General features: G+C 44.3%; 4 protein-coding genes and 1 pseudogene across 9 annotated transcripts in view; 1 reads left to right on the forward strand and 4 right to left on the reverse strand.

Annotated features, from left to right (window-relative positions):
* LOC121553822 (transcription activator BRG1) overlaps window positions 1–1,317 on the reverse strand; it is a 24,221-nt gene extending 22,904 nt beyond the window's left edge. For 4 of the 5 annotated variants that reach the window (XM_041867203.2, XM_041867202.2, XM_041867201.2 and 1 more), the window contains exons 1-2: window positions 1,218–1,317; window positions 275–562 (exon numbers count right to left, since the gene is read on the reverse strand). In XM_041867203.2, coding sequence (XP_041723137.2) covers window positions 275–499 — 225 coding nt within the window. In that variant the 5' untranslated portion in view covers window positions 500–562; window positions 1,218–1,317. The other variant, XM_041867200.2, reaches the window with a different exon arrangement.
* Window positions 1,318–7,842: 6,525 nt separating this feature from the next.
* Window positions 7,843–16,454, reverse strand: atg4da (autophagy related 4D, cysteine peptidase a). Its single transcript, XM_045211735.1, has 12 exons — window positions 16,379–16,454; window positions 16,123–16,246; window positions 14,103–14,412; window positions 13,681–13,764; window positions 13,360–13,533; window positions 12,527–12,890; window positions 12,054–12,118; window positions 9,713–9,870; window positions 9,535–9,613; window positions 9,363–9,439; window positions 9,024–9,143; window positions 7,843–8,627 (listed from the first exon to the last, which is right to left on the reverse strand). The coding sequence occupies exons 3-12, from the start codon at window positions 14,362–14,364 to the stop codon at window positions 8,454–8,456; spliced, it is 1,557 nt and encodes a 518-aa protein (XP_045067670.1). The 5' UTR covers window positions 14,365–14,412; window positions 16,123–16,246; window positions 16,379–16,454; the 3' UTR covers window positions 7,843–8,453.
* A 6,391-nt stretch (window positions 16,455–22,845) lies between these two features.
* Window positions 22,846–124,669, reverse strand: LOC121553825 (microtubule-associated serine/threonine-protein kinase 1). Its single transcript, XM_045211736.1, has 28 exons — window positions 123,446–124,669; window positions 112,807–112,838; window positions 69,447–69,535; window positions 69,120–69,195; window positions 68,101–68,173; window positions 61,629–61,789; window positions 60,397–60,472; window positions 59,284–59,493; window positions 58,889–58,990; window positions 53,978–54,110; window positions 52,064–52,134; window positions 51,764–51,840; window positions 50,962–51,178; window positions 48,844–48,983; window positions 48,399–48,531; window positions 46,094–46,259; window positions 45,580–45,681; window positions 44,984–45,106; window positions 44,403–44,515; window positions 37,373–37,533; window positions 36,377–36,627; window positions 29,570–29,830; window positions 29,011–29,255; window positions 28,786–28,908; window positions 28,334–28,470; window positions 27,946–28,136; window positions 27,030–27,460; window positions 22,846–26,735 (listed from the first exon to the last, which is right to left on the reverse strand). The coding sequence occupies exons 1-28, from the start codon at window positions 123,482–123,484 to the stop codon at window positions 25,353–25,355; spliced, it is 5,316 nt and encodes a 1,771-aa protein (XP_045067671.1). The 5' UTR covers window positions 123,485–124,669; the 3' UTR covers window positions 22,846–25,352.
* LOC121553845 lies at window positions 76,220–77,286 on the forward strand (annotated as a pseudogene).
* A 15,233-nt stretch (window positions 124,670–139,902) lies between the features above and the next one.
* On the reverse strand, window positions 139,903–149,302 carry rnaseh2a (ribonuclease H2, subunit A). 2 transcript variants are annotated; one of them, XM_041867338.2, is made up of 9 exons: window positions 149,223–149,302; window positions 142,930–143,096; window positions 142,630–142,701; window positions 142,273–142,399; window positions 142,059–142,146; window positions 141,481–141,618; window positions 141,123–141,210; window positions 140,638–140,761; window positions 139,903–140,393 (listed from the first exon to the last, which is right to left on the reverse strand). In XM_041867338.2, the coding sequence occupies exons 2-9, from the start codon at window positions 143,054–143,056 to the stop codon at window positions 140,228–140,230; spliced, it is 930 nt and encodes a 309-aa protein (XP_041723272.1). In that variant the 5' UTR covers window positions 143,057–143,096; window positions 149,223–149,302; the 3' UTR covers window positions 139,903–140,227. The 2 variants fall into 2 exon arrangements, with proteins under 2 accessions (XP_041723272.1, XP_041723273.1); XM_041867339.2 differs by lacking the exon at window positions 149,223–149,302 and adding an exon at window positions 149,151–149,191.
* Window positions 149,303–259,277: the final 109,975 nt, after the last annotated feature.

Here is a 259,277-nt window from a genome sequence, read left to right on the forward strand (position 1 = left end):
GGAGGGAGACATCGATACAAACAAATGTAGATAGATCTACATTGAAACAGGTTTTCATTGTTGCAAGGAATTGTTTCAACAAAGTGTATGTACTGTATTTACAAAGAGGAGATACATCAGATGACATAGATGGCAGATCAAGTAGCATGGAATAGAATAGAACACAACAGAAAAAATACTTTATTGTCCACAAAATGTGTAAATGTGCCTTTGGTTCTGAAGTGTCCAGCTGGTTAGGTACAGTAGCACTCATTAATCCACAAGGTGTCCTTACTTTGTGCAGAGGGTGCATGTTCTCCTGGGAGTATCCAGAGGGCCCAGGCTGAGGCAGGGGCTGACCTGAGGATGGAGGCCCTGAGCTGGGCCCCATCATGCTGTGAGAGGACCCCCCTGGAGAAGGACCAGGGCTGGGGCCAAGCATCGCCCCAGGAGAGGGCCCCGGGCCTGGGGAAGGACCCGGTCGAGGGGTACCTCCCATGGGAGGGTCTGGAGTGGACATCCTGGATGGATGGGTTGGTTGGAGGGGGAAGACCCTCCTGCTATTGAATGATAGTAAGGACCACTGGAGAGCGAGACAGAGGATAAACGTGCATTAAGACTGATGATTAATTAATTTGTACTGAAATCCCATTGGGCCTAAACCTTTAAAATGTGTGTCGTTTCAGTCATGTCTATTAATTAATTAATTACTATGTAATAAGCGTTTTAATAGGTCCCACCCATTATAGCTAAATGGTATGGCCATAATAAAATGAATGGTTGGAATGATGACATGCCTGAGGTTTATTTAAGAAATATATAAAGCCTATAACCTATCGATTATCTGTCTATCTATCGATACTAAGTCGCGATTGCATGATAGAAGAATAGGATTTCACTAGTTCTCCATCCTTTCTGTCTGGCTGTTTGATGCACCTCACACCCTGCGCTGCATCAAAGCACTCGTTGCGCACAGCCTCCCGTTGCATAGCAATTACACCGCTTTCTACACGTTGGACTATCGACTAAATTTGAAAGGGGGAAAAATGAAAATTATGAATATTATCCCTTGCATATAGAGCATTAAATGGGAGTCTCGATGAAGGGGGAATGGCGGACTGTCTGTGATTGTGGCACAGTCGGACTTACCCAGGATAAATTCAAGGCTTGCCGGTGTCCAGTTGTCCTGAATTTGGTTTTATTACAGACATTGCGACTGTAGTAATTAATGTACTCACCGTTGCTCTTTTGTAAACAGTGGAGCTGCGCTTGAAGCGTTTATTTGATTCAACGACGTGGCTCGAGCGCCCCCTCCCTCACCGTTGCCGTGATGACCGACTGTAGAGTCACGGCCGCGGAGAATCGCGCATGCGTCCCTGTGCTTAAACAGAGCCAAGGTAGCCTATTGTGTATTGTTGCACACTGACCGTAGGCTACACACTGTACATTGTGTATTAGTTATTTGACTTCCAAGTCATGTCTGTTGTTATTTCATCATTGATATTTCAATAAAAACCTAATGCAAAGATTGTGTGATGGTTTAGACTGAATTTAGATCAACATGTATCAGTTCCTAGGATACTATTTGATTTGAAGCTATTACAGCAAAGGGTATATTGTGTTACAAATGTTATATCTAAACCAAATGCCACTACCCATTTAAGAGCATACAATGCCTTCAAACACAGATTCAACCACAAACACTTAATGTGTTGTGAAAAGTGTTATGAAATGTAATGTAATGTAATATTTTAAATAGTATATAACTGCCTTAATGTTGCTGGACCCCAGGAAGAGTAGCTGCTGCCTTGGCAAGAACTAATGGGGATCCTTAATAAATACAAATACCAGGGAGGTTTTCCAATGCAAAGAAAGGTACCTATTGGTAGATGGGTAAAAAAATATAATAAAGCAGACATTGAATATCCCTTTGAGCATGGAGAAGTTATTAATTACACTTTGGATGGTGTATCAATACACCCAGTCACTACAAAGATACAGGTGTCCTTCCTAACTCAGTTGCCAGAGAGGAAGGAAACTGCTCAGGGATTTCACCATGAGGCCAATGGTGACATTAAAACAGTTCCAGAGTTTAATGGCTGTGATAGGAAAAAAACTGAGAATGGATCAACAACATTTTAGTTACTCCACAATACTTTCCTAATTGTCAGAGTGAAAAGGAAGCCTGTACTGAATAAAAAATATTCCAAAACATGCATCCTGCAATAAGGCACGAAAGTAAAACGACAAAAATGTGGTGAAGAAATTAACTTTATGTCCTGAATACAAAGGATTATGTTTGGGGCAAATCCAACACAACACATCACTGAGATCCACTTCATATTTTCAAGAATGGTGGTGGCTGCATCATGTTATAGGTATGCTTGTTATCAGCAAGGACTAGGGAGTTTTTTGGATAAAAAGAAACGGAATAAAAATCCTAGAGGAAAACCTGGTTCAGTCTGCTTTCCAACAGACACTGGGAGACAAAGTCGCATTTCAGCAGGACAATAACCCAAAACACAAGGCCAAATATACACTGGAGTTGCTTACCAAGATGACATTGAATGTTCCTGAGTGGCCTAGTAAGATTTTTGACTTAAATTGGCTTGAAAATCTATGGCAAGACTTGAAAATGGCTGTCTAGCAATGATCAACAACCAACTTGATAGATCTTGAAGAATAAACACATTTTGTTCAAATATTGTACAATCCAGGTGTGTAAACTCTTAGAGACTTACCAAGAAATACTTGAGCTGTAATCGCTGCCAAAGGTGACTCTAACATGTATTGACTCAGGGGTGTGAATACTTACACTACCGTTCAAAAGTTTGGGGTCACTTAGAAATGTCTTTGTTTTCAAAAGAAAAGCACATTTTTAATCCATTAAAATAACATAAAATTGATCAGAAATACAGTTTAGACATTGTTAATGTTGTAAATGGCTATTGTAGCTGGAAACAGCTGATTTTTAATGGAATATCTACATAGGCGTACAGAGGCCCATTATCAGCAACCATCAGTCCTGTGTTCCAATGGCACGTTGTGTTTGCTAACCCAAGTTTATCATTTTAAAAGCCTAATTGATCATTAGAAAACCCTTTTGCAATTATGTTAGCACAGCTGAAAACTGTTGTGCTGATAAAGAAGCAATAAAACTGACCTTCTTGAGACTAGTTGAGTATCTGGAGCATCAGCAATTGTGGGTTCGATTACATGCTCAAAATGGCCAGAATCAAATAACTTTCTTCTGAAACTCGTCAGTCTATTCTTGTTCTGAGAAATGAAGGCTATTCCATGCGAGAAATTCCCAAGAAACTGAAGATCTCGTACAATGCTGTGTACTACTCCCTTCACAGAACAGCGCAAACTGGCTCTAACCAGAATAGAAAGAGGAGTGGGAGGCCCCGGTGCACAACTGAGCAAGAGGACAAATACATTCGAGTGTCTAGTTTGAGAAGCAGGCGCCTCACAGGTCCTTAACTGGCAGCTTCATTAAATAGTACCCGCAAAACACCAGTCTCAACGTCAACAGTGAAGACGCGACTCCGGGATGCTGACCTTCTAGGCAGAGTTGCAAAGAAAAATCCATATCTCAGACTGGCCAATAAAAAGAAAAGATTAAGATGGGCAGTCTGAGATATGGATTTTTCTTTGCAACTCTGCCTAGAAGGTCAGCATCCCGGAGTCGCCTCTTCACTGTTGACGTTGAGACTGGTGTTTTGCGGGTACTATTTAAAAAAGGCACATGACAGCCCACTTGGAGTTTGCCAAAAGGCAACAAGATTCTCTGGTCTGATGAAACCAAGATTGAAGTCACAGCTGGAGGAAACCTGGCACCATCCCTACGGTGAAGCATGGTAGTGGCAGCATCATGCTGTGGGGATGTTTTTCAGCGGCAGGGACTGGGAGACTAGTCAGGATCGAGGGCAAGATGAACGGAGCAAAAGTACAGAGATCCTTGATGAAAATCTGCTCCAGAGTGCTCAGGACCTCAGACTGGGACGAAGGTTCACCTTCCAACAGGATAACGACCCTACGCACACAGCCAAGACCACGCAGGAGTGGCTTCGGGACAAGTCTCTGAATGTCCTTGAGTGGCACAGCCAGAGCCCGGACTTGAACCCGATTTAACATCTCTGGAGAGACCTGAAAATAGCTGTGCAGCGACGCTCCCCATCCAACCTGACAGAGCATGAGAGGATCTGCAGAGGAGAATGGGAGAAACTCCCCAAATAGTGGTGTGCCAAGCTTGTAGCGTCATACCCAAGAAGACTCGAGGCTGTAATCGCTGCCAAAGGTGCTTCAACAAAGTACTGAGTAAAGGTTCTGAATACTTATGTAAATGTGATTTGTTTTTTTAGTTTTTTTTTTTCAATAAATGTGCAAACATTTCTAAACCTGTTTTGCTTTGTCATTATGGGGTATTGTGTAAAGATTGATGAGGGGGAACAAAACACTTTAATCCCTTTTAGAATAATGCTGTAACGTAACAACATTGTGTGTATTATTCATTTTAATCCCAATTTGTAACACAACAAAATGTGGAAAAAGTCAAGGGGTGTGAATACTTTCTGAAGGCACTGTAGGAGGTACTAGTCTTTATACTGGATACAGATTGTGACTGTGGGACGATAGATACTTGGATAAGGAGGTTGTTACTCGCCAGCAACCTGGCTGGCATAAAATATACACAGGTAGGCCAAGAGTTCATCAATCAATCTTATCTTCAGACAATAAATACAAACAAAAGTTAACTTTAATAATGTTCTATACAGCAGTTCTACAAAGTCATGTTTTACACATAAATGCAGTCCCTTATTTGGGTGGTCATTAGCAAATGTAAGACTTTTACACAACAATTTACACATGACAATTCTTCACTTGATTGTGAAAATAAATGTCACCTTTATGATATATACACATGGACAAGGGTGAAATAGACAGATTTTTGGGGCGAATCTTAACCTCACATTTTCACTTATTCTCCCATTGACATCAATGAATGATCAGTGAACATTCAGGTTAAGTGAAAGTCAAGATTTGCACCTTAGAGGATACCTGTTGCATACAGTGCGATTTCCAGGACATGAAAACTAAAGCAAGCCATTGTTGTTTTAGTGTGTCACATGATACACGATGTGGACGGAGCACATCCATGACAGCAAGATCATCACATCATGACTGACTGAACTATTGACAACACTGCAACATAGAAATAGAATGATAGAATAATTTACAGATTGACTTGAATAGAGATCTGCATTATACCAATTATATTTATATGTATGTACTGTACATTCTGAAATAGAATCATTGACTTGAATGGGATCTCCATTCTACCGATTCTATTTCTATGCATACACATTCTGTAGCCAATGGCATGCTTCTTTTCTGACCATAGTGAGATACAGTACTTATCGCTATGTTTCTGGCTCAAGGTCAGAACAGCCTGCAGGCGAGAAGCCTGATTAAAAATGTGAGATCAGGGCTGTTCAATGTCGGTCCTGGGGGGCCAAAACACTTCTGGTTTTCATCCTCTCCTTCTAATAATGGCCTAATTTAGACCTGGCTGGGACACCATGTGAGTGCAATTAACTACCAGGTAGAAACAAAAAACAGATGTGTTTTGGCCCTCCAGGACTGGAATTGAACAGCCCTGGCTTAGATACTGATATGCAGGTCTCCAAAGTGCAAGGCTTTTAACTCAACCATAATAAATGGAAGTTGTGAAAGGACTGAAAGTACCAGATAGCTAACTCACAACGTGCTTCAAGTGTTAAAGAAGTTGTGTCCTAAATGGTAGTGCAAGTAGCAAAGTGCTGTGATAATACATGTATCTGTGTGTTAGCAGGCCAGACAGTTTTAGAGGAATGATTCCATAAATTTTTCAAATTAACTGCCAATTTCAACATTCCATTCAAACAATGCAGTCAATCCACAGCCATACACTGGTTGAAATCCATTAATAATAGGACTTAGACAAGTTGTAAATGCAACAAGTACAGCTATTCTATCATATAGCAGTCACAGCTTTCAAATAAAAAAACAATCTGTTTACATATATTTTAGAGGCTATTTATACCGAAAATGTGTATAAAACCCGTATGTATAAACTTTGTTAATTATATGACAATATTTTAGGTTGACACATTACATGCCTTTGTTTTAGCAAGAAATGCATCACCTTGCCTCTACTAGACTGTTTTTGGATTTCTCACTGACCAAGATGGCTGCCATTTTCACCCCATTATGGAACTTTGAGGGTTTATGTATACCCCCTCTAGTAATTTAATAGGACCTCTATGGTAAAAGCAAACATTTTATTACATTAAGATCAGCATGACAGAAAGGAGTGCTAGCTGTGCCACTAGAGATCCTGGTTCGAATCCAGGATCTGTCATAGCCGGCCGCGACCGGGAGACCCATGGGGCGGCGCACAATTGGCCCAGCGTCATCCAGGGTAGGGAATGGCCCGGCAGGGATGTAGCTCAGTTGGTAGAGCGTGGCGTTTGCAACGCCAGGGTTGTGGGTTCGATTCCCATGGGGGGTATGAAAAAATAAAAAAATAAAAAATTATGTATGCATTCACTAACTCACTCTGGATAAGAGCGTCTGCTAAATGACAAAAAAAAAAAAAGGCAGGATTCTCCCCAAAGAATGAATGTAAGAGGCACTACGCCACCTTGTGGACTATCTGCGGCACTATAATTTACTTTATTTGTTATTGTATACAGATTTTTTTTTTGCTCTAGAATGAAGGAAATGGCAGTTACAGGTTTTCAAAAACGCCAAAAACTGTCTTCATCCAAAATGGCATCCTATTCTGTAGTGCACTATGTAGGGGATAGGATGCCATTTTGGACACAGCCTCTTGGTAAATGGATCATTTCCTATCATCTAGGTAGGAGCTGGTGTAACACATTACACAAAACGGGCTATTGCTGTAACAGTGGATTCCTGTTAGTGTGTTGCAAGTTGATACTGGTAATAGACTAATTGACAAGTGAGAGCTGATGAAATAGTGTGAGAGTGTAGCAGATCTGGGGTCTGGAGCTTGCCTAGCGCTCAGAAAAGAGAATACAACAAGAGAATAATCCCAAAAGTGCTAACTTTGCCCATCTGGCACCCCAGGCAGGCTCAACCAACACTTTAGGAAAAAAATAAAAATACTCTTTGAACCCAGGTCTGGAAAATAGTGAGCGAGGGTTGGTAGGGAGCCCAGGTAACTTATCGTTGCCTGAAGGGTGTGACAAAGGACTGCACAACTACAGGGAGGGTTGCAATGCTGCAATGAAATGACTATAGCCATGTAGTATTAATGTAGTACTATAGCCATGACACTGAATTAAGATGGCATAGGGACTATAAGAGAGTACAGTAGAGGAATGTGAACATTGTCAAAGACTTCAGCCACCCTAGTCATAGACTGTTCTCTCTGCATTGTCCCCCCCCCCCCTCCCTCTTTTACTCTGCTGCTACTCTGTTTATTATCTATGCATAGTCACTTTAACTCTACCTACATGTACATATTACCTCAATTACCTGGACTAACCTGTGCCCCCGCACATTGACTCTGTACCGGTACCCCCCTGTATATAGCCTCCCTCCTGTTATTTTATTTTACTGCTGCTCTTTAATTATTTTTAACTTATCTATTTTTACTTAACCAACAATGCAGTTTTAAGAAAAATAAGTGTTAAGGGCTTGTAAGTAAGCATTTCACTGTAAGGTCTACACCTGTTGTATTCGGCGCATGTGACAAATAAAATGTGATTTGATTTAACAGCAACTCAACACACCAACAGCTTCAGTTCACACACAAATCATTACATTTAACACACACCAATCACACTTAATAGCTCTTACAGAACATACATTAATTTAAAAAGTCAACACCAACAAAAAACAGGAGTGTACAGCAGTATTATAATACAAGTCAGAGAGAACAGTGCTGAGTTACTTATGTCTTCCACTACTAGTGACTCCTGTCATGTAGCATGTATCAAACAGGCCCCATGTTTCCATTTGTTATTATTCCCAAAATGAAGTCAGAGGCCCCATCCCAAATCCCTACGCACTTGTGGAGATGGGAGCAGATTTGATTGGCATAAGCTTCCACCTAGCCTAGTGGAGTTTATATTACTAAGACCTGTCAAATCCACTCAGATCTCCACAAGTGTATAGGGCGTAGGGGTCCATTTGGGATTGGGCAACAGTCTAACTTAGTAATGTCTAGCGTTAGTTTATAAGACCCGTTTCTGCCCAGACAGAGACAGACCGATAGTGAGATTCAGTTGAAGCCTCGCCTCGAATATGACGGGTACAAATGCCAGAGTTTGTGATACAGCAGAAAGCATATATCCACTATAAAACAGGGAAACCGAATCCATCCCAAAATTCTAACTCAGGTAGTCTTTCCCTGTTCTGGCCCATTTGCTTACATTCTGTTCCTCAGGTACACAACCCAGTACTCACAGGAAGACAAATTCGTCAGAGCTGCCTATGTTGTTGCTCCTGCTGAGCTTGCCTTGGGGCAGGATGTGGGCGGTGCCATGGGAGGAGCTGTGGCCCACCAGTCCATAGTCCTGGGCCTGGCCCTCCACGAAGGTAAAGATGGGGTACTTCTCGTCGGACGACGATAGGGCCTGGGGTGGGGGGAATATGAAAGTGTTGAATTAGTCACTTATCTTATTCTGGTTGACTTTAATAAGAGCTGTATGTAAGTGATGTATAAGTGATGTATACAGTAACAGTGTAACTGATGTATAAGTGATGTATACAGTAACAGTGTAACTGATGCATAAGTGATGTATCACTGATGCATAATAGATGTGTAACATGTCTATCTATAAGTGACGAATAAGCAATCTAAGTTACATCGCTTCAACTCATGTTTCTATAAATCATATCAGGGTCGAAGTTAAAGATATCTATAAAATGATCTATGTGTGATGCATAACTGATGTATAAATGATGCATAAGTGATTAATGTATATATGAGTAATAAGAGACTTGAAATGAGCCCAAGAGGCTGAGCTCACCACACAGACGGCGGAACACAGAGACTCAAAGTCCTTCTTGTTCTTGGCGTAGAAGCCTATAGTACAGCTGGGGTCCATGCGACTGAAAGGCATCTTCCTGGGTGAGCTACAGTGGAACGACTGGGGAGGAGAGAGAGAGGGGGGAGGGAGGGGAGAGAGAGAGGAGGGGGGAAAGAGAGAGGGAGATCATTACAGACAAGGCAAGCTACACATCTGAATCTGAAATGAACTACTTTGATCCGGTCAAAACATGCTTATCTGGGACATAGCACAGACAGACAACGTCCAAAGGTAGACAGGGCAGCAAAGGACAGAGAAGAGTGATAAAGTCCAACCAACCTCCAGTGGGAAATTGTCTTGAGTGACGTCCACCACGGCCTGACAGTAGTGAGGGTCCAGATACAGCAGCTGCTCATCTGATTGGACAGGAAGTAGGAAGAAGGCGAGGTTAAATGACAGCCCACTGTCCAATCAGAAGCAACCGAACCAGGAAGTAGAGTGGAGTTCTTACCTTGGCAGCCGATAAAGAACAGCGAATGCTTGGGTTTGCCGCCGATGATTCCGATACAGCATTCTAACCTGAGAATGTTCTTAAGATACAAAGAAATCCATATTCCTGTTAGAGTGACATCAACCATGGATAAAGCTTTGTGACTAAGGTTAGGTTATGAAAGTGTGTGGGTACACACCCTGACACACTGGATGTAGGAGGGGTTGAGAGAGTCTCCTCCTAGTCGGACTGGAACCAGTATGATGACAGACTTCCAGCCTGGACCACTGGCCTCAGGATCCAAAATACTCTGGTTCAACGACTGGTCACACAGATGCACCACGTCCTTTTTGTACACTGCAAGAAACACACAAGGACACCATGGGTGTAAGTTTCACTAGGGACATGGGGGACGTCCCCCCCAACATTCTGAAATTGCATTTTTGCCCCCCCACATTCTGAAATTGCATTTCTGTCCCCCCCCCAGTTTTGTAATTTAATTGTGATACAGAAATGAGACACACAGTTCAGCTACATTCAGAAGACTGCTTCAAGGACTATTCATTCATTACCAATGACAAAAACATAACTTATGACGAGAACATTTAAGATGGACCAAACATACATACAATATCTGGTGAATTCGACAAACGACAACACTAACCACAGACACTAACCACAGACACTAACCAAGCACCCAGTAATGAGCACCCAGTAGGAAAGGTAGTGTGAAGTCAACCTCACCACCCATTCATGAGCACCCAGTAGAAATTCCAATAAGCAGCATTTTAGATAAAGCGTTTTTTACGTGTTTTATATTTTTTTACTGCGTGAAAAATGAATAATTCTGCGTTAACGCGACCCCTAAGTTTAACTTGCTAGTTATCCAAGTAAGTTACTGAATGAATAAGGTGGCGGGGCATCATCTTGTGTTAGCTTCCTGCCGTGTTTGAGAAGTTAAAAGCCCTCTGGTTGAGTTGAGTTATCTGTACAGCTGTACCACTACTATCGTTTCATTTCCTTGCCGTTTTTTCTCCTCTCCGTTCTCGGCCCGTCTGCTCCTCCCCCCTCTTCTCCAAGCAGAGCAGGCTGGCCTGTTGCCCTAGCGACTCCAGACTAGACACAGTGTGTACAAACGCAGACAAGTTTGCGTCAAAAACGTATTGTCTTTTGTTCACATTCGCTTGTAAAATGTCCAAACTCACCAAAAATGACATTCGGTAGCTCCTACCTACACTACATGACCAAAAGTATGTGGACACCTGCTTGTTGAACATCTCATTCCAAAATCATGGACATTAATATCAAGTTGGTCCCCCCTTTGCTGCTATAACAGCTTCCACTCTTCTGGGAAGGCTTTCCACTAGATGTTTAAACATTGCTGTGGGGACTTCCATTCAGCCACAAGAGCATTATTAAGGTTGGGAATTAATGTTTGGCGAGTAGGCCTGGCTCGCAGTCGGCATTCCAATTCATCCAAAAAGGTGTTCGATGGGGTTGAGGTCAGGGCTCTGTACAGGCCAGTCAAGTTCTTCCACAACAATCTCGACAAACCATTTCTGTATGGACCTCGCTTTGTGCACGGGGGCGTTGTCATGCTGAAACAGGAAAGGGCCTTCCCCAAACTGTTCCCACAAAGTTGGAAGCACAGAATCATCTAGAATGTCATTGTATAATGTAGCTTCAAGATTTCCCTTCACTGGAACTAAGGGGCCTAGCCCGAACCATGAAAAACAGCCCCAGACCATTATTCCTCCTCCACCAAACTTTACAGTTGAAACTATGCATTCGGGCAGGTAGCGTTCTACTGGCATCCACCAAACCCAGATTTGTCCGTCGGACTGCCAGATGGTGAAGTGTGATTCATCACTCCAGAGAACGCATTTCCAATGCTCCAGAGTCAAATGGCAGTGAGTTTTACACCACTCCAGCCAACGCTTGGCATTGCGCAAGGTGATCTTATGCTTGTGTGCAGCTGCTCGGCCATGGAAACCCATTTCATGAAGCTCCCGACCTACAGTTCTTGTGCTGATGTTGCTTCCAGAGGCAGTTTGGAACTCAGTAGTGAGTGTTGCAAACGTGGACAGACGATTTTTATGCGCTACGCGCTTCAGCGGTGCCGTTCTGTGAGCTTGTGTGGCCTTTCCACTTCACAGTAACAGCACTTACAGTTACGTGAAATAGCAAAATCCACTTATTTGAAGGGGTGTCCACATACTTTTGTATATATGTATAACTTTATGAGCTGGATTGCCTGTCTTTGCATTTCATTTATTTTAATTTGCGCTCGTTAGCATATTTAGCTAGCAGCCTTAATGGAAATTCGCTATTACTTGTGCTAATTATGTTAGCATTCTGGTAACAGACCACCATGGTCTTTCTTGCGTTTTTGGCGACCCCTTGTGTACTAAGCCGGTAATACTGTCAATCCCAGAATGAGAGAAGGACGGTATGACGTTATGAAAATCTGGAAACCGCCCAACCCTACCACCCAGTAATGAGCACCCAGTAGGAAAGGTACAATGTAAAGTCAAACTCACCGGTACAGTCCTGCGCTACATATACAGCCAGGTTGTGAACCTCAGAAGTCTTGGCCACTGCTTTTCTGGAAAACAAAGATACAGCTCATGTTTAATGTCACAACATACTGATGCTACTGGGCAAGAAGTCAATATCAGGGTTCAGTTCAATTCAATTTCAATTCAGAAAGTAAACCAAATTGACCCTAACCCTGGTAAACGTCAACAGGCAGTCAGGCACACCACAAAGCCTTCTTAAAAAACATAATAGCGACCAAAACATCTACACAATAAAATTGCATTGGTAAACATGTCTACTGGAGATAATTCTGATGCACTATGGCAATACAGACATCCATCAAAAATCTAGGTATAGAAATCAAATGCATGCTGATGCCATCACTGACTTGAATGAGGAGGTCCGTTCTATAGATTCTATTTCTATGGCTGATGCTCTGACAGCATCATTACCTTGACCATGTAGCGCTCCTCACCGTAGTATGTGTGCCACTACTGAGGGGCCGTACCAGTCCCCTGCCTTCTTCCCCGAGCTCTTCCCCAATTCTACCAGCTGGTGCACCCCAAACGGGGCCGGGGGCTCGTCCCCAAACCAGGCTACAATCCTCCGGTGGAGGGGCTCAGCCTGCCTGTCCCTGCCCGACTCAGGCCTCTTCTTCTGGTTATGGTTGAGAGCCGTGACCCCTGGCATGGAGGTCTTCTGGGGCGTGGTGGGGGTCCGCGAGGAGGAGGAGTAGCCGAAGGAGGGGATGGGTACGCCCCCAGCGCGGGATGGGGAGCGGGGTCTCAGAGCCTCAAAGTCCACGTCGGCGAACTGCTGGACGTCTGGCCACGACCAGTCTAGACAATACAATACAGACAGTAGTGATCGATGGGCCACGACCAGTCTAGACAATACAATACAGACAGTTAGTAGTGATCGATGGGAGGTGGAAGGAGGAGGCAGACAGAGGGAGGAGAGAGAGAGAGGGAAGACAGACCAGGAAACAGAGAAAGAAACAGACAGAAGTTGAAGAGAGATGTGGCAGAAAGAGAAACAGATAGGGGCCCAGTCCCAAATGGACCCCTAAACCCTATGCACTGGTGGATTTGACAGGTGTATGCAATATGGTAACAGATCCACTTTGCCCTCTGATAGGCTAGGTGGAAGTTTCACCAATCATATTGCTTATACCAAACAAATCATCTCAGCTCTACACAATTGTAAGTGCATAGGACGTAGGGGTCCATTTGGGATTGGGACAGAGTTGGTCAAGTTGTCTCATAACGTTAAAAAAAGAGGACTCTTTCAAACTATGAGCTGTCTCACCTGGTGGCATCAGATGTACCAGTAGGCCCTGGGCCAGCAGCATCTGTCCGCTCCGCAGCATACAGCCCCAGCCACAGTCTGTAGTCAGGGTGGAGCCCTCCAGCTGGGGGAACTCCCTACGGTAGGTCAGCCACAGCCGAGACACGAACGCCCGCCTGAACCACTCCACCGCATCTGGAAGGGGAGAGAGATACCCAGTGAGCAGAACTGGTTAAAATACATCTTTCCAACCAATTTTGCTCACTGGGTATGGAGCAGAGCGTCATCCATTTTACCAGGAAGTCTTTTGAGGTTGGAGTGGGGTTGTTGGAGGTTAGCTACCTTCACTATTGAGCAGATAGGAGTGGCCCATTACAGTCACCGGAGAGCTCTTGTTGAATGTGGTCTTCGACTTCACCGACCAGCCTAAAGAGGGCCAAGAAACAGAACAGACATTTTTAGAGGGGATTCTGTGTGTCTTGATGACTGGGTGAGGAAGGGGGAAGTTGACTTCGGGAGGGCTATTACACATAGCTTTGTATGAGACTTCTGTTTTGGAAAAATAAATGACCTAACAAAGATTATTCACACACAGAAAGTACAAAGACTATAAAATCCCCCTTGTTGCTATTTCTTAATTTTAAAAAAGCAATTGTTAAACCTGACTGTATGGAAAAACTGGAAGTTAAGTTTGTTGCTAGTTAAACAGCTATATAGAACTATCCACCTTATGGAAAAAAGTTCAAATGAACCCACTGACTGACCGTATTTGACGTTATTCCACGCCGACATCAGCTTGGTCTTGAGTTTGTCAACCTCGTCTGGCTCTCCGGCGGTGGTGGCCTCCCTGGTTCCACCCCCACCGACATCAGTACCCTGCCGGTTCCCAAAGCTACATCCTCCGCCAGGGTCCACCAGCTGGGGCTGCTGTGGCCTCTTGGTCTCCTCTCTCTGGAGGGTGTCATCCTGACCCACCACTCCTACTCCCCCCACATACTGAACTGCACTGGGAGACACTGAGTTCATGGCTCAGGCTTACAGCTGGGCTCTAGAGATCCTCATAGCAATAGGGACCTGAGGGAAGAGAGGGAGGAGAAGGGGGTGGGGATGAGAGAGAGAGCGAGAGATGGGGATGAGAGAGAGAGAGAGAGATGGGATGAGAGAGAGAGAGATGAGAGATGAGAGAGAGAGAGATGAGAGATGAGAGATGGGGATGAGAGAGAGAAAGAGATGGGGATGAGAGAGAGAAAGAGATGGGGATGAGAGAGAGAAATGTCTAGGACAGTGCATGCATGTGTAATTTGATTAGCTATGGAGTAAGGGCTGTGTGTCGCTCTCCTTTTGTCCATGTGTCTGTCCAGCACTATGGTGACGTTTAAACATTAACATTGAAAGACAGAGCGGTTAAGCTTGTTGTGCATCTAAGCAATGACAGATGTGAGGCCGATTTTCTCTCATTTCACACAGATTCGCAAGAAAGTGGATCTGAAAGTGGCAGGGCTTAAAAAGTTTTGATGACTTTGCTATTATTATGCAGACAAGAGCAGCTGTCGCAGTGGTTAGGCTAGTGAATGCTATTAGGAAAAACTATATTAGTCACAGTCAGTTTCAAAGTAAACCACTTCTCCCTCCTTCCCCCTGAGTGAAACTACACTGAACAAAAATAAACGCAACAATTTCAAATATTATTTTTTTATGCCCTAATCTATGGATTTCACGACTAGGAATACAGATATGCTGGGTTGTCTTAGTTACACGTAGTCTGCGGTTGCAAGGCCGGTTGGACATACTGCCAAATTCTCTAAAATGACGTTGAGGCGGCTTATGGTAGAGAAATTAACATTAAATTCTCTAGCAACAGCTCTGGTGGACATTCCTGCAGTCAGCTTGCCAATTGCACGCTCCCTCAATTTGAGACATCTGTGGTATTGTGTTGTGTGACAAAGCTGCACATTTTAGAGTGGCCTTTTACTGTCCCCAGCACAAGGTGCACCTGTGTAATGACCATGCTGTTTAATCAGCTTCTTGATATGACACACCTGTCAAGTGGATGGATTATCTTGGCAAAGGAGAAATGCACACTAACAGGGATGTAAACTAATTTGTGCACAAAATTTGAGAGAAAAGCATATGGAAAATGTCTGGGATCTTTTATTTCAGCTCATGAAACATTGGACCAACACTTTACATGTTGCGTTTTATATTTTTGTTCAGTATAGTTGAAAGAAGCTGTGGGTGAGTGTCACTCAGTTTAGAGTCATCACAGGATGATGTGCCTGAGTGACAAGATAACAGAGGTTACACAGTAACAGACACAGTAACCCAGGAATGTAGTACAAGTGACTTGACTTCCCACTCTGTAGTGAAACTGGAAATAGTTGAATTACCCTCATGGGAGAGGAATTTCTGTCCTTTCTGGGAAAATCCGATTGAATAGCCATCATGTGATTGGTGTGACAACAAATAGCTGGGGGGAAGAGAGTGAGAAGCCTTGGTAGCTGATGGTCAAAATATGTAGTTAACTAACTAGCTATGTCTACACTGTAGCCTATCTGTGACCTTTGACTGTGATCTAACTATTAGGTATGATAACCATCCAATTATTTAAGAAGTAGCCAAGCTGTCATGTTTCTTAAAATCACTAGCTCTAACATGCCAGCTAGTTATGCATATTAAGGACCTACAGGCTGGCTGGCTTAAATAGATGATATTGGCTTAACTACTATCTAGTTAGTTACTAGCTAAACCTCATCCAACACAACACAGCCAAGATCATAACCTTACCACTTTGTGAAGAGTGTCGTTGACATGAGAGATTTGCTTGATAGAACGGCGACAGCAGTGCAGGGTTGAGACCACGTAGTTCTGCTGTGGTAGCCTGCTAGCTGTCAACGTGTCTGGTTAGCAACTTTGTAGAAAACAAGCTAACACGTTAATGTCTCGGCTTTCTTGACGACTCCAGGACAACCACAGCCAATGTCAGCGATTAACAGTAATTATTCTACATCCAACGAGTAAACTCAGTGGAATTATAGCTCACCCGACGATTTCCTTCGTCGGTTGCTCTACGACTGAGCTAGTTAGCTTGCAGGATCAGCGGTTTGACGACACACAAGAGGGAGGGATCTAGATACTTCCTGACAGGCTGTAATAACAACATGATTGGTCAATTTATTGATATGCGCAAATATATTGACGTAGCGCGCGTTTTATTGGCTAATATTTAACACATTGACGTTCGTTATATTATGTAAATCAGCTGGCGTCCATGGGGTGTACAGGCGTAATGTACTGTGTGAATGAAATTAGATCATACATTTTATTATGATTAACCTGTACTGCTTGTCCTTGGCATGCTCTCCTGAGCATGTCATGTGACTAATAGTGCAAACTCTGTTTTCTAAATATCTTCTAATCATAATTGTAGAACTCTGGGATGATCTTGTTGTATAAGTCTCTATATAACTTTACCTTGAGCAAAAAATACATATTTTTTACTGCAATAACAAACTATAATTAATTGTTAATGTTATAATTTTTTTAAGACTTCAAGCCTTTACATATGAATTTGTAGGTCTTTTGAATTCCCTTAAGTTACAAAAAAAGCATTTGTACTTTAGAATATTATTTTTGATGTATGAAGAAATTGTGATCTCATCTCCTTAATTTTATTTATATTATTTATTTAGATGTTTCTGTGTACAGTGTGTGTAATGTGGGATCTTGCCTGACTTGTATATTGAATTGTTAATTTTTGTCAATATTTTCAAATAAGCGTGCACAAAACAAAGATAAACCCAAAAACTATTGTTTTTATTTCGTAATCCTCGATTTGCCAGGGAAAATTGCCATTTTATTGGCAACTGGGGAACTTTCTGATATTGAAGGACATTGTGCCGAAGCATGACAGCAGAGCTATAAGACTGGACCCCTCTAGCCCAGCACCAGTGGTACACACAGACACATCAGTGACACATAGATAGACATACAGTAGATAGATACTGTAGATATAGAAATATATAAGACAGATATAGTGATACATAGAAATATAAAAGATATAGTGATACATATTGTAGATACTATAGATATAGATAGACCCACAGTAGATAGATATACTGGTGCATAGATATAGTGAGACCTAGATACTGACCCCATGTTCGCTCTATGTGCCACGACTCTCCTCTACTTCCTGTCTTTTAGCCAATCAACTCCTGCTGCTCTAGGCTGTGAGGACCTGCTTAAGCCCATGGATCCACCACAACTAGACAAGCAGCTCTTGGGGAGATGGGCCCTCGTCGCAGGCAGCCGGAGCCACCCTTTATCCCTGGAGACTCTTGACTAGAGGAGGCGATGGATGAGTACAGGCGACAGGTGGAGTGCCTGGGGCTGCCTCTGCCAGTGGTGATGGAGCCTGGGAAAGCCCTCTGTGGATATTATGTATTTCGTCTAATCTGGATAGAAGAAGAAGCTGGATCAATGTGATCAGAGAGAGTAGCGATGATCAGAGAGTAGCGATGATCAGAGAGAGTAGCGATGATCAGAGAGTGGGGGTAGTGAGACAGATGTAGAGACACTTTTCTATCATCTGTTTTGTAATACAACAATTCTGTGTTTACTGTTTCTCGATGTACTGTATAATTTTTAATACAAATTCATGATTTATCATATCAAAATAATAATAATATATATTTTTAAAGGTATAGCACGTGTTTCATTGGCTAATATTTTACACTGACGTTATGTAATGCATCTGATGTCCATGGGTGTTGGCTACAGATACCTGTGAAATTGTGAATTAAATTAGATCATGCATTTTATTATGATTAACCAGTATTGCTTGTCTTTTCGTGCAAACTACCAAAGGTCTCTGTTATCTAGTTTCCTACGTTTAGCCTAGTTGATCTGCATATAGTTATATACATTTTTATGATGGACATAATGTAGTTATGAATGCACATTAGTTTACACTGGACTTAAGTCATTTTAATAAATTCACACAAGGTTTCTTGTGGAAATCGAAGGTTGTAGAATATAGAACATGTTATGTCTCCTTTGCTGTTGAACATTGGCCATCTGGAGTCAGGTTGATGTTATGAGCTCCAGGCCTGTATTTCTTATCGGCATGCACAAGAAAATGACAGTGGCAGAAGTTCAAGTTTAAATAAATTTTCTGAATTGTATAACACATTCTTCCCTTCACGTGTCTAGTATTAGACTGTTGTACTTGTCTTTCTGGCACGAACACTCCCATTTATATTTTCTTACTAGCACTGATTTTGCTGATATCTGCTTTATTGAGGAAATACCTGCAATGACTGATATGTGATTGCTGTATCTACCTTAGTTGACTACACTGACTGTAAGTCACTCTGGATAAGAGCGTCTGCTAGCTAATGGACCAACATGTAAAATGGAAATAAGAAACAGAGAAATGACAAACAACAAGAGAAAGGTAGAATGTCATCATATTTGCCCTTTATCAACATAACTTTTTCAAATGAGGTGAATGAGATAAATGAATCGTTGGTGGTCATTGTGAATAAATATAATTGTATATTTGTTTATGTACAGTTTATATTTTATTTTCTCCCAGATAATACATAACTGTAGCAATACAGACCAAAACAAATACTTAGAAATGAAGAAAGAAACGCTTGAAAATATAAAGTGCATTTCAAACAATTCATTTTCTGCCATCGTTAACATGTAAAACGGATCTCTATATACCACAGAATTCATCCATGCAAAGTTTTGAGGAAAATATGCCTGAAAAAAACCTCGCATACACAGGTGGCCACAAGAGTTTATTATTCAAAATGTGTACGTATTTTCTCTTCCCAGACCAGTTTTGACTAACGTACCTACTCCTGATGTTTCAATGATTATATTACGATAAAGACCACCTTAGTGATCAGGTTATCAGCTGGATAACATGGGAAATATGACAAAATGTTATCTGGTTCCCTTTATATTTGAAGGTAGAACTAACAGTCACAGAATAACACTAAAGAGCCACCCATCTCTGAACAGTTAGAGAATAACAAGAAGTGGAATGTTAGGATATGTTGTAAACTACTGCAAACATTCCAGTTATCTACCAAAACAAGGGACAACTGTATATTCAGTAGGGGTCCAATTCAGACTTGAGATAAGTAGAGTTAACATGGACTTAAGTCAATAAAACCTGGACTTAAGTCCACGTTTCTTGACTTAAGTCCAAGTTAAGTGTTCTTATCTCAAGTCTGAATAGGCCAGGGCCCTAGGCCTCTTCATTACAACAGCATCCCTAAAATATATCTTGCTATATTAAGTACCTTGACCTGTAGTTACAACAGTATGTAGCTCTCAGATATGGTGATAATAAACTCCATAATAGTATAAAATGAGATATGTATTTTGAATAAACTATGTTAAATTACATGGCATTATGATTATGATATGGAACAATGTTATATATATATATATATATATACACAGTGCGGAGAACAAGTATTTGATACACTACCGATTTTGCAGGTTTTCCTACTTACAAAGCATGTAGAGGTCTGTAATTTTTATCATAGGTACACTTCAACTGTGAGAGATGGAATCTAAAAAAAATCCAGAAAGTCACATTGTATGATTTTTAAGTAATTAATTTGCATTTTATTGCATGACATAAGTATTTGATCACCTACCAACCAGTAATAATTCCGGCTCTCACAGACCTGTTAGTTTTTCTTTAAGAAGCCCTCCTGTTCTCCACTCATTACCTGTATTAACTGCACCTGTTTGAACTCGTTACCTGTATAAAATACACCTGTCCACACACTCAATCATACAGACTCCAACCTCTCCACAATGGCCAAGACCAGAGAGCTGTATAAGGACATCAGGGATAAAATTGTAGACCTGCACAAGGCTGGGATGGGCTACAGGACAATAGGCAAGCAGCTTGGTGAGAAGGCAAAAACAGTTGGCGCAATTATTAGAAAATGGAAGAAGTTCAAGATGACGGTCAATCACCCTCGGTCTGGGGTTCCATGCAAGATCTCACCTCGTGGGGCATCAATGATCATGAGGAAGGTGAGGGATCAGCCCAGAACTACACGGCAGGACCTGGTCAATGACCTGAAGAGAGCTGGGACCACAGTCTCAAAGAAAACCATTAGTAACACACTACGCCATCATGGATTAAAATCCTGCAGCGCACGCAAGGTCCCCCTGCTCAAGCCAGCGCATGTCCAGGCCCGTCTGAAGTTTGCCAATGACCATCTGGATGATCCAGAGGAGGAATGGGAGAAGGTCATGTGGTCTGATGAGACAAAAATAGAGCTTGTTGGTCTAAACTCCACTCGCCGTGTTTGGAGGAAGAAGAAGGATGAGTACAACCCCAAGAACACCATCCCAACCGTGAAGCATGGAGGTGGAAACATCATTCTTTGGGGATGCTTTTCTGCAAAGGGGACAGGACGACTGCACCGTATTGAGGGGAGGATGGATGGGGCCATGTATCGCGAGATCTTGGCCAACAACCTCCTTCCCTCAGTAAGAGCATTGAAGATGGGTCGTGGCTGGGTCTTCCAGCATGACAACGACCCGAAACACACAGCCAGGGCAACTAAGGAGTGGCTCCGTAAGAAGCATCTCAAGGTCCTGGAGTAGCCTAGCCAGTCTCCAGACCTGAACCCAATAGAAAATCTTTGGAGGGAGCTGAAAGTCTGTATTGCCCAGCGACAGCCCCGAAACCTGAAGGATCTGGAAAAGGTCTGTATGGAGGAGTGGGCCAAAATGCTGCAGTGTGTGCAAACCTGGTCAAGACCTACAGGAAACGTATGATCTCTGTAATTGCAAACAAAGGTTTCTGTACCAAATATTAAGTTCTGCTTTTCTGATGTATCAAATACTTATGTCATGCAATAAAATGCAAATTCATTACTTAAAAATCATACAATGTCATTTTCTGGATTTTTCTTTTAGATGCCGTCTCTCACAGTTGAAGTGTACCTATGATAAAAATTACAGACCTCTACATGCTTTTTAAGTAGGAAAACCTGCAAAATCGGCAGTGTATCAAATACTTGTTCTCCCCACTGTATATGCACACATACAGTTGATGTCGGAAGTTTACATACACTTAGGTTGGAGTCATTAAAACGTGTTTTTCAACCACTCCACAAATTTCTTGTTAACAAATTATAGTTTTGGCAAGTCGGTTAGGACATCTACTTTGTGCATGACACAAGTAATTTTTCAAACAATTGTTTACAGACAGATTATTTCACTTATAATTCACTGTATTACAATTCCAGTGGGTCAGAAGTTTACATACACTAAGTTGACTGTGCCTTTAAACAGCTTGGAAAATTCCAGAAAATGATGTCATGGCTTTAGAAGCTTCTGATAGGCTAATTGACATCATTTGAGTCAATTGGAGGTGTACCTGTGGATGTATTTCAAGGTCTACCTTCAAACTCAGTGCCTCTTTGCTTGACATCATGGGAAAATCAAAATAAATCAGAGACCTCAGAAAAAGAATTGTAGACCTCCACAAGTCTGGTTCATCCTTGGGAGCAATTTTCCTGAACACCTGAAGGTACCACATTCATCTGTACAAACAATAGTACGCAAGTATAAACACCATAGGACCACGCATCCGTCATACCGCTCAGGAAGGAGACGCGTTCTGTCTCCTAGAGATGAACGTACTTTGGTGCAAAAATTGCAAATCAATCCCAGAACAACAGCAAAGGACCCTGTGAAGATGCTGGAGGAAACAGGTACAAAAGTATCTGTATCCACAGTAAAACGAGTCCTATATCGACATAACCTGAAAGGCCGCTCAGCAAGGAAGAAGCCACCGCTCCAAAACAGCCATAGAAAAGCCAGACTACGGTTTGCAACTGCACATGGGGACAAAGATCATTCTTTTTGGAGAAATGTCCTCTGGTCTGATGAAACAAAAATAGAACTGTTTGGCCATAATGACCATCGTTATGTTTGGAGGAAAAATGGGGTACCTTGCAAGCCAAAGAACACCATCCCAACCGTGAAGCATGGGGGTGGCAGCATCATGCTGTGGGGGTGCTTTGCTGCAGGAGGGACTGGTGCACTTCACAAAATAGATGGCATCATGAGGAAGGAAAATTATGTGGATATATTGAAGCAGCATCTCAAGACATCAGTCAGGAAGTTAAAGCTTGGTCGCAAATGGGTCTTCCAAATGGACAATGACCCCAAGCATACTTCCAAAGTTGTGGCAAAATGGCTTAAGGACAACAAAGTCAAGGTATTGGAGTGGCCATCACAAAGCCCTGACCTCAATCCTATAGAAAATATGTGGCCAGAACTGAAAAGGTGTGTGCGAGCAAGGAGGCCTACAAACCTGACTCAGTTAGGCCCATTCCTCTGAAATAAATCATTCTCTCTACTATTATTCTGACATTTCACATTCTTAAAATAAAGTGGTGATCCTAACTGACCTAAGACAGGGAATTTTTACTAGGATGAAATGTCAGGAATTGTGAAAAACTGAGTTTAAATGTGTTTGGCTAAGGTGTATGTAAACTTCCGACTTCAACTGTATATATATATATACCACAAGGGGGCGGTATGATCCAAGTTATAGGCTACAGTCAGAAAGTCCCCTGAAAAGTAGCCAAGTAATGTAATACATAAAAGCTTGCATATCATCACAAAATGTTCTACCAGACTAATTCCAACATCTGATATTCTTCACCTACTAACAAACAATTGCCAATCAATCGCATAAAGATTATGGATGTTAAATGTTTGATAGAGAAGAGAAATGAGAGAGAGAGAGATTAATCATAATTTAACCATGAAATAATGCACAGTGTATTATCTTTACACACATACAGTTGTAGTGCTCAACTTACAGTGGATCCTACTGTGGTGAAACATGGATAGTCATATTATTATTTCAACACGCAGAATAGCCTGGTCCCAAATCTGTTTGTGCGTTTGCCTACTCCATTGCCATTGTTTGGCATGACAATTCCATACAGAGTTGGCAAGAAACAGACTGGCACCCAGGCTAAAAACAAACAGTTAAAATCTCAGATACCTGCCACCAGAATTAGGAAGGAATCCAATATGAAAATAAGGTTCATGGAGAAACAGATAGATAAAAGATAACAGCAACAGCAAGTGACCATTTGACATCAAAGAATGAAAAGCCCAATCTTATCCATCCATAAAGCCCTTAATATGCATTTGACATCTATTAAATATGCTACATCCATTTCCACCTGCTTTTTCTTCTTCAACTTTTTGGTTCAAAACAAAACATGATGAATGACAATTAGAACGTACGAATAGTAGAGCCATAGAATAAATACTTCAGTATAATAATACGTATTTTTCATGTCTTTACAGATATTTACAGTAAAGTCCTTACTGTAGCTGTGCAGTCAGGATCATGTACCAGATCATTTTATTCACAACAAAATACAGTTCCAGTTTATCAATGTTATTCCAGTTTGGATTCGGTCCATTTCTATATAGTTTCCGGCTTACTGAACCCATCCCTGAACTGACACACACATTGGGGCACGCACACACTCACACGGCCCAAATCATCAACCACAGGGATTTAAACCCATGAATATCAACTCCTCTTACACCAGTGTGTGTGTGTGTGTGTGTGTGTGTGTGTGTGTGTGTGTGTGTGTGTGTGTGTGTGTGTGTGTGTGTGTGTGCGGGCTGCAGTAGTAGTCCTGTTTTGTAGAGATAAGCGCTCTGAGCTTCAGTTCTGTCAGAGCAGCTTTACTCTTCTTTACCAGGGCACCAAATGCACCCTATTCCCTACATAGTGCACTACCACAGGAGCTCTGATCAAAAGTAGTGCACTTTATAGGGAATAGGATGCCATTTCAGACGCAATCCTTGACACACAAATGTGCCATAGCCTTCAAGATTATTATTATTATTATAAGATTCACCCAGAACTAACTCAAGGTTGTTTCATGTCCTCCTTAGTCTACAGACATTCACTGACAACATGCTATGCTAATCTGGCTATGCTAATCAACTGAGGACTTCAGTGGGTGTTGTGTTGGACCATCATTCTTTGTCATGGGCCTTACAGTAGTAACACAAACCTACAGTAGTCATTGGTCCTGTGTGGCTCAGTCAAGGGCTGTGGGTTCGATTCCCACTGGGGTTACCCATACGAAAAATGTACTGTATGCATGCATGACTGTAAGTCGCTTCGGATAAAAGTGTCTGCTAAATGGCATATATTGTCATTTACTTTCTAAAAATAAAATCTAGTGGCTGCGTGATTGGATTTTACAATAGTCATTTTGTCATTTACTTTCCAAAGACAAATCTACAGCGGCAGATTGGATTTTGTGTTCTGTTGTTGTTGTTGTCAAGGATGTCATGATTTGATTGTGCCCTCAGCGTACCCTCTGCTTGTGATTAAGTTTATTTTAGTGAATTACAGAAACAGAAGTGGTTGGTTGTTTGGTCGAGATAGAAAAACCGAGTAAGTAACTGGATTTGGTGTTTCACAGTATTCAGCATGTTTTGATCAGTAAAGCACTTTTCACTCCTTTTTTTTCTATAAACACACAAACTGTACCACATGACATGCATTCATTTCACATACATACATACATACATACATACATACATACATACATACATACATACAGATCTGTTATAGATATCTAATAGTTCATAAAGTGGAGCGTTGTCTTAATATATACTAACTGTATAATAGAAAATGGCCATAAAAGCACCTTTACAACAGTTCTGCTCACTCATGGTTACAGATCAGTCAATACCATGTTGATGTTCTCTTCTAGAACTGGAATGTTCCCTTAAGTGCTTGACATTGTGGAATTGTTCTATAACTCCGAAAAGGCATCTCATTTCTCAATGCCCTCCTCTCTAAACTCCCTTTAGATAGAAGGGCTACAATTTGGGGGAGTTGCTACCTGTGTTCGCCTTATCAGGCTGAGTAACAGAGTTAGCTGGACTTTGAGCCACTCTGGTGCCACCGCCAATCATCCGGACTCCTCAGACTTTCCTGCCGAGGCACCTTGCTTCTCCTCACCCGGCTTGGGCATGTCTTTCAGCTCCTTCCCCTTGGGCCCCTCCTGGGACTGGGACGCCATTGACCCCTTTATAGGCCCCAGGACCAATTTAGCGGCACTGGTCAGCTGGGTGACGAAGCTGGTCTTGTCACCGGGGGAAACAGGCCTGGACCTGCCTGGACAGAAGGAGGGTGCGCAGAGCGAGGGGGTGACGCCTGTGGGGGAGGGGGAGGGGGATGGAGAGTGTTCTTCTACTACCTCCAGCCGACATTTATCCTCCCAGTCCAGGGTCCCTCGGTAGCAGTTGACGGGCCCCAGGCCCTGCCTCACCTTGCTCAGGGAAAGGGGTTGGCCGTGGGGTGGGACAGCCGGAGCCAGGGCCCTGGCTGGAGGTTTGGGGCTTTTGGGGCTTCTCAACCCCAGTTCTGAAGTTCTTGGAGAGCCGTTGTTCTCGGCTCCATTCTTTCTCAGGTTCTCTCCTACTATTCCTGATGGTTTACTACTAGCCTTGAACATACCTGTAGACCCTGACGTTATTGATGATGATCCACCCATACCCATGCCTCTGTCTGGACTAGTGCCTCTCGCTAGAGGGCCCCCACAGGGCATGCTGGGCCTGGGAGGAGGAGGAGGACACACCTTGTTTTCTCCATTTAGCTTTGGTTCCGTTCTGTCCCCTCCATGCTTCTCCTGGGGGTCTTGGCTGAGAGGGCTTGTACTCACGGTCGTTCGGAGGCTCTGTTGCTTGGTAGACATGTTTGTCTGACGCTGGTTCTTCTCTGCTCCTTCTGGATGGCCCCTAAAGACACCTGGTGACCCAGTGGGAGTAATGGGACTTGTAGTTTTGATGGACTCCAGATTTGGCGATTGGCTGGATTGGGCTCTGTAGGTGGGGCTACTCTGAGGGCTAAAGGTATGCTCACTGGTTGAGGGTTTTCTAGCTATTGATTGGTGATTATCTGTTGTGGCTCCTCCTCCTCGGTTAGGTGACCTCTCTGGGACGGTTGTTGTCCTGTTGCTATAAGCCATAATGATCTCTCCCACCCTCTCCCTCGATCTTTCTCTTTCCCTCTCTCTCTTCCTCTCTCTCTCCCTTTCCCTCTCCCTACCAGCCAACAGTGTATCCCTACTGAGCGGCGACTCCTGCCTCCCTAACTTCCTCATCGGCTTGAGCACCCCCGTTTCGGGTGTCGTGGTAGTTGCCCCTGTAGATGAACCCAGGGAGCCCAGGGCGGAGGGCAGCGGCGGGGGGTTCGGAGGTGGTAGATTCTCCCCCTCCGTCTCCAACAAACTCTGGAGCCCCAGCTCGCAACAGTGGAACTGGTCCTTGCGGTACAAGTCTGAGTGCTGGACCTAGGATAGGATAGGATAAACTTCTATTTAGGGGGAAATTGTCTTACACATAGTGATGTTGTATACATTAGGTCTACTGAAAAGGGCTCAAGTTCTATTAATTCCCAATGTGTTGTTTTTAACAATATTTAAATGTTTTCCCCCTGTATACCTAAACTAATAAATGAGATGAAATTACTAAATCAACACCATACTGTACATTACAAACTGGACACATACACAATACACACATAGCACACGTTACCCATGTGTCACACCTCTAATACACATCTCAGATTGCCACATTCACAATACCTCCAGGCTGTGTTTCCTCAGGGGCCCTCCCACCCCACCACTCGACGACTGGGAATGAGACAGAGGCGAGGTGAGCTTCTCTGCCGACTGGACCCTCTTGAGGAGCGGGGAACGGGGTGGCTCGGCGGACTTGGGCCTGGGGCGCACCACGGGTGGTGATGAGTGGAGCTTTGCCCCGGCAGGGAAGGTCTGGGTGGTGTTGGAGCTACCGATGGTGTGGCCCGGGAGTGGGGGAGGGGAGGACTGGGTGGGCGAGGGGGTGTGGGCTAAGGGGGAGAGGGGGATGTTACCGGCGGACTTGCAGCGGGCCGAGCGGTACTGGCGGTGGAGCTTGGGGGAGAGGCCGTGCAGGGAGCTGGGGCGCATGTGCTGGGAGGCGGCAGGGGAGTTTGGGGTGCTGGAGGCAGGAGAGCTGCTCTGAGAGGACACACCTGGGGAGAGGGAAGAGAAAAGAGAGAGGGTTAGAGAAAGAGAGAGGAGAGGGAAAACCAGATTCTTCAGTTACACAGTAATAATCAGTTCAGACACAACTGCAATTACAATGTTTGATTCAGCTTGCCTGGTGCAATGGAACCAAAACTGGGTCCCAAACCCTGCCCATCTGACAATCTCAAACACTCTATTTACTTGAAATAAAACAAATACTATTTTGAACCCTGAGGGGTATACTACAAAGCGGAATCAATGACTTAGTCAGCTAAAATCCATAAACAACCAGAAACAACTATTGGTTTTCTAGTTAATTAAGAAAGCAAAACTTAGATATGTGTCTTTGGTTGTTGAGTCAATTAGACCACACACATTTCAAGCTTATCTTTCTAAAAAAAATAAAAAGTTATTTCAGAATAGTTAGGCAAGTTAGCTGGCTAACTCATTGATCCTGCTTTGCAGTATACCCCTCAGGTCTGTTACTCACCCAGGTAGGAGGACTCAGGTGTGGACCTGTATCCCTGCTGTGTAGGGGAGCGGGCTGACAGGTTGTGGGAAGGAGAGCCTGGTAGACTGTCACTGGACGACAGAGAGCGGTTCAGAGAGGACAGGCTGCGGCTGGTGTGGAGCAGGTTAGACTGTTTAGTGATCTTCCTGAACAGGGAGCTACGCTTCCTACTGTAGGGAGGAGAGAGAGAGAGGGATATGGGATTGAGTAGGAGAGGGTAGTAGAGAATACTGCAATACATAATATGGAGAGATACTGAAAGGTATTAACAAACTGTAAAAGAAACACAACATGTCACTGTTCTTCTCCATTGTACAGCAGACATGATAACACAGCTACTGTAAATGAGAGTGACATACTACAGTACCTCTCCTGTCCCTCTTTGCCGATGGTCCTCTTATTGCGTCGGGCCATCTTGCACTTATAGTTGGACTTGCGTGCCGGACCCACCTTGATGGAGGTGTTCTCAAATGGTGTGGTGGTCACTGTCACCTTGTTGCCACTCTGCAGGGCACACAGAATGATGATGAGCCATGTCAATGTGACCGACCGGAGTTCGATCACAGGTTTCCTGCACGCCACAAGTCTAGGTTAGCCTGCTGAGCTGAAGCCTGGGCACTAGCTCAGGGAGCCAACGCTAGTATGCAGGCAAGTTACTCATCACATGAGCGTGGTCACAGAACAACCTCCTTCACATCTACATTGACGAATAACACCCTTACTCATAGCTTAAGAGACCAATACAGTGCATGGATATTACGCAATCATTCAAATATCAACAAAGTCTATTGTAGAACCCAGTCTCTTCTTCCATCATACCTTTAGAATGAGTTCCACCACTTCCGTGTGGACCAATCCGTGGACAGACTCCCCATTCACATGAGTGATGAGGTCACCAGCACACAGTCCTGCTTCCTGGGCGGGGCCTCCATCCTCCACGTGCTGCCATTGGGCGAGGACACATTGTCAATCAATAAACAGGATAGTGTACACCTTTCAAGTTAATTTATAAATGAATCCCCCCCCCCCTTCTCCTCTCCTCACCCAGATGATGTGATGGACACTGTACACATCCGTATCTCCCATGTAGACCCGTATCGCCCTTAGGGTAAATCCGTGCTTCTTCCCTGAGCGGTGGATGGTGATGGGTGAGCGCAGCACGCTGACGGCGGGGGCCGGACAGTAGTCACGGCTGGGTGACGAGTCCCGGGAGGAGGGGTTGGAGGACAGGGAGCGGGGGGACATGGGGCTGGCCAAGGGGGAGCTGTGACTGTGGCCGTACTGGTCTACTGTGGTGGGGAAATGGGAAGGGATGACAAATTGGGAGAGGGGAGAGAATGGTATAGTGATTGCGGGTAAGAAAAAGAGTAAGAAAGGTTTTAGGCATAGAGATACATATACTACTGTGCTCTATTTCATGATGTGGTTTTAAGCATGCTGTGTATACTCAGCATTAGAGTAACATCCCAGCTCACAGTACCCTCTAGTGGCAGGAGGCCATTGTGATTCATTCATTGACTGCCTGATTAAATGTATTTGATCATTAAAATACATATAAAGCCACTCAAGCCAGAGACAACAGATGTACATTTAGCATAGTTACCTGCAGGTATGATGACAGACAGGGCTGTGGCTGAGGCGGACTTGATAACCTTGTTGCCAGGCCGTGAGTTCCTCTTCTCCCCTGTGTCTCCTGACATCTGCTGGTGTCTCGCCCTGCGGAGGACCAGGTCATTGGTTGCCCGGGGGCCAAGGGGGTCATACACAGGCCCCGCCCCCAGCTCCCTATTGGTTGATGTAGGTCCAGGGGTAGTGGAGGGGGTGGGTGTGGCTCCCAGAGTCTCGCCTGGGCTTGGTGGTTTCTCTGTTGACGGAAAAAATGATTACTCTCCGGTCTCAAGTATATTGTTGGAGCTTAGCTGACGTCCTCTCTTGGCTTTCTTACAATCCTTTCAATTGTCACCTCACCTGATAAAATCACCAGTTTGTCAGGTGACAATACAAGTGAAACAACCTCCACCACAGCATTCTCTCTCTCTCTCTCTCTCTCTCTCTCTCTCTCTCTCTCTCTCTCTCTCTCTCTCTCTCTCTCTCTCTCTCTCTCTCTCTCTCTCTCTCTCTCTCTCTCTCTCTCTCTCTCTCTCTCTCTCTCTCTCTCTCTCTCTCTCTCTCTCTCTCTCTCTCTCTCTCTCTTCCCTCTCTCTCAGGCCTATGAGCGTTCTGAGAGCTCTGAGTTGACCTTCGTCACTGAGCTGGTCAAAAAGCTCTTCATCATCATATCTCGTCCCGCCCGGCTCCTGGAATGTCTGGTGAGCTCTATTACATGTCTATTACTAGGGATGTTCAGGCTTCTGCACAGACACTATGGAGTCTCTAGTCTAGAGCGCCCAGTTAAAATTGGTTAAATTAGTTAGAAATACAATACCAGTCAAAGGTTTGGACACACCTACTCATTCAAGGGTTTTTCTTTATTTTTACTAGAATAATAGTGAAGACATCAAACTATGAAATAACACATATGGAATCATGTAGTGACCAAAAAAGTGTTAAACAAATCAAAATATATTTTTTATTTGAGATTCTTCAAATAACCACCCTTTGCCTTGATGACAGCTTTGCACACTCTTGGCTGTCTCTCAACCAGCTTCACCTGGAATGCTTTTACAAAAGTCTTGAAGGAGTTCCCACATATGCTGAGCACTTGTTGGCTGCTTTTCCTTCACTCTGCCGTCCGACTCATCCCAAACCATCACAATTGGGTTGAGGTCTGGGAATTGTGGAGGCCAGGTCATCTGATGCAGCACTCCATCCCTCTCCTTCTTGGTAAAATAGCCCTTACACAGCCTAGAGGTGTGTTGGGTCATTGTCCTGTTGAAAAACAAATGATAGTCCCACTAAGCACAAACCAGATGTGATGGCGTGTCGCTGCAGAATGCTGATTAAGTGTGTCTTGAATTCTAAATAAATCACAGACAGTGTCACCAGCAAAGCACCCCCCACACCATAACACCTCCTCCTCCATGCTTTACGGTGGGAACTACACATGCAGAGATCATCTGTTCACCCACACCGCGTCACACAAAGACACGGCGGTTGGAACCAAAAATCGCCAATTTGGTCTCCAGACCAAAGGACAAATTTCCACCGGTCTAATGTCCATTGCTTGTATTTCTTGGCCCAAGCAGCTCTCTTCTTCTTATTGGTGGCCTTTAGTAGTGGTTTCTTTGCAGCAATTCGACCATGAAGGCCTGATTCACACAGTCCCCTCTGAACAGTTGATGTTGAGATGTGTCTGTGACTTGAACTCTGTGAAGCATTTATTTGGGCTGGTAACTCTAATGAACTTATCCTCTGCAGCAGAGGTAGCTCTGGGTCTTCGATTCCTGTGGCGGTCCTCATGAGAGCCAGTTTCATCATAGCGCTTGATGGTTTTTGCGACTGCACTTGAAGAAACTTTCAAAGTTCTTGACATTTTCCGTATTGACTGACCTTCATGTCTGAAAGTAATGATGGACTGTCGTTTCTCTTTGCTTATTTGAGCTGTTCTTGCCATAATATCGATTTGGTCTTTTACCAAATAGGGCTATCTTCTCAAACGTATTAAGAAGGAATAGAATTCCCCAAATTAATGTTAATTGAAATGCATTCCAGGTAACTACCTCATGAAGCTGGTTGAGAGAAGAGTGTGCAAAGCTGTCATCAAGGCAATGTGTGGCTATTTGAAGAATCTCGAATATAAAATATATTTTGATTAACACTTTTTTGGTTACTACATGATTCCATATGTGTTATTTCATAGTTTTGATGTCTTCACTATTATTCTACAATGTAAACAATAAAGAAAAACCCTTGAATGAGTAGGTGTGTCCAAACTTTTGACTGGTAGTGTATATGTAATTGTTACAATTGTGATGAGTGTGATTAGAAGGAGTCAGGCGCAGGAGGGTAAATCACTGAATACAGAGTTTATTCCGTCGTACACAGTTGCGCTGGATAGCGACAACAAAATACAGGCACAGGGGAACAATCTACCCCGGCAATACAAGGTACGGGTAGCTCCAACAAAATACAGGCACAGGGGAATAATCTACCCCGGCAATACAAGGTACGAGTAGCTCCACCGAGCTACACTCAACTCACATAAAACAATCACCCACAAGGACAAGGGGGCAGAGGGAACACTTATACACGGACTAATGAGGGGATAAGAACCAGGTGTGTGTAATTAACAAGACAAGACAAATGGAATGATGAGATATGGAGCGGCAGTGGCTAGTAAGCTGGTGACGAAGAACGCCGAAGCCTGCCCGAACAAGGAGGGGAGGCAGCCTTGGCGGAAGTCGTGACAGCAATAGCTTTGAGTGGGCAACATATACTGGACTATCATCCTAAATTGACACGTTGAATTATTTTGTCATATAAAATTATTTTATATTGCGCTAATTTCCCTAATGTGGAAAGTTTGTTTACTACCTCGTACAAGCTTGAATTTACAACACATATATTGAGTGGAATTACACATCCTTTTACCTCAGATTGGTGATGTTAATATAAAGGTTTATAGTCATCAAGATGATGCTAAATCGATTGCCTGTCACTATGTAGATCTACCTGTGAGGTGATGATTCGTTGAAATTTTCCAGTCAAAGAAGTGTTGTTTCCTTTTCATATTGGCCATCTACAGTAAACATTGTGGCACAAGGAGATGAGTTGATAAATGGCTACTACAGGTTCTCATCTATCAACAGATGAATGTATTTTACCGAAGTTAGTTGTGTTTTTTCTTTTAGAAGAGCGCAAACGGTGCATGTCACCGCGGTTATTGTCCCAGTTCCATTGATTTTCTATACAATATTGATGTGAGTGATTAATTTGCGCAAGGTATTGATTACAGTAGGACAAGCAAATCAAAGTGTAGAGTGGCTGCTTGGTAAATGGTGTGTGTGTGCAGTTTATAAGGTATTCATTTAGCTAAATAGAACTAATCTGAACACAAGTGTGACATATGTATGTATAGGGAGTAATGTTTATGTTTGGTCTTCTGAATATCACAACTTATTTCTCTCTCTCTCTCTCTCTCTCTCTCTCTCTCTCTCTCTCTCTCTCTCTCTCTCTCTCTCTCTCTCTCTCTCTCTCTCTCTCTCTCTCTCTCTCTCTCTCTCTCTCTCTCTCTCTCTCTCTCTCTCTCTCTCTCTCTCTCTCTCTCTCTCTCTCTCTCTCTCTCTCTCTCTCTCTCTCTCTCTCTCTCTCTCTCTCTCTCTCTCTCTCTCTCCCTCTTTTTCCCTCTCTCTCTCTCTCTCTCTCTCTCTCTCTTCCCTCTCTCTCAGGCCTATGAGCGTTCTGAGAGCTCTGAGTTGACCTTCGTCACTGAGCTGGTCAAAAAGCTCTTCATCATCATATCTCGTCCCGCCCGGCTCCTGGAATGTCTGGTGAGCTCTATTACATGTCTATTACTAGGGATGTTCAGGCTTCTGCACAGACACTATGGAGTCTCTAGTCTAGAGCGCCCAGTTAAAATTGGTTAAATTAGTTAGAAATACAATACCAGTCAAAGGTTTGGACACACCTACTCATTCAAGGGTTTTTCTTTATTTTTACTAGAATAATAGTGAAGACATCAAACTATGAAATAACACATATGGAATCATGTAGTGACCAAAAAAGTGTTAAACAAATCAAAATATATTTTTTATTTGAGATTCTTCAAATAACCACCCTTTGCCTTGATGACAGCTTTGCACACTCTTGGCTGTCTCTCAACCAGCTTCACCTGGAATGCTTTTACAAAAGTCTTGAAGGAGTTCCCACATATGCTGAGCACTTGTTGGCTGCTTTTCCTTCACTCTGCCGTCCGACTCATCCCAAACCATCACAATTGGGTTGAGGTCTGGGAATTGTGGAGGCCAGGTCATCTGATGCAGCACTCCATCCCTCTCCTTCTTGGTAAAATAGCCCTTACACAGCCTAGAGGTGTGTTGGGTCATTGTCCTGTTGAAAAACAAATGATAGTCCCACTAAGCACAAACCAGATGTGATGGCGTGTCGCTGCAGAATGCTGATTAAGTGTGTCTTGAATTCTAAATAAATCACAGACAGTGTCACCAGCAAAGCACCCCCACACCATAACACCTCCTCCTCCATGCTTTACGGTGGGAACTACACATGCAGAGATCATCTGTTCACCCACACCGCGTCACACAAAGACACGGCGGTTGGAACCAAAAATCGCCAATTTGGTCTCCAGACCAAAGGACAAATTTCCACCGGTCTAATGTCCATTGCTTGTATTTCTTGGCCCAAGCAGCTCTCTTCTTCTTATTGGTGGCCTTTAGTAGTGGTTTCTTTGCAGCAATTCGACCATGAAGGCCTGATTCACACAGTCCCCTCTGAACAGTTGATGTTGAGATGTGTCTGTGACTTGAACTCTGTGAAGCATTTATTTGGGCTGGTAACTCTAATGAACTTATCCTCTGCAGCAGAGGTAGCTCTGGGTCTTCGATTCCTGTGGCGGTCCTCATGAGAGCCAGTTTCATCATAGCGCTTGATGGTTTTTGCGACTGCACTTGAAGAAACTTTCAAAGTTCTTGACATTTTCCGTATTGACTGACCTTCATGTCTGAAAGTAATGATGGACTGTCGTTTCTCTTTGCTTATTTGAGCTGTTCTTGCCATAATATCGATTTGGTCTTTTACCAAATAGGGCTATCTTCTCAAACGTATTAAGAAGGAATAGAATTCCCCAAATTAATGTTAATTGAAATGCATTCCAGGTAACTACCTCATGAAGCTGGTTGAGAGAAGAGTGTGCAAAGCTGTCATCAAGGCAATGTGTGGCTATTTGAAGAATCTCGAATATAAAATATATTTTGATTAACACTTTTTTGGTTACTACATGATTCCATATGTGTTATTTCATAGTTTTGATGTCTTCACTATTATTCTACAATGTAAACAATAAAGAAAAACCCTTGAATGAGTAGGTGTGTCCAAACTTTTGACTGGTAGTGTATATGTAATTGTTACAATTGTGATGAGTGTGATTAGAAGGAGTCAGGCGCAGGAGGGTAAATCACTGAATACAGAGTTTATTCCGTCGTACACAGTTGCGCTGGATAGCGACAACAAAATACAGGCACAGGGGAACAATCTACCCCCGGCAATACAAGGTACGGGTAGCTCCAACAAAATACAGGCACAGGGGAATAATCTACCCCCGGCAATACAAGGTACGAGTAGCTCCACCGAGCTACACTCAACTCACATAAAACAATCACCCACAAGGACAAGGGGGCAGAGGGAACACTTATACACGGACTAATGAGGGGATAAGAACCAGGTGTGTGTAATTAACAAGACAAGACAAATGGAATGATGAGATATGGAGCGGCAGTGGCTAGTAAGCTGGTGACGAAGAACGCCGAAGCCTGCCCGAACAAGGAGGGGAGGCAGCCTTGGCGGAAGTCGTGACAGCAATAGCTTTGAGTGGGCAACATATACTGGACTATCATCCTAAATTGACACGTTGAATTATTTTGTCATATAAAATTATTTTATATTGCGCTAATTTCCCTAATGTGGAAAGTTTGTTTACTACCTCGTACAAGCTTGAATTTACAACACATATATTGAGTGGAATTACACATCCTTTTACCTCAGATTGGTGATGTTAATATAAAGGTTTATAGTCATCAAGATGATGCTAAATCGATTGCCTGTCACTATGTAGATCTACCTGTGAGGTGATGATTCGTTGAAATTTTCCAGTCAAAGAAGTGTTGTTTCCTTTTCATATTGGCCATCTACAGTAAACATTGTGGCACAAGGAGATGAGTTGATAAATGGCTACTACAGGTTCTCATCTATCAACAGATGAATGTATTTTACCGAAGTTAGTTGTGTTTTTTCTTTTAGAAGAGCGCAAACGGTGCATGTCACCGCGGTTATTGTCCCAGTTCCATTGATTTTCTATACAATATTGATGTGAGTGATTAATTTGCGCAAGGTATTGATTACAGTAGGACAAGCAAATCAAAGTGTAGAGTGGCTGCTTGGTAAATGGTGTGTGTGTGCAGTTTATAAGGTATTCATTTAGCTAAATAGAACTAATCTGAACACAAGTGTGACATATGTATGTATAGGGAGTAATGTTTATGTTTGGTCTTCTGAATATCACAACTTATTTCTCTCTCTCTCTCTCTCTCTCTCTCTCTCTCTCTCTCTCTCTCTCTCTCTCTCTCTCTCTCTCTCTCTCTCTCTCTCTCTCTCTCTCTCTCTCTCTCTCTCTCTCTCTCTCTCTCTCTCTCTCTCTCTCTCTCTCTCTCTCTCTCTCTCTCTCTCTCTCTCTCTCTCTCTCTCTCTCTCTCTCTCTCTCTCTCTCTCTCTCTCTCTCTCTCTCTCTCTCTCTCCTCACCTCCTACATGTCCCTCCTTTGGGTCAGGGGTGGTGCTGGGGGTGGAGGGGGGGGTGGAGGGGACGGAGGCCACCTCCTGCGAAGTCCCCCTAGCCTTGACAGGGGGCTGGCGTGTCAGGGGGTCTGGGTTGTCCTCCTGCTGTGAGGCGAAGCGATGCGTGTCCATGAGGGCGGAGAAACGGCGCCGGGCCCCGAGGGGAGGGCTGGAGTCACCATCCATGTAGAGGGACTCAGAACCGGACAGACGCTTCCTTTGAGGGGGAAGGAGAAGAGGAGAGGCTGTTATTCCCAATGCTAAGGGACGTATTTAAACTGATGTTGAATCAATGTGTTATGAATGTTGGTATAAAGGTGTCATGACTGGTGTAAATTTCATAAATGGCTATGTATACCCCCTTAAAGTTAGTGTTAACATCTCTCTATTTGGATGATTTAATGGCTGCTTCTACCACCGTCTTAGGTTCTGACACTTCTCCAATACCGGAGCTTAGCGTGAGAATTCACACAATCACACTCCCTAGAGTCAATAATAGACAGTGGCTCTCACTTCTATAAACCAACTTGTGTATGAAACTCAGACATAGGCAATGCAGGAGCTCAGTGGGAGAGCTAATGATACTTTTGAGACACCACACACACACAAATACCCCCCTCCCCCCACAACAACACCATACCCCACAGACTCCTCTAGCTCTTGTCCCTAATAGGGAAGCTTTACATGCTCTCTCTCTCTCTCTCTCTCTCTCTCTCTCTCTCTCTCTCTACCACAACTCGCTCTCTCCCCCCTCGCTTCCCACCTCCTCTCTCTCTCTCTCGCTCTCTCTCTCTCCTCCCTCTATCTCTCCTCCCTCTATCTCTCTATCTCTCTCTCCTCCCTCTATCTCTCTCTCTCTATCTCTCTGCCTACCACAACTCGCTCTCTCCCCTCTCGCTTCCCACCTCTCTCTCTCTCTCTCCCCACCACACTCTCTCTCTCTCTCTCTCCACCACACTCACATCTCAGGTGATCCGGTCCTCCAGCTCTTGTCCCTGATAGGGAAGGTTCCCAGACTCTCTCTCTTCCCCTTGTTGTCCTCCCGGGAGCCCTTGTGTTCCCGTCGAGTCACTGAGGGGGCCTTCTGCTCCAACTGGGACAGGTGCTCCATGCTGCTGTACACCTACAGAGGGGCCATGGAGACAAAGTCCAAATCTGAGCATCATGCTGAGCCGTGACTGCTGACGCACAGGTTTCATTGAAGTGAATAGGAGAATATCACGCTCTGCAAAGGTCATGAGCCTATTGTAGCAGGTCTGTCTGGCCAGTCAAAAATCATCAGCCATGGAGAGACAGTCAAAACCTGTAGCTAGGTCAGAGGTCAAAATACACACCATAATAATAGGACAATACTAGAGTTTTTCCTGACCATGGGACCTGGGGTCAGAGTAGGAGTGCTAATCTAGGATCAGGTCCTCCATGTTCTATTCATTGTGATCTAAAAGGCAAAACAGATCCTAGGTCAGCACTCCTACTCTGAGACACTTTATGAATACATGGCCTGACCATAAAGAAAGGAAGCAAGTCTGTTAAAACACTCATCATCACTACCCTTAACCTTAAGCCAAACATAGAACATGATTGTCAGTTACATACTGTAGATAGAAAGAGTGCGTGGGTGCTTCGGCTAATACATATAACACGCATGCATGCACGCACACACACACGGCAAGGTCTTGTAAATGAGCTGTGAGTAAGCTGGTGTGTGTGGGAGACCAGCTTAACAACAAGAACAGTGCTTTAAAACAAGGTTAAAGAGTATTCATGGTAACCGAAGCAGTGGCCATAACATGAACTGTACTGTGATATGTACTAAGGTAACATTGGCTTCTAAATCAAACTACTGTAATAAATCAAATCACATTTTATTTGTCACACTTCGAAAAACAACATGTGTAGACTAACAGTGAAATACTTCCTTACGGGTCCTTTTCCAACAATGCAGAGTTAAAGATACATAAAACATTTTAAACGACAGAAATAGTGACAAGAGGTATACATACACAGTGAATAACGAATAACAATATTGAGTCAAAATAACATGACTATATACAGGGAGTACCAGTACTGAGTCAATGTGCAGGGATATGAGGTAACTGAGGTAGCTATGCACATATAGGTAGGGATAGAGTGACAAGGCAACAGGATAGATAATAGACAGTAGCAGCAGCGTATGTGGTGAGTGTGTGTGTGGCGTCAGTATGCATGTGTGTGCATGTTATGTGTGGGTGTATGTAGTGTGTGTGTGTGTGCTTGTGTATGTAGTGTGTGTGTGTGTGTGGGTGTATGTAGTGTATGTGTGTGTGTGTGTGTGTGTGTGTGTGTGTGTGTGTGTTTGTGTATGTAGTGTGTGTGTGTGTGCGTTTGTGTGGGTGTATGTAGTGTGTGTGTGTGTGTGTGTATGTATGTGTGTATATGTTGGGGTGTCAGTGAAAGGCAGTGGAGGATCCTCAGAGGAGGAAGGGGAGGACCATCCTCCTCAGTGAATTGCATAAAAATTAAAATAGTGAAACATTTAAAAAGTTATCCTTTTTAGATAAAACTATCCTAAATATATTCACGTCACCAAATAATTGATAAAAACACACTGTTTTGCAATGAAGGTCTACAGTAGCCTCTGTAGGGTAGCACCATGGTGTAGCCGGAGGACAGCTAGACTACATGACCAAAGGTATGTGGACACCTGCTCGTCGAACATCTCATTCCAAAATCATGGTCATTAATATGGAGTACTGGGCCGTACGCACTACCCTCTGTAGTGCCTTGCGGTCGGAGGCCGAGCAGTTGCCATACCAGGCAGTGATGCAACCAGTCAGGATGTTCTCGATGGTGCAGCTGTAGAGCCTTTGTGGATCTGAGGACCCATGCCAAATATTTTCAGTCTCCTTAGGGGGAATAGGTTTTGTCGTGCCCTCTTCACGACTGTCTTGGTGTGCTTGGACCATGTTAGTTTGTTGGTGATGTGGACACCAAGGAATTTGAAGCTCTCAACCTGCTCAACTACAGCCCCGTCGATGAGAATGGGGGCGTGCTCGGTCCTCTTCTTTTTCCTGTAGGCCACAATCATCTCCTTTGTCTTGAGCACGTTGAGAGAGAGGTTGTTGTCCTGGCACCCCACGGCCAGGTCTCTGACCTCCTCCCTATAGGCTGTCTCATCGTTGTCGGTGATCAGGCATACCACTGTTGTGTCATCGGCAAACTTAATGATGGTGTTGGAGTCGTGCCTGGCCATGCAGTCATGAGTGAACAGGGAGTACAGGAGGGGACTGAGCACGCACCCCTGAGGGGCCCCCGTGTTGAGGATCAGCGTGGCGGATGTGATGTTACCTACCCTTACCACCTGGGGGCAGCCCGTCAGGAAGTCCAGGATCCAGTTGCAGAGGGAGGTGTTTAGTCCTTAGATTAGTGATGAGCTTTGAGGGCACTATGATGTTGAACGCTGAGTTGTAGTCAATGAATAGCATTCTCACATAGGTGTTCCTTTTGTCCAGGTGTGAAAGGGCAGTGTGGAGTGCAATAGAGATTGCATCATCTGTGGATCTGTTGGGGCGGTATGCAAATTGGAGTGGGTCTAGGGTTTCTAGGATAATGGTGTTGACGTGAGCCATGAACAGCCTTTCAAAGCACTTCATGGCTACAGATGTGAGTGCTACGGGTCGGTAGTCATTTAGGCAGGTTACCTTAGTGTTCTTGGGCACAGGGACTATGGTGGTCTGCTTGAAACATGTTGGTATTACAGACTCAGACAGGGAGAGGTTGAAAATGTCAGTGAAGACACTTGCTAGTTGGGCAGCACATGCTCGGAGTACACGTCCTGGTAATCCGTCTGGTCCTGTGGCCTTGTGAATGTTGACCTGTTTAAAGGTCTCACATCGGCTAAGGAGCGCGTGATCACACAGTCGTCCAGAACAGCTGATGCTCTCATGCATGTTTCAGTGTTACTTGCCTCGAAGCATGCTTTGAAGTAATTTAGCTCGTCTGGTAGGCTCGTGGCTGTGCTTTCCTTTGTAGTCTATAATAGTTTGCAAGCCCTGCCACATCCGATGAGCCGGTGTAGTACGATTCGATCTTAGTCCTATATTGAAGCTTGGCCTGTTTGATGGTTCGTCGGAGGGCATAGCGGGTTTTCTTATAAGCTTCCGGGTTAGAGTCCCGCTCCTTGAAAGCGGCAGCTCTACCCTTTAGCTCAGTGCGGATGTTGCCTGTAATCCATGGCTTCTGGTTGGGGTATGTACGTACAGTCACTGTGAGGACAACGTCATCGATGCACTTATTGATGAAGCCAGTGACTGATGTGGTGTACTCCTCAATGCCATCGGAAGAATCCCGGAACATATTTCAGTCTCTGCTAGCAAAACAGTCCTGTAGCTTAGCATCTGCTTCATCTGACCACTTTTTCATTGACCGAGTCACTGGTGCTTCCTGCTTTAGTTTTTGCTTGTAAGCAGGAATCAGGAGGTTAGAGTTATGGTCAGATTTGCCAAATGGAGGGCGAGGGAGAGCTTTGTACGCATCTCTGTGTGTGGAGTAAAGGTGGTCTAGATTTTTTTCCCATCTGGTTGCACATTTAACATGCTGGTAGAAATGCATTAAAGTCCCCGGCCATTAGGAGCACTGCCTCTGGATGAGCATTTTCCAGTTTGCTTATGGCCGTATACAGCTCATTGAGTGCGGTCTTAGCGCCACTGTGTTGTGCACTGAAGTCCACAAGAGAAGGGAAAAGGTGAGAGGAGGAGAGCGCGTAGATGCGAGAAGGAATTACAACAAGCAAAGTGATCATGCTGTTTGTATGTGGCTGCTATGAAAGTGAACTATGTTTGCGTGTGATCAGGGGTGTATTCATTCCGCCAATTCTGTTGAAAATCGTTTCTTAAACGGAACGAAATGGGAATAAACATACCTGAATTTCTCCAATAGAAACTTGTTTGCAACTGTTGCACTAATGATTACACCCTAGATCAGCTAGATGCAGGCAAGAGTGTGCAAGGCGGTATTAACTGTCTCACTATCTGTCAACTTGATTACTAAACTTTCTCTCGACCTGTGCACCTACATTGTACATTTTCATTCATAGGATAGGTTGTAGCAACCTCATGATGGGTATAGGGAACATTTTAGTATCATGTAGTAGCCTAAAGCTATCGCTGTTACAATGAGCTGGATGAATGGAATATGAATGACAGTCATCCAATATGCTGTAATAGAAATAAGGCCATGCTCATTAAAATCATTATCGTCCTCCCTCATCTTAAACGGCACCGACCGCCACTGGTGTAAGTATGTGTGTGTGTGTGTGTGTGTGTGTAGAGTCCAGCCAGTGTGTGTGCATAGAGTCAGTGCGAGAGATGGTCAATGCAGGTAGTCTGGGTAGCCATTTTATTAGCCATATAGCAGTCTTGTTTAGCAGTCTTATGGCTTGGTGATAGAAGCTGTTCAGAGTCCTGTTGGTTCCAGACTTGGTGCATCGGTAGCGCTTGTTGTGCGGTAGCAGAGAGAACAGTCTATGACTTGGGTGGCTGGAGTCTGACAATTTTTGGGGCCTTCCTCTGACACCGCCTGGTATAGAGGTCCTGGATGGCAGGGAGCTCGGCCCCAGTGATGTACTGCGTACCAAGCGGTGATGCAGCCAGCCAAGATGCTCTCAATGGTGCAGCTGTAGCTCTGAGGGCCCATGGCAAATAGTTTCAGCCTCCTGAAAGGGAAGAGACGTTGTCGTGCCCTCTTCACAACTGTGTGGGTGTGTGTGGACCATGTTAATTCCAAAGAACTTGAAGCTCTCCACTCACTCTACTACAGCCCCGCCAATGTGAATGGGGGCGTGCTCAGCCCTCCATTTCCTGTAGTCCACGATCAGCTCCTTTGTCTTGCTGACGTTGAGGGAGAGGTTGTTGTCCTGGCACCACACTAACATACTATATTTTCACTGCAGATTACTCTGGTGCCAAAAGATGCATAGAGTACTTATTAAAGGGCTACACAAAACAGCATGTGCCCTCTTGAGTGTGTGTGTGTGTGTTCATGTGTCCTTGTGTGTGTGCTTTGTGACCAGCAGGCAGTGTTCTAGACCCTAATCAGGTCTCTCCATCAGTGTACTGCTACTGCAATAGAGCCCTTAGCCCTCTCCATTTATACAAGAGACCCTTCACACACACACACACACACCCCTCCTCATTCCCACAAGAGACCCTTCACTAGTCACCACCCTTACAGGAGAACAGAGAGGAGGAGGAAGGGACAGGTAGAGGACAAAAGGAGGGCAGCAGAGAGAGAAAATAGAGAAGGAAAGGTGGTGTAAAAACAGAATGACAGGATAATAGGGATACAAACTATGAGGTGGAAAAAAAGAGAGGAGGACCAAAGAGAGCAGGACCAAAGAGAGCAGGACCAAAGAGAGCAGGACCAAAGAGAGCAGGACCAAAGGACCAAAGAGAGGAGGGCCAAAGAGAGCAGGACCAAAGAGAGCAGGACCAAAGAGAGGAGGACCAAAGAGAGCAGGACCAAAGAGAGCAGGACCAAAGAGAGCAGGACCAAAGAGAGGAGGACCAAAGAGAGCAGGACCAAAGAGAGCAGGACCAAAGAGAGGAGGACCAAAGAGAGCAGGACCAAAGAGAGCAGGACCAAAGAGCGCAGGACCAAAGAGAGCAGGACCAAAGAGAGGAGGGCCAAAGAGAGCAGGACCAAAGAGAGGAGGGCCAAAGAGAGCAGGACCAAAGAGAGCAGGATCAAAGAGAGGAGGGCCAAAGAGAGGAGGGCCAAAGAGAGGAGGACCAAAGAGAGCAGGACCAAAGAGAGGAGGGCCAAAGAGAGGAGGACCAAAGAGAGCAGGACCAAAGAGAGCAGGACCAAAGAGAGGAGGACCAAAGAGAGGAGGACCAAAGAGAGCAGGACCAAAGAGAGGAGGGCCAAAGAGAGGAGGGCCAAAGAGAGGAGGGCCAAAGAGAGGAGGGCCAAAGAGAGCAGGGCCAAAGAGATAGAGGAAAACAAGTGAGGGAGAGAGAGAGAGCATGTAGAGAAGAATGAGGGGTAGGGTGTCGAGCCAGAGCCAGGGTGAAAAACTAGTTGGGATTGCTAGAAGACACCATCAAGTAAAAAATGAAGAATGAAGGGGAGATGAAGAGAGAAAATGATCTTGCTGAAACGAAGGCAGCCGGAGGAGTGTGTGTGCAGGGTTGGGTAGGTTACTTTTCAAATGTAATCCGCTACAGTTACTAGTTACCTAGAGTGGGAGGTCGCCTAACGGTTAGAGCGTTTGGCCGGTAACCGAAAGATCACTGGTTCGAACACCCGAGCCGACAAGGTGAAAAATCGGTTGACGTGCCCTTGAGCAAGGCACTTAACCCTAATTTGCTCCAGGGGCGCCGTACTACTATGACTGACCCTGTAAAACAACACATTTCACTGCACCTATCTGGGGTATGAGACAATATTTAAAAAAATGTTTTACCTGTCCAAATTGTAATCAGTAATGTAACTTTTGGATTGCCCAAACTCAGTAACGTAATCTTTCAGTAACTTTCCCCTTAAGAGCCATTAGAACAAGACAAAAAGGATCCATCAAACACATTTGGTGTGTCATCATAGTGGTATCTGACATCATAGTGGTCTCTGACATCATAGTGCTCTCTGACATCATAGTGGTCTCTGACATCATAGTGGTCTCTGACATCATAGTGGTGTCTGACATCATCGTGGTATCTGACATCATAGTGGTATCTGACATCATAGTGGTCTCTGACATCATAGTGGTCTCTGACTTGTGGTAAGACTCGCTCAGGTGGAACAAACTTAAACTTCTGCCTTTTTTCAATGCTGAATTGAATGTCATTGAGAAAACAGAAAAGTGTCATAATGGATTTTTTTTCTCCCGCAAACATCCTTTCTGAATTTAAAAGTAATCCAAGAAGTAATAGTTTGTCAAAGGTATCTGTAACCTGTTACAGTGTTTTGGAATGTAATCAGTTACTCCCCAACCGTGTGTGTGTGTGTGTGTACCTTGCTGAAGCGAGGTGAGCAGGAGGAGAACTGTCTGATCTCAACAGGCTCGTCATCATCGTTGGTGTCGTCCTCATCGTACGCATTGATGTGGTGATAACGATCTGAACGGGCTGAGGAAGGAGAGGAGAGAGAGAGAGAGAGAGAGAGCGAGAGAGCGATGGAAAGAGGGATGGCGAGAAAGAGAGAGAGAAAGACAGAAAGAGAGAGAGAGAAATAGAGAGACGGAGAGAAAGAGAGATGGAGAGAAAGAGAGAGAGAGAGATGTAACATCTTAGCTTTCATAAATAATTTAATGGCCCTAGCCTTGGCGTTCTCTCTCCTCTGCTTACACTTTTCAATGTCGCTGCAAACCACTGCAACACTTTGGGAGAACCACTCTCTGGCTTGGCTGGGTTTTACCATGAGATAACTCCTATCAAAGATCAGAGACTCACTGGCTTTACACATGTAGCCCAATTCTGATCTTTTTCCAATAATATGTTTTTTGGCCAATTGGGCAAAATATCAGAATTAGGCTGCCTGTGTAAATACAGCCAGTGTGCTTTATTGGCATTAAATACACAGGTAATGGCACTCACTGTCGAAGTAGCTGGTGTCCTCTTCTGACTCCAGATGAGGTATGAACTCTGCCTTCTGTCTCAGTAGACTGTTCCAGTCCAGGTCAGAGAAGAACGAGTGCTGCTTCACCTCAAACGCTCCTCCTGGGGACACGGAGGAATTATAACAACAAGATCAGCTCTGAGAATGTAGGCCTTGGAAGAGCATATGGCCCTGGGCCATGGTAGTTGGAGTAATACAGAAACAAAGGTTAAAATGTGAATAATTATGGCATGATTCATTACACACAGTAAGCAGGAATACTTTCTGACTCATATCTGAGACCTAGGGAGAGTTGCTTGCTGTTTCTGAATCTGTGTTAAAAAATGCAGCATCATTGCCTTGACAAACAAGGTTGTTTTTGGTAAGATTATGACAGTAGACTACAGCACAAACAGGAGGAACATTCTTAAATTCTAGCACATTGGTTCCAAAAACCGTGTGGGGTCCCCTGAAGTTGAAATTTGGTCCCCTGAGAAAATCTTAAAATGGGTATAGAATACAACCTAACCATTTAGTGTCAACTAAGGGCCTTTTGTCGTGTGCAGAACAAGTTTGAGAACCCCTGTTCTAGTACCTGTACCCAGCCTCATCAGTGGGTTGGTCTGTAGCAGGGTTGATATCAGTCCCTGGGCATCAGCAGGCAGGACCTCATCTCCATCAGGCCACACTATGTCATCTGAGAGAAACAACAGATAGATGGGACTACAGAGCCAGTTACAGAGAGAATGAACAGCAAGGATCTGGAACCGGACCAACATTAAGTCAGGCCCAAGTTAGTACACAGACGGAGGCCTTGCAGTCATCAGTCACTTACAGCAGTGGTTTTTAAACCTCTCCTCAGGGACCCCCAGCCGTTCCATGCATTTGATCTATTCCACAGCTAGCACACCTGATTCAACTTGTGAATTGTCTGGGGGTCCCCGAGGAGAGGTTTGAAAACCCCTGACATACAGTCCAGAACAAGAAGCACTGGGGGGAATTCAAAAAGAAAACATTTGCAGACACAGAGGAAAGGCCAGCCCTCATGTCACCTGTAATGACCTGTCCAAACAGCTTTTGATTGATTGACTGATTGATGGCAGACTCACCTGTGATGACCTGTCCAAAGAGCTCCTCAGGCGTGTCTCCAAAGAATGGCACACATCCCACCAGGAACTCATAGAGGATGATGCCCATGGCCCACCAGTCCACCGGCTTCCCGTAGCCCTGTCTCAGGATCACCTCCGGGGCTATGTACTCTGGGGTGCCACACACCTGGGACAGGGAGAGAGATCCACCAATCAGAAGTCTCGGTCACGCTCCTTGCAATGGAGTAGTCCCAAAAATGCAAACCTTTCCCATCTGGCACTCCAGGCAGGCTCAATAAAAAATAAAAGACAACAACAAATACTATTTGAACCCAGGTCTGGCCTGTGTAGCTATCTGCAAGCCCAAAAGCTTGAATATTCTTCCATCTGTCTCTGACAGAAGTACTGTACAGTAATCACTAATCATGGACCCAGATTGTATAATGCTGATAATCAGAATTCAAATTCAAATTGGTACTGTTGCTGTACATGGTTGAGGCAGCAGGGGCCTAGTTCATTACTGCTGAGTGAATAACCAACGCTCTCTAATCAAGAGTCTGCACAGACCAAAACATGAAAGGGTCTTAATCTATTTCATGTGCAGATGATGTGTGTTCATTAGAACCCATTAAAAAGCATGAGCTGGCACACACCCAAAAGGCTGGTAGAGCTGCTGACTAACGGAGAGTAAACTGTAGGCTAAAAAAATGTAATAAAGAGATTTGCACGCTCTTTATACAAGCTCCCATTAATTTATTGGGTAAACCACCAATGTTTCGGCATCACTCTGCCTTCTTCAGGGTAACGTCATGAATGCTTGAACCAGGTTATGTAAACAAACACTGCAATTAGCGCAACCAATGACAATAGTGAGGGGTGTGTCATAGTCATTAGGGTCGATAAGAATGAATAAAAAAATATATTTTTTAAAGACAATAGTTTACAGTGAGTTTAATATATTAGGCTACTGTTATCATATTGCAACATCATTAGATATTGTACATATTAATAGCATCAACATACATTATTATTTAATTGAATATACATATTTAATTGTTTCCATTTCATATAATCTTTGTTACATGTAATCTTTTGGTTCAACCGTAATGCACAATAAGCATCATCGACAAAGGCAACATCTTGGGTGCACGCTGATAAGCTGTAGAACACAGGAGGTCAGTGGCACCTTAATTGGGGAGGATGGGCTCGTGGCAATGGTTGGAGTGGAATAAGTGGAATGGTATCAAATACATCAAACACATGGTTTCAACGTGTTTGATGCCATTCCATTCGCTCCATTCCAGTCATTATTATGAGCCGTCCTCCCCTCAGCAGCCTGCTGTGATGTAGAAAGAATATGTTCATTTAGCAGACTTTAGAGGACTTGTTCATAAAAAGTATCGGAGGTCAAGGTCAATGTTCAGACCACTAGGGGTCAGTGTTTTTAGATCGGAGATCCAGTAGGCCTCCCTCTGTAGTAGCAGTTCATTAGAACACAACAGATGCCATCTAGCCTGGCATCCCAACTGATTTCAAGTGAAAGTATCTGTGCCATTATGGCGTCTGTGAGAGCATGGGTAGCATCACTGAGGCTATCCCATTGTTGGAAGCCCTCGATGGCAATGTCCATGCTAAAGCAGGTTACAACCATCTAGAGTCCTCTTTCTAACTCTATGTGAAACAACAGTGAAACCCAGCATTCAGTCTGGTTTAACCAGGCTAGATGCCCTACTGCTGCTTTGGACAGACAAAGACAAGAGAAGAAACTGTATTGCTGCTGGCCTAACAGCATCATTAATTAATATGGGGAGTTAAATTCAAAACATGCATAAACATAAAACTGTAATTGCAAAATAAATAGGGACCAGAATATAATTTATTTCGAGAAATTATGATGATTCAGTCTGTATGGTAAACATTATTAGTGACTGTGTGTATTCGTCTTGTTTGGCTAATGATGAGTTTTTGCAAGGTTATTTTGAGATTCTCAATCTGTTGATGCATGAGGCAAGTCAAGTGATCCTGAATTCAACTCTCTCACGTAACTGCATGACTGTCGGCTATCTACAGAGTTTCTAACATACTGTATGCGATTGGCTCTTCATTGAGAGGTTGGCTGTATACTACCTCTGATAAACTGTTGATATAAAAATGGCTTTATAAATCAATATGATTGACTGTTTGTTTGTTTGATTGGCTGACTGACTGACTGATCATGACTGACTGACTGACTGACTAACTAACTGACTCAATGACTGACTGATTGATTGACTGACTGACTGATCATGACTGACTGACTGACTGACTGATCGATCAATCGATCTACCTGTTTGTCCAGGAACTCGCGTGCGTCCTTCTCGATGTGTCCCTCGTACAGATTGGTGGTGAGGCTCATCAGACCCATCTTAGACAGGCCAAAGTCTGTCAGTTTGATGTGGCCCATAGAGGTGATCAGAAGACTGATGAAAACAGGAACAACACATGGGCTGTCAGACATCAACTGCACAGCAAACACCAGGAACAGAAAGCTTTAGACTTCAACCCGATCAGGGTGGGTTGGATGCATATCGAGGCTGTCTGTACGACCAACAGGAGCCTGTAGACAGTATTCCTAGAACCTTTCACAGTACACACATTTTGGCTTAATATTGTTAGAGGATGTCCCACATTTTCCTAAGAAATTACATTTATGGTGAATATTGTGTAGTGTGAAAGCAACTAGACCTCCCATCCACCAGGGGAGTGGCAGGGTGGCAGTGTGGCCCACTCACTTGTCAGGCTTGAGGTCTCGGTGCACGATGCCATAGTTGTGTAGGTACTCCAGTGCCAGTACGGTCTCAGCGAAGTACATCCTGGTCAGTTCCACGGGCAGCGCCCCGATGTTCTTCAGCAGAGTGGCACAGTCATCCCCCTATAGGAACACAACATGGTTGGTTAGACACAGGCTCCCCCTATAGGAACACAACATGGTTGGTTAGACACAGTCTCCCCCTATAGGAACACAACGTGGTTGGTTAGACACAGTCTCCCCCTATAGGAACACAACATGGTTGGTTAGACACAGTCTCCCCCTATAGGAACACAACATGGTTGGTTAGACACAGTCTCCCCCTATAGGAACACAACATGGTTGGTTAGACAGTCTCCCTCTATAGGAACACAACGTGGTTGGTTAGACACAGTCTCCCCCTATAGGAACACAACATGGTTGGTTAGACACAGTCTCCCCCTATAGGAACACAACATGGTTGGTTAGACACAGTCTCCCCCTATAGGAACACAACATGGTTGGTTAGACAGTCTCCCTCTATAGGAACACAACGTGGTTGGTTAGACACAGTCTCCCCTATAGGAACACAACATGGTTGGTTAGACACAGTCTCCCCTATAGGAACACAACATGGTTGGTTAGACAGTCTCCCTCTATAGGAACACAACGTGGTTGGTTAGACACAGTCTCCCCCTATAGGAACACAACATGGTTGGTTAGACACAGTCTCCCCCTATAGGAACACAACATGGTTGGTTAGACACAGTCTCCCCCTATAGGAACACAACATGGTTGGTTAGACAGTCTCCCTCTATAGGAACACAACGTGGTTGGTTAGACACAGTCTCCCCCTATAGGAACACAACATGGTTGGTTAGACACAGTCTCCCCCTATAGGAACACAACATGGTTGGTTAGACACAGTCTCCCCCTATAGGAACACAACATGGTTGGTTAGACAGTCTCCCTCTATAGGAACACAACGTGGTTGGTTAGACACAGTCTCCCCCTATGGAACACAACATGGTTGGTTAGACACAGTCTCCCCCTATAGGAACACAACATAGTTGGTTAGACACAGTCTCCCCCTATAGAAACACAACGTGGTTGGTTAGACAGTCTCCCCCATAGGAACACAACGTGGTTGGTTAGACAGTCTCCCCCATAGGAACACAACATGGTTGGTTAGACATGGGTTATGACTCGATTCTCTATCCTGCTCCTAAAGAATGCACTTGTACACACTTTCTCTCATGGATTCAAACAATGGTGGGAACTCCATTGACCTACCACAACAATGCTTTTCAATACATGACGGGCAATGTGCAAGTGCACACTTCTGTACCCTTTGGGAAGAGAATGGGGCACAGCCTGAGAGTCAGTCTGAATGGGTTCAAGGATTTCACAGTGTCGGTCGGCCCTATCTGTGGTTGTTTGTCTTGTGTTGTTTCTCCCCTCCTCATCTGGCCTGGTAAACCTATGTTTGGCAGAGTCACACACTACTTTTCATGCCTGGCTGTGTCTGTAGACTGACTCTGAACACTAACAACCAGGAGAAAAGCAATCTGCTTTCTGCTATATAGTTTGGTTGAGTAGGTTGAGCTGCTATCCAGCACCTAACACACATTGAGAAAGATGGATTGGCTAGGGCTGCTGTGGTAAGTGACCCTGGCCCTCGGTCAATACCCTATGTGGATAGGATATATGTTTTTAAGTTTCCACCAGTGGTGGCTGGTGGCACTTTAAATGAGAAGGACATAGTAATGTTTGGAATGACATGGTTTTCCATGTGTTTGATACCATTCCATTCACACCATTCCATCCATTATTATGAGCCACCCTCCCCTCTGGTTTCCACCATATTGCTTTCACCTAGCTAGTCCTATCAGATACCATGAAAAGCAAACGAACAAGGGCAGAAGGGAGAGTACCACTTTCCAGAATGAGAATGAAATCCAACCGGGTTCCCTGAGAAACTCTCTCCCCCTCAAAGGAAGTGAACAAGATCAGAACGGAGAGAACTTTGAAGGAGCAAGGTGTAAGATATGTGAGGTTTCTTGGGACACCCTATGAAGCCTTTATTGTAATTCCATTAAAGTAGTACAGTTTCCTCAGAAACCCACTTACCTTCAACATACTCCATGACCATGCAGAGGTGCCTGCGGGTCTCGAAGGAGCAGAACATGGAGACCACGAAGGGGTTTTCAGCGAAGGTCAGGATGTCTCTCTCTACAAAGGCCTGCTGGATCTGGTTCCTCAGGATCAGGTTCTGCTTGTTGATCTTCTTCATGGCAAAACGCTGACGGGTCTCCCTGTGACGTACCAGGTACACCGCACTGAGGGGAGATAGGGGGAGGGAAGGAGCAGAGAGGAGGGAGGGGAGGAGGGAATGAGGAGGGAGGAGGAGGGAGGGGAGAGAGGGGGAGGGGAGGAGGAGGGAGTGGTGGAGAGATGAGAGAGGAGGGAGGAGGGGAGAGAGGGCAAGGGGAGGAGGAGGGAGGGAGAGGAGGGAGGAGTGGGAGGGGAGGAGGGAAGGAAGAGGGAGTAGGAGGGAGGGGAAAGAGGGGGAGGGAAGGGAGGAGAGGGAGAGGGGGAGGGGAGGAGGAGAGAGGAGAGAGGAGGGAGGGAGGGGAGGAGGAAGGAGGGAAGGAGGAGGGATGAGGGAAGGAGGAGGGAGTGGAGGAGGAGGAAGAAGAGAGAGGGGGAGAGGAGGAGGAGGGAGGAGGGATGAGAGGGGGAGGAGGGAGATGGGTAAAGGGTAGAGGTGCAAGAAGCCAATGGTATGGTTGGGGTAAAATTAGTTGGTCAGAGAAATCTATCTGCAGCCTCATGTCTTGTCAAATCTTTGAATGAATGTGAGGACTTGGTGATGTCCATGAAATACATAGTCATTCAAATTGCTTTGACTAGACTCTACTCACCCATATGCTCCGTTGCTGATCAGCTTGATGGTTTGAAAGTCTTCTTCACTTGGCGGCTTCATGGCTTTCATCTTCCCCTACGTAAACAAGCAGGCAAGCTCAGTCAAGCCTAACTTAAGCTAGATTCTATTTGAAGATAGATCTGGTGTGTCTGTGAGTGTATTTCTCATTAGAGATGGAGGGTCCTCACCTCTGATCTGGTGTGTCTGTGAGTGTATTTCTCATTAGAGATGGAGGGTCCTCACCTCTGATCTGGTGTGTCTGTGAGTGTATTTCTCATTAGAGATGGAGGGTCCTCACCTCTGCGGAATCATCTGTCTCTGGGGTGTGGGGACCTTCACTGTCATAATAGTTGTCCATGCTCACAATGTCTGGACAAAAACACATGATTTAACAGTCAATACAGTATCTGGTGTGTACTGTTGCTGATGAATAGCATTGTTCCACATTTTGTTGTGTTCCAGCCTGAGCAATGCAATGGCAATTAACTTTAAAGAGGGTTGTTTAGGTTTTTCTCTACAATAACAAAATCATTTTGACATGTGAGTCACTCTGGATAAGGGGGAGAGTGCTAAACAAATAAATGCAAATATGTTAAAGGCCCAGTGATGTCAAAAACATGATTTTCCTGTTATATATATATATATATATATATATATATATATATATATTTCCACACTATGAAGTTGGAGTAAAACTGTGAAATTGTTATAATTATAATAACGCTCCTTTAGTGTAAGAGTTGTTTGAAACGACCGCCTGAAATTTCAGCCTGGTTTGCTGGAATGGAGTTTAAGTTTTCACCAGCAGGGAAATTAGTTAATAGACCAATAACAGCTAGTTTTCAGTTTTCCGCTCCCCACTCAGACCACTCCCAGATAGTCCTAGCAAAATTATTGCTTCAGAAATTGCTCTTTGCTATGAAGCTCTATTATTTTTTTTTACAATTTTAATTGAAAACAATCACAGTAATGTACTTAATTGTTACCAGAAATTATTTGATATGGAGATAAAAACAGCTGTATTGGACCTTTAAGTAAACATCTTGCTATTTTTTATTAGATGTTACATAAATAATATATATTCTTGTCACCTTGGTAACAACATTTCTTTATGTCTTTGGGGAACCGAGAGAGGGAGGGAAGAAGAGAGTGAGAGAGAGAGAAAGAGAGAGAGATAGAGTGAAATGGAGAGAGAGGGATCAAGATGTGAATATTTGTATGAAACTGTGTGAATATTTGTGTGGGTGAGAATAGAAAAGTGCTAAACCAAGGGCTCGTTTGCAAAAAGTGTCACATTGTTAGCCGAGACAACCCACTAAAACCCAAACTCATATTTCTTCAACCAGACTGAATCTAGCTGACAAATAGCATCCAGTCTGATTCTGAATAGCCTTTCTAACCCATTTACCTTGTGTAGTTTAATGAACAGCTTGTGATGGATTTGCCACTGTGAGAAGTGGAGCTGGAATGAATTGAAGGAGTCAGAGCAGGAGTTTGGGGGCTGGTGTGTGTGTAGATTATTATTATGTAGATTAATGACAGTGAGTGCAGTGCTGCGACCGGCTTCAGAATCAGTGAAGGGAGTTCTCTCTGCGTCTCAATAATGTCTACAGGTAGCCTGGTCCCAGATATGTTTGTGCTGTCTTGCTAAGGTTTAGTGTGACAATGACAAGGCGAGACAGCACAAACAGATCTGGGACCCCATCTCACCCTCCAGAGGGTCCCGGGTCAGTCCCAGCCGTCTGAATCTGTCTCTTTCTGTTTCCCTCTTCTGTCTCTCCCTCCCCCCATCTCACCCTCCAGAGGGTCCCAGGTCAAATCTGTCTCTTTCTGTTTCCCTCTTCTGTCTCTCCCTCCCCCCATCTCACCCTCCAGAGGGTCCCTGGTCTGTCCCAGCCGTCTGAATCTGTCTCTTTCTGTTCCTCTCTTCCTCCTCCTCCTTCTCCCCTCCCCCTCCCTTACTCCCCCTCTAGTCCAAGGGTATTCAACTCTTACCCTACGAGGTCCGCAGCCTGCTGCTTTTCTGTTCTACCTGATAATTAATTACACCCACCTGGTGTCCCAGGTCTAAATCAGTCCCTGATTGGAGGAGAAGAAAGTAAACAAAGCAGTGGAACTGTCTTCTCCAGGTCCAGAGTTGAGGGCACTAGAGTCTCCTGACATAACATGTAACAAGGAATATCCGTCTTCATTAAATGTGTGTGTGTCTCACCCTCCAGAGGGTCCCGGGTCAGCCCCAGCTGGCTGATGATGTAACGAGGGATGTCCGTCTTCATCAGGTGTCCCTCCTTGGCGTGGTCCTCTGCTGCCTCCAGCAGGTGGTAAAACTCCTCTGGGTTGAACTCCTGCAGAGAGGAGGGGGGGGGGGACACACAAGGGACCATATAGAAAGTTACACAAAAGCTGCCAGTCTGCCACATAAACTTTATGTAGTATTGACTTTTCTGGATTGAACTGTCTGTCGTATTGAGAGGAGGGGGGACGATATAGAGTCTGACAGACAAAATCTGCCACATTGACTGCAGTATTGAGTGTGCTGTTTTGAGTTTAACTGTGGAATCCTATATGGTGAAATAAAGAGCTAATAAACAGCTAGGTACTAACATGGTCATAACTTTGAATTGCGGCTCCAATAAGCCCTATACCTGATTAACATACCCTTTAATTCTGTCCTCTGGGCATCTCTTTCATTCAACCTTTGTGGAGGGATATAACATTGTTATTAGAAACCAGAGCGCCTGGGGCTGGGAGGGGAAGGTCATTTCCTGGTTTCAGTGTTCCGATGTTCAACTGTTCTCTGGCCTTGCCAACTAAGATACAGTATATTGAGATGACAGGAGTGGAGTGAACCCATAGAAATAGAATGACTAGAACAGATTATATTTATTTGAGTGCTCCTTGGACTTGCCAACTATGATGAGTGGAGTGAACATAGATTAGAGACACAATATAAGACTGATACAGGTGTTGTACTTGATTCTGTGGGAGGACCTCTCTGCACTGAGTTCTGCTCTGCTCTATGTACCTCTATGTGGGATAATGTTCTTCCACCATGGCTCTGACATTTCCCCAAATCAGAGGAGACTGTGACTAGAATGCCAAATGAACTGAACCTCTTTCTTTCTCTCTCCATCTCTCTCTCCCCTCCATTTCACTTTCTCTCTCCCTCCATCTTTCCCTCTTTCATTCTCCTCTCTCTCTTTCTCTCTCCATCTCTCTCCCCTTCATTTCACTTTCTCTCTCCTCTCTCCCGCTATCCTTCTCTACCTCTTTCCTCTCTCTCTCTCATATAACTGACACAAGGAGAAGCATCTAGCCTGACCCTATCGACCTCTTCCGCCGGTCACCCTGGCAACGGGAAGATGAGACAGCAACGGCAGAAGGGGGCGGGACCAAGCGTTTGACAGGCAGGGGAAGCTATCAATCAGAGTGTGTAAATCCAGGGACACACCGGTGATTTATGTATATATAGCTTTGAATGTCAACTTGACAGTTGGAGGAGTTTATTTCAATTGGCATTTAATGTGCTTTTGGTCCATGGCAGCAGTGTACGTGGGTGGACGTTTTACAGCTTACACTGTTCAGTTTGGAAAATATCCTTAGGCATTTAGCATAATGCTGTGTATGTAATGACTCACATAAAAAATCATTGACCTATATCTATGAAATCAAGGGATGTGTTTAGGTTAAATACACCATACAATCTATCATAAAGCTAGCCTCTAGTATTTTTTGATTTAACTACAGTGAAAAATGAGAGAGGGACACAGATTAAAGGGGATGGACAGTATGGAATGTGGCAGACTGGGGATTCCATCCCCCGACAATGCATAGCCCGTGTCCCAAATGACACCCTCTTCCCTACATGGTGCACTACCTGTGATCAGAGCCCTATGGGCCCTGTTCCATAAGCAGTGCACTATATAAGGAATAGGGTGCCATTTGGAATAGTAGGCAAGACACGGGGGGCCAGTAGGAAAAATGTATGCACTCACTAACCGTAAGTCGCTCTGGATAAGAGCGTCTGCTAAATGACTAAAATGTAAAATGTAAATGTAAGACATTTTTTCACGATTTTTCACGATTTTTTCAATCAATCAAAGCATGTTTTGGGGTTCATTCAGTAGTTTTTATGTGATAAAGTAGAATCCTGTTGAAAAATGATGTGAAAAGTATTATTTATATTCCTAAAACATAAGTTGAAAATGTTACTGTTGCTGCTACCTGTTGTTGATTATGAATTTGGTTTTAAATGTCCAAATTCATAATCAATATGCAGAAATAAGTTGTGATATTCAGAAGACCAAACATAAACATTACTCCCTATACATACATATGTCAGTCACACTTGTGTTCAGATTAGTTCTATTTAGCTAAATGAATACCTTATAAACTGCACACACACACCAACATTTACCAAGCAGCCACTCTACACTTTGATTTGCTTGTCCTACTGTAATCAATACCTTGCGCAAATTAATCACTCCGCAAATTAATCACTCACATCAATATTGTATAGAAAATCAATGGAACTGGGACAATAACCGCGGTGACATGCACTGTTTGCGCTCTTCTAAAAGAAAAAACACAACTAACTTCGGTAAAATACATTCATCTGTTGATAGATGAGAACCTGTAGTAGCCATTTATCAACTCATCTCCTTGTGCCACAATGTTTACTGTAGATGGCCAATATGAAAAGGAAACAACACTTTTTTGACTGGAAAATTTCAACGAATCATCACCTCACAGGTAGATCTACATAGTGACAGGGGTTGGCTTTCATTTTTTTTTTTAAAGCAATCGATTTAGCATCATCTTGATGACTATAAACCTTTATATTAACATCACCAATCTGAGGTAAAAGGATGTGTAATTCCACTCAATATATGTGTTGTAAATTCAAGCTTGTACGAGGTAGTAAACAAACTTTCCACATTAGGGAAATTAGCGCAATATAAAATAATTTTATATGACAAAATAATTCAACATGTCAATTTAGGATGATAGTACAGTATATGTTGCCCACTCGCAAGCTATTGCTGTCACGACTTTCGCCGAGGCTGCCTCCCCTCCTTGTTCGGGCAGGCTTCGGCGTTCGTCGTCACCGGCTTACTAGCCACTGCCGCTCCATATCTCATCATTCCATTTGTCTTGTCTTGTTAATTACACACACCTGGTTCTTATCCCCTCATTAGTCCGTGTATAAGTGTTCCCTCTGCCCCCTTGTCCTTGTGGGTGATTGTTTTATGTGAGTTGAGTGTAGCTCGGTGGAGCTACTCGTACCTTGTATTGCCGGGGTAGATTATTCTCCTGTGTCTGTATTTTGTTGGAGCTACCCGTACCTTGTATTGCCGGGGTAGATTGTTCCCCTGTGCCTATATTTTGTTGTCGCTATCCAGCGCAACTGTGTACGACGGAATAAACTCTGTATTCAGTGATTTACCCTCCTGCGCCTGACTCCTTCTAATCACACTCATCACAATTGTAACAATTACATATACACTACCAGTCAAAAGTTTGGACACACCTACTCATTCAAGGGTTTTTCTTTATTTTTTACATTGTAGAATAATAGTGAAGACATCAAAACTATTAAATAACACATTTGGAATCATGTAGTAACCAAAAAAGAGTTAAACAAAATATATTTTATATTTGAGATTCTTCAAATAGCCACCCTTTGCCTTGATGACAGCTTTGCACACTCTTATCTCAACCAGCTTCATGAGGTAGTTACCTGGAATGCATTTCAATTAACATTAATTTGGGGAATTCTATTCCTTCTTAATACGTTTGAGAAGATAGCCCTATTTGGTAAAAGACCAAATCGATATTATGGCAAGAACAGCTCAAATAAGCAAAGAGAAACGACAGTCCATCATTACTTTCAGACATGAAGGTCAGTCAATATGGAAAATGTCAAGAACTTTGAAAGTTTCTTCAAGTGCAGTCGCAAAAACCATCAAGCGCTATGATGAAACTGGCTCTCATGAGGACCGCCACAGGAATCGAAGACCCAGAGCTACCTCTGCTGCAGAGGATAAGTTCATTAGAGTTACCAGCCCAAATAAATGCTTCACAGAGTTCAAGTCACAGACATATCTCAACATCAACTGTTCAGAGGGGACTGTGTGAATCAGGCCTTCATGGTCGAATTGCTGCAAAGAAACCACTACTAAAGGCCACCAATAAGAAGAAGAGAACTGCTTGGGCCAAGAAACACAAGCAATGGACATTAGACCGGTGGAAATTTGTCCTTTGGTCTGGAGACCAAATTGGCGATTTTTGGTTCCAACTGCCGTGTCTTTGTGAGACACGGTGTGGGTGAATAGATGATCTCTACATGTGTAGTTCCCACCGTAAAGCATGGAGGAGGAGGTGTTATGGTGTGGGGGTGCTTTGCTGGTGACACTGTCTGTGATTTATTTAGAATTCAAGGCACACTTAATCAGGATGGCTACCACAGCATTCTGCAGCGACACGCCATCACATCTGGTTTGTGCTTAGTGGGACTATCATTTGTTTTTCAACAGGACAATGACCCAACACACCTCTAGGCTGTGTAAGGGCTATTTTACCAAGAAGGAGAGTGATGGAGTGCTGCATCAGATGACCTGGCCTCCACAATTCCCCGACCTCAACCCAATTGTGATGGTTTGGGATGAGTCGGACGGCAGAGTGAAGGAAAAGCAGCCAACAAGTGCTCAGCATATGTGGGAACTCCTTCAAGACTTTTGTAAAAGCATTCCAGGTGAAGCTGGTTGAGAGAATGCCAAGAGTGTGCAAAGCTGTCATCAAGGCAAAGGGTGGCTATTTGAAGAATCTCAAATATAAAATATATTTTGATTTGTTTAACACTTTTTTGGTCACTACATGATTCCATATGTGTTATTTCATAGTTTTGATGTCTTCACTATTATTCTAGTAAAAATAAAGAAAAACCCTTGAATGAGTAGGTGTGTCCAAACCTTTGACTGGTATTGTATTTCTAACTCATTTAACCATTTAGAGAGTGAAATGCTCTGAAACAAATTTTAACTGGGCGCTCTAGACTAGAGACTCCATAGTGTCTGTGCAGAAGCCTGAACATCCCTAGTAATAGACATGTAATAGAGCTCACCAGACATTCCAGGAGCCGGGCGGGACGAGATATGATGATGAAGAGCTTTTTGACCAGCTCAGTGACGAAGGTCAACTCAGAGCTCTCAGAACGCTCATAGGCCTGAGAGAGAGGGAAGAGAGAGAGAGAGAGAGAGAGAGAGAGAGAGAGAGAGAGAGAGAGAGAGAGAGAGAGAGAGAGAGAGAGAGAGAGAGAGAGAGAGAGAGCTTCAGCACCACGGACAGCGATAAACAAATTCTTAGCAGTTAACAGGTTCTCCACCAATAAAATTGAATGACAGCTACTTTTGGAAGACCAGAAAAGCACTAGGGGTGCATGCGTGTGTGTGTGTGTGAGCACGTCTAAGTGTGTGTATGTGCGTTCGCATGTTTTTGCAACTATGCATGATCACTCACGTCGTTGAGCATCTTCTCCAGATTCTCCTGCAGCTCAAAGAAATACACCGTTGTGATGAGTCCGTCCTGTGATTTGGTCAGGCAGTCTCTGGACAGCTCTGCTATCTGGTGGTGGATGAAGCTGAGGACCCCGTCAGCCAGCGGCAGCACGCTCTCCGGGGAGAAGTTCTGGATGAATTCTGACAGACGCTCCTCCATTTGGGCTGTAGCCTGGGAAGAGAGGACAACATGGTAGAATACACTATATGTGAGTGACTGGGGTTCGAAACCAGGCCACAAGACTGTGTTAACCAACTGAGCTAAAGCCTTTTAGGGGAGAAGTTATGGATGAAGTGGACACATATACAGCATAGACTAAATATTATCAATACAGGACATGTATATGTGACCGATGGGGTTGGAACCCAGGCCTTCTACGAGCTACAAGATTGTGTTGGTGTGCTGAGATAAAGCCTAGGAGCCAACCCAAGTCTTCAGGATTCAGGTGAGGTCCCCCCCCCCGCCCCCATTGACCTCCATGTAAAGTCAATGTCTAGTGTGATACTACCAATACTGTGAAACAAACAGACACCATCAGCAAACTGCTTAATCCAAATGAATCTCTCCTTACCTTGGTGTTTGTGCTACTATAGTTTGTGATGTGAGTAATGCTTTTTCTCTGTTTGTCTGCTTCTGTTTGGTTTGCAGCTTTACCACAGTGGCTGCCTGCCTGTCATACAGTCTGTAAGTCACTGTTATCGGTCAACACAAAGCCAGAGGCGGTTGCAACAGTGGATGGGGAGATATGCTGTATAAGAGAGAGAAACTGCACTGCGCTGGGATCTATCTCAGTGGCTCTCTGGAGCCATTTTGGCTCAGTCACTGCATGTCAGTCTCCATTTTGGGGATGCAACAGTTTAAACCATCTTGTTGTTTTTTTATGCAGAAGCATATAGGGCCACTGTGTGTGTGTGTGTGTGTGTGCATGTGTGTGTGTGCGCATCTTCGCGTATGTGTGCGTACCAACGAGTGTGTGTGTGTGCGCATGTGAGTATGCGTACCTGCATACGTGTGTGTATGTGTGGGTACGAGTTGTGCGTGCGACCGTGTGTGTGTGTGTGTGTGTGTACTGACCTTGGGGAAGCGCTCCTTGTAGACATGGTTCATCATTACTATCTCGTTGTCATAGCAAGACGGTGAACGCCCCGGGCTGAAGAGAGAGAACGAGACAGAGAAAGAGAGGAAGATTGACAAGAAAGAGTGAGAGACAATCAATTCTAAATGTTTCACTTGAATGCAGGCTTAATTTGCAGCAGCCAGGACCCAGTGTGTGCATGTGTGTGTGTGTGTGTGTGTGTGTGTGTGTGTGTGTGTGTTTATGTGTATGTACGTGCGTGCGTGCATGCGTGTGGACCCCTGGCTGTACATTATGTAAATCAGCCAATCAGAGATTGCATCACTTTTCATCTCTCGCTATTACCAACCAATCAGGAATTCTGAACACTCCATCTCCATCTAATGGATGCACTAATCAGGACCACACTCCTCAATCAAGGAGGAGCATGGGTAAAGACAGGAAGTTATTCCATCATTCTACAGCGCATCAAGAGAGGAGACCGTCAGACCCCAGTGGAACAAGCTACATGCAACCATGCCAAGTACGAATACAAGACTTGGGTTCAAATAGTATTTAAAATTTGTTTAATACTTGGAGCTTTCCTGGAGTGAAAGATGGGAGGGTTTACACTTTTGGGACTACTCCATGGTTCCATTGCATCAGATAAGCTTAATCAATCGCAGATTGAAAATATATATTATTTTGAACCCAGGTCTGCTGTGTATGGAGCAGATATTTTAGTCTGGTCTAGAAGTCTCCATGGACTCATCACTGGGGAGACAGAAGAGAGGAGGGCAGGCTAATGGAGAAACACATGCACTCTGGAGACCGCCTGGAGGGTACCACCTATAATAAAGACCACACGGGACTCTAGAGAGGGGCATGCTGAGAGAGAGTGAGAGAGAGAGAGAGACAGAGAGAGAGAGAGACAGAGAGAGAGAGAGAACACTATATATATACATATGACATTTGAGGGTACTGTTTACTGTTAATATTTATTGTTTATTTCACTTTTGTTTACTATCTACTCACTTGCTTTGGCAATGTTAACATATGTTTCCCATGCCAATAAAGCCCTTAAATTGAATTGAATTGAAAGAGGAAGAGAGACCAACTGTAAAACAGAGGGGTTTGTTAGGAGATTGGGTTTGTATTAATATCTTTGTGTATAAAGCTTCTAGGAGATACACAGGGCTGTTGAACGAGGCTAGTATCCCCACCCCTTTCCCTGACCCTTGACCTCGCTAACCTGAGGCTGCGGGAGCGGGGGCGCACGTGTGGCGAGCGGCGGCCCCCGTCGTCGTCGGTGATGCTCTCGGTGCTGCCGAAGTGCTTGGACAGGAAGTGTAGCTCGTCCATGGTGGGCTGGAAGGGCAGCTGGTGCAGCCGCTCCTGTGACGAGGAGGAGGACTAGGGGAGAGAGGGAGGACATGAGAAGAGAGAGGGAGAGAGGGGGAGAGGGGGAGAGGGAGAGAGGGGGAGAGGAATGAGAAACGTCAATGTACAGTAACAACAGTAACATCACTTCTGCATTAAACAATCACACAGCCATACCTCATGTGTTTCATAAAATAAAGAGAGAGAGAGAGAGAGAGAGAGAGAGAGAGAGAGAGAGAGAGAGAGAGAGAGAGAGAGAGAGAGAGAGCGAGTGGGGAGAGAGAGAGAGAGAGAGAGAGAGAGAGAGAGAGAGAGAGAGAGAGAGAGAGCCCTCAAGTGTTAATAAGCCTTTATTGTACAGCTAAAGTATTAGATGCAGAGCTTCTAGGCTGCTGCACAAACATCAATATAATGAAACAAAAAAAGTGCTAGAAAGAGAGTGGGAGGGAGAAGAGTGTGATGAAGAGAGAAAATCCAAGAGACTGAAAACTACAACTGGACAACAAGCTAAAGTGGTGGAGCCTCGGGGGTCTTAGCACTAGCAGACCCTTCTCTTAAACACATGTGTTTTTCTATTCTAGAGCTACAAGAAAAACCAGACTGGATCAATGAAGGGCTTTAATGAACACGTCTCCCATAGGGAGATAGTGGTGTGTGTTCGTGTGTGGGTGTGTGTGTGAGTGAGTGTGTGTGTGTGTGTGTTGGGAGGTTAAACAATCTCTTTGTTCCTCTCTTCCTCCATTAACTCTCTCTCTCTGTCTCTCTCTCTCTCTCTCCCTCTCCCTATCGTCCTCTTCCTCTCCATCCCTCTCTTCCCCTCTCTCTCTCACTCTCCCTCTCTCTCGATTCAATTCAATTTAAGGTCTTTATTGGCATGGGAAACATATGTTAACATTGCCAAAGCAAGTGAAGTAGATAGTAAACAAAAGTGAAATAAACAATCAATATTAACAGTAAACATTACACTCAGAAGTTCCAAAAGAATAAAGACATCTCTCTCTCTCTCTTCCCCTCTCCCTCTCTCTCCACTGTCTACTTTATTACAAGTTCTGCTACACAACTGCCTCCTTCCATGCACCCCTCTCCTCTGCCATCCTCCCCTCCTTTCATCTACTCTGTGTATGCGGGCACTGCCGTAGCTAATCAAGCGAGTAATGGTTTGTATAATAGCCTAGGGAGGTCTGAAAACTGACGTCAGTACAGGAGGAAGAGAGGAGAGGTGGAGAGGAGAGGGGAGAGAGGGGTGAGAAAGAGACATGTGAGGGGGAGAGGGGAGGAGAGGAGAGAGGAGAGAGGTAGTGCCTAGGCATCTGGCTTCAACCTCCTGTCAACAGCACTGCAAATCTGCAATTATTGGTAGTGTATGTGTGTGCGTTCATTGCAAAGTATTGTCTCTCTCTCTCTCTCTCTCTCTCTCTCTCTCTCTCTCTCTCCCTCCCTCCCTCCCTCCCTCCCTCCCTCCCTCCCTCCCTCCCTCCCCATCCCTCTCTCTCTCCCTCCCTCCCTCCCTCCCTCCCTCCCTCCCTCCCCATCCCTCTCTTTCCCTCTCTCTCTCACTCTCCCTCTCTCTCGATTCAATTCAATTTAAGGGCTTTATTGGCATGGGAAATGTATGTTAACATTGCCAAAGCAAGTGAAGTAGATAGTAAACAAAAGTGAGGTAAACAATAAATACAGTGGGTAAAAAAAGTCAGCCACCAATTGTGCAAGTTCTCCCACTTAAAAAGATGAGAGAGGCCTGTAATTTTCATCATAGGTACACGTCAACTATGACAGACAAAATGAGAAGAAAAAAAATCCAGAAAATCACATTGTAGGATTTTTTATGAATTTATTTGCAAATTATGGTGGAAAATAAGTATTTGGTCAATAACAAAAGTTTCTCAATACTTTGTTATATACCCTTTGTTGGCAATGACACAGGTCAAACGTTTTCTGTAAGTCTTCACAAGGTTTTCACACACTGTTGCTGGTATTTTGGCCCATTCCTCCATGCAGATCTCCTCTAGAGCAGTGATGTTTTGGGGCTGTCGCTGGGCAACACAGACTTTCAACTCCCTCCAAAGATTTTCTATGGGGTTGAGATCTGGAGACTGACTAGGCCACTCCAGGACCTTGAAATGCTTCTTACGAAGCCACTCCTGTTCTTTGGATGCAACTCAGCATTCTTTGTCCTCCAAACACGACGAGTTTAGTTTTTACCAAAAAGTTATATTTTGGTTTCATCTGACCATATGACATTCTCCCAATCCTCTTCTGGATCATCCAAATGCACTCTAGCAAACTTCAGACGGGCCTGGACATGTACTGGCTTAAGCAGGGGGACACGTCTTGCACTGCAGGATTTGAATCCCTGGCGGCGTAGTGTGTTACTGATGGTAGGCTTTGTCACTTTGGTCCCAGCTCTCTGCAGGTCATTCACTAGGTCCCCCCGTGTGGTTCTGGGATTTTTGCTCACCGTTCTTGTGATCATTTTGACCCCACGGGGTGAGATCTTGCGTGGAGCCCCAGATCGAGGGAGATTATCAGTGGAGGACAGAGGAGCCTCTTAAAGAAGAAGTTACAGGTCTGTAAGAGCCAGAAATCTTGCTTGTTTGTAGGTGACCAAATACTTATTTTCCACCATAATTTGCAAATAAATTCATAAAAAATCCTACAATGTGATTTTCTGGATTTCTTTTTCTCATTTTGTCTGTCATAGTTGACGTGTACCTATGATGAAAATTACAGGCCTCTCTCATCTTTTTAAGTGGGAGAACTTGCACAATTGGTGGCTGACTAAATACTTTTTTTCCCCACTGTATATATATATAACAATGTGCAAATAGTTAATGTACAAATGGGAAAATAAATAAACATAAATATGGGTTGTATTTACAATGGTGTTTGTTCTTCACTGGTTGCCCTTTTCTTGTGGCAACAGATCACAAATCTTGCTGCTGTGATGGCACACTGTGGTTTTTCACCCAGTAGATAAGGGAGTTGATCAAAATTGGGTTTGTTTTCGAATTCTTTGTGGATCTCTGTAATCTGAGGGAAATATGTGTCTCTAATATGGTCATACATTTGGCAGGAGGTCAGGAAGTGCAGCTCAGTTTCCACCTCATTTTGTGGACAGTGTGCACATAGCCTGTCTTCTCTTGAGAGCCAGGTCTGCCTACGGCGGCCTTTCTCAATAGCAAGGCTGTGCTCACTGAGTCTGTACATAGTCAAAGCTTTCCTTAAGTTTGGGTCAGTCACAGTGGTCAGGTATTCTGCCACTGTGTACTCTCTGTTTAGAGCCAAATAGCATTGTAGTTTGCTCAGTTTTTTTGTTAATTCTTTCCAATGTGTCAAGTAATTCTCTTTTTGTTTTCTCATGATTTGGTTGGGTCTAATTGTGTTGTTGTTGTTTTCCTGGGGCTCTGTGGGGTCTGTTTGTGTTTGTGAACAGAGCCCCAGGACCAGTGTACTTAGGGGACTCTTCTCCAAGTTCATCTCTTTGTAGGTGATGGCTTTGTTATGGAAGGTTTGGGAATCGCTTCCTTTTAAGTGGTTATAGAATTTAACGTTTCTTTTATGGATTTTGATAATTAGCAGGTATTGGCCTAATTCTGCTCTGCATGCATTATTTGGTGTTTTTCTTTGTACACAGAGGATATTTTTGCAGAATTCTGCATGCAGAGTCTCAATTTGATGTTTGTCCCATTTTGTGAATTCTTGGTTGGTGAGCGGACCCCAGACCTCACAACCATGAAGTGCAATGGGTTCTATAACTGATTCAAGTATTTTTTAGCCAGATCCTAATTGGTATGTCAAATTTTATGTTCCTTTTGATGGCATAGAAGGCCCTTCTTGCCTTGTCTCTCAGATCGTTCACAGCTTTGTGGAAGTTACCTGTGGCGCTGATGTTTAGGCCGAGGTATGTATAGTTTTTTGTGTGCTCTAGGGCAACGGTGTCTAGATGGAATTTGTATTTGTGGTCCTGGCAACTGGACCTTTTTTGGAACACCATTATTTTTGTCTTACTGAGATTTACTGTCAGGGCCCAGGTCTGACAGAATCTGTGCAGAAGGTCTGGGTGCTGCTGTAGGCCCTCCTTGGTTGGTGACAGAAGCACCAGATCATCAGCAAACAGTAGACATTTGACTTCAGATTCTAGTAGGGTGAGGCCGGGTGCTGCAGACTGTTCTAGTGCCCTCGTCAATTCGTTGATATATATGTTGAAGAGGGTGGGGCTTAAACTGCATCCCTGTCTCACCCCACGGCCCTGTGGAAAGAAATGTGTGTGTTTTTTGCCAATTTTAACCGCATGCTTGTTGTTTGTGTTTATAATGTCGTATGTTTTTCCCCCAAAAGCTTTTTTAAAATCAACAAAGCATGAGAAGACTTTGCCTTTGTTTTGGTTTGTTTGTTTGTCAATTAGGGTGTGCAGGGTGAATACGTGGTCTGTCGTACGGTAATTTCTCTCTCTCTCTCTCTCTCTCTCTCTCACACACACATTTCACCCTTCATTGACTCCTCCTGTATTCTCTTTGCATCTCTGTCTGTATCCCATCCTCCTCCATCCCTCTCTCCATCACTCCATCTCTCAGTTTAACTAACTGAATGATAGTAATGGATAGAGGATGAGATAACATGTTTTTAAAACCGGTTGATTTTCTGTTTCTACTGTATTATCTTTTCGCACACACACACACACACACACACACACACACACACACACACACACACACACACACACACACACACACACACACACACACACACACACACACACACACCCACCCACCCACCCACCCACCCACACACCTTCTCTTTGGGCCAAGTCATCAGCCACAGTGATAAATCAGGTTATGAATATACGTACTGTTCATCTTAACAACCGATCTGATCTGAGCTAGCTGCTGGTTTATTTTTAATTCTGTTTTCCATGGGAATTATTATGGGATAGATCCATGTTCACAAGCGGGAAGGTACCTTTAAACTATTCATCTGAGATTTACAGCACATATTATAGAGGGGAAGGCTTTGGTGTGTGTGTGTGGGGTTGGGGGTGGGGTAGTGTGTGTGTGTGTGTCTGTCAGTGTGTGTGTGTATGTGTATCTGTCAGTGTGTGTGTGTATGTGTATCTGTCAGTGTGTGTGTGTGTGTGTGTGTGTGTGTGTGTACCAGAAGGCTGCTAGTGTGCCGTGTAATCGTTTTAAGAACAAAACAAAAGTAGAACATCAACTCAACAGAACATGAGTTTCCTAATGGCACCGTGCATACCAAGCAGGGTAACATTTAATATATGGAAATACATTCTAGCGTATAAATACATATTCATACATGGAATGTCAAGTTTCAGTAATGTAATTTGCATGAATGAGAGCTAGAATAAAGATATGTTTCGCCCTATCAAATGTCTCATGACTTAAAGTGGCAATCTGCAATTACTACTTCCACTGATTATAGTTTAAACTGCAGATTGCCTTTGGTGGTTATTATGAAGTGAGAAAAAAAGACTGGATAGGTTTTCCTCTGTCCTGCTTTCAACTGTCAAGTCTACTCAAATCAGGGGCCATGGCATGAAGCAATGGAAATGACTTGAGGAAAGGAATGCTAACTCTGACAATAAGGCCAAAGAGCTCATGTTATGCTGGTAGATCATGTCATGTTGGTAATATGAAAGGACCTCTAGAGTGTGGTGTTCAAATGAAGGAGTTATTATAATTATTTAATTATTTTTATTTGAGTTTTATTTTTTCTGTTTCAAACACAGATAAAACAACATAAATAGTTAGGTCAATACATGATAATAAGGACAATTGTCATTAGAGATCGTTGTTCTTACACAGTCTTACACTTTTTCTATTTTATGTTTTTTTCACGTTATCAAATTGGTAGTTACAGTCTTGTCCCATCGCTGCAACTCCCGTAAGGACACGGGAGAGGCGAAGGTCGAGAGCTGTGCATCCTCCGAAACACAACCCAAACGAGCCGAGTCGCACTGCTTCTCGACACAATGCCCATTTAACCCGGAAACCAGCCGCACCAATGTGTCGGAGGAAACACTGTACACCTGGCGACCGTGTCAGCGTGCACTGCGCCCTGCCCACCACAGGAGTCGCTAGTGCGCGATGGGATAAGAACATCCCTGCTGGCCAAACCCTCCCCTAAACTGGACGACGCTGGGCCAATTGTGCACCGCCCCATGGGTCTCCCGGTCGCGGCCGACAGCGGCAGCGCCTGGACTCGAACAGGGAACTCTAGTGGCACAGCTAGCACTGCGATGCAGTGCCTTAGACCACTGCGGCCCTCGGGAGGCCCAGTCTTACACATTTTATCGTATGTGTTAAAACAAATGGGGAAGTTGTAGTTACCGTTGAGCTGGGTGTGTTGGTGCCATATCCAGAGGAGGGGAGAGAGGCCAGGGACCATCTTCGACCATCCGCCCTGCGGGCGGGCGGGAGAGAGAGAGAGAGAGAGAGAGAGAGAGAGAGAGAGAGAGAGAGAGAGAGAGAGAGAGAGAGAGAGAGAGAGAGAGAGAGAGAGAGAGAGAGAGAGAGAGAGAGAGAGAGAGAGAGAGAGAGAGAGAGAGAGAGAGAGAAGAGAGGGGTTAGGAAGAGTGCAGGAAGAATTACGTCATACTAAGTTCCAGAGCAGAAAGGGTTATACAATATAGTTCCTTCTGGCCAAAAAGTCAGAAAGCTTAAGGTTTCACATTTCTTTCACACCTCCTGGATTGCCTTTTGTGCCAATAATCCGTTCATTTCCTCTGCTTCCCTGCGGTCCTGCTACACATATCTCTCTCCCTCTCTCTTTGGGTCTTTCTATCTGTCTGACACTGCTGGAGTCATGATGGATGTTGGTCTTGGCTACATCCTGGCACTCGGAGGCCCATCCGTCTGTGCGTGCACATAAACACACACACACACACACACTTTGTCATGCCGTGTGACAGGGGAGTGCAAAGAAGGGAAATTGTCTCTGTCCAGCATAAGGGTGTAAATAATTTGACTGAATTCCCTTTCACTGTGTGCGTGCCACTGGAATATTGTTACTGCTTAAATAAATGCTCAGTCTCTCTGCTCCGTCTTTCCTCTACTATCCTGCCTGTACAATAAACAAAGAAATACTCCTTAAAAAAAGAATGGCCAGTTGTTTGCTCCTATGGGGGTATTGGTATGACATTAACGTGTTTGTGTATGCAGTGTAGCCAAAGGCTTTTTGGTTGTTGTAGGATTATCTGATTTAGAGACATTGCTACTAGATTAGATTATAGGATTATAAAAAGGGACCTGCCAAGAGCGTTACCTGATTATGTATCCCTTTATATAACTTGATGTAATCTTTTTATATGTAAACAGCAGATGTATTGAGTATTCCAAACACTATTTACCTTCTAGATGAGGCAAATGAGAAGTGGGCAGGGCCACTGGGAGAGAAGTTCCTTGGGCTGTCCAATGGACTACTTCCTGTTGAGAGAGAGGGAACAAACATGAATTGTTATTATAATATATGTCACTTAGCAGACATTTCTATCCAGAGCAACTTACAGTCATGCATGCATCCATTTTAAGTATGGGTGGTCCCAGGAATTGAACCCACTACCCTGGCCTTAAAAGCGCCATGCTCTACCAAATGAGCTACAAAGAACCACATAACTGGGCCATTATACATCGCTGTAAATACAGTATTAACTGTTAATATAAACAAATTGCCTTACCTATGTGTCCAGGGAGAGGTGAGTGTGGTCGAGGGAGAGTGGGTGATGTACTGGTTAGAATGAGGCTCTTCCGGTTACTGGTCCGGCAACTAGAACACACACAACCACAAACACACAGGCCGTCATTATCTGAAACACAAAAGAGGTGATAACCTCACCATCTAACAGCGTCTACCACTCTTAATCAGTGTTGGGTGTGATTGTGTGTACTTTCATGTGTGTGTGTGTGTGGCAGTGTGCTTCTGAGCTTGAACGCATATTTGTGTGCAAGTGTGTGTATGCTTCTGAGTGTAAATGTGTGTATGCATGCTCATACAAATTGGGTCAGAGAACATGGTGTATTGAAGTCAGCCCACCCCGTGGGGAGAGAGCCAAAGCAACTAACCCTTGTGGAACACACACACACATTCACACACACACACACACACACACACACCACAAGCCACGGCAACAAAGACTTTCAATTTCCTTCACAGTCAACTTTGACGACACTCCTCTCATGCGAGATAATGATGGGAGCGAGTGAGAGATGGAGAGAGAGCGAGAGAGAGGGAGAGGGAGAGAGGCAGGTAATGATGTGTTGAGATTATCATATCAATGAGGGCTTAACCCTCCTGATGCAAGAGACAAAAACATGGACACACACACACACTGAGAGTGTGACACAGATGGTGTTATATGGGAGGAGGGCTTTAAAAGGTGTGATTCTGCCATGACAACCATACTTCCTGTAGTCAGAGGGAACTGTAAGTAACAGTGTGATGTTGTAGTTTACATTTACATTTTAGTCATTTAGCAGACGCTCTTATCCAGAGCGACTTACAGTTAGTTGGCTGAAATCACTCACTAATATATATTCTCCATATTATACACCAATATCAGAATATCAGTCATAAAGAAATATGGTATAGCCTTGAAAAATCATCCACAGTAAAGATTCTGTTCCCTTTCTCCTCCTCCTCCTTCTCCTCCTCCTCCTCCTCCTCCTCCTTCTCCTCCTTCTCCTCCTCCTCCTCCTTCCTCACTCCATAGTCGACCAACGATGACTCGCTACACTTTATACACCACTAATAATGACTCCCTAATAACGACTTACACCACTGTCAGCATTGCACAACAGTAACACAGGAATATGTCATAGCCTCGAAAAATTACCCCCAGTAGAAATGATGTCCCTTTTCTCCTGTGTGTGTGTGTGTGTGTGTGTGTGTGCCAGATCTCTCCAGTGTGCTGGTTTTGAAGGGTAGCTGTCAGCCAGATGAGAAGCACAGTGCTAACACAGCATGACAAAGACCTGGGCTAGGCTTGCTCCACATTGCATCAGATAGCATGCTGCTCTATACAGACAGCTGGGATGTAAATTACACACACACACGCATACACGAGCGGTATACGTACGCGTCACACACACAGAACATACACACACACGTCTGAAACAGCAGGACAATTTCCATAATGCATTGATGCATTTCAAATAAAGCACTCTCCGTCCACCCCCCTCCGTCCCTCCCTCCCTCCCTCCACCGCCATATCCCTTATTTTTATTTAATTATAATGTGTTTGTTCCTCGTCAGAGCAGCTAACACAAGGAGACAGCCAAAAACCACACATTGATCTCTCTCCGTGTCGCTCAGGCACCAGGAAAGGCTTGTCAAGGAACTCAAACACACATTTGGAGAGAAGGGGTAGTGAAATATTTAAGGGAAATGCATTAGGTTTGGTTTTGGAGGATGGAAGTGGCTTAACACCATTACACTACAGCTCTCTGAGGACTGGAGGAGAACCAGACAAAAATACTGAGAGAGGCAGAGAGAGACAGAGTGAGTGAGAGAGAGAGAGAGAGAGAGAGAGAGAGAGAGAGAGAGAGAGAGAGAGAGAGAGAGAGAGAGAGAGAGAGAGAGAGAGAGAGAGAGAGAGAGAGAGATGTGGAGTTTTCTGAGTCACCACAGTCCTTACTCTCCTTTCTTTATCTTTATCTTTAATCTTTTTTGCAACTGTCTTACATGTTTATTTTAATTTGGTTGGTTAATAGTATATTAACCTTCACAATTTGTCACACAATCAATAAAACAGTGTAGAACACAAAGTACTTAATTGGCCAATGTAAGCATGACCTTTAAATATGTAATCATCTTAATGATGAATCTAGTTCCTTTATGAAGGAGGGCCCAGTGGAGACTAGAGGACTGTCTGGGACTTTAAAGTTCAGACTGGTCCTTCTAAGTGGGATTCTTAGTAACGTTGAATGTCACTGTCCTCTCCTGTGGCTTGATGAAATGAACTCTCAAACCCACATATAGACTTTGAGAGAGAGAGAGAGAGAGAGAGAGAGAGAGAGAGAGAGAGAGAGAGAGAGAGAGAGAGAGAGAGAGAGAGAGAGAGAGAGAGAGAGAGAGAGAGAGAGAGAGAGAGAGAGAGAGAGGAGAGAGAGAGAGAGAGAGAGAGAGAGAGAGAGAGAGAGAGAGAGAGAGAGAGAGAGAGAGAGAGAGAGAGAGAGGGGGAGAGAGAGAGAAATCGAGTGTGTAAGAAAGGAGAAAGAGAATAATGAGAGTGAAGGAGAAGAATAGAGAGATACCTCGTATTATTTCTTCAGATTCAGTTCCACTACATTAGACGTTTAGCCTGAGAATGAATTAAAATAATGAGTCATCCATAGACCTAACTGGAACTATGTTCAGTGGATAACATTCTGTGTCTTTCATAAAGTTTCTAATGACTTTAGTTTAATAGAAATAGATCTGTGATAGAGCTGAGAAATGAAAAATTGGAGGAAAAGTGGGAAAGCGGGGAAAGAATGTATGTAGGGAGGGAGGGGTGAGGGTGAACATGAGAAAGTGTGTGTGTTTTCTCTCTTCTCTCTGGTGATGGTGAGTGACAGGGTAAATCTCTCTGTCACGGTTATGGTCATGCAGTGTGGGCTCAGCCGCTCTCCCTCTGGTTTAGATAGTGTGTGTGTGTGTGTGTGTGTGTGTGTGTGTGTGTGTGTGTGTGTGTGTGTGTGTGTGTGTGTGTGTGTGTGTGTGTGTGTGTGTGTGTGTGTGTGTGTGTGTGGATGTGCTGCTGGCTTTATCCCAAGACCACCATAAATCAAGAGCAGTGTCCTGTCTCAGGGTGAAATGCACACAGCCAAACACACTCTGACACCATATGCAGTGGCTTGCGAAAGTATTCACCCCCCTTGGCATTTTTCCTATTTTGTTGCCTTACAACCTGGAATTAAAATAGATTTTGGGGGGTGGGGGGGGTGGAGGGGGGTTGTATCATTTGATTTACACAATATGCCTCCCACTTTGAAGATGCAAAATATTTCTTATTGTGAAACAAACAAGAAATAAGACAGAAAACTTGAGCGTGCATAACTATGAGAGGTGTTGGGTTTGCGCCAGACATAGCGTTTTCCTTGATGGCCAAAAAGCTCAATTTTAGTCTCATCTGACCAGAGTACCTTCTTCCATATGTTTGGGGAGTCTCCCACATGCCTTTTGGCGAACACCAAACGTGTTTGCTTATTTTTTTTCTTTAAGCAATGGTTTTTTTCTGGCCACTCTTCCATAAAGCCCAGCTCTGTGGAGTGTACGGCTTAAAGTGGTCCTATGGACAGATACTCCAATCTCCGCTGTGGAGCTTTGCAGCTCCTTCAGGGTTATCTTTGGTCTCTTTGTTGCCTCTGATTAATGCCCTCCTTGCCTGGGCCGTGAGTTTTGGTGGGCGGCCCTCTCTTGGCCTGTTTGTTGTGGTGCCATATTCTTTCCATTTTTTAATAATGGATTTAATGGTGCTCCGTGGGATGTTCAAAGTTTCTGATATTTTTTTATAACCCAACCCTGATCTGTACTTCTCCACAACTTTGTCCCTGACCTGTTTGGAGAGCTCCTTGGTCTTCTTGGTGCCGCTTGCTTGGTGGTGCCCCTTGCTTAGTGGTGTTGCAGACTCTGGGGCCTTTCAGAACAGGTGTATATCTACTGAGATCATGTGACAGATCATGTGACACTTAGATTGCATACAGGTGGACTTTATTTAACTAATTATGTGACTTCTGAAGGTAATTGGTTGCACCAGATCTTATTTAGGGGCTTCATAGCAAAGGGGGTGAAAACATATGCACGCACCACTTTTCCATTATTAATTTTTTAGAATTTTTTGAAACAAGTTATTTTTTTCATTTCACTTCACCAATTTGGACTATTTTGTGTATGTCCATTCCATGAAATCCAAATAAAATCCATTTAAATTACAGGTTGTAATGCAACAAAATAGGAAACATGCCAAGGGGGATGAATACTTTTGCAAGGCACTGTATAACACAACATAAACGTTTTGATAGCATATCGTATAGCATTTTTTTCACCCTGTTGATTGAGGTGGACAAACATTTTCAGCACGATTGTGTTCAGTTTTGTGTATCCTTAATGACCAGTCTCCAGACTAGACACATCTCCAGACAGCTTTATCTACATCTTTCAGAAGATTGCTTAATTTTTTTGAGCTATTTCATCATTTATTTATTTAACCAGGTAAATTAATTAGGAATAAATTATTCCTTGCTTCGTTCAGTAATGACCCGACCATGAAGCAGTAAGAGAGAGGGGGGTGAGGGGAGGCTGGGTGTACACGGTTACTATAGCAACACAAAATAGTCACTTTATATACTACTCATGTGAGTGGCGAAAACATCTTGAGCTGGTTTCCCAGTTCTACAAGTCGCATTGATACACAAACAACGTCCAGCAGCAGCTACTCTTCCTGGGGTCCACACAAAACATGACATAATACAGAACATTAATAGACAAGAACAGCTCAAGGACAGAACTACATTAATTTAAAAACAGCACACATAGCTTACATTTCAATACATACACACAACATATCTAGGTGAAATAGGGGAGAGGCGTTGTGCTGTGAGGTGTTGCCTTTATCAGTTTTTTTAAATCAGGTTTGCTGTTCATTTGAACAATATGAGATGGAAGGGAGTTCCATGCAATAATGGCTCTATATAATACTGTACACTTTCTTGAATTTGTTTCTTGAATTTGGGGACTGTGAAAAGACCCCTGGTGGCATGTCTGGTGGGGTAAGTGTGTGTGTCAGAGCTGTGTGTAAATTTACTATGCAAACAATTTGGAATTTTCAACACATTAATGTTTCTTAGTGATGCAGTCAGTCTCTCCTCAACTCTTAGCCGAGAGAGACGGGCTGCATAGTATTTATATTAGCCCTCTGACTACAATGAAGAGCAAGACGGGCCGCTCTGTTCTGGGACAGCTGCAGCTTAACTAGGTCTTTCTTTGCAGCACTTGACCATATGACTGGACAACAATCAAGATAAGATAAAACTAGAGCCTGCAGGACTTGCTTTGTGGAGTGTGTTGTCAAAAAAGCAGAGCATCTTTTTATTATGGACAGACCTCTATCCATCTTTACAACCATTTCATCTATATGTTTTGACCATGACAGTTTACAATCTAAGGTATGTCTCCTCAATTTGTTCAACAGCCACACCATCCATTACCAGATTCAGCTGAGGTCTAGAACTGACTTTATACTTTGCACTCAGACTTTATGACATTTGACCCACATCCCACCTCAGTACATGACCCTTGAACTTCTATGAAATCACATTATACTAAAACATGCTGATGAAACATCAAATAATCTGGTGTGTGGGCAGCTTCATAATCTGTCACATAAACCTTTCTAATCTACTGTATCATAATCTATTTAATCCAGACTCCAGGCTCAGCCGGTGGCAGGCAGGCAGTCAGCCAGTTCAGTCAGTCAGCCGGTGGCAGTCAATCAGTCAGTCTGATAGTCAGTCAGTAAGAAGATGACAGTAGTGTTAACAGTCAGTCAGTCAGTCAGTCTGACAGTAGATGACAGTAGTGTTAACAGTCAGTCAGTCAGTCAGTAGTTGACAGTAGTGTTAACATTCAGTCAGTCAGTCAGTAGTTGACAGTAGTGTTAACAGTCAGTCAGTAGTGTTGCCTTTCTTGTGTGATCTGTGATTTCTAGAAATCAATAACCCATGCTGTGTCTTCTGACTCTTTACCTCACGAAGGTCACACTGTAATAAAAATAACATTTGGTAAAACATAATGATCAAGCAGCAAATCTGCTGTGTGGGCAGCAGTTCATAATCCATGATAATCTACTGTATCACATCACCAGGCTACAAGCTCTTCCGGTGGCAGGCAGTCAGTCACTCTGACAGTATTTGACAGCAGAGTTGCCAGTCAGTCAGTGTGTGGTTGTGCGATTTATAGAGAATCAATGGCCCATGCCTTCTCTGTCTGTCTGTGGTTCTGGTGATCAGTCAGAGTAACAGAGGAGAAAGCTGTGATAACAGCTGATGAGAAAAAAGGCCAAATGGCAGTGTGTGTGTGTGTGTGTGTGTGTATGACTAAATCAAAAGTTCTCCCATGTCACCCCGCTCCTCCGCACACTCCACTGGCTTCCAGTCGAAGCTCACATCCACTACAAGACCATGGCACTACGGAGCAGCAAGGGAACTGCCCCTCCCTACCTTCAGGCTATGCTCAAACGCTACACCCCAACCCGAGTACTCCGTTCTGCCACCTCTGGTCTCTTGGCCCTCCCACCGCTATGGGAGGGCAGCTACCGCTCAGCCCAGTCAAAGCTCTTCTCTGTCCTGGCACCCCAATGCTGGAACCAGCCTCCCCTTGAAGCTAGGTCAGCAGAGTCCCTGCCCATCTTCCGAAAACCATCTGAAACCCTACCTCTTCAACAAGTATCTTTGGAAGGTTAACAGAAGCCTGATGCTGGTGGTAGGAAAAAGAGGGAGTCGGGACCGACTGTTTGATTTCTCGGCCCATCCTCGGCACCATGTTGCACTGCGCTTGGCCTACCTGGGCTGGGCCTACTAAATGCTTTGCTGTCCAGGAGAACACAGACAACACTGTGGAAGCACGGCTCTTCAAGACTCGACTGATCCAGGATCGCCAGAGTTCTAACTATCACTGTTGTGGCCGCACCGACAAAGGAGTCAGTGACTTTTCCCAGGTCATATCCATAGACTTGCGCTCCACTCAGTTTTGTGGAGGCCTAGGAGTGGTCCTCCCATCCAGTGTCAACGCTGAAGTCAAGAAGCGAATGCAGCGGAGCTCCCTTATGTGAAGATGCTGAACAGAGTCCTGCCCCAGGATACCAGGATTCTCGACTGGTCACCTGCTGCGGAGGGCTTCAGTGAGCGCTTCCACTGTCAGTCCTGAACCTACCGGTACTACTTCCCATTCGGGTCTCTGGATGTAGCATTGATGGCAGCAGCTGCCAAACGCTACGAGGGCACTCACGACTTCCGCAACCTGTGCAAGGAGTACTACAGTTCCAGAGGACCATCCTGTCTACCACGGTCCAGTCTGTCCATCAAACTCACCATACCATGCCCACTACCACAGACCCATTAGACCTATCATATTTGAGATCAAAGGATTGGCTTCTCGATCACCAGGTGCGGTGAATGATGGCAGTGCTGCTGCTGATTGGCCAGAAGCTGGAGGCTCCAGAGGTAGTGGATCAACTCCTGGATGTGGAGAAGAATCCCATTAAACCCTAGTACAGCATGGTGGTGGACTCTCCCCTGGTGCTGTTCGACTACCATTTTGAGGGGTTGAGCTGGCACAGGGAGGCTGAGGAGGTGAACCAAGCCCTGGCCACACTGCAGCAACACTGGACCCAGATAGCAGTCAAGACCCAGGTCCTCCACGGCATGATCCAAGGCCTGGAGAGCACACAGAGGACCTATCGGCCCTTGCTGGAGTGTCCACGCTGCGAGAGCCTGGAGTCCAGGATAAAACACTTTGTTAAAATAGGCAGGCTTGAATGAGAGGAAGGGGAAAATGGTGGCGAAACAGTGCACAAGGGCAAAAGGTCGAAGCACTCTCCCCGATGTGTTGCCATCCATCTGACCCCAGCGCCAATCAGAAAACGCAAGATTGATGCCTGCCAGAGAAATTGGACCTATAATATTGACTGAATTCTTTTGTTTTACTTTTTGCTTTTTGTATGGAATGGAGAAACAATTGTAGGTTTATTTGTTAATCTCTGGAATAAATCAATTTTGGAGATTCATCGGAAAGGGTAGAATTTTACTCACGTGGACCCCAGGAAGAGTAGCTGCTGCTTCTGCAAAAGCTATTGGGGATCCAAGCTAATGAGGATGCAAAAGCTAATGGGAATCCAAGGAGACGGTAACCCACTGGGCACACCACGTCATTTCAAAGTGGAGAATTTGATCATATTTGGTAGATATGTTGATCAATAAGATTCCAACCTATTTTCACCCACTCAAAACGACAGCCAAAAGTTTGTTGAATTGCCAATGTGTTATCACTATGCTTTCAACCATCTAAAGGCACAACCAAATTCCAATGGAAAATCAATGTCTGATTTTTGGTTTAGTTGTCACCTAAATGTGTTATCACTGCGCTTTCAACCATTTAAAAGCACACTAAAGTTCAAATGAGAATACAATGTCAGATATTTTGTTTATTTATAGAACAACTTAATGTTATTTAGAATATATATATTTTTACAACAACTTAATGTGTTATCACTGTGCTTGATCTAATAGCACAACCAAATGACCTGGATGGCTGTTAGTTGAGATTACATTAAAGTACCTGGTGCAAGTGATCAATGAAGTAAAGCCTTACATCAGGCTATTTACTGTCTTACAAAAGTAATATAGAATTGTGTTTGGTTGATAACGCAACCAAATATCAACATTTAAAGGAGAAGTATCTGCTGCTTGGATAGTTCCATCTGAGCCACTGGTTTAATCCTATTCTTTAACCTTTATTTTTGGTTGAGATGGATACATGAATCCAACATATCATTTGTTAACAGGCTATTTGCCGTATTGCAAAAGTGATATTGAATTGTGTTTGGTTGTCAACGCAACCAAATATCAACTTTTGAAGGAGATGTATCTTCTGCTTGGTTAGCTCCATTTGTTCCACTGAGTCTGGCTTCAATTCCAGTTTGTCTACAAATTAATAATTGATATGTTGGATTCAAGTCTCCATTTCAACCAAAAATGTAAGTTAAAGATTAGGACTAAATCAAATCGAACTTTAAATGCACTTTAAATACAGTTTGATTTGATTGAATCCTATTATTTTACTTTTATTTTTGGTTGAGATGGAGATGTGAATCCAACATATTTTTTATTAACTTGTAGATTCTATTTGAAATCAACCAGAGCTTAAAACCCTAGGACATTATGTCTGGTCTATTTTTATTTGAATCCTGGGCTGAATTTAAAGAACGGCTGTTGATGACTTCCCAAATGCTATATAGGCCTAAATAACATAATTGATGATATAAAAGATTATTATATGATGTTACATTTCATTTGCTCTGTTGAACCTCCCTTTGGAATGACTTTGACAGAAACACTGAATCTATTAAGTGGAGATTTCGCAACAATAATTCTCACGATAGCACATTGGTAGTAGTCAGTGACAAATATCAAAACTAAGCAGGGCTGGGCTTGGTTAAAACCCTGGATGTGATACCAAAGGGATAGCTGTAGATAGATCAACTCTCCAGTAGGTGGTGCTGTCCAGCCTATTGTATTCTTATAGTGGATATTACGTTGAAGATCTGACGTTGTTTCAAAGGTACACTACAGTGGGGAAAAAAAGTATTTAGTCAGCCACCAATTGTGCAAGTTCTCCCACTTAAAAAAATTAGAGAGGCCTGTAATTTTCATCATAGGTACACGTCAACTATGACAGACAAATTTAGGAAAAAAAATCCAGAAAATCACATTGTAGGATTTTTAATGAATTTATTTGCAAATTATGGTGGAAAATAAGTATTTGGTCACCTACAAACAAGCAAGATTTCTGGCTCTCACAGACCTGTAACTTCTTCTTTAAGAGGCTCCTCTGTCCTCCACTCGTTACCTGTATTAATGGCACCTGTTTGAACTTGTTATCAGTAAAAAAGACACCTGTCCACAACCTCAAACAGTCACACTCCAAACTCCACTATGGCCAAGACCAAAGAGCTGTCAAAGGACACCAGAAACAAAATTGTAGACCTGCACCAGGCTGAGAAGACTGAATCTGCAATAGGTAAGCAGCTTGGTTTGAAGAAATCAACTGTGGGAGCAATTATTAGGAAATGGAAGACATACAAGACCACTGATAATCTCCCTCGATCTGGGGCTCCACGCAAGATCTCACCCCGTGGGGTCAAAATGATCACAAGAACGGTGAGCAAAAATCCCAGAACCACACGGGGGGACCTAGTGAATGACCTGCAGAGAGCTGGGACCAAAGTAACAAAGCCTACCATCAGTAACACACTACGCCGCCAGGGACTCAAATCCTGCAGTACCAGACGTGTCCCCCTGCTTAAGCCAGTACATGTCCAGGCCCGTCTGAAGTTTGCTAGAGTGCATTTGGATGATCCAGAAGAGGATTGGGAGAATGTCATATGGTCAGATGAAACCAAAATAGAACTTTTTGGTAAAAACTCAACTCGTCATGTTTGGAGGACAAAGAATGCTGAGTTGCATCCAAAGAACACCATACCTACTGTGAAGCATGGGGGTGGAAACATCATGCTTTGGGGCTGTTTTTCTGCAAAGGGACCAGGACGACTGATCCGTGTAAAGGAAAGAATGAATGGGGCCATGTATCGTGAGATTTTGAGTGAAAACCTCCTTCCATCAGCAAGGGCATTGAAGATGAAACGTGGCTGGGTCTTTCAGCATGACAATGATCCCAAACACACCGCCCGGGCAACGAAGGAGTGGCTTCGTAAGAAGCATTTCAAGGCCCTGGAGTGGCCTAGCCAGTCTCCAGATCTCAACCCCATAGAAAATCTTTGGAGGGAGTTGAAAGTCTGTGTTGCCCAGCGACAGCCCCAAAACATCACTGCTCTAGAGGAGATCTGCATGGAGGAATGGGCCAAAATACCAGCAACAGTGTGTGAAAACCTTGTGAAGACTTACAGAAAATGTGTGACCTGTGTCATTGCCAACAAAGGGTATATAACAAAGTATTGAGAAACTTTTGTTATTGACCAAATACTTATTTTCCACCATAATTTGCAAATAAATTCATTAAAAATCCTACAATGTGATTTTCTGGATTTTTTTTTCTCATTTTGTCTGTCATAGTTGACGTGTACCTATGATGAAAATTACAGGCCTCTCTCATCTTTTTAAGTGGGAGAACTTGCACAATTGGTGGCTGACTAAATACTTTTGTATATATACAGTGGGGAAAAAAAGTATGTGGACACCCCTTCAAATTAGTGGATTCGGCTATTACAGCCACACTTGTTGCTGACAAGTGTATAAAATCGAGCACACAGCCATGCAATATTCATAGACAAACATTGGCAGTAAAATGGCCTTACTGAAGAGCTCAGTGACTTTCAACGTGGCACCATCATAGGATTCCACCTTTCCAACAAGTCAGTTCGTCAAATGTCTGCCCTGCTAGAGTTGCCCCGGTCAACTGTAAGTGCTGTTATTGTGAAGTGGAAACATCTAGGAGTAACAACAGCTCAGCCACGAAGTGGTAGGCCACACAAGCACACAGAACGGGACCGCCGAGTGCTGAAGCGCATAGTGCGTAAAAATCATCTTTCCTCGGTTGCAACACTCACTTCCGAGTTCCAAACTACCTCTGGAAGCAACGTCAGCACAATCATTGTTTGTCGGGAGCTTCATGAAATGGGTTTTCATGGCCAAGCAGCCACACACAAGCTTAAGATCACCATGCGCAATGCCAAGCGTCAACTGGAGTGGTTTAAAGCTTGCCGCCATTGGACTCTGGAGCAGTAGGAATCACGCTTCACCATCTGGCAGTCCGACTGACAAATCTGGGTTTGGCAGATGCCAGGAGAACACTACCTGCCTGAATGCATAGTGCCAACTGTAAACGCTACCTCACTAATGCTCTTGTGGCTGAACAGAAGCAAGTTCCAGCAGCAATGTTCCAACATCTAGTGGAAAGCCCTCCCAGAAGAGTGGAGGCTGTTATAGAAGCAAAGGGGGGACCAACTCCATATTAATGAACATGATTTTGGAATGAGATGTTCGACGAGCAGGTGTCCACATACATTTAGTCATGTAGTGTACAAATTCAACATATTTTGTACAACGTTGGTCAATGTTGAAAATTGGTTACCACGTTGACATAATCCTGTGGTTGAAATTTTTAAGGGAAATTTTACCCACAAAACAACGTGGCTGATGACTTTTTCCAAATCCAATGTATTTTCCATTGTAGATTTCACATCACAATACGTTGACAAATGAAGTTGAAACAACGTTGTGAGAAACAGAGAGGGGGACTGAGAGAACAAGAAAAAGAGAAGAGTAAGGCAGTGACATAAAAGGGGAGGAAAGAACCTTAAAGAAAGAGAGCAAGGGGAAGGATGACACGTAGAGGGAATGACAGATACAATTGAAGTCGGAAGTTTACATACACTTAGGGTGGAGTAATTAAAACTTGTTTTTCAACAACTCCATACATTTCTTGTTAACAAACTACAGTTTTGGAAAGTTGGTTAGGACATCTACTTTGTGCATGACACAAGAGACAGATTATTTCACTTATAACTCACTGTATCACAATTCCAGTGGGTCATAAGTTTACATACAATAAGTTGACTGTGCCTTTAAACAGCTTGGAAAATTCCAGAAAATGATGTAATGACTTTAGAAGCTTCTGATAGGCTAATTGACATCATTTGAGTCAATTGGAGGTGTACCTGTGGATGTATTTCAAGGCCTATCTACAAACTCAGTGCCTCTTTGCTTGACATCATGGGAAAATCAAAAGATATCAGCCAAGACCTCAGAAAAGAAATTGTAGACCTCCACAAGTCTGGTTCATCCTTGGGAGCAATTTCCAAACGCCTGAAGGTACCACATTCATCTGTACAAACAATAGCACACAAGTATAAACACCATGGGACCACGCAGCCGTAATACCACACAGGAAGGAGACGCGTTCTGTCTCCTAGAGATTAACGTACTTGGTGCGAAAAGTGCAAATCAATCCCAGAACAACAGCAAAGGACCTTGTGAAGATGCTGGAGGAAACAGGTACAAAAGTATCTATATCCACAGTAAAACGAGTCCTATATCGACATAACCTGAAAGGCCGCTCAGCAAGGAAGAAGCCACTGCTCCAAAACCACCATAAAAAAGCCAGACTACGGTTTGCAACTGCACATGGGGACAAAGATCGTATCTTTTGGAGAAATGTCCTCTGGTCTGATGAAACAAAAATAGAACTGTTTGGCCATAATGTCCATCGTTATGTTTGGAGGAAAAGGGGGTGCTTTGCAAGCCGAAGAACACCATCCCAACCGTGAAGCACCGGGGTGGCAGCATCATGCTGTGGGGTGCTTTGCTGCAGGAGGGACTGGTGCACAAAATAGATGGCATCATGAGGAAGGATAATGATGTGGATATATTGAAGCATCTCAAGACATCTCAAGACATCAGTCAGGAAGTTAAAGCTTGGTCGCAAATGGGTCTTCCAAATGGACAATGACCCCAAGCATACTTCCAAAGTTGTGGCAAAATGGCTTAAGGACAACAAAGTCAAGATATTGGAGTGGCCATCACAAAGCCCTGACCTCAATCCTATAGAAAATGTGTGGGCAGAACTGAAAAAGCGTGTGCGAGCAAGGAGGCCTACAATCCTGACTCATTTACACCAGCTCTGTCAGGCTGTCAGGAGGAATGGGCCAACATTCACCCAACTTATTGTGGGAAGCTTGTGGAAGGCTACTTGAAACCTTTGACCCAAGTTAAACAATTTAAAGGCAATGCTACCAAATACTAATGGAGTGTATGTAAACTTCTGACCCACTGGGAATGTGATGAAAGAAATTAAAGCTGAAATAAATAATTCTCTCTACTATTATTCTGACATTTCACATTCTTAAAATAAAGTGGTGATCCTAACTGACCTAAGACAGGGAATTTTTACTAGGATTAAATGTCAGGAATTGTGAAAAACTGAGTTTAAATGTATTTGGCTAAGATGTATATAAACTTCTGACTTCAACTGTAGTTCGAGGAGGAGAGCTGCGTCTTGCTCCAGATAGTAGAGGAACCAATCTTATCGTTGTTTCCTACTGTACCCAATCTGGCGGCTGTCACCAGGTCAAAGGACAAATACCCTGCAGCATCACTAACGTACACACACACACAAGCACAAGAGTGCACACACACACAGGTTACAAACTGAATGTATTGTGTTCTTTGTGTGGGGAACAGTGAATAAAGTAGAGAGAACAAGACAAAGTGAAAGGTCAGAGTGTAAATTGAGCTGAGAGCCAGTCAGACTAGAGGAGAAACTGACTCATAGGTAGCTTGGTCATACTTGACGCACCGCTTCTCCTCTTCTCTCATCATTTCATTTCTGTCAATTGCAGAGCAGACAATCTTTTATTTACTCCCCAATCATAGGAAGATATTGACATGGACACTTCTGATGTGTACACACACATGCGTGCACACACAAAACACTCAGTAACCCCCCCCCACCCCCACACACACACCCACCCACACACTTCTTGGATGACAAACCAGCTTGTGTTTAAGTTCATTATGTATTATAGTCTGGTTAATTGCTTTCTATATGACGTCTCAACATGACTATATGACTACAGCTCCTATACCAAGGCCATGTCCACAGAGACAGAGGACAGCTCCCATTACGTCAAGACAAGCAGTGTGTGTGTGTGTGTGTATGTGTGAGTGAGACTTAATGGATGTCCATATATACTGTATGGGCAGCATGGTGATCTGTAGTTTCAGTAGTCCTACTTCTTATGTAACCGCAATTAAAAGAAGATGAAAAAGAGACTGTACGTCTGCCCATACTGCGTTTCTCAGGGAGAGTGGGATAGGAAAAAAATTACATTTGAAATTGGACAAATATGAGCACCCACCAAATTATTATTATTATAATTATTATTATTATAATGATTATTATTATTATTAAAGGGACTGCTAGTCCAGTATAACATAGTAAACTCTTCTAAAGAGTATGTGCAGTAATTCCCAACCCATCTATATGGGTATATCATCATGGTGGACAGTGTGTGTGTGTGTGTATTGTGTGTGTGTGTTTATGTGTGTGTGTGCCTCTGTATGTGTGTGTGTGTACGTGTCTATACAGTAAGCATGAGTGTGTGCTGGTGTAACGTTAACGTTAGTGTCATCTCCTGCATGCTGAGTCACAGGGCAGACAGGACACCATGCAGACCTTTCTGATCGTTAGAATATTGATCGACCAGAGGCCATTTCCTGTCAGGTGACCTTTCCATGACACTCCCTCCGGGTTTCTTAACATTTACCTCTGTCTGACGTGAAGCGGCGAAATCAAAGGTTACAGTCAAGCCACAATATGGAGTTTGTGTGTCAGTCAATCACCAATGGCCATTGACTTTCTCTGACACTTCATCAGGATTTCTTAAAGGGGTACAGCAACATTTACAGCTATCTGGAGTCAAGATGTGCTTGAAGGAGTAAAATCAGAGAGGATTCAATCAAAACCCTCTTTACTAAACCTCGTTAATCCTTAAGAGTCTATTGACGCACGTGTGTCAATCTAAGTAACATAGTAAATAAATCCCCATAAAAATCTGTCAGTTTAAGCTAGAGATATCAGATTTTTTACATGGGCTGTGTAACAATCCACCGCATCCGCCTATGTCGCCCTTCTGCATCTGTGGTGGAAGGTGGCAGAGCTACAGCAGGGTTTGTCAGACCATGAAAATCGGTATTCTCACGAAAACGTCTGTAGCGTCTGAACGGTTTGGCCTACTCTATGGAAAGGGGAGGCTCTTACGAACACAATGGTGTTTTCTGTTTTGCTCTGCGGGACTCGTCTGAAGGTAACCCATACAAATGAATGGAAGTATGGAGGTAGTTTTGTACCTACAAAAATAAGGCATTAAATATGTGTCCCAATTTTTTTCCCTGAGCTTTCTTATATCTTCTAGAGAAAGGACAGACACTTCAAAACCTTATTCCTTATGATTTATTTTTGGACTGTCTTTTTTGCCATTTATAAATGTGTTATTCATTGCGTTTCTATGGGCTATACTAGTAAAGGCCAAATTCAATATTGTATCAAAACATTTCAAAATAAAATAAAAAGATACCTAAAGGGGTCCTACATTTCCAAATCTAATAGCTAAATGATCCATGATATGACCATATTAAAACAATTCCATGTGTTAGCTTAGTAGCTTAGCTTAGCTGTTCCTTTCTTTGGCTATGCACTGCCCACATATAGCCAGTCCGTGTTATTACGTAACATCCTAATCTCTCTCAGTGTCCGGAGGAGGAGGAAGAAGAAGAAGAAGAAGAAGAAGAAGAAGAAGAAGAAGAAGAAGAAGAAGAAGAAGAAGAAGAAGAAGAAGAAGAAGAAGAAGAAGAAGAAGAAGAAGAAGAAGAAGAAGAAGAAGAAGAAGAAGAAGAAGAAGAAGAAGAAGAAGAAGAAGAAGAAGAAGAAGAAGAAGAAGAAGAAGAAGAAGAAGAAGAAGAAGAAGAAGAAGAAGAAGAAGAAGAAGAAGAAGAAGAAGAAGAAGAAGAAGAAGAAGAAGAAGAAGAAGAAGAAGAAGAAGAAGAAGAAGAAGAAGAAGAAGAAGAAGAAGAAGAAGAAGAAGAAGAAGAAGAAGAAGAAGAAGAAGAAGAAGAAGAAGAAGAAGAAGACTTTCCCTGGCATTGAGGGTTGATGCGAGCTTGTGTCAAATCACATACATGAAGTTGGTTGAGAGAATGGCAAAGCTGTCATCAATGCAAAGGGTGGCTACTTTGAAGAATCTAAAATATAAAATATATTTTGATTTGTTTAACACTTTTTTGGTTACTACATGATTCCATATGTGTTATTTCATAGTTTTGATGTATTCACTATTATTCTACAATGTAGAAAATAGTAAAAATAAAGAAAAACCCTTGAATGAGTAGGTGTGTCCAAACTTTTGACTGGTACTGTAAGTATTCACACCCCTGAGTCAATACTTTGTAGAAGCACCTTTGGCAGCGATTACAGCTGTGAGTCTTTGTGGGTAAGTCTCTAAGCGCTTTCCACAACTGGATTGTGCAACATTTGCGCATTATTATTTTCAAAATTATTCTCAAGTTCTGTCAAATTGGCTGTTGATCATAGCTAGACAACCATTTTCAGGTCTTGCCATAGATTTTCAAGCAGATTTAAGTCAAAACTATAAATCGCCCACCCAGGAACATTCACTGTCTTCTTGGTAAGCAACTCCAACGTAGATTTGGCCTTGCATTTTAGGTTGCATTCTGTCAATTAGGTTAGTAATTGTGGAGTAACTACAATGTTGTTGATCCATCCTCAGTTTTCTCCTATCACAGCCATTAAACTCTGGAACTGTTTTAAAGTCACCATTGACCTCATGATGAAATCCCTGAGCGGTTTCCTTCCTCTCCGCAACTGAGTTAGGAAGGACACCTGTATCTTTGTAGTGACTGGGTGTATTGATACACCATCGAAAGTGTAATTAGTAACATCACCATGCTCAAAGGGATAATCAATGTCTGCTTTTTTTTTACCTGACTACCAATAGGTACTCTTCTTTGCGAGGCATTTATGTGACTTGTGCAATTTATTATGACTTAGTAAGCACATTTTTACTCCTGAACTTTTAGGCTTGCCATAACAAAGGGGTTGAATACTTATTGGCTCAAGACATTTCAGCTTTTTCATTATTAATTAATTTGTAAAAATGTCAAAAAACATAATTCCAACTGACATTATGGGGTATTGTGTGTAGGCCAGTGACACAAAATGTCAATTTAATCCATTTTAAGGCATTTAATCCATTTAGGCGGTAACACAACAAAATGTGGATAAAGTCAAGGGGTGTGAATACTTTCTGAAGGCACTGTAGTTGCTTCTTGTTGCCTAGATCCATAGTCAATACTAGTAAAATCAGAGGATTCAATCAAAATCGTCTTTACTAAGCCTTGTTAATCCTTAAGAGTCTATTGACGCACGTGTGTCAATCTAAGTAGCATACAGTGCCTTCAGAAAGTATTCATACCCCTTGACTTATTCCACATTTTGTTGTGTTACAGCCTGAATAAAAAATAGATTAAATAGATTCATTTTTTTTTTTTTATGTAAGGGGTGTGAATACTTTCTGAAGGCACTGTAGTTGCTTCTTGTTGCCTAGATCCATAGTCAATACTAGTCAAAACAACAACAGAAGAGATGATGGAGGAAAGGCAGATGAAAGGAAATGGCAGAAAAACTAAAAAGAGGGGGAAGAGGAGGAGGAGAAGGTCGGGACGACACAAGTCCCTAGCGTTGAGGGTTGATGAGAGTTTGTGTCACATTGTCATGTTCGTTTACAGACGGGACGGACCAAGGCTCAGCGTGATATGCATACATGTTTATTATACCGAATAAACACAACGACAAAACAAAAAACCAACGATACGTGAAGTCCAAGGTACAACAAACAACATACCTCACACGGAACAAGATCCCACAACCCACTAGTGCCAATAGGCTGCAACGAGCGACAGCTGCCTCTGATTGGGAACCACACCGGCCAACATAGAAATACACATAATAGATCAAACATAGAAAATACAACATAGAAAATCACACCCTGACTCAACAAATAAGAGTCCCCAGAGTCAGGGCGTGACACACATGGTTGCTTCTTGTTGCTATGCAATATATTAGCCGAGAGACGTAAATAGCAGTTCTAGGAGTTATTAAGAAGGCGAAGAGTTGAAACCAGGAGAAACGAAGAAAGGGGAAAAACAGAAAGAAAAAACAAGGGGGGAAAAGGGTGGATGATGTCATCACAGGAGTAAGGGAAAGAAACATAAAGAAAAAGACAAAGCTGAGAGGGAAAAGAGAAACTGAGTCAGGGAAAGGGAGGGAGGGGGTAGAAAAACTGAGTCAGGGAAAGGGAGGGAGGGGGTAGAAAACTGAGTCAGGTAAAGGGATGGAGGGAGGGAGGGAGGGAGGGTAGAAAAACTGAGTCAGGGAAAGGGAGGGAGGGAGGGGGTACAAAAACTGAGTCAGGTAAAGGGATGGAGGGAGGGAGGGAGGGTAGAAAAACTGAGTCAGGGAAAGGGAGGGAGGGGGTAGAAAAACTGACTGAAGGGAAAGGCAGGAAAATCTGAGTGATCCAACCTTCCCATCTAGACCAATTTCGACGAATCACATCGTCTTGTCCTTTGAGGGCATTCGCCTGCTCACAGCAGGGTGTTCTTTCACATCCACTGATAAAAGGGAAGAAAGACATGGGTCGTGTCCCAAATGGCACCCTATTCCCTATATAGTGCACTACTTTTGACCATTTTTACATTTACGTAATTTAGCAGACGCTCTTATCCAGAGCGACTTACAGGGCAATTAGGGTTAAGTGCCTTGCTCAAGGGCACATCGACAGATTTTTCACCTAGTCGGCTCGGGGATTAGAACCAGCGACCTTTCGGTTACTGGCACAACGCTCTTAACCACTAAGCTACCTGCCGCCCCAGGAACCATAGGATTCTGGTCAAAAGTAGTGCACTATGTAGAGAATAGGATGCCACTTGGGACAAACACATGTTGTACTCTTTATGCTATAAAGTGAGGATGCCGACAGACAGAGAGAAGTCTGGCCCTGCTAGATAGCTACAGTCAGGCCTGGGTTCAAATACTATTTAAAATCAGGTCAAATACTTTGATCGTTTGCTCTAGCCTGCCTGGAGTGCCAGCTGGGCGGGGTTTAACGTTTTGGGGACTATTCAATCAAGCACAGATTAAGTATTTGAAATGATTTCAAATAATATTTGAACCCAGGTCTGGTAGCTACATCATCAAGGATGTCTGTATGTCTATCTGTCTGTCTGTTTGTCTGTCTAGCTACAGTAGCTAGCATGGCGACTAGACATGACAACTCTGGCCTGTCGGTCGGTCTGTCTGTCTGTCTATTTAAGATGACGGGGCCTGGAGCTGTCAGAGAGAGAGAGAGAGAGTAGCCTCCCAGGGGAGTTCTAGTTAGGAAACACATCAGTGAGTCTGACTACAACACATCTGGGGCCCAGGCTGTTAACCCAAAATATACTGACTGAGCTAGCCACGACGGAAGCTAGCGAAATGCTAGTACTAGCACACTTTAGGTAGAAAGGCCTATAGATATTGTCCTCAAAGAGGAAAGGACTAGCTAGGACCATTTATAATGGTGCTATGCCTCTTTCAGACACTATTTTTGATATGTTATTGTTATGCTTTTGAAACAATGGGTGGGCTCTTTTATAGTCTTTAATTCAAAATGATGTCAGTCACAGGCGCGTAGGTTTAAAAAAACAGGATAATATAAAAGGCTATGTTACGCCTTGTGGTCATACTGTGGGCCTGAGGCAGTCGGTTACCCCGTTTGAACTCTCCTATCATAATTTTTGGCAAGGTTATGTAGGCTATTCTTGAGGTGTCAAAGCGTGCCTTCAAGACAGCCATAGTGACACAGCAGAATCAGAAGCGCATTGAGGAACTGAAATATCTTTACTGTAATATCTATTGACTGAACTGAGGTAAATGTTTTACCCCTTTTGAACTGTCCTATTGTAATTTATGACAAGGTTTTTTAGGTGCTAAAAACAAAATGTGGCTTCAAGTTAGAGTGACACAGCAATAATCAGAAGCTTTGAGAGACAGTAATATCTTGTCTGTACTGTGTATTGACTGAAAGCTATATTGAGCTAAGACTGGGAGGTGCCATTGAATCGGCTAACGCGCTCTATAGCTTTTGTAAACACAACCTTATGCAGGCAGGGGATGCATCCCAAATGGCACCCTATTCCCTATAGTGCACTACTTTTGACCAGGGCCCATACAGTGAATAGGGTGGCATTTGAGACCCAGCCAGGGTAAATGACCTGGAACTATTACCTCGTAAAAAATGAGAAATAGTTTGCGTTCCAAATGTCACCCTATTATCTATGCAGTGCACGATTTTTGGCCAGGACCCATACGGTAGTAGTGCACTCTCTAGGGAATAGGGTAGCGTTTGAGACTCAGCCAGGGTAAATGACCTGGAACTATTACCTCGTAAAAATATATAATTGTCTGCGTTCCAAATGGCACCTTATTCCCTATGTAGTGCACTATTTTTGGCCAGGACACATATGGTAGTAGTGCACTATCTCAGGTGAAATTTGAGACCCACTCAGGGTAAATGACCTGAAACTATTACCTCTTAAAAAATAAGAAATAGTCTGAGTTCCAAATGGCACTCTATTCCCTATCTAGTGCACTATTTTAGGCCAGGGCCCACAGGGAATAGGGTGCAGTTTGGGACACAATAGCAGTGTCATACACACCGAGTCTAAAGGACATTTAATATCATTATTGTTGATGCGTATGGTTAAGTGGTTGTCAAATCCTACGGAAAACCATGTTCTTTTAATAATAAATGTATGTAAAATACTGTACTGGTGTATATTAACACTAATACTTTTCTTATTATGACAATGACTGGATTATAATGCTTAGTCTTAGAACATGGACTCCTTTCCATCAACAAGCCACATACGCTACAGTCAGTTGTTTAAAGAACAAAAATAGGACAGCACTCTGGTGAATAAACTTAAATGAACATGTTTTTTATTGCTGCGGGTATGAGCCTTTCTTCAGCGTGCATGAGGCAACGGCAATCAATATCACCACAATTTGACAAGGATTCAGCACCTGATCTAAGTTTATATAAGGTGGAGTGGAGCACGTTGTTTATCGTTACAGTCATTTGTTTACCATATCAATGTTGTGAAATACATATGGATGACAAGAATACTACTCAGCTATCATGATGAGAAACCAAGTGATTACCTGTACACTGAGTCACTAACGGTTTTGGGGGAGCTAGTGTGTACTCCTGCTATTCAAAAACATCCAAAGTTTTGTACTCCCTGTGCTGTTCTATGACTGCTGCCCAGCTGCTAGTACAGATGTAGGATCTTAATTTGAGCCAGGTTGATACAGCAGGAAAATAATCATGCAGCAACAGGAAATATGAATTATTATGTGGATTATAATTAATGGACATTGTTGTAGGGGTTGATACATTTTTCATAAGGGGAAATCAAGTCTGTTAAACAAGTTAAACATTTCCTGCATTGCAGGAAAGTTCTCCTGCAACAGAGTGATTAAATTAATATCCTACATCTGTAGCAGTCATATTACAATAGCACACAGAGAGAACTACACCAATCTGCTTTCATGTTAGCTAGTCTGCTAGTGTATGTAGCTTAACACAGAGGAGAGAAGGCTCAGTGCATAACTACAACATCAATAGCATTGATTGACTGGGGGCGTAGGATTAACAACATGGTGGCACACAATTGATATGACTGCAATGTAAATCTGGACTTCAACCGTGTTTCAATGTACATCTGTAGAACACACATCTGATGAGGGTTTTAAAAATAATTTTCCAATAGAAAAAGAAGACAGATACAAACATTGACATTCATTGTAGTGTTGAATGGGATGGCACATTTAGAGGACAAAACAAAACTTAACTCACATATACAAAAATAAAATTAAAAAATCCTATTAGGTGGTACATATTATAAGAAAACAGCATATAGTCATTTCAAGCAGTGTAGTTAAACCAAAAATAAATATTAAGTGGAGTACAGCACAGAGTAGCAGCAGATCATCAACCCAGTTATGAAGTGGGAATAGACCATTTATTCAGTATTGGCTGCCATATTTTGTAAAACATTGGACTTCTATTGGAGGTATTGTATCGAATCTTTTCCATATGCATTACATTCCCTAAATCCCGTAACCACATTTCAAAGGTAGGTACAGTCTCCAATTTCCAAAACTGCAATATGAGCCTTTTGGCTAATAGAGGACAAAGAGAGAGCCTTCCCTTCCTGGTTGTTCCCATCAACTGTACCAAACTGTGACACTCTGGCTCCGGGACTTTTATATTTGAGCCAGGGTGTATTTGTTTTGTTGGGTTTTGGTTTGGTTATGTTGGGTTTTGGGTGTATTTCTATGTTTGCAGTTCTGTGGGGTTTATGTCTAGGTTTGGTCAATGACTCCCAATCGGAGGTAACGAGTGTCAGCTGTCGGCTCGTTATCTCTGATTGGGAGCCATATTTAATCTGATTGTTTTCCTGTGGGAATTGTGGGTTTTTGTTCCTGTTTAGTCATAGTCACTGTTGGACTTCACTTTCGTCTTTTGTTTTGTATTGACGTGCTTTTCTTATTAAAGTCATCATGTTCACTCCACGCGCTGCGTATTGGTCCGTTTCCTCAGACGACCGTGACAGAAAAACCCACCACAAAAGGACCAAGCAGCGTGTCAAGCGGCAACAGGACCTACCTACACAGGATTTATGGACGCCTCCAAAGGATTCATGGACATGGGAGGAGATACGGGCTGGAAAGGGTCCTTGGGCACAACCGGGAGAATATCGCCGCCCTCGTGAAGAGCTGGAGGCAGCTAAAGCCGAGAGGAGGTGGTATGAGGAGGCAGCACGGAGTCGAGGCTGGAAGCCCGTGGGTACTACCCAAAAATTTCTTGGGGGGGGGCTAAAAGGGAGTGTGGCGAAGTCAGGTAGGAGACCTGCGCCTACTCCCTGGACTGACCGTGGAGAGCGAGAGTACGGGCAGACACCGTGTTACGCAGTAGAGCGCATGGTGTCTCCTGTACGCAGGCATAGCCCGGTTCGGTACATTCCAGCTCCACGTATCGGCCGGGCTAGATTGAGCATTGAGCCGGATGTCATGAAGCCGGCCCAACGCATCAGGCCACCAGTGCGTCTCCTCGGGCCGGCTTACATGGCACCAGCCTTACGCATGGTGTCCCCGGTTCGCCTACATAGCCCGGTGCGGGTTATTCCTCCTTCCCGTACTGGTCGGGCGACGGGGAGTATACAACCAGGTAAGGTTGGGCAGGCTCAGTGCTCAAGGGAGCCAGTACGCCTGCACGGTCCGGTATTTCCGGCGCCACCTCCCCGCTCCAGTCCAGTACCACCAGTGCCTACACCACGCACCAAGCCTCCTGTGTGTCCCCAGAGTCCTGTGCGTCCTGTTGCTGCTCCCCGCACTAGCCCTGAGATGCGTGTCCTCAGCCCGGGACCACCAGTTCCGGCACCACGCACTAGGCCTTATGTGCGTCCCCAGGGTCCAGCATGCCCTGTTGCTACTCCCCGCACTAGCCCTGAGATGCGTGTCCTCAGCCCGGGACCACCAGTTCCGGCACCACGCACTAGGCCTTATGTGCGTCCCCAGGGTCCAGCATGCCCTGTTGCTACTCCCCGCACTAGCCCTGAGATGCGTGTCCTCAGCCCGGGACCACCAGTTCCGGCACCACGCACTAGGCCTTATGTGCGTCTCGGCCGGCCAGAGTCTGCCGTCTGCCCAACGGCGCCTGAACTGCCCGTCTGCCCAACGGCGCCTGAACTGCCCGTCTGCCCAACGGCGCCTGAACTGCCCGTCTGCCCAACGGCGCTTGAACTGCCCGTCTGCCCAACGGCGCCTGAACTGCCTGTCTGCCCAACGCCGTCTGAACTGTCCGTCTGCCAAGCGCTGCATAAGCCGCCCGTCTGCCATGAGCCTTCAGAGCCGTCCGCCAGACCGGAGCCGCTAGAGCCTTCCGCCAGACAGGATCAGCCAGAGCCTTCCGCCAGACAGGATCAGCCAGAGCCTTCCGCCAGACAGGATCAGCCAGAGCCTTTCGCCAGACAGGATCAGCCAGAGCCTTCCGCCAGACAGGATCAGCCAGAGCCTTCAGCCAGACAGGATCAGCCAGAGCCTTCAGCCAGCCATGAGCAGCCAGATCCTTCAGCCAGCCATGAGCAGCCAGATCCGTCGGCCAGCCATGAGCAGCCAGATCCGTCGGCCAGCCATGAGCAGCCAGATCCGTCGGCCAGCCACGAGCAGCCAGATCCGTCAGCCAGCCACGAGCAGCCAGATCCGTCCAGCCAGCCATGAGCAGCCAGATCCGTCGGCCAGCCATGAGCAGCCAGATCCGTCGGCCAGCCATGAGCAGCCAGATCCGTCGGCCAGCCATGAGCAGCCAGATCCGTCAGCCAGCCATGAGCAGCCAGATCCGTCAGCCAGCCACGAGCAGCCAGATCCTTCAGCCAGCCATGAGCCGTCCAGCCAGGATCCGCCAGAGCCGTCCAGCCAGGATCCGCCAGAGCCAGCCAGCCAGGATCCGCCATTGAGTCCGGTGCTGTCCCTTAGCCCGGTGCTGCCCCTTATCCTGGTGCTGCCCCTTAGTCCGGTACTGCCCCTTAGTCCGGTGCTGCCCCTTAGTCCGGTGCTGCCCCTTAGTCCGGTGCTGCCCGTTAGTCCAGTGCCGCCCCTTAATCCAGGGGGGTTTAGTTGGGGGGTGGTCATATGGAGGAGGCTACGGAAGCGGATAGTGACTAAGGTGGGGTGGGGACCACGACCAGGGCCAGAGCCGCCACCGTGGACAGACGCCCACCCAGACCCTCCCATAGACTGTATGCTGGTGCGCCCGGAGTTCGCACCTTTAGGGGGGGGTACTGTGACACTCTGGCTCCGGGACTTTTATATTTGAGCCAGGGTGTATTTGTTTTGTTGGGTTTTGGTTTGGTTATGTTGGGTTTTGGGTGTATTTCTATGTTTGCAGTTCTGTGGGGTTTATGTCTAGGTTTGGTCAATGACTCCCAATCGGAGGTAACGAGTGTCAGCTGTCGGCTCGTTATCTCTGATTGGGAGCCATATTTAATCTGATTGTTTTCCTGTGGGAATTGTGGGTTTTTGTTCCTGTTTAGTCATAGTCACTGTTGGACTTCACTTTCGTCTTTTGTTTTGTATTGACGTGCTTTTCTTATTAAAGTCATCATGTTCACTCCACGCGCTGCGTATTGGTCCGTTTCCTCAGACGACCGTGACACAAACAGAGAGACAGCCTTCCCTTCCTGGTTGTTCCCATCAACTGTACCAAACAGAGAGACAGCCTTCCCTTCCTGGTTGTTCCCATCAACTGTACCAAACAGAGAGACAGCCTTCCCTTCCTGGTTATTCCCATCAACTGTACCAAAATGAGAGACAGCTTTCCCTTCCTGGTTGTTCCCATCAACTGTACCAAACTGAAAGACAGCCTTCCCTTCATGGTTATTCCCATCAACTGTACCAAACAGAGAGACAGCCTTCCCTTCATGGTTGTTCCCATCAACTGTACCAAACAGAGAGACAGCATTCCCTTCCTGGTTGTTCCCATCAACTGTACCAAACAGAGAAACAGCTTTCCCTTCCTGGTTGTTCCCATCAACTGTACCAAACTGAAAGACAGCCTTCCCTTCATGGTTATTCCCATCAACTGTACCAAACAGAGAGACAGCCTTCCCTTCATGGTTATTCCCATCAACTGTACCAAACAGAGAGACAGCCTTCCCTTCCTGGTTGTTCCCATCAACTGTACCAAACAGAGAGACAGCCTTCCCTTCCTGGTTGTTCTCATCAACTGTACCAAACAGAGATACAGCGTTCCCTTCCTGGTTGTTCCCATCAACTGTACCAAACAGAGAGACAGCCTTCCCTTCCTGGTTGTTCCCATCAACTGTACCAAACAGAGAGACAGCCTTCCCTTCCTGGTTATTCCCATCAACTGTACCAAACAGAGCGATCAATGGGTCTGGGGCTATAACTATCAAAGGCTTTAGATAAGTCATCAAAAATGAGAGCCCAGTAACTTAGGACATGTCCAAAATTAGGACAAAGTCCCCTCATCCTGCTTGCACCTCTCACACAGTGGTGAGGTGTCTGGGAATATTTTATGCAGTTTAACCTTTGAGTAATGTAACCTGGTGTGTATCACCTTAAACGGAACAAGGTTGTGTCTGGCATTCACTGAACTGTGGGTTATATTCCTGAGAGCTTCTACCCAGTCCTCATCTGAGATTTCTGAACCAAGTTCCTGCTCCCAAGCCCTTTTAATAGGGTCTGTGGATACCTCTATGTGGGCCTGTAGCACATTATAAAGTCTAGAGACCGACCCTTTTGAATGGGGTTTGACAAGGATAAGGCTATCTAATGTAGGATTATTTAGCTTACATTTTACATTTTAGTAATTTAGCAGACGCTCTTATCCAGAGCGACTTACAGTTAGTGATTGCATAATTTTTTTCATGCCACACTGTGGGATATGTGTCCTTAAGAAATTCCTGATTTGGAGGTATCTGAAAAAATGTGTTGCTGGCATGTTAAACTTATCCTGTAATTGTTGAAATGAAGCTAAATTACCATCAATATATAAGTTATTGATTGTTGTGAGCCCCTGCTCCCTCTACTGTGAAAACACCATATCATCCAATGCAGGGTCGAAAGCATGATTCAGGCAAATTGGGCTGTCAATGTATACATTGGGTATGTTAATAAAATACCTAATATGTTTCCAGATCCTAAGAGTGTGACAAATGACTGGGTTAGAGACATAAGTGGCTTTTTCCACACATGCTGGGCTATTAACAAGTGCAGGGAGTGAGGCGCGTCGAAAGGAGGCCTGCTCAATCATTAGCCATGAAGGCATATCATTCTGACGGATCCCAGGTAAACTTTCCCTTCAGACAGTCACAATGTTCAGATTGGCAGCCCAATAATACAGTTTAAAGTGAGGAAGGCCAAAACCCCCCTCTATCTTGTACTTGCATAAATGCTTCATTGAAATTCTGGCTGCCTTGTTATCCCATAAAAATTGAATTCCTATTGAATCCAATTTCTTAAAATAGCTTTGTGGTATGAAATTGGGTAGATATTGGAAGAGGTAAAGAAACCTGGGTAGGGCAACCATTTTAATAGAATTTATACGACCAACCAAGGAAATAGGCAGAGTACTCCAAAAATCTATATTTTGTTTAAGCTTATCAATTTTCATGTCCCAATTCGTTTTCAATAGCTAATCAAATGTTATTGTCACTACAATGCCAAGGCTTGTGAACTTGTCCATCACAGTTCTAAATGGGGTAGGTTGCAGAAATTGCATATCCACAGGCCGTGATATCGGCATCAATTCGGCTTTCTTTTTTTTAAATCTTGTAGCCAGAGAAGGAGACAAATGTATTTATCAAGTTAAGTAAGAGGGGAATAGAAATTTTAGGCTTGGATAAAAACAAAAGAACATCGTCTGCATAGAGGGAGATTTTGTGCTGCTTGTCTTTTATCTTAACGGGAGCTATATCGGCACGTACACGAATGAGAGTAGCGAGGGGTTCCATGGCTATAGCGAAGAGAACAGGCGAAACAGGGCACCCATGTCGGCAGCCTTTGAACAGGTGGAATGACTGCGACATCTCCTGATTGGTTACCACGGATGCCATTGGGTGTGCATAAATAATTCTTATCCAATTAATACATTCCTTTCCAAACCCGAAATGCTCCAGAACCGACGTCACATACTTCCACTCAATCTGATCAAACGCCTTCTCTGCATCAAGAGCAATTACCACTGCTTCAACTTGATGATCATGATACATTACGTTGAAAAGGCGTCTCAAATTGTAGTATATATGTCGGCCTGGAATAAAACCTGTCTGGTCATGGTGTAAGATGTCAGAAATATATTATTTCAATCGGTTTGCCAAAATCTTTGTCAACACCTTATTTTCTATGGGGAGCAACGACACGGGGCGATAAGACGACATCTCCATGGAATCTATATATTTTTTCAAGATCAGTGCTATAGTAGCCTCATACAGTGTTTACAGGAGTTTGGCATTTTCTTTGGAAAGTTTCAACATTTGCAACAGAAGTGGAGCTAGACTTGCGCAGTACTTCTTATAGAATTCTATTACATATCCATCGTGCCCAGAGGCCTTGCTGTTTGGAAATTGTGCTATCGCTGCGTTAATCTCCTCTACAGTTATCCCGGCATTGAGTGCAGCAGCTCCCCCCTTTGTCTAGTTTAGGAAGTTCACAATCAGTGAGAAAGCATTCCATAGTTTGTGGAGCAGTAGCATCGCATTTCGATTGATATAGCTCTGAGTAAAACTGCGCAAAGCATTTATTAATTTCCTGCGGATCTGTTACTATTTTACCATTCTTGTCTTTTATTTTATGAATAGCTCTAGATGCATGTACATGCCTTAGCTGTCTTGCTTATAATTTATGTGGTTTGTCACCCAGTTCAAAATAACTTTGTTGTGTTCTTGCAAGTAAAGAGCCCACCCGTTTTGAAAGGATGGTATCGTATTCATATTTCAACTTTGTGATCTTCTCAAGGACTGCATTCGAGGAAATCGTTCTAAATACGTTCTCCTGTTCGCCCTAACTCTCTTTCAGTTTCTTTCAGCCTAGTATTGGTGCGTTTCTTCCTCTCCGATGTATATGAAATAATGTGACCTCTAATCACAGCCTTGAGAGATTCCCTAAGGGTAGAGTTGTCAACATCCCCCGTGTCGTTAGCTCCAAGGAAAAAAGCTATCTGCTCCTTCAAATACTAACAAAAAGTATAATCTTTCAATAAGTAAGCGTCTAAGCGCCACGGTCGCCGACCTGCAGACATAATATTATTGTCCAGTTTCAGCACCATGGACAGTGGAGAGTGGTCTGTAATTAGAATCGGGTGATATGACTTCTGAACTGACAAAAATAAAGAATAATCCCTATCTGTTGGGTGCGTCAGTCTCCAAATATCGACAATGTTAAGGTTTGTCATCAATGTATTTAGACAGACACTGGTATTTGATTGTTCAAGTGACCTTGATAGCTGTTTATCTAAAAGAGGATCTAACGTACAGTTAATGTCGCCTCAAACAATGGCCTAAAAATACCCTTTGAAAACAGAATGGATCATCTGATGAGAGGTTACATGCAAACACACTCTTTCTTTCTCTTGTTCCCTCTTTCCCCTATGCTAGCTGTCAAATTACATTCTATGAGGAAGACAGAAAACGAGAGAGAGCGCGCGAGAGAGAGAGCGAGAGAGAGTACAGCTAAAAAATAAAATAAAAGAGTGGAAGAAAACTAAAGAAAGTAGAGTCTCTTTAGAGTGCTGAGTTAACCCCAGTGGGCTGTTGTTAAACGTAGGCCCAGACTCTACCTCAGGCTCTGCCTTTCATTTTACACCCCACTCCCTTCTTCTTTCCCTTCCTCTCTCCTGTTCTACACTCCTCCTCCGCTTCGTTCTATCTATCCATCCGGGTACGGATTCAAAGCATCTTCCTTCTCTAATTGAGACAGCCTGAGAGAGTCGGCCAAGAACAAGCGGTTTGCAAACACACACACACACACACACACACACACACAGGCAGACAGACAGTGACACACACTCACAAGCACATGCACGCACACACGCAAACACACACATACTATCAATAAACACTGATATACCCTGATAAGAACATAAGACACACACTACCACCCACTTTATGCACGTAGCTACTAGCTACACACACAAACATGCCTTGCATGACAAGTAAGTACAACACATCTCTGACCTATTACATGGAGTGCAATTTAATGAAGATCAAGCCATCATCATAAGATCAGAGAACAACTTTTCCTCCTGGAGGGAGATTCATACAAAGAGATTACAGAGCTAGAGCTGTAGAGAAAACCTTGAGACAGGGTGCTGGAGGTATTATCACACAAACACACATACAAACACACACACACACACACTGCTGCCATCGGACAAAGGGATTTATACTAATCCTCCTATGAGCAGATGAGATGAAGTCGGAAACAAAATGCCGCAGGACAACTGGGATTGTGTACTATGGCAGATAAAGAGAGAGAGAGAGAGAGAGAGAGAGAGAGAGAGAGAGAGAGAGAGAGAGAGAGAGAGAGAGAGAGAGAGAGAGAGAGAGAGAGAGAGAGAGAGAGAGAGGAAATGATGGAGGGAGGAAGGGAGGGAGAGGGAGAAGATAAAATAGTGGTAGAGAGGGGGGATGGAGAAAGGGAGAATTTAGAAGAGTGAGAGTGAGAGAAGAGAGGAGGAAGGCGCTCTAGCCCAGACACCACAGTATATATACCACAGCATTGACCCTCCTCTATAGAAGCCTCTAGCCCAGACACCACAGTATATATACACCACAGCATTGACCCTCCTCTACAGAAGCCTCTAGCCCAGACACCACAGTATATATACCACAGCATTGACTCTCCTCTACAGAAGCCTCTAGCCCAGACACCACAGTATATATACCACAGCATTGACCCTCCTCTATAGAAGCCTCTAGCCCAGACACCACTGTATATATACCACAGCATTGACCCCCCTCTACAGAAGCCTCTAGCCCAGACACCACAGTATATATACCACAGCATTGACTCTCCTCTACAGAAGCCTCTAGCCCAGACACCACAGTATATATACCACAGCATTGACCCCCCTCTACAGAAGCCTCTAGCCCAGACACCACAGTATACAGTGCCTTCGGAAAGTATTGAGACCCCTTGACTTTTTCTACATTTTGTTAGGTTACAGCCTTATTCTAAAATGGATTAAATAAAATAAATTATTTAGCAAACTACACACAATACCCCATAATGACAAAGCGAAAACATGTTTTTAGAAATTTCTGCAAATATATTAAATAATAAAAAACAGAAATATCTTATTTACAGAAGTATTCAGACCCTTTGCTATGAGACTCGAAGTTGAGCTCAGATGCATCCTGTTTCCATTGATCATCCTTGAGATGTTTCTACAACTTGATTGGAGTCCACCTGTGGTAAATTCAATTGATTGGACATGATTTGGAAAGGCACACACCTGTCTATATAAGGTCCCACAGTTGACAGTGCATGGCAGAGCAAAGACCAAGCCAAGAGGTCGAAGGAATTGTCCGTAGAGCTCCGAAACAGGATTGTGTCGAGGCACAGATCTGGGGAAGGGTACCAAAAAATGTCTGCAGCATTGAAGGTCCCCAAGAACACAGTGGCCTCCATCATTCTTAAATGAAAGAACTTTGGAAACACCAAGACTCTTCCTAGAGCTGGCTGCCCGGCCAAACTGAGCAATCGGGGGAGAAGGGTCTTGGTCAGCGAGGTGACCAAGAATCCGATGGTCACTCTGACAGAGCTTTAGAGTTCCTCTGTGGAGATGGGAGAAACTTCCAGAAGGACAACCATCTCTGCAGCACTCCACCAATCAGGCCTTTATGGTAGAGTGACCAGACGGATGCCACTCCTCAGTAAAAGGCACATGACAGCCCTCTTGGAGTTTGCCAAAAGGCACCTAAAGACTCTCAGACCATTAGAAACAAGATTCGCTGGTCAGATGAAACCAAGATTGAACTCTTTGGCCTGAATGCCAAGCATCACGTCTGGAGGAAACCTGGCATCATCCCTATGGTGAAGCATCGCGGTGGCAGCATCATGCTGTGGGGATGTTTTTCAGCGGCAGGGATTGGAAGACTAGTCAGGATCGATGGAAAGATGAACGGAGCAAGAGAGATCCTTGATGAAAACCTGCTCCAGAGCTCTCAGGACCTCAGACTGGGGCGAAGGTTCACCTTCCAACAGGACAACGACCATAAGCACACAGCCAAGACAATGCAGGAGTGGCTTCGGGGCAAGTCTCTGAATGTCCTTGAGTAGCCCAGCCAGAGCCCGGACTTGAACCCGATAGAACATCTCTGGACAGACCTGAAAATAGCTGTGCAGCAACACTCCCCATCCAACCTGGCAGCGCTTGAGAGGATCTGCAGAGAAGAATGGGAGAAACTCCCTAAATACAGGTGTGCCAAGCTTGCAGCGTCATACCCAAGAAGACTCGAGGCTGTAATCGCTGCCAATGGTGCTGCAACATAGTACTGAGTAAAGGGTCTGAATACTTAAGTAAATGTGATATTTGAGTTTTTTATTTTTATTATAAATTAGCAAACATTTCTAAAAACCTGTTTTTGCTTTGTCATTATGGGGTATTGTGTGTAGATTGATGAGAGAAAAAAACAATTTAATCAATTTTAGAATAAGGCTGTAACCTAACAAAATGTGGAAAAAGTCAAGGTGTCTGAATACTTTCTGAAGGCACTGTATTGCATTGACCCTCCTCTACAGAAGCACCCCCTTGACAGGGACATTGACTACAGCCTTTACTCTCTAAATCCTATCTCTGGCATGCAGCTAAGCCACTGACCAGACACAAACCTCCATATTCCTGTGTATGACTGCCTGTTTGTGTGTTAACATGTCTCTCAATCCATCATCTACAACAGTATTTCCCAGCCCTGGTCCTCCAGTACCCATTTTTATTCTAACCCTGGACAAGCACACTTGATTCAACATGTCAACTAATCATCAAGCCCTCAATGAGTTGAATGAGGTGTGTTTGTCCAGGGCTACAACTAAACTGGAGGACCAGGGTTGGGAAACATTGATCTACAACATCCCAAATTCATGTGCATTACCAGCATGCTCACAAAAGTGGGTTAACTACATCATATGCACCAGATAAAAACATGCACACATACGCACAAACAGGGTTAAGTGCCTTGCTCAAGGGCACAACATCATAATGTTGTCCTCACTTCTCAGAATTTTAGTTTCTTTACTATTCTTGTGAGGACTTCTGGTACTCACAAGTATAGTAAAACGTGTACACACACACACACACACACACACACACACACACACACACACACACACACACACACACACACACACACACACACACACACACACACACACAGACCAGTGCCAATACGAGACAGAGGGACAACTGTGACACAGCATGAGAGCTGGCAGGAGGTTGACAACCAAACATACCATCAAAACAACAACAACACCACCTTAATTAAACCTCCACCTAACGCCATGACAACACAGAGAGAGAGGGGGATGAAACCAGGTCCACGGTGAGAGACAGAAATAAAGAGAGAGAGAAGGATTCAGAAAGCTTTGCGGTTAATGCTATCACTACACAGAGAGACAGGGGGTGACACTAGAAAAAACAGAGATGAGAGAGAGAGAATAACAGACCGATAAACAGAGAGAGAAACAGAGAGAGAAAGGGGGATGACACCAGGTCTACAGTAGAAGAGAGATAAACAGAGAAGCTCTGCCGTTACCTTTTCGTGCGTCGAAACATGTTGCTACTGGATGCGCTGCGAGGTGCTGCTTTGGCAAACCCACAGGAGACCAGCTGAGCCAGAGCCCACACAGACAGACAGACAGACACGCAGGCAGTCAAGAGGCTGAATACACACTCCACAGCACCAGCATGGCAGCCTGACGGGGAGTGTGTGTGTGTCAGAGAGCGAGAGAAACAGAGAAAGAGAGAGGGTGGAGAGGAAATGTCAGCAGAGCTACAGACAGCGAAAGAGAGAGAGAGCGATGGAGCGAACGAGAGAGGGAGAGTGAGAGAGAGAGGAGGAGAGAAAAAGAGGGAGGGAACAGACTGCCTTGCTTCCCTCTCAGAAAGAGGGAGGATTCTGGGGCTGCTCTCAAGGGCAGGGAGTGTAGAGCGATGGAGAGAGACAGAGAGGGGAGGGGAGGGGGGAGATATAGAGTAATAACAGCAGGGATGTGTGTGAGTGTGAAAGCTATCTGAGGGAGGAGAGCAGAGAGCAGTGGACTGTGGACTAATGTAAATGTAAATGACAAGACAGAGGAAGAGAGAGAGGGGGAGAGAGAGAGCGAGAGGGAGGGAGGGAGGATGAGGTGACAGCTTGGTGTGTGTGTGTGTGTGTGTGTGTGTGTGTGTGTGTGTGTGTGTGTGTGTGTGTGTGTGTGCATGACGACAGCAGCACAGGGGGGTATGGCTACCAAAACAGAGACTGGTACTTATTGGAAAGCTTGAAACAGCAAGTGCAGTAGGAATCGCATAACAACAGCAATAGGATATGTCATTTTGTACCCTCCCCCTCTCCTCTCATCTCTTGCTCTCTCTCCTCCCTCCCTCTCTCTCCCTCTCCAACAAACAACCACCCTGCCGTTTCATAAAATCCTTCCTTTTCTCCAACAAATGTATGATGATCTGTGACATCATACATTTGCACTAGATGTTGCAGGAAGAAGCATTAAGTGCAACAACACCACACACACTGCCAAGGGAAAACGTCATCATGAGGACACACACACACAAGCGCACAGACACACCGACACACACACTCAACAAAATAATTAAACTAATCCGACAGTCCAATTGCAATACTACACATACACACTGTCAAGGGAGAATGTCATCATGGAGCGCTAAGATAGCACAGAGAGCACAAAATAATTCAACAAATCTTATTCACCTAGCAAGTGCAATGCTACTAAATGCTGACCAGGACTGACAGTTGCACAGCACTGATGATGGGACTAATTAAATAATAGATGTCCCTCTAATGTAGACTAGGGCTGCATCCCAAACGGCACCCTATGGGCCCTCGTCAAAAGTAGTGCACTATGTAGGGAATAGGGTGCCATTTGGGACACAGCCTAGTAGGGAGTCTGAGCTGAGAGACGAGGCTGTGGCTGAAATATACAAGACAGGGAGACAGCACTAGTGCATATCAGTGAAGGGAGGGGCTACGATGGTTAATATGGTTGCAAAATGCAGGTAACTTTCCAAAAATCTCCAGGTTTTCCAGAAATCCCAGAATCAGAAAGGAATAAGCAGGTAATACGGAACCTCAAACCAGGATTTCTGGAATTTTAGGAAAGTTAATGGAATTTTGCAATACTAATGATGACTAATGTACAAGTATGCATGTATCTGTATTGCTTTGCTGACATGGTAGTTTGGGGAGACACAGTGAGCAAAGATACAGAGAGACAGAAGGAGGAGTCTGATCTTACAGAGAGAGAGAGAGAGAGAGAGAGAGAGAGAGAAAGTGAGAGAGAGCGAGAGAGGGAGAGAGATACTGGGAGAGCGACAGAGGAGTTCCTAGCTCCACCTATGTTCAGTGTCCTGTTGTGACATCTGCTGCCCTGAGGTAAAGGTCAGAGGTCATGGACAACACCCCGAGGAAGTGACCTGACATGGTGGGGAGGGTCACCGATCACCATGACGATAAAAACCATATTGTGAGTCACTGGTCACTTAAACATAGCCTAAATACCACACTGATAGTGACTCAGTCACTGGCCACTCAAACCCTTGTCCAAATGTCACACACACAGATAAACACCAGACATGTCAACGACACACAAACACACACACACACACACAACAAATACCTCAGCTTTTTGAAACGCCTAACACCTCCAGACAGCCTCCGTGCCCAGAGGCAGAACAGGAAATACTGCAGACTGCAGAGCATGCAAAATCAAACAAAATGTAAATGAAATGCTTTTTGAAAAACGCCTCTGCAAATGCTTTATATTCATCCCGTATTCATATTATATTCATTTCACCCATACAATAATTGGTACCTTCTATGCTACAATGGTAATTTTACAGTAAATGTGATGTATTGAGAAAAATCTATGTGGCTAACATACACAGCATAGCACAGCAGCTAGCTAGGCCTACATGCCACAGCGCCATGGTAGCCAGTAGCCACAGATTCAAACACAGAGAAAAGCGCTTTTAGCACTTACCAGCTACACTACTCTAAATCCATCTATAAAAGGTGAGGATATTTAAAACCTACCTTTGTCATGAGCCCTCTCACTCCACCGGGTTACCACCTTAATTGGTTTCCACTATCTTCCACTCTGCTCACCTCCCTCTCTCTACTCAGCCTAACTAGCTCCACCTGTCCCTGCTCTGCTCGGCTCTAATTACTCTGCCAGCTGCGCTGCATTACCCACTAACCTCTCCCAGTATTTAAGGCCCTGTCTTTCAGCTCTCCGGTGTCAGATCGTCTGCAAAGCTCACACCCGGAACCTGTTTGCTCGCGCTTCTGGCTCACCCTGGTTTTGTGACCCCCGGACCTGCCTGTTTTTTTGGATACTCTTCTGCCTCAGGAGATCCAGACCTGCTTCTGCCATTACGACTCCTGACTACTCTTCAATCCCGGTAACTCTGACCAGCCTTCTGCCTTGCTACTACGTATTTTGGATTTCCCTTGAACTGTACTGCTGCCTGGTTTCATTCCGCCCTGTTGTGTCTGTGTCTCCCCCCAGGACTTCTGGACCACCCACCACCGGCTTCATAGGACGCATCGCTGCCACTGGGGGGCACAGACCCAGCGCATTGGACGGGATCCCTGTTACCCCTGGAGCCTTCATTCACTCCCTACTTCCCTTTTCCCTTAAGTTTAATAAACTTTCTGGTGTGACGCAATTGTGGTCCTCTGGTCGTCTGTCTGAACCGTGACAGTACGATCTGACCATTATGGACTCAGCGCACACTTTCCCCGACATGGAAACCGATGAGCATGAGCAGCAGTTCCAGCAGCAGCAACAACAACTCGCCATGATCATTCAACTCCTCACCAACCTTACCCCAGCCAGTCTGCCCACCAGCCCAGCCCCCGAGTTACCTGCCCCGGTCATTGCAGCCGCTGCTCCGAACCCAAGATTGGAAACCCCGAGCGGTTCAACGGCGATTCAACCCAGGTCCGGCCATTCCTGACTAGCTGCCGACTTCAGTTCTCCTTGCAGCCAAGGACCTTCGCCACGGAGGGGGCTAAAGTTGGGTATGCCATCACTCACCTGACGGGCCGAGCTCGACTCTGGGGAACAGCAGAGTTCGAACGTCAAACCCCCGCATGTGCAACCTTCGACCTGTTTGCTGAGGAGATGCTGAAGGTGTTTGACCTGGATTCACCCACCGCAGAGGCGTCTCGTGAACTGTTCAGTATTCGACAAGGCAGACGTACAGTCGCAGACCATTCCATCGACTTCCGAACCCTGGCTAGACGAAGTTCTTGGAACACACCATCGTTGGTGGACGCGTTCTTCCATAGTTTGGCTGACTATATCAAGGACGAGTTGGTCTCCCATGAACTGCCTTCCACTCTTGATGAAGCCATCGCACTGACTGTCAGGATCGACAGAAGGATACAGACCCGTCGTCGTGAGAGGGGGCGCCAAGGTCCACCTACTACCGGCATTCGGAGAGATCCGACTGGGCTCCTGTCATCTACTGCCACTCACCCAGGTCAGCTTGATCAGTCTGAGCCTATGGAGATTGGGCGAGCCTCCCTCACTCCTGCAGAGCGCCAGCGCCGCTTCACCTCAAACCTCTGCCTCTATTGTGGAGGTGATGGACATCGTGTGGTAACCTGCCCTTTAAAGGGCCGAAGCTCACCGGGCGTAGGGGGAGTCCGGTTGAGTTCAATGACCATCCAGTCCTCCGACCGCAAACCCCTGCTGCAAGTTCACCTCCGCCTCTCTGACTCAACTCACACCCTGGCTGCTCTGGTGGATTCTGGCGCCGAAGCCAACATAATGGACATCAAGCTGGCACGCCAACTGGGACTGGAGAACCTCCGTTTGACACCTCCTATTCCTGCCCGGGCACTGGACGGACACTTACTCGGATCGGTCACTCATGTCACGGCCCCGGTCTCGATGGGTCTGTCCGGAAACCATCAAGAAACTATCCAGTTTCACCTGCTCCCCTCTCCAGGCCAACCCCTCATCCTGGGTTACCCATGGCTCCGCCCGGCACAACCCTCAGCTCGACTGGGTGACCGGGGTGATCAGGGAGTGGGGAGAGGACTGCCACCGAACCTGCCTGCTTGCTGCCGCACTACCCCCTCGGCCAGTACCTACTAACTCCGCTCCTGACCTCTCCAATGTCCCAGAATGCTACCATGGTCTCAGAGAGGTGTTTAACAAAGCAAGAGCCACATCTCTGCCCCCTCACCGACCGTACGACTGTGCCATCGACCTCCTCCCTGGAACAGCTCCTCCAAGGGGTCATCTTTATTCGTTGTCTGCTCCTGAAAGAAAGTCCATGGAGGACTACATCAATGGCTCTCTGTCCGCAGGATTAATCCGTTCATCTTCATCTCCTGCTGGTGCTGGCTTCTTCTTTGTGGGGAAGAAGGACGGATCTCTTCGCCCCTGCATCGACTACAGGGGACTCAACGACATCACAGTGAAAAACCGTTACCCTCTGCCTCTGCTCACCTCTGCTTTTGAGTTGCTCCAGGGAGCCACTGTTTTTACCAAGTTGGATCTCAGAAACGCTTACCACCTAGTGCGGATCCGGGAGGGAGATGAATGGAAAACCGCATTCAATACACCAACAGGCCACTACGAGTATCTGGTTATGCCTTTTGGCCTCACCAATGCTCCTGCTGTGTTCCAGGCTCTAGTGAATGATGTACTGCGGGACATGTTAAACAAGTTTGTCTTCGTTTACCTGGATGACATCTTAATTTACTCCAGAAACCTGTCTGAACACACCCGCCATGTCCAGCAAGTCCTTCATCGTCTTCTGGAGAATTCCCTCTACGCCAAGGCAGAGAAATGTGAGTTTCACGTCAAGACAGTGGCCTTCCTGGGGTACATAGTGGCAGAAGGAAGTATCCAAATGGATCCTGCCAAAGTATCAGCAGTCACTTCATGGCCAGTTCCGGAGAACAGAAAGAAGCTGCAACAGTTTCTGGGGTTTGCTAACTTCTATAGGAAGTTTATCCGGAACTACAGTACCGTTGCTGCCCCTCTCACTGCTCTAACCAGCACCAAGCAACCCTTCACCTGGACCCCAGCAGCCGACAAAGCCTTCAGTACCCTCAAGGTGAGGTTCACCTCCGCTCCCATCCTCCAGATGCCTGATGTGGACCGGCAATTCATTGTGGAGGTGGACGCCTCGGATGTGGGAGTTGGTGCTGTGATTTCTCAGTGGGCTGCGGAGGATAGGAAGCTCCATCCCTGTGCCTTTTTCTCACGTCGGTTGTCCCCCTCTGAGTGCAATTACGACATAGGGAACCGTGAGCTGCTGGCTGTGAAGCTTGCCTTGGAGGAGTGGCGTCACTGGCTGGAGGGGTCCACCATTCCATTTCTCGTTTGGACCGATCATAAGAACTTGGAGTACATCCGCACGGCCAAACGGTTGAACTCCAGGCAGTCCCGCTGGGCCCTGTTCTTCACCAGGTTTAATTTCACTCTGTCATACCGGCCTGGATCACGCAACACCAAGCCAGACGCCCTCTCCCGTCAATTCCAGAAGGATGACACCCCCTCCAAGGACCCTGTGTCGATTCTGCCAAGTCCCTGCATCGTTGCAGCTCTGACCTGGGCTGTTGAGGAACAGGTGCTGGAGGCTCTCCGTAACCAGCCAGGTCCCAGCACTTGCCCAGCTGACCGCCTTTTTGTCCCCGAAGACCTGAGGTCCCAGGTCATTCAGTGGGGACATGACTCCCGCCTAGCTTGTCACCCTGGCTCCACCCGCACTTACAACCTGCTCGCCCAGAGGTTCTGGTGGCCCTCTCTGAGGAAGGATGTACGGGAATTCGTCCAAGCCTGCCCCATCTGCAACCAACACAAGTCGTCCTGCCAGCCCCCAGCCGGATTGCTGCAGCCCCTGCCTGTGCCCAGACGTCCCTGGTCTCACATCGCCCTTGACTTTGTCACGGGGCTGCCCCCCTTCAAGTGGCATGACCGTCATTCTCACCATCGTTGACCGTTTCAGCAAGATGGCACACTTCATTCCCCTCCCCAAGCTCCCAACCGCCAAGGAGACCGCCCAGGTGGTCCTGGAACACGTCTTCCGGATCCACGGACTGCCAAGGGATGTTGTTTCTGACCGTGGTCCACAATTCTCCTCCGCTTTTTGGAAGGAGTTCTGTCACCTGCTGGGAGCCACAGTCAGTCTGACTTCCGGATTCCATCCCCAATCCAATGGGCAGTCAGAGCGGGCTAATCAGGAGCTCGAGAAGGCACTGCGATGCATGACTTCACGCAACCCCCACTCCTGGTCGCAGCAATTGACATGGGTGGAGTACGCACACAATTCTCTGACCTGCTCTGCCATCGGTATGTCCCCTTTCCAATGTGTTTATGGATACCAGCCTCCTCTATTTGCCAGCCAGGAGGAGGAGGTTACTTGCCCATCTGCACTTGCTTTTGCCCGTCGATGTCGCCGCACCTGGTCACAAGCCCGAGCCACACTCCTCAGGTCCGTTGCCAGCTACACTACCGGGGCCAACCGTCGGAGAATTCCTGCTCCCACCTACCATGTTGGTCAAAGGGTGTGGTTGTCATCGAAGAACCTGCCACTCAGGGTGGAGTCGCAGAAGCTGGCACCTCGGTTCATTGGCCCATTCCCTATCATAAGAGTGATTAGCCCAACTGCTGTCCGGCTCCAACTGCCTAATTCCCTGAGGGTGCACCCCACTTTCCATGTGTCTAAGATTAAGCCCATCCATGAGAGTCCGCTGGTCCCTGCTGCGCCTGGTCCTCCTCCTCCACGGCTCGTCGATGGTGGTCTGGTTTACACCGTCCGCCGCCTGCTTCGGTCCAGACGGAGGGGTAGGGGTCTCCAGTACCTCATTGACTGGGAGGGCTATGGACCTGAGGAAAGGACCTGGGTGCCAGCTAGTCGGATTGTGGATAGGACTCTCATCACCGCTTTCCACCAACGGCATCCTGATCAACCTGCAATCCGTAGGGGCCGCCCCAGAGGGGTCCCTAACCGTCCGGCCCGCTCGGCTTCCTGTCCTGTGCCTGATCCTGTCTCGGGACCTGTCCCATCTCCCGACCACGGCCCTCCGGCTTCCTCCGAGGATGAGGACGTTCACTCGGACCGTTCGGAGGAGTTCTAGCCCTCCTCCGGCTCCCCTCCTCCCGCCCGGCGTGGTGTTGCTCTTGGGACTTCTGGGGCCGTCCCTTGGGGGGGTTCTGTCATGAGCCCTCTCACTCCACCGGGTTACCACCTTAATTGGTTTCCACTATCTTCCACTCTGCTCACCTCCCTCTCTCTACTCAGCCTAACTAGCTCCACCTGTCCCTGCTCTGCTCGGCTCTAATTACTCTGCCAGCTGCGCTGCATTACCCACTAACCTCTCCCAGTATTTAAGGCCCTGTCTTTCAGCTCTCCGGTGTCAGATCGTCTGCAAAGCTCACACCCGGAACCTGTTTGCTCGCGCTTCTGGCTCACCCTGGTTTTGTGACCCCGGACCTGCCTGTTTTTTTGGATACTCTTCTGCCTCAGGAGATCCAGACCTGCTTCTGCCATTACGACTCCTGACTACTCTTCAATCCCGGTAACTCTGACCAGCCTTCTGCCTTGCTACTACGTATTTTGGATTTCCCTTGAACTGTACTGCTGCCTGGTTTCATTCCGCCCTGTTGTGTCTGTGTCTCCCCCCAGGACTTCTGGACCACCCACCACCGGCTTCATAGGACGCATCGCTGCCACTGGGGGGGCACAGACCCAGCGCATTGGACGGGATCCCTGTTACCCCTGGAGCCTTCATTCACTCCCTACTTCCCTTTTCCCTTAAGTTTAATAAACTTTCTGGTGTGACGCAATTGTGGTCCTCTGGTCGTCTGTCTGAATCGTGACAACCTTAGCCTAGTTTAGATATAGTAGTATTGTGCAAAAGAAAACAGTTTAGTCATACTGACTCAGCTAATAGACAGAGGACTTTCTATCACTCAAATCTTCATTCATTTCTGTTTTGAATACAATATTTAATGACTGTTTAGTCGCTGTGTGTAGGTGTACTACTGATATACAAGCATTTTCCTCCTCACTTCAATTAGTGAAAGAGACACACCATGAGGGAAGGGAGAGCCACAGATAGAGAGAGAGAGAGAGAGAGAGAGAGATGAGTCAGAAAAGGGAACGCTTCAGCACCATAGAGAGAGAACGATTGAGAGAAAGAGAAAGGAGGAAAGCCCGGAGTGAGGGAGAGGAAAGCCCGGAGTGAGGGAGAGGAAAGCCTGGAGTGAGGGAGAGGAAAGCCTGGAGTGAGGGAGAGGAAAGCCTGGAGTGAGTGAAAGTGCTGCAGCACCATGGACAGCACCACACACAAACTCTCACAAATTCAAGCTACATATCACTACGATCCCTAGTGTGTGTGTGTGTGTGCATCCTTTCAAAGCCCCCATTTCTCACATGCTGACAACTTCTAACCCCTCTCTCCAGAAACATGTGAAGTGTGAAGAGACTTCCTACAGTGCTTCTATTTCAGAGCTCAACTGTGCATGAGATTGTCAGTGTGTCGGGTTTACAAGAAAAAAAAACAGAAAAGTTTTGTGGGGTAAAAAGCTTCACGGGGCAAAACCTATTTCTATCCAGTGAACTGATGTTAGAAGATTGTGTGTACAGACACATTCATGTGGAGGCAAATAAAAGAAACCCCAAACTTGGACTCACCTGAGCGTCAGATTAGATTTACAGAAACAAATATCCACGGGTAAAGAGGTTCACAGGGGCTAAAATATGTTCCCATTTAAAGAGTACTTCTGCTTTTCCATGTTTCTCCCAAACATCACACACATACACATACACACCAAGGCACTACCCAACGAACCCAAAACGTCACCTGCTACTTTTCCGGGGCAGAGGCAGATCCTTCTGGAGAAAAAGAGAGAGGGAGAGAGAAAGAGGAGAGGGGACACAAATAAAATATCAGATTAGTGTTTTAGATACGGATACATGTACACTCTTAGATAAAAGGGTTCCAAAAGGGTTCTTCGGCTGTCCCCATAGGAGAACCGTTTTTGGTTCCAGGTAGAACCCTTTTTTTCTTAGTGTATAGTGTAATTTGTACAGTATATAGACAATTAACCCTTTAGTTTAGGGGCCATTGGGGCACTATACTGTTAAAAGAGGGGCCTCACCCCAACAACCTCTTGCCATATCTGTAACTTCAAACACTTCATGCTCTAAATCCAGCTTCCCCAACCCTTCGCTGATGACATATTACATTATTATTATTACCCATTTTTTACATTTACATTTTAGTCATTTAGCAGACGCTCTTATCCAGAGCGACTTACAGTTAGTGAATACATATTTTTTTTTTTTATACTGGCCCCCCGTGGGAATCGAACCCACAACCCTGGCGTTGCAAACACCATGCTCTATCCACTGAGCTACATCCCTGCCGGCCATTCCCTCCCCTACCCTACCCTGGACGACGCTGGGCCAATTGTGCGCCGCCCATGAGTCTCCCGGTCGCGGCCAGCTGCGACAGAGCCTGGATTCGAACCAGGATCTCTAGTGGCACAGTTAGCACTGCGATGCAGTGCCTTAGACCACTGCCCCACTCAGGAGTGACTGGCTCCACTCACAGGCTGAGTGGAGCCAGTCAGATCCAAAATGGTCGCCCTGTTTACAACATTGGGGACAGAGAAGCAGGAAACTAACGTGATTACGATCCATTGGGATTGATCTGAGAGAGAAACACTCTCCTATAGTCTCCATGTTGTGCTCCCTTAACACGATCCCCAGTCCAGGATCATATTACAGTACTGTTTCTATTATAAGGCAATAAAGGGACATTTTATGAAGTTATTCTGTAGATAAACTGCTGTTCTACTGACGCTCCTGTCAGTTTCTATCAGGGACAAGGACAGCATGAGAGTTTATCTCCTCCCACGCAGAACCACTACCGTGTGTGTGTGTTTGTGTGTAGTACCAATGTCTGCCGACTAAAGTGTATACTTGTGACTGGATACATCCCTGCAACACTGGAGGTTGGAAAGAAATGAAAGGAGAAAGAAAGTGAATAAATGACCAGATACATCCTGGATGTTGGAAACCAATAAAAAAGTAAGAAAGAACAAAAGTAAGAAAGAAAATATAGAAAGTAATTGGTTTTCAGAGATTAAACTTTCATCTACTGAGGCTTGGCCCTGATTTTCTGTTCTCTCCCTCCCCCTCTCCCTCTCTCCCTCCACCGGGTAAACAAACAAGCATTTGGGGTATAAAACCCACACAAAGCCGTCTGATGCAATATCACAACAGTTGCTTGGCATTGCCTAGCATTCTCCAAATGAACAAATTCACAAACAACAAAGTCATCTGAATAGTTTCTGTAACATGGAACACTCGCGTTACATCATCAAGTCACATAGGCTGTGTCCCAAATAGTACCCTATTCCCTATATAGTGCACTACTATTGACCAGAGCCCTTTGCAGACAATATATCGATCTGCGTCCCAGAGCCCTGGTCAAAAGTAGTGCAAAATATAGGGAATAGGGTGCCATTGGGATGCATCCATAGTCTAACCTCGTCCCCAGGCTATTGTGCATTAGGGAGGAAGTGTGGTTGTGGAGACTACAGATGAACTACAGTGCATACAGACCACAGGTGGCTGGTTGCACCTTAATTGGGGAGGACGGGCACATAGTAATGGCTGGAATGGAATGAATGGAATAGCATCAAACACATGGTTTCCATGTGGTTGATGCAATTCCCTTCACTCCATTCCAGCCATTATTATGAGCCGTCCTCCCCTCAGCAGCCTCCTGTGATAGGGACATAGCCCCAACTAGTGGACAGTCTCTGTCCCTTCTGAATCTCCAATCCATCTCTCCTCTCTTTTCCCTCGTTGACTTGCCCTTCAACATCTGGTAGCAATGGATCAGTGTCAGCTATATACAGATGTAGGATCGTAGCCCCTTCATGCAGTCAAATGGCCTAGTGACCTCATGGGTGAAATGTTATTCCTATTTTTCATAATTTCATAATTAATACACTTTTTTTATTTATTGCGCCGAAAATATGGTGTTTACATGTCAAATGTTTTTTACAAATATTTTTCTGTGTTCTATGATGTATATGAAGTGTAATTTTGGGATGCAAACAAAACATTTTATACATTTCAACTCTATATCTGACATAGTCTTAAGCAAAGTAGATTTGCTTAAGACTACCAAGAAACACTCTGTGTGACCCTGATTTATCCCACTGCCGTAAAAGGTTATTAATTTGAGCCAGTTTGCTACAGCAGGAAAATGTCAATTATTACGTGGATTGATAAATGTTTCATTAAGCCTCTTCAGAAGCCTTTTTAAACCTCAAATGCACTACAAGTTTTACATTTCCTGCATTGCAGGAAGGTTCTCCTGCAACAGGGCGATCAAATTAAGATCCTACATCTGTATGATGCTATAAGGATGATCTCTTATACCTATTCTAAAGCTTTTAAATCCATGAGGTGACAGTCAACAAGGGCATAGACAGGGTGGGGTGGGGACTGGGGAGTGGCGCTAGAGAATCAGAACGCTCCACTTCTCTCAATGGAAGGTGACATCATTCACCATCCTCTGTCTCCCTGGGATATGTTACATCATCAAGGCCACGGACAGGAAGTGACCTAACCTGATGTGACTAAAATGGAGCTCTGCATGGCGCCTTGGAGGAAGACTAATGGATAGGGGGATAAACTTTTGTGTGTGCGTGCGTGCATGCAAGCATGCGTTTGTGAATGTGTGTGTGCATGCGTGTGTGTTACCATAGGCCTTTGAAATCCACCTTGACTACAATATCAACCTTGAGATCTATCAGATCTGTTGAATGGAGAGAATGGATAAAATAATGGATGAAGAGAATAGGAGAGAAAAACCATGCTGTATGAACAGGAAAAGAAGGAGAGCAGCAAACAAAGGAAGGACAGACTGACACAATCTAACTGGACTAGGAAGGACAGACTGACACAATCTAACTGGACTAGGAAACAGACTGACACAATCTAACTGGACTAGGAAGGACAGACTGCCACAATCTAACTGGACTAGGAAGGACAGACTGCCACAATCTAACTGGACTAGGAAGGACAGACTGACACAATCTAACTGGACTAGGAAGGACAGACTGACACAATCTAACTGGACTAGGAAGGACAGACTGACAATCTAACTGGACTAGGAAGGACAGACTGACACAATCTAACTGGACTAGGAAGGACAGACTGCCACAATCTAACTGGACTAGGAAGGACAGACTGCCACAATCTAACTGGACTAGGAAACACAGACTGCCACAATCTAACTGGACTAGGAAACAGACTGACACAATCTAACTGGACTAGGAAGGACAGACTGACACAATCTAACTGGACTAGGAAGGACAGACTGACACAATCTAACTGGACTAGGAAACAGACTGACACAATCTAACTGGACTAGGAAGGACAGACTGCCACAATCTAACTGGACTAGGAAGGACAGACTGCCACAATCTAACTTGACTAGGAAGGACAGACTGCCACAATCTAACTTGACTAGGAAGGACAGACTGCCACAATCTAACTGGACTAGGAAGGACAGACTGCCACAATCTAACTGGACTAGGAAGGACAGACTGACACAATCTAACTGGACTAGGAAGGACAGACTGACACAATCTAACTGGACTAGGAAGGACAGACTGCCACAATCTAACTGGACTAGGAAGGACAGACTGCCACAATCTAACTGGACTAGGAAGGACAGACTGACAATCTAACTGGACTAGGAAGGACAGACTGACACAATCTAACATTTTTGAACATCTTGGCATGGTTCTGTTATAATCTTCACCCGGCACAGCCAGAAGAGGACTGGCCACCCCTCATAGCCTGGTTCCTCTCTAGGTTTCTTCCTAGGTTTTCGCCTTTCTAGGGAGTTTTTCCTAGCCACCGTGCTTCTACACCTGCATTACTAGCTGTTTGGGGTTTTAGGCTGGGTTTCTGTACAGCACTTCGAGATATTAGCTGATGTAAGAAGGGCTATATAAAATAAAATTGATTGATTGATTGAACTGGACTAGGAAGGACAGACTGACACAATCTAACTTGACTAGGAAGGACAGACTGACACAATCTAACTGGACTAGGAAGGACAGACTGACACAATCTAACTGGACTAGGAAGGACAGACTGACACAATCTAACTTGACTAGGAAGGACAGACTGACACAATCTAACTGGACTAGGAAGGACAGACTGACACAATCTAACTTGACTAGGAAGGACAGACTGACACAATCTAACTGGACTAGGAAGGACAACATGGCAACATATTAAGTAATGGCTAGGAAGGACAACACGGCAACATATTAAGTAATGGCTAGGAAGGACAACATGGCAACATATTAAGTAATGGCTAGGATGGACAACATGGCAACATATTAAGTAATGGCTAGGAAGGACAACATGGCAACATATTAAGTAATGGCTAGGAAGGACAACATGGCAACATATTAAGTAATGGCTAGGAAGGACAACATGGCAACATATTAAGTAATGGCTAGGAAGGACAACATGGTAACATATTAAGTAATGGCTAGGATGGACAACATGGCAACATATTAAGTAATGGCTAGGAAGGACAACATGGCAACATATTAAGTAATGGCTAGGAAGGACAACATGGCAACATATTAAGTAATGGCTAGGAAGGACAACATGGCAACATATTAAGTAATGGCTAGGAAGGACAACATAGGATTAGGAAGTGATGGCTCTCTCTATGTGAAGTCAATCATCTATTAAACCTACCACTTTTATAGTGTATCTGTGAAATCTCCCATGAATTTGTCTTGCATCCCAAATTGCATCCTATTCCTTTATTTAGTGGTCAAATGTAGTGCAATTTATAGGGAAAGGGGTGACATTTGGGACGCAAACATAGGCATTATCCTGATTGTGTGTGCTGTCATACAGGTCATACAAGCCCTCTGGGCAAACGTTAAAATGGACAGGGTCAATACAGAACATAGACTAGACCCTTAGTAATATTCATATTCAGTCATGTGTAATAAATATGGGCAGAATAACAAACTACTGTAGAACTAAATTAGTAAATAGAATAATATAACTAAATGTACTGGTAGTTCAGTACATAACATTAACTGGATATTTCATGGGTTAAACTGTTGAAACTGGAGCAACGTTGCATGAATTCAGTGAGTCACCTTGGAATGCCTAACTGTGAGGATCAATTTCCTGGTTTCCTGATTGTGGATAATAACCCCATCACAATGACAGAACTTCTGTGTCTCTGCATTTCAGCCTTTCCACATGTTAACCAATGAATACATACACCCACGCACGCACACACACACACAAACCCTATAGTGTACACACATACACATGCACGTAGGGCACACACACACACACGCACTGTAGTGTGCACACGTACACGCACACACACTTTAGTGTACACACATACAGACACACACACACACACACATCTCCCCCACACCCCCCTCTCAGGCTCTCTCACTCAATTATGCACGTGGACCTCCATGCTATTATTTGCCATTAGCGGTTAAGTGCGAGTCCTTTCTGTGAGTCCCCCCCTCAGTCACTCTGTTTTTTCATAAGATGCCACACACCACTCAAAACAGATTCACTTCTCAGCTAAGACATTCACAATGGGTATTGCGACTCGTACAGCATTTAATTCCTCAAAATGTATTTAGCTAATAATTACCCACAGAGAGAAAGACAGAGAGACAGAGGGGTGTTGGAAAAGAAAGAACCCATTTTCAGTAAAATGCCAACTGCCAACACTTTGAAATAAATGTGGACATAATCATAACGTTTCTCTGTAGTTGGTGCGCTGAGGCTCTGAAACTGACAGTTCGTTGCTAGCGGAAAAAAGATTAGACTATGGGCCCTGGTCAAAAGTAATGTGCTATATAGGGAATAGGGTGCCATTTGCCATTTGGGATGCAGCCTGAATGAATACATGTAGCACAAGTGTCTCTGACACAAGAGAGTTTGACAAAATATAAACCCTTTTCAGTAATATGCCACTTTCAAATAAATGTAGATAGTTACAGTTCCTTTCTTTGTTGATGTCATCCATATTCCTCTGCTTAATATTCTAACAGCTCACAAGTCTCTTTAATGACCTGAGTTCCAAATGGCACCCTACTCCCTACATTGTGCACCACTTTTGACCAGGGCCCGTAGTGTACCATATAGCAAATAGGGTGCCATTTGGGTCGCAGTCTGAATGTAGGCGTGAATTCATGTAGCACAAGTCTCTATGACACTGTCAAGAGCCAATGAATTAGTATTACATGATATAATAGACGATCACTATGCTAGCACTTACTTCTCCCCTGCAGAATAACTTTAGCTGTCTGATGATAATCTTAGGCTACTAACACCAAAAGGAATCCTATAAGAAGACAAAACAGTGGATAAAACATTGATTGACAAGAACCAGGCACAGTAGCCATTTTGTTTTCTTTCAACATTCCGACAGTGAAATGAGAAATGAATAAAGGGTTTTTAACTTCGACAATCTGGTAAGAGTGCCTTGGTATTTCTGTATGGGATAGCCTATGTCTTAGAAGTTTAGGCTCTTTTTTCATCAGTGACTGACAGTAGTATACTGGCTGCGTCCTCTCTTCTCTCAAATGATCCAACTCTTATCCCTTCCTGTTAAGGAAATTGAAAGTGGGCAGCGTGCCCAGATCAGAGTATTGGACCACCTATCGTCCCACTCTAAGTTGAAACTACATACAGTTTAACATAATGAAGACTGATGCAGTGAGAAGAGTGACTGCTGCTACTGCTACTGAGTCACTCAGTCCTAAAGCAAACACTGTCACCTATATTGGCATAACCAGATTGTCTTTACCATAATATGACTGACACACACAATATAGTGTCATTTAAACTGTCACCTATATTGGCATGACCAGATTGTCATTACCGTAATATGACTGACTTGACTAACACAATATACTGTGCATGTACATTGACATCTACAGTGTACACTGTCATCGACATTGACATGATATCATTAGCATAACTTACTACAATATACATGTAGATTGTCATCTATACAGTGATCTATCTTGACATGAACATATTGCCACTGACATGACTGACTTATACAATATACATCCAGTTATCTATACTGACACAGGCCATGCCTGCCTTATCTCCTTCTGTATTTCCTATGAACAGCTACTCGTGGATAAACCTGAGAGAGGTATTCAGGGCAGCCAAATGACATGCGGTCACTGTGTGCCACCGGCCATGCAGTGTTGTTGTACAGACACATACACACACACACCAACACAAACACACATACACGTGGGTGGTTGGACGTGTCAATCGGGAGCCTGACAGGAGTCTTCGTCGCTCCTAGTGATTACACACCCACACACACAAACAAGCAAGCGAAGACACAGAGAGGCCTGTGTTATTGTGGGTCATGGAAGTGGCCTAAGGAGAGGATTAGGGTTGAGAATACACACTCACACACACACACACTACACTATCTTTCTGCGTTTGAGTCCTTGACCTCTGCCCCCTCCTTCTCCCCTGGCACTGACTACCCCTTGCTCCTCTGGCTTCACCCACCCCCTCTACACCCTTTGGCAGTGACAAGTGAAAGTAGAGCCAGCCTGGGGAATTACCAGGCACTTTACTGAGGCTGGGGTCTAGCCAACAGAAGCTGCCCCTGCCCTCTGCCCTCAATGTGTGTGTGTGTGTGTGTGTGTGTGTGTGTGTGTGTGTGTGTGTGTGTGTGTGTGTGTGTGTGTGTGTGTGTGTGTGTGTGAGACGGCCCCTTGGCTGTTTGGGTTGTCCTTCCCTTCTGGGCAAAGCTACTAGCCTACATTAGTCCTACCATCAGACCTACCATTAGACCTACCATTAGATCCTACCATTAGACCTACCATTAGTCCTACCATTAGACTCTACCATTAGACCCTACCATTAGACCCTACCATTAGTCCTACCATTAGTCCCTACCATTAGTCCCTACCATTAGACCCTACCATTAGTCCTACCATTAGACCCTACCATTAGTCCTACCATTAGACCCTACCATTAGACCTACCATTAGTCCTACCATTAGACCCTACCATTAGACCCTTCCATTAGACCTACCATTAGTCCTACCATTATTCTACTAATGCTTAGTAATGGGCTTTAAGAGTAGAGGAGGACCACATCCTTACGTCTCCCACTAGCATTTAGCCTGTGTGTGGATATTGATGTCTTGAATGGGAACGGGTTTCCACTCAATACACACACACACAAGCATGAATGTGAATGTGTACACACACACGCACGCACGCAAAGACGCATGTATGCACGCGCACACACACTGCATTAAAAACGGAGCTAATGATCATATGTGGTAATATATCCAGGCTCTGTCGCAGCCGGCCGCAACCGGTCCAAGGTAGGGGAGGGTTTGGCCGGCAGGGATGTGGGTTCGTTTCCCACGGGGGCCAGTATGAAAAAAATAAAATAAAATAAAATAAAAAATTGCATTCACTAACAGTAAGTCACTCTGGATAAGAGCGTCTGCTAAATGACTAAAGTGTAATGTAAATGTAATGTGGTGGTTTGACTTGCAAATGCATGTCAAACCAAAAGAGATTATGATTAGTATGATGATTGTTTTTTTTACAAGAAAAGCCCATAAGGGCCTCATGGAATAACCGGAACATTCATAAACTGTTCCTAGAATTCATAATCTCTGCTCAAACTTCTAAGAAGATGTCTTCTAGAACATTCAACTGATTTAACCTAGATTCTAGATAGCATTCAGCCAAGACAAGAGATTGCATCCCAAATGGCACCCTATACAGTGCAGTACTACACACTAAAGCAGTACACTATATAGGGAATAAGGTACCATTTGGGACGCTGCCTAGAGGATAACTATTCAACCCTGGAGCAGAATCTTTCATTATGATAATCTAAAACGACTTATTTAGTGTCACCTTGAGTATTGGATGTCTGATGTTATCAATGAAAGTGTGTTGTACCAACTGACACACCTCCATGTTTATTATGACTTCACTATCAGTATCCTCTCCAAGGGCCTGTTTCTCCCACTGAATTACAACTGCCCCTAACAGTGATTCATGAAGTTGCACACACACACACACCTGATCGATATTAGTGCCTTGACAAACTGCTACATTTCTCCCTGCTCTACACATGATATGGCCCTAGTCTGGTACCCCATATGGGACATCTATCAATGATGTTCACTATGCTATGTATGGACCCATACTTTTAGCAGCACACCGTGTAGGCCAGAGACCATCCATGTCCCATACTAGTTGTATACTATAAGGACCAGCAACTCCATACCAAAGCTGTCAAAGCCCTTGTAACTGTGCTATTTTATGGTGTTTAATCAGGTTTGTAGTACTATGGCCCATGTCAGCCTTGGTGGAATTATCTCTGATGGTCACAGGAGACAGAAGGGTACCATAGGTGCACGTTTTGGATTTTGCCCTAGCACTACACAGCTGATTCAAATCACTAACTCATCATCAAGCTTTGATTATTTGAATCAGCTGTGTAGTTCTAGGGGCAAAAACCAAAACGTGCACCCAGAGAGGGGGCCCAAGACCGAGTTAGGGGCACCCTGCTCTATGTTACCCTTCTGTCTCCTGCCATACAGATAATATGGCATTTAGCAGATGCTTTTATCCAAAGCGATTTACAGTCATGTGTGCATACATTTTTACGTATGGGTGGTCCCAGGGTTCGAACCCACTACCCTGGCGTTACAAGCGCCATGCTCTACCAATTGAGCTACAGATGACCACCAGATGATGCCATGTAGATGTTTACTCTAATTGTTACAGAAGGGGGGGGTTAAGACACAGACTGGTTTGCTTCCTGTAGTAAATCAATATAATCCCCTTTGGAAAAAGTTGTTACTGCCTTCTGTCATGCAGCATGCGCTAATGCATCAAATTGTAACTTGATATCCCATTAGTCTCGTGCATTAGGCCTTGGAGCTAAGGCTAGCCTATTTAGAATACTATTTGTTTTCATTTGTTTGTAAAATATAATGTACCTTTGAACATATAATTTAAGGCTTAGTTGTTACATCCATTTTTTGACTTTTTTATTACCCATTGATTCTTGAAGAATATAACTTGCCTCATGAGCTTAGTTCAACTGTTGTAGGCCTACCCCATCGGAACCCAAAATATAAGCATGTTTTACTCCAATGTTTGTAAACAATATAAATGTAAACAAACACTGCATAGCCTCAAAACATGGTTAAAACGATAATGTTGATATCATGGAGGGTCAGTCCTTGCATTGATAGATCTATGAATTTGAGAGTGGTTACATTTCTCCAGGCCCATCCCTAAGCTTTTTACCAAAACAAAGGCAGGGAGTCGCTTTGTTTTTGTTTCATTTAAGGACTCTCGCTTTAATGTCAGTTTGGTTTCAGTTCTCACCTGCAGCCTCCGACGTCGAATGATTCCAGAGTCATCCATGGCAGTGGCGGGAACATGCGAGTCGCGTGCTTAGTAGTAACCTATCACCTGGTCTCGTGGCCGCAGTGTGGTCGTCTGGCGTCTCCAGGACACGGGGACAGGGCATGGACGTCCCGCGTGGCACTGGCTGCGGGACACTGGCCAAGAACACTCCCGCCTCTCTCCTCTTCACTGGTGCGACAAAGCCCCTAGTCTTCTCAACTCTCAAGCTAAAAACCAATTCCTCCCGACTAACATCTGGTCCTGTACCCTAGGCTACTGCTCTAGCAAGTGCTGATGAAGCAAGTTCCTGAAGGTACCAGCCTGTCCTAGTGTCCTTAATACATTGGCCTATAGAGAGGGGCCTGAAGAAGGCTAGTCGAATTTTAATTGTAGCCTACTTTTTTAAATGTAGGCTAGCACACAAATTAAATTAAAATGTATAGACAGAAATAGCTTATCAATTATGGAAAGTACTTTAGGCTAAAAGTAGTGCACCTTCAGCAGTGGTTTTGAATATGCAGGTATCCATATGATTATAATTCTTCAGTTCTTTGATTGAATGTCTGTTGTTGTTTATTCCATGTTTGTGTTTATTCCTATTGTGACGTTCTCATTGCACTGTGGCTATCCATTCACTTCACCACTTCAGGATTGCTGTCCATGTGTTTAATTAATCTGGTGTCCAAAAGCACCCTTTATAACGCATTTGTTGTTATAATAGCCTAATGTAGGCTACTGTAAACTACTAGCATATGCAATCAAGAATCAAGCCATATAGGCTACATTAATAACTACAGTAAAATGCATGCAGATTGAACCTCAGCGCGCAGATCAAGCGACACGTGTACGCATCTTCGAATCCTCCCAACGCGCAAACCCCATCCGGTACAGTCATTTGACATCTGTTCGATGTTCTATGGATTCGCATAAGGAGCAAAATACGTAACCCTATACATTCATTTCTGATCCATGCTGAATCCTACCCCAGAGCTTGCTGCTATAAATAAAACCGTTTTCCTCGCTTTTCGTTTCAGAATTATAGCCCACAGATTAGGGCTATAGCTACATACCATTTCCTCATCTCATCCGCGCGCAGGTGCTGCCATATTATTTTCTGAACGTGTCATCCCTTATAGCTTTAATATCCACGGTATAATGATGTTTACCCTGAAGACGAGTTGGTTTGTAATATATCTCTCTCCATTCCATTCCCTACCTCCCACTTCCTTCTAAATACAAGCGAATCACTTTTGGATTTTAACCCCTCAGCGACCAAATTTTCCCTCCGTCCTTTGCCTCTCCTCCATTCTCTATAGTGGAGAGAAATATAGGTCCTATAGCCAGCCATATGTAATGTAGGTATCACTTTAAGGGACAGACATTATTGTAATAAACCTTAATATAAAAGAAAGAAGTCAGACCCATCTACAGCTATATAAATCATGATGTGACATGTTAAATAGTTAACAGTCAAGTTAATTGAACAGAATGTCCTACGAAAAATAAAGCAAACCTTCAGTTGCTTAAAATATAAATTATTAACCAGAGATAAGACTTCCCTTTCATCCCAGTATTACATATTACTGTCTCAGAGTTTAGGTCTACCTTCAGAACATTTCAACAGTTAATCAGGTGAACACCTTAACACTTACTGTCTGTCACCTTAGGAGGAACGTTACACAACCAAACTCCCACCATTCGTTTATATTCAGGTTAAAGGGTTAAAGGGTTCTGAAGATTTTTAGAGATTAACTAGGCTATATCTATCTCCAAGTGGGCAGCTTTGACCTGTCTTTAGCACTGATTTGGTCATTGGATATGTAAACAAGTCAAAAACATCTTCCAGTGTTTTCTACAGGTGCCTAGTTTAGTTTAGTTTATTAGGATCCATATTAGCTACTGCATATGCAGCAGCTACTCTTCCTGGGTCCACGTAAAATACAAATACATGACAAAGTACAGAACAGTTATAGACAAGAACAACATAAGATATTACATTAAATTCAAAATAAAAAATAAAATAAAAGTTATATTAAGTTATATATTGGAAAGACACCAATATACTATTTACACACTATTCATATATACATATTGATATTCTTATATACAGTGCAGTTAAATTCGATCTTTAGAAAGAGGAGAGGCTCTGTGATACATTATGTTTTTTTATCTGATTTTTTAAGCTAAACTTGTTGCCTGAGTAACCTCTGGTGGCAGAGTATTCCATGATGACATGGCTCTTTACATAACTGAGCCAAGCATTAAATCTGTTTTTGGTTTGGGTACCGTGAAGAAACCCATAGTGACATGTCTGGTGGGGTATGTATGTCTGTTTGAAGTGTATGCAAATACATTATACAAGTGGTTAGGCATTTTCAACACACAAATGTTTATTTAAAAGGCTAGAAAATAAGTATTTAATTACTCCTCAACCCTCAACCATGAAAGACTATCATGCATGTTGTTGATGTTAGTTCTGTGTGTGCAGTTTTGGGCAAGGCGTGCTGCTTTGTTTTGAGCCAGCTGCAGCTTTGCTAGGTCTTTCTTTGCTGCACCTGACCATATTACCGGACAGTAATCAAGATGGGACACGATCAGAGCCTGAACAACTAGTACAGTTGATCTTTGTGTCAAGAACGCAGAACAGATTTTTATAAACAGACATACCTCTCCCCATCTTCACAACAACTTTGTCAATATTATATATTTGAGTGATCATTGACTTGGTGTTCTAGTTCTCTCTGTCACCAAGGTTACTGGATGAGGACAAGGGCATGTTGCTGAAGGAAAGACAAGTACAAAGTTCATCATGCCCACACACAATGTGATACAGTATACGTATATATTTAGTGTCAGTATGATATTTAATTGTTAAACATTGCCACAATATAAGAGATGCTTACATCAGACTTCCAAACACACTTGCAAAGCATAAACACACACAAGCTGTGTGTGTGTGTGTGTTTCTGTGTGTGTGTGTGTTTCTGTGTGTGTGTTTCTGTGTGTGTCTGTCTGGCTTAGAGCCTCACTCTGGGATTTAGCTACTCTTGATAGATTGGTCTGGGTCTTCTGTCTGTGAACAGCCCACTTTCACAGACACACAGACACAGAAACACACACACACATTCAGGAACTGAAATGAACCTGCGCTGCTATTGTTATAAAACCATGGCAATGAAAAAATAAATTGTTTAAGAATATCGAACTGTTGTTGTCTTAACAAAAGCTTCAACCTCCTCCTGCATAGACAGTCTGCCAGTAAAAAAAAAATGAAATGGGATCCTAGACTACTACCCAGCTGCCTGTTTGTCTAATTCATCCCGAATATGTAGCAACACTGTTCCTCTTCTAAGAATAGGAGACATGTTTATTTTACATTTTCATGTTCATTAGGAACTATTGGGATGGAAGGAAACCCAGCATACTCAAAGAGCCCAATGAAATAAAGCCTTAGTGAAAGTCCCCATACACCTCATTCCAACTAGGTCACAGTGCACACCGTGCCATAGTGCTCAAAGGGGTGATGTCAACCCCTAAATTATGCATGTGGGGGTTGGGGTAACGTGTTGGGGTAACGTCACATCTCAAGAGACAAAAAGCTTGACAAGGCAAAGCCCTTGGAATATTTTTGATCCTTTCTCCCTCACCTCATTCAGTGTCTACAACAAGAACCACGTCACTTCACATCACTTCAGAAGACAGCTAACTTTCTTCCCTATAGTTTGTATTGGGAACCCAGTTTGGTTCCAGGTAGAACCTGTTGTGGTTCCAGGTAGAACTCTTTTGGGTTCCATGTAGAACCCTCTGTGTAAAGGGTTCTACCTGGAACCAAAACGGGTTCTTCAAAGGGTTCTCCTATGGGGACAGCCGAAGAACCCCTTTAGGTTCTAGATAGGACCTTTTTTTCTAAGAGTTTAGCAACATCAAGTAACATGATGCAGAGCTTATTCAGTGAATACAAGTACAACAACAACGTTGTCAGGTGGGCTAATCAGAGCTAGTGGAGTGTGTCAGTGAGTTAGAGCAGCAACTTGCTTTTTGTTACAATGATGTTCTGTACATTGTGTTCATTGTGTGTTCTTTTCATGGCACTCTGATTCTAGTGTTTGGCAGTGCGCACACACAGGCACGCACATTTTTTATTTATTTATTTCACCTTTATTTAACCAGGTAAGCCAGTTGAGAACAAGTTCTCATTTACAACTGCGACCTGGCCAAGATAAAGCAAAGCAGTGCGATAAAAACAACAACACAGGGGTAAAACAAAACATAAAGTCAAAAATACAACAGAACATATATATACAGTGTGTGCAAATGTAGCAAGTTATGGAGGTAAGGCAATAAATAGGCCATAGTGCAAAATAATTACAATTTAGTATTAACACTGGAATGATAGATGTGCAAGAGATGATGTGCAAATAGAGATACTGGGGTGCAAATGAGCAAAATAAATAACAATATGGGGATGAGGTAGTTGGGTGGGCTAATTTCAGATGGGCTATGTACAGATGCAGTGATCGGTAAGGTGCTCTGACAACTGATGCTTAAAGTTAGTGAGGGAGATAAGAGTCTCCAGCTTCAGAGATTTTTGCAATTCGTTCCAGTCAATGGCAGCAGAGAACTGGAAGGAATTGCGGCCAAAGGAGGTGTTGACTTTGGGGATGACCAGTGAGATATACCTGCAGGAGCGCATACTAAGGGTGGGTGTTACTATGGTGACCAATGAGCTAAGATAAGGCAGGGATTTGCCTGGCAGTGATTTATAGATGACCTGGAGCCAGTGGGTTTGGCGACGAATATGTAGTGAGGACCAGCCAACAAGAGCGTACAGGTCACAGTGGTGGGTAGTATATGGGGCTTTGGTGACAAAACGGATGGCACTGTGATAGACTACATCCAATTTGCTGAGTAGAATGTTGGAGGCTATTTTGTAAATGACATCGCCGAAGTCAAGGATCGGTAGGATCGTCAGTTTAACAAGGGCATGTTTGGCAGCATGACTGAAGGAGGCTTTGTTGCGAAATAGGAAGATTTAACTTTGGATTGGAGATGCTTAATGTGAGTCTGGAAGGATAGTTTACAGTCTAACCAGACACCTAGGTATTTGTAGTTGTCCACATACTCTAGGTCAGACCCTCCGAGAGTAGTGATTCTAGTCGGGTGGGCGGGTGCCAGCAGCGTTCGATTGAAGAGCATGCATTTAGTTTTACTAGTGTTTAAGAGCAGTTGGAGGCAACGGAAGGAGTGTTGTATGGCATTGAAGCTCGTTTGGAGGTTTGTTAACACATTGTCCAATGAAGGGCCAGATGTCGTAGCCGGCCGAGACCGGGAGACCCATGGGGCGGCGTACAATTGGCCCAGCGTCGTCCAGGGTAGGGGAGGGATTGGCCGGCAGGGATATAGCTCAGTTGTGGGTTCGATTCACACGGGGGGCCAGTATGAAAAATGAAAAATAATGTATGCACTCACTAACTGTAAGTCGCTCTGGATAAGAGCGTCTGCTAAATGACAAAAAAATATATATAAAATAAATAACACAATTTAAAAAAAAAATGTATACAAAATGGTGTCGTCTGCGTAGAGGTGGATCTGAGAGTCACCAGCAGCAAGAGCGACATCATTGATATACACAGAGAAAAGAGTTGGCCCAATAATTAAACCCTGTGGCACCCCCATAGAGACTGCCATAGGTCCAGACAACAGGCCCTCCGATTTGACACATTGACCTCTATCTGAGAAGTAGTTGGTGAACAAGGCGAGGCAGTCATTTGAGAAACCAAGGCTATTTAGTCTGTCAATAAGAATGCGGTGGTTGACAGAGTCGAAAACCTTGGCCAGGTCGATGAAGACGGCTGCACAGTACTGTCTATTATCGATCGCTGTTATAATATCGTTTAGGACCTTGAGCGTGGCTGAGGTGCACCCATGACCAGCTCGGAAACTGGATTGCATAGCGGAGAAGGTACGGTGGGATTTGAAATGGTCGGTGATCTGTTTGTTAACTTGGCTTTCAAAAACTTTCAAAAGGCAGGGCAGGATGGAGGCAGGGCAGGATGGTCATCTGTAGCTCAATTGGTCCTCTGTAGCTCAATTGGTAGAGCATGGCGCTTGTAACGCCAGGGTAGTGGGTTCGATCCCCGGGACCACCCATTCGTAAAAATGTATGCACACATGACTGTAAGTCGCTTTGGATTAAAGCGTCTGCTAAATGGCATATTATTATTATATAGGTCTGTAACAGTTTGGATCTAGAGTGTCACCCCCTTTGAAGAGGGGGATGACCGCGGCAGCTTTCCAATCTCTGGGGATCTCAGACATTACGAAAGAGAGGTTGAACAGGCTAGTAATAGGGGTTGCGACAATTTCGGCTGCTAATTTTAGAAAGAAAGGGTCCAGATTGTCTAGGCCAGATGATTTGTAGGGGTACAGATTTTGCAGCTCTTTCAGAACATCAGCTGTCTGAATTTGTGTGAAGGAAAATTGGGGGGGGGGCATGGGCAAGTTGCAGCGGAGGGTGCAGAGCTGGTGGCCGGGGTAGTGGTAGCCAGGTGGAAAGCATGGCCAGCCGTAGCAAAATGCTTGTTGAAATTCTCGATTATTGTAGATTTATCGGTGGTGATAGTGTTTCCTAGCCTCAGTGCAGTGGGCAGCTGGGAGGAGGTGCTCTTATTCTCCATGAACTTTACAGTGTCCCAAAACATTTTGGAGTTAGTGCTACAGGATGCACATTTGTTTGAAAAAGCTAGCCTTTGCTTTCCTAACTGCTTGTGTATATTGGTTCCTAACTTCCCTGAAAAGTTGCATATTGCGGGGGCTATTCGATGCTAATGCAGTTAGACAAAAAAATATTTTATGCTGGTCAAGGGCAGTCAAGTCTGAGGAGAACCAGGGGCTATATCTGTTCTTAGTTCTGAATTTTTTGAATGGGGCATGCTTATTTAAGATAGAGAGGAAAGCACTTTTAAAGAACAACCAGGCATCCTCTACTGACGGAATGAGATCGATATTCATCCAGGATACCGGGGCCAGGTCAATTAGGAAGGCCTGCTCGCTAAAGTGTTTTAGGGAGTGTTTGACAGTGATGAGGGGTGGTCGTTTGACCGCGGACCCATTACGGACGCAGGCAATAAGGCAGTGATCGCTGAGATCCTGGTTGAAGACAGTGGAGGTGTATTTAGAGGGTAAGTTAGTCAGGATGATATCTATGAGGGTGCCCATGTTTACGGATTTAGGGTTGTACCTGGTAGGTTCCTTGATCATTTGTGTGAGATTGAGGGCATCTAGTTTGGATTGTAGGATGGCCGGGGTGTTAAGCATATCCCAGTTTAGGTCACCAAGCAGTACGAACTCTGAGGATAGGCTGAGGGGGGTCTGTAGCAAGCGGCAACAGTGAGAGACTTATTTCTGGAAAGGTGGATTTTTAGAAGTAGGAGCTCAAACTGTTTGGGCACAGACCTGGATAGTATAATAGAGCTCTGCAGTCTATCTCTACAGTAGATTGCAACTCCACCCCCTTTGGCAGTTCTATCTAGACGGAAAATGTTGTAGTTGTGGATGGACATTTCTGAATTTTTGGTGGCCTTCCTAAGCCAGGATTCAGACACTGCTAGAACATCAGGGTTGGCGGAGTGTGCTAATGCAGTGAATAACTCAAACTTAGGAAGGAGGCTTCTGATGTTAACATGCAAAAAGCCAAGGCTTTTACGGTTACAGAAGTCAACAAATGATAGCGCCTGGGGAGTAGGAGTGATACTGGGGGCTGCAGGGCCTGGGTTAACCTCTACATCACCAGAGGAACAGAGGAGGAATAGAATAAGGATACGGCTAAAGGCTTTAAGAACTGGTCTTCTAGTGCGTTGGGTACAGAGAAAAAAGATTTCCAGGCGTTGTAGAATAGATTCAGGGCATTATGTACAGACAAGGATATGGAAGGATATGAGTACAGTGGAGGTAAACCTAAGCGTTGGGTAACAATGAAAGAGATAGCATCACTGGAGGCACCGATTGAGCTGGTCTCCGCGTGTATGGGGGGTGGAACAAAGGAGCTATTTGAGGCAGTTTGAGAGGGACTTGGGGCTCTACAGTGAAATTGTATAATAAGAACTAACTGGAACAGCAATAGGCAAGGCATATTGACATGAGAGAGAGGCATAAAGCAATCACAGGTGTTATTCGAGAGAGCTAAGATGTAGGATCTTAATTTGAGCCAGTTTGCTACAGCAGGAAAATAATACTGCAGCAACAGGAAATGTGAATTATTATGTGTATTATAATTAATGGACATGTTTTTGTAGGGGTTGATACATTTTTCGTTAGGGCAAATCAAGTCTGCCATTTGAAAGTGGAAATTACACATTTTAGAAGCCTTGAATACACTATAAGTTTGCATTTCCTGCAGTGCATGAAAATTCTCAGGCACACACACACAGACACACACACAGTCCTCTTCTTCCCTGTGTGGAAGTGGGTCACGGACTACAGCCTTGCTAAAAGCCTGGGAGAAGAGAAGAGGCACTAAATAAAATACCAGCAGACTACAAGTCCCATGGGAGAACCATCATCAGTCAGAGTCCATAGACTAGGGGGGGGGGGAAGAGAGGGAAAGAGAGATGAGGGGAGATACAGACAGACAGGCAGACAGACAGACAGACAGACAGACAGACAGACAGACAGACAGACAGACAGACAGACAGACAGACAGACAGACAGACAGACAGACAGAGAGAGAGAGAGAGAGAGAGAGAGAGAGAGAGAGAGAGAAAGAGAGAGAGAGCGAGAGAGAGAGAGAGAGAGAGAGCAAAAGCAGGTGGCATAGTTGGCATCTGCCATAATGCTCTGACCTATCATATCATTGCAGAGACAAGGAGACAATCAGTGAATCAGACACAAAAATAGAGGAGAGGATGGAAGAGGATTGGATTTGGACTAGAATGGAAAGGTAGATTTGAAGAGTTTATTTCCAAAACACTATTTACACAAATGTTTCCCATTTGTGTTTTTTCATCAGAAATGAATGCTTATGGGTAACATTATTTGTGTGTAAAATATTACTATTCTCAGATTTTAAATGAATAGGTTTCAGATGTGTATTAAAATGGGTTTTGTTGCAAAACTCTATATATCCATTGTTTCGCAGTATATTTAACATAAACATTCAACCCATCATAAATCTAGCCTCATGCTATAGTGTTTGGTTAGACTTAGGTATTGTCCCAAATGGCATCCTATTCTCTATATAGTGCACTACTTTTGAACAGAACCCAGATCTCATATTACTGTATCGATAAATGTTTAAATACACTACATATACAAAAGTATGTGGACACCCCTTCAAATTAGTGGACTCGGGTTTTTCAGCCACACCCGTTGTTGACAGGTGTATAAAATCGAACACACAGCCATGCAATTTCCATAGACAAACATTGGCAGTAGAATGGCCTTACTGAAGAGCTCAGTGACTTTCAATGTGGCACCGTCACAGCATGCCACCTTTCCAACTAGTCAGTTCGTCTAGAGCTCCGGTCAACTGTAAGTGCTGTTATTGTGAAGTGGAAACGTCTAGGAGCAACAATGGCTCAGCCGTGAAGTGGTAGGCCACAAAAGCTCACAGAACGGGACCGCCAAGTGCTGAAGCGCGTAGCGCGTACAAATCTTCTGTCCTCGGTTGCAACGCTCACTACTGAGTTCCAAACTGCCTCTGGAAGTAACATCAGCATAAGAACTGTTCGTTGGGAGCTTCATGAAATGGGTTTCCATGGCCGAGCAGCCGCACACAAGCCTAAGATCACCATGCGCAATGCCAAGCGTCGGCTGGAGTGGTGTAAAGCTTGCCGCCATTGGACTCTGGAGCAGTGGAAATGCGTTCTCTGGAGTAATGAATCACGCTTCACCATCTGGTAGTCGGTCAGACTAATCTGGGTTTTGCAGATGCCAGGAGAACACTACCTTCCCAAATGCATAGTGCCCTCTGTAAAGTTTGGTGGAGGAGGAATAATGGTCTGTGGCTGTTTTTCATGATTCGGGTTAGGCCCCTTAGTTCCAGTGAAGGGAAATCTTAACGCTACAGCATACAATGACATTCATGACGATTCTGTGCTTCCAACTTTGTGGCGACAGTTTGGGAAAGGACCTTTCCTGTTTCAACATGACAATGGCCCCGTGCACAAAGCGAGGTCCATACAGAAATGGTTTGTCAAGATCGGTGTGGAAGAACTTGACTGGACTGCACAGAGCCCTGACCTCAACCCTATCGAACACCTTTGGGATGAATTGGAATGCCGACTGCGAGCCAGGCCTAATCGCCCAACATCAGTGCCCGACCACACTTATACTCTTGTGGCTGAATGGAAGCAAGTCCCCACAGCAATGTTCCAACATCTAGTGGAAAGCCTTCCCAGAATAGTGGAATCTGATATAGCAGCAAAGGGGGGACCAACTCCATATTAATGCCCATCATTTTGGAATGAGATGTTCGATGAGCAGATGTCCACATACTTTTGGTCATGTAGTGTATATACAGTACCAGTCAAAGGTTTAGACACACCAACTCATTCAATGGTTTTTCTTAATTTTTACAATTATTTACATTATAGAATAATAGTGAAGACATCAAAACTATGAAATAACACATATGGAATCATGTAGTAACCAAAAAAGTGTTAAACAAATCAAAATATATTTTATATTTGAGATTCTTCAAATAGCCACCCTTTGCCTTGATGACAGCTTTGCAAACTCTTGGCATTCTCTCAACCAGCTCAACCAACACTTTTTTGGTTACTACATGATTCCATATGTGTTATTTCATAGTTTTGATGTCTTCACTATTATTCTACAATGTAGAAAATTGTAAAAATTAAGAAAAACCCTTGAATGAGTAAGTGTGTCCAAACTTTTGACTGGTACTGTATATTTTTAAGTATTTGTGTCACAAATGTATCATTTGTACAATTCTTTATTAAAAAGGTTATTATTTCTCACATTTGACAGTGTAAAACCTTGCAGTGCTACTTTTGTCTCTGAGAGTGAGGCGGATTTATTGTCAGTATTGTAGTCCGTCTGACATGTGGGGAAATGATGAACTGAAAATGTAATGAAGAAATTAGCAATTTGTCTCCAGTCATTTGTCTCCAGTTGTGACATGTTGTAGGCCTCAACCTGGCTGTGACATCTGTTGTAGGCCTCAACCTGGCTGTGACATCTGTTGTAGGCCTCAACCTGGCTGTGACATCTGTTGTAGGCCTCTACATGGCTGTGACATCTGTTGTAGTACCTGGCTGTGCTAAAGACTCGTACTACTCCACCCCCTCCCCTCATCTCTGACTGTGACTGCATGCGAAGGTGTCCTTTTGTACACAGCCTGATACCATAATACACTTTAATTTCTCTCTCCCTCTTCCTTCCTCCCTCCGTCTCTCTCTCTCTCTTCCTCCCTCCAAGACTTCAGAACATCACAGGAGCAGTGTCTAACAGCATGTCACCATAACCCACTGGGCTTTATTGATGTCTATATCATCCACCCATGATTACTGTATTAGGGTGTCACACAAGGTGGCTTACACACAATACACGTTCACTACAGTGCAACAGCAGCACCCTGTGGTAGAGGGGTGTTACTGTAATAAAACTGAGACCATGGGGTTATTACTCTCGGAAATCCAAGATTTAAATTTCGCGTAACTGCGCCAGTTAGATGTTACGTGGTCTGTCCACAAGATATTATCATGAGGTGACTCTCAAATGAAAATCAAATCAAAAGTATTTTCTTGAAATGTATATTATATAAGGGTTTTATGTATGTTTTGATATAGTGAAGAGGAGACAGGAAAGGTGGGAGAGTTTGCAAGTCAGAAGGGCATGGGTCAGATTCGAACCCATGCTGACTCTGGTAGCACTAGGCTGTACATGTGTGTCGGGTTCCGCAGCATTAACCGCTAGGACAGCAAAAATATTGTATTGCGTCCTCTCTCCTCGCCTCCTCTCTCCTCGCCTCCTCTCTCCTCACCATCTTTTGGATGGCAAGGATAAGGATATCAGGGCTCTTTGAAAAGTCAATTAATTGACACTACAACATGTCCTAGATAGGAGATCTAATAGCAGGATTTAAGCAGATAGATCCATGTCTTCCAGATCCTTTGCCTGAGTCAGTGTGAACCAGGTGCTCCTTGAAACAGAATCACTTGGAATGTCTACTAATGTCAACATCTCTTAACCCGGGACTCTGGGTGTTCTTTGACCTCATCTTTGGCCAACTATACAATACCTGAGCCATCACTTGAGATCTATGTAACTCATCTCTATTCTTTTGAACTGGGCATCACCTGATCTGACTCCAGAGTTCATGTATTGATACTAGCCTAGGCATATGTAACTAACTGGAAATGTTCCCTCTCCTCTATACCATCTGAACCAATAGATTACCATGGTGGCCAATGATGAATTGGATATGACGTGCATGCCATGGACACAAGCCTCAAGAAAATATGGAGAAATCAGATACTCTATGGTGTGTCTGAAATGGCACCCTATATCCCATATAAGGGAAAGGGGGATATCTAGTCAGTTGTACAACTGAATGCATTCAACTGAAATGTGTCGTCCGCATTTAACCCAACCCCTCTGAATAGTGCATTACTCATCTCTTAATCTCGTCTGATCATTTATCACATTCATAGCTTCTGTGTCATCAGTGTTGTCCTACTCATACTATTTGATCCTGTCTCCAGGGTGGTGTCATAAAGGGAGTTTAAACATAGGCCTATGCATCAGTGGTCAGATTTAGCCTGTTATTCACAATCCTTTAAACATCACTTGAATCCTAACACATCTTCTATGGACACCACCTGAATGGCGATGTATTATTGTGCAGACGACACACAACTAATCTTCTCCTTTCCCCCTTCTGATAACCAGGTGGCGAATTGCATCTCTGCATGTCTGGCAGACATATCAGTGTGGATGACGGATCACCACCTCAAGCTGAACCTTGGCAAGACGGAGCTGCTCTTCCTCCCGGGGAAGGACTGCCCGTTCCATGACCTCGTCATCACGGTTGACAACTCCGTTGTGTCCTCCTCCCAGAGTGCGAAGAGCCTTGGCGTGACCCTGGACAACACCCTGTCGTTCTCCGCTAACATCAAGGCGGTGACCCGATCCTGTAGGTTCATGCTCTACAACATTCGGAGAGTACGACCCTGCCTTACACAGGAAGCGGCACAGGTCCTAATCCAGGCACTTGTCATCTCCCGTCTGGATTACTGCAACTCGCTGTTGGCTGGGCTCCCTGCCTGTGCCATTAAACCCCTACAACTCATCCAGAATGCCGCAGCCCGTCTGGTGTTCAACCTTCCCAAGTTCTCTCACGTCACCCCGCTCCTCCGCTTCCAGTTGAAGCTCGCATCTGCTACAATACCATGGTGCTTGCCTACGGAGCTGTGAGGGGAACGGCACCTCCGTACCTTCAGGCTCTGATCAGTCCCTACACCCAAACGAGGGCATTGCGTTCATCCACCTCTGGCCTGCTGGCTCCCCTACCTCTGCTGAAGCACAGTTCCCGCTCAGCCCAGTCAAAACTGTTCGCTGCTCTGGCACCCCAATGGTGGAACAAGCTCCCTCACGACGCCAGGACAGCGGAGTCACTCACCACCTTCCGGAGACATTTGAAACCCCACCTCTTTAAGGAACACCTGGGATAGGATAAAGTAATCCTTCTAACCCTTCAGCCTCCACTGATAATGCCCCTCTTTTGGATGGCTAGGTAGCCTACTCTCTTGACCTGACCTGCACCATTTCCTTCTCTCCTTTGCTGTGGGTGTTAGTGTTATGTTGTCCACTGTATAAACCCCAGGAGGACCACCAGAGGGGTATACTACAAAGCAGGATCAATAACTTAGCCAGCTATCTTGCCTAAATATTTTGTATTGTTTTTATTTATTTTAAAGATAAGCTTAGAATGGGCATGGTCTAACTGACTCAACAACCAAAAACACATGTCTACATTTAGCTTTCTTAATGACCCAGAACATCAATAGTTATTAATGGTTGTTCATTGAAGTTAGCTGGCTAACTCATTGAACCTGCTTTGTAGAATACCCTCTGGCGTCTCTACCAGAGGTTAGGTCAGGAGGATACTGGATCGAGACGCCAGGTGGTCTTCCTGGCGTTAATACAGTGGACAACATAACACACAAACACCCACAGCAACAGAAGGAAATGGTATCCTCTGATCGTCTCCATTCACCTCCTCCTGTTTGGCACAGCAGGGGTTCTTCTAATACTATTAAACCCATTGAGTGACTTTGGCCGCTGGTGCTGGTATACTCATAAAGCTTAGCCCCACCCCCAGTCTCAGCCAATTGTCCTAATCTATTTACAATCCCATTGACGCAGTCGGACACAGACAGGACTAACTCAGAGGGATTTGAGGTAGAGCTCCATGGGAACAGGCTAGGGAGGTTATAAAAGGCAGACATGAGTGACTAGAGGGATCAAGACCTAAACTGGGACATAACTTACTGTGTGGACTGTAGACTGGATGTTTACCTGATTTGAGGCTTCCAGAAGAGGCAGTGAGTGTTGAGTTCCCAGGCCCAGAAACAGCTCTCGAAGTGGGCCGGTGGATCTAGCCTTCAGTCTCTGGATGAAAGATCCAGGCAGTGACTGTTGAACGCCAGCCGCAGAAGCAGCTCTCGAAGTCGGCAAGTGGATCTAGCCTCCTCCAGTCCCCGGATGTTTGTCTGAGCTCCACTGGACCAAAGAGAGACCCAGCCCCAGAAGCAGCTCTCTTTGTGGGGCAAGAGGACTTAACCATCAGTCCCAGAAGTCTCTGAGCTCCAGCCTCTACCAGACCACCAGAGAGATCCATGGAGCCCATTGCCCAGACCATGGTGGCCCAGGCTGCAGACCCTGACTCCCTCCCCAGGAGGGCCATGAGGGTAGCCCCCAGAGGGGCCTCCACCCAGTTCGTAGGCACATCCATCATCATCCTCTCCTCCTTCGCTGTGTCCACCGTGGCTATGAACATGGGGAAGAAGATAGTGGATTCCAGGCAGAAGGACAATGACGGCTAAAGGACAATGGATAGGCTGGCTAACGCCTTAGATACGTAGCTAAACACTTATGCTACCTTGTTATAGTGTGTATTTTGGTCATACCTATAGTCACCTGTGTTGACTAGTGTCTGCTGAATAAAGCCTGGTAGAAAATTGGTGAGAAGCAGGGAATTTCAATTTACCCGAGTCACACTCAACTCCCAGGGGGAAAACAGAAGATGGAATTTGATGTAAACCCGGTTGCCATGTCAACAACAGAGGATGCCCAAGACTGTACGAGTTGAGTTCAGAGATTCAGAAATTACCAGCGGACACTTGATGCAATGCCACATTTGGTTAACAAGACAATAGTCAGACTTGTGGATCTAATCTATTGTGTATAAATGATTCTTACACAACTGTCACTTTATTTACTCTATGCCAATATCACAGGTATTTTCTCAGGGAAACTCAGTATAATATATCTTGTATTAATATGCATTTTGCATGATAACTGTAGGCCTATTTACTACGTGTCTTAAGTCTGTCACTGAGAATAAGGCATTAGAATAATAGTAGGCAGGGTCATAATAGCTGTTGATGGGAGTTTTCTACTTATGCTTATACAATGTATTACCTTTATGACTTCCTGAACAGTTCCTAATTATTCCAGTAAAAGGTGATTTCCAGTGCCTACGGAACATCTGTGGCATATACGAGGTGTATAACGACTAGGTGAAAAATCTGTCGATGTGCCCTTAAGCAAGGCACTTAACCCTAATTGCTCCTGTAAGTCGCTCTGGATAAGAGCGTCTGCTAAATGACTAAAATGTAAATGTAAAATGTAACTAGTATAAAGGCTGCAGCAAGATTGGATGGGAGAGAATTGACGTGAAACATATCTTGAATTGTACGTTTTTCACCACTTGGGGGCAGTGTGGGAATATGAAAATTGAGCACTACCTACTGAGCGCAGTATTCACTAATGCAATAATAAAAACACACCTGAACTAAACACTATTTCCTTTCCTGAACTCTATGAAAGAAATTGACAATTATTCAGAAACAATTAATATATATTTATTGTTCAAAAGACAACAAAGTTCATTAAGTTCCTAAGTGTTGGGCTCCAAGTCCTTTTCAATCCATCATTCAGTCAGTTGTGCCCACAGCACTGTTCATCTTGTGTGCATGTGGTTTGTATTCTACAGCATCTACAGGCAAGTGTGTGTGTGTGCTCCTCTCCATATCTTTAATTAACTGTCCAGTGAAAATCCAACTTTTAAAAGTTCCTATTGTTAACTCGGACCCAAATAATGTTGTTGACTTGACCTATACTCGTATTTGTGGCCAAAGCATGAATCTGAGGGAAAAAAAAAAAAAAAACTTTAAAAACCCCACTTCAAACAGAATGCTTGCTATTTCCTCATAGAGGATGATGTCATCGTCCTGAGGAGGATGAGCTGGCCAATCAGCGGTCTACTTCTGTTCATATTTTTTATGACCAGTATACGCTCACACCCTTCTGCTGTTGGGGTACGCCCACACCATTCTAACTCAGAAAAGCTGCTTTTTAACACACTTAATAACAAAAATTGGGTAGGAACACTATTTCAGTAATATTGTAATGAACTACAGGTCATATTTGATAGAAATCTGGAAACACTGGACAGTTAAACAGAGTGTGTGTGTGCCCTGCACCATGTCTCAGTGGGTGGGTGTATTCCTCCTCTCAGAGTGTGGCCAGGCTCTGCAGTCTCCTCTCGGTGAAGAAGCGGTGTGTCTGGTGTGTGTTGCTCTGCTGGGCGGAGGTCTTGGAGCCGGCCTTGAAGTAGGACAACATGGAGGTGTTGTTCTGACGTGCTGCAGCCTTCTCCCCATCCTCCTCATCATCATCCCTGATAACACACAAATAGTTATGTGAACTTGTTCTACTGAATGTATAGACAGAGACAGATACAGCTTTCACATTGCTATAGCCCCTACCCTTTCCTCAAACACTTGTATGGGGGTAAACAGGGTTATAGTAGTAAAATAAATGAGTACAATATAGGGTAAACACTGAGCACTTTTCACCATCTACCTGTAGCCCTCTCTCACCGCAGACCCTCACCCCCCCACTTCCACCCCATCTCTCCTCACCAGTGTACGGTGACAGCCTTGCTGTCCAGCAGGGTCTGTGTGGTGCTCCAGCTGAACCTGACAAACTGAGGGTAGCCAAACACCGGGTCAAGGTACTTCAGCAGCCACGCCTTCGTCTTCGGGTCTGGAGGAAACACACAAGAAGACATTCTACTTTATTTTAAACAGATTCTACCATTACAGCACTAAAACACTGTACTTCTACAAACTCTTCTATTTAACAGAAAAGATGGACCTCCATCCTTTTCCAGCCATGACTTTTAAAATTGTTATACAACATTTCAATTCATATGATGTCAAAACGATGGTTTCTGCGCTTCTAGTGTTAAACCAATTCTACCAATAAAGGACTAAAACATGAGTCAAATTTGACTAAACTAGGATTTAATATAAGATTATGAACTTCATATATTGTTCCAGTGTTGTCAAGCCATTAAAAAGAGTGTGATGGGAGAAGATTTTCCCTAACGTGTTCCCCTACTGACCGTTGGGGTAGCCAGAGCCGTAGTCTGCATCCACCTCTCCTAGGTCTTCTGGAAAGTTCCAGTCTTTTACTGAATGGTCCCTGGCCACCTGAAGGAGCAGCAGAGATAATTTAGGCCAGTGATCCTCCTTCTTAGCCTGGTCCCAGGTCTGTTTGTGCTCCTGCCAACTCAATCGCTGTCTAGAATTGACAAGGAGTTGGCATGACAGCACAAACAGACTGGCACTCAGGCAACCTCAATCCTGCTAATCTGGGACAAAACCCTTCACTCCAGTACTTTCAGATCCCTGGTGTCGAGGTACAGGAGACAAAGAGAGGAAACTATAAGAGAAAATGAGAGAGTTAGCGTGACCTCTGACCTTGGCACAGATACTGGCAGCGCTGACGATGGGGAAGAGGGAGTCAGCTTTGGGTCGTACGGTCACCTCCACCCCGGGGAACCGCTGGGACAGTTTCTCCTGGTACTTCTCTGCAGGACCCACCGTGTCCACAAAAACCTGTCACACACAGGGAGAGGGAGGGAGGACAAGGGACAGGGTAGTAATAGAAGGTTGGTCAAATCATTCAAATTACATTTCATTAGTCACATGCTTCGTAAACAACAGATGTAGACTAACAGTGAAATGCTTACTTACAGGCCCTTCCCAACAATGCAGAGTTTAAGATAAAGAAAAACTGAAATAGTGACCAGAGGTATAAATACACAGTGAATAACAATGAGGAGTAAAAATAACATGTCTATATAGTTGGAAGGGTGGTGGATATGATAGAGAGAAAGGGAGAAAACGAGGGAGAGAGACAAAAAGGAATATAGAAAGGCAGAGTGAGAGAAAAGAGTAGGGCAGAAAGGACATTTAGAGGGTTTGTAATGTTGTATTGATGATAGTGGTGTGTTTGTATGCATGGTTTACAAGAATCAAGATGCTTTGTACCGTACCTCTTTGAGCTGTACTCCACTGTCCAGGGCGAACTGTACCAGGCCAATGGCTGCGTCATGAGAGAGAGCATTCAGGTTGTATTTGGACCTGTGGAAGAGTAGAACAGTTAGAATCATCTGTGTGTGGGTTCTCTTGTTCGCTCTCTGTCTGTCTTTCTCTCTCTCTGTGTCTGTGTGTGTGTGTGTGTGTGTAGTACAGTATGTGTTTAAATACCTCTGCAGCATGCTGGTAGAGATAGTGTTGGGTGAGAGGATCTGAAGAGCCCAGCCTACAAAGCTCTTGGCCTCGTCCAGCTTGCGGAATAGATGCTCTCTCTGTGCCTCTGTCAATGTCTTCGAGTCTAGAAAAGGAGACACAGTCACATCATTGTACAATAAACAGATGAATGAATCAACTTTGTTGATCCTCAAAGGTTTGTCAGTAGAGACACAGACATGTACAATACAGTCACACAGGCATCCTGCAGAACACGTATGATATTAATTAATGAATTATTTAACGGTGGATTCCTCTTGAATGTTTATGTATATATATTTTTTTAACTTTCATGAACCTACATCATGAACTTACCTGCCACTTTCAAGTCCTTCAGATCTTCCTTTTTGCCGATGGGACAGAAACATATTCCGTAGACCATGGGTCCTGGTGGAGCAAATGCATGATATTAGCAAGCAACATGAAATGATGACCAAGCAACTAGATAACAGACATTCAGTGATCTACTAAGTGATCCATGACGTTTGAATAGGAGCCAAAAAAATCTGCTAAATGACCTAAATGTAAAAATAGATTAGATAACATGGACTAGTGATCCATGACATTTGAACAGGAGGTAGAAACCCCATATTTTCATGGTTGAGACCCACTCACCCAGTACAGGCCCCCTGCCGGCTTCATCGATACCCAAACAGCAGTCTTCTGTCTTGCAGACATCGGGTATCGCTGAAGCCAGGCGACAGCTCACCGAGTTGTCTGCTTCAAACTCATCGAGATCCATGGTGACCTTCCACTGTCTGCTTTTGTAAGTCTATAATCAACTGTAAACAAACAGGAAATGTAAACAACTGTACAGAGAAAGTACACTGTAAACAAGTGATCTGTAAACAGGATAAGTAGCCTAAACAACTGTAAGCAACATATCAAGGGTCTTGGTAGCTGGCTATGTTGACATTATGAAACCTGAAATAGCAATCAAATTGTAAGCAAGCAATGACAAGATATAGCCAGCTAGAAATAACAGTAGAATAGTGATGCGCGGGATGACTCATAACCCGCAGTCCCCACGGTTATATCCGCAGGGAGGGGCAGGTTTAGGGTCATTAAATGTTCTGTGGAGAAAGGGTGCGTGGGTGGCAGGTGGATTGAATAAAGAGAAAACAATACCTTTAAAAAAATAATTGTGCAATTTATATCTATAGGCTACATTGAGCTTCTTATTTCATTATTTCAGGCTATCTGGCATTAGTGCATAAGCCTAAGCTCTAGGGTTTAACTGTACGCGTGCCAAATAACCTACACAGCCAATCACCAAATGCTTTTAGGAACGGGCAGAAAAATTTATCCAAGGAGGCAAAACGGACAATGTCGGAGTTTAATTCAATAAGAGAAAAGCTGCGAAAGGAGAGTTGAAAATAAAGAGAAGGGAGGGCCTGAAATGTAATGTTTGGGAAAGATTTGGTGAAGTGGTAAAATAGGATGATAGCAGTGCCGGCTATATTACAGTGGGGGAAAAAAGTATTTAGTCAGCCACCAATTGTGCAAGTTCTTCCACTTAAAAAGATGAGAGAGGCCTGTAATTTTCATCATAGGTACACGTCAACTATGACAGACAAATTGAGAAGAAAAAAATCCAGAAAATCACACTGTAGGATTTTTTATGAATTTATTTGCAAATTATGGTGGAAAATAAGTATTTGGTCACCTCCAAATAAGCAAGATTTCTGGCTCTCACAGACCTGTAACTTCTTCTTTAAGAGGCTCCTCTGTCCTCCACTCGTTACCTGTATTAATGGCACCTGTTTGAACTTGTTATCAGTATAAAAGACACCTGTCCACAACCTCAAACAGTCACACTCCAAACTCCACTATGGCCAAGACCAAAGAGCTGTCAAAGGACACCAGAAACAAAATTGTAGACCTGCACCAGGCTGGGAATACTGAATCTGCAATAGGTAAGCAGCTTGGTTTGAAGAAATCAACTGTGGGAGCAATTATTAGGAAATGGAAGACATACAAGACCACTGATAATCTCCCTCGATCTGGGGCTCCACGCAAGATCTCACCCCGTGGGGTCAAAATGATCACAAGAACGGTGAGCAAAAATCCCAGAACCACACGGGGGGACCTAGTGAATGACCTGCAGAGAGCTGGGACCAAAGTAACAAAGCCTACCATCATTAACACACTACGCCGCCAGGGACTCAAATCCTGCAGTGCCAGACGTGTCCCCCTGCTTAAGCCAGTACATGTCCAGGCCCGTCTGAAGTTTGCTAGAGTGCATTTGGATGATCCAGAAGAGGATTGGGAGAATGTCATATGGTCAGATGAAACCAAAATAGAACTTTTTGGTAAAAACTCAACTCGTCGTGTTTGGAGGACAAAGAATGCTGAGTTGCATCCAAAGAACACCATACCTACTGTGAAGCATGGGGGTGGAAACATCATGCTTTGGGGCTGTTTTTCTGCAAAGGGACCAGGACGACTGATCCGTGTAAAGGAAGTATCGTGAGATTTTGAGTGAAAACCTCCTTCCATCAGCAAGGGCATTGAAGATGAAACGTGGCTGGGTCTTTCAGCATGACAATGATCCCAAACACACCGCCCGGGCAACGAAGGGGTGGCTTTGTAAGAAGCATTTCAAGGTCCTGGAGTGGCCTAGCCAGTCTCCAGATCTCAACCCCATAGAAAATCTTTGGAGGGAGTTGAAAGTCTGTGTTGCCCAGCGACAGCCCCAAAACATCACTGCTCTAGAGGAGATCTGCATGGAGGAATGGGCCAAAATACCAGCAACAGTGTGTGAAAACCTTGTGAAGACTTACAGAAAACATTTGACCTGTGTCATTGCCAACAAAGGGTATATAACAAAGTATTGAGAAACTTTTGTTATTGACCAAATACTTATTTTCCATCATAATTTGCAAATAAATTCATAAAAAATCCTACAATGTGATTTGCTGGATTTTTTTTCCTCATTTTGTCTGTCATAGTTGACGTGTACCTATGATGAAAATTACAGGCTTCTCTCATCTTTTTAAGTGGGAGAACTTGCACAATTGGTGGCTGACTAAATACTTTTTTCCCCCACTGTATGTGTGATGATTGTGAGGCACTATACAAATTCGACAGTCACAAGACAGGGACTTCCAATAGGCCTATGGCAGGTCAAGTGAACGTACTGTTCAGATGGGTTAAATGAAAACTGAAATCTGGACACTGAAATTTTCACTGCATTCTATTTCCTTACAACCGGTCAAACTGATGTAATTTGGAAATTTTGCACAGAAAATCTTTCCAGTTTTTTGGGGGGTTATTACATTTTCTCCCGGTCCCTAAATGTCTTTGCTCCGTGAAAGAAGCAAAAATGACAAAGAAAACTTGAATGATGTCAACTAGATTGAAGCATTCATTCTATGGATAGATGACATTCTGGTGAGCAAGGGTTTATTTAGTCTTCTAGAGCAACATAATGACAGAAGAGAAGCTGCATGTATCTAATTATAGACAAGTTGACTAACAAATAGCCTACCAAAATGTCGGAAATTATAGGCTATGTTTCTGCTTATCTAAATCAGGCCCAAAAAATCGTTCTGCGGTCTCTGACTGTAGCCCACAGCCCATTTTCTATACTAGCAGGTTAGGGTCGGGTGCGGGCCTCAGATTTTCACTTTATCATATATAGTCGGGCGGTGTGGGTGAACAAACAGCTGACCCGTGAACCATTATAGTAGAAGTAACACGTGCATGTGCCGGTAGTAGTGCAAATCCAATGCATGCACGACGACTTAAGCTAGTCTGGCAGTATACAAAGCATTTTGGAGAAATGACAACCGTGACCCAGCACTCTAACAACTTTACTTTGGTGAGTTACGAAAGTATATTTAAGCCAGTCACTAAAAAAGTCAGGCCGATAGTAAGAGTGCAGCCCAACGACGCCCTGGGCCAGAGCTAGCTCTCGAAAACTCTAGGCGGCATTCTGCCTTACAGTTTTCAGCGGCACGACTGGCTCATGTGAACTATACTGAACAAAAATCTAAACGCAACATGTAAAGTGTTGGTCACATGTTTCATGAGCAGAAATAATAGATCCCAGAAATGTTCCATGCCCACAAAAATCTTATTTCTCTCAAATGTTGTGCACAAATTTGTTTACATCCCTGTTAGTGAGCATTTCTCCTTTGCCAAGATAATCCATCCACCTGACAGGTGTGCAATATCAAGAAGCTGATTAAACAGCATGATCATTGCACAGGTGCACCTTGTGCTGGGGACAATAAAAGGCCACTCTAAAATGTGCAGTTGTCACACAACACAATGCCACAGATGTCTCAAGTTTGGAGGGAGTGTGCAATTGGCATGCTGACTGCAGGAATGTCCACCAAAGCTGTTGCCAGAGAATGTACATGTTAATTTCTCTACCATAAGCCAACATCGTTTTCGATAACTTGGCAGTACGTCCAACCGGCCTCACTACCACAGACCACATTTATGGCGTTGTGTGGGCGAGCGGTTTGCTGATGTCAACGTTGTGAAAAGAGTGCCCCATGGTGGGGTTATGGTATGGGCAGGCATAAGATATGGACAACAAACACAATTGCATTTTATCGCTGGAAATTTTAATGCACAGAGATACCATGACGAGGTCCTGAGGCCCATTGTCGTGCCATTCATCCGCCGCCATCACCTCATGTCACCCATTGGTTGGGATGATCTGGATTGATGTGTAGGACAGTGTGTTCCAGTTCACGCCAATATCCAGCAACTTCGCACAGCCATTGAATAGAAAGTGGGACAACATTCCACAGGCCACAATCAACAGCCTGATCAACTCTATGCGAAGGAGATGTGTCATGAGGCAAATGGTGGTCACACCAGATACAGCGGTTTTCTGATCCACGCCCCTACCTCTTTTGTTAAGGTATCTGTGACCAACAGATGCATTTCTGTATTCCCGGTCATGTGAAATCCATAGATTAGGGCCTAATTTATTTATTTCAATTGACTGAATTCCTTATATGAACTGTAACTCCATAAAGTCTTTGAAATTGTTGCATGCTGCGTTTATATTTTTGTTCAGTATACAATCCCGGCATTGTGTTTAACCGTTTAGAAATGTCAACAATCATCGCTTGTGATACGGCTTTCGAAACATATGGCCCTTATTAGGGTGTCCAATTAAAAACGCATCGTTTGACCAATGGGTAAAATAATGTTTTCCTCTAAGAAAACCAATGGTCCAAACCTCATGTGTCTATCATAATCCGTTCAAAAGTTAATTGAGTTATCACCCTTTTAGGATGGCCAAAATTAGGGTGAATAATTCAATGGAGGCCAGAAAGAAAGTGGTAAAAAATCTGGAAAATAGCACTGTGTCAGTTAGGCTGGATGCTGTGAGAGAATTAAGGCCAACTGACAGGCTCACCGTTCAACTAGTCATCCTTCTTCTCAAATCCGGAGGACATAAAACAATATAGAGGTATGGTAGATATCGATTTTGAGACAACATGTAGTATTTTCATATTTTAGTAAACGCTTTTCATATTAATGCGAAATTCCTGTTTTTTTTCCTAAGATTTCTCACAAAAACAAGCATATCTCTGAAATGTCAACGGAACACTGAGCATACCGCCAGTTTTTTATTTTCAAAGCCTTTTACATTTAATTCCACTTGTGTCATGTTAATTTAGCTTTTTGCGACCAGCAGAAACAACTTTGGGCTCCCGAGTGGCACAGCGGTCTAAGGCACTGCATTGCAGTGCTAGAGGCATCACTACAGACCCGGGTTCGATCCCGGGCTGTATAACAACCGGCCGTGATCGTGAGTCCCATAGGGCGGTGCACACAGGGGTTCGGAGCACGCTAGATAGCTAATTGACACAGGTGGTCACCCTTGTCTTCTATCAATTTCCAGTAAACAAGCGCTGTAACATGGCGATATGGCCTTGTGGGAACACTAACCCCAACCCTATAAAAAGGTGTGTATCAATTTAACCTTTAGTTTTTTGAAAATTATTTCTTGCTGATAAGAAAGATAAGGTCCTTATGGTTCCAAAACCATACCACAAGCGATGCATGTTAATGTTCAGACCAAGCATCGTGGCTCTTAAAGCTACAATATGTTACTTATTAGGCAACCCAACCAAATTCACATAGAAATGTGAGTTATAGATCTGTCACTCATCGAAAGCAAGTCTAGTATGCTGTAGATCAGTTCTATGTGCGCTATTTCTATGCTTCCCGTTCTTAAGTTTAGTTTTCTTAATCTTTTACTTTTGGTTTTATACACCAGCTTCAAACAGCTGAAAATAAATTATTTCTGGTTATGGAAAATATATTTACCAGCGGTTTAGATGGTACATTGATTCTCTACACTATACTTGCTTGTGTTGTCACATAAACTGAAACTATGCAAACTATTAGAATTTTAGCAACCAGAAAATGGCAGAGGGATTTCTGCATAGTGCACCTTTAAAGCTTCATTTTGTAACTTTTTGGGTGGCCCAGATTCACATAGAAATGTGAGTTATAGATCTTTAATTTTCATTGAAAGCAAGTCTAATAGGCGGTAGATCTGTTATGTGCTGCGATTTCTATGCTTCCCGTGCTTTAGTTTAGTTTTTGCGTCCTTTACTTCCGGTCTCTATGCTTCTGGTGCTTAAGTTTCGTTTTTTTACTTTCGGTTTTGTGCACCAGCTTCAAACAGCTGAAAATCTATTTCACCCCATACAGAATACGGCTTCGTCCAATGACTTCGGTGTACCAGTAATGTAAGGGAACTGACTGAGAGTCGTGATCAAGGGCTAGGGCTAGTCGTGAGCTAACTGTCTAGCTAAGCAGTTTGTTTAAAGCATGTTAGCAACATTTTAGTGTCTTACTTGCGTTGAGTTGAATAATGCACGCTGTTTAGCAAGTGAAAAGGAAAGATACGCACATAAAGTCCAACTCACCCCGTGTGCTGTTGATGTTCCTGTCTGGTGGTCAGTCAATTTTGGCGCGGAATCTCTGACGTAACCCTCATGTGGTGAACAGTGCTTCATGGGATATGTTGTCCCATCCTCTGGCTCCCCTAGGTTGTATGCTTATTATTTTAGTGCAGTACCTCTTTACACTCGGAGGATGGCAGCAACAGTCTTCCATCTTACTGGTCTAACTCAAGGAAATGCAAGTTAAGCATTTCACTGTACTTGTGCGTGTGACAAATAAAACCTGAAACTTAAACATGAGTGACAACAACCATGTCACTCTGTTTAACGAGATGCTTTGTGTATGTGTGTGTGTGTGTGTGTGTGTGTGTGTGTGTGTGTGTGTGTGTGTGTGTGTGTGTGTGTGTGTGTATGAACGCGTCAGCCCCTATGAACAGCAAATATTTCACACAAAAAATAAATCCCATTGTAGGTACACCTGTAGCTCAGTTGGTAGAGCATTGCGCTTGCAACGCCAGGGCTATGGGTTCGATTCCCACGGGGGGCCAGTATGGGAAATGTATGCACTCACTAACTGTAAGTCGCTCTGGATAAGAGCATCTGCTAAATGACTAAAATGTAAATGTACACATGACCAAATCACTTAGGTTGGTATTCAAGCGAACGGTAACACGGTACAACAACATAAAACATGGCCTTTCCTAAGTTGTCCCTCTCCCGCCTCCCCCTCCCTCTTGATGGCCTCGCTGTCGGGGTTACGCAGTGACATCTAGATTTAATGTAGCCTAATTTATCTGCAGTCCAGATATGTTATTGGTTATAATCATGTCATAGGATGTCATATCTGAAAGAACACACTTCTTCTCAAGTCTCTTTTCATGTTTTCTCTCTTCTCACTCGGATAGTACAACATGTCAAACTATTAACCCTCTCCTAATTACACCAACCACCATGATGAGAGATAGCATTTATTAACCTACATTAATTTGTTGTTCCCATTTGAACGTTCCAATTTCATCCAATGGAACGACAAGTCCCACTCAATGGGTGCTAATTAGGTAGCAGTGATTAGCAGCCCAGTGTTGTGTTGTGTGTGTGTCAGGGACGGCCTGTTCAATAGGGCGATATGGGCGACGCACTGCCAAACGGGAAAAGGAAGGGATTTTTTTTCTAATCAATTATATCACGGCAACAGTAGTTATCAGTGTTGTAATCTGATCTGACTGCCACTAAATGTCAAATCAGGCTAAAGTCGTGCTTCAAATGGCCCCGCCCATTTTTGGGCGATTTCAGTCAGGTTGAAAATCGCCCAGAAGTCTCTCATAGCCTGTCATGTAAAATCTATTTTTTTCAAATTTCAAAGCTTTCAATACATTCTCTATGGGTGTCTGTGGGCTTGCACTTACGCGCTTTCGTCATACGTGACGTAACCATGAACGTAACTAAGCAAATAGCGGCTAGCAGCGTCTCTGTTGCGACCTGCAGTGTGGCGTTATTTTATGTTTTTAATTTGTACACTTAGTGGCGTTATTTTATGTTTTTAATTTGTACACTTAGTTTACAAACATTCTGCCAACCATGGATTTCCAGTGGTGGGTTTTGGACTGATCTTGTTGATCGTGTACATACCCGCTACGAACGGACTAAATAATGAAAACGTTGCTGGCAGCGGAATCCAATACAGCTGGGAGACTTGGCTGGATGACAGAGTCCCGGACAGAGAAGTGGAGCCGGCCGGCTTCACCCTGGTCGGAGCGGACCTCGATCTGACAGTCACAGGGAAAATCGATCCTGGTAAGAGAGCGACTCTGTACCCCCGAGCCCCGACATTGAACTGCTTTCTGTGTCACTGCGACCTTACTATCTGCCCCGTGAGTTCCCCCAATTGTTTGTTACCGTTGTGTACTGTTGATAATCACAAGTTTACTGGAGAACTGAGACCAAGTAGAGACTTTGGACAGGGTGGATATGGTATAATAAAGGCAGTTTATTCAGAGGTAAAGATATCTGGAATCGCGTGCACGGACTCGTTCGTCAAACTCTTAGGGAGCTATCTGAAGAGAGCCCCGAAAACATTGTGTGCTGACATTTTATACAATAAATGATGTAGGTTGAATCTAGTAGTTCTGATCTTCTGATTGGTCCTGATGAGTTGGGCGAGGTCCCCTCCACTGTTGCATTGGCTCTGAGTCGGGTTCTCTGTCTTCAAATGTTCAGCCTAAAGAGAGGGGATTTTTTGTGTGTGTGTGTGTGTGTGTTTAACAGTGATGATGTGTGTGTGTGTGTGTGTTTAACAGTGATGATGTGTGTGTGTGTGTGTTTAACAGTGATGATGTGTGTGTGTGTGTGTGTGTGTGTCCTCAGAGCAAGAACTCGTGAGTTGGAAGAACTGAGAGACCTATGGCGTGGGTGTTGTCCTTGGCCACCTGCTGACAAGGCTGACAAGATAGGACTCTTTTGTCCATTGTTATAGGATAGGAACAGCATTGATTGAAAACAAACGCCCAACACAAAATGGGTCATGCACAAGATTTTAGTCAGACCAAGCTATAACATTATATATTTACTACGACAGTACATTCAACCAAAAGCTAATATAACAAAGGCATCAGAGATTATTTATAATCTGTCACAGAAACTGGAATCCATCTCCCCAGATCAGTCAATAAATGCTTCTGGTATTGACTTATATGCTGCCCCTGTCTTCATGTTGTTGCTGGACATATCTTTTTAAAAATGTGTGTAGGTCACCTAAATCATCAGAAAAATTGCCCCTCCTGAGAATTTTTTCAGGAGCCGCCACTGGTGTGTGTGTATGTGAGAGAGCGAGATAGAGAGCAGTGGTGACAGTGAGGACGTACTCATGGAGCATTAGCGTCGTTAGTCATGTTGACCTCTCTGATCCTCCTAGACCTAGATGATGGACGTGTGGATGTGTGTGTGTGTATGGTGTGTGTGTATGGTGTGTGTGTATGTGTGTGTGTATGTGTGTGTGGTATTTCTGGTCCTCTCTGATAATGGTTCGTAGACCAATCATCCTCTTAGACCAACCAGAGGGGTTGTTTTCCTTCTGTGTCTCTCTTTTTTTGCACTGTCTCTATCTCATTCACCTCTCACTCCCCTCTCTCTCTCTCTCTCTCTCTCTCTCTCTCGCTCTCTATCACTCTCGCTCTCTCCTTCTCTCTCTTTCTCCCCTCTCTCTTTCTTTCTTTCTTTCTCTCTCTCTCTCTCTCTCTCTCTCTCTCTCTCTCTCTCTCTCTCTCTCTCTCTCTCTCTCTCTCTCTCTCTCTCTCTCTCTCTCTCCTTCAGTCTCCCTCTCTGCCTCTACCTCGCTCCTCACTCTTCTCCTCCACCTGTTATCTCTCTAGTTAGTTAGTGAAAACCAAGACTGTTCTCGGGGCAGGTCTGGCAGTTTTGATTAGCAGAAGTTACTTTCCATAGCAGGTTAGGAGAATTAACGTGGCAGGTTACGATAATTAGGTTAAGGTTAGGAAAAGGTTTAGCTAAAATGCTAAAATTGTCCCCGACGCGACTCGAACATATCTAGCTACAACCAGGCCTGCCCTGAGAACAGTCTTGATTTCCACTAATGCGATGCTGCCATTTTTGATGGCCTCGCTGTCGAGTTCCTGTAATGTAGACGAGCACCTGCTGAGGTGATGTCGTAATCCCAGGCGACGTGCGGGGAAAATGACTTTGCTACTCAGCAAGGGACGGGAAAAAAAGAAGCTAATGGGCAGTAGCACACCTCATCAGGTCGCCAAGTGGCTCGGTCTACGAGACACAGACGTACGCACACGGAGACACATGCTCAAACGTATACCCTCATGCTCACATACACACACTACATCTTCATCAGTGTGTAAATAGCACAAGGTCATTATTTTATTTACATACCAAGGGCAGACATCTCTTTAGCACATGGACAGAATACATAAAAACACCCTTTTCCCTTGCTGGTCGCTTAGCTCTTACATGAGCAATCCTTAGGCAAGTCTTTACATTTATATTTTAGTCCTTTAGCAGATGCTCGTATCCAGAACTACTGGTAATCAGTGCATTCAACTATAGGTAGTATAACCACATATGGTAGTATAACCACATATCACAATCATTGCAAGTAAGACTTTCTGCAAAATAGCTACCATCTGCAAAATCAGTGCTCATGTGTCAGTGCTGCTGGCTAGTGGGTACAAAAGGTGAGAGAAAGCAATTCCTGGGTAGAAACACCGTGCTCTTTTCCTGGAATTATCCGAGAAAAATACCCACCGTGCACCACACTGCGGAACAGAACAGATTTGAGCTTGTGCTCTATGTTCCCACAGAGGGTGACTTTTACCACAAAGTTTAACTGGATTAAAATCTTTATCCATAAATGCCTGAAATTTGGAACGACATAGTGTAGATTGGTACCATAAAAAAAAAAAATCCCCATTAAAGTAACTTTGATGTTTCCTGCTGGTGAAAATACAGTAAGATACCCCCGCAACTCAACTCCAGATTGTGGCTTTAATTCCTTTTCCCCCTCGCTTTAAAACTTAATAAAAGTATGGATAGGCCTGTGGGTTGATATGGGTCTTAAACATGAGTCTTAGCCAAACAAAAGACGAAGCCATTTAAAGAGGGAGACCAAATCTGTCTGAACAGCAGTGTAAAACGTAAGGCTGAGCCAGGCTAGCCTAAACCAAACGGAATGCTGTGTTCACCATTATGAGAACATCAATCATGTTGGTTTAACCAGGCTAAAGCCAATCCTCAGAGAGGAGGAGACATTTAAGAGTGGGCCAAATCTTATCCAGAAAATGTGTGATGAGCATGCAGGACCAAGCAAAATGTCAATCAAGACCATTTATTAGTCGCTCTGGATAAGAGCGTCTGCTAAATGACTTAAATGTAAATGTAATAGTTTTTTAAACCTTATTATATAGTTGGTGCATATGAGACACACAACAAAAGCAGGGCTGAACCAAACCGACACAAGCCACAGAGAGTGGAAGACATTTAATATGGGGCCAAATCTAATAAGGACTGCTGTGTGAAGAATGTCATTTGTCAGCCGGTGAGTATTTCATTACCCTGGGCTGGGTTATCAGCTCTGTGAGTCACTGATGTAAATCAGTCACTCAGAGAGAAGCAATCACATTGATAGGGAGATAGTACATATTTAGAATGGTGGGATGTGTGTCTGTTAGGGGGGAGGGGGCAGGTGTGTGTGTGGGGGATATGTATGTGTGTGTGGTGGGGGGTGGGGGGGGTTCTGTGTGTGGGGGTGGGGGGAGGTTGTGTGTGTGTGTGTGTGTATGTGCGTGAGTGGATTGTCGGTGTGAGTGTGTGAGTGTGTGTGTGTCTGTGTTTTGGGCAGTCACACACAGAGGTAGTCATAATGATAGGCAGAAGAGAGGGGTGGGGGTGAATGGAAGTCAGCTTTGAAAGTATTATTATTTTCTATTGTTCAAACAAAACCAGAACAATGAAATAGCTATTGTTTCATATAATTAGGCAGCTGCACACAGATAATCATTATGATGGAGATATAAAAGTAGAAAGAAGGGATGGTGAGGAAAATAAAGGGAGATGAGGAAAAGAAGGGGGATGAGGAAAAGAAAGGGGATAGGAAAAGAAGGGGGATGAGGAAAAGAAGGGGGGTGAGGAAAAGAAAGGGGGGATGAGGAAAAGAAAGGGGGATGAGGAAAAGAAGGGGGAAGAGGAAAAGAAGGGGGATGAGGAAAAGAAAGGGGGGATGATGAGGAAAAGAAAGGGGGTTGAGGAAAAGAAGGGGGATGAGGAAAAGAAAGGGGGGATGATGAGGAAAAGAAAGGGGATGAGGAAAAGAAGGGGGATGAGGAAAAGAAAGGGGGATGAGGAAAAGAAGGGGGATGAGGAAAATAAGGGGGATGAGGAAAAGAAAAAGGGATGAGGAAAATAAGGGGGGATGAGGAAAATAAAGGGGGATGATGAGGAAAAGAAGGGGGGATGATGAGGAAAGGAAAGGGGGATGAGGAAAAGAAGGGGGGGTGATGAGGAAAAGAAAGGGGGATGAGGAAAAGAAGGGGGATGAGGAAAAGAAAGGGGGATGAGGAAAAGAAGGGGGATGAGGAAAATAAAGTGGGATGATGGGGAAATGAAAGGGGGATGAGGAAAAGAAGGGGGATGAGGAAAAGAAAGGGGGATGAGGAAAAGAAGGGGGGGATGATGAGGAAAAGAAAGGGGGATGAGGAAAAGAAGGGGGATGAGGAAAAGAAAGGGGGATGAGGAAAAGAAAGGGGATGAGGAAAAGAAGGGGGATGAGGAAAAGAAAGGGGATGAGGAAAAGAAGGGGGATGAGGAAAAGAAAGGGGGATGAGGAAAATAAGGGGGATGAGGAAAATAAGGGGGATGAGGAAAAGACAAAGGGATGAGGAAAATAAGGGGGATGAGGAAAATAAAGGGGGATGATGAGGAAAAGAAGGGGGGATGATGAGGAAAGGAAAGGGGGATGAGGAAAAGAAGGGGGGTGATGAGGAAAAGAAAGGGGGATGAGGAAAAGAAGGGGGGATGAGGAAAAGAAAGGGGGATGAGGAAAAGAAGGGGGATGAGGAAAATAAAGTGGGATGATGGGGAAATGAAAGGGGGATGAGGAAAAGAAGGGGGATGAGGAAAAGAAAGGGGGATGAGGAAAAGAAGGGGGATGATGAGGAAAAGAAAGGGGGATGAGGAAAAGAAGGGGGATGAGGAAAAGAAAGGGGGATGAGGAAAAGAAAGGGGATGAGGAAAAGAAGGGGGATGAGGAAAAGAAAGGGGGATGAGGAAAATAAGGGGGATGAGGAAAAGACAAAGGGATGAGGAAAATAAGGGGGATGAGGAAAATAAAGGGGGATGATGAGGAAAAGAAGGGGGGATGATGAGGAAAGGAAAGGGGGATGAGGAAAAGAAGGGGGGATGATGAGGAAAAGAAAGGGGGATGAGGAAAAGAAGGGGGATGAGGAAAAGAAAGGGGGATGAGGAAAAGAAGGGGGATGAGGAAAATAAAGTGGGATGATGGGGAAATGAAAGGGGGATGAGGAAAATAAGGGGGATGAGGAAAATAAAGGGGGATGAGGAAAGGAAAGGGGGATGAGAAAATAAAGGGGAATGAGGAAAAGAAAGGGGGTTGAGGAAAATAAAGTGGGATGAGGAAAAGAAAGGGGGATGATGAAAATAAGGGGGATGAGGAAAAGAAGGGGGATGAGGAAAATAAGGGGGATGAGGAAAAGAAAGGGGGATGATGAGGAAAAGAAGGGGGGATGATGAGGAAAAGAAAGGGGGATGAGGAAAAGAAGGGGGATTAGGAAAATAAAGTGGGATGATGGGGAAAAGAAAGGGGGATGAGGAAAATAAGGGGGATGAGGAAAAGAAAGGGGGATAAGGAAAAGAAGGGGGATGAGGAAAATAAAGTGGGATGATGGGGAAAAGAAAGGGGGATGAGGAAAATAAGGGGGATGAGGAAAAGAAAGGGGGATGAGGAAAGGAAAGGGGGATGAGGAAAAGAAAGGGGGATGAGGAAAAGAAAGGGGGATGATGAAAATAAGGGGTATGAGGAAAAGAAAGGGGGATGATGAAAATAAAGGGGGATGATGGCAGTTGTATAGTAGATGAATGGAAGTCAGCTCTGAAATTAATGTTTTAATTGTTGAAATAAAACCAGAACAATTAAATAGTTATTGTTTCATGTAACTACACAGTCAGACACAAAGCCAATCGTAATGACAGGGAGATACATGTTTAACAAGGGGTGGATGGAGGATAGAAACCAGAACCATGATTAGTTATTGTGTGTTTTTTATCTCTTTGGAAAACTGGCTAAAATTATTGGGAGATGATATGATTGCGACAAACAATAGTATGGCTTGAGAGCAATTTGTTGTAAAATGAAAACATTTGAAAGCCTCAAAGACTAATTATTTAACTGTCCACTTTAGATCATGTAGGCCTATATCTCAACTATCTCCACTCCTGTGTTACAGAAAGGTCTGTTGATGCCAATATCCAACTTCACATGACATACTGACCAGGTGAATCCAGGTGAAAGCCATGATCCCTTATTGATGTCACTTGTTAAATCCACTTCAAATCACTGTAGACTATGGGGAGGGGACAGGTTAAATAATAATTTTAAAACCTTGAGACAATTGAGACATGGATTGTGTGTGTGCCATTCAGAGGGTGAATGGGCAAGACAAAATATTTAAGTGCCTTTGAACGGGGTATGGTAGTAGGTGCCAGGTGCACCTGTTTGGTTGTGTGAAGAACTGCAATGCTGCTGGGTTTTTCACGCTCAACAGTTTCCAGTGTGTATCAAGAATGGTCCACCACCCAAAGGAAATCCAGCCAGCTTCACACAACTGTGGGAAGCATTGGAGTCAACATGGGCCAGCATCCTTGTGGAATGCTTTCCACACCTTGTAGAGTCCATGCCCTGACGAATTGAGGCTGTTCTCAGGGCAAAAGGGGGGGAGAGGAGTGCAACTCAATATTTACATTTACATTTACATTTTAGTCATTTAGCAGACGCTCTTATCCAGAGCGACTTACAGTTAGTGAATACATATTATTTTTTTATACTGCCCCCCCGTGGGAATCGAACCCACAACCCTGGCGTTGCAATCGCCATGCTCTATCAACTGAGCTACATCCCTGCCGGCCATTCCCTCCCCTACCCTGGACGACGCTGGGCCAATTGTGCGCCGCCCATGAGTCTCCCGGTCGCGGCCGGCGGCGACAGAGCCTGGATTCGAACCAGGATCTCTAGTGGCACAGTTAGCACTGCGATGCAGTGCCTTAGACCACTGCGCCACTCAGGAGTAAAGCAGTTTTAAGGAAGGTGTTCCTAATGTTTGGTATACTCAGTGTTTATTGCAGATAAGGCCATTCACGACCTTCAGCTTGGCTTTGATTCAATTCAAGAATTGATCACCGATCTTGAATTAGTGCTAAATGTTGATAAAACCAAGTTTATATTTTTCTCCATGTCTCGTATTGATCCTAATGACCTGCATATCTGTACCTTGAGAGGAGCCCAAATTGAGCCCCATTATAAGTATCTAGGTATTTGGAATGATGATAAGCTGTCCTTTAAAACACATATTGATAAGCTGACTAAAAAGTTGCGAGTAAAGACTGGTTTCCTGTATAGAAATAAGTCCTGTTTGACTTTTGAAAATAGGAGGAAGATTGTTCAAGCAACACTCCTCCCAGTAATTGACTATGGCGACTCAATCTACATGCAGCCTCTGTGTTAAAACCTCTAGATTCAGTCTACCACAGCCTTGCGTTTTATCACTGGTGATAATTTCCGTACACATCATTGTCTCTTAAATAGTTCTGTTGGCTGGGAGTCTCTGACTACCAGAAGGGCCCAACATTGGCTTCTCCGGAAACTCCCATACTACCTCACCTTACTTCTATATTGGAAATCTAGTAACTATAAGACTCTTTAGACTGGATGGTTCTAGAGGTTCCACGGTTCTCCTCTGAGTTAGGGAAAAAACTGCTTTCAGTTACGATGTCCCTCAGTCTTACAGGTCATTCTAAAACTTGATTCTTTGGACCCAAAATATTAATTTAATGCTCTGATTTTAAAAAAGACCAATGAAAAATGCACTTGTTTTGATTGATTGTATATATTTGTTTCTACTGCCCTTTTGAATGTAACGTAATTTATTTGAAATGTTCTAACTGTCATTTTGTAGTGATCATTCTTAAATGTGTTGCTCACATTGCTTGAACTGTTGTTCTCAGGGCACCATTGGAAATTAGACCCTGGTCTCAATGGGTTCCCCTGGTTAAATAAAGTTAATAAAAAAAAAACACACAAAAAAACACTTAGAAGTCACACAGACGTCAGCTATTGTCTATTTATTGTACTCTGTAGAGAAATCTCTTTCACAGAAGGCTTGCGTGTTCTGTGTGGCCAAGGTTAGCAGTATTAACACAATACAATACTTGACACCTTATACTTGGGGGTGTCTTAAGTTGGCGGTATTGGGGGATTCCAGGGACATAAAACAGATAGATACAAGATGGAAAACGATATATTGTATTGTGTAAATCAAAAATCTCACAGACACATCTTGTTATGTGTGTTGGGACTTGGCATTCTTGTCGGGGAGGTCCCAGACCAAACCTGTGCTGCCTGCCTGCCCTGCCTTCCACAATGATTCCCAAAGAAAGCAAAGGCAAACTGTACAAAACCCTAGTAATAGTGTATATTCTGTATCAAATCTAAAATCTCTCCAATATAAGACTTTCAAACAGACATACATACTCCACCAGACACGACACTATGGGTTTCTTCACGGTACACAAAACAAAAACAGATTTAATGCTGCCACCAGAGGTTACTCAGGCAACAAGTTTAGCTAAAAAAAACAGGTAAAAAACATAGTGTATCACAGCGCCTCTCCTCTTTCTAAAGATGTATTTTAACTTAACTGTATATAAGAATATGAATATGTATATATGAATAGTGTGTAAATAATATTTTTGTTGTCTCTTGGTGTCTTTCCAATATATAACTCTTTATATATATACAGTGGGGAGAACAAGTATTTGATACACTGCCGATTTTGCAGGTTTTCCCACTTACAAAGCATGTAGAGGTCTGTAATTTTTATCATAGGTACACTTCAACTGTGAGAGATGGAATCTAAAACAAAAATCCAGAAAATCACATTGTATGATTTTTAAGTAATTAATTTGCATTTTATTGCATGACATAAGTATTTGATACATCAGAAAAGCAGAACTTAATATTTGGTACAGAAACCTTTGTTTGCAATTACAGAGATCATACATTTCCTGTAGGTCTTGACCAGGTTTGCACACGCTGCAGCAGGGATTTTGGCCCACTCCTCCATACAGACCTTCTCCAGATCCTTCAGGTTTCGGGGCTGTCGCTGGGCAATACGGACTTTCAGCTCCCTCCAAAGATTTTCTATTGGGTTCAGGTCTGGAGACTGGCTAGGCCACTCCAGGACCTCGAGATGCTTCTTACGGAGCCACTCCTTAGTTGCCCTGGCTGTGTGTTTCGGGTCGTTGTCATGCTGGAAGACCCAGCCACGACCCATCTTCAATGCTCTTACTGAGGGAAGGAGGTTGTTGGCCAAGATCTCGCGATACATGGCCCCATCCATCCTCCCCTCAATACGGTGCAGTCGTCCTGTCCCCTTTGCAGAAAAGCATCCCCAAAGAATGATGTTTCCACCTCCATGCTTCACGGTTGGGATGGTGTTCTTGGTGTTGTACTCATCCTTCTTCTTCCTCCAAACACGGCGAGTGGAGTTTAGACCAAAAAGCTCTATTTTTGTCTCATCAGACCACATTACCTTCTCCCATTCCTCCTCTGGATCATCCAGATGGTCATTGGCAAACTTCAGACGGGCCTGGACATGAGCTGGCTTGAGCAGGGGGACCTTGCGTGCGCTGCAGGATTTTAATCCATGACGGCGTAGTGTGTTACTAATGGTTTTCTTTGAGACTGTGGTCCCAGCTCTCTTCAGGTCATTGACCAGGTCCTGCCGTGTAGTTCTGGGCTGATCCCTCACCTTCCTCATGATCATTGATGCCACACGAGGTGAGATCTTGCATGGAGCCCCAGACCGAGGGTGATTGACCGTCATCTTGAACTTCTTCCATTTTCTAATAATTGCGACAACAGTTGTTGCCTTCTCACCAAACTGCTTGCCTATTGTCCTGTAGCCCATCCCAGCCTTGTGCAGGTCTACAATTTTATCCCTGATGTCCTTACACAGCTCTCTGGTCTTGGCCATTGTGGAGAGGTTGGAGTCTGTTTGATTGCGTGTGTGGACAGGTGTCTTTTATACAGGTAACGAGTTCAAACAGGTGCAGTTAATACAGGTAATGAGTGGAGAACAGGAGGGCTTCTTAAAGAAAAACGAATAGGTCTGTGAGAGCCGGAATTCTTACTGGTTGGTAGGTGATCAAATACTTATGTCATGCAATAAAATGCATTTTAATTACTTAAAAATCATACAATGTGATTTTCTGGATTTTTGTTTTAGATTCCGTCTCTCACAGTTGAAGTGTACCTATGATAAAAATTACAGACCTCTACATGGCTTTGTAAGTAGGAAAACCTGCAAAATCAGCAGTGTATCAAATACTTGTTTTCCCCACTGTATATATATATACAGTGGGGAAAAAAAGTATTTAGTCAGAAACCAATTGTGCAAGTTCTCCCACTTAAAAAGATGAGAGAGGCCTGTAATTTTCATCATAGGTACACGTCAACTATGACAGACAAATTGAGAAAAAAAAATCCAGAAAATCACATTGTAGGATTTTTAATGAATTTATTTGCAAATTATGGTGGAAAATAAGTATTTGGTCACCTACAAACAAGCAAGATTTCTGTCTCTCACAGACCTGTAACTTCTTCTTTAAGAGGGTCCTCTGTCCTCCACTCGTTACCTGTATTAATGGCACTTGTTTGAACTTGTTATCAGTATAAAAGACACCTGTCCACAACCTCAAACAGTCACACTCCAAACTCCACTATGGCCAAGACCAAAGAGCTGTCAAAGGACACCAGAAACAAAATTGTAGACCTGCACCAGGCTGGGAAGACTGAATCTGCAATAGGTAAGCAGCTTGGTTTGAAGAAATCAACTGTGGGAGCAGTTATTAGGAAATGGAAGACATACAAGACCACTGATAATCTCCCTCGATCTGGGGCTCCACGCAAGATCTCACCCCGTGGGGTCAAATTGATCACAAGAACGGTGAGCAAAAATCCCAGAACCACACGGGGGGACCTAGTGAATGACCTGCAGAGAGCTGGGACCAAAGTAACAAAGCCTACCATCAGTAACACACTACGCCGCCAGGGACTCAAATCCTGCAGTGCAAGACGTGTCCCCCTGCTTAAGCCAGTACATGTCCAGGCCCGTCTGAAGTTTGCTAGAGTGCATTTGGATGATCCAGAAGAGGATTGGGAGAATGTCATATGGTCAGATGAAACCAAAATATAACTTTTTGGTAAAAACTCAACTCGTCGTGTTTGGAGGACAAAGAATGCTGAGTTGCATCCAAAGAACACCATAACTACTGTGAAGCATGGAGGTGGAAACATCATGCTTTGGGGCTGTTTTTCTGCAAAGGGACCAGGACGACTGATCCGTGTAAAGGAAAGAATGAATGGGGCCATGTATCGTGAGATTTTGAGTGAAAACCTCCTTCCATCAGCAAGGGCATTGAAGATGAAACGTGGCTGGGTCTTTCAGCATGACAATGATCCCAAACACACCGCCCGGGCAACGAAGGAGTGGCTTCGTAAGAAGCATTTCAAGGTCCTGGAGTGGTGTGGCAGTCTCCAGATCTCAACCCCATAGAAAATCTTTGGAGGGAGTTGAAAGTCCGTGTTGCCCAGCGACAGCCCCAAAACATCACTGCTCTAGAGGAGATCTGCATGGAGGAATGGGCCAAAATACCAGCAACAGTGTGTGAAAACCTTGTGAAGACTTACAGAAAACGTTTGACCTGTGTCATTGCCAACAAAGGGTATATAACAAAGTATTGACAAAACTTTTGTTATTGACCAAATACTTATTTTCCACCATAATTTGCAAATAAATTCATAAAAAAATCCTATAATGTGATTTTCTGGATTTTTTTTCTCATTTTGTCTTTCATAGTTGACGTGTACCTATGATGAAAATTACAGGCCTCTCTCATCTTTTTAAGTGGGAGAACTTGCACAATTGGTGGCTGACTAAATACTTTTTTGCCCCACTGTATATATATATATATATATATATATATATGTGTGTGTTTTAATTTACATTTTGGGGGGGAATTGAATGTCCTTGTCTATAACTGTTCATGTATTTGTATTTTATGTGGACCCAGGAAGAGTAGCTGCTGCATATGCAGTAGCTAATGGGGATCCTAATAAACTAAACTAACCTTGTTATATACAGTATTATCTGGGTGGTCTGTAGGTGGTCAGTCTTGGGGGTTTCCAGTCAACCCAGGAGTATGCTGCTGTGTTGTCTTCCATTACTTTCCATATTGATTTAATCAGATAGAAACAAGTAGCCTATAGCCATAACCCCCCCCTAGAAATCACATATAGCTGTGTTTTTGTTGTAGAAAATCCCCAGCCTGTTTCACACTATATGCCTTGTAATACTGTATGTTCATGCATGACCTTTGTGTGTGGTACTTAGGGAGTTTCCAGTCAGATCAGGAGTCTGCTGTGCTGCCTTACCTTCTCATCCTTGACACATTGATTTGCCTATATCATAAAGACAGTACAGACATACAAATGAAATCATACAAATAGTATCTAGCCCTATCGCTTTCTGCTATTCTCTAGAAATATCCCAATAAGCTTGTTATGTACAGTATGTGGCCTTAGTGTTGGCAGTCAGGCCATCCAGGAGTATGCTGCTCTTCTGCTTCCACCCTGCCTCTCCTCTCCTCTCCTCTCCTCTCCTCTCCTCTCCTCTCCCTCTCCTCTCCTCTCCCTCTCCTCTCCTCTCCTCTCCTCTCCTCTCCTCCCTCCTCTCCTCCCTCTCTCTCCTCTCCTCTCCTCTCCTCTCCTCTCCTCTCCTCATCCTGCCTCTCCTCTCCTCATCCTGCCTCTCCTCTCCTCATCCTGTCTTCTCTTTCTTGCATTTACTTTCCACATTGATTTTCTCCAGCAGCTTGTGGGCTAATTGCCCTTATCAAAATCATGGCCGGTAAATGATCGCCGTCTTTAATCGCCGGCAGCCATTGACATTTAGTCAAATTAATGAAGGCAAGCAGCGAGAGGATTGGGGCTCAGTGACTCAGACCTGGGTTTAAATACGATTAGAAATATGGGCGGCAGGTAGCTTAGTGGTTAAGAGCGTTGTGCGAGTAACCGAAAGGTCGCTGGTTCTAATCCCCGAGGCGACTAGGTGAAAAATCTGTCGATGTGCCCTTGAGCAAGGCACTTAACCCTAATTGCTCCTGTAAGTCGCTCTGGATAAGAGCGTCTGCTAAATGACCCAAAAAAAAATAAAAAATAAAAAAAATAACAATATTTCAAATACTTTGAGTGTTTGCTTTAGTCTGCCCTCAAGTGCCAGGTGGGTGGGGTTTGCACATGTGAGGCTTTGTAATTGGTTCCATTGCTACAGGCAAGCTCAATCAAGCACAGATAAAGTATTGGAAATGATTTAGAATAGTATTTGAACCCAGTTTAGAAGTGGCTGTTTAGTTGGTAAAATGGCAGCCTCCCTCACACTGAATAACAAGGCAAGTTAACAGAGAGAGATGGAGAGACAGAGAGGGGGAGGAAGGTGAGAGAGAGAGAGAGAGAGCTTTTGTGTGAAGGAGTGTGTGTGTGTGCGTGCTTTGCAAGTGTGTTTGGAAGTCTGATGTAAGCATCTCTTATATTGTGGCAATGTTTAACAATGAAATATCATGGAAAACTATCAACTGTATTGTGTAAATAAAAAATCTCACACACACATCTTGTTATGTGTGTTGGGACTTGGCGTTCTTGTCGGGGGTTTCCAGACCAAACCTGTGCTCCCTGCCTGCCCTGCCTTCCACATTGATTCCCAAAGAAAGCAAAGGCATACTGTACAAAACCCTAGTAATAGTGTATATTCTGTATATAATCTAAAATCTCTATTTTTTTATGTTATTTTTTTATTTTATTATATTTGGGATTGAATGACCTTGTCTAGAACTGTTCTGTACTTTGTCATGTATTTGTATTTTATGTGGACCCAGGAAGAGTAGCTGCTGCATATGCAGTAGCTAATGTGGATCCTAATAAACTAAACTAACCTTGTTGTATACAGTATTATCTGTGTGGTCTGTAGGTGGTCAGTCTTGGGGGTTTCCAGTCAACCCAGGAGTATGCTGCTGTGTTGTCTTCCATTACTTTCCATATTGATTTAATCAGATAGAAACAAGTAGCCTATAGCCATAAACCCTCCCTAGAAATCACATATAGCTGTGTCTTTGTTGTAGAACATCCCCAGCCTCTTTCACACTATATGCCTTGTAATATGTTCATGCATGGTATAGTGTGTGGTACTTAGGGAGTTTCCAGTCAGATCAGGAGTCTGCTGTGCTGCCTTACCTTCTCATCCTTGACACATTGATTTGCCTATATCATAAAGACAGTGCAGACATACAAATGAAATCATACAAATAGTATCTGGCCCTATCTCTTTCTGCTATTCTCTAGAAATATCCCAATAAGCTTGCTATGTACAGTATGTGGCCTTAGTGTTGGCAGTCAGGCCATCCAGGAGTGTGCTGCTCTTCTGCTTCCACCCTGCCTCTCCTCATCCTGCCTATCCTCTCCTCATCCTGCCTCTCCTCTCCTCATCCTGCCTCTCCTCTCCTCATCCTGCCTCTCTTCATCCTGCCTCTCTTCATCCTGCCTCTCCTCATCCTGCCTCTCCACTCCTCATCCTGCCTCTCTTCATCCTGCCTCTCCTCTCCTCATCCTGCCTCTCCTCATCCTGCCTCTCCTCTCCTCATCCTGCCTCTCTTCATCCTGCCTCTCTTCATCCTGCCTCTCCTCATCCTGCCTCTCCACTCCTCATCCTGCCTCTCTTCATCCTGCCTCTCCTCACCCTGCCTCTCCACTCCTCATCCTGCCTCTCCTCACCCTGCCTCTCCTTTCCTCATCCTGCCTCTCCACTCCTCATCCTGCCTCTCCTCATCCTGCCTCTCCACTCCTCATCCTGCCTCTCCTCACCCTGCCTCTCCTCTCCTTATCCTGCCTCTCCACTCCTCATCCTGCCTCTCCTCACCCTGCCTCTCCTCTCCTTATCCTGCCTCTCCACTCCTCATCCTGCCTCTCCACTCCTCATCCTGCCTCTCCTCATCCTGCCTCTCCTCACCCTGCCTCTCCACTCCTCATCCTGCCTCTCCTCACCCTGCCTCTCCTCACCCTGCCTCTCCTCTCCTCATCCTGCCTCTCCTCACCCTGCCTCTCCTCATCCTGCCTCTCCTCATCCTGCCTCTCCTCTCCTCATCCTGCCTCTCCTCATCCTGCCTCTCCTCTCCTCATCCTGCCTCTCCTCTCCTCATCCTGTATCGCCTCACCTTATCCTAACTCTCCTCACCCTGCCTCTCCTCTCCTCTCCTCACCCTGCCTCTCCTCTCTTCACCCTGCCTCTCCTTATCCTGCCTCTCCTCTCTTCACCCTCCCTCTCCTTATCCTGCCTCACAAGCAGCGAGAGGATTGGAGCTCAGTGATTCAGACCGGGGTTTAAATTACGATTGGGAGATGGTGAGACAGAGAGAGGGAGATGGTGAGACAGAGAGAGGGAGATGGTGAGACAGAGAGAGGGAGATGGTGAGACAGAGAGAGGGAGATGGTGAGACAGAGAGAGGGAGATGGTGAGACAGAGAGAGAGGGAGATGGTGAGACAGAGAGAGAGGGAGATGGTGAGACAGAGAGAGGAAGATGGTGAGACAGAGAGAGAGAGGGAGATGGTGAGACAGAGAGAGGAAGAAAGGTAAGAAAGTGAAAGAGAGGGAGAGAAAGGTAAGACAGAGAGAGAGAGAGAGAGAGAGAGAGAGAGAGAGAGAGAGAGAGAGAGAGAGAGAGAGAGAGAGAGAGAGAGAGAGAGAGAGAGAGAGAGAGAGAGAGAGAGAGAGAGAGAGAGAGAGAGAGAGAGAGAGAGAGAGAGAGAGAGAGAGAGTATTCATTTTCACCAGCTGCACTATATGCAGTCAGGGACTATGGGTCTACAGTGTGTGTATGTGTGTGTGCTGCGCGCGTGTGTGTGTGGACAATTAATTTTCCGTAGCCTACCTCGCTTGCCAGGTTAGAGACTCAGCGAGAAACAGAGCTAATTGGATAAACAATAATTTGATAAACAATAATTTGGGAACGGTTTTCTGAGAGAATAATAGGCTTAGAACTGGTAGGAAGCTGCACCTTTCATCAATCTACACACAATACCCCATAAAGACAAAGTGAAAACTTGTTTAGACATTTTTGCAAATGTATTAAACATAAAAAACATAAATACATTATTTACATAAGTATTCAGATCCTTTGCTATGAGACTCTAAATTGAAATCAGGTGCATCCTGTTTCCATTGATCATCCTTGAGATGTTTTTACAACATAATTGGAGTCCACCTGTGGTAAATTCAATTGATTGGACATGATTTGGAAAGGCACACACCTGTCTATATAAGGTCCCACAGTTAACAGTGCATGTCAGAACACAAACCGAGCCATGAGGTAGAAGGAATTGTCCGTAGAGCTCCGAGACAGGATTGTGTCGAGGCACAGATCTGGGGAAGGGTACCAAAATATTTCTGCAGTGTATGTATGTGTATATATATATATATGTATATGTGTGTATATATGTGTATATATATATATATATATTTAAAAAAACATGGGGGATTGGAGGTGATGCAGACAATTACATTGATGGAAGTTACAATCTATCTGCAATATTAAGCTGATCTACCCCCCCCAAAAAAATAACAAATAATAATAATAATAATAATAATAATAATAATAATAAAAATAATAAAAAAATGTCTGCAGCATTGAAGATCCCCAAGAACACGGTGGTCTCCATCATTCTTAAATGGAAGCACTTTGGAACTGTCACGCCCTGACTCAGGGGACTCGTATATGTTGAGTCAGGGTGTGTATATTCTTTGTTGTGTTTATTCTATGTTGTCGATTCTAGTATGTGTGGATCTATGTTGGCCGGTGTGGTTCCCAATCAGAGGCAGCTGTCGCTCGTTGTCTCTGATTGGGGACCATACTTAGGCAGCCTATTGGCACTGTCTAGTTGTGGGATCTTGTTCCTTGTAAGGTATGTTGTGTGTTCTACCTTGGACTTCACGTTTCGGTTGTTGTTTTGTCGTTGTGTTTATAAGTTAATAAACATGTACGTATATCACGCTGCGCCTTGGTCTGACCCGTCATTCAACGTACGTGACAGAAGATCCCACCAAACGAGGACCAAGCAGTGTGCCCAGGCGGAGCGAATAGCCATGTCACAGGTGGGCAATTTGTGGTCATGGGAAGAGATATTTGCGGGGAGAGGACCATGGGCTAAGGTAGATGCCCAGGCAGGAGAGGTGCAACGGCAACACGGAGGAGGCCGGTCGAAGAGGAAGCCCGAGAAGCAGCCCCAATAATTTTTTTGGGGGGGGCACACGGGGTGGTTGGCGGAGCCTAGTGTCAGAGCAGAGCCAACTCCCCGTACTCACGCGAGGAAGCATATGACTGGGCAGGCTCTGTGTTATGCGGAGCTACGTACTGTGTCGCCAGTGCGCCGGCACAGTCCTGTACGTCCTGTGCTTGCACCACGCACGTGCCGTGCGAAGATGGGCATCCAGCCAGGACGGGGTGTGCCGGCTCAACGCTCCTGGTCTCCAGTACGCCTCCTCGGTCCCGCATATCCTGTGCCAGTTTTACGAACTGTATCGCCAGTGCGCGTGCACTGCCCAGTGCGTCCTGTGCTGATGCCTCACACATACTGTGCGGAAGTAGGCATTCAGCCAGGATGGGTGGTGCCAGCTCTCCGCTCCAGACCTCCAGTCCGCCTCCACAGTCCGGCCCGGCCTGTTCCTGCTCCTCACACCAAGCCAGTGGTGCGTGTCGCCAGTCCGACCCGGCCTGTTCCTGCACCTCGCACCAAGCCAGTGGTGCGCGTCGCCAGTCCGGCCTGTTCCTGCTCCTCGCACCAAGCCAGTGGTGCGCGTCGCCAGTCCGGTCTGGCCCGTTCCTGTCCCTCGCACCAAGCCAGTGGTGCGTGTTCCTAGTCCGGTCCGGCCCGTGCCTGCTCCTCGCACCAGACCAGTGGTGCGTTTGTCCAGTCCGGCACGGCCCGTGCCCGTTCCACCGGTGCCTGGTCCGGCACCAGTCAGCTGCTCCACTCCGGAGCCAGAGCAGTCGGCTCCACCGGTGCCTGATCCAGTTCCGGTCAGCTGTTCCACTCTGGAGCCAGAGCAGTCTGCTCCACCGGTGCCTGATCCAGCTCCGGTCAGTGGCTCCACTCCGGAGCCAGAGCAGTCCACTCCACCGGTGCCTGATCCAGCTTCGGTCAGCGGCTCCACTCCGGAGCCAGAGTAGTCTGCTCCACCGGTGCCTAGTCCAGCTCCGGTCAGCGGCTCCAGTCCGGAGCCTGAGCATTCCGCTCCACCGGTGCCCGGTCCAGCTCCGGTCCATGACGTCAGCCCCTCTCCAGGTTCGGGGTCTCCCACACCAGGGTCCAGACAGGGCCTGGCGTATCGTGGGAGGAAGGAGAGGGGAAGCAGCGCGCCGAGGTCCAGACCAGACCAGGGGCACAACAGGGAGGCGGAGAGTATGAGGTCGTCACGCCCGGAGCCGGATCCTTCTCCGAGGCGGAATGCCCACCCGGCCCCTACCCTGTTAAGTGAAGGTTGTGCGGTCGGAGTCCGCACCTTTGGGGGGGTACTGTCACGCCTTGACTCAGGGGACTCGTATATGTTGAGTCAGGGTGTCTATATTCTTTGTTGTGTTTATTCTATGTTGTCGATCTAGTATGTGTGGATCTATGTTGGCCGGTGTGGTTCCCAATCAGAGGCAGCTGTCGCTCGTTGTCTCTGATTGGGAACCATACTTAGGCAGCCTATTGGCACTGTCTAGTTGTGGGATCTTGTTCCTTGTAAGGTATGTTGTGTGTTCTACCTTAGACTTCACATTTCGTTTCGGTTGTTGTTTTGTCGTTGTGTTTATAAGTTAATAAACATGTACGTATACCATGCTGCGCCTTGGTCTGACCCGTCATCAGTGGCGGTTCTAGACACATTTTACTAGGGGGGCCAAGGAGGGGCCAGTGTTTAATCAGGGGGGCACACATAAAAAAACTGGCAACACATGATATTCAAAGATTATAAACTTTATTTTACTTTAAAATCATATGACATTTATTATAACACGTATTTTGTACAAGAGTGCAGATGCAAGAGAGATAGTGCCATAAAAATGAAAAAATAAATTAATTTAAAAAAATTAAAAAGTACAGGGTACAAATACAGGGTTCATATTCAATGTGAACAAAACTCCAGGATACAACAAAGGGTACAACAATGTGCCATTTCCTATTTATGGAAGCCCCACTACTGTGGACAGTTGATTCCACATTTTGTTTTAAGAAAGAAAACTTTGAGTGATTTATAAACAAAACACACTACCCTGTATCCATTTAGGTAAAATAAACCAAATCAGAAAAGAAATTCAATTCAAAGAGGCTTTACTAGCATGACCATATTGACATACAGTATTGCTAAAGCACATAAACAGGGAAACGTGTTACACATTAACATCCAGTAGTCCAATAGGATGCAGACAATAAACATTAAGTTAACATTCGTTTAAAAGCAACAATCATGTCAACACAATGTAGCAATATGAACAACACTGATGGATATCAGCAACAACATGAAAACAAGAATATTACAGCTGTGTGTGTGTGTGTGTGTGTGTCTGTGTCTTTGTGTACTTCACTGTCAGTTGATGAGCAGGTGTACAAAAAAAGGCTTTACAACATATATGGGCAAGTCCATTTAGGACAGCACATTTCCACCATAGTTCACATTAGGAAAAAATGACAGCATGAATGCTCACTAAACAAACATATACTACATATACCTTTTTATACACATTTTTTTTCAGTAATTTTTTAAGAGTGAAAGGGAAGTAAGCAATCGCTCATCATAGGATCATACATATTTCAGTTACAATATTAGTTACAATATTAGTGTTAGTTAGATCATCATGTCAAAGCTGGACCTGCAAAGTCTGAACGACACAAGTGTGCAATGATTGGAGTGATTTTGTTTCTTTTTTTCTTGCTTTGCTTGTTTTCAAAAGGAAAAATCATAGTTGGTAAAAAATAAAATAAACTTTCGTTGAAAGGTATCACACTGTATAATTTACAAATATCTAAAGAGGTTTAGTGGATGCCATAAAACATCTGTGGAGCTTGAAGATTTGTAGTACATAGATGTTTGGCAGAGATAATTCAAAAGAATAAAATCATAAACTCTATCTATCTATCAAAGAGAGAGAGAGAGAGAGAGAGAGAGAGAGAGAGAGAGAGAGAGAGAGAGAGAGAGAGAGAGAGAGAGAGAGAGAGAGAGAGAGAGAGAGAGAGAGAGAGAGAGAGAGAGAGAGAGAGAGAGAGAGAGAGAGAGAGAGAGAGAAGTGTTTCCTTAGAGCAGTACATGCAGCAATCACTTAATGGAGTGATGTCATAATGGGCCACAAAACTTTGGGGATGTGGATGGAAAGTTACAGGCAGGAGAGGGGAACCAACAGAAGCAGGTCTTGAGACATGAGTTTGCCCCTTTTTGAAAACCTCTTGAGAGAGGATTGGTGGGATATATATACATACATACAAACATACATACACTCTAGTAGTGTGTGGAACTACTGGTACTGTGAGGAAAAAAAGATAGATGATGTAAAATGAAAAATAAAACAAGCTTCAGCTTCTTAAGACACGGTGGGTTCATCTAAGTAGACACATGTAACTTCATGTGGACACCAGACTGTCTTTGTCTACACATCTAACTTCATATGGACCCCAGACCGTCTCTGTTTACACATGTAACTTCATATGGACACCAGACTCTTTGTCTACACATGTAACTTCATATGGGCACCAGACTGTCTCTGTCTACACATGTAACTTCATATGGACACCAGACTGTCTTTGTTTACACATTTAACTTCATATGGGCACCAGACTGTCTCTGTCTACACATGTAACTTCATATGGACACCAGACTGTCTTTGTTTACACATTTAACTTCATATGGGCACCAGACTGTCTCTGTCTACACATGTAACTTCATATGGACACCAGACTGTCTCTGTCTACACATGTAACTTCATATGGACACCAGACTCTTTGTCTACACACGTAACTTCATGTGGACACCAGACTAACTCCATTCATTTTACCGGTGGTATTGAGAACAGATAAACCCACCGTGTCTTAAGAAGCTCAAGCTTGTTGTTTTATTGTTCATTATATCTCTTTTTCCTCACAGCGGCACTCATACGCTACGAGCGTATATATCATATAGATACACTACAGCAACAGGATACGGCGGTTGTGCTGTCTGGCAAAACGGTGCGCCACTCTAATTTACCCGTGTAGAACGTTGCCGTGTAGAGCGTTGCATTAGTTCCGCTTTTGGCGCTCGCGTGTAAAATAGTTATAAATTCATAATTTTTTATTTGGTCAGCACGGGGGGGCCACAGGGGTGGCCAGGGACATTTCCAGGGAGGCACGGGCCTCCCCCGGCCTCCGTGTAAAACCGCCACTGCCCGTCATTCAACGTACGTGACAGGAACCACTAAGACTCTTCCTAGAGCTGGCCGCCCGGCCAAACTGAGCAATCGGGGGAGAAGGGCCTTGGTCAGGGAGGTGACCAAGAACTCGATGGTCACTCTGACAGAGCTCTAGAGTTCCTCTGTGGAGATGGGAGAACCTTCCAGAAGGAGAACCATCTCTGCAGCACTCCACCAATCAGGTCTTTATGGTAGAGTTACCAGACGGAAGCCACTCCTCAGTAAAAGGCACATGAAAATGGCTGTACAAGTAACAAAATGTGGGAAAAGGGAAGGGGTCTGAATACTTTCCGAATGCACTGAGTCATCATTGAATTACGTGTAGGCATATTTATTTTCTCTGTATTTCCCTATATTTCTCTAATTAGCCAACTGAAGAGCATTGCCCCCTCAAGCTCCCACACTGACAGCTCCGAAAGGCTCATCACTCATCCTCGTAGCGCCCGGCTGTGGTATAGGAGATTTACTGCCCCTGTTAAAACAACCAGCTGCACCCCTGTGGCATAGGGATTTACTGCCCCCCTCCTGGCTGTGCCATAGGGATTTACTGCCCCCCTCCTGGCTGTGCCATAGGGGTATTACTGCCCCCCTGCTGCACTGGCGGATGCTGTTGATACTGTTTCTGAATATTTAACACTAGAAGCGCCAAGGCAGTCATTTTGACTGCATATGAATTTAAAATTGAAATATCTCTGCCATTTTTAAAGTCATACCCCACTCCACCCTTGACTTTTCCTAAATAAGTCTATTTAACAATAGTACATCACATCACTTGGGCCGAGCTCCCTGCCATCCAGGACCTCTATACCAGGCGGTGTCAGAGGAACGCCCTAAAAAATGTCAGACTCCAGCCACCCAAATCATAGACTGTTCTCTCTGCTACCACAGAGTCTGGAACCAAAAGGAACCTGAACAGCTTCTACCCCCGAGCCATAAGACTGCTAAATAGTTAGTTTAATAGTTAACCAAATAGCTACCTGGACTATCTGCATTGACCCTTTTGTACTAAACTTTTTACTCATCACATAACGCTGCTGCTACTGTTTACTATCTGTCACTTATTCTTAGTTATATGTACATAGCTACCTTCATTACCTTGTACCCCTGCACATTGACTCGGTACTGGTACCTGTGTATATAGTCAAGTTATCGTTACTCATTGTGTATTTACAGTATTATTACTTGTTTTACCTTTCTATTTTTTCTCTATGTTCTTTCTCTCTGCGTTGTTGTGAAGGGCCTGGAAGTACGAATTTCACTGTTAGTCTACACCTGTTGTTTACCAAGCATGTGACAAATACAATTTGATTTGATTTAACACACGTATGTTGTTAGAATTTTGATGTCACAAACATCATTTGTGTAAAGGGCAGTTTTAAGAGGACAAGTCATTTTTTTGTCCGAAGCGCCAAAAGGTGACTTCTTCAAGTCCTCCTACAGAGTCATATGCAGGTAAGATGTTTTGATTTCAATATTGAATGAGAAAGAACAGGTTTCCAAAACACTTACTTTTGCCAAATAACTTGTGTGCTTTCCCCAGGGTTTGGAAGGCGTCCCTTGTGCTCCCTCTCCACAAAGGTGATGACACCTCCGACCTAAATAATTATCGCCCTATCTCGAAATCGTCTTGCCTAGCAAACAACTGTCAGCTTAGATCCTTCCCAGTTACGAGACATATTCTAAGTGTTCACCAGTCTGGTTGCTGGAACCTTGGTGTTAAATGATGTGATAAAGGGTATGGATCGGAGGGAGCATTATGCTGACCTCTTTATTGATTTATCGGAGGCTTTCGATGCTGTTGACCGCTCTTTATTGATTCAAAGATTGTCTGCAATAAGTTCTTTGATATTATGAAAGGTGTCCCACATCGATCGATTTTAGGTCCTGTTCTTTTTACTGCCTATATAAACAATGTTGGTCTATCAGATTTTTTTTTTTTACATACACCTGTATGCAGATGACACTGTTGTGTATGCTATTGCCCCCACTGTTGACCAGGCTCTTTCAGAGCTTCAATCTGCCTTAATGTCTTTGCAGAAAGCCTTTGTTGAACTGAAATTGGTACTTAATGCAGGTCAAACCAAGTATACAGTGAGGGAAAAAAGTATTTGATCCCCTGCTGATTTTGTACGTTTGCCCACTGACAAAGAAATGATCAGTCTATAATTTTAATGGTATGTTTATTTGAACAGTGAGAGACAGAAAACAACAAAAAAATCCAGAAAAACGCATGTCAAAAATGTTATAAATTGATTTGCATTTTAATGAGGGAAATAAGTAAGCAACAAAGGCTCTCCACTTCTGGAGGTCTTTGGCCAACCGTATTTACCAATGTCTGGTCAGTAGACAGACGATCTACTTCCTGTTGCACCGTGTCAACAAACCATCCTTTGTACCTCCCCTCCCTCTGCTAGCTGTCTGCTTATTATTAAATGTTTGACCAAGAAACATAACATGCGTCATATGCAGTAAATGACAGCCCTCTGAGAAACGTGATGGGTGTAAATACGTGTTAACACGTTCAGTTATTTGATTTGGATATCTGTGTCACTGCTGTGTCACTACCATTAAACAAATGTGATCTGGATTTCAGGCAGACCTGGGTTCAGATACTATTTGAAATCTTTCTAAACTTTTGGATTTGCTTTAGCCTGCCTGGAGTGCCAGATGACCTTGGTGTGCTCTTTTGCGACTATTCTATTGGTTCCATTGCGCCAGGCAAGTTCAATCAAGCCCAGCTCAAAAAAAGTTTTAAACACTATTTGAACCCGGATCGGATTTCATGCTGCTGCCAAAACAGATGAAAGTAAATAAAACGTTAGATTAAACTATGAAGTAATGAAAAACTATGCCATAAGCTCCATGGTTAGCAAAAAGCAATTAAATAAGGTGTAGCAAATCAATATACTGAAGACAAATAAAGAAGCGGAAAATTGCAATGGGGAAATAAACACCCTTTCAAATGAGTGGATTCGGCTATTTCAGCCACACCCGTTGCTGACAGTTGTATAAAATCGATCACACAGCCCTGCAATCTCCATAGACAAACAATGGCATTAGAATGGTCCGTACTGAAGAACTCATTGACTTTCAGTGTGGCACTATCATACAGTAGGATGCCACCTTTCCAACAAGTCAGTTTGTCAAATTTCTGCCCTGCTAGAACTGCCCTGGTCAACTGTAAGTGTTGTTATTGTGAAGTGGATACATCTAGGAGCAACAACGGCTCAGCTGTGAAATGGTAGGCCACACAAGCTCACAGAAGGGGACTGCCGTAAAATGCCGTAAAAATCGTCTGTCCTCGGTCGCAACACTCACTACTGAGTTCCAAACTGCCTCTGGAAGCAACGTCAGCACAAGAACGTTGGGCGCTTCATGAAATGGGTTTCCATGGCCAAGCAGCTGCACACAAGCCTAAGATCACCATGCGCAATGCCAAGCGTCGTCTGGAGTGGTGTAAAGCTCGCTTCACCATCGGGAAGTCAGACGGACGAATCTGGGTTTGGCGGATGCCAGGAGAACGCTACCTGCCCGAATGCATTGTGCCAACTGTAAAGTTTGGTGGAGGAGGAATAATGGTCTGGGGGTTCGGGCTAGGCCCCTTAGTTCCAGTGAAGGGAAATCTTAACGCTACAGCATACAATTACATTCTGGATCATTCTGTGCATCCAACATTGTGGCAACAGTTTGAGGAAGGCCCTTTCCTGTTTCAGCATGATAATGCCCCCGTGCACAAAGCGAGGCCCATACAGAAATGGTTTGTCTAGATCGGTGTGGAAGAACTTGACTGGCCTGCACAGAGCCCTGACCTCAACCCCATCGAACACCTTTGGGATGAATTGGAATGCTGACTGCGAGCCAGGCCTAATCACCCAACATCAGTGCCCGACCTCACTAATGCTCTTGTGGCTAAATGGAAGCAAGTCCATGCAGGTGTCCACATACTTTTGACCATGTAGTGTATATCAACATTGAAATATGCATTCAGAGCAGGTGCATGGGTGCTTCAATAATTCTGCCTCTGTGGGAAAAACAAAAACAAAACACATCAACTTCCATCAAGGAGAAAAAATAACAGTGCTGTGCTTTTAGCCCATGGGGAGTGTCAGTGCATAGGCTGTTTCGGTCAAAGTAGAACATTTGCTACTAATGCTAAGACATTAGTGGAAAGTTTGACATTAACATATTAGGTTTCAAGTAGCATAACCTTTACTAATGCTATGACATGCACTCACTTTCAATGAGTAAACAAAACAGAAAATAACAATGTCTGCTGTGCTTGTAGCCGATGGGTAATATCAGTCTATAGGTGATCTATAGGTATCTGTATTTAGGCTAAGTAGGACCTTTGTTAATGCTATGACATTAGTGCAAAGTCTGAAACAAACAGAATAGACATTGTCTACATCTCAAATGGCATCCTGTTCCCTATTAAGTGCACTACCTTTGACCTGGGCCCATAGGGATGCAGCCATTAAGTAGCCCTATACCCTCTATCAATGATATAAACTCTCCCAGATAACGTTTAATTTTTATTTAATGCTAGACGGCTGGAGTATGTCCCCTGCTGAGATCGGAGAGTGGATGGGCAACCCGCTGTGTGTGTGTGTGTGTGTGTGTGTGTGTGTGTGTGCTTGCGGGCATGTGTGTGTCCGTCTGACCTGCTTTGAGAGAGGCTTTTTACCAGAGTGCCTCAAATCGATCAGTAGAGGGATGGATGAACGAAGGGGGTCGAGGTCACCGGTTCGCGGTTCATCTTCTTTCATGAGATAAAGTAGTTCTAATGCATTTTCAAAAAACCTTCCCATTCGTGTCCCCTCACGTCTGGCTGGGCCTTTCAAGCAGCAAATGGCCCTAAAGGTAGCATAATCTGCTGGTTACTGTCTGGTAGCATTATCTGCCGTTGTTTGTTGCTGCGGTGATTAGCGGGGGAGGACACCATCAAGGTGGAACAGTGGGGGTCGACCTGAGGTTCTTCTTGTAGGAGGAATTGAAGAGGCTGTTCTAATGCATACACACACACAGTCAAGCACGCAGGCACACGCACAATAACACATCCGTACACACGCACGCACACAGGGTGCACCATATAGGGGATCAGCATGGGGGTAGAGCAGAAGTTATAGGAATTAAACAGGCAGTTCTAGCGGGCTGTTCTGTTCTTGTGAATTACCCACTGGGTTGGGTTTGTTGGAATGTGTCAAGTTCTAACTCTGGAAACATCCATCATGCTTATCTAACTCTGGAAACTTCCATCATGCTCATCTAACTCTGGAAACTTCCATCATGCTTATCATACTTTATCTGTTTCCAAGTTTAACTCTTAGTTCAGAGACACAAGAAAACAACAACAAGACCCTCCCCTCCCCCCAAACACGCACGCACACACACACACACACACACACACACACACACACACACACACACACACACACACACACACACACACACACACACACACACACGTGAGGAGGAAGTTTTCTCCTTCTGTTTTCTCCCTCTCAACACCTCATCATCACTTGACATTCCTTGATGTGAGGCGTCCAACTGTGGTTCACTGGGTGGAGTGGGAAATAGATCAAAGTGAGCTGTAGAAGAAAAACGTGTGTGTGTGGGGGGGGGGGGACACCACCAACTGTATAGTATTTGAGGATGGCAGAGGTGCTGTGTGTGGCCCGAATGGCACCCTATGGGCCCTCGTCCAAATTAGTGCACTATGTAGGAAATAAGGTGCCATTCGGGACACAGCATTGTCTACTCCACTACACCTCTTGTGACCTCTTCAGGGGATATGTTACAGGGAAATACCTTCAGGGGATATGTTACAGGGAAATACCTTCAGGGGATATGTTACAGGGAAATACCTTCAGTGGATATGTTACAGGGAAATACCTTCAGGGGATATGTTACAGGGACATACCTTCAGGGGATATGTTACAGGGAAATACCTTCAGGGGATATGTTACAGGGAAATACCTTCAGGGATATGTTACAGGGAAATACCTTCAGGGATATGTTACAGGGAAATACCTTCAGTGGATATGTTACAGGGAAATACCTTCAGTGGATATGTTACAGGGAAATACCTTCAGGGGATATGTTACAGGGAAATACCTTCAGGGGATATGTTACAGGGACATACCTTCAGGGGATATGTTACAGGGAAATACCTTCAGTGGATATGTTACAGGGAAATACCTTCAGGGGATATGTTACAGGGAAATACCTTCAGGGGATATGTTACAGGGAAATACCTTCAGGGGATATGTTACAGGGAAATACCTTCAGTGCAATACTTCTCTCTTTGTCTAGGTAACGGAGACTTGATCTGCTCCAGGCAGATATTAACACACACACCCACACACACACACACACACACACACACACACACACACACACACACACACACATACACATAACACACACACACACACACACACACACACACACACACACACACACACCAGGTGGAAATCTATTCACAGAGCCGCCAACAATGCTTTATTCTCCCAGTGGTTAGAATTACATGCCTTTGTGGTCCTGTAATATATGCAATAATGCATAGAACAGTGGGAGAAGGACTTGATAAAGAATAGACATGTACAGTTGAAGTCAGAAGTTTACGTACACCTTAGCCAAATACATTTAAACTCAATTCCTGACATTTAATCCTAGTAAAAATTCCCTGTCTTAGGTCATTTAGGATCACCACTTTATTTTAAGAATGTGAAATGTCAGAATAATAGTAGAGATAATTACTTCTTTCAGCTTTTATTTCTTTCATCACATTCCCAGTGGGTTTAGAAGTTTACATACACTCAATTAGTATTTGGTAGTGTCGTGTATTAGAGATTATGACTTTCTTAATGGAACCAGAGGATGTTTATCTTAGTTCAAATGTAGCCGTTTGGAGGGTGACGCCCCAGGGGAGACTGGTGATTGGCCAGAAGAGGGAGCAACCCATTTTTGCCATTGTTTATAAGTAGGAGCTAGACAAAGGGGGAGTTAGAAGCATTTAGATTAATTTGGGACGGTGCTTCTCCAGACACCGTGGGTCTGTAACTCATGCTGTAAACGTGTGATATTAATAAAAGCCTCTAATCACGGTGCAGCCTAAGCGGACTCTTTGTTGACAGCAATAACCACCAACATCCCACTTCTGATACCACAAAATGGAGGTCCTACCGAGATTCTGATTGCATCGTTCTTGGTTCCCTTCCTGAGTCGCAAGTTGACTACTGCCCAAGCCGGCTTTAAAGGTGAGATTACTCACAAAATTTGGGCATTAGTTATTCCGCTGATTCATGAGAGGGCATTGAAGGTGTACAGTTAAAAGTACTTGGGTCGTTGTTGATGTGGTGCTATTGTGGGCGACTAGGAGTCTGTAATAATATTCTAAAATGTGGTTCCATTGGTAAACGGCAGATAATTGGAATTTTAGAGCACAAAACGGTAGGAATTAAGTATTGGCAGGTGTACAATTAAGGCAGATATGCATACATTAGAGCACTGTACCGCTTAAGACCCCAGGGGGGCCATTTAGAAATGGGCCGACAAATCCGGTTGCACGATAGAATGTGCAAGTCGGTGTGTTTTTAAAGAAAAACTCGGGTTGATGGAATTTATCTGATTTGTGATTATTGCTCGACTTTCGTCCGACAGGGGGTCTGCTTGGGTGTAATTTCTCGGTGAATTGTCATTAAATCCACGGTAGCACAAAACGGTAGGATAATAAGACAAAAAGGAATAAGGTCAGTGAAGGATGCTTGTTGCGTGGGGTAGGCCACAGTTAGCTAAAGGCTAAGGCTAATGTTAATGCTAAATGCTGGAGTGTGGTTCATGCCACATTGTACATAGCGGCTAATGCTAAATGCTAAGGCTAAATGCTAATTGTGTTGCGGGCTACATGCTAACGGGTGTCCTTAGAGGTCTCATTGCGATGGGATAAGCCTCTTAAACTTGTTTGTGTGTGTGGAATTGTTTATAAGTAGGAGCTAGACAAAGGGGGAGTTAGAAGCATTTAGATTAATTTGGGACGGTGCTTCTCCAGACACCGCGGGTCTGTAACTTATGCTGTAAACGTGTGATATTAATAAAAGCCTCTAATCACGGTGCAGCCTAAGCGGACTCTTTGTTGACAGCAATAACCACCAACATCCCACTTCTGATACCACAGTAGTGCCTTTCAATTGTTTAACTTGGGTCAAACGTTTCGGGTAGCCTTCCACAAGCTTCCCACAATAAGTTAGATGAATTTTGGCAAATTCCTCCTGACAGAGCTTGTGTAACTGAGTCAGGATTGTAGGCCTCCTTGCTCGCACACGCTTTTTCAGTTCTGCCCACAAATGTTCAATAGGATTGAGGTCAGGGCTTTGTGATGACCACTCCAATACCTTGACTTTGTTGTCCTTAAGCCATTTCGCTTTGGAAGTATGCTTGGGATCATTGTCCATTTGGAAGACACATTTGTGACCAAGCTTTAACTTCCTGACTGATGTCTTGAGATGTTGCTTCAATATATCCACATCATTTTCCTTCCTCATCATGCCATTCTATTTTGTGAAGTGCACCAGTCCCTCCTGCAGCAAAGCACCCCCACAGCATGATGCTGCCACCCCGGTGCTTCATGGTTGGGATGGTGTTCTTCGGTTTGCAAGCACACCCTTTTTCCTCCAAACATAACGATGGTCATTATGGCCAAACATTATGGCCATTTCCCCAAAAAGCTTTTTTATGGCGGTTTTGGAGCAGTGGCTTCTTCCTTGCTGAGTGGCCTTTCAGGTTATGTTGATATAGGACTCGTTTTACTGTGGATACAGATACTTTTGTACCTGTTTCCTCCAGCATCTTCACAAGGTCCTTTGCTGTTGTTCTGGGATTGATTTGCACTTTTCGCACCAAAGTACGTTCATCTCTAGAAGACAAAACGCGTCTCCTTTCTGAGCGGTATGACAGCTGCGTGTCCCATGGTGTTTATACTTGCGTACTATTGTTTGTACAGATGAACGTGGTACCTTCAGGTGTTTGGAAATTGCTCCCAAGGATGAACCAGACTTGTTTAGGTCTACAATATTTTTTCTGAAGTCTTGGCTGATTTATTTGGTTTTCCCATGATGCAAAGAGGCATTGGATTGAGTGTGAAGGTAGGCCTTGAAATACATCCACACCTCCAATTGACGACAATTAGCCTATCAGAAGCTTCTAAAGCCATAACATCATTTTCTGGAATTTTCCAAGCTGTTTAAAGACACAGTCAACTTAGTGTATGTAAACTTCTGACCCGCTGGAATTACATTTTACATTACATTTTAGTCATTTAGCAGACGCTCTTATCCAGAGCGACTTACAGTTAGTGAGTGCATACATTTTTCATACTGGCCCCCCGTGGGAAACGAACCGACAACCCTGGCGTTGCAAGCGCCATGCTCTACCAACTGAGCTACAGGGGACTTGGTTGAAAAATTAGTTTTAATGACTCCAACCTAAGTGTATGTAAACTTCCGACTTCAACTGTATATAATAGACATGTATGGGGGAATCTACATTAATGTACTTCTTCTCTACTCCTTTTTTAATAAAGTTATTTATCTCCTCCAACCCAAACCCATTACCCTAAACCGGGTCCGTATCCCATTCCCAACCCTACCCCCAAACCTTTACCCTTACGCTAAACTGGGTTCCTATCATGTACCCAACCCTACCCCCAAACCTAAACCCTAAACTGGGTTCGTATCCTATACCCAACCTACCCCCAAACCTAAACCCTAAACTGGGTTCGTATCCTATACCCAACCCTACCCCCAAACCTAAACCCTAAACTGGGTTTGTATCCTATACCCAACCCAACTCTACCCCCAAACCTAAACCCTAAACTGGGTTCGTATCCTATACCCAACCCAACCCTACCCCCAAACCTAAACCCTAAACTGGGTTCGTATCCTATACCCAACCCAACCCTACCCCCAAACCTAAACCCTAAACTGGGTTCGTATCCTATACCCAACCTACCCCCAAACCTAAACCCTAAACTGGGTTTGTATCCTATACCCATCCCAACCCTACCCCCAAACCTAAACCCTAAATCGGGTTTGTATCCTATACCCAACCTACCCCCAAACCTAAACCCTAAATCGGGTTCGTATCCTATACCCAACCCAACCCTACCCCCAAACCTAAACCCTAAACTGGGTTCGTATCCTATACCCAACCCAACCCTACCCCCAAACCTAAACCCTAAACTGGGTTCGTATCCTATACCCAACCCAACCCAACCCTACCCCCAAACCTAAACCCTAAACTGGGTTTGTATCCTATACCCAACCTACCCCCAAACCTAAACCCTAAACTGGGTTCGTATCCTATACCCAACCCTACCCCCAAACCTAAACCCTAAATCGGGTTCGTATCCTATACCCAACCCAACCCTATCCCCAAACCTAAACCCTAAACTGGGTTCGTATCCTATACCCAACCCAACCCTACCCCCAAACCTAAACCCTAAACTGGGTTCGTATCCTATACCCAACCCAACCCTACCCCCAAACCTAAACCCTAAACTGGGTTTGTATCCTATACCCAACCCAACCCTACCCCCAAACCTAAACCCTAAACTGGGTTCGTATCCTATACCCAACCCAAACCTACCCCCAAACCTAAACCCTAAACTGGGTTCGTATCCTATACCCAACCCAACCCAACCCTACCCCCAAACCTAAACCCTAAATCGGGTCTGTATCCTATACCCAACCTACCCCCACTTTTATGTCAATATCTTCTTTATTCATTACATCTTTTAAACCCAATAAAGTTTGTTTTAATACAAGTTTAGAACGACAAGAAAAGGTGAACTACAATGTCAACCCCCCCCACCCTAGTCCCCCACCCAACCCCAAACCTCAACCTGGAAACAGAAAAGAGAGATAGAAGGATCCCTGAACTGTCCCTACCAGTATCAAAGTGTGTGTGTGTGTGTGTGTGTGCCGTTCCACCATAAAGGATTAATCTATAACCTTTACTGAACAGTCAACAGTTAGATCATCTACATTCAAACTTCAGTTACAGAGCTTGATAGCGATTTGAATTCAGATTTAACCATAATGTCTAGATAACTTTTATAAGTTTGGATGAGTGCTCTTGAATAAACTGCTACGGATTCAACTGTGAATATTTTATATACCTATTTACTTATTTATTTATTAACTGAAGGCCAATAACTTTTTACACATTTTGTTACGTTACAGCCTTATTCTAAAATGGATTAAATAAATAAAAATCCTCAGCAATCTACTCACAATACCCCATAATGACAAAGCGAAAACAGGTTTTCAGATTTTTTGTAAATTCAATTGATTGGACATGATTTGGAAAGGCACACACCTGTCTATATAAGGTCCCATAGTTGGCAGTACATGTCAGAGCAAAAAGCAAGCCATGAGGTCGAAGGAATTGTCCGTAGAGCTCCGAGACAGGAGTGTGTCGAGGCACATATCTGGGGAAGGGCACCAAAAAATGTCTGCAACATTGAAGGTCCACAAGAACAGAGTGGCTTCCATCATTCTTAAATGGAAGAAATGTGGAACCACCAAGACTCTTCCTAGAGCTGGCCGCCCAGCCAAATTGAGCAATCATGAGAGAAGGCCCTTGGTCAGGGAGGTGACCAAGAACCCGATGGTCACTCTGACAGAGCTCTAGAGTTCCTCTGTGGAGATGGGAGAACCTTCCATAAGGAGAACCATCTCTGCAGCACTCCACCAATCAGGCCTTTACGGTAGAGTGGCCAGACAGAATCCACTCCTCAGTGAAAGGCACATGACAGCCCACTTGGAGTTTGCCAAAAGGCACTTAAAGACTCTCAGACCACGAGAAACTACATTCTCTGGTCTGATGAAACCAAGATTGAACTCCAGATGTGCCAAGCGTCACGTCTGGAGGAAACCTGGCACCATCCCTACAGTGAAGCATGGTGGTGGCAGAATAATGCTGTGGAGATCTTTTTCAGTGGCAGGGAGTCAGGATCGAGGGAAAGATGAACGGAGCAAAGTACAAAGAGATCCTTGATAAAAACCTGCTCCAGAGCGCTCAGGACCTCAGACTGGGGCGAAGGTTCACCTTCCAACAGGACAACGACCCTAAGCACACAGCCAAGACAACTCAGGAGTGGCTTTGGGACAAGTCTCTGAATGTCCTTGAGTGGCCCAGCCAGAGCCTGGACTTGAACCCGATCGAACATCTCTGGAGAGACCTGAAAATAGCTGTACAGTGACGCTCCCCATCCAACCTGACAGAGCTTGAGAGGATCTGCAGAGAAGAATGGGAGAAACTCCCCAAATACAAGTGTGCCAAGCTTGTACCGTCATACCAAAGAAGACTCGAGGTTGTAATTGCTGCCAAAGGTGCTTCAACAAAGTACTAAGTAAAGGGTCTGAATTCTTATTGTGTGTAGATTGATGAGGAAAAAATACAATTTAATCAATTTTAGAATAAGGCTGTAACCTAACAAAATGTGGAAAAGGTCAAGGGGTCTGAATACTCCCCGAAGCACTATATACAGTGGGGGAAAAAAGTATTTAGTCAGCCACCAATTGTGCAAGTTCTCCCACTTAAAAAGATGAGAGAGGCCTGTAATTTTCATACATTTTACATTTTACATTTTAGTAATTTAGCAGACGCTCTTATCCAGAGCGACTTACAGTTAGTGAGTGCATACATTTTTCATACTGGCCCCCCGTGGGAATCGAACCCACAACCCTGGCGTTGCAAGCGCCATGCTCTACGAACTGAGCTACAGGAGGCCCATATCATAGGTACACGTCAACTATGACAGACAAAATGAGAAAAATAAATCCAGAAAATCACATTGTAGGATTTTTAATGAATTTATTTGCAAATTATGGTGGAAAATAAGTATTTGGTCACCTACAAACAAGCAAGATTTCTGGCTCTCACAGACCTGTAACTTCTTCTTTAAGAGGCTCCTCTGTCCTCCACTCGTTACCTGTATTAATGGCACCTGTTTGAACTTGTTATCAGTATAAAAGACACCTGTCCACAACCTCAAACAGTCACACTCCAAACTCCACTATGGCCAAGACCAAAGAGCTGTCAAAGGACACCAGAAACAAAATTGTAAACCTGCACCAGGCTGGGAAGACTGAATCTGCAATAGGTAAGCAGCTTGGTTTGAAGAAATCAACTGTGGGAGCAATTATTAGGAAATGGAAGACATACAAGACCACTGAAAATCTCCCTCGATCTGGGGCTCCACGCAAGATCTCACCCCGTGGGGTCAAAATGATCACAAGAACGGTGAGCAAAAATCCCAGAACCACACAGGGGGGACCTAGTGAATGACCTGCAGAGAGCTGGGACCAAAGTAACAAAGCCTACCATCAGTAACACACTATGCCGCCAGGGACTCAAATCCTGCAGTGCCAGACGTGTCCCCCTGCTTAAGCCAGTACATGTCCAGGCCCGTCTGAAGTTTGCTAGAGTGCATTTGGATTGCATTTGGATGATCCAGAAGAGGATTGTGAGAATGTCATATGGTCAGATGAAACCAAAATATAACTTTTTGGTAAAAACTCAACTCGTCGTGTTTGGAGGACAAAGAATGCTGAGTTGCATCCAAAGAACACCATACCTACTGTGAAGCATGGGGGTGGAAACATCATGCTTTGGGGCTGTTTTTCTGCAAAGGGACCAGGACGACTAATCCGTGTAAAGGAAATAATGAATGGGGCCATGTATCGTGAGATTTTGAGTGAAAACCTCCTTCCATCAGCAAGGGCATTGAAGATGAAACGTGGCTGGGTCTTTCAGCATGACAATGATCCCAAACACACCGCCCAGGCAATGAAGGAGTGGCTTTGTAAGAAGCATTTCAAGGTCCTGGAGTGGCCTAGCCAGTCTCCAGATCTCAACCCCATAGAAAATCTTTGGAGGGAGTTGAAAGTCTGTGTTGCCCAGCGACAGCCCCAAAACATCACTGCTCTAGAGGAGATCTGCATGGAGGAATGGGCCAAAATACCAGCAACAGTGTGTGAAAACCTTGTGAAGACTTACAGAAAACGTTTGACCTGTGTCATTGCCAACAAAGGGTATATAACAAAGTATTGAGAAACTTTTGTTATTGACCAAATACTTATTTTCCACCATAATTTGCAAATAAATTCATTTAAAATCCTACAATGTGATTTTCTGGATTTTTTTTTCTCATTTTGTCTGTCATAGTTGACGTGTACCTATGATGAAAATTACAGGCCTCTCTCATCTTTTTAAGTGGGAGAACTTGCACAATTGGTGGCTGACTAAATACTTTTTTTCCCCACTGTATATATATATTTAAAATGATTAGCCTTGTACCACCTGTACAGTATGTTTGGGTGAATCAACAATTCAATTTTCTCAAATTTTCTCCCTAGTGGTGAGTGCTAATGTCTTATAAATATGACTATACATCTTTCAAATAAGGTTTTAGCTATTCCCAACTCCCTTGGGTACCAGTTGGTTGCCATTAGCGACGCATGGTCACTGGTACAATCTTACAAAACATGATTATAACTAAACGGAAAAAACTGTTCTCTAAAACTGTTTTTCTAAGGACTGTTTTCCTCCGTCATTACTCAGGAGAGAGAGAGAGAGAGAGAGAGAGAGATGACCCCTGCATTGCTATTCTCTCCACTGTGAGTCATTTGCATATTCTATGATTCCGTTTCTCTTTTATTATTATGGCCATTAGTGATAATAATCTAAGAGATTGACTGATAGCTGTGTGACACCCACACACACGCACGCACACACACACACATATGCATATGTGCACAGTCTCACACACACACACATACATACACACACACACACACAGTGTTCATTTGTTCTCCAGAGGACCATGTGCAGAAAAGCCCACGATTGAAAATATTCCTTTATAATGCCGGGTCAAATAACAAAAGTCACGATGCTAAACCTTGCTGAACACTTATAGAAGCCATATACATTTACATGTAAAGTGGTTCCATTCAGATGTAGGATCTTCATTTTAGCCAGTTTGCTACAGCAGGAAAATATTTCTGCAGCAACAGGAAATGTGAATTATTGTGTGGATTATAATTTATGAAAATGTTTGTAGGGGTTGATACATTTTTCTTAAGTGAAAATCAAGTCTGAAATTTCAAAGTGGAAATTACAAACTTCAGAAACCTTTTAAACCTCAAATACACGACAAGTTTTATATGTCCTGCATTGCAGGAAAGTTCTCCTGCAACAGGGTGATCAAATTAAGATCCAACACCTGTAGGAAAGGCGAAAGGTTAATAGTAGTGGGGAATATGAGTTATATTTCATGATCTCTCTTGTAGGGACAGTATGTGCAAAAGGCATCAGTCAACATGGAAGTGAAGATATACCAGTCAGGTATGCTTTTAACCCTGCGCGTGCTTGCTACTTCAACATAGCTACAGTGGGGGAAAAAAGTATTTAGTCAGCCACCAATTGTGCATGTTCTCCCACTTAAAAAGATGAGAGAGGCCTGTAATTTTCATCATAGGTATACGTCAACTATGACAGACAAATTGAGGAAAAAAAATCCAAAAAATCACATTGTAGGATTTTTAATGAATTTATTTGCAAATTATGGTGGAAAATAAGTATTTGGTCACCTTCAAACAAGCAAGATTTCTGGCTCTCACAGACCTGTAACTTCTTCGTTAAGAGGCTCCTCTGTCCTCCACTCGTTACCTGTATTAATGGCACCTGTTTGAACTTTATATCAGTATAAAAGACACCTGTCCACAACCTCAAACAGTCACACTCCAAACTCCACTATGGCCAAGACCAAAGAGCTGTCAAAGGACACCAGAAACAAAATTGTAGACCTGCACCAGGCTGGGAAGACTGAATCTGCAATAGGTAAGCAACTTGGTTTGAAGAAATCAACTGTGGGAGCAATTATTAGGAAATGGAAGACATACAAGACCACTGATAATCTCCCTCGATCTGGGGCTCCACGCAAGATCTCACCCCATGGGGTCAAAATGATCACAAGAACGGTGAGCAAAAATCCCAGAACCACACGGGGGGGACCTAGTGAATGACCTGCAGAGAGCTGGGACCAAAGTAACAACGCCTACCATCAGTAACACACTACGCCGCCAGGGACTCAAATCCTGCAGTGCCAGACGTGTCCCCCTGCTTAAGCCAGTACATGTCCAGGCCCGTCTGAAGTTTGCTAGAGTGCATTTGGATGATCCAGAAGAGGATTGGGAGAATGTCATATGGTCAGATGAAACCAAAATAGAACTTTTTGGTAAAAACTCAACTCGTCGTGATTGGAGGACAAAGAATGCTGAGTTGCATCCAAAGAACACCATACCTACTGTGAAGCATGGGGGTGGAAACATCATGCTTTGGGGCTGTTTTTCTGCAAAGGGACCAGGACGACTGATCCGTGTAAAGGAAAGAATGAATGGGGCCATGTATCGTGAGATTTTGAGTGAAAACCTCCTTCCATCAGCAAGGGCATTGAAGATGAAACGTGGCTGGGTCTTTCAGCATGACAATGATCCCAAACACAGCGCTCGGGCAACGAAGGAGTGGCTTCGTAAGAAGCATTTCAAGGTCCTGGAGTGGCCTAGCCAGTCTCCAGATCTCAACCCCATAGAAAATCTTTGGAGGGAGTTGAAAGTCCGTGTTGCCCAGCGACAGCTCCAAAACATCATTGCTCTAGAGGAGATCTGCATGGAGGAATGGGCCAAAATACCAGCAACAGTGTGTGAAAACCTTGTGAAGACTTACAGAAAACGTTTGACCTGTGTCATTGCCAACAAAGGGTATATAACAAAGTATTGAGAAACTTTTGTTATTGACCAAATACTTATTTTCCACCATAATTTGCAAATAAATTCATTAAAAATCCTACAATGTGATTTTCTGGATTTTTTTTTCTCATTTTGTCTGTCATAGTTGACGTGTACCTATGATGAAAATTACAGGCCTCTCTCATCTTTTTAAGTGGGAGAACTTGCACAATTGGTGGCTGACTAAATACTTTTTTTCCCCACTGTACTTCAGGGAAGATAATATATACCATTTAAGCAGATGCTTTTATCCAACAGTGAGTGCATTTTCGTAGAAGGAATATCTTTATGAAGGCCATATGTTTCTCAACCAGCATCATAAATGAACATGACAGACAGCATTCACCTCAAAGGACCTATGAACATAACACAAGTTACTATCTGTGGGGTTGCTATCTAAACAGCCATTCTGCTGTTTTTATGCCATTTCCTTTTCATTATTTGCTGTCGTGCTATAGATAGAATAGATAGATAGAAGAAGCGAAACAGTATGGAGTCCCCACAGTCATTGTAGCCTATGGATAATCACACTGGGGAAGAATGTTGAGAAAAGACAACACTACTCAGTTAATCAAATGAAACCTTGAAGTTAGTTTTATGAGTCTAGGAAACCTGGAGAGGGGTGTTCTTTGCTTCCAGCCGAGTCTAGCTCACAATTATCATTCTTCTCTCTGTACAGAGAGGGGACTTCTGGGAGATGGTTTCCATGGCGATGGGATGAATGCGACAAGGAAGAGGAGACTTAATATGACAATATTTAAGCCGCAATATCCCAGAGACCCATAACTAGGGTTGATAAAGGAGGGTATATCACTAGAAACTTTCAAAGTTTAGCACTAAACTACCAGAAATGTGGTATCTTTCAAGGATTTTATGTAATCTATCACAACACATCTAGTGGCCCTTTTGGTACTTCAGATTGTCACAGGTGTGTAATTATGTGTGGCCTTATCAAATCAAATCAAAAAATCAAATCAAATGTATTGGTCACATACACATGGTTAGCAGATGTTATTGCGAGTGTAGCGAAATGCTTGTGCTTCTAGTTCCGACAGTGCAGCAATATCTAGTAAGTAATATCTAACAGTTCCACAACAAAAACCTAATACACACAAATCTAAGTAAAGGAATGGAATAAGAATATATAAATATATGGATGAGCAATGTCATTATCAGAGTGGCACAGGCTAAGATGCAATAGATAGTACAGTGAGGGAAAAAAAGTATTTGATCCCCTGCTGATTTTGTACGTTTGCCCACTGACAAAGACATGATCAGTCTATAATTGTAATGGTAGGTTAATTTGAACAGTGAGAGACAGAATAACAACTAAAAAATCCAGAAAAACGCATGTCAAAAATGTTTTAAATTGATTTGCATTTTAATGAGGGAAATAAGTATTTGACCCCTCTGCAAAACGTGACTTAGTACTTGGTGGCAATACCCTTGTTGGCAATCACAGAGGTCAGGCGTTTCTTGTAGTTGGCCACCAGGTTTGCACACATCTCAGGAGGAATTTTGTTCCACTCCTCTTTGCAGATCTTCTCCAAGTCATTAAGGTTTCGAGGCTGACGTTTGGCAACTCGAACCTTCAGCTCCCTCCACAGATTTTCTATGGGATTAAGGTCTGGAGACTGGCTAGGCCACTCCAGGACCTTAATGTGCTTCTTTTTGAGCCACTCCTTTGTTGCCTTGGCTGTGTGTTTTGGGTCATTGTCATGCTGGAATACCCATCCACGACCCATTTTCAATGCCCTGGCTGAGGGAAGGAGGTTCTCACCCAAGATTTGACGGTACATGGCCCCGTCCATCGTCCCTTTGATGCGGTGAAGTTGTCCTGTCCCCTTAGCAGAAAAACACCCCCAAAGCATAATGTTTCCACCTCCATGTTTGATGGTGGGGATGGTGTTCTTGGGGTCATAGGCAGCATTCCTCCTCCTCCAAACACGGCGAGTTGAGTTGATGCCAAAGAGCTCGATTTTGGTCTCATCTGACCACAACACTTTCACCCAGTTCTCCTCTGAATCATTCAGATGTTCATTGGCAAACTTCAGACGGGCATGTATATGTGCTTTCTTGAGCAGGGGGGCCTTGCGGGCGCTGCAGGATTTCAGTCCTTCACAGCATAGTGTGTTACCAATTGTTTTCTTGGTGACTATGGTCCCAGCTTCCTTGAGATCATTGACAATATCCTCCCGTGTAGTTCTGGGCTGATTCCTCACCGTTCTCATGATCATTGCAACTCCAGGAGGTGAGATCTTGCATGGAGCCCCAGGCTGAGGGAGATTGACAGTTCTTTTGTGTTTCTTCCATTTGCGAATAATCGCACCAACTGTTGTTACCTTCTCACCAAGCTGCTTGGCGATGGTCTTGTAGCCCATTCCAGCCTTGTGTAGGTCTACAATCTTGTCCCTGACATCCTTGGAGAGCTCTTTGGTCTTGGCCATGGTGGAGAGTTTGGAATCTGATTGATTGATTGCTTCTGTGGACATGTGTCTTTTATACAGGTAACAAACTGAGATTAGGAGCACGAGTGTGCTCCTAATCTCAGCTCGTTACCTGTATAAAAGACACCTGGGAGCCAGAAATCCTTCTGATTGAGAGGGGGTCAAATACTTATTTCCCTCATTAAAATGCAAATCAATTTATAACATTTTTGACATGCGTTTTTCTGGATTTTTTTGTTGTTATTCTGTCTCTCACTGTTCAAATAAACCTACCATTAAAATTATAGACTGATCATTTCTTTGTCAGTGGGCAAACGTACAAAATCAGCAGGGGATCAAATACTTTTTTCCCTCACTGTATATAATACAGTATATACGTATGAGATGGGCAATGCAAGATATGTAAACTTTATTAAGATAGTATAGAATAGAGTATATACATATGAGATGGGTAATGCAAGATATGTAAACATATTTATAACCGCAATCGATAATAGACAGTACTCTGTGCAGCCGTCTTCATCGACCTGGCCAAGGCTTTCGACTCTGTCAACCACCGCATTCTTATTGGCAGACTAAATAGCCTTGGTTTCTCAAATGACTGCCTCGCCTGGTTCACCAACTACTTCTCAGATAGAGTTCAATGTGTCAAATCAGAGGGCATGTTGTCTGGACCTATGGCAGTCTCTATGGGGGTGCCATGGGTTCAATTCTTGGGCCGACTCTTTTCTCAGTGTATATCAATGATGTCGCTCTTGCTGCTGGTGACTCTCAGATCCACCTCTACGCAGACGACACCATTTGGTATACATCTGGCCCTTCATTGGACAATGTGTTAACAAACCTCCAAACGAGCTTCAATGCCATACAACACTCCTTCCGTTGCCTCCAACTGCTCTTAAACACTAGTAAAACTAAATGCATGCTCTTCAATCGAACGCTGCTGGCACCTGCCCACCCAACTAGAATCACTACTCTCGGCGGGTCTGACCTAGAGTATGTGGACAACTACAAATACCTAGGTGCTGCCAAACATGCCCTCGTAAAACTGACTATCCTACCGATCCTTGACTTCGGCGATGTCATTTACAAAATAGCCTCCAACACTCTACTCAGCAAATTGGATGTAGTCTATCAGAGTGCCATCCGTTTTGTCACCAAAGCCCCATATACTACCAACCACTGTGACCTGTACGCTCTTGTTGGCTGGTCCTCACTACATATTCGTCGCCAAACCCACTGGCTCCAGGCCATCTATAAATCACTGCTAGGCAAATCCCCGCCTTATCTTAGCTCATTGGTCACCATAGCAACACCCACCCGTAGTATGCGCTCCAGCAGGTATATCTCACTGGTCATCCCCAAAGCCAACACCTCCTTTGGCCGCCATTCCTTCCAGTTCTCTGCTGCCATTGACTGGAACGAATTGCAAAAATCTCTGAAGCTGGAGACTCTTATCTCCCTCACTAACTTTAAGCATCAGTTGTCAGAGCACCTTACCGATCACTGCACCTGTACATAGCCCATCTGAAATTAGCCCACCCAACTACCTCATCCCCATATTGTTATTTATTTTGCTCATTTGCACCCCAGTATCTCTATTTGCACATCATCTCTTGCACATCTATCATTCCAGTGTTAATACTAATTGTAATTATTTTGCACTATAGCCTATTTATTGCCTTACCTCCATAACTTGCTACATTTGCACACACTGTATATATATATTCTGTTGTATTTTTGACTTTATGTTTTGTTTTACTCCATATGTAACTCTGTGTTGTTGTTTTTATCGCACTGCTTTGCTTTATCTTGGCCAGGTCGCAGTTGTAAATGAGAACTTGTTCTCAACTGGCTTTCCTGGTTAAATAAAGGTTAAATAAAATAAGAAAAATATTAAAGTGGCAGTATTAAAGTGACTAGTGTTCCATTTATTAAAGTGGCCAGTGATTACATGTAATATATATAAAATAATTGAATAAGATGATAAAAAAAGATAAAAAAGAATGACAAAGCTGTAAAACATTATCCTAAATATATACCATCAACTTAGTGACGATTGGTGTTTAATTTGAGGGTTTCAGCATGAAATATCCTTAATATTTTTTGTCACAAACTGTTTTTTACAAAATTTTTGAATTTTTTTACTATATCAATATGTATTTGTTGCCAATGTTTTGGTGTCAAACTGGTGGCAGTTGTGGGAAAAAGTAAATAGTTGGAAGAGTTGCGGAGTTAATTGAAAATAATGTCATTGTTGAATAGATGCTTATTACCATTAATTATGCTATTTTCTGTGGAACTGTATGATCTATCTACTTGAAAATCATGGACAATATGGACACAGATATAATAAATGAATACTTTATATGAATATACAGTACCAGTCAAAAGTTTGGACACACCTACTCATTCAAGGGTTTTTCTTTATTTCTAGTATTTCTACATTGTAGAAGAATAGTGAAGACATCGAAACTATGAAATAACACAAATGGAATCATGTAGTAACCAAAACAGTGTTAAACTAATCAAAATATATTTTGGATTTTAGATTCTTCAAAGTAGCCACACTTTGCCTTGATGACAGCTTTGCACACTCTTGGTATTCTCTCAACCAGCTTCATGAGGTAGTCACCTGGAATGCTTTTCCAACAGTCTTGAAGGAGTTCCCACATATGCTGAGCACTTGTTGGCTGCTTTTCCTTCATTCTGCGGTCCATCTCATCCCAAACCATCTCAATTGGGTTCAGGTCGGGTGATTGTGGAGGCCAGGTCATCTGATGCAGCACTCCATCACTCTGCTTCTTGGTCAAATAGCCCTTACACAGCCTGGAGGTGTGTTTTGGGTCATTGTCATGTTGAAAAACAAATGATAGTCCCAGTAAGCGCAAACCAGATGGGATGGCGTATCGCTGCAGAATGCTGTGGTAGCCATGCTGGTTAAGTGTGCCTTGAATTCTAAATAAATCACTGACAGTGTCACCAGTAAAGCACCCCCACACCATCACACCTAGTCCATGCTTTACGGTGGGAACCACACATGCGGAGATCATCCGTTCACCTTCTCTGCGTCTCACAAAGACACAGCGGTTGGAACCAAAAATCTCACATTTGGACTCATCAGACCAAAGGACAGATTTCCAACGGTCTAATATCCATTGCTTGTGTTTCTTGGCCCAAGCAAGTCTCTTCTTCTTATTGGTGTCCTTTAGTAGAGCCTTCTTTTTTTATTTAATTTTTTATTTCACCTTTATTTAACCAGGTAAGCCAGTTGAGAACAAGTTCTCATTTACAACTGCGACCTGGCCAAGATAAAGCAAAGCAGTGCGATAAAAACAACACAGAGTTACATATGGGGTAAAAAACCATAAAGTCAAAAATACAACAGAAAATATAAATACAGTGTGTGCAAATGTAGCAAGTTATGGAGTTAAGGCAATAAATAGGCTATAGTGCAAAATAATTACAATAGTATTAACACTGGAATGCTAGATGTGCAAGAGATTATGTGCAAATAGAGATACTGGGGTGCAAAAGAGCAAAATAAATAACAATATAGGGATGAGGTAGTTGGGTGGGCTAATTTCAGATGGGCTGTGTTCAGGTGCAGTGATCGGTAAGGTGCTCTGACAACTGATGCTTAAAGTTAGTGAGGGAGATAAGAGTCTCCAGCTTCAGAGATTTTTGCAATTCGATTTTTGCAATCTTTGCAGCAATTCGACCATGAAGGCCTGATTCACGCAGTCTCCTCTGAACAGTTGATGTTGAGATGTGTCTGTTACTTGAACTCTGTGAAGCATTTATTTGGGCTGCAATCTGAGGTGCAGTTAATTGCCGATTTCTGAGGCTGGTAACTCTAATGAACTTATCCTCTGCAGCAGAGGTAACTCTGGGTCTTCCTTTCCTGTGGCGGTCCTCATGAGAGCCAGTTCCATCATAGTGCTTGATGGTTTTTGCGACTGCACTTGAAGAAACTTTCAAAGTTCTTGAAATGTTCCGTACTGACTGACCTTCATGCCTATATTTTGATTTGTTTAACCATTTTTTGGTTACTACATGATTCCATATGTGTTATTTCATAGTTTTGATGTCTTCACTATTATTCTACAATGTAGAAAATAGTACAAATAAAGAAAAACACTGGAATGAGTAGGTGTGTCCCAACTTTTGACTGGTACTGTATATATTTTTGCTATTCAAGTATAAATTACCAAAGTTACGATAGATTGCCATACATTTTCTGTTAATTACCATTACTGAAGATACCCATGGGGAGGGGGTCACACTCGGACAATCAGAGAGGGGGCTTACTATTGTGGCCCAAGTGGCACAAAATAATCAATAATTGTGTCTCAGGTGAAGAGGGTGGATCTGATCTCCATCACCTAGGACTTAACATAGATTAAATAGATTAATCGCAGTGGTTGTTTGCTGAAGTGGTAGTTGCTTGTTAAAAATGTAATGTAATACAATGGCAATTTGGGTTATAGGTTAAAATCGTACGCATGAATGCCGACATTATTACGCACATTAATTGATAATGATGGAAAATAAGATATGCAAGATATTTGAATAGATATTTTTTTAAATAGCTATATAAATATATTGAGGTGAGAGCATTGGAAATGCTTTTGGCAGTTGACCTGCTTCTGTTTTGTGGGTGGCACTATGTGATGTTTTCGATGGATGGGTCCTGGCCCCTCGGGAGCATAGGGATCCAGGGGGACAGGGGTGGTATGTTGATCACTGGGATGACGGCCCAACTTGGGTTGGGGAGGGGTTTTAGCGGGGGAATTAGTGGAGAACAATTGGAGGGTTATTTAGTAACATTGCAAATATCATGGTATAGCTATATGGACACTCAATCACTATGGTATTTTGTATTGGTAAATTTACAAACATATATAATGACAAATAGATTTGAAACTTTTATCTCATTATGGTATGTGGTGAAATAAGTATAGAAAGTTATAATTGTAATGGCTTAGCAGATAATAACAAAAGAAGAACAATATTTACATGGCTCAAAGAGAAGGAATATAATATCTATTGTTTACAGGAAACCCATTCAACAATTCTAGATGAAGTTGCGTGGAAAAACGAATTGGGGGGAGGGGGGCAAAATATACTTCTCCCATGGGCTAAGGAACTCAAAAGGGGTGATGATATTAAATAACAGTAATTTCGATCCGAATGTGCAAATTGTCCAAACAGATACGCAAGGTAGATGGATTATTTTAAATATGTTATTGGACCATAAACAAATATGGCTCATTAACCTTTACGGACCAAATAATGATGATCCACACTTCTTTGAAAATATATATAATAAATTATCGACATTGCAAGCAATTCAAGACTCTATTATTATGGTGGGAGATTATAATACCGTTTTAAATAGCTCAATGGATCGTAAAGGAAATCACACTACAAACAATCCACCTCATGCTCTTAATGAAATCGTGAATGTCATGGATACATTAGAACTAGTAGATATATGGAGGCTTAAATATCCTGATCAAGTGAGATATATATGGCGGAGACTCAATCAAGCTAGTCGTCTTGACTACTTTCTTATGTCATTCTCGCTGGCACCAAAAGTTTAAAAAGTGTTGATAGGGGACAGAATGCGGTCGCACCATCATATAATTGCCATATACATTACTCTTACTGAATTTCCACGTGGGCGAGGTTATTGGAAATGTAATCAAAGCCTATTGGATGATAACTTGTTTTTAACTAGGACAGAGGAATTTATAACTGATTTTTTCCGACATAACATAGGTACAGCAAATCCCCTTATTGTATGGGATACCTTTAAATGTGTCTTTAGAGGCCATGTAATTCAGTACTCATCTCGAAAACAAAAGCAATTTAGGTCAAAAGAGTCCACACTAACAAAGGAAATAGAATGTCTAACAGAACAGATAGATAGCAATAAAAACTGTAACATAGAGGCTCAGAATAAATTAGAGGAAAAACAAAAAGAAATGGAGAAACTTATTCAAGAAAGATCAAGTGTAATATATTATAAAAATAAAGCAAACTGGATGGAATATGGGGAAAAATGCACCAAATTCTTTTTTAATCTTCAACATAGGAATGATACCAAAAATAATTTATTGAAACTGGTTACAAATGACGGAGTCACCCATGATTCACCAAATGATATTTTGAAGGAGGAAACAAAGTACTTTAAGCATATGTTTTCGTTTCAGTCGCCTCCATCTCCTCTAACTGAAGCAAATTGTAGAGATTTTTTTTCTATTGATAATGTAAAATTAACAGCCATACAGAAAGACTCATGTGTAGGTGAAATTACAGAGGAGGAACTTCTGGATGCAATTAAAAACTCCAGGGTTGGATGGCATACCAGTCGAGGTATACCAAACCTTTTTTGATATACTCAGAGGACCGTTATTAGCATGTTTTAACCACTCCTATGTAAATGGTAGATTATCAGACACTCAAGAAGAAGGCCTGATTTCATTATTACTGAAACAGGATACAAGTGGAAAATAGAAAGATCCAGTCCATTAAAAAAATTGGCAGCCCCTTACACTTCAGTTTTGTGATGCAAAAATTCTAGCAAAATGTATAGCGCATAGAATTAAAAAGGTATTGTCGGACATTATTCATTCTAATCAGACAGGTTTTTTTACATGGGCGATACATTGGAGATAATATAAGGCAAGTACTGGAAACAATAGAACACTATGAAAAATCTGGGAAGCCAGGCCTACTATTCATAGCAGACTTCGAAAAGGCATTTGATAAAGTAAGACTGGGGTTTATATATAAATGCCTGGAGCATTTCAATTTTGGACAATCTCTTATAAATTGGGTTAAAATCATGTATAGTAACCCTAGGTGTAAAATAGTAAATAATGGCTATTTCTCAGAAAGTTTTAAACTGTCAAGAGGAGTGAAACAAGGTTGTCCACTATCGGCATATCTATTTATTATTGCCATCGAGATGTTAGCTATTAAAATCAGATCCAACAATAATATCAAGGGATTAGAAATCCAGGGCTTAAAAACAAAGGTGTCATTGTACGCTGATGATTCATGTTTTCTTTTAAATCCACAACTTGAATCCCTCCACAGCCTCATAGAGGATCTAGATAAATTTTCTAACCTCTCTGGATTACAACCAAATTATGATAAATGTACTATATTACGTATTGGATCACTAAAAAATTAAATGTTTACATTACCATGTAATTTACCAATAAAATGGTCTGATGGCGATGTGGATATACTCGTAATACATATCCCAAATGAAATAAATGATTTCACTCCAAAAATGTTTTATAGAAAGTTAGCAAAAATAGATAAGATCTTGCTACCATGGAAAGGTAAATACCTGTCAATTTGTGGAAAAATCACACTTATTAACTCTTTAGTATTATCCCAGTTTACCTATTTGCTTATGGTCTTGCCTACGCCTAGCGAACAGTTTTTTAAATGATATGAGAAAAAAATATTCAATTTTATTTGGAACGGCAAGCCAGACAAAATTAAACGGGCCTATTTATATAATTAATATGAATTAGGAGGACAGAAATGATTAAATATTAAAGCATTATACCTATCATTAAAAGCTTCAGTCATACAAAAATTATACTTAAATCCGAACTGGTTCTCTAGCAAACTAGTAAGATTGTCTCACCCAAAGTTCAAGAAGGGACTTTTTTCCTTTATTCAGATTACAACCCCTCACTTTCAGGTATTTGAAAAGGAAATCATCTCCTAAATATCACTATTTCTAAAACAAGCCATAGAAAGTTGGTTGCAATTTCAATTTAATCCTCCAGAAAATAAACTCAAATATACTAATTGATAAAAAAACGTTCTTTTGTGAGAAAATGTTTAAAAAAGGTATAATTTTCATAAATGATATTATCGGTAGGAATGGTGGAGGAATGCAGCTAACAAAAACATATGGAAATGTCTGCTTTAACCAAAATTACAACCAAATAATTGCAGCATTACCGCAAAATGGAAGAGGAAAGTGGAAGGAGGAAAAAGTAAGGAACTTGTCTGTCGGCCTTGCATTAAAGAACATAATTGGTTAAAGAAAATTGTGATAAATAAAAAAGTTTACCAGTTTCATTTAAGGACCAAAAGATTGACAGCCGTCCCATATAGATTGCAAAATAGTTGGGAAGAGATTTTTGACGTACCGATTCCATGGCATAGTGTTTATGAACTGATACACAAAACGACGCCGGATTCAAAACTTAGACTGCAGATAGCACTACTGGGTGATCTGAAAAGTCATAGTCAATCGATCAATAATATAATAATACTTTTAGCAAAGATGTTTATTTTTAATTCACAAACTGTAGAAACAATGAGAATAGAAAGGTTCAGAACTTTTGTAAAACATCACAGTACAGTTGAAAAATATATGGCAAATAGAAATTCAATATGGATGGTGTTGGGAGGTATTGAATAGAGTTGAAGGATGGGACTAATAACAAATAACAACAAATAATAACAAAGATAGCTAATAATGTAAGCATACTGTGTCCATAATAAGTATATAGGTTATATATTATGAGCTTTTGTGAAAGAGCACAGTTAGAAAGATATGGCATATAGAAGCATACCAGATGGACATCATGAAAATGATCGGAGGAAGTTCAGGAGTAAAAACAAACAAAATATAATTAGTGACTGTGTCCATAAAATGTATATAGTATGTATAAGCATGAAGTAGAGGCCTAAGCGTTGTTATTCACTAGTTTACTCCAATTAGGGAGGGGATGGTGGGGTTGGAAAGTAATAAAGGGAAATATATATATTTTTAAAGGATATGTATGTATGTATGTATATATGTATGTATGTGTATATATATGTGTATATATGTATATATGCGAGAAAAAAAACATATGGGGGATTGGAAGTGATGCAAACAATTACATTGATGGAAGTTACAATGTATCTGCAATATTAAAGCTGATCTACCCCCTAAAAAATATATATATATAAAAAAATGAAAAAATGAATAAAATAATTTAAAAAACATTACTGAAGATTCTGGTAACTTTGGTAAATTTCCGGTAGCTTTGCAACACTACCATCACGAATGAATTCCACTCAATCGCTCTGGTAGGTAGCAACAGAGGGTGAAAAATAAAAACATGTCCACAGAGCATATAGAGTATAATGGTATTTTTAAGACATTAAGATTTCTACTAGATTGAGCATCTATGCTTCTGAACCAAAGTTAACTTTTATTTCTCAAACTTTGAGATATTATTATTGTTCTGACTCGAGGTTGTAATCCTACTTTGAGCACTAGGCTTCTCTCCTTTCTTGGTAATAGTTATGTGGACCTTTAGGGCAGACTAAGTCTGGGTATTGAGAAAAACGATATGGAGTGAAAATAGGGTTTCTTTTCAGCAAAGCCTTCCACACCGCGGGTGTACGCATGTCTATAGAGAAAGAAAAGGAAAGAGAGAGGGAGAGTTAAAGGAAGAAAGAGAGGGAGAGAGAGAGATGAAAGGAGAATGAAATCCATCGAAAGCCTTGTGATCTGGTAAAAAGGTTCTGAGGAGAGATGGAGTGTGAGGGCAGTCAAGTCACTCGAGATCCAAGGCGATATTCGACGTTCGTCCATGTCCCCAGGATGTCGGGAGATGCCTTCAAAACCGTCCACTAGAGGCAACGGTGAGCTTCATTACCATCAAGTAGGCTTTGCAGCTAAGGCATTGTAGATGGGGATGGAAGATAAGTTGCGAGCTCGGGGCTCCGATGGTCATGTGTTCAATCCCAGTGCTAGGCACTTATTTAACCCTATACCAAACCTTAACCCTTAACTCAACCATTCGGAATTAATGCCTAAACATAACTGTCGAAATTCGACATGAATCCCCTCCCCCCTTGACAAACGTCGAATACTGAAGTCAAACCGTGATATCTTGTTGGTGAGCTCTGTAAAAGGGTTCTGATGAGAGAATGAGTGAGAGGGAAGAAGAAAGAGGAAAATAGAGAAAGTGTCTATGAGAAAAAGAAAATGAGTGAGAGGGAAGATGAGAAAGAGACAGAGAAACAGAGCAAGAAATAGATAGTGAGAGAAAGATAGATCAAGAGAAAGACCGAAGATTGATAGAAATCCTGACAGAGCAAGAGAGCGAGAGAGTGAGAGAGCGAAGGAGAGAGAGAGAAAAGGGAAGAACGAGAGAGAGAGAGAGAGAGAGAGAGAGAGAGAGAGAGAGAAAGCAAGCGTAAAAAAACGAGGGTGAGAGAAAAAGAGCGAGAGGCCATGCCCCCGGGCTAATGGCCACCACAACCACATTAGCCACATAATACGTCTCGACAACACACACACACACACACACACACACACACACACACACACACACACACACACACACACATGTGTGGTGTGGCCAGGCGGGGGGTTGTGAGATGTCATTAACCCTCCCAACAGCTGCACTCTGTGAGTGATATACCCAAAGTAAACAGGCACCAAGATAAATGGTGCAAAATGGCTCACCACACCATCCGTGTTAGATGGATGTGTGTGTGTGTGTGTGTGTGTGTGTGTGTGTGTGTGTGTGTGTGTGTGTGTGTGTGTGTGTGTGTGTGTGTGTGTGTGTGTGTGTGTGTGTGAGAGAGAGTGAGTGAGTGAGTGTGAGTGTTATCTGGCCTGGCGGGCAGTCATGGCTGGCGACAGTGTCAATGAAAACGTTATTAATGTTTGTGTAGCAGGTAGTTGCAGGAATAATGGCATCATTTTTCTAGTTGCTCCTGTTGCAGTGTGTGATGTCGTATAGTGGAGTGTGTGGGGGGTGGAGACAGTGAGGTGTGTGTGTGTGTGTGCGTGTGCCTGTTGTGCCTGCCCATGAGCATGCAAGTGTGTGGGATGTGACACATTTTCCTATGAATTAAAAAATAAATAATAATTACTATCACAAGTCCAGCCACCATGATATAGTACACAAACGCCAACCCCCAGAGTTTATTAAATGTTCTAAAACATAAATACACTATATTACACCTATATGCCTACGTTGTATTATTATTTCCCGTTTGTTCTCTCACACTGTTGAAGTGTAATAAAATGTGTTCTTCTCGAAATTGAAAAAATGTCAATACATAATTATATTACTCCCCCCCCCCAAAAAAATCTACACACAGCATAAAACAAATCAAAAACCTTCATCACCGGCCCTGCACCATTCTGTTCTCAACAAGTCTCTGGTTTTGACAGAGTCGGGAGGCAGCTCGGGCCGATCCGTCCAAATCAATAACGAATTTAAGATGTCAATGCTCGGTCTCTACCTCATTACTTTAGCTTGTTATTTACAAGCTTGGGACTACTTCCTGGATGGATGGAAAGTGTTTTACTCAAGAATCCCCGACATTCTCTCTCTGTCTCTCTCTCTCTGCTTCTCTTTATCTTTCTCTTTATCTCTCTCTTTCTCTAACTATCTCTGTCTCTCTCTCGCTGTCTCTCTCTCTCTTTCTCTAACTATATCTGTCTCTCTCTCTTTCTCTATCTCTGTCTCTCTCTCTCTCTCTCTCTCTCTGTCTCTTTCTCTCTTTCTCTGTCTCTGTCTCTCTCTAACTATCTCTCTCTCTCTCTCCTTCTCTAACTATCTCTGTCTCTCTCTCTCTTTCTCTAACTATCTCTCTCTCTCTCACTCTTTCTCTAACTATCTCTGTCTCTCTCTCTCTCTTTCTCTAACTCTCTCTATCTCTCTCTCTCTCTCTCTCTCTCTCTCTCTCTCTCTCTCTCTCTCTCTCTCTGTCTCTCTTTATATCTCTCTTTCACACACTGTCTCTCTCTCTCTCAATTCAATTTGATTCAAAGGGCTTTACTGGCATGGGAAACATATGTTTACATTGCCAAAGAAAGTGAAATAGATAATGAACAAAGGGGAAATAAACAGGGGAAATAAACCATCAGAAATTAACAGTAAACATTACACTTACAAAAGTTTTAAAAGAATATAGACATTTAAAATGTTATATTATTAGTTGTGTACAGTGTTGTAACACTGTGCAAATAGTTGAAGTACGAAAGGGAAAATAAATTAACAGATAAATATGGGTTGAATATACAATTGTGTTTGTGCTCTACTGGTTGCCCTTTTCCTGTGGCAACAGGTCACAAATATTGCTGCTGTGGTTGCACACCTAATAGATATGGGAGTTTATCAAAATTGGATGTGTAATCTGAGGGAAATATCTGTCTCTAATATGGTCATACATTTGGCAAGAGGTTAGGAAGTGCAGCTCAGTTTCCACCTCATTTGTGCACATAGCCTGTATTCTCTTGAGAGCCAGGTCTACCTACGGCTGCCTCTCTCAAAAAGAAGGCTACGCTCACTGAGTCTTTACAAAGCTTTTCTTATATTTGGGTCAGCCACAGTGGTCAGGTATTCTGCTACTGTCTACTCTCTGTTCAGGGCCAAATAGCATTCTAGTTTGCTCAGATTTTCTGTTGATTCTTTCCAATGTGTCTTGTAATTATCTTTTTGTTTTCTCATGATTTGGTTGGGTCTAATTGGATTACTGTCCTGGGGAGCGCTGTGGGGTCTGTTTGTGTTTGTGAGTCCCAGTACCTCTTTCTCTCTCTCCCTCTCTCTCTCTCTTTCTGTCTGTAACACCACTCAGAAGGACAGAACAAGCTGCTCCTTCCATGTCACTGTGATACTGTAGATAGCTCCCCAAACAAAAATATATCCCTACCACCCCTCCTCTGATTCAAAAATTGGTCTAATGCCCAAGTCTCCTCCCTTACAAAATATGTAGTGTGGTTTTAGAAGGCAAGAGATGGAGCGACATAAAGTGATAGAGCGAGAAAGAGTGAGTGAGCAAAAGAAAGAGAGAAGGAGAAATGAGATGGAGAGGGAGAGTGAAAGAGAGAGAGAGCTGCCTAGACACCATACTCTTCTCTCAACTGTTCACCATGTGTCACGTTATGTACAGAACATCCTAACCCCAATCATGGAGCAGGGGATGTGTCCCAAATGGCACCGTATTCCCTATATTGTGCACTTATTTTGACCAGAGCCCCATGGGCCTGTATAGTGAATAGGGTGCCAATTGGGAGTCAGCCTCTTGCCTCCTAGCTCTCCAGTGTTTACCCAATCTGTTTAATCAGGAAGTGTCCACCCACGGATTGGGACTGGGGATGGGGACAGGAGTACAGGGTCATATTCATTTGGCACACTGTAGCAAAACGTTTTGCAACCAGAAACTAAAACGAGAGATTGTTATTGGACAAGTTCAGGTAAAGACCTTCCATTTAAGGCCGTTTTTTTCATTTAATTTTTTTACATTTCATGCCTAATGAACCGGACCCAGAAGTACAGGAGGACAGAGTACCTTATATGTGGGGGGAGGGTGTGTGTGTGTGTGTACGACGTGTACTAGACCTACTAGAGCTGCCAAATGAGCCAGCAGAATCAGGCTAATCTATATGAGCTGTGCTAACAACGCTACCTGGGGGGGTAGCGTCTCTCTTGCTATATTTTCCCTGTATCGTCTCTCTCTCTCTCTCTCTCTCTCTCTCTCTTTCTCTACCCATCTCTCTCTTTCTCTACCCCAGTCTCTCTCTTATCCTCCTTCCCCATCCATCCATCTCTCTATTTTACCCCTTCTCTTGTTGTCTTTCAAATCTGCCGACAAGTGTCTCATGTCGCCTCCTTTACCATAGAACATTGCTGATTCCACCCCCCCTTTCAGGACAAGACATGCCTACCTGTCTATCTGTCTGTTTGATGCAGCTAGGTGTAAAATCAGGCAACACAACTTGTAGAAAATGTCAGGAATTTACATTTACCGCCATTCCCCCACGAGTATTGACAATACCTCTCCCTTTATTCAAATATCGCTTTTATGTTGGGCTTGGTCCCAAATGGACACCTATTCACAATATGGTGCACTAGGGTCCATAGGATTCTGGTCAAAGGTAGTGCACTATATAGGGAATAGGATGCCATTTGGGATGCAGCCTCTGTAAATTGAGTGGGGCAAGGGAGGGAGGGAGGGAGGGAGGGAGGGAGGGAGGGAAAATTGTATAAAAAGTGAACGCTCAAACCACATGAATGATAATTATGTTTCTGTGGGTTGCTTGGTTACCGTTCACATGAAATTGGTGGTTGTGGAGGATTGTGATTCCGCTGTGGGTTTCGTTGTGCTGCTGTGCATGGGCGGACGCAAACACACTCCAGGAAATAGCACCATCACTTTGATATAATTTTTGAAAACAGTTTATGGGAGAAAGAGAGTTTGCAGAGAGACACAGAATAGGCTGTATGATCTGTCTGTGCAGACAGAGCAGATATTTTTCAACTGTTGTTTAGTAATTTCATGGAGAAAGCAGGCGTGCCAAAACTTGGATTATAGTTTCAGTAACATAAAAACACATGGATATTTATGCTAATATATTATGTTCTCTTTTATGTCAGTCCAGAGACAAACTAAAGCACTGAATGTACCATCCATACAATGCATGTTCTATTGACATTGACACACACACACACACACACACACCTTCTGTTAATGACTGGCATCCTTTAACTAAGTACGACTCGCATCCCACCTCATTTGCATATTCTAACCTTCACCCATAGAACCAATACATCTCCCACCTCAGTATTGGTGCCAGAAAGATCAATAATTTAGGAGAGGAGGTTGAGGATAGGAGAGCAGAGGCGAGGTGGGTGAGATAAAGGAGGAGAGGAGAGTGGAGGAGGAGAGCAGAGGAGAGGAGAGGGGAATGAGGAGAGGAGAGGGGAATGAGGAGAGGAGAGGAGAGGAGAGGAGAGGAGAGGAGAGGGAGAGGAGAGGAGAGGAGAGGAGAGGAGAGGAGAGGAGAGGAGAGGAGAGGAGAGGAGAGGAGAGGAGAGGAGAGGGGAATGAGGAGAGGAGAGGAGAGGAGAGGGGAATGAGGAGAGGAGAGGAGGTGAAAGGGGAAGAGAGGAGAGAAGAGGGGGGGATAAAGGGAGGAGAGAATAGGGGAGGAGGAGAAGAGTAAAGGAAAGGAAATGTAACATTCTAAATGGTCTGTCTGGTACAATGATCTAATGACCAGTGGAATTTTCTAATTGGCACAATACAAATATTCCCCCCAAAAAATAATTTGCCTGTTTGAGGTCAAGTAGTCTATCTACCGAATGTCATGAAAATGTATGGTAATCATAATTAACTTAAGTTAATGAGAGAACTTCTTATTGACATACTCACATTCAGCTTCCCTCATCTCTTTTGTCTAATTGTTTGCTGGTTTCTTATTCTTGAGGATGCATGTGTGTGTGTGAGTATATGCCTGCATGCCCGTGTTTGGGCATAAGACCAGTATTGCTGGATGATTGATTCCAATTGATGAGGCCAACAGCCTTTGCAGCATAACATTACTGGGGATTCGGGGTGGTTTTGGTGGTGGGTAGATTCCAGTGGAGGCTGGTGGGTGGAGCTATAGGAGGACGGGCTCATTGTAATGGCTGGAATGGAATAAATGGAACGTTATCAAACAGATCAAACATATGGAAACCACATGTTTGACTCCATTCCATTTATTATATTCCAGCCATTACAATGAGCCTGTCTTCCTATAGCTCCTCCCACCAGCCTCCACTGGAATCTGGTGGTGCTGGTGGTGGTGGTAAGTAGATTCTGGACATAAGAATAGTAGTATTGGATGATGGATCCCAATTGATGAGGCAGCAAGAGCCTTTGTAGCACAGCTAGCATTACTTTGCCTCGGTTGTAATGGTGCTATGCAGATACTGGTCATAAGACTAGTATTGCTGGACCCCACTATATAGCTCTGGTCTTGGAGCATCACTTCTTCCTTTTGGACACCATCTTTCATGACTATCGGAGCTCTGGAACTCTGCTGCATGCATCATAATCAATTTCTTGAAAATATCTAAATGACAAAGTAGAGTTCTTGGAAATAGTGAGAAGATACGCTATGTGAATCTAAAAAACGATGTCCAAATGCAACCTGCCAGCCCATATGGAGAAGAGAATTTAACAAGATTCTTATATGTTCTACCTGGAACTTGGACATATGGCAGCAAATACACTTACAGGATTCATAGAATATTCTTGTACTATTTACTAATATGAGGGGTTAAAATGTAGGCATTACAGAAATGTTGCATGTATTATATAAAAACATACAAGAGATATGTAAGCTAAGCCTTCTAAGGTCTCACATACATTGGACATACACATTTCAAAGCACTTACATGCCACTGTCTGAAGTCATTGATGCACACAACGTCACACTTATTGAAGAAAGAAGCAAAATCTGCCGTAAGGAGAAGCAGGAGGAGGAGGAGAAGCAGGAGGAGGAGGAGGAGCAGGGGCAGGGGGAGGAGGAGCAGGAGGGCAAAATCTGCCGTAAGGAGAAGCAGGAGGAGGAGGAGAAGCAGGAGGAGGAGGAGGAGCAGGGGGAGGAGGAGCAGGAGGAGGAAGGGGGAAAGTAGGAGGAGGAGAGGAGAGGAGGGGGAGGAAGAAGAGGAGGAATGACTTTGATAGCAGTGGTGAATCTATTTCTATTTAGTGGAGATCTCTCAACAATCATTCTCATTATAGCACATTGGTAGTAGTCAATGGCAATGACAAATATCAAAGCTAAGCAGGGCTGGGCTAGGTTAAAACCCTGGATGGGAGACCAAAGATAAGTAGATACATTAACTGTCAAGTAGGAGGTGCTGCACAGCCTTAACCATGGAAACTCATGCCTGAAAATGTACACTGAGTGTACAAAATATGCTCTTTCCATGACATAGACTGACCAGGTGAATCCAGGTGAAAGCTATGATCCCGTATTGATGTCACTTGTTAGATCCACTTCAGTCAGTATAGATGAAGGGGAGGAGACAGGTTAAAGAAGGATTTTTAAGCCTTGAGACAATTGAGACAGGGATTGTGTATGTGCCATTCAGAGGGTGAATGGGCAAGACAAAATATGTAAGTGCCTTTGAACGGGGTATGGTAGTAGGTGCCAGGCGCACTGGATTGAGTGTATCAAGAACTGCAACGCTGCTGGGTTTTTCACACTCAACTGTTCCAGTGTGTATCAAGAACGGTCCACCACCCAAAAGACATCCAGCCAACTTGACACAACTGTGGGAAGCATTGGAGTCAACATGGGCCAGCATCCCTGAGGAATGCTTTCGACACCTTGTAGAGTCCATGCCCCGATGAATTTAGGCTATTCTGAGGGCAAACTCAATGTGTTCCTAATGTTTTGTACAGTCAGTGTATATACAAATATTGCACTATTCTTATAGTTTTTTGATATGTTAACTTATCAAATCAAATCAAATTATCAGACTGCCCATCTTAATCTTTTCTTTTTATTGGCCAGTCTGAGATATGGCTTTTTCTTTGCAACTCTGCCTAGAAGGTCAACATCCTGGAGTCGCCTCTTCACTGTTGACATTGAGACTGGTGTTTTGCGGGTACTATTTAATGAAGCTGCCAGTTGAGAACCTGTGAGGCGTCTGTTTTTCAAACTAGACACTCTAATGTATTTGTCCTCTTGCTCAGTTGTGCACCGGGGCCTCCCACTCCTCTTTCTATTCTGGTTAGAGCCAGTTTGCGCTGTTCTGTGAAGGGAGTAGTACACAGCATTGTACGAGATCTTCAGTTTCTTGGCAATTTCTCGCATGGACTAGCCTTCATTTCTCAGAACAAGAATAGACAGACTGTTTCTGGCCATTTTGAGCCTGTAATTGAACCCACAATCGCTGATGCGCCAGATACTCAACTAGTCTCAAGAAGGCCAGTTTTATTGCTTCTTTAATCAGCACAACAGTTTTCAGCTGTGCTAACATAATTGCAAAAGGGTTTTTGAATGATCAATTAGCCTTTTAAAATGATAAACTTGGATTAGCAAACACAACGTGCCATTGGAACACAGGACTGATGGTTGCTGATAATGGGCCTCTGTACGCCTATGTACACATTCCATTAAAAATCAGGCGTTTCCAGCTACAATAACCATTTACAACATGAACAATGTCTACACTGTATTTCTGATCAATTCTATGTTATTTTAATGGACAACATATATATATTTTTTTCGAAAACAATGACATTTCTAAGTGACCCCAAACTTTTTGTCACGGTTTCGGCCGAGACTGCTCCTCCTCCTAGTTCGGGCAGGCTTCGGCGTTCGCCGTCCCCGGAGTACTAGCTGCCACCGCTCTATGTTTCGTCATTTGTTTGCTTTTGTCTGTCTTACACCTGTGTCCATTTGTGTGTTGATTACGTGTCTTATAAGTTCCTTGTTTTGCACTAGAATGATTGTGTGTTGTTATGACTGCCACAGTGTCGGAGCTACGTGTTTGCACCCTGTTTGTTTTGTGTTTAGTGTTTACGCGTGTGCGTAATTTTCCCTCGCCTCTTGGTGTATTTTGAGGTCGGGGTTTTTCTCGTTAACATTAGACTATTAAAGTCTGTTGGACTTAACCTCTGTGTCCTGCGCCTGACTCCTCCACCACATCCACATCGGTTTTAGTGACAGAACAACACACCAACATGGAGTCAGCAGGAACAGCGGCGGCACCCGAATCCCTGGAAGACCGGATCAACTACCAGGACACCATGATCCGGCAACTCGGGGCCGCCATGGACGAGGTGTCCAACACTCTGCGCCGATTGGTGAATCGAGAGGTGCCCACGCACTCTTACAACATCCCATCACCAACGGCCAGTCCTCCTCTCTCAGCACCGGAACCCAGTGGCATTCGGCTCTCGCTCCCGAGGGCATATGACGGTTCTGCAGCCGGGTGTCAGGGATTCCTCCTGCAGGTGGAACTTTACCTTGCCACCATACACCCGGCGCCCTCGGGATACGAGAGCGTCTCCGCCCTCATCTCCTGTCTATCCGGCAAGGCGTTGGAGTGGGCCAACGCCGAATGGAGGGGAATAGACGCCGCAACCATCACCTACGCGGAGTTCTCCCGCCGCTTCAGGGCTGTCTTCGATCATCCACCTGAGGGGAAAGCGGAGGGAGAGCGTCTATTCCACCTCCGACAGGGGGAAGAGGAGCGCACAGGAGTTCGCACTGGAGTTCCGGACACTAGCGGCGGATGCGGGGTGGAATGAGAGGGCCCTCATCGACCACTACCGGTGTAGCCTACGAGAGGACGTTCGTCGTGAGCTGGCCTGCAGGGACACCAACCTGTCGTTCGACCAGTTGGTGGACATTTCCATCCGTCTAGACACCCTGCTGGCTACCCGCGGACGTCCCCGAGTGGGGGTCGTCCATTCCACCCTCCAGCACCTCCGAGCCGATTCCCATGGAGCTCGGGGGTGCTGGCGCTAGAGAGAGGAGGAGAGGGAACCCGAGGGGGGCCATCCCCTGCACCACCTGTGGTCGTGGAGGACACACCGCGGCCAGGTGCTGGGGAGGGTCTCCTGGGAGAGGTGACAACAGGCCACGCACTGGGGAGTCATTTCAGGTGAGTAGGCGCCCCACTTACCCAGAGCTTTCTGTTGGTCACATGAGTATTCCTGTGAGATTTCCACAGGTGGCACCTCATTCCCAGCATAAGGCGCTAGTAGATTCAGGCGCAGCTGGGAACTTTATTGATCGGGCATTTTGTTGTAGGTTAGGAATTCCCCTTCGGCCGGTAGAAGCTCCATTTCCTGTCCACGCATTAGACAGCCGGCCGTTGGGTTCGGGCCTGATCAGGGAGGTCACAGCACCACTGACGATGACGACGCAGGGGGGTCATGAGGAGATCATTCAGTTTTATCTGATTGACTCTCCTGCGTACCCCGTGGTGTTGGGCCTTCCCTGGTTAAGCACCCATGATCCTACCATAGCGTGGCAACAGAGGGCTCTTATGGAGTGGTCTGCCCAGTGTGTAGGGGAGATGTCTAGGTGTTTCCGTAGGGGCGACCTCGGTAGAGAGTCCGAACCAAGTGCCCGCACTGCGCATTCCCCCTGAGTATGAGGATTTAGCACTCGTGTTTAGCAAATCGAGGGCAACACGGCTACCTCCTCATAGAAAAGGGGACTGTGCGATAAATCTCCAGACAGGAGCGGCTCTTCCACGGAGTCGTGTGTATCCCCTGTCTCAAGAGGAAACAGCGGCTATGGAGACTTACATAGCCGAGTCCTTGGCACAGGGATACATACGGTCCTCCACTTCCCCGGTCTCCTCGAGTTTCTTCTTTGTGAAGAAGAAGGACGGGGGATTGCGCCCGTGTATTGATTACCGTAGTCTCAATCAGATCACAGTTAAATACAGTTACCCACTTCCACTGATTGCGACGATGACGGAATCATTACGCGGAGCGCGGTTCTTCACAAAGTTGTATCTCAGGAGCGCGTACAATCTGGTGCGCATTAGGGAGGGGGACGAATGGAAAACAGCATTTAGCACCACCTCGGGTCATTACGAGTATCTCGTCATGCCATACGGGTTAATGAATGCTCCTTCAGTCTTCCAATCCTTTGTTGACGAGATTTTCCGGGACATGCATGGGCAGGGTGTAGTAGTTTACATCGACGACATCCTAGTGTATTCTTCTACACGAGCTGAGCATGTAGCCCAGGTGCGCCGAGTGTTGAGAAGACTGTTGGAGCATGACTTGTATGTCAAGGCAGAGAAATGCCTGTTCTTCCAGGAGTCCGTCTCCTTTTTGGGTTATCGGTTGTCCGCGTCTGGTGTGGAGATAGAGGTAGACCGGGTATCGGCCGTGCGTAATTGGCAAACTCCAACCACTGTAAAAGAGGTGCAGCAGTTCTTGGGTTTTGCTAATTACTACCGGAGGTTTATTCGGGGTTTTGGACAGGTTGCAGCTCCCATTACGTCCCTGCTAAAGGGGGGTCCGGTTCGTTTGCAGTGGTCGGCTGAGGTGGACAGGGCATTTGTCAAACTAAATAACCTGTTCACCTCGGCTCCTGTGCTGGCGCATCCGGATCCCTCTTTACCATTCCAAGTAGAGGTAGACGCGTCCGAGACCGGTATTGGGGCAGTTCTGTCACAACGGTCCGGCACGCCACCTAAACTCCGCCCCTGTGCGTTCTACTCCAAGAAGCTCAGCTCGGCGGAGCGCAACTATGATGTTGGGGACAGGGAGCTGTTAGCCGTAGTCCAGGCCCTAAAGGTGTGGAGGCATTGGCTTGAGGGGGCTCAACACCCTTTCCTCATTCTGACTGATCACCGTAACCTGGAGTACATCCGGGCAGCTAGGAGATTGAACCCTCGTCAGGCTAGGTGGAACATGTTCCTAACCCGGTTTGTTTTTAAGATCACATACATCCCTGGGTCCCAGAATGGTAAGGCAGACGCCCTGTCCCGGCGGTATGACACAGAGGAGAGGTCCAACAAGTCTTGTTTGGTGGCTCCGGTGGTATGGGAGGTCGATGCGGAAATCGAGCGGGCACTGCGTACCGACCCTACTCCCCCCGAGTGTCCTGTGGGGCGGACGTACGTTCCGCTCGAGATTCGTGATCGACTTATTTATTGGGCTCATACATCACCCTCCTCTGGACATCCAGGTATTGGCCGGACAGTGCACTGTCTTAGCATGAAATACTGGTGGCCAACGTTAGCTAGGGATGTGAGGGTTTATGTCTCCTCCTGCTCGGTGTGTGCCCAGTGTAAGGCGCCTAGACATTTGCCCAGGGGTAAGCTACATCCCCTGCCCGTTCCACAACGACCATGGTCCCACCTATCGGTGGATTTCGTAACCGACCTACCCCCCTCCCAGGGGAATACCACCATTTTGGTCGTTGTGGATCGGTTTTCTAAGGCCTGTCGTCTCCTTCCCATGCCGGGTCTCCCTACTGCCCTACAAACCGCTGAGGCCCTATTTACCCATGTGTTCCGGCACTATGGGGTCCCCGAGGATATAGTGTCTGACCGAGGTCCACCGTTCACCTCCAGAGTTTGGGGGGCGTTCATGGAACGGTTGGGGTCTCGGTAAGCCTTACCTCGGGGTACCACCCAGAGAGCAATGGGCAGGTGGAACGTGTCAACCAGGATGTGGGTAGGTTTTTGAGGTCCTATTGCCGGGACCGGCCGGAGGAGTGGTCTAGGTTCATCCCCTGGGCAGAGATGGCCCAGAACTCTCTCCGCCACTCCTCCACCAATTTAACACCTTTCCAGTGTGTTTTAGGTTATCAGCCGGTCCTGGCACCATGGCACGAGAGCCAGATCGAGGCCCCTGCGGTGGACGAGTGGATTCGGCGCTCGGAGGAGACGTGGGACGCTGCCCATGTCCATCTGCAGCGTGCCATCCGTCAACAAAAGGCGAGCGCCGATCGCCACCGCAGTGAGGGACCGGTGTACGCACCGGGAGATAGAGTCTGGCTCTCGACTTGAAACCTGCCCCTCCGCCTGCCCTGCCGGAAGCTGGGTCGGCGGTTTGTGGGGCCCTTCAAAGTCCTGAGAAGATTGAACGAGGTGTGTTACAGGTTACAACTGCCTATAGAGTATAAAAATATTAACCCCTCGTTCCATGTGTCTCTTCTCAGGCCGGTGGTAGCTGGCCCACTCCAAGAAGATGAGATAGGAGAGACCCCTCCACCCCCTTTGGACATCGAGGGGGCCCCGGCGTACAGGGTCCGGACCATCTTGGACTCGAGGCGCCGGATGAGTGGTCTCCAGTATCTCGTGGAGTGGGAGGGGTACGGTCCGGAGGAACGGTGCTGGGTGCCCAGGAGGGACATACTCGATCCATCCCTCCTGACTGAGTTTCACCGTGGGCATCCCACGCGCCCGGGTCCGCGTCCTCCTGGCCGTCCCCGAGGCCGGGGTCAGCGCACGGCTGGAGCCGCGCGTCAAGGGGGGGGTACTGTCACGGTTTCGGCCGAGACTGCTCCTCCTCCTAGTTCGGGCAGGCTTCGGCGTTCGCCGTCCCCGGAGTACTAGCTGCCACCGCTCTATGTTTCGTCATTTGTTTGCTTTTGTCTGTCTGTTACACCTGTGTCCATTTGTGTGTTGATTACGTGTCTTATAAGTTCCTTGTTTTGCACTAGAATGATTGTGTGTTGTTATGACTGCCACAGTGTCGGAGCTACGTGTTTGCACCCTGTTTGTTTTGTGTTTAGTGTTTACGCGTGTGCGTAATTTTCCCTCGCCTCTTGGTGTATTTTGAGGTCGGGGTTTTTCTCGTTAACATTAGACTATTAAAGTCTGTTGGACTTAACCTCTGTGTCCTGCGCCTGACTCCTCCACCACATCCACATCGGTTTTAGTGACACTTTTGAACGGTAGTGTATATAAACTCAGCAAAAAAAGAAACGTCCTCTCACTGTCAACTGCATTTATTTTCAGCAAACTTAACATGTGTAAATATTTGTATGAACATAACAAGATTCAACAACTGAGACATAAACTGTACAAGTTCCACAGACATGTGACTAACAGAAATATAATAATGTGTCCCCGAACAAAGGGGGGGGTAGTAACAGTCACTATCTGGTGTGGCCACCAGCTGCATTAAGTACTGCTGTGCATCTCCTCCTCATGGATTGCACCAGATTTTCCAGTTCTTGCTGTGAGATGTTACCCCACTCTTCCACCAAGGCACCTGCAAGTTCCCAGACATTTCTGGGGGGAATGGCCCTAGCCCTCACCAACAGGTCCCAGATGTGCTCAATGGGATTGAGATCCGGGCTCTTCGCTGGCCATGGCAGAACACTGACATTCCTGTCTTGCAGGAAATCACGCACAGAACGAGCAGTATGGCTGGTGGCATTGTCATGCTGGAGGGTCATGTCAGGATGAGCCTGCAGGAAGGGTACCACATGAGGGAGGAGGATGTTTTCCCTGTAACGCACAGTGTTGAGATTGCCTGCAATGACAACAAGCTCAGTCCGATGATGCTGTGACACACCGCCCCAGACCATGACGGACCCTCGACCTCCAAATCGATCCCGCTCCAGTGTACAGGCCTCGGTGTAACGCTCATTCCTTCGACGATAAATGCGAATCCGACCATTACCCCTGGTGAGACAAAACCGTGACTCGTCAGTGAAGAGCACTTTTTGCCAGTCCTGTCTGGTACAGCGACGGTGGGTTTGTGCCCATAGGCGACGTTGTTGCCGGTGATGTCTGGTGAGGACCTGCCTTACAACAGGCCTACAAGCCCTCAGTCCAGTCTCTCTCAGCCTATTGCAGACAGTCTGAGCACTGATGGAGGGATTGTGCGTTCCTGGTGTAACTCAGGCAGTTGTTGTTGCCATCCTGTACATGTCCCGCAGGTGTGATGTTCGGATGTACCAATCCTGTGCAGGTGTTGTTACACGTGGTCTGCCACTGCGAGGACGATCAGCTGTCCGTCCTGTCTCCCTGTAGCGCTGTCTTAGGCGTCTCACAGTACGGACATTGCAATTAATTGCCCTGGCCACATCTGCAGTCCTCATGCCTCCTTGCAGCATGCCTAAGGCACGTTCACACGGATGAGCAGGGACCCTGGGCATCTTTCTTTTGGTGTTTTTCAGAGTCAGTATAAAGGCCTCTTTAGTGTCTTAAGTTTTCATAACTGTGACCTTAATTGCCTACCGTCTGTAAGCTGTTAGTGTCTTAACGACCGTTCCACAGGTGCATGTTCATTAATTGTTTATGGTTCATTGAACAAGCATGGGAAACAGTGTTTAAACCCTTTACAATGAAGATCTGTGAAGCCAACCAGCTAGCAGTACTGTAGCAACTAAATACAATATCATTTTAGCCAGCTACATTCGTTCGCAGCGACGCCGTTTTTCAAACAAAGTCAACACCGCAGCCATTGCTAGCTAGCCAACACTACCAGCTAGCAGTACTGAATACAGCAGTACATCATTTTGTAACGTAAAGCTTCACTTTCTGAACATTTGAGATGTGTAGTCCACTTGTGTAGCTAGCATAACTGACTTTGTGCTAGCTAGCCAACGTTTAATTATTTCTGCGTTATGAAAGGAACTAGACACGGACACGAATGATCTGTTTAGTGTGTTAACACACTATTGGTAGTTTGTTGTAACCAACTATTGGTGCAAAACCGTGTGTTATTGGATGCTAGCATGCTAGTTAGCTATGGCGTCATAGGATATGGTGCCCTGGGCGGTTTTCACGGAAGAATACTGTACCAAGTTAGCTAGCTCAATAAACTAAGTTAGAGTCTGTTCCTAGAAAACATTGAACCGCTGTAGTTTACAACAATTATAATTTCTAAAGTGGAAGTTGGGAGAGTTATATTTGAGTGTTTCAGTGAAAGGTAAGTGAGGGAGGCCCCGCTCTCTCGCTTCCCCAGATGTTTAGTTAATTTTATTCCGATCTCTTTTGCATTATTGTAGCCTTTTCTGTAGCCTGTCAACTATGTGTCTGTCTATCCCTGTTCTCTCCTCTCTGCACAGGCCATACAAATGTTTCACACTGCGTGGCTGCTGCCACTCTAATCTGGTGGTCCCTGCGCACACGACCCACGTGGAGTTCCAGGTCTCCGGCAGCCTCTGGAACTGCCGTTCTGCGGCCAACAAGGCAGAGTTCATCTCAGCCTATGCTACCCTCCTGTCCCTCGACTTCTTGGCGCTGACGGAAACATGGATTACCACAGAAAACACTGCTACTCCTACTGCTCTTTCCTCGTCTGATCATTTGTTCTCGCATACCCCGAGAGCATCTGGTCAGCGTGACGGTGGCACAGGAATCCTCATCTCTCCCAAGTGGACATTCTCTCTATCTCCTCATTTGAATTCCATGCTGTCACAGTCACTAGCCCACTCAAGCTTAACATCCTTATCATTTATCGCCCTCCAGGTTCCATTGGAGAGTTCATCAATGAGCTTGACGCCTTGATAAGTTCCTTTCCTGAGGATGGCTCACCCCTCACAGCTCTGGGTGACTTTAACCTCCCTACGTCTGCCTTTGACTCATTTCTCTCTGCCTCCCCTCCTGCTCTGTGGCTTGACGACTCATTGCGAGCTCACAGAACAGGGCTCCGGGCATCTTTTCACTCCCTCCTCTCTACATTTTCTTCCTCTGTTTCTGCTGCTAAAGCCACTTTCTACCACTCTAAATGTCAAGCATCTGCCTCTAACCCTAGGAAGCTATTTGCCACCTTCTCCTCCCTGCTAAATCCTCCTCATCCTCCCCCTCCTTCCTCCCTCTCTGTGGATGACTTTGTCAACCATTTTGAAAAGAAGGTTGACGACATCCGATCCTCATTTATTAAGTCAAATGACACCACTGGTCCTGCTCACACTGCCCTACCCTATGCTATGACTTCTTTCTCCCCTCTTTCTCCAGATGAAATCTTGCGACTTGTGACGGCCGGCCGCCCAACAACCTGCCCGCTTGACCCTATCCCCTCCTCTCTTCTCCAGACCATTTCCGGAGACCTTCTCCCTTACCTCACCTCGCTCATCAACTCATCCTTGACCGCTGGCTATGTCCCTTCTGTCTTCAAGAGAGCGAGAGTTGCACCCCTCCTCAAAAAACCTACACTAGATCCCTCCGATGTCAAGAACTACAGACCAGTCTCCCTTCTTTCTTTTCTCTCCAAAACTCTTGAGCGTGCCGTCTCTAGCCAACTCTCCTGCTATCTCTCTCAGAATGACCTTCTTGATCCAAACCAGTCAGGTTTCAAGACTGGTCATTCAACTGAGACTGCTCTTCTCTGTGTCACGTAGGCTCTCCGCACTGCTAAAGCTAACACTCTCTCCTCTGCTTTATCCTTCTAGACCTATCTGCTGCCTTTGATACTGTGAACCATCAGATCCTCCTCTCCACCCTCTCCAGATTGGGCATCACCGGCGCTGCTCACTCTTGGATTGCGTCCTACCTGACAGGTCGCTCCTACCAGGTGGCGTGTCGAGAATCTGTCTCCGCACCACGTGCTCTCACCACTGGTGTCCCCAGTGCTCAGTTCTAGGCCCTCTCCTATTCTCTCTGTACACCAAGTCACTTGGCTCTGTCATATCCTCATATGGTCTCTCCTATAATTGCTACGCAGACGACACACAATTAATTTTCTTCTGATAACCAGGTGGCGAATCAAATCTCTGCATGTCTGGCGGACATATCAGTGTGGATGTCGGATCACCACCTCAAGCTGAACCTCAGCAAGACAGAGCTGCACTTCCTCCCGGGGATGGACTGCCCGCTCCATGATCTCGCCATCACGGTTGACAACTCCATTGTGTCCTCCTCCCAGAGTGCAAGGAACCTTGGCGTGACCCTGGAAAACACCCTGTCGTTCTCCGCCTACATCAAAGCGGTGACCCGATCCTGCAGGTTCATGCTCTACAACATTCGCAGAGTACAACCCTACCTTACACAGAAAGTGGCACAGGTCCTAATCCAGGCACTTGTCATCTCCCGTCTGGATTATTGCAACTCGCTGTTGGCTGGGCTCCCTGCCTGTGCCATTAAACCACTACAACTTATCCAGAACGCTGCAGCCATTCTGGTGTTCAACCTTCCCAAGTTCTCTCATGTCACCCCGCTCCTCCGCACTCTCCACTGGCTTCCAGTTGAAGCTCGCATCTACTACAAAGCTGTGAGGGGAACGGCACCTCCTTACCTTCAGGTTCTGATTAGACCCTACACCCAAACGAGGGCACTACGTTCATCCACCTCTGGCCTGCTAGCCCCCCTACCTCTACGGAAGAACAGTTCCCGCTCAGCCCAGTCAAAGCTATTCGCTGCTCTGGCACCCCAATGGTGGAACAAGCTCCCTCACGACGCCAGGACAGCAGAGTCACTGACCACCTTCCGGAGACACTTGAAACCCTACCTCTTTAAGGAATACCTGGAATAGTATAACAGTAATCCTTCTACCCCAGTGGTGCGCGTCGCCAGCCCGGTCCGGCCTGTTCCTGCTCCCCGCACCAAGCCAGTGGTGCGCGTCGTCAGCCCGGTCCGGCCCGTTCCTGCTCCCGCACCAAGCCAGTGGTGCGCATCGTCAGCCCGGTCCGGCCCGTTCCTGCTCCCCGCACCAAGCCAGTGGTGCGCGTTGTCAGCCCGGTCCGGCCCGTACCTGCTCCCCGCACCAAGTCAGTGGTGCGCGTCGTCAGCCCGGTCCGGCCCGTGCCGTGCCTGCTCCCCGCACCAAGCCAGTGGTGCGCGTCGTCAGCCCGGTCCAGCCCGTTCCTGCTCCCCGCACCAAGCCAGTGGTGCGCGTCGCCAGCCCGGTCCGGCCTGTTACTGCTCCCCGCACCAAGCCAGTGGTGCGCGTCGTCAGCCCGGTCCGGCCCGTTCCTGCTCCCCGCACCAAGCCAGTGGTGCGCGTAGTCAGCCCGGTCCGGCCCGTACCTGTTCCCTGCACCAAGTCAGTGGTGCGCGTCGTCAGCCCGGTCCGTTCCGTGCCTGCTCCCCGCACCAAGCCAGTGGTGCGTGTGTCCAGTCCGGTACGGCCCGTGCCTGTTCCACCGGTGCCTTGTCCGGCACCGGTCAGCTGCTCCACTCCGGAGCCAGAGCAATCCGCTCCACCGGTGTCCAGTCCAGCTCCGGCCAGCAGGGCCAGACCAGATCAGGGGCGCAACGGGGGGTGGAGAGAGAGTGGTGGTCACGCCCGGAGCCGGATCCGCCTCCGAGGCGGAATGCCCACCCGGCCCCTACCCTCTTGTGTTTGTGTGGCGCGGTCGCAGTCCGCGCCTTTGGAGGGGGGTACTGTCACGCCCTGGCTCCAGGGTGTGGATTTTCTATGTTTAGTTTTCGATGTTTTTTGTTCTAGATCGTTTAGTTCTATGTTGGCCAGGGTGGTTCCCAATCAGAGGCAGCTGTAGCTCGTTGTCTCTGATTGGGGACCATACTTAGGCAGCCTGTGTTGCATTAGTATTTGTGGGATCTTGTTCCGTAAGGTTTTGTGTATAACCTAGGACTTCACGTATCGTTTGTTTATTGTTTTGATCGGTTGTTAAGTACAATAAAGAATGTACGCTTATCACGCTGCGCCTTGGTCCGCTTCAGTCGACGATCGTGACAGTGAGTGACCTTTCAACCCTCTCTAGCATTAGTGGAGGAGGATGATAAAGGTGGATGAAGTCCAAAAGTCGAACAATGGTCCACTGCAAATCAGCCGCTGATGTCGGAATCATCTGTCACCTCTCCTTATAATGTACCTCACCCTTCCCTGTACTGAACATAATAGCTGGAAGGCTTAGCTGAACATAACACAACTACTACACACACACTGTCATCTCATATCTCAAGTATGGAACATACTGTACAGGAGAGAGAGAGAGAGAGAGAGAGAGAGAGAGAGAGAGAGGTGTACATGCCCGCGTGTGTGTTCGCGCACGTGTTCTGTATGCGCGGTACTAGCGAACCTAATGGAGGTCGTGGCACCTGGGTGATTACACCCCTCCAAGTATCCCTCTCATGGGTAATTTGGAGCTGCGTGTTCTAGAACACGCTGACAGACAGGAAATGTAACCACGACAAATAAGGCATTTCTCCAAGTTGTAATGTGGGGATAATGGGCCAGCTACAGGTCCACTCCATTATGGCTGGTTGGTTGGTTCTCCCCCTCAGTGTTGTGTGTTGGTATGAATCATCATAATGGCTGTTGTTTTAGACTGATGAATTAGACTTGATGTTTAATGGATTATTTACAAGTTCAGTGAGTGTATGTGTGTTTGGTTGTCAGGCTGAATTTAAGATGAAAATGAGTATTTTGTGTCCTGTAGAGTGAAGGACTTGTATAAGTCATTGTAATAGCTGTTGTTTTCAACAAGATGTATGTGTTTGTCACGTAACTGAGACTGAAATTCCTATTATTTAATTTTATTGTATAGTTGTATGAAGCACTGTTATGAATGACTATTGTTTTGGATTCAACCAACATTCGACGAATTATGTTCACTAACTTTACAGTCATCACAAGTTGAGAATGAAATCCCTACTACTGTATGTCTTTGTAGAGTTCAGTGACTGTATGTTTGTCACATACATTTTCCAAATTCCTGTCACATACACAAAGAACATAGTACGTCAAGCCTGTGTTAGAATCAAAGAGTTCCTTCATCTTGGAGCTATGGGGCATCTTACACATTTGAAATAATGATGCAACAATGTAACGTAGAGAGTATGCAAATATAATGTATCCACTGAGTAAAATGTGTCAAATGTATACTCCATTAGCACACTCATTACCATGTTGTCATGAAGTTCAGAGTAAGCTGGCATGTACCACTAATACGTATTAAGCCCTTTACTTTACACACACACACACACACACACACACACACACACACATGGGTCCGGGTTGTGGTGTGGGTCTGGCTTGCTATTGGTCTGGAGATGGCTGAATAGGCCAATCAGTGACCTGCAGATGTTGTCTCAGTGGGGGCAGGGATGGTTCATCCTGTAGACAGGGCTTATTGTTACAGGCACTGTCGGTCCTTTGCAGCGTGCACTTTTCCCGTTAAACCCCCTAGAGCACATATGTCAGAGTCAAGGCCCGCGGGCCACATCCGGCCCGCGAGAAGGTTTTTTACGGCCCCTGGGATGATCTTGATTTATTATTAGAACCGGCCCGCAGACCGCAGCAAGCCGGCAGCCCGCAGATCTTTTACACGCACCAATACTACATTTCCCACAATGCAACGGTGACGCACCGAGCAGTAGGCTGCTTCATTTCAATATTTATTGGCACAGCAGTCGTCAGCATCACAGTAAAATTAACTTTCAGATACCCATCAAAAATGGCAAAACGGAAGGTGGACACTGAGAACCGGGGGTTTCAAACAAGGTGGGAGTCGGAGTATATGTTCACGGAGGTAGCTGGAAAACCTGTGTGTCTTCTGTGTGGAGAAAGTGTGGCGGTACTGAAAGAGTATAATCTGAGACGACATTATGAAACGAAACACGCGGACAAAAACAAGAATATGGACATGGAACAAAGGCTACAAAAGGCAGAGGAATTAAAACGAGGCCTCAAATCTCGACAGGCTCTGTTCAAAAAAGCCAAATCACAAGGCCAGGCTGCTGTCAAGGCCAGTTTTATTTTGGCAGAAGAGATCGCTAAATCAGCCCGGCCATTTACTGAGTAGGTAGTGCTGAACACCTCCACTCAATTCTGAGGATTTCCTCAGCTCAGAGCCTTACCCCGAACATTGATGAACTTGTGGAAAAGATGGGACACCACCAAGTATCACCCTCAACCTCAAACAAGTGAACATTACTGTGCAATCACATATTTAGAGTTTTTACTCAGTTCAAGTTTAAAAGTTAAAGTTTAATATTTGTTTTCACTGCATGTTACTTCTCCTTAAACAAAGTGTTGTTTTTGATTAATAGATTTTTGCACTTTATTTTATTGTATTTCAATCCAATTATATTTTAAAAATATTTCAGTTGAGTGGATGATAGAAAATTGCTATTATTGTTTTTTTCTTTGAAGTAAATTTAGCCCACTTTTGCTAAAATAGAAAATATAGGCTACTGATGGTGCCTTGAATAGCGGTTTCTTTCATTTAATGTTCATGTTATGGGGATTTTTATATAAAGGAAATTTGTCTTTTGTGTCTGTTGAAAATTAAAGATTACTGACAGAGCCATAAGAAAATATTGCTTTATTTATCTGATCATATTGGAATATATTTGTTAGGTTTTCAGTAGGTTCAATTAGGTTCACTAGACTATATGCGTCATTTAAAAAATTTTCAATGAACATTCGAACAGTCCGGCCCTCGGCTTGTAGCTAAATGTTTTATTTGGCCCTCCGTCCATTTGACTTTGACACCCCTGCCCTAGAGTCTAAGGGCCCGGGGATGGGTTTCTAATAAGCTAACATGGAATTATTTTAAGATGGTCATACCAAGGAATTGTTTGAATTTTAGGACCCCTGTAGGTATCCCAAATAAATATTTTGTAATAATTTGACGAAACATTACATTTGGCCTTACTGCTATTAGCCCATAGCAACACATTGAATAACAGATAGTCAAACAATTAATCAAAAGGAAGTACAGTACCAGTCAAAAGTTTGGACACCTACTCATTGTCACGATCGTCTTCAAAAGGAGCAGACCAATACGCAGCGTGTTGAGCGAACATGATGACTTTATTATACTAAAGTGCAAAACAATAAACGATTCATGAAGTCCACAGTTACAATGACCGTAAAGGAACAAAAACCCACAACACTAAGGTGAACACTGACAGTTTAAATATGGCTCCCAATCAGAGATAACGAGCCGACAGCTGACACTCGTTACCACTGATTGGGAGTCACACGACCAAACAATGAAACACAACCAAATACAACACAACCAAATGAACACACCCTGGCTCAAAATACACAGTCCCGGAGCCAGAGCGTGACAGTACCCCCCCCTAAAGGCGCGGACTCCGACCGCGCCTACACCCCAAATAGGGAAGGGCTGGGTGGGTATTGCTCCTCGGAGGCGGCTCCGGCTCCGGGCTTGACCACCACCCTACTACAATCCCCCGTAGTGCCCCCCAGTCCGATCTGACCCAGCTAGCTGGATCAGGACTGCTGACGCGCACCCCTGGCTTGGCGCGTGAGGCAGGAATGGACCGGACCTGGCAGACGATACGCACCCTTTGCATGGTGCGTGGAGCCGGAACAGGCCTCACCAGGCTGAAGACTCGCATCCCTGGCTTGGTGCGAGTAGCAGGAATGGGCTGAATCCGGCTGACGACTCGCACCCTTGGCTTGGTGCGAGTAGCAGGAATGGGCTGAATCCGGCTGACGACTCGCACCCTTGGCTTGGTGCGAGTAGCAGGAATGGGCTGAATCCGGCTGACGACTCGCACCCTTGGCTTGGTGCGAGTAGCAGGAATGGGCTGAATCCGGCTGACGACTCGCACCCTTGACTTGGTACGAGTGGCAGGAATGGGCCGGACTGGGCTGGCGACGTGCACCACAGACCTGGTGCGGAGAGCAGGAACGGGCAGAGCCGGGCTGACGAGACGCACCACAGGCTTGATGCGGAGAGCAGGCACGGGCCGTGCCGGACTGACGACGCACACCACTGGCTTGGTGCGGGAAGCTTGGATGGGCCGGACTGTACTGGGGACACACACCACTGGTCCTACACCGGGATCTGGAACGGGCCGGACCGGACTGGCAACACACGCCAGTACCTCTCGCCGTGCCTCTACTTCCTCCATCCCCTCTTCGACCAGTGGCCCCCGTAACCCGGCGGCCTTCTCCGGCAACCCACTGGGCCGCTCTATCGCGGCCTCCCGCTGGTCCGACGTCGTGAGCCCCCCCCTAAAAATTTTCGGGGCGTCTCTCCTACCCGTGGACCAGGTCTCCATGTCCCTCGCCAGCCTCTCGCCCTTCTGCCATAATGTCAAGCCCTTCTCTTCCTCACTCGGCTTGACCCAGTCCAGGAGGCGAAGGAGATCTGTGAGGGATCTCCCTGGCGATGGCTCCTGGACACGCTGCTTGGTCCCATCTTGGTGGGTTTTTCTGTCACGATCGTCTTCAAAAGGAGCAGACCAATACGCAGCGTGTTGAGCGAACATGATGACTTTATTATACTAAAGTGCAAAACAATAAACGATTCATGAAGTCCACAGTTACAATGACCGTAAAGGAACAAAAACCCACAACACTAAGGTGAACACTGACAGTTTAAATATGGCTCCCAATCAGAGATAACGAGCCGACAGCTGACACTCGTTACCACTGATTGGGAGTCACACGACCAAACAATGAAACACAACCAAATACAACACAACCAAATGAACACACCCTGGCTCAAAATACACAGTCCCGGAGCCAGAGCGTGACACTCATTCAAGGGTTTTTCTTTATTTTACTATTTTCTACATTGTAGAATAATAGTGAAGACATCAAAACTATGAAATAACACATATGGAATTATGTACTAACCAAAAATATATTTTATATTTGAGATTCTTCAAATAGACACCCTTTGCCTTGATGACAGCTTTGCACACTCTTGGCATTCTCTCAACCAGCTTCATCTGGAATGCTTTTCCAACAGTCTTGAAGGAGTTCCCACATATGCTTAGCACTTGTTGGCTACTTTTCCTTCACTCTGCCATCCGACTCATCCCAAACCTTCTCAATTGGGTTGAGGTCGGGGGATTGTGGAGGTCAGGTCATCTGATGCATCTGATGCAGCACTCCATCACTCTCCTTCTAAAATAGCCCTTATACAGCCTGGAGGTGTGTTGGGTCAATGTCCTGTTGAAAAACAAATGATAGTCCCACTAAGCCCAAACCGTATCGCTGCAGAATGCTGTAGTAGCCATGCTGGTTAAGTGTGCCTTGAATTCTAAATAAATCACAGATGGTGTCACCAGCAAAGCACCCCCACACCATAACACCTCCTCCTCTATGCTTTAACGTGGGAAATACACATGCAGAGATCATCCGTTCACCCACACCGCGTCTCACAAAGCCACGGCGGTTGGAACCAAAAATCTCACACTTGGACTCCAGACCAAATAACACATTTCCACCGGTCTAATGTCTATTGCTCTTGTTTCTTGGCCCAAGCAGGTCTCTTCTCCTTATTGGTGTCCTTTAGTAGTGGTTGCTTTGCAGCAATTCAACCATGAAAGCCTGATTCACACAGTCCCCTCTCAACAGTTGATGTTGAGATGTGTCTGTGACTTGAACTCTGTGAAGCCTTTATTTGGGCTGCAATTTCTGAGGCTGGTAACTCTAATGAACTTATCCTCTGCAGTAGAGGTAACTCTGGGTCTTCCATTCCTGTGGTGGTCCTCATGAGAGCCAGTTTCATCATAGCGCTTGACGGTTTTTGCGACTGCACTTGAAGAAACGTTCAAAGTTCTTGAAATTTTCCGGATTGACTGACCTTCATGTCTTAAAGTAATGATGGACTGTCATTTCTCTTTGCTTATTTGAGCTGTTCTTGCCATAATATGGACTTGGTCTTTTACCAAATAGGGCTATCTTCTGTATAGCCCCCCTACCCCCTACAACACAACTGATTGGCTCAAACGCATTAAGAAGGAAAGAAATTCCACAAATTAACTTTTAAGAAGGCACACCTATTAATTGAAATTAATTCCAGGTGACTACCTCATGAAGCTGGTTGAGAGAATGCCAAGAGTGTGCAAAGCTGTCATCAAGGCAAAGGGTGTCTATTTGAAGAATCTCAAATATAAAATATATTTTGATTCGTTTAACACTTTTTTGGTTACTACATGATTCCATATGTGTTATTTCATAGTTTGATTTCTTCACTATTATCCTACAATGTAGAAAATAGAAAAAATTAAAGAAAAACCCTTGAATGAGTAGGCGTGTCCAAACTTTTGACTGGTAGTGTATGTTTTGAAGTGTCTGTCCTATATCTGAGAGATACAATGCATTCAGAAAGTTTTCAGACCCCTTGACTTTTTCCACATTTTGTTACAGTACAGCCTTATTCTAAAATGGATTACATCGTTTTTTCCCTCATCAATCTACACACAATACCCCATAATGACAAAGCAAAAACAGGTTTTTAGAACTTTTTGCAAATGTATTTAAAACAAACAACAAAAAAATCACATTTACACAAGTATTCAGACCCTTCACTCAGTACTTTGCAGGGATTACAGCCTTGAGTCTTCTTTGGTTTGACACTACAAGCTTGTCAAACCTGTATTTGGGGAGTTTCTCCCATTCTTCTCTGCAGATCCTCTCAAGCTCTGTCAGGTTGGATGGGGAGCGTTGCTGCACAGCTATTTTAAGGTCTCTCCAGAGATGTTCAATCGGGTTCAATTCCGGGCTCTGGCTGGGCCACTCAAGGACATTCAGAGACTTGCCCCGAAGCCACTCCTCCGTTGTCTTGGCTATGTACTTAGGGTCGTTGTCCTGTTGGAAGGTGAACCTTCACCCCAGTGGGAAGTCCTGAGCGCTCTGGAGTAGGTTTTCATCAAGGATCTCTCTGTAGTTTGCTCCGTTAATCTTTCCCTCGATCCTAACTAGTCTCCCAGTCCCTGCCACTGAAAAACATCCCCACAGCATGACGCTGCCACCACCATGCTTCACCGTAGGGATGGTGCCAGGTTTCCTCCAGACGTGACACTTGGCATTCAGGCCAAAGAGTTCAGTCTTGGTTTCATCAGACTAGAGAATCTTGTTTCTCATGGTCTGAGAGTCTTTAGGTGCCTTTTGGCAAACTCCAAGTGGTCTTTCATGTGCCTTTTACTGAGGAGTGGCTTCCATCTGGCCACTCTACCATAAAGGCCTGATTGGTGGAGTGCTGCAGAAATGGTTGTCCTTCTGGAAGGTTCTCCCATCTCCACAGAGGAACTCGGGAGTTCTGTCAGAGTGACCATCGGGTTCTTGGTCACCTCCCTGACCAAGGCCCTTCTCCCCCGATTGCTCAATTTGGCCATGCGGCCAGCTCTAGGAAGAGTCTTGGGGGTTCTTCTTCCATTTAAGAATGATGAAGGCCACTGTGTTCTTGGGGACCTTCAATGCGGCAGAGTTTTTTTTGGTACACTTCCCCAGATCTGTGCCTCGACACAATCCTTTCTCGGAGCTCTACGGACCATTCCTTCGACTTCAAGGCTTGGTTTTTGCTCTGACATGCACTGTCAAATGTGGGACCTTATATAGACAGGTGTGTGCCTTTCCAAATCATGTCCAATCAATTGAATTTACCATGGGTGGACACCAATCAAGTTGTAGAAACATCTCAAGGACGATCAATGGAAACAGGATGCAACTGAGCTCCATTTCGAGTCTCATAGCAAAGGGTCTTAATACTTATTTACATAATGTATTTCTAAAAAACTGTTTTCGCTTTGTCATTATGGGGTATTGTGTGTAGATTAATGAGGGGGAAAAATACTTTTAGAGTAAGGCTGTAACATAATAAAATGTGGAAAAAGTAAAGGGGTCTGAATACTTTCTGAATGCACTGAATAAGAAAGCTCAGGAAATTATTATATATATTTTTAACCCATATTTAACACTTTTTTGGAACAAAGTATCTCCATACTTCTATTCATTTTTTAAACAGATGAATCTTGTGAAGCTTGTGGGCGTCATAGAGCGAAACTCGACATGTACATGTTCGTGAGAATCTCCTCTTTCTACAGTGGCGTCATATTATTTTGTAGCGCAAAAATGTTTGGTCGCTACAGACGTTTTCGTGAGAAGACTGATTTTCGGGATGTCTCCTTGTGTAGCTCTACCAGCTTCCACCGCAGATGCGGAAGTCCGACAATCTGTGGACAGTAGCCCATTCAAAAAATAGATATCTATATCTTAAACGGATGGATTTTGATTAGGATTGTTTTTATTATGCTAATTAGATTGATGCACAGGCATGTCAATCGACTCTAGGGGGTAGTTCTCTTCTTTCGGCCTCAAAGAGTTGAGTTCCATTAGTGATTGTAGTCCTCCATTCGTGATTTTGGTCCTCCACACGCACACCACACACACCACACACAAACACACACACACACACTCACATAGCCCCCCCGTCCTCATATGACACATACATAGTTGATAAGGATGGCGTGATTAAGCAATAAGGCACGAGGGGGTGTGTATATGGCCAATATACCACGGCTAAGGGCTGTTCTTAAGCACGACGCATCACGGAGTGCCTGGACACAGCCCTTAGCCGTGGTATATTGGCCATATACCACAAACCCCCGAGGTGCCTTATTGCTATTGTAAACTGGTTACCAATGTAATTAGAGCAGTAAAAATAAATGTTTTGTCATACCCGTGGTATGCGGTCTGATATACCACGGCTGTCAGCCAATCAGCATTCAGGGCTCGAACCACGCAGTTTATAATAAACTCTAAACCTATCCGGATATAGAGCAGGATCTGTAGCACATTGTGATGGTTAAGTTGACTGAGCAAACGGTAATAAATCAACACATACACAACTGTGTGAACACTGCCCATCTTTGGCTTATAGAGGTTTATGAAGCGTGACCATATAACACACACACACACGTATACACACACACGTAAACACACACACACACACAGTGTTGGCAAATAGTGTGAAGCGTGGCTGTCTTACGTGAGAATAGGAGTAGGGAAGGGAAGGGAAACAGGACACTTGGTCAGTTGCACAACTGAATGCATTCAACCGAAATGTGTCTTCATTTACTTAACTGACTAATTCTGTTGTTTTTTCACTGTACTAAGAGGTCTTGCATGTGTCAACAGTGAATGCAATGTTAAATATTGAATGTGTGTGTGTGTGTGCGTGTGTGCGTGTGTGTGAGTGCGTGTGCGTGTGTGTGTGTGTGTTATTGGGAAACAGCAAGCAGAACAATACAAAAAAATGAATATATACTTTTTTATTTAACTTTATTTGACCAGGTTAGTCTCATTGAGATTAAACATATATTTTCCAAGAGAGACCTGGCCAAAAAAGCAACACAAAGCACTGGAGTTTAAAACATCAGTTTACACATTGAATAGGCACATTTGTTTTGGGAGGAGGGGTTCAAATATTGACAGCCCGCTAAATCATTTTCCACAATAGATTTTACCCTAGCTGTAAAATACACTATATGACCAAAAGTATGTGGACACCTGCTTGTCAAACATCTCATTCCAAAATCATGGGCATTAATATGGAGTTGGTCCCCCCTTTGCTGCTATAACAGCCTCCACTCTTCTGGGAAGGCTTTCCACTAGATGTTGGAACATTGCTGTGGGGACTTGCTTCAATTCAGCCACAAGATCGTTAGTGAAGTTGAGCACTGATGTTGGGCAATTAGGCCTGGCTCGCAGTCGGCGTTCCAATTCATCCCAAAGGTGTTCGATGGGGCTGAAGTCAGGGCTCTGTGCAGGCCTGTCAAGTTCTTCCACACCGATCTCGACAAACCATTTCTGTATGGACCTCGCTTTGTGCACGGCGGCATTGTCATGCTGAAACAGGAAAGGGCCTTCCCCAAACTGTTGCCACAAAGTTGGAAGCACAGAATCGTCTAGAATGTAATTGTATGCTGTAGTGTTAAGATTTCCCTTCACTGAAACTAAGGGGCCTAGCCCGAACCATGAAAAACAGCCCCAGACCATTATTCCTCCTCCACCAAACTTTACAGTTGGCACTATGCATTGGGGCAGATAGCGTTCTCCTGGCATCCGCCAAACCCAGATTAATCCGTCGGACTGCCAGATGGTGAAGCGTGATTCATCACTCCAGAGAACGCATTTCCAATGCTCCAGAGTCCAATGGCGGCGAGCTTTACACCACTCCAGCCGACGTTTGTTATTGCGCATTGTGATCATGGTGTGCGGCTGCTCGGCCATGGAAACCCATTTCATGAAGCTCCCGACGAACAGTTCTTGTGCATGACGTTGCTTCCAGAGGCATTTTGGAACTCGGTAGTGAGTGTTGCAACCGAGGACAGACAATTTTTACAGTGAAGGAAAAAAGTATTTGATCCCCTGCTGATTTTGTACGTTTGCCCACTGACAAAGACATGATCAGTCTATAATTTTAATGGTAGGTTTATTTGAACAGTGAGAGACAGAAAAACAACCAAAAAATCCAGAAAAACGCATGTCAAAAATGTTGTAAATTGATTTGCATTTTAATGAGGGAAATAAGTATTTGACCCCTCTGCAAAACGTGACTTAGTACTTGGTGGCAAAACCCTTGTTGGCAATCAGAGGTCAGACGTTTCTTGTAGTTGGCCACCAGCTTTGCACACATCTCAGGAGGGATTTTGTTCCATTCCTCTTTGCAGATCTTCTCCAAGTCATTAAGGTTTCGAGGCTGACGTTTGGCAACTCAAACCTTGAGCTCCCTCCACAGATTTTATATGGGATTAAGGTCTGGAGACTGGCTAGGCCACTCCAGGACCTTAATGTGCTTCTTCTTGAGCCACTCCTTTGTTGCCTTGGCCGTGTGTTTTGGGTCATTGTCATGCTGGAATACCCATCCACGACCCATTTTCAATGCTCTGGCTGTGGGAAGGAGGTTCTCACCCAAGATTTGACGGTACATGGCCCCGTCCATCATCCCTTTGATGCGGTGAAGTTGTCCTGTCCCCTTAGCAGAAAAACACCCCCAAAGCATAATGTTTCCACCTCCATGTTTGACGGTGGGGATGGTGTTCTTGGGGTCATAGGCAGCATTCCTCCTCCTCCAAACACGGCTAGTTGAGTTGATGCCAAAGAGCTCCATTTTGGTCTCATCTGACCACAACACTTTTACCCAGTTCTTCTCTGAATCATTCAGATGTTCATTGGCAAACTTCAGACGGGCCTGTATATGTGCTTTCTTGAGCAGGGGGACCCTGCGGGTGCTGCAGGATTTCAGTCCTTCACGGCGTAGTGTGTTACCAATTGTTTTCTTGATGACTATGGTCCCAGCTGTCTTGAGATCATTGACAAGATCCTCCCGTGTAGTTCTGGGCTGATTCCTCACCGTTCTCATGATCATTGCAACTCCACGAGGTGAGATCTTGCATGGAGCCCCAGGCCGAGGGAGATTGATAGTTATTTTGTGATTCTTCCATTTGCGAATAATCGCACCAACTGTTGTCACCTTCTCACCAAGCTGCTTGGCGATGGTCTTGTAGCCCATTCCAGCCTTGTGTAGGTCTACAATCTTGTCCCTGACATCCTTGGAGAGCTCTTTGGTCTTGGCCCTGGTGGAGAGTTTGGAATCTGATTGATTGATTGCTTCTGTGGACAGGTGTCTTTTATACAGGTAACAAACTGAGATTAGGAGCACTCCCTTTAAGAGTGTGCTCCTAATCTCAGCTCGTTACCTGTATAAAAGACACCTGGGAGCCAGAAATCTTTCTGATTGAGAGGGGTCAAATACTTATTTCCCTCATTAAAATGCAAATCAATTTACAACATTTCTGACATGCGTTTTTCTGGATTTTTTTGTTGTTATTCTGTCTCTCACTGTTCAAATAAACCTACCATTAAAATTATAGACTGATAATTTCTTTGTCATTGGACAAACGTACAAAATCAGCAGGGGATCAAATACTTTTTTCCCTCACTGTACGTGCTACGCGCTTCAACACTCGGTTGTCCCGTTCTGTGAGCTTGTATGGCCTACCACTTCACGGCTGAGCTGTTGTTGCTCCTAGACATTTCCTCTTCACAATAACAGCACTTACAGTTGACTGGGGCAGCTCTAGCAGGGCAGATCATTTGACAAACTGACTTGTTGGAAAGGTGGCATCCTATGACGGTGCCACACTGAAAGTCACTGAGCTCTTCAGTAAGGCCATTCTACTGCCAATGTTTGTCTATGGAGATTGCATGGCTGTGTGCTCGATTTTATACACCTGTCAGCAACAGGTGTGGCTGAAATAGCCAAATCCACAAATTTGAAGGGGTTTCCACATACTTTTTTATAGATAGTGTAATTTAAGGAGAGAAGCTCCTGTAGTTTCAAGTCCTTTTGTAGCTTGTTCCAATAAGGGGGCAGAGTAGACTACAGGAACACTTTTTTACCAAGCTCTGTACGGGTCTTAGATACAGTCCTGTGAGAGTAGGAGATAATTGCCATTAGTCTGCTGGACAATGTAGGTCCACAGGTACATGGGAGCTGTTTCAGTTTGGCCTTATAAATATAAACCTACCAATGACTTAGTCTCTGTCTCTCTGAAGAGCTAAGGAAGGTTTTGGAGTTTGTAACAAACCTCAGTGCCCCATGATACACAGTGTCCAGCATACGTAATGACGCCATACATGTACAAGGTATCACCATAGTCGGTTACAAGCAAGAAGGTAGAGGAAACTAGTCTCTTTCTCGCTTCAAACGAAAAACATGACTTATTTCGAAAATAAAAACGTCTTATATTATTTTATTAGTACCAGCTAAATGTTCAGTGACCATCAGACTCTTAAAATTCACAATTTCTCATTAGCATTACAAATGGTTCCCCTTCCTTTCTGACAGCAGCACACACACACACACACACACACACACACACACACACACACACACACACACACACACACACAGTGTTGGCAAATAGTGGGAAGCTTGGCTGTCTTATGTGAGAATAGGAGTAGGGAAGGGAAGGGAAACAGGACACTTGGTCAATTGCACAACTGAATGTATTCAACCGAAATGTGTCTTCATTTACTTAACTGACTAATTCTGTTGTTTTTTCACTGTACTAAGAGTTTTGCATGTGTCAACAGTGAGTGCAATGTTAAATATTGATTGTGTGTGTGTGTGTGTGTGTGTGTGTGTGTGTGTGTGTGTGTGTGTGTTATTGGGAAAGAGCAAGCAGAACAATACAAAAAAATTATATGTAAAATGTTTTATTTTACCTTTATTTTACCAGGTTAGTCTCATTGAGATTAAACATATATTTTCCAAGAGAGACCTGGCCAAAAAAGCAGCACAAAAAGTTTCAATCATATACAACATAAAACACAAAACATCAGTTTACACATTGAATAGGCACATTCGGTTTGGAAGGAGGGGTTCAAATAGGGGTCAAAACATTGACAGCCCGCTAAATCATTTTCCACAATAGATTTTACCCTATTTATTTAAAATAATTTGAGGAGACAAGCTCCTGTAGTTTCAAGTCATTTTGTAGCTCGTTCAAAGAAGAGGGGGCAGAGTAGGCTACAGGAACACTTTTTTACCAAGCTCTGTACGGGTCTTAGATACAGTCCTGTGAGAGTAGGAGATAATTGCCATTAGTCTGCTGGACAATGTAGGTCCACAGGTACATGGGAGCTGTTTCAGTTTGGCCTTATAAATATAAACCTACCAATGACTTAGTCTCTGTCTCTCTGAAGAGCTAAGGAAGGTTTTGGAGTTTGTAACAAACCTCAGTGCCCCATGATACACAGTGTCCAGCATACGTAATGACGCCATACATGTACAAGGTATCACCATAGTCGGTTACAAGCAATAAGGTAGAGGAAACTAGTCTCTTTCTCACTTCAAACGAAAAACATGACTTATTTCGAAAATAAAAACGTCTTATATTATTTTATTAGTACCAGCTAAATGTTCAGTGACCATCAGACTCTTAAAATTCACTATTTCTCATTAGCATTACAAATGGTTCCCCTTCCTTTCTGACAGCAGCACACACACACACACACACACATCCCTGCCCTTCTGACAACTCACGTAGTGTGAAAGTGCTTGCTGTGATCGTTCTAATGGCTTATGGAGTGTTACGTTTAGTGTAAATTACGTTGGAATGTTGGTAGGAGTGTATGACCTTTATAAAAGCGAGAACAAAACCTTCTGTGGCCAACGATAATGTCTGCATCACAAACAGCACCGTAGTCCCTATATTGTGCCTGGAGGCCCTATGGGCCCTGGTCAAATGTAGGGTACTAAAAAGAGAACAGGGTGCCATTTGGGACGTAGATAATGTATTTTCATGTTTTCATGCTCAAATACCAGTGTGGGTTTTCAACAAGTGTAACAAAAAAAACTGTAAAATCCTCCAACGTTGGTTCTGGTCGACCAACCAAATGGCTTAAGAGTAATTACATCGACAATGTGATGGTTATTTATTTTCCAAAAGGAACATTTATTTTTCCAAAAAGGAACATTGCATGCATCCCAAATTGCAACCTTTCCCCTATATAGTGCACTACTTTTGACCAGGGCCCATAGGGAATAGGGAACCATTTGGCACGCAGACATTGAAATGCAATGCAGCTAATTAAAACAGACCGTTACGAACAACCCCGACTCCCCCAGTGTGCTTCACTGTATTACGTGTCACAATCTCTCTCCACCTATGAATGAGGAGACTGATGACACTCAGACAGTCACACAAAGGAACATTGAAATGAAACAGTGTTAATTACAACAGATCTTTATGAACGACCCCCATGTGCTTCACTGTTATACGTGCCATCACTGTCCACCTATGGTGTCGTCAATGCCAATCAGTGCTCAGCACACGCACAAGCGGCACGCACACACACCACACACACACATCCACACACATCCTATCATACATACATATCATATATACTGTAATGTCAGTCACCCTGATTAAAACGTCACTCTGATTAAAACAGATAAGAGCCTTGTGATGATGACTGTAACATTATTACTCACTGACAGTGTGTGTGTGTGTGTGTGTATGTGTGTAGTGTGTGTGTGTGCGGACCATCCTCCTCAGTGAATTTCATAAAAACAGTGAAATAGAGAATTATCCTTTTTAGATAAAACTATACTAAATATATTCATGTCTTACACAGTAATTATGACAACTTCCGGAGGACGTCCTCCAACCTATCAGAACTCTTGCAGCATAGCATGAACTGACATGTTGTCCACCCATTCAAAGAATCAGAGAATGAATCTAGTACTCAAAGCATAAGCTACAGCTAGCTAGCACTGCAGTGCATAAAATGTGGTGAGTAGTTGACTCAAAGAGAGAGAAATACAATATTTGAACAGTTTTTAACAAATGATTTGATTTAAAAATGAAGGAGAAGCAAGAGAGAGAGCTAGCTATATGTCATTGTATTTTTTTCACTTTCACTTAGCTAGCGAATGCAGCTAGATAGTTTAGCCTACTCAAACACCCGGCTCAAACAAAAAGGGATGCTATGTTAGCTAGCTGGCTTTGACTATCCAACACTGGAACTCTTCCAAGTCAAGGTAAGCTTTTGGTTTTATTAATTTATTGCCACTGGGGCCCGCCGATGTAACTGCTAAACTGCTTGCTGACTACACTGTACTGCATGATTGTAGTGGGTTTACTAATGTGTTAGTTCTAGTAGCTATGTTGACTAATATGACGTTAACTAATACGGCAACAACAATGTAGGCTGTGTGTAGCGGTTAGCAGCTATGATATGAAGGTTTGGCTTGGAAATATTTTTTCGCCTGGTCACAGACAGCTGATGTCCACAAGCGAAGGGAAAGGGTGAGAGGAGGAGAGCGCGTAGATGCGAGAAGGAATTATACAACGTGCAAAGTGATCATGCTGTTTGTATGTGGCTGCTATAAAAGTGAACTGTGTTTGCGTGTGATCAGGGGTGTATTCATTCCACCGATTCTGTTGAAAAACATTTATTAAACGGAAACAAAAGGAATGAAACAGGGATAAACATACCTGAATTTCTCCAATAGAAACTCTCGTTTGGGACTGTTGGACTAATGATTACACCCTAGATCAGCTAGATGCATGCAAGTGTGTGCAAGGTGATATTGAATGTGTCACTGTCTGTCACTTTGATTACTCAAGTTTCTCTCGACCTGTGCACCTACGTTATAAACTTTCATTCATAGGCTAGGTTTTAGCAACCTCATGGTATAGGGAAAATTTTAGTATCATGTAGTAGCCTCAACCTATCAATGTTACATTGAGGTGGGTGTCATGAACCCTGCATCCTGAGTCTGTTCCTGCCTGTGTTGCCGTTTTTCTGCTCTGTATCTCCTGTTTCCCGAAGGTGCCTGAACGCACCCTGTCCGGTTGCCGGGCGACGTTGCTAGGCGGGTGATCTCTCGATTACCCGCACCTGCTTCTCATCAGCTTCGGCACACCTGGTCCTGATCATCACCCCTTCATAAGCTCTGACCTGACATCCATTCCCTGCCGGATCGTAAACCATAAACAGTATGTTTTGCCAGCGTATCAGCCTCAGAGTACTAGCGTTAGTTTTGTTGTTTTTTGCACCTTGTTGACCTGCCTTGTACTTACCTCCGTTTGTTCTGTCTACAGTCATTCTCCCGGAACCTTCACCCAACCCCTGCCGTGCCATCAGTTCATCTGCCACTTCACCACCACCTACTCATCTCCGCCACCCGCTCCGTCTCCTGGACTATTCTGCATCTTTTATCTGTAAATAAACACTCTCATTCGTTCAACTCACCTTGTCCTGGTCTGCTTCTGGGTTCGGTCTTAGAGAACCGTGACAGTGGGTGAATGGAATATGAATAACAGTCATCCAATATGCTGTAATAGAAATAAGGCCATGCTCATAAAAACAATTATCTTCGGCACCAACCGTTTAAGATGTGTGTGTGTACTGTTGCTAAAGAGTTATTAATTTAGCCACCCCCTCATGGGACAATGAGAATGGAGTTTAATAGAAAAACATCCAATCAATACATTTCAGCGTCATTTAAGCTTCGTGTTATAGTATTCATCAAGTTCCCTTACAGAAAAAACATTATTTCACACGTGGAATATCACACGATTTCACATGTGAAATCATGTGAAAATGTGTATTTGGAACACTTCACATGTGATTACATGTTTTAACACGTATAGTTATAGAAGACAGAGAGAGAGGAAGACAGAAAGAGAGGAAAACAGAGAGAGAGAGAGAGAGAGAGAGAGAGGAAGACAGCGAGAGAGAGAGAGGAAGACGGAGAGAGGAAGAGATGAAGAGAGAGAGAGTGAGGAAGACAGCGAGAGTGAGGAAGACAGCGAGAGTGAGGAAGACAGCGAGAGAGAGGAAGACAGAGAGAGAGAGAGGAAGACAGAGAGAGAGAGAGAGGAAGACAGAGAGAGAGAGAGGAAGACAGAGAGAGAGAGAGGAAGACAGAGAGAGAGAGAGGAAGACAGAGAGAGAGAGAGGAAGACAGAGAGAGAGGAAGACAGAGAGAGAGAGGAAGACAGAGAGAGAGGAAGACAGAGAGAGAGGAAGACAGAGAGAGAGGAAGACAGAGAGAGAGGAAGACGGAGAGAAAGAGAGAGGAAGACGGAGTGTTACGAACCCCGTGGCTTTAAACGTCTAGGGGGATGGACATGAGACCCGTAACATAATTCATGCAAATTAGGATGATGACATGGAACAGTGAGAACGAAAAACTACACGACAACCATAAACTACCGTCAAACATAAAATATTTATTTGTGAACACACGGTAAAGGTTTGGGAAAAAGGGCTGAGCAGGACCCAAGAAATGAAACAATAGTGTAAAAAACCCCTAAACTGATCTTGCCTGCCTCAAGAACCGCTAAACTACTGCTAATCATACAAAAATACAGTGGGTGGTCCGCTCAGGTCTAACTAGTGTTTATAGACAGTTCTTTCTACGGGTAATGTATGCCCAAGGGCAGCTTGCTTAACTTCCCCTTTTCCCAGAAACACAAAGTTACCAAACAGAGCAACCAGCAAATTAGTGAGTACTCTAAACACAGGACATCACAATATCCATACTCACATACAGAAATTAGTCTCTAACAAAATTACCAAACAGAGTAACCAGCAACTTAGTGAGTAAACAAAAAAACAGGACACCACAGTATCCATACTCACATACGGAAATAGTCTCTCTCTCTAACAACAAACACAACTGACTGGTTTTTATACAATGGGATGTGTGATTGAAAAACCAGCAACAGGTGGTGCAATGCAGAGGAATGTTCACTGATTGGTCCACCTTAGCAATCAGCAGACACCTCAACGACCACCAATCAGGAACATACAGGACACCTGTGATTAGGGCAGAAGGAGAGGAAACACAAAAAGACACAGGATACCTGTATCCGTAACACTCCCACCCTTAAAAGAGCAAACCACAATGGTTTGCGACACACGTACCATCACAACACCCAAAATTCTAAAATCATCCTACCGGGATAACAAAAAAAACCTAGATCATTAAACACGAGACAAAGCATCTGCCAACACATTATCCGACCCCTTTTTGTGGCGGATCTCCAAATTATAATTTTGCACGACAAGTGCCCAACGCATAAGGCGTTGGTTCTGGTTGTACATCCGGTGGAGAAAAACTAAGGGGTTATGGTCAGTATACACTATCACTGGTAATGCACTGGAACCAACATAAACTTCAAAGTACTGCAGAGCTAACAACAAAGCTAGAGCTTCTTGTTCAATGGTGGAATAGTTTGTCTGACATTTGTTAAATTTCCGTGAAAAATAACAGACAGGATGGTCCACTCCACTCTGGTCCTGCTGCAGTAGAACAGCACCAGCACCTCTGGCACTTGCATCTACCTCCAGTTTAAACGGTCGTTCAAAATCTGGCGCAGCAAGAACAGGAGTACTACATAAGAGTGCTTTAGCAGTGTTGAAAGCAGTACGACAATCTTCAGACCATACAAATTTTCTCGCCGGACTGAGCAAATCCGTTAATGGAGCAACTACCGCAGATACATTTTTTACAGAAACTACGGTAGTAGCCAACCATCCCTAAAAAGCGGCGTAGCTCTCTTCTGGTGGTAGGTGCGGGAAATGCATTTATAGCTGAGACCCAATCTACAGAATGGGTGGCCACACACATAATCGTCAACATAAACTGGTTACCAGATTTTGTCTTTGGTAATGGTCCAACACAATCAACCATCACATGTTCGAATGGTTCACCTATGGCCGGTATGGGACAAAGAGGCGCGGGGGAAATAACCTGGTTCGGTTTCCCAGTTACTTGACAGGTGTGGCAAGTCCGACAGAACTGAGCCACATCTTGTTTTAAACCAGGCCAAAAGAAATGTCGCAAAACTCGATCATGAGTCTTGGTGACTCCCAGATGTCCGGACCACTGGTGATCATGAGCGAGGGCTAAAACATTTTGTCGAAAGGCTATGGGAATCACTATTTGGTAAACAGCATTCCAATCTCCGCCAGCGTCAACATGGGATGTCCATTTACGCATGAGGAGATTACCATCAATGAAGTATGCCATGTTTTTCTTCTTTAGCTCCTCCTCTGAGACAACACTAGAAAAACATTTAGCCAGGCTAATGTCAACCTTTTGGTTAGCGATCAGCTGCTCACGAGTAACTGGTAACTGTATTGCCTCAGCTACAAGTTCCACATCCTTCTTCCTTTCTCTGGACTGTTGGTCAGACTGCACCAGCTTACCAGAGGTAGCATCCGAACTATCCTCTGGGTCACACACTCTGAATAGAATCATGTCCGACAAATCTATCACTTCACCCACTTGTCGTGCTTGAGCACGTGTGACAGCACAAGCGGGGAACACATCTGGATAACCCTGTGCCAACTCCTCGGAGAGAGACTGGTCACTTTTATCCAATACCTCCAATACGGGTATCACCTTTCCTCCGGCAATATCATTGCCCATTATAAATGTCACACCTTTTAATGGCAACATAGGACGTACTCCAACTCTGAACACTCCACTGACTAACTCAGAGTGTACGTTCACAATGTGCAACGGCACGGGGACGAATCCCATTTCAATTCCTTGTACTAACACATTGGAACCACAATATGTATTATTGGACAAGGGCAACACATCAGATAGTATGAACGACTGCGCCGCACCAGTATCTCTGAGGATTCTAACTGGACGCTGAGACGCTTCGTCATCTGATATAGAAACAAACCCCTCAAAAATGAACGGTTCATAACTGTGATCTGGGACAGGGACTTTCAAACCACATTCACTATGAGGCCTCTGTCTTGATTCCGGCCTTACAACCGTACGAATCAGCCCAACACCCGTTGGCGGCCTGGCGTGCTGAGGCATCCCCTGTTTACGTTTAAGCAGAAAGCAATCATTAACCATATGTCCCACCTTATGACAATAGAAACAGTGACGCACATCTTTTGGGCGTGCTGGATGTACTGCTGGTCGACTACGACTAAAAGTTAGCAACTCCGCAGCCCTGCTCTCCGTACGAGCCGAAAACACGCTCTTATGCGTCAACACAAACTCGTCTGCCAATACAGACGCTTCCGACAGTGAGGATACCTTCTGTTCGTTCAGATAAACTACAATGTGTTCGGGTAAGCAATTTTTAAACTCTTCTAACAAGATTAACTCCCGTAGAGAGTTAAAATCAGTTACCTTACTAGCACTGTGCCATTTGTCAAACAGATTTCCTTTGTCTCTAGCAAACTCCACATAAGTCTGAGTAGGAGACTTTTTATGAGACCTAAATCTCTGTCGATATGCCTCAGGAACAAGCTCATAGGCACGAAGAACAGTAGCTTTGACCACGTCATAATTTAAGCTGTCTTCAAGAGGTAGCGCTGACAGAATCTCTTGGGCTTTACCTGTTAATTTACACTGAAGTAATAGGCACCATACCTCTTTGGGCCATTTCAATGCTACCGCTATACGTTCAAAAACACTGAAATAGGAATCAACCTCTGACTCCCTAAACACAGGTACCAAGGTGATCTGTCTACTAATATCAAAAGTAGCAGACGACACAGCTGGTGAGGACGGCTCACTAGAAGACATAGTATGCGCAGAGACTAACCTCGCTGTTTCTGCCTCTAGTTCCATTTTACGCATCTCCAGTTCCATCTTACGCGTCTCCAGTTCTTGATCAAGCCTACGCGTCTCCAGTTCTTGATCAAGCCTACGCGTCTCCAGTTCCATCTTACGCGTCTCCAGTTCCTGATCAAGCCTACGCGTTTCCAGCTTGTCTAGCCTGATTTGTGCCCGCTCTTCCGCCTCCATTTGGAGCCGTGTCGAGCGGACATCCATCCTGGCATCACTGTCAGTCAGTGGGGAGAGTGGGTCATAACGGGGCAATGTGGCTGGAGCCTTAGCCTCGTCCTCAGACACTGATGGGCTTACAGGAGCAGCAACCACATCCCCTACAGGAGCAGCAGGGTCAGGCGGCGGTAACTCAAGCACTCGCTCGCTCAACAATATCTCTAACACTGCTTTCCTCACTTCGGCTTTCACTAAAACCCTTGATATGGGTACAGAAAAGTGGTCAGCCAAAGCCTGTAGATCCACTCTACGGCAATTCTCAAAAACCTCCCACGTAGGGTTTTCCAAAAATGCATCCAACTCAAAAGTAGTCATCCTAAACTAGCAACACGAGCCGTCGAATACTGAACACAAAAAAAACTGGTAGTTACAGCTGCCAAGCTCAACACTGAACCAGACACTAACTAATTTGCATGAGTATCAATGAGATAGATCCCGGACGAACCCCCACATTATGTTACGAACCCCGTGGCTTTAAACGTCTAGGGGGATGGACATGAGACCCGTAACATAATTCATGCAAATTAGGATGATGACATGGAACAGTGAGAACGAAAAACTACACGACAACCATAAACTACCGTCAAACATAAAATGTTTATTTGTGAACACACGGTAAAGGTTTGGGAAAAAGGGCTGAGCAGGACCCAAAAAATGAAACAATAGTGTAAAAAAAACCTAAACTGATCTTGCCTGCCTCAAGAACCGCTAAACTACTGCTAATCATACAAAAATACAGTGGGTGGTCCGCTCAGGTCTAACTAGTGTTTATAGACAGTTCTTTCTACGGGTAATGTATGCCCAAGGGCAGCTTGCTTAACTTCCCCTTTTCCCAGAAACACACAAAGTTACCAAACAGAGCAACCAGCAAATTAGTGAGTACTCTAAACACAGGACATCACAATATCCATACTCACATACAGAAATTAGTCTCTAAAAAAATTACCAAACAGAGTAACCAGCAACTTAGTGAGTAAACAAAAAACAGGACACCACAGTATCCATACTCACATACGGAAATAGTCTCTCTCTCTAACAACAAACACAACTGACTGGTTTTTATACAATGGGATGTGTGATTGAAAAACCAGCAACAGGTGGTGCAATGCAGAGGAATGTTCACTGATTGGTCCACCTTAGCAATCAGCAGACACCTCAACAACCACCAATCAGGAACATACAGGACACCTGTGATTAGGGCAGAAGGAGAGGAAACACAAAAAGACACAGGATACCTGTATCCGTAACACGGAGATAGAGAGGAAGACAGAGAGAGATAGAGGAAGACGGAGAGAGATAGAGGAAGACAGAGAGAGATAGAGGAAGACGGAGAGAGATAGAGGAAGACAGAGAGAGAGGAAGACAGAGAGAGAGAGGAAGACAGAGAGAGAGTGAGGAAGACAGCGAGAGAGAGAGAGAGAGAGAGAGAGAGAGAGAGAGAGAGAGAGAGAGAGAGAGAGAGAGAGAGAGAGAGAGAGAGAGGAAGACAGAGAGAGAGTGAGGAAGACAGCGAGAGAGAGAGAGAGAGAGAGAGAGAGAGAGAGAGAGAGAGAGAGAGAGAGAGAGAGAGAGAGAGAGAGAGAGAGAGAGAGAGAGAGAGAGAGAGAGAGAGAGAGAGAGAGAGGAAGACAGAGAGATTGTGTCTCTCTCTCTCTCTCTCTGTGTTTATACTGTAAGTTTATTTGATCAGGAGAATGGGTGGCAATAGGTTCAGTTGGACCATGGTACAGTACTTTGATCAATCTTTAGATCGAATTAACAGTGACAGTTGGCTGCTGTTTAATAGGACCTAATCCACATCAAATAACATCAAATAATAATAAATTGTCATAAATAGGAGATTATCATATACTCTAAGATAGTTGATCCACAGTAACTATATAGTTTATTGACTTAACTCTAGGCCTACTAGACAACCATAATGAAACAATCTCTCTCTTACACTTTTATTTCTAAACCATGGGCTTTTTTCTATTATTCAAACATACTTCTTCACAGCTAGCGCAATTTTATTATTCTATTCCACTTGATAGCCCAACTTTTTTTCAAAACCTATCCATTATTCAAATACAGCTGACAGCTAGTGGGAAAGTGTATTCCATCCCACTTGTGAGCCCATGTATCTATTTACTATTTGGAAGATGCTTTTAAACTATGCCAATGAATTGATAGCATGGCAGCGCAGCGCAGCAAAGGTCAGAGTAAAGAGAAGCTCTTGTAGAGAGTCTGCAGGGAGTCACTTTGTTTGTAGCGCTCTTTGAGCAACACATTGTTAATCAATACAGTTTTATGTCCGCTTCTATGTGTGTGTGTGTGTGTGTTTGTGTGAGAAAAACAGAGAGGGCATTTTAGAAATAAGCCTTGGGCCCTGAAGCAACTCCACGCTCTCTCTCTCCTGTCCTCTACCCCTCCAACCACATCTGCCCTCCCTCCCCTCATCCCTCTATGCTCTCACCCCTCCCTCAATCCCTTCCCACAGGGACAGACTAGTTAGGTTTTTAAATATATCTTCTACGTCAACAAACGCCGAGAAAAAGGCAGAAATATGCCTAATGTTTTTGGTTTACAAAGAAGCCTTATATCCTTAGAGCTTATGGTTAGTGGGTGGAAGGATGGGTGGAAAGATGGGAGGAAGGAAGGAGAGGTGGATGGAAGGAGGGGTGGATGGATGGATGGAAGGAGGGTGGATGGAAGGATGGAAGGAGGGGTGGATGGGTGGATGGAAGGATGGAAGGAGGGGTGGATGGGTGGATGGAAGGATGGAAGGAGGGGTGGATGGAAGGAGGGGTGGATGGAAGGATGGAAGGAGGGGTGGATGGAAGGATGGAAGGATGGAAGGAGGGGTGGATGGAAGGATGGAAGGATGGAAGGAGGGGTGGATGGAAGGAGGGAAGGATGGAAGGATGGAAGGAGGGGTGGATGGAAGGATGGAAGGATAGAAGAAGGGGTGGATGTGGGGGAGAGAAAGACAAGACACAAAGCAGGTCAAATCATAATCATAAGTTATTTGACACAACGGTTGTGTTACATTTACATTTACATCATTTAGCAGACGCTCTTATCCAGAGCGACTTACAAATTGGTGCATTCAACTTATGATAGGCAGTGGGACAACCACTTTTTTTAAATAATAGATACAAATTATTTACTACCTAATGATATACTTCTGCCAGGTAAGCCTACTTTGCAGTTAACATTTAATTGAGAAGGTTTTGCGGAAAGTATTTCTGTCAACCCACAAGATGGTCATCACATCAACTGGCTTCACATGGAGTGAGGAGTGATTGACAAACACCTGCACTACACAGACAGACTGGGGCAATATTGCTGGAAATTAATTGGTAGATATTGTGTTAGGTTTGGCTTTTTAAACCAATAGTGGCTAACCAGGGGTGGGATAATATCAATGTTGCGTTAGTAGCCTAGCTGGGAGCTTGCGGTGTCTGATACTTCTGAGATTTGTTAATGACAGTTTGTGGTGGAACACGTGAAAGTTGCATATTCTTCCAGAATAGTTTGGCTTGCTACTCATAGGTGGTCTTTGAACTACTTGGATTGTAGTTACAACTGGTATTGTTGTGGAACAACGGAGAGCTTGACTGCACAAAAACGATTACACAACCATTGTGCGGATTCTTGACAACCTTTGTATAAAAAAAATATAATCTCTCTCTCTCTCTGCCCACATTTTTTGGATTGTTTGGTTTGTTTCATGGGGAATTACTCAGACCGTGGGGAAATTACTCAGACCGTGGGGGAATTACTCAGACTGTGGGGGAATTACTCAGACCGTGGTGGAATTACTCAGACCGTGGGGGAATTACTCAGACCATGGGGGAATTACTCAGACCGTGGGGGAATTACTCAGACCGTGGGGGAATTACTCAGACCGTGGGGGAATTACTCAGACCGTGGTGGAATTACTCAGACCGTGGGGGAATTACTCAGACCATGGGGGAATTACTCAGACCGTGGGGGAATTACTCAGACCGTGGGGGAATTACTCAGACCGTGTGGGAATTACTCAGACCGTGTGGGAATTACTCAGACCGTGTGGGAATTACTCAGACCGTGGGGGAATTACTCAGACCGTGGGGGAATTACTCAGACCGTGGGGGAATTACTCAGACCGTGGGGGAATTACTCAGACCGTGTGGGAATTACTCAGACCGTGGGGGATTTACTCAGACCATGTGGGAATTACTCAGACCGTGGGGGAATTACTCAGACCGTGTGGGAATTACTCAGACCGTGGGGGATTTACTCAGACCGTGTGGGAATTACTCAGACCGTGGGGGAATTACTCAGACCGTGGGGGAATTACTCAGACCGTGGGGGAATCACTCAGCAAAATAGTGAGATCAAATCTTTCACGAAATGAACAAAGACCCAAAAAAGCAGCAGATAGCCTGTGGTATTCCATTTTTCATGAACTCCTATGTGATATGATCGGAATGATGTCCAGTCAGAGACCTCATTTAAACATTCACACACTTTTAGTTCTCTTGTAACTGGAGTATTTTCTCACGGGTCTGAAAAAATGCTGATCCCATTGAGATATATATAAACAGAAACATTACCCCATTGCCCACTTTAAGGATGTGACCCTAGAGAGAGGAGCGTTTTTATGTATGTGTCATCCCCCAGTGATTGGTCCAGAGTGTGTGTGTGTGTGTGTGAGTGTGTGTGTGTGTGTGTGTGTGTGTATGAGTGTGTGTCATCCCTCTGACCCACTCAGCATGGAGCCAGATGGATCCTGTCCAGAGTTCCACAGTAGTCTATCCTCAGGGCCCTGGGGGGCTAACATGACAAACAGACAGCTTATTCTGCTCCCTCTTACTAACATACCCCTCTCCCTCTTCTCCCTTCTTCTCCCCTCTTCTCCCCTCTTCTCCCCTACCCCCCTCGGTCGTTCTCCAGCTCTACCATTCCTCCATCCATTGCTCTCACATCTGGGGACCTCTCCTCCCCCCGGCTAAGTGGCTAAGTGGGAACTCTCAGCTGAAATATGAAAACAACACGTAGTGGCCTGAGTTGTAGTAAGTAAAGTAAGTAGCCTCGCCCGAGAACAGCTCATAGGGCAGGAGCCAGAACGGCTCATAGGGCAGGAGCCAGAACGGCTCATAGGGCAGGAGCCAGAACGGCTCATAGGGCAGGAGCCAGAACGGCCCATAGGGCAGGAGCCAGAACGGCCCATAGGGCAGGAGCCAGAACGACTCATAGGGCAGGAGCCAGAACGGCCCATAGGGCAGGAGCCAGAACGGCACATAGGGCAGGAGCCAGAACGGCCCATAGGGTAGGAGCCAGAACGGCCCATAGGGCAGGAGCCAGAACGGCCCATAGGGCAGGAGCCAGAACGGCCAATAGGGCAGGAGCCAGAACGGCCCATAGGGCAGGAGCCAGAACAGCTCATAGGTAGAGGAGCCAGAACGGCCCATAGGGCAGGAGCCAGAACAGCTCATAGGTAGAGGAGCCAGAACGGCCCATAGGGCAGGAGCCAGAACAGCTCATAGGTAGAGGAGCCAGAACGGCCCATAGGGCAGGAGCTTATCTCTTGTTGTAAATTGAGGCAATTTGATGTACAGTATAAATACACCCCCTGGACAGGAGGCTGATTGGCCTGAGTTGGCATGGGTTCAAACCCTACGCACTCCCCTTCTGTCTCGCACTCATACCTTTCCTGTCTTCTTTTCACTGCCCTATCAATTCAATAAAACCACAAAAACATGGAAGAGAGAGTGGGACGCAAGGCTGTACTGTAGGCTATGCAGGCCTGCCACCGTCGTCACCGGCTGGTGTCGGCGCGGCAGCGCTTGAGGAGATAAGCGATAACGAGTATCTGTTCTTTCAGAAGCTCCTCATCCTTGGAGACAGACACACGCACAACCACCCCACCCCACCCCTCACCCCCACACACACACACTCCGAAGGTAATGCAGCAGGAAATGATTACAGATATGCTTCAAATGGTTGAAATTAGAGGCAGTCAGGCAACCGACAGAGGTTCAATTGCCGGCATCCTTCTTAGGTTTGCAGAGCCTCCCGGAGGAGGATGTCTCAGAGCGCCAACATTACATCAGGGTTATTGCAAGGTGTGGAATGGGATTGTTATGATCATCACCACCCTGTCATTGAGATTCATTGAACCAATAAGGAGAAGCCTAGACAGTGATAATTGTTGTTTTGTTCTAATCTCCAACATAGATGGTCTACGAAATGTTTGTAAATTGTGATTGCTTGGACTAACAATAAAAAGTTTAGTAGAGTTTATCGAAGAACAGACAAACAGCTCTTTCTACAATGACAGCCAGAAAATACAAATAAAAGAGTCTGAGAAATCATCAATATCACGATTGTTGTTTTGTCCTCATCTCCTACATAGATGGTAGAACATTACATGATGTTATGTTTGGTAGTGGCTGATTACTTGGACACATAGTGATAAACAGATTATCAATGAACAACTGAACAGCTCTTTCCCACATTGACAGCCAGGAGAAAAAGAGTGGAAAAAACAGACCAATTTATTGGATTGTTTTGTTGTGTTGTGATGTGTTGTGGCAGCAGCAGGTAGAGAGACCAGACAGACTCAGTTATTTGCTATTTTCTGTAAAAACCCAAACAGACCAATAAAGGTGGGGAGTAGGGACTGCCTGGCAGCATGGCATCTTCAGGACTGTGAGTTATCTGATCTGGATTAGGCCCTGTGGCCATATTTGATTGAGCAGAGATTACTGTGTTTACTCTGGGGGATGTTGTGTGTGTGTGTGTGTGTGTGTGTGTGTGTGTGTGTGTGTGTGTGAGCATGCGTGGGCTCTCTGGATGGTCTGCCAGTCATAAAACAGTGGTAATTGAATGAGTGAGAGACTGGAGCCCCCCTTCAGACAGATGAGCAGTAAATCCCAGGATGTGACAGGAAGGCGATCCTCTAGTATCCTCCACCTGTTGGACTGTGGACAGAACCATGAAGACATCTCTGACAGGCTAGGGCCCAGCCTGCACTGTTGTACTGTGAACAGAACCATGAAGACATCTCTGACAGGCTAGGGCCCAACCTGCACTGTTGTACTGTGAACAGAACCATGAAGACATCTCTGACAGGCTAGGGCCCAACCTGCACTGTTGTACTGTGAACAGAACCATGAAGACATCTCTGACAGGCTAGGGCCCAACCTGCACTGTTGTACTGTGAACAGAACCATGAAGACATCTCTGACAGGCTAGGGCCCAACCTGCACTGAAGGCACTATCCCAACTGACATACAGTTAGTAAGTTGTACTATGACAGTAAGGCTATCTTCCTCCTACTGTATATTGATCTAGACTAGGGGCCTGAATTGCATTCGAGGAAGCACCCCAAATAACACCCTGTTCCCTATATAATGCACCCTATTCCCCATAACGTGCACAAAAAATACGGTGTCAGTTCAAATAGAACAAGTTTTAAACTAGTATACCTTTTTTAACCAAAGATGAGTGAAAATATCTAATTTGTCGAAAAATACATTCATCATGACACGCTTGGCCCTCTCCAATGTCTGTTTGCCTCTCCAATGTCTGTTTGCCTCTCCAATATCTGTTTGCCACTTCACAATATCTGTTTCATTCATCTCATCCCATTAAGAGCTCTCTGCTCCTGGCTGATGGTTGTTCGTCACACACATTAACACACACATCCCTCCCTCCCTCAGGGTTCCGGCTACAACGAGATACTCATAGAAAAATGCAGTTGTGTTAAAAAAGCTGCATTTATGAATCACCGGCATGATTTTTTCTAGAAATGTACAAATGTATAAAACTTCTAATGACGCATTGCGATGACAGAGGGGAGTGGTGTGTGTGTGTGTGTGTGTATGTGTGTGTGTGTGTGTGTGTGTGTGTGTGTGTGTGTGTGTGTGTGTGTGTGTGTGTGTGTGTCCCCCACTACTTTCCACAGGCCATTGGGTTCTAATAGGATAAGAAGGCATTCCATTAATTTCTAGCATTCTCGTTTAGCAGCTACCAGTAATGAAAAACCCCACAGAGACTGCGGAGAGAGAATGACAGGAGAGATTTGTATAATATCATCTAATATAATGCTGCATGGGCTGGAGACCAGGGACAGACTAGGACCAGAAATAGGCCTGGGCATTTCTAACACACCGGCCCATTGTGTTCCTTGAGGCCGCCACACCGGCCCATTGTTTTCTTCAAGGCCCCCAGTTTTAGCCAAATAATGACAATTCTGCTCAAGAAAAAACTATTTAGACAGGCCCACTCGGCTAACAATGGACCAGCCCATCTGGCATTTGCCGAACTGCCCTACGGCCAGTCTGTTTCTGCTGGAGACTGGAGCGCTACTGGTGTATAGTCTCATTATGAGCCAACGGACAGAGAGGAAGAGTTACCCTGGTAAATCTGCCGACTGTGTCTGAATAGGACAGAGACGGACTGTGTCACCGGACAGGAGTGTTCAGCTATACGTCAGGAAATGCGACATTACAATGAGTAATACGTCACTGTGTGTGTGTGTGTGTGTGTGTGTGTGTGTGTGTGTGTGTGTGTGTGTGAAACAGGAGATTGCCATGAGTTATGATCACAATGCATCTCATTAGGAAGTACAAGAGCCGTATCTTTGATAAGAAACTGTCCTCTCACAACATAACCGATACAGAGTCAAGGTGTCAGGTTCCAATATGAAAGATAACACCACTACATTTAACCCCAATAAAATTACACAGCGATGCTTCCTGGTGGTATCTGTCCCAGCCAGGTAGCCCGCGATACAAGTCAGTATTCGACGTCCATCCATGCCTAAGGACGTCGGGAGATTACATGGAAATCGGCCACTAGGGGCAACAGTGAGCGGTAAGTTTTAATTTTGCTAGGGCGTTGTGGACAGGGATAGCCAGGAATTTCAATGCAAGCACATGTACGCACACACACACACACACACACACACATACACACCTGTTGGCTGTGAACCTAAACCTCTTTGGGTCTAGTTTGAATTATGTGAAGGAACTCTGATTTTTTGGGCAAAACAATTTCAGCCTGAGAGTTTACAGTTCTCTCCCTTTCCTGTTGTCTCACTTTCCCTCTCACTTTCCCTCTCTCTTTCCCATTCTCTCTCTCTCTCTCTCTCTCTCTCTCTCTCTCTCTCTCTCTCTCTCTCTCTCTCTCTCTCTCTCTCTCTCTCTCTCTCTCTCTCTCTCTCTCTCTCTCTCTCTCTCTCTCTCTCTCTCTCTCTCTCTCTCTCTCTCTCTCTCTCTCTATATATATATATATATATACATCCTTCAAACTCAACTCTGGACCTGGAAGCCAGTTCCACTGCCTTTTTTCATTGGTCCCCTCTAATCAGGGACTGATTTAGACCTGGGACACCAGGTGTGTGCAATAAATTATTAGGTAGAACAGAAAACCAGCAGGCTCCAGACCTCGTAGGTTATAAGAATTGCTCTATATCACGTGTCAAAGTCATTCCACGGAGGGCCGAGTGTCTGCGGGTTTTCGCTCCATCCTTGCACTTGATTGATGAATTAAGGTCACTAATTAGTAAGGAACTCCCCTCACCTGGTTGTCTAGGTCTTAATTGAAAGGAAAAACCAAAAAAACACAGACACTCAGCCCTCCTTGGAATGAGTTGGACACCCCTGCTCTATATGGTGTTAAGAATTAACTAAAATGTAGGCAAGAGGACCAGACTTGAATGGAACACTTTAACTAGTTGCCTTGAACGCAGCTCCCTAGCAACTCAACAAGCAACAGCTGCTACTAATTGCCAATCAGCCTCCACGCCTGTTTGCATCACTTTAACTAGTTGCCTTGAACGTGGCTCCTCAACAAGCATCAGCTGTAACTCATGTCTAATCAGCCTCCACACTTGTCCTCACTCTCCTTAATCACCACTGCCACCCTACTTAAACCTTACCAAACTAACATTCCTCCTCTTGGTCTGCAGTGCATGTTGCGTTGCATGACATTGCGCGTTACAAGCCTGATTAAGGTTTTGCGTCTAGCTAGTATCTCTAAGGTTCTTCCGAGGATGTCTTGGGGGATTGCCATCACCACAGCAGCCTAACTACCACGGCCTGACGGTGATGTCTACCTGAGACTCCGAGCCAAACTCTACAGCAGGGTTCTTCAATTCCGGTCCTGGAGGGCCGAAACACCTCTGTTTTTCATCCTCTCCTTCTAATCAGGGGCTATTTCAGACCTGGGACACCAGGTGAGTGCAATTAACTACCAGGTAGAAATAAAAAACAGAAGTGTTTCGGCCCTCCAGGACCGGAATTGAAGAACCCTGCTCTACAGAGTCAACCCTCTGGATCCTTCATCTGCAGCCCTCTGCTTCATCCATCCCATTCTCATTCCCTTCCTGAATCCTCATTATCACATCCATTCCATTTCCTCAATAGATATTCTAAACTGGTCCTTTAACTAGTGAATTGTCATTCATTTCCTTTCTCCTTGTCTCTCTAACTCTGCCACCAGCCCTCAGCCTTATCATAAACTGTCAGCTGCTGTCTTCATTTCCCACCATACTAGATGGCTGACACATATAATAGTCTGCCTATTGGGATTCATATTTGGCAACACTGCTTCCTGTCAATGTATTTGCTCAGGTTATTGCTAATCAGAGAGCCTTTACCCCCTACTGTTCACCACCTCTGTGTTCATCATAAGACGACCATAGCAGTGGAGCTACAAGAGAGACCAGGGCCTGTATCCACAGTGTCTCAGAGTAGGAGTGTTGATCTAGGATCAGTTTAGCCTTTTAGGTCATAATGAATAATATTACATTGCATTCGGAAAGTATTCAGACCCCCTTGACTTTTTCCACATTTTGTTACGTTACAGCCTTATTCTAAAATGGATTAAATGAATTTTTTCCCTCATCAATCTACCCATAATCCCCCGTAATGACAACACGAAAACAGGTTCGTAGAAATGTCTGCACATTTATAAAAAATAAAACAAAGAAATACCTTATTTACATAAGTATTCAGACCCTTTGCTATGAGACTGGAAATTGAGCTCAGTTGCATCCTGTTTCCATTGATCATCCGTGAGATGTTTCTACAACTTGATTGGAGTACACCTGTGGTAAATTCAATTGATTGGACATGATTTGGAAAGGCACACACCTGTCTATATGAGGTCCCACAGTTGACAGTGCATGTCAGAGCAAAAACCAAGCCATGAGGTCGAAGGAGCGCTGAGACACGATTGTGTCGAGGCACAGATCTGGGGAAGGGTACCAAAAAAGGTCTGCAACATGAAGGTCCCCAAGAACACAGTGGCCTCCATCATTCTTAAATGGAAGAAGTTTGGAACCACCAAGACTCTTCCTAGAGCTGGCCGCCTGGCCAAACAGAGCAATCGGGGGAGAAGGGCCTTGGTCAGGGAGGTGTCCGAGAACCTGATGGTCACTCTGACAGAGCTCCAGAGTTCCTCTGTGGAGATGGGAGAACCTTCCAGAAGGACAACCATCTCTGCAGCACTCCACCAATCAGGCCTTTATGGTAGAGTGGCCAGATGGAAGCCACTCCTCAGTAAAAGGCACATGACTGCCTGCTTGGAGTTTGCCAAAAGGCACCTAAAGGACTCTCAGACCATGAGAAACAAGATTCTCTGGTCTGATGAAACCAAGATTGAACTCTTTAGCCTGAATAACAAGAGTCACGTCTGGTGGAAACCTGGCACCATCCCTACGGTGAAGCATGGTGGTGGCAGCATCATGCTGTGGGGATGTTTTTAAGCGGCATGGACTGGAAGACTAGTCAGGATCGAGGGAAAGATGAACGGAGCAAAGTACAGAGAGATCCTTGATGAAAACCTGCTCCAGAGTGCTCAGGACCTCAGGCTGGGACGAAGGTTCACCTTCCAACAGGACAACAACCCTAAGCACACAGCCAAGACAACCAGGAGTGGCTTCAGGACAAGTCTCCGAATGTCCTTAAGTGGCCCAGCCAGAGCCCGGACTTGAACCCGATCTAACATCTCTAGAGAGACTGGAAAATAGCTGTGCAGCAACGCTCCCCATCCAACCTGACAGAGCTTGAGAGGATCTTCAGAGAAGAATGGGAGAAACTCCCCAAATACAGGTGTGCCAAGCTTGTAGCATCCTACCCAAGAAGACTCCAGGCTGTAATCGCTGCAAAAGGTGCTTCAACAAAGTACTTATGTAAATGTGTAATATTTCCGTTTTTTATGGGCAAAAAATTCTAAAAACCTGTTTTTGCTTTGTAAATACGTGTTATTGTATGTAGATTGATGAAGAGGGAAAAAACTATGTGATCCATTTTAGAATAAGGCTGTAACGTAACAAACTATGGAAAAAGTCAAGGGGTCTGAATACTATCCGAATGCACTGTATATGGACAGATCCTAGATCAGCATTCCTATTCTGAGATGCTTTGTGGATACGGGCCTGCTCCAGTTTCTGTGGATGGAGGCATATTGGGCTCTTTTCAGCCAGACGGACACTGATCCTTACTCTGATTTTTACTACAAACATATTAGAGATGCTTTCATAGAAAATACCCAAAACACTTTTGTACACGACTATGACATCACACTGCTACTTTCAAAATGGCCATTTATACCATCAAGCTATCACAGACTGCTCATTCAAGACTTCAAGGACATGGGCTTACTTGTATTAAACCATCACGCCCTGCTTTCATAAAAACGTTTTTATAGAGAACACCCAAACTCTACTCTATCACTACTTGAATCAAGTTTAAAAATCTAAAAGTCTTCTTTGTACAAGACTATGAGGATATGGGTTTATGGCTAACAAAATGTCAGTTTATGTTCAAGGCCATTACAGAGCCAAACAGCAGAGTACTTAGGTCTAATCTCCTTCACACACCCACAAGCTGTCCATCACCACCCACAGGATAGAAGATTAGAGACACTAGAAACAGCCCACTCCAGCTCTCTACTGTGTGTGTGTGAGAGAGAGCGAAAGAGAGAGAGAGAGAGAGAGAGAGAGAGAGCAAGTGGGGTAGAGAGAGATGAAGAGAGAGAGAGAGAGAGAGAGAGAGAGAGAGAGATGAAGAGAGAGAGAGAGAGAGTGTGTTTGTGCATGCACACTTGCCTGTCTTGATTATGGTGAAGCTCAGTCCCTCCTGATATCAAGTTACAGGGAGTATGGGTTACCATGGTTGTGTTAAGAATAAACATCTCTCAATGGCCATTGTTCTGGTTCCTTAACTCTTTTATTAAGGTCAGCTCTGTGAGACGACAGCATCACAATATTATGCGTGGTCACACACACACACACACACACACACACACACACACACACACACACACACACACACACACACACACAGCAGTGTTACTTCAGATTAACATAATAATAACATCTCAAATTCACGTTTAGGGAGAGAACACAATGAAACTCTGTCTCTCCTATACAACAGTCTTTATACTGTCTGCCCTCATACAGTGAGAAATGAACGTCGGAACACCCAGAACACTGGGTCAGAGAGCACCATTAGGAATGGGTCTTAATATAACTGTTATAATCATCTATCATTATTATATCAGTATTACACACTATTACATAATATACTCTAGACTGTGTGTGTGTGTGTGTGTGTGTGTGTGTGTGTGTGTGTGTGTGTGTGTGTGTGTGTGTGTGTGTGTGTGTGTGTGTGTGTGTGTGTGTGTGTGTGTGTGTGTGGTGTGTGTGTCTTTGCTGTCTTCTGTTAAAGCCTCATTAATGCGACTGTGAGCGACCGAAAACATAAATTGTGTGTCTTGTATCAGAGTGAACAGTAAACCTTGTGGTTTCCATCGATGGTACAGAGGGAGAGAGAGAGAATGAGAGATAGAGAGAGAGAGGAGAGAAAAAAGAGTGAGAAAATGAGAGAGAGCCTGACACGGTTGAGTGTGTGTGTGTATGTGTGTGTCTGTTTAGAGTTTGTGTCTGTGTGTATGCATGCGTGCATGTGCGCCTTTGTGTGTTTCAGAATGGCAGGAAGGTTCAATAATCAAATCCCCAAATGTCCTCTATTTGTCTGTGAGAGGATGAGAGATAATTGCGTTCGGTCATAATGAGCTCTGGAAAATAGATTGTCTACCCAAATTGTTTTCGGGGAAATCTGTTTTTAGGGAATTTGTCATCCTGGTATACAATACACCCAGCCTAATACAGTACTATCCATAGAAATAGACAGATCTATTCATTTAAAATATTTCTATAGTACTATCATATACAGGTAACTGCCAAAATAAAGGAAACACCAACATGAAGTGTATTAAGGGCGTTGGGCCACCACGACCCGCCAGAACAGCTTCAATGCACCTTGGCATAGATTCTACAAGTGTCTGGAACTCTATTGGAGGGATGCAACACCATTCTTCCATGATAAATTCCATCATTTGGTATTTTGTTGATGGTGGTGGAAAACGCTGTCTCAGGCAACATTCCAGAATCTTCCATAAGTGTTAAATTGGGTTGAGATCTGGTGACTGAAACACACACACACACTTTAAACCTCCTACGCTCCTTTGAGACCCCTCTTTCAAAGTCACTGAGATTTCTTCTTCTAACCATGGTAGCCAAAATAATGGGCATTTTTATACATGACCCTAAGCATGATGGGATGTTAATTGATCAATTAACTCAGAAAACCACATCTGTGTGGAAGCACCTGCTTTCAATATACTTTGTATCCCTCATTTACTCACGTGTTTCCTTTATTTTGGCATTTACCTGTATTTATCAGAGATTATTAAGACTATTATTAAGGTTATCCATAAACTGGTGTTGGCATACAGTTGAAGTTGGAAGTTTACATGCACCTTAGCCAAATACATTTAAACTCAGTTTTTCACAATTCCTGACATTTAATCCTAGTAAATATTCCCTGTCTTAGGTCAGTTAGGATCACCACTTTATTTTAAGAATGTGAAATGTCAGAATAATAGTAGAGAGAATTATTTATTTCAGCTTTTATTTCTTTCATCACATTCCCAGTGGGTCAGAAGTTTACATACACTCAATTAGTATTTGGTAGCATTGCCTTTAAATTGTGTCAAACGTTTCAGGTAGCCTTCCACAAGCTTCCCACAATAAGTTGGGTGAATGTTGGCCCATTCCTCCTGACAGAGCTGGTGTAAATGAGTCAGGATTGTAGGCCTCCTTGCTCGCACACGCTTTTTCAGTTCTGCCCACACATTTTCTATAGGATTGAGGTCAGGGCTTTGTGATGGCCACTCCAACATCTTGACTTTGTTGTCCTTAAGCCATTTTGCCACAATTTTGGAAGTATGCTTGGGGTCATTGTCCATTTGGAAGACCCATTTGCGACCAAGCTTTAACTTCCTGACTGATGTCTTGAGATGTTGCTTCAATATATCCACATAATTTTCCTTCCTCATCATGCCATCTATTTTGTGAAGTGCACCAGTCCCTCCTGCAGCAAAGCAGCCCCACAGCATGATGCTGCCACCCCTGTGCTTCACGGTTGGGATGGTGTACTTCGGCTTGCAAGCGACCCCCTTTTTCCTCCAAACATAACGATGGTCATTATGGCCAAACAGTTCTATTTTTATTTCATCAGACCAGAGGACATTTCTCAAAAAAGTACGATCTTTGTCCCCATGTGCAGTTGCAAACCGAAGTCTGGCTTTTTTATGGCGGTTTTGGAGCAGTGGCTTTTTCCTTGCTGAGCGACCTTTCAGGTTATGTCGATATATACTAGTTTTACTGTGGAAATAGATACTTTTGTACCTGTTTCCTCCAGCATCTTCACAAGGTCCTTTGCTGTTGTTCTGGGATTGATTTGCACTTTTCGCACCAAAGTACGTTAATCTCTAGGAGACAGAACACGTCTCCTTCCTGAGCGGTATGACGGCTGCGTGGTCCCATGGTGTTTATACTTGCGTACTATTGTTTGTACATATGAACGTGGTACCTTCAGGCGTTAGGAAATTGCTCCCAAGGATGAACCAGACTTGTGGAGGTCTACAATTATTTGGCTGATTTCTTTTGATTTTCCGATGATGTCAGGCAAGGTAGGCCTTGAAATACTTCCACAGGTACACCTCCAATTGACTCAAATGATGTAAATTAGCCTATCAGAAGCTTCTAAAGCCATGACATAATTTTCTGGAATTTTCCAAGCTGTTTAAAGGCACAGTCAACTTAGTGTATGTAAACGTCTGACCCACTGGAATTGTGATACAGTGACTTATAAGTGAAATAATCTGTCTGCAAACAATTGTTGAAAAATTACTTGTGTCATGCACAAAGTAGATGTCCTAACCGACTTGCCAAAACTATAGTTTGTTAACAAGAAATTTGTGGAGTGGTTGAAAAACGGCTTTTAATGAGTCTAACCTAAGTGTATGTAAACTTCCGACTTCAACTGCATGTCCATCATGTGTTGGACATACAGTCTGTGTACTAGTTATCAAATAGATTATTCTAGTTATAGTTAATAATAGTTTTATGTGTTCACCCAGCCTAGTATACAGTAGCTTCCGTCATTGTAAATAATAATTTGTTATTAACTGACTTGCCTAGTTAAATAAAGGCTAAATATATATATATATATATATATTTTTTTATTATCATGTAGTTGTCATGGAGATTATTATTAAGGTTAATCATGAACTATTGCTGGTATGTCCAACCTCTAGGCTACAATCTCACTGTACTAACAGCACTAATAGCAAATAGATTTTTGCAGTTATTAAGCTAACATATTTAATAATAGGTATTAAGTTGATGTCATTTTAACCAGTTAGGCCCACTAGGAGTGTCACGCCCTGGCTCTGGGGACACTTGTATGTTGAGCCAGGGTGTGCATTTCATTTGTTTATCTGGTATGTGTATTTCTATGTTGGCCTGAGTGGCTCCCAGTCAGAGGCAACGAGTGTCAGCTGTCGTTGGTTGTCTCTGATTGGGAGCCATATTTAAACTGTCTGTTTCCCATTTGTGTTTGTGGGATCTTGTTTCAAGTCTGTTTATGTTAGACCGTGAACTGTCACGTATCGTTTATTGTTTTGATCGTGTCTCTAATTAAAGAGTATGTTTGCCTGCAACGCTGCGCCTTGGTCCTCCTCTCTGGTAGACGATCGTGACAGAAGAAACCACCAAGATTTGACCAAGCAGCGTGTCCAGGAGCCATCGCCAGGGAG

Source organism: Coregonus clupeaformis, chromosome 38 (genome assembly GCF_020615455.1).
Source record: "Coregonus clupeaformis isolate EN_2021a chromosome 38, ASM2061545v1, whole genome shotgun sequence".
NCBI classification, from domain to species: Eukaryota; Metazoa; Chordata; class Actinopteri; order Salmoniformes; family Salmonidae; genus Coregonus; species Coregonus clupeaformis.

Coding starts and splice junctions, on each gene's coding strand:
- rnaseh2a (XM_041867338.2), bottom strand. CDS start 143,056: ATGGATCTCGATGAGTTTGAAGCAGACAACTCGGTGAGCTGTCGCCTG. Junction 142,400..142,629: donor GAAGGACTTGAAAGTGGCAG/GTAAGTTCATGA, acceptor CTCCTTTTCTAG/ACTCGAAGACATTGACAGAG. Junction 141,619..142,058: donor GTGGAGTACAGCTCAAAGAG/GTACGGTACAAA, acceptor TGTGTGTGACAG/GTTTTTGTGGACACGGTGGG.
- LOC121553825 (XM_045211736.1), bottom strand. CDS start 123,484: ATGGATGACTCTGGAATCATTCGACGTCGGAGGCTGCAG. Junction 69,196..69,446: donor ACCTCTCCCTGGACACATAG/GTAAGGCAATTT, acceptor CTCTCTCAACAG/GAAGTAGTCCATTGGACAGC. Junction 27,461..27,945: donor ACCTGAGTCCTCCTACCTGG/GTGAGTAACAGA, acceptor CCCTCTCCCCAG/GTGTGTCCTCTCAGAGCAGC.
- atg4da (XM_045211735.1), bottom strand. CDS start 14,364: ATGAACTCAGTGTCTCCCAGTGCAGTTCAGTATGTGGGGGGAGTAGGA. Junction 12,891..13,359: donor GGTACATCTGATGCCACCAG/GTGAGACAGCTC, acceptor TGTATTGTCTAG/ACTGGTCGTGGCCAGACGTC. Junction 8,628..9,023: donor TGTGTTCCGCCGTCTGTGTG/GTGAGCTCAGCC, acceptor CCCCCACCCCAG/GCCCTATCGTCGTCCGACGA.